Source organism: Pelodiscus sinensis, chromosome 4, assembly GCF_052426305.1.
Source record: "Pelodiscus sinensis isolate ZL-2025 chromosome 4, ASM5242630v1, whole genome shotgun sequence".
Classification (NCBI taxonomy): domain Eukaryota; kingdom Metazoa; phylum Chordata; order Testudines; family Trionychidae; genus Pelodiscus; species Pelodiscus sinensis.
In genome coordinates, this window is record NC_143055.1 from 58,805,619 (window position 1) to 59,084,334 (window position 278,716).

The 278,716-nt window shown below is 43.6% G+C and overlaps 4 protein-coding genes and 2 long non-coding RNA genes across 10 annotated transcripts; 2 read left to right on the top strand and 4 right to left on the bottom strand.

The window, feature by feature from the left end:
• Positions 1–2,036: 2,036 nt before the first annotated feature.
• On the bottom strand, positions 2,037–37,814 carry LOC102455571 (cytochrome P450 4V2-like). Of its 2 annotated transcripts, XM_014576249.4 has the most exons (11): positions 37,498–37,814; positions 28,768–28,880; positions 25,771–25,856; positions 23,824–24,014; positions 23,101–23,170; positions 17,385–17,511; positions 15,425–15,616; positions 12,805–12,907; positions 11,767–11,901; positions 10,835–11,014; positions 2,037–6,648 (listed from the first exon to the last, which is right to left on the bottom strand). In XM_014576249.4, exons 1-11 carry the CDS (start codon positions 37,709–37,711, stop codon positions 6,476–6,478), a joined length of 1,584 nt encoding a protein of 527 aa, XP_014431735.4. In that variant the 5' UTR covers positions 37,712–37,814; the 3' UTR covers positions 2,037–6,475. The 2 variants fall into 2 exon arrangements, with proteins under 2 accessions (XP_014431735.4, XP_075786456.2); XM_075930341.2 differs by lacking the exons at positions 23,101–23,170; positions 23,824–24,014 and having other exon boundaries at positions 37,498–37,812.
• Positions 37,815–51,697: 13,883 nt separating this feature from the next.
• Positions 51,698–73,550, bottom strand: LOC102455815 (cytochrome P450 4V2). 2 transcript variants are annotated; one of them, XM_006128455.5, is made up of 11 exons: positions 73,071–73,523; positions 71,677–71,789; positions 67,282–67,367; positions 61,668–61,858; positions 60,963–61,032; positions 59,963–60,089; positions 58,513–58,704; positions 55,705–55,807; positions 55,135–55,269; positions 54,780–54,959; positions 51,698–52,854 (listed from the first exon to the last, which is right to left on the bottom strand). In XM_006128455.5, exons 1-11 carry the CDS (start codon positions 73,282–73,284, stop codon positions 52,694–52,696), a joined length of 1,572 nt encoding a protein of 523 aa, XP_006128517.3. In that variant the 5' UTR covers positions 73,285–73,523; the 3' UTR covers positions 51,698–52,693. The 2 variants fall into 2 exon arrangements, with proteins under 2 accessions (XP_006128517.3, XP_006128518.3); XM_006128456.5 differs by lacking the exon at positions 54,780–54,959 and having other exon boundaries at positions 73,071–73,550.
• Positions 73,551–87,549: 13,999 nt separating this feature from the next.
• On the bottom strand, positions 87,550–160,662 carry FAM149A (family with sequence similarity 149 member A). The gene is given in 15 exon segments (XM_006128458.5): positions 87,550–87,839; positions 93,999–94,077; positions 94,541–94,669; positions 98,375–98,495; positions 101,131–101,355; positions 101,538–101,641; positions 103,615–103,676; positions 103,679–103,768; positions 106,459–106,649; positions 108,182–108,358; positions 108,781–108,906; positions 115,855–115,997; positions 116,761–116,893; positions 120,146–120,253; positions 160,075–160,662. Coding segments are annotated over 15 exon segments (2,220 nt in total). The 5' UTR covers positions 160,533–160,662; the 3' UTR covers positions 87,550–87,765.
• Positions 123,743–130,940, top strand: LOC142829639 (uncharacterized). 2 transcript variants are annotated; one of them, XR_012904276.2, is made up of 4 exons: positions 123,743–123,960; positions 124,623–124,799; positions 129,655–129,700; positions 130,807–130,940. It is a non-coding gene; the product is annotated as an uncharacterized LOC142829639 (long non-coding RNA). The 2 variants fall into 2 exon arrangements; XR_012904277.2 differs by lacking the exons at positions 129,655–129,700; positions 130,807–130,940 and adding an exon at positions 126,366–126,890.
• A 4,029-nt stretch (positions 160,663–164,691) lies between the features above and the next one.
• Positions 164,692–192,229, bottom strand: TLR3 (toll like receptor 3). 2 transcript variants are annotated; one of them, XR_016349413.1, is made up of 6 exons: positions 191,791–192,229; positions 183,255–183,703; positions 178,657–178,848; positions 174,390–176,218; positions 171,152–173,431; positions 164,692–170,735 (listed from the first exon to the last, which is right to left on the bottom strand). XR_016349413.1 is itself a non-coding variant. In XM_089777888.1 (5 exons), exons 2-5 carry the CDS (start codon positions 183,693–183,695, stop codon positions 173,203–173,205), a joined length of 2,691 nt encoding a protein of 896 aa, XP_089634014.1. In that variant the 5' UTR covers positions 183,696–183,703; positions 190,927–191,026; the 3' UTR covers positions 173,106–173,202. The 2 variants fall into 2 exon arrangements, 1 of the variants encoding a protein (XP_089634014.1); XM_089777888.1 differs by lacking the exons at positions 164,692–170,735; positions 191,791–192,229 and adding an exon at positions 190,927–191,026 and having other exon boundaries at positions 173,106–173,431.
• Positions 192,230–199,681: 7,452 nt separating this feature from the next.
• On the top strand, positions 199,682–213,083 carry LOC142829454 (uncharacterized). Its single transcript, XR_012903869.2, has 3 exons — positions 199,682–200,516; positions 210,684–211,294; positions 212,089–213,083. It is a non-coding gene; the product is annotated as an uncharacterized LOC142829454 (long non-coding RNA).
• Positions 213,084–278,716: the final 65,633 nt, after the last annotated feature.

Genomic DNA, 278,716 nt, shown 5'->3' on the forward strand with positions numbered 1-278,716 from the left:
TAGAAGTGCTGCATTTAGCAAGTGAGAAACAATGCACTTTTTAGTTTTGGTGACTGCATTCTGCTCTCATAATATTCAATTTCCTAACTCTCTAAAGACTCTGCATCAGCTAGCCCACCTGTGTTTCCAGACTCATTTCTCGCTACAGTTTGGGTATGTCTACACTACCCCGCTAGTTCGAACTAGCGGGGTAATGTATGCATACCGAACTTGCTAATGAAGCCCGGGATTTGAATTTCCCGGGCTTCATTAGCATAAAGCCGGCGCAACCATTTTTAAAAGCCGGCTAGTGCGAACCCCGTGCCGCGCGGCTACACGCTAGTGGAACGAGGTGTACAGATAGTTCGGAATGGATAGCTAGTTCGAACTATCTAGCCCGTGCCGCGTGTAGCCGCGCGGCACGGGGTTCGCACTAGCCGGCTTTTAAAAATGGCGGCGCCGGCTTTATGCTAATGAAGCCCGGCAAATTCAAATCCCGGGCTTCATTAGCAAGTTCGGTATGCATACATTACCCCGCTAGTTCGAACTAGCGGGGTAGTGTAGACATACCCTTTCTGACCTATTATGTCCCCTCAACATTCTCTTTCTTAAACACTTCCTTATTATTGGCTATTCCTTATTCTCCTGCAATGGGACCTTATCATTTCTCCTTATGGTTTATATTGACTCTGCTACCAGTGTGCATGTCCTTTTCTTCATTAATTTGCTCTTCTAACAAGACAGATGGTTGTGGGGAAAGAGGGCTGGGGTGCCATAGGCAGGCTCTGGCCAGGAGACTTACCTCCCGCCCAGCATGTTTCTCAGGCAGCTTTCCTCCCTGCCCTGCCCCAACACAGGCTTCAGGATCCATGTGTGTCTGAAACGAAGAGCCTGAGGGGCAGGGGGATGGATGCTTCGTGTGCTGCCTATTCTTCAAACAGGCAGCTCTCATTGGCTAGAATTCCAATGGGATTGTGCTGGAAGTGGGGGCAGCCTTTCCCCATTTCCCCCAGCTCACAGCTCAGAAACACAAAGAGCTCGGCAGCTGCTTTTCTGAGTAGCATGCAGGGGCTGGGGCATGCAGGGAGTCTGCCTGAGGATCCCTGCTGCATCTGCAGGCTGGATCTAGTGGCTTGGTGGGCTGGATCCGTCCCATGCACCGTATTTTGCCCAACCCTGATCTAGCCATTAGCCTCTTTATGCATCAGTCCCCTTCCAATAAAATAAGAACAACAGTACTTTCCTGTTTCCAAAAGGAGTGAGAAGATAAATAGATTAAAAGATTGGGAGACACTCAGGTACAACTGTAATGGGAGCCATATAAGTACCATAGATAAAAATAACAAAAGGTCTGGTAGCATTTTATAGACTAACAAAACATGTTGATGGTATCATGAGCTTTCATGGCCACAGCCCACTTCTTCAGATGACTGGAGTTAAGAGTAGGGGATATGAAAACTCAAAATAACTAGGAGAGGGGAAGGAGAGGGGGGAGAAAAAGAAAAAAAGGAAAAAGGAAGGGGGGTGTGAGACAGGGCATCATTAAGTATCTGGAGAATGGGTCCTTAAACCTAAGCAGATCAAAGTAAATAGATAGATGCTAAGACAGGAAGGATACCACTCACAGAGCTGTTAGTCTTAGCTTCTATTTACTTTCTATTTATTTAATCTAGAATGGGCATCTATACATTTGGCTGCTCAATTTTCCATCAAGTCCAGCTCCACCATGAGAAGAACAAAATTCCTAGACCCTAGGTAAAGACTGGGAAAGATTTTTTAAATGAAAAAACATGAAAGAGGCGCAATTTTTGGTTTAGCTGGCTGGCTAACCTAACAAACCAGTAAAGGGGAAGTTAAGGCAATGGCTGTAACACCTTCATTACAAACCTCTGAATTTACTCAATGGAACTCTGTGTCATAGGTATTTGTCAGCCGACGGTCAGGGCAGGGTGTGTTCCTATACCTGTCCCTTATAACTGGCTTAAGTTCTTTTAAATTGTGCTTGGTTCTGTTACAGCAACTGAAGGAGTCAGGTTAAAACTTAAACAGTTACAGGTTTATTAAAGAAGCTTATAAATCATATGGTTACAATGGCTATTGCTCTCTTTGTTAACTGCTAGCAAATACTGTATAGATCTTAAAAATGGCTACAAAGAAGATAAAGATAGAAAAATAGAAATAATAGTACCAAGTAACAGCTTAATCTTTAAAGAGCTCTAAGTCTATGTGTACACTTAAGACAGAGGACCACATCCAGGTACAATTTTTACCCCCTTCTGTGCCTCTCAACTCCAGCGTGTCAGGCCAGGGCCGGACCCTCAATTCCTAGGAAAGACGAAAATACGAGGTGGGCGTCCCCATAGAACCTCGGGAGGTCAAACACCTAACCCGACCAGCAGGTAGAGGGTAGATTGACAGTCCAATTGAGTGTGCTGCTGGACCCCTCTTCATACCCATAGGGTCACGTATTTCTCTTTCTTATCTGTGATGCCAAATGGGGCTGGTCTGTCTTTTGTGAGACCAGTTCTTACAAGGGAGTTGTGAACTTAATTTACACTTGTAAGAGAGATAACTAAATTGGAAGTACTGGGCATTCTTTTCTCAGTGGGAAATTCCTCTTCCAGGGACTGTGTGTGATCATATCAACATGGGTGCCAGCCGGGCAGTTCTCGCAGCTTCTAGGTCAGCTTATTGCCTTAATCGCTCTCTTCTCACATCTATATTTTCAGCTTCTCAGGATCAGATGAGCCAGCATAGACTATGCTGATTTTATTGCTCCTTCTCTGCCCTGTGTGCTTCAGGAACCTCAGAGAGGCAAATAAGATGGATGGGGGAGGGGCGGTCTGTCTGGCTACAGTATTCAGTGAATAATTTCTGTGCACAAATTTCATCCCAAGCATTGACCAGTTTAGCTTTACCTGTGTTTTGGAGTGTGTGATTGGTTATACAGTACAAGCCATATTGTTTTCAGTTCTTAACTAAGTGACTAAAACTTTCAAAATATAAAATAGTGAGTGGTATGAATAAAGTATTTCTGACACAAATTTGTGTAAGACTGATCATTTGTGCTAAAAAACCTTAATATTTGAACTTTTCAGACATTAACATTTTTACAAATCCTTGGCATCTGTCTGAATACAACAGCAAGCAGATCTTGCTATTTTTGTTCCTGAAATTATTTACAGGTCACTTTTTAAAACATTTGACCATCTCTAGCAAAGAGTACTTGTGAACTCTGAATTTCATATTAAAAACAATTCATCTTCTCAGTCTTTCATGGACATCATTCAATTCTTGGCTTGCACCTGTATGCACACAGTAAATTGTATTTGCATTTCTCAAAGGTATTTTAATTAGAAAAATATTTAAATTATTATATTAACTGTCAGAGTACAAAAAGATCATTTAAGAATATATTGCTTTATTGATCTAGAAAACAATGTGGCAAATTCAACATTCACAACAAATTCACAACATTTTAAGGCCACCATGTATCAAATGTCCCTCTGTTGCATTTCTAATCTCTCAATTTTGTAAGATCTCCACTATGCTTTCACATGGAAACATACAGCATGTAAATATTTCTTCAGCTTAGAAATAACTTATTTTCACACAACTTTATTGAAAATTATGTATATTGTCTGAATAACTAAAAACAGACTAAGATGAGGTACATTAAATACATTACCATTATATCCTATATGAAGCACTGCAAGGTATTCCAACAATTAGGAGAAGGGTCCCAAGTCCCAGCTACGAACCTCTGCACAAATACCAGCTCTCTCTCTTACAGAAGTCAGAGTTTACCCCTGGAATATGTACTACACTTAATATTTATCTAACCCAAGCAAACCGGGAGTAGACCTAGACCAGGATCTTTAGCAGGGATCATACAGACTTCTTTGCTCTGATACAGCCACAGTTCCTCTTCTTCCTCCCTACTGCTCCCCTTCCTCCAATTCCAGCTTTGCTAGACACAAGGGCTGCATCTAGACTGGCATGATTTTGCAGAAATACTTTTAACGGAAAAGTTTTTCTGTTAAAAGTATTTCTGCAAAAGAGCGTCTAGATTGGCACGGATGCTTTTGCGCACAAAGTGCTTTTGTGCAAAAGCATCCGTGCCCAGTATAGATGTGCTTTTGCACAAGAAAGCTCCGATGGCCATTTTAGCCATCGGGCTTTCTTGCGCAAAAAGTTAAGGTGCCTGTCTACACTGGCCCTCTTGCGCAAGTATTCTTGCGCAAGAGGGCTTATCCCTGAGCGGGAGTGTCAAAGTTTTTGCGCAAGAAGCACTGAATTCTTACATTCGAACATCAGTGCTCTTGCGCAAATTCAAGCGAGCAGTGTAGACAGCAGGCAAATTTTTGCTTTTGTGCAAAATCTTGCCAGTCTAGACGCACCCAAGCAGACTCTCTCCACCACACCAATGCAATTCTATCACCACCACAACCCTTCAGGTCTGTCCAACCTGTGAATTCAGAATAGTGGTTTCAGCTGTCCTGTGAGTACCAGACTGCATTTATAAGAGTCCCCTTTTTCAAACAGCTGTCTGTCCTCTGAGCAGCTCCAGGTTCAGTCTCTCTCTCTCTGTGTCCAAGTTTAGAGCTCCTGCTTGCTGGCCTGCTCCTTCTTTATTCCTCTCTGCATCTTCCCAAGCTGGTGAACCATCCCACCTCCTGTCTGCTCATTGGCCCTAACCCTTCCAGAGTTACTTTTGGGTCCTTGATTTGAGTGGCACCCTTCCTACACACACAAAGTCAATGAGGTTTGTGTTGCATGGAGTGGGGGAGAGAGAGAAGAAAGAGAGAAGAGAAATAATATATAATCTGCCCAGCCCCGTACTACACAATCATCATAAACTGCCAGGATATTTCACTTCCATGTCAGCTCCTGTGAGAATAGCAGCAATCTATGGTTGTGGGTCAAATTGCATTCTCAATTACTATGTGTAGCACCAACTGATGCAAGTAGGATTTAGAACAAGAGTTGGATCTCATAGCAGATTTTGACCCTGAATGTCAAATTGTTACAATTATTTATGCCAACAACAAAATTCTCATTTTGTGCACGGGCCAGGCAAACACAAATGAACCTTGTGCTGCAGTAACAGTTCTACTAAGGGAGGTGGCTCAGCATCCTGGCTACCTTAATTTTCTTTTCTCTTAAGGAAATAAGCCTATCTCTTGACTGTTCATGTAAGCCATGTGCCAGAAACTGAACAAAAATCCATTCCAATCATTTATATCCATTGTATAGGACTCCGGTGCCATTTAAATGCAAAGTGCCATTTAAAGTCACATACATCTCAACCAGAGATTGTTAGCTGAATGGATTTCATAGCATACAAGTTACATGACAAATCAGTCCACTAATCAAGGCTGCAATAACATTCAAAGATAACTGAAAAACACATACATTTGGAAAAATATATTTACCTTCCTTCAGTAGGTACACAAAGTCATTTGTGAAACCCTTCCCTCATTTACACCAGGACAACTCTATTGCAGCCAGGAAGGGCTTGTTTTCACTTATCTGGAAGAACGGAACTCCAAAGATCGATCTCTCAGGGTTTGATTTTGTGGGTCTAGTAAGGACCCACTAAATTGACTACTGATGACACCACCGTCAACTCTGGTACTCCACCAGGTCACAAGGAATAAGAGAAGTCAACAGGAAAGTTTCTCCCATTGACGTCCCACAGTGGGGACGCCATGATAATTCGAGCTATTCACATAACTGGAGTTGCATATCTTAGATCAACTTTCTCCCATAGTGTAGACTTGGCTTAAGACTGCACTGCTTTAAGTGAGATGAGAGTTTGAGGCAGGCCATAAAGTGCAGAATGAATAATCAACAGCAACAAAAAATAATGTTGGAGGAATAACCACTAGTTATACTGAGCTCAGCTGGTTTATATTCACACGGCTCTACTGGAGTCCATAGAGCTAAACTGATTGTCATCAGCTGAGGAACTGCCTCAGTCTTTTTAGGTAGCTCCATATTCATATACATTGTCTACATTTAGTCTGTCCACCAAAAGTATTCTAATGAGGACTGTAACAGCGTCTTATTTTGGCAATTAAGAGACTACAGTTGGAAGACAACTTCCACATCCCTACCCTTGAGAAAGTGGAAACTAGGCACATCATGCACCTGAGTAACTTTTTCTCAAGGGTTAGAAATAGAAGTTAGGAGCAACACGAATAGAGGGCTCAGAGAAGATGTGTAAAGTGCCAGGGCAACATTTATTAAGAATAGAAGACATTCAAATGTCAATACTACTATTTGAGATATCCTGAGACAACTGAATGGCAGGGAATGGCCATATCCCAAGTTAAATATTTATAGCATGAAAGGCCTAGAGATTCGGAACATTTCTGATATATTTACAATTCCATTAAATCTATTTTTTTTTTTTTAGTGATCAAAGATGAGTGGCCTACAAGATACTGTTGAACATGTGGTTTAGAATCTAAAATCCTTGTGAGCATTCTTCTTATGTCACACACTCTCTTCTTTTCTTCAGTTGGATCCAGATGCCCTTACTTGGGCGAAGAATTAGTTCTCCCACAAGTCCAAGCTCTTCTTGCTTTTGACTTGTTTCTATATAAAAGCACCGTAGGATCGTAGCTAGAACAGCTTTTTCTTCAATCTGTGCAAAGCGCTGGCCTTCAGGTTAAATTGAAACAAAAAAAGTTTAGTACTAACAGCTCCTTATAATCACACACAAAGTTTTACCACAAAATGCAGCATGGGCATCTTTTATCATAGATTATAAACCAATATGGGTCAAATTCAGGGTGGTACAGATGTTACCAAGAATTGGATTTGGCTTTGTGATTGATTTGTTTCCTTCCAGCTCTACAAGAAAGAATCAACTTTGAAATATGCATAGCTTCCAAGCAAGAAGAGCATAAAGTTGGCCCTGTATTGTGGAGGAAAAGTGAATACAAAATGTGATCCTGGTATGTCACATATAGGCCTGGAGAAGGGCTCAGTACCAGGATCATAGCATAAGGACAGCAGGCAGAAGAGCATATACTAAAGGGAAAAAAGAGCTTTGTTAATTTCATTTTCATCCTAAAAGAAGAGTGTGCTGGTGGAATAGGGAGGTGAGGAATTTCACAAATAATCAAAGATGTATGAGAAAAGTGGAGGGGAAAGAAAACAGAAATAAAAATGAAAAGGGACTAACAAATTGACAATGGTCACAGATCAGACAGCTAGCCAAAGATTTTATAGAAATAGGCAGAAGATTTTAAAATATGTTGTGATGTCTGAGAGAGACATAGCAGTTTCCTGCAATATCTTTGGAAGATCTTACTGTATAAAGTTTATGTATTATTGTGGGCCAGGGATTTCCATTAGACAGGTAACCAGAGTCACTCCAGGAATTAAGAACAGTTACAGAGTGATGAGGCAAATTCACTTAGGTTGTAAAGCCTCCACTGATTTACCATCACCTGGAGAGTCCTGCATATATTAGTTCACACTGGGCTCTTCAGAAGCCAAAAGACAAAGAAAGACTATGTATCATAAGTCTTGAATTTAGACTGATTTAGGGCTGTCTTTCTGATCCAGCAAATAGACAGGACCTGCTGCCCAAGAGAAGAGTCCTAATTCTTAGGAAAAGTTTGGAAGGACTGTCACCAACAAGAGCTCTTGTGGAGAAGGTTTTAATCCTTGGTATGTTTATTAGCATGTGTGCAGGTTCTTTTTGTTTGTTTGTTTGTTTGTTTGTTTGTAATACATTTTCTCTGCAGTACTTTTACCATAAGAAAAAACATGTCTGCTTAGAAAAAGCAGTCTAGTAACATATAACTTAAATCCCCTTTCCCACAGCCAGAAGACCACCAGTCGTTGGTATCATTGTATAGCCAGCAAAAGTATCCCAAGGGAAGGAGAGGAAGAGTTACCCATGTGGTTCCCTAGTGAGCTGCAGGAGTGTCTTTGAGGGGCTCTGGAGTCTGAAAGGGACCATGTCCACCCCTCTGCAGCCAGAACTGATGTTGGGATGATACAGCGTTGCATGTGAAGCAAGTTACATACAGTAATCAGGATACAAAGACTCTGAAGAACCCCAAGGGAAGAAAGAAAATGTACATATCCCCTCAATCTGAAGAATGAGACACCAGCAAGAATCACTCTTCCTCCATTATGAACACATAGGACTGACACATAGGACTGACATTTCCATTTGAATGCATAAGCTCTGCTGTGGGTTCCTCAGCCAAGGCAACTGCACCTAAATAGCCCTAGTGGTAAGTTCAGTAACCAAGTATAGGGGATATCATAGGGCAACCCTGCATGGGACATTCTAGCTTGCTCCCTCCAGCAGTAGGCTACAGCATGACAGGTGCCCTTGCCTCAATTTCTCTTTTTATTTAAACCATGAAACAGTCTCTCAGGGTATGTCTACACTACAGCGCTAATTCGAACTAACTTAATTCGAATTAGGTAATTTGAAATAAGCTAATTCGAATTAGTGCATCTAGACCTAAAGACTAATTCAAATTAGTGTTTTGCTAATTCAAAATAGCACGTCCACATTGAGTGGACCCTGAATCGAAGGTAAGGCTGGCCAGAACCAGTGCCAGCAGGGCATCAGGGTTGGACTTAGTGTGTGGGGCTGCTGCCTCAGGCTAGCCGAGGTCTGTGCTTAAAGGGACCTGACCCCCCATCTCGGACAGACAGTTCTCAGGTTTCTCTGCTTGCTGGTCCACCTCGCTGAGGGACAGCAAAGCATTTGTGTCTCGGTGTGCTCTGCTTGCCCTCACTTGGGGCACCACAGCACTCTGCAACATGGAACCAGACCTGCCCCCGGGGACTCTGCTGCATCTCGTGGACATGTTGCCAGCAGCCTGGCTGCACTGTCTGCAGGCTGCCATCCGGGGGGACCATCAAGGGGATGTCAAGATCCAGGGAGCCCTGCGGGAGAGCTTCCACCCTGAGGAGCGCTAACAGTCTCCGCAGTCTGCCTCACTGTGGGCTTGTGCCTCATTCCTCCCTCACGTCCTTCCACATACCCTTCCCTAGCCTCCCCTTCCTGCTGTCAAATAAAAGACACATATTTTCAAAAATAACAACTCTCTTTATTTAACACAACTGGGGAGGGGGAATGAAACTCTGGGGACATGAGGGAAAGGAGGGAGGAGAGGGCAGGAAAGAGGGTGGGGTGGAAACCTGGGAGGAGGGAGCTGGAAGGGGGAGGAAGGAGAGGAAGGGAAGGGAAAGCTCAGGGTTCAGGGTCCTGCTGGCTCTCCCATCTTGCAGCACTGCGGGTGCAGGGACATCAGGAGGGAGTGGGTGTGGAGGGTGGGGCAGGAGGGACAGGGGGTGCAGAGGAAGCAGGAGGGGGAGCAGAGGTGGGAGGAGGAGCAAGAGCTGGGGCGGCCACAGGGGCTGGAGCAGAAGGAGGCAGGAACCTGTCCACCAGGGTCTGGAGGTGACCTCGGAGGACACGGCCCTGATCCTCCAGTGCCTGCAAGTTCCACTGCTGCAGCCACAGGTCTTCGTGGACCCAGTGCTCCTGGGTGTGGAGCTGCTGCTCCAGTAGCCGCAGGTGGTCCTGGCTGTGCATGTGGACTCTGGTGGCCAGGCTGGCAGCCATTCAGCTGTAGACAGCTGCATTCCTGTGTCTAGGCTCCTGGGAGCTGCCAGCCTGGTCCTGGGAAGAGGCGGAGGGCTGGGTGGCAGCGGGTGGCTGGCTCATCCTGTGCCAGGTGCAGGGTCTGCTGGCTGGATGCTGGCAGGCTTGCAACTGGCACAGGCACCGTGGGCAGACCGTGCCCCTTTAAGGGCTCCAGGGCTGGGAGGGGGGCAGAAGAGTTTCCCTGGTTTGGCCCAGAGCAGCCACCAGGGCAACCTGGGAAGGGCTAGCCTCCAGCTAGTTTGAATTAAGTGGCTACACAGCCCTTAATTCAAACTACTTAATTTGAACTAGGCGTTACTCCTCATAGAATGAGGTTTACCTAATTCGAATTAAGCGCTCCGCTAGTTCGAATTAAATTCGAAATAGCAGTTTGCATGTATAGCCGCTATTAAAGTTAATTCAAACTAACGGCTGTTAGTTCAAATTAACTTTTTAGTGTAGACATAGCCTCAGTGTTCAATGCAAAGCCTGCCTCTCGGGGTAACTTATTTGTTTATAGTAGTGAACCATTTCCTCTGATGTCCTCATAGAGAAACCATTCTTGACAACCCATAGTAAACATATAAAGATGTAACTATTTTTCCATTTCCCTCTTTATGGACAACACTTCCAGGTCACCCACCTGGGAGTTAAGAGCAGTACTATGTTCCCAGATCCTATGGCTTGTGATTCACTAACTGCTCTCCAGGCCAGCTGCCAGAGAGTGACAAATTTCATGATTCTTCTGATGTTCCCCCAAGTCACAGTCTCCCACAAGACAGCTCCCCACCACGTTCTCTTCCTCAGGCCTCACTTTCTGGGAGCCCACCCCCACTCACGAAACGTTCTTTCAGACTCCACTCTCTTGCTTCCAGGCTCAACTTCCCCTTACCAAACTGCATCTTTCCTTTTCAATGTCTAAACCTTCTTCTACTCAGGGTCCCATTTTCAGTCACTTCTCACCATAGTTCTGTTCCAGGGCTCCTCAGAAATCACCTGTGTCTCCTATAGCTCTTTTCGACTCATGGTTTATAGTTCTTTCCTGTCCATGACTCCTCTCAAGCTCTGATTTTCCAGGTCTCTAATTCACCAGGTCTCCGACCCAAGTACCCTCTGTAAGGCCCAAGTACCCTCTTTTAAACCTGGGATTGACCGGTCACGTAAAGGGCCATTGTTACCCCATGACAGTGACCTATTATGCTTCCACTTTTATCTACTACGTACCAATGCAGTTTCTGGGTCCAGCAGAGAAAGGCACATATGCATATGGGTGCCTTCCACTAGAATTCTCAGGGAAGAATCTCTCAGGTCTAAATTTCTCGGGATCTGGAAAAATCTTTGGATCTCTGTGTATTATATAAGGAACAATGACTGCATCTATACCTTTAGGTATCTTAAATCCTTCTGCAAAAAGAAAAAAGAAAAACAAATCAACGTGTCAGTGAACGAAGTAGCTTCCTGTAAATGGATACAAAGCACAAAAGCAGCTCTTTACTGGTGCAACACCTTGACAGCAGATACTTCTTGTATGTAAAAAAGATGAATATAGAAAAGGCTGAGATCTATTACATGCAAACAAAACTATTTCATCCTCCTTCAAAACTCTCTTATCAAAAACTTTGATAACATCTAAGTTGCTGATGAAAGAGCCTCAGCTGCTAAACAATAGGGTCTTATTGCTTTCTTGTATTCCACATTGGTCTGTCTGTATCCATCTGCTCTCTCTTGTCTTATTTGGGGGCAGGCAACATCTTTTTTTAACTTTCTTTATACAGTAGTTAGCCTAAAGCCTGGGGTCTCAAACTTACTTGTCTGCAGGCCATATTTGGCTCGAGCAGTTTCACAGGAGTTCTGCCACACTGAGTGTGGGGCACCTGACCCCTGCTGTCACTCCATGTCAAGTCCTCCGGTAATCCCCAAGGCTACATCCTTCAGGGGAGGGGGATTGGGGTAAGAGCAGATGGTGGGGCAGGGTGAAAAGGAGCTGGGCTTGGGGGGACAGGGATGGACAGCCACACACCCAGGCTGCAGGGACTCCAGGGCCAGATTGTGAAACTGATCAGGCAAAAGATGGCCCATGGGCTGTGAGCTTGAGACCCAAGGTCCCTGGCAGAGATTTCTTCACACTGTGACAATAAATAAATACTCCTACTTACTAATATAGCAATCTTCACTTGTGGTGCGGCCAAAGCATGGAACAGAAGGGAAGATCCGAAGGGCTTCTTTAATAACGCACTCAAGATAGCAGAGCTTCTTCAGATCATCCATTGTGACAGGCCGGACGGAGTTACCTGATCAGAATTACAACAGGGGCATGAGAAACAACTGCCCTAATCAGACTAAAAGCGCAAGCTATTTTAAGGTTCTCCCAGCTATCTTAAATGCTGACAAAACTCCACCATTGGGCTTTTGTAACCTTTGAGCGGGCAAGGGTTTATTTCATTATCCTTCTCTAATGCCTAAACAAAAGAAAAGCACATGGAGACCCAGTATTCAGTCACTGACAATTTTTAGCCAGGATTACAGAAGGTCAGACTCCCCACCTTAAGGCCAAAAAGAACAAAAAGAATTAACTTAATTCTTAAGTACCAACTTCATAGAGACAAAGAAACATAATAGCAATAATTTCTATAACATAAAATGGCTTCTTTATAATCCACATACCTTTTCCTTCACAGTTATGCATAAACAAAAATAAAGAAAACAAAATATCTAAATGGGTCAGTCTCACAGAAACACAATGATAGGAAACTCAGAGTTCCCAAAAGTGAAGGCTGAGTTCACTTGAGTCTCAGTTATTGGGCTAAAAGCACCACAATACCTCACCCATACACTACCATTTCCCCAAGCCAGCACTCAACCTCAGATCTGGTGGAGGCCAGCAGCTTCCAGGCTGAAGGTAGTCAGGGCTTCTCCAGCCATGGGGAGCAGCACACTCAGGACACCAGCAGATGGGAGGATTAAGGGATCTTGGGTGAAAGGGATGAGGCCATGTGGCTAGCCTTCAGTCATAATTCTCTTAGCATCAACCCAACTCCAGCTGACGTGTCTTTATACACAGAAGAGTTACAGCACGTGCAGTGGCAGGGCAAGTGTTTATTTTCCTTTATAAATCTCTAGATAGAAATGACTATTATATCATCTCCTTGGAGTACAAACTCACACCCACGTCCAAACAAAGGGTCAAAACTAACCAAACACTTCATCCAGTTCTCTGTGGACTTCCTTCTGGGCTTCAGGATGACATCCAAGTAAGTAGATAGCCCAATTAATAGCAGCAGCTGTTGTATCATGCCCCTGGAGGTACAGATTTACTCAGATGTTCTCATCTGCATTAAACTCATGCACATGAAGATAAATATATTTAAGGAAGTAGGGGTATCACAATGATCTAGCCTTATTGTACAGATTGGCCTAATTGTACAGATATAGAAGAAAAGCTAAGAATATATGAAGCCATATAACACTCCGGTATCAAGACTGAACAGGAAATCATATATATAGTAGCCCAATGTCTGTAACGCTGAAATGCTGGCTGTTGCCTCTGGGCAGCGCTGTTGCCTGAGTCACGTCCTTCGCCTCCCGCTGTGGCACTTGGCTGACTTCTGCGCCACTCAGCTGGGCCGCCGTGGGGGAGCAAGTGGCGCAAGCAGCTGTTTGGGCACTGTGGTCCCCATGCAGAACCCCTGTGCTGCATGGGGAGCGTGGGACCCAAAGAGCCGCTTTCACCACTTGCTCCCCCGTGGCGGCCCAGCTGAGCGATGCAGAAGTCAGCCAAGCGCCATGGTGGGAGGGGAAGGGGGCGAGGCGGTGTTGTACATGGCCAGGGGGTGGGGCCCAGCTGTTAACGTCACCACCCTACCCCCCCTTTGCCTCCCGCCGTGGCGCTTGGCTGACTTCTGCGCCGCTCAGCCGAGCCACCGCGGGGGAGCCCAAACGGTCACTTGCTCTGCTTGCTTCCCCACAGTGGCCTGGCTGAGCTGTGCAGAAGTCAACCGAGTGCCATGGTGGGAGGCAAAGGGGGGCGGGGTGCTGATGTGTGGCGTGACAGTGGCTCCAGGCCCTGCCCCTTGGCCGTTTGGGCTCCGCGGTCCCCCGAGTGAGAGGCAGGAGGGAGAGGAGAAGAGAAAGGGAGAGACAGAGAAAGACAGGAGGCGGAGGAGAGCTAAGAGAGAGAAGCGGGGGAGGCAGGAGGAGGAGGGAAGGGAGAGAGAGAGAGAGAGAGAGAGACGGAGTGAGAGATTGGAGGCTCAGGAGAGAAGACTGACATGGAGGAGAGACCTGAAAATCCCGTCTTATGACGGGCTAATTGGCTAGTAGATATATAACGGGACAGGTGAAAACTAAAAAAAAAGTAAAACAACTCATAATATTTAACAAGCAGAACTCCCTTTGCCTCCCTATTCTGCATGTTAGCTATTCTATGTTGGCTGTATAAAGGGTCTTCCTCTGCATTCAGTCTCTGAGGAAGTCAAGAGCTTTGCTATTGCTTCCTTATAGACATAAATGGTTGATCCACTAAATCTCTCTAGATAGTCACAACAATTTAAACACTATATAGCAAACCTGATGTTACCATTTTTCTCTACAGTCAACTGTCAGAAGAGCATTTGTTTTCTCCACTCCTTTAAAATGAAATCTAAAGTATACGTTGACTTTTTAAAAACGTAAAAAACACTGAATAGTCTTGCAGCACCTTAAAGACTAACAAAACATGTAAATGGTATCATGAGCTTGAAGAAGTGGATTGTGCCCACGAAAGCTCATTATACTATCTACATGTTTTGTTAGTCTTTAAGGTGCTGCAAGACTATTCATTGTTGTTTACGTTTTTTCCAGTTACAGACTAACTCGGCTACCCTTCTGAAGCTCTTGACTTTTTAGTTACTTTTTTCATCATGGGTGTGCAAATGCAGTAGTACCATCAATTACCACAAGAGGGCATAGGGATATAATTTTTCCTAAAAGTATAAACATAAAACTGATTCAATCAGGTACTGTACACTAATGAAAAACAAGAGAATGTTCACTAACAGATTTTAGCAATATCTTAATTTTAATCAGACTTGCTATAAACAGGTCCCAGATTAATAGTGACCATGGTACAATTATTTATACTCATTCGGAAGAACAGTTACACCAGCAGAAAATTGGAGCAATAATGCAATGAATCAGGCGTTGTGAAATCATTTCCAATTATTGTGTGTCACAGTGGATATAATAGTAGTGGAAATGATTGAAAGGTGGCTGACAATGTGATTAGTGACAAAGAGAGATTTCAATGTGAGAAGAGATAGGACCATCCAGATCAAGCGCAGAAATTGCTGTATTTCTAAATATAAATCTGTCTATACTAGGTAGGTAGTATACAACTTCTTCATTGTATAGAGCCTGATCCAAAATCCATTCAAGTCAATGGAAAGACTCCTTTTGACTTGGACAGGCTTTGGATGACGAATCCAGGCTTGCAAACTCTGGCCCCTGACTGTAGTTCCATAGTAGTTGTTGGACTATTGGTATGAGTGGGGACTGCTCAAATGGGCCATGGTTTCCAGAACTGGGCACATCATTCTGCCAATGGACTTCAGTCCTAACTTGGAAATTTGCAACTTTCCACCACGACATTGCAACTCTCAATATTTCTGAAGAATGAAATTCTGTATTGCAACATGTACATCAAGTACTTCTTATGTTCCTCCTATATTACTACAATTATAATTAAATCCTGAAAGAAAAGCTTCTGTTCCAGTAAGAGGAATAGCTCAGTTTTGTAGCAGATCTCAGGTTCTGAAAATCCACAGCTCTTTTGGGTACCTCAAACATGAAAGTATCCACTTCCTCTCGGATATCCATGTAGCTCAGTCTGTTCCCTTTGTCATCAGTTGTATTCAGAAGCATATCAAGAAAAGCTTTTCTCTTTTTGCACCCACTTTGTTCACACTTGCCTTCAAAGTCAGTTTTATGCTGTTCGTGGTTCTTTATTTCCTGGGATTTTTCTGCAATAACCTTAAATATAAATAGTAATAGAGATGTAGCCGTGTTAGTCTGGTCTTGCTGAAACAAAAGACGGGACTATGCAGCATTGTAAAGACTAACAAGATAGATGGTTTATTAGGTGATGAGCTTTCGTGGATCTGAGAAAGTGGGTCTGGCTAATAAACCATCTTGTTAGTCTTTAAAGTGCTGCATAGTCCTGTCTTTTGTTTCTTAAATATAAAAGCATATATACAGTTCATGGCTTAAACTTCACAATCTAATGATGTGTGGGGCCATGTTTGCATAAACTTCAAAATAAATGTTACCCCACATTTTTAAATATTGACTGTATCCCTGACTCAGGGTATGTCTACACTACCCTCCCAGTTCGAACTAGGAGGGTAATATAGGCATACCGCACTTGCAAATGAAGCCCGGGATTTGAATTTCCCGGGCTTCATTTGCATAAGCGGGGAGCCGCCATTTTTAAAACCCCGCTGGTTCGAACCCCATGCAGCGCGGCTACACGGGGCATGAACTAGGTAGTTCGAACTAGGCTTCCTAGTTCGAACTACCGTTACTCCTCATTTCACGAGGAGTAATGGTAGTTCGAACTAGGAAGCCTAGTTCGAACTACCTAGTTCATGCCCCGTGTAGCCGCGCTGCACAGGGTTCGAACCAGCGGGGTTTTAAAAATGGCGGCTCCCCGCTTATGCAAATGAAGCCTGGGAAATTCAGATCCTGGGCTTCATTTGCAAGTGCGGTATGCCTACATTACCCTCCTATTTCGAAGTAGGAGGGTAGTGTAGACATACCCTATGTCCTGCTTTTTCACAAATAGGCTACTTATGAGCATGCACTTAGTGCTACAGACAGGAACACTTTGCTGACTCCTTGCATTTATTGTTCTTCACCTCTGAGCTTCAGCACAGTGCTGCTGCCTTACCAGGCAACATCACAATACTGTATAGTACATAGTGGCATTGCACAGAATGCAAATAAGCACCAAGAGGATGATGAATTCCATTCAGATGTGGTACCTGATTCTTCTAGCCTTTTTACTACTGTAGCTCCACTGACTGCTATGAAGCTAGAGCGGCTTAAGGGCTGATCCCTACACAACTGAAAACAATGGGCATAGGAACTGGCTCTAAATGAGAGGGGGGAAATCAGTCTCTGTGACTGGACTTTCCTCTTTAAAGGGTAAATTCTGAATTGGAAGCTCATATGTGAAAGCTGTGCATCCAACAGCTCGTCTCTCTGTCACCACACTATCTAGTCTTTAGATATTAATCAGTTTGTATTGCTATGATTGAACAGATTTAAAAATAGAGGGAGGCAGTTTTTAAATTATTTAAAGCGTGGAATAATAGAGAGTGAGTATTAGCATTTGTAACAGCTGTGATTTTATAGATGTTACAAGACCAATGGGGAAGTGCTAGATTTTAAGCTGTTCAGCCTACTCTGCATTGCAGGAATTAAGATAATTATCTGTGGCTTCCACTCCTCCCCCAATTAAAAATGAGCAATACCATTCCCATGCAAGAGTTAACCATTAGCTGCAAGCAACCCACAAACATTAGATTCTAAGTTATCACATCCTCCCTTAAGGGCATTATTCCTTTAAGGCCTAAATATTATAAACATTCAGTTTTCCTGTCCTATACACATCTCTGATAAGTGATGCTCCCAATGGCTAAAACCCTGGCCATCACATTCACAATCTGAAATCTCTATATTAACTGCAGTATTTCTCTCCATTCATTGGAACACAATATAAAAAAGAATAACCAGTTACACTGTCAGTAAAACTGTGAAGGATCTTGAGAATTCTATTATGTTCCCTTCCTTCATGGACCATAGAGTACATGAAGTCAGGCCAAAGCCAAGGAGACTTCTGTCTATGCTGAATGATGTCACTCATCCTAGGGAAACAAAAATAACATTAAATTATAGTTATTTCTGAAAAACATCCCCAATACATCCATAAGAGCTTACGAGGGTCCTGGTCCAGGACATGGTTATGTTGCAGACACAACCCTTAGGGATGCCACTTTTTTATTAATAATTACAATGCTCTAGATTATCTATCTTATTTTTCAAGTTTCCATTGATAGGACTGCTTTTTCCAGGTTGTGATAGGAGTGGTCCGTCCACCTAAGGTTTGTAGATGCTTGTACCTGGGGATCATTCTACCCCTGTCCCATGGTGTGACCCCTTAAATGTTTGGTACCCAAGAATGCAGGAAAGTGAAGAGAAAAACAGGTTCTAGGAAAATAATGTTTCAGGAAAACCTGTGTTTCTATTCCTTCACAGGCCCAGAACCAGGGGCCTTGCAGAGAAGTCAGGGCAAGAATCCCCTCTCTCAACCCAACAGAATCAGAACAGGAAAAGAGGGCCACAATTATGCCATCTCCTCCCTCAGGACAGGTAGACACCAGCAAAATAAGATGATCTGCTGAATCCCCTTAGCCTAGGAACTAACTAAAGAAAGGTACTGAGTCAAGGAGACATTGATTTAAAGCAACAGTTGAACTGTGCATATTACTTCAGGCCAGTAAGCAATGCTGTAGGCCTCCTGTATCCCAAAGGGAGCAGTTTGACTGAAAACCTCAGCCCCAAGGGAGAAAGCTGCTAAGACCCCTCAATCTAAAGGGGAACATTTTGGAGTAAGAGGAAATATTTAAAGATTCTGGACATTAGTAAATTTCTTCTGAACTCCTATATAGGGAAGTGTATGTGTTATGCCTGCAGGACCTCTCTGACACAAGAGGCAGCACTGTCAAGGCCCTGTGCCACACAAGTGAAATCTATTCCCATCTAAAAGCAATGTTAATCTTAGAAGCTTGTCACTATGTGCAATGGGGTGTCTGCCCCTCCCGGGCACGTAAGGAGTTATTATAGCAACCCTGGAGATGTGGATGGGATGTAGCCAATAAGGGAAAGGCTTGCAGAGTTAGCCAATTAAAGAAGGGTTTATTTGAGAAGGCAGTCGGGGCCAGGTTGGGCTGTATAAGAAAGGAATGCTGAGCCAGGCAAGGCAGTTACTCCCTGGAGTTCAAGGAAGGAGGGTTGCCTGCCTAGAGGGCTGAAGCACCATGGATAGATCAATGCAGGGAAGGGTCAGTGGAGTATGAGTAAGTGGACAATTGGCAGGCTAAGGCTCTGACACCAATGGCAGAGAAGGTGCTGAGGCTGTGGGAAACAGGGAAGGAGACAGTAGAGTTGGAGGAAGGGTTATATGTGGCTGCTAGCTATAGGGTCCTTGGGCTGGGACCTGGAGAAGTGGTGTGCACAGGTTTCCCTCTGCACTTTGCCCACATTTGCCACTGAGGGGAGTAGCTAGGGCATGGGTTGCAGTTTGCCACTGAGATGAATTGCTAGAACGTGGATTGCAGTTTGTCACAGAGACAAATAGTTGGACTGAGGACTGTTGGTCCCCTGGAAGAGGGAAAAAGACCTGAATGGGTACATGACCAGAGGGCTGTGTCTAGAGGCAAACACCACACTGTGGAGAACAATGCAGGTCTGAGAGGTGGAGATAGAAGTGATGGCAAGTGAGACACCACTAGATGAAGGCACACTGGCGAAGTAGAGATGATTTGCAGGATGGCCAGAAGGATGCACTGTGGTGGTGAATGCCACCCTAATTACATTACGAAAAAGAAACTTGGGTCTTCCTTCACACAAGCATATCTCTGGGTTAACTCTGATGTCAGTGGATGTGCTGAGAACAAAATGTTGAGATCTTTTTAAATTAAATCCAACAATTTACATGACCTTTCCTCTTATTTAAACTCTATTATTCAGAAGCATAAGCAATGCCGTCTGCTAAACAAACTATGGAAAGAAATTCTGCCAGGACAATTTTTCAGTGAGACAATCACACAGTTTTGAATAAATAGAAATTATGGAACAGAAGAATTTGTTAATTCCAGCCATCCTCACTCCAGTGCTTCCTGGACCAAATGTTGTAGGGACTTACAGTGCAGTTAGGGTCAAAGTCAGCCCTAAAGTCTGGAATAATGGCTCTGCATAGCCTTGCCCTAAGGGGGGTTTGGATCATGCAGTTGCAACACAGGTTTCTAAAATATTTGAAGCTAAGAGACAGTCCCAAAAGAAATCATTGTCAGAATTTAAGGCCAGAAGGGCCCACCAGATCATATAGACTGACCTCCCGTAAATCACATGCCGTCACCACCAGATACTAAACCCAACAATGGAAATGAGACCAAAGTATTACAGGCCAAAGGAAACACAACTGTTATGTGCTACAGGCAGAGAAAAGCAGGTATTGAGATGTACCAGTGTCCAAGGTCCATGCAATGACAGTGAAATCAGTAAATGAGGAATACCCAGATAATCCTGGCATGTGACCAGCCCCCCACCTCTTGCAGAGGAAGCCATTGAAGGTCACTGCCAATCTGACCTGGGGAAAATTCCTTCATGACCCCATATATGATGATCAGTTAGACCCTGAACATATGAGCAAGAACCAGCCAGCCAAGTACGAGAGAAAATGTTGAGAGACACCTGAGAGGCCTAGTCATTCCTGTCCAATGTCAGTACTCCAGCTGTAGCCATCTCTGATCCCTCAGAGTAAGGAGACCAACCCATACTCCCCCTATGATCCTTGCAGGTGGCTGGCTGCAGCCCTGAACATGAAATTAGCTTTTAAAAACATAAGACACAAACTGGATGTGAGCCCTGGAGTTGCTGAGTCCTGTCTCCTACCATCACAAGCAACCCCATCAGACAATTAAATTAATGAATATGCCTTGTTCTCTCTAAAAACTAATTAAGCTGTTCACCTCCACAACTTCTATTGGAGGCTGTTCCAGAGTCTCACCCCTCTGATGTTTAGACACTTTCTACTAATTTCCAGCCTGAATTTATTCTTTATCAGTTTATATTGATTTGTTCTTGTGGCAACATTATCCTCTAGATTAAATAGCTCCTCTTAACCAGTATTCCCTCTAAGATTTTCCAACCTTGAGTGGAGTGAGTTTTGTCTTGTGCACCAGTACTGAATTCGTGTGCGCTTATTTGGATGTGTGCCACTCTATCACCCAAGTTAATAATAAATATCTTATAAACCTTTCTTCTTTTTCCCTCTGCGGCCATGTCTCCTACCCTCCCCTCACCCCATGTGTTCCCCTAGTGCTTGCTGCTGCCCCCCCCACCTCTCACCCTCCTCTGCTTTCCTAGCTCCTGCCCTTCTTACTCTCATCACCTCTTTGGGGACCTGCCCCCCTCCCCATATTCCTTAACTCCTGCACTTGCCCTTCTCTTCCCCCTCTAGCCCCACTCTGATCATCTGTAGCTACCCCACGCCATCCCCTCTCTTAACACCTCCCTCTATACACCTGCCCTGCCTCTCTCCTCTGGCACCCATCCCTCCCCTCAACATGCCTGCCCTTCTGCTTCACCCCCACAATCCACTGGAACCTGCACCTTCCCTTATCCCCCGAACCTTCCTGGTGCCTCCCCCTTCCTTCACTGCCCCATCATCCTTGCCTTTTTCCTCCCTGGTGCCCTCACTACCCTCTGCCCCAAATCCCCTCATGCCTCTCTGTGTCCTCACACATGACTTGCTGCATCCCCTGCCATCCTCATGCCCACCCTTCCTTTCAACCCCTCTTCTACTGGCACCCACTCCTCCCCTCTCCTCTTCCTTCTTCTTACCCCCATTGTCCCTCTCTCCTCTCCCAGCATCACCCTGTCCCCTCCCCTTTCCTACCCCCACTAACACCTTCCCATTCCTTTCTACTCCCAGTCCTCCTGCCCTTTCTCCTCATTGTCTCCTCTTGGCTCCCTGGCATTTATCTCTCCTTCATCCTGTCTCTTGGTGCCTTCCCCTTTCTTCTCATGCCCTGGCTCCTCCTTTCCACTCAGCAAAACCACCTTCCTCTCCTCACTCTCCTTTCCCTTCCCTAACTTTCTCCCTCTGCCCCTTCCCTAACTTTCTGCCTTCTACACGGAAAGCAGTTTGTGGGAGTTGGCTGCAGTGCTATTTTTAGTACCATGGTCCCAGCCCCAGAAGCCCCCATAGCCCTGGGCAGGATTGTGTGCCGGGACTGGAGCAGAGGCCGCCCGCGGTGCTATTTTTAGTACCACGGCCACAGTCCCCACAGGACCTCAGTACTAAAAATAGCACCGTAGGTAGCCCTGGCACTAGCTGGAGTAAAGCGGCAGCTGCATGAGGCCCATTCCAGCTGGGGCAGCCTCACCAGAACAGTCAATTTCATTTGCCCCAACTCCAGGCGGAATGAAAGGGCAGCCGCCTGCCACCAGAAACCAACCAGGCCACCAATTGCTGCCTTTACTCACTTTCTGTTCCAGCAGGAAGGTGAGTGCTGCTGTGTGGCTCTTAAAATGATGTGGGCGGACCTAAAATTTTTAGTGCACGGCCGTTCAGGTGCACAGCTTAGAGGGAATACTGCTCTGAACCCTTGTTGATGTCCTGTATTCTTATGGAAAGCAATCATATACCCTCTGATCTTTCTTTTTGCTAAGCTCAACAAGACCAACTCTTGTAGTATCTCTCCAGAGCATAGATACTAGGATGATCAGGGAAATGGACAGCCTCTTCTCTGCACTCACTCCAGTTTGACCTCATCTTTCTTAAACATAGATGAACAGAACGGCATGCACTATTCCAAATAAGGTCTTTCTAGTGCCTTTTACAAAAGCTTTAACACCTCCCTATCTCTAGTACAAATGCCTTGTTCAATCTATCCGAGTATTCAATTTGCTCTTCATAGATATGTTATATTAGTGGCTCATAGCTATCATGTGACAGAGGGTTGTTCCAATATAATTTTGTATAATCTCTTACGGTCTGACACTCATTTATCTCTGGCAGCATAAAAAAGTCATGAAGCAAGAATAAATTAAAGATGTGCCCACTTTATGCTATTAATGTAGCATAAAAGGATTTTAGTGCGAATTAGAATCGGGTACTTTAACTCCCCATGAGGCCATATTTTATGTTGACATATATTCAACATGCAATTATATTAAAGTCATGCACTATAAGAGTATACCTCATGTAGGGTTGTGGGGCTTTGTTTGTTGGTCTGGTTGTTGTTGTTTTGTTTTGTTTTTGTTTTTTACGGTATTGCATCCTGGATACAAAGCATTGCCAGTCTTACCAGATACTATTTCAATCTCACTTTGCATATTAGTGGGAATGATAATACACAGTGCAAAGCAACTGTGAATTGGGCCCAATGTGGATTCAGTGTCCCACCCTCCATAGAAGGCTCAAAAGAGCCATGGTGATTATTCCTGCCAACATTGGCCGTGAAGGGGTTGAACTGAAACTGAAACCTGCTCACAGATTGGAGCAGCTGGCCTTGTGCATCCATTATGGAGGTCTCCTCTGTGCATGTATAGCTTAGATCCCACCATTGGCCTGTCACTCTGCCTCCACATACAGCCTCCCTCATCCCCACAGACAAGCAAGGAAAGAGAAAGATGGCACAGAAGGCCTTGTGTAGGTCTACACTTACTTATAAACAGCACGGACATATTCAGAATTCTTATTGTTCTGAGCACCAACCTTCTTGCCCATCGAAGTTTCTAGAAAAATTTTACATTTCTCTTGTCTCACATTAATTTGGTAAAAAGTCATAAATTCTTTGACAATATAATGCCGTGTGTTGCATGACAGTATCACAGCCATTTACTTCCTCATCTGATAACATCTCTTTTTTTTAAGAATGTAGATTCTTTCTGAATCTAGTCATAATATGCCTATTCCTTTAAAGTATTCCTCAGTTTAGATTCCATATCCCTGTTGTACCCCATGGACAAAGGGTTCTCATAACACAATATTTGATTGTTCTGATCAACACAAATATAATTCACATAAAAAGGATGTGTTCAGTGTAGATAATACAGAAGCTCTATTACAAGACAGGCAAAGCCTTTTTGAAAGTCATCTCAACTAATGAAACTGAAGCACTGTAACTGTGCAATGCCGGCAGACCCCAGTCATCTGTGGGCAGAAGCGAATGTGGAATCTCTACCACATTCGGTGGAGCAAAAAAGCCAGCTGGCTATTAGCTAAGGCTGTCACTCAGACTCAGTTCCTCTCTAAATGGTCTTATTACCACTACATGGGACAGTACGTCACACCCATAAGATGTGTAGGTTACAACTGCTCTACTTTTAAATCTCCGCATCATTTACAGAACTTACATAGCAACTATTGACTCATCAGCAGCACTTACCACAGATTATGTCAAGAGCACAGAGGGTGATATCTAGAAAGCAATCAAATGGCTCTTTGTCAGCATGCTTTTCAAGTTTCTTGACCAAAATACTGGCTTGTTCATTCATAACTTCTAGAAAATCAGCTAGGATTGAGAAGTGGAATGTGGGAGTTATCATTTTCCTTCTGGAACGCCACTTATCTCCAGTGCTACAAAATAAAGAGTTGGAAACTAAATATAAAGAGCTCCTCACAAAGGGAACAATAAAATGCTCGAGTGGCTACAACTCGTAGATAAATTCTTAAAGCTAATGTCTTAGAACAGGGATGGACAAACTTTTTGGCCTGAGGGTAGCTCCCCATCTGCTGGGAGAGAGCAGATGGAGCTGCTGGGAGAGAGGAGAGTTAGCCCTGAGACCTTTGCACAAATGGAAAAATCTGGCAAGCATCCAAGAGAGATGAAGCAACCATTGGGAGTGGCACAGGCGCCAATGGTAAGAAAAAGAGCGAGACTGACTGGGAGAAAGCCTGAGAACAGTTCAAGAAGCGCAGGAATATAGAAACAGAGCAGACCTTGGTGGGTGGTCAGAGAAGTCTGTGAACAGAAATCTGGTATAATGGGAGGACTGTATAACCTCACCTGTCACTGTAGAAGGGGGCATTGTGAAATCCTGTTCCTTAAATATTTCAGTGTTCTATACTCATCCTTCCCAAGCTGAGTCTCCCTTTGATTCTCATTTTTATTTGATGCCAGAACAATGAAGCCACTATTGCAGGTGTGTGTCTAAACCAGCTCCCTACTGTCCATGTCCTCTGTTGGGGTCTAAGATAACAAACACGAGTACAGAGAAGGGGATAAGGATTACAGAGTCTCGAGAGAAAGGTATGAGGACAACAGGGCCCAGAAGTGAGGGGGGGGGGGGGTAAAGACCTTCTTACAAGGGCATTGGATTTATCTGTGGGACTTTGTTATGTGGAAAGGGGTAGTTTTAAATCATACCCTGACCAGAAGGTCAAATTATAGTAAGAGGTGAACCTATGGAAGAAAAGAGTAGTTATTAGCAAAGGGGTGCTAGACCAGGAGAGAGCCTTTATGCTAGGTCTGGCCATAAGGAGGCACTGTAGTGGTGAGAACTCTTTCATAGGAAGTCCCCAAGAACTATACATGAACTTAGATATGCTTGGGTAATGGGTTCCCAGAGAAGCTCCGGAGGGGAGGAAAAGAGATGGCAAAGAGCTGATTTCCAAGCAGCCAAGACTTGGCTAAAGGGTCATAAATGAACAAGTTCGGACAACAGCATATTCTGTCAGAATCTGCAGTTCTGTCAAAATTGAAACAATTTGCAAAACTGATGGGATTTCATCAGAGTTTGTTTAAAAAATGGGGGTGGGGAGTTCTGCCTTTGTTGAAAATTTGGCTCATGATCATAAGAGGATAAGCTTAGTTTTACTCGCAGAGGCACATGGCTTCCATTCAAGTTCATCAAGCTTAGCCTAAGCATATCTGGGAGCTGAATCACTAAAACTATTTGTGTCATTTGTGTGGGGATAATAATTTATATTCTGGGATTATAATTGGCTAACATTCTTGTGTTAAAGAATTGAAAGTTGTTTCTATCGATTATGAAAACTCAAGCTTTGTGCATTTGAATAAGGTCTTGCTACATCATTTGCTCTAAAGTCCTATTCACATTCTTCACAACACATGAACCTTTCAAGAAGTGCTGTTTTTTCCAAGACTCCTGATAGTGGCAGGGAGTCCCCATTTTAGAGGACTACAAGTCACACATGGCAATTTAGGCATCTGTACTATTTAATTGAATATTTATATCATAACTGAATTATTATTTTGCTTATTTGCAAATAAAAGTAATATAGTCTTAAGGCAGTCCAATAATCATTATAATTTAAAATTAAACTTAGCATAACTTTAAAAGGACATGACTCTATTTGTATACTACTATACCTTGTTAGAAGTCCTGTGCCAAGCCATGGATATAGAAATTTGTATTGATAGGATTTTTGTATGTGCTTCGAACTACTTAAAATAACCTACCAAAAGAAGAAAAGATGGAGGGGAAATATTTGTTCATAATAGGTTAGTAACATGGTTTACTCATTCTGATTTAAGAGGACACTTGCAAGATATGGTCAAATCTACGATGCACATGGCTTAGTCTGAAAACTTTGATGTTGCCATTTTCTGTTCAAAAATGCAGTTCTATCACAACTAAAATTCTTCAATAAATCCAGTGATTTCACTGAAATATTATTCCGGAGGAAAAAATATATTATTAACTTCTGACAAAGTCAAAATGTCTTGTTTTGACATTTTAGGAATGTTAATAGTTTAGTTTTTCATTTTGACATGAACATGTCTTATAATATTAGTTAAATGGACTGAGGAATGAAATGTTAGCCCTGTTTGTTGGCTGGATTATCAAATGTAATTGCAAAATTTCAAGACTAGCTCTAGAGGCAGTTTTATTCCTGCCCATATCACAGGATAGAAAGAGACTCCTCTAGGTAGCACTGTATTAGTTTGAAATTTTTGTATGTACACTTGAAGACTGAATTGCATACATACCTAGAGGCTGATAGTAGCAGACATATTTTATACACTGAAATATATAAACAAGTGTCCTAATAATCAGTGGCAGAAGAGACAACTGAACAACAAAGCTCCCTTGAGGCTGGTTTAATTGTGCACTCTCCTTTAGAAAACATGCCTATTGTTTTAAATAGACTTTTTTCCAGCTTTAATCTAATTCATGTGTGAGTTACATTATTTCTATCAGACAGACCACTGGTGATCCACCTTTGGCCTATCAGAGTAATCTGACTGCAGGCAACAAGACATTTTGCTGACACTGACCATCTGCAAGCACCACCCCTGCAGCTGCCAGGAACCACAATTTTCTATTCCCAGCCAATGGGAGCTGTGGGAAACAGCAACCAGCACATATGTGGGGCTCCTTTACTTGCAGGCACCACGTCCCACAGCTCCCATTGGCCAGGAACAGAGAACTGTGGCCCCTGGGAGCTGTGGGGTTATGGTGCCTGCAGACAGTCAACGTCAGCAAAACGTCTCACATCCCTCAGTCAGACTACCCCAATGGACCGCATGTGGCCCGCAGGTCAAGATTGTCCTCCACGGAGATAGACAGTCTTTATCCAAGGGCTGTGGAGAAATTTCTTTTTATGCACTTCATTAAATAAATACAATAAAATGTATTTCAACCATATATCACTCGCTAATAAAAACCAACTGTACATCGAAGAAGAAAGCACAGCTCTGCCATTTGAAAACTAGTGGATCCTTACCACAGCATTTACATTCAGAACCTGATAATGTTGATAAGGCAAAATGAAAACATTTCCTTTCATATTGGAGAACCACAGAAGGTTTTTGAATCAACCAATGTAAAGACACAGAAGAAGAAACTTTGCATTTATATCCAAGCAAACTACAAACCATTCAGGGCTAGACTACACTATTTGCATGCTGCCATAGTAAAGGTGAGTGGTACTTGCAATGAGAACCCCAAGATACTGTGTTCTCAGTTGCACTGATGGGGAGTGATTGTGTCATTTCATTACCTCCTGCAACATACCCCTCAAGGAGTAACTGACATGTACTCTCTGTGTTCCCCTGAGTGCCTAGAGTTAAAATGTCCCTTTGTAAAGGAGAAAGGGGAGGAAGGAATCAACATGAAGTCTAGGTTTGAGGTTGGTGGTTCTCAAAGTGTGGTCCATGAACCACTAGTGGTCTGTGACCGACTTGCAGATAGGCTGCAGGCTTGGGGCTCGTCCCCTCTCTGCAGCAGGAAGCATTCACTGATGCTCCAGTCCCTCAGCCACACACACACTCACCGCAAGGTTGGAGCACCAGTGCCAGCTTCCCACTGCAGGACCAGATCCAGTTTGCGGGGGAAGGATGTGGCTCCTCGTGCTGCCAGTTCCCATCCCCACAGCTGGGGGAATCTCTGCACAGGAAACTGTTCACCAGGAGGCTTTCCCGGATGCTCCCATTGGCCCAAACCACAATCAATGGGAGTAGCAGAAGTGGTGCCTAGGAGCAGTGAGAGGCATGGAGCCAGGTAGATGCCACCATCCTCCTTCATTCCCAGACTCCCCACCCCACTCCTGCACTCTCCCTCCCAGATTCCCATACCCTAAGTCCGCTCCCGTCCCTCACACTTGGACCCCCTCCCGTTATGAGCCTGCTCCTGAACCCTACCTCCCAGCAAGACCCTGCAGCCCCACCTGCATCCATTTTGTCATCATAGATGGTTAGCTGGTGGTCCACCAACATGTCTGTGTTGAGCAGGGTGGGCTGTGGGACAAAAAAGTTTGAGAACCACTGCTCTAGGCCTATGAAGAAGTTTTTGAAGATTGGTGTCAGTGTTGCATGTCCAGCCATTTTCAATCTTTTCTGTAAATTCTGAAGATAACATTATTTAAAATTTCAAATTAGGGAATAACTATAATGGTTAGTTAACTCCCTGAACATGCCCATTTTGCTGACTCAACCAAAGAAGAAACAGGGTTTAATTTTTTTTAAGTGAAACAAAATATCAGTATTGCTATTTACATTTTCCTGTCTTCTACTGATATGTGCATACACTTCAGTTGTCATCAGCAGCATGTACAGTACACATGGAAATAAAGGGGAAAGAGAAAGCAATTAATGGAAAAACATTTTTTTCAAATGTATTTAATCAGTATTTTCTAAAATTTTTATGCTAAAATTTCTCTTAGCAACTTGTTCATCATTTTGAAACTTTCTAAGCACTGGTTTACAAATGGTTGCCTATGAATCTTAAATGACATCAGATCAAATATTTTGATGCTTCCAATTTATAAATTACACTGACGGAATGTCAAATTTCTGACATGTTTTGCGCTATAAATGCATGAATTGTACAAATAGATTTATTTAAAATGAGACAGGAATACTCACCTCAATAGTATCTGGGTGATACAAAATCAGTAAAGGCAATGGTCCTATCCAACATTTTAACAGTGGTTGATTCCTGAAATCTTCACAGTATTGCATAATTTGTTTAAAGAAATCTGGAAAAGAAAATCTGTTTGAATGGGCCAAAACCAGAACTTCTGTGATTAACAGATTATAAATGCACTGTAGCATTCCATTTGCTACTAAAATAAAATTGTTTTGTTTTGCACTCATTTATTATTTTGATTACAATAGTACTTATGGGTCCCAACAGAAACCATGACCGAAATCTGAAAAGCATTCTATTGACACAAAAGAAGACCTGGAATTTTGCTTGCAATCCAAACAGAAAGGATATATCCTTTTTAGAATCCAGAAACATAATGGAGCAAATAATTAAGCAATCAATTTGAAGATACCTAGAAAATGAGAAAGTGATAAGTGACAGTACAGATTTCTCAAAACCAATTATGTCAAACCACTTAATAGCTTTCTTTGACAGGATCAGACTTGGATGTAGGAGGGGGAGTGGTAGATGTGGAATAACTTGACTTTAGTAAGTTTTTTGATAATATCTCACACAACCTTTCATAAACAAACCAGGGAAATACAACCTAGACAGAGCTACTATAAGGTGGATGCATAACTGGTTAGAAAACTGCTCCTAAAGAATAGATATCAGTGGTTCACAGTCAAGTTGGGAGGACATATCAAGTGGGGTCCCACAAGAATTGTTTGTGTCCAATCCATTCAATATCTTCATTGGTCACTTAGATAAGGGCATAGAGAATACACTTAGAAATTTGTAGATAATACCAAACTGAGAGGGGTTGCAACTGCTTTGGCGAATAGGATGAACATTCAGAATTATCTGGACAAACTGGAGAATGGTTTGAAGTAGATATACATGAACCTCTATAATCTATGTGTTCCTAATCTGGGACACCCATGGTTCAGACTCTGATAGGCAGAGGAGGAAGCAGCTCTGCACATTGCTGCTTCACCCCTCACCCCCATCCCTGCTGGGGGAACAGCCGTGTAGCAATGTGCTTGTCTGGAGACTTTTCCCCATCACTTTCATAGTAGTGGGGGGCAGGACCTGAGAGTTTCTGGGGGGGCACAGAGCCATGTGTGCCCCCAAGAGTGGGGTGCCAGGTAAGCATCTCTCATGCCCAGACTCGTCACTCCTATTCCTGTGACACACCCTTCCTCATGTCCAGATTCCACCCACCCCCACTCAACATACACCTGCACCATCCCAGACCCTGCATCCCCACCCCAGAGCTCTCTTGCACCCTCCTTCCCAGATCTCGCACTCCAAGAGCCCTTCATTGTGACTAATGCTCATGATCCAAGAAATTTTATAATCCAGTATATCCTATTTCCCAAGGTTGCTGGATTAAAGAGGTTCAAGTATATGATGAAATATAGAAAGGATGAATGCAAAGTACCCCACTTAGGAAACAATAATCACTTGCACACATACAAAATGGGAAGTGACTGCCTATGAAGGAGTACTTTGGAAAGAAATCTAGTGTTGTAGTAGATCAGCGGTTCCCAATCACTGGCCCGCGAACTGGCAGTGAGCTGCAAACCCCTGCCTGCGGGGCCATGGCACTTTGCCAGACCACACTCCCAGCTTTTAATGAGTCCCACCCTCTAGGGTTCCCCATAAGGGAATTCCCTTCCTGCCCACTTTCCCCATGCAGCAGAAGAGTGGGGGGGAGGGGGGGGGAGCTGGCAGCCAGGTGTGCTGCAGCTAGGGGCAGCCTCACTGTGGCCTGGTTCCAGCTCCAGCAGTCACTATGCGGCCTGGCTGGCTGGGCTGCATGGAGAGAGACTGAGGCCATGAGGTGGCCAGGGCCTACTTTGGCAGGGGAGCTGGGGCCGGCTCCAGTGGGGACCCTAGGTCTGCAGCAGTTGCATGGTGGGAGGCCGGGGTCTGCTGCGTGGTGCGGGGGCTGAGGCCTGCTCCAGCAGTAGGGGGGTTGGGACCTGTTCCAGCAGGAGAAGCTTGGACCTGACATGTGGCAAGGGGGTTGGGGCCTGCTCTGGTGGCCAGGGCCTGCTGCAGCTGCATGGTGGGAAGGCTGGGGCCTGCTCCAGCAGGAAGGCTGGGACCTGCCATGGCTGAGTGGCAGAGGGGCCAGGACATGCTCCGGCAGCCAAGGCCAAGACAGCCCGTCGTGCGGCTGCTCTGGTGGTCAAGGCTGAATTAAAAATTTGGGGTAGCACAGGAGTCAGTGTTGGAGTGTATGAAGGGCCTGGGGCAAGGGTTACATATTTTGGTGAACCAGTAATGTTTATTTGCATGATTGCATATTCACAATTTGCATAATGAATATGCAAATGTGTGAATAAAATGTTACTGGTCTGCCAAAAGTTTGTGAATGGATTTGCCGGTCTCTGGCATAAAAAAGGTTGGGATCCATTGTAATAGATCACAAGCTAAAGCAGAGTCACCAGTGTAACACTATTGCAAAACAAACATGATTCCGGGCTGCACTAGCAGGAGTGCTGTAAGTAAGAGACAAAAAGGCCATTCTTTCACTCTACTGTATGTTGATTAGGCCTCATCTGAAGTATTGTGTCTAGTTACAGGCACCACATTTCACAAAAGATATGGACAAATTGCAGCTAATGGACACCACCCAGAGGAACTCTGCCCAGAGACATGAACAAATAAGTAATCAGAAATGGGCACCACTGGCATAATAATAAAGAATGTTCCCATCCAACCGCCTCCTCCTCAGCTGCTAAATGGACAATGTAGCCTGGGCTAGGTGGAGACCCCAACACTTTGTAGGGGCCACAAATAAGATGTGAATAAATATAATAAAGAAAAGTGGAAAAGTCCAGGCAGAACCTCAACAAGACAAGGAGGCAGAAAATTGTCTTCAACCTGCAGAAATGCATGTGCCAGGGTCTCCCTCTACCACCCCAATAAGAGGACTGTCACTGTGAGGTCAGCGAACGTTAGTTTATTAGAAGGAGGTTGTCCAGCACCAGGTTGTCATGGAAGGACTGCATTGATTTATATGAGTGGGACCCAGCATTAAAAGATTGGGCTCTATATTAACAGATTGTCCTGCTATATGCAGTGGGAGCAACATTAGCTGGGGGCTAAGAGTTCAGCCAGCAATAGACCATTATCTTCAAATCTAAGAAGTGAGGCATATTCAGTCATTATGAGAGCAGGCAGGGGCAGGTTTGCTTTGATGTGACTCAGTGTACCAATGTATTGCAGCTTGGTTTGACCCAAGAGCAAGTAGGTGTTGGATGTTTTCCAGCCTTACTTTGATGTATAAAATATACTGGGTGGAGTGCTGTCAGATAAATCAGAAACAATATCATTTTTATATTATCATAATTTAAGTGATTAGTTGCCAATACTAATTTACCACTTCGTATTATACAGAGCCAAAAATGTTTGTTACAGGGTGTAGCTAGGGAATGGAAATCCTATGACTCCTGTTAATGAGGGGTATGTTCCCTGACAGTGAAATGGCTGTACAAACAAAACTCTGCAAAGTATCAATTTCAGGATAACTGCATCTTGTACGCTCCCCTTTGTGGGCCACACCAGGCATCCTCAATCAGGATTCAGGACCGCCACAATCACCTGTCTCTAGATAGGAACCCTTGGCTCACTCTCTGCGGACCCAGGGCTTTAAAGCTGTACTGCTCCCTGCCTCACACCGTGACATTCAAAGTGACATCCAGTCTGCCTAACAGCCAGCTCACTTTTCTCTTAGGGTTATGAATAGTGTATTGTCCGCAGCTTAAGTTACCACACAGTTCATTCTAAGCAAGCACCTTTATTCTTAAGGTATTTGCACTATAGAGAAAACAAAAACCAATGAAGTTCCTATATGCATGTCAGAAGCTTACCAGAGGTAACCCATCTGTTTTATGGGGCCCTAGTAGGACAAAGCATTTACAACCTTTCTGCAAGGGTTGGTGGCCTCTCTTGGAAAGAAGGTCCAATCTATTTGCTGCATCAGAAGAAGGTCCCGTGTCCATTTATGCCATAAAAATTCATCCTTTATGCCAAAATACTTGTGTTAGTATCAGTCTCTGTAAAACCCAACTGCAACTAGTACATGCAAACCACTCCAGAGGGTGATACTTCCTTAGAGTTGTTTAGTCTTAGTGTTTCACCTTAATCACCTCACTCTGTTCTACTTCCTGAAGTAGTGATAGTAAATCTCCCCTGCGAAGTAAAACACAGTAATATATACAATCCCTGACCCACAGTGGTGCATAAACTTAATACATTTCACACATCCTCCCGCTCAAAAAATATACTACATTTGGTTACATTATCTGTCACATCTGCCTTAGAAATAAGTGGGTGTTCTTAGGGTTTCCAACATCATAGGGGCACCCGTGAGGAATTCTCTTCCTTTACCTTTTCATAATTTCACATTTTAACTATTCAGATAATAAATATTCTAACAATTCAGCAAACAATTCAGCAAAAATCCATGCAGAGTGGTTTGACAACCCTGCTGTGTAATTTCTCTCTTTAGACTTCTACGTGTATTTGTCATGCACCCCTTTTTGCCCTTGTCATTCCAAAATTTTGGGGTGTGAACCTGAGACCCAGTGCTCCCACATCCATCTCCCATCTGATTCCTAGGGAATGTGTGTGTATTCTTTTGTCCCTCAAAATACTGGCTGCCCTGAAGATGGGTAACATTTCCTCGTTTCTCTTTGAAATATCTCAGGAAGCAAGTATTTGGACAAATGCAAGTATTTGGTTGACTACCCGAAAAGCAATTCTTAACCATTCTTTTAACATTGCCAAATTCTTAGCTCCACCTCTTCAGAGATTCAAGCATGAGGACCTGAAAAGTCTCCTAATCTCAGTGCAGGGAATGGGTATTGATCCCCCATCTCACCGGTATGGCCTTTTTTATCCCCATCCACTGAATCAAGGTGAGCAGCAGTCTTTCCACAACTATATTCAAGATCCTTCACATTTTCACAGACCGTCAGGCAGCTTATACTGTTGATAGCCCTTGGAAAGAATGCAAAACACAGGCACTGGCCTTTATCCACACTGGTTTGCTGAGGATATGAGTGTCAGGCAAATAGCTTCAAAGTCTTAAAACCTCCAGTCAAAAAGAAGTGGGACAAGGGTCCCTACATGGAGACAAGTGATGGGTGGAGATATAAAACCTAACTGAGAACTCCTTAAGTGGCCCAGACCACCATGGGTGATGTTTTGTTTTTCAGATACCACCATGAAGAAAAAAGTTTTGTTGACAAGTGCAGCTCTGAACAGTGTTTTGTTCCACACAAGAATGACACATACACCAAAATAAGATAACAGATCCAGCAGATTAAGACATGAAGATAGATAGGTTACATGAAGTAATTTTCTCAAAGTACTTTTGAGTTATGTACATTCGTATCCATAAGTCCATTTCATAAAACATGGGGGGCCGTCCGTCACAGCCTGGGTCCCCCATTCGAAGAGTCACAATTCTATTCCTCAGGGCAGGTCAACACTATAAATTGGAATAACAATGCTGTTTCGGGTGTGCAAAATCCAAACCTCTGAATAATGTAGTTATACTAACCTAACCCTTGTGTTAGACAGCACTGTGTGGATATAAGAGCTTCTCCCTACACAGAAGTGGATTAATATGTTGCTGGAAGACTCTTTCAAGTCACTGTAATAGCATCTTTGTTGATGCACCATGGTGGACAACTGAACTGGTATAGCGGCACTGCTGCAGCATTTTCAGTACAGGCAGTCCCCGGGTTACGCGGATCCAACTTATGTCGAATCCGTACTTACGAACGGGTCTTTTCTCACCCCAGAGGATGCGGGTGGCGGACCGCCCAGACTTTGCTCCGCATCTGGGTCCTCCGCGGCTTTGCTCCGCATCTCCCTGGTCTGCTGGGCGGGGGGGGGGGAGCAGACCAGGGAGACGTGGAGCAAAGCCGCGGAGGATGCGGGCGGCGGGATCGTGGCATGTCTCGGTCCCGCTGCCCATGTCTTCCTGGTCTGCTGGGTGGGGCGGGGGGGTGCAGCTAGTGCGCCCCCCCCCAGAAGACCAGGCTTTTCTCGCGGACGCCTGTGGTAGAGCAGCTGGGGTGCTGCCGGTTGGTCCCACAGCACCGCTCCTCGGCGCTACTGGACCAACCCGGCAGCACCCCAGCTGCTCTGCCCCAGGCATCCTGATTCAGCCGCTGCTGGTAAGTTTCAGCAGCGGCTGAATCAGGACACCTGGGGCAGAGCAGCTGGGGTGCTGCTGGGTTGGTCCAGTAGCACCTAGGAGCGGCGCTACTGGACCAACCCGGCAGAGCCCCAGCTGCTCTGTCCCAGGCGTCCAGATTCAGCTGCTGTTGAAACTGATCAGCGGCTGATTCCAGGAAGCCTGGGGCAGAGAAACTCTGCCTCAGGCTTCCTGTAGTCAGCCGCTGGTCAGTTTCAGCAGCGGCTGAATCTGGACGCCAGTTCCGACTTACATACAAATTCAACTTAAGAACAAACCTACAGTCCCTATCTTAACCCGGGGACTGCCTGTATAGCCCTCACTAATTGTGTGCCAGAATTTGGCCCTTCTGTAGTTACAAGATCATCACAACCACCACCTGCTTGCATCAAAGTTGAAGAAATTAAATAACCCTTAAAAGAAGGAAAAAATAAATAAGCCTTTTTTTTATTCTACTAGGTTACATCTACACTACAGTACAATTTTGGGATACTGGAAATATCCCAAAATAGCTATTCCACATCTTTTGAGCATACCTGTTATTTCAAAATATAACAGGCTTGCTATTCTGATGTCCCTGTAAACCTCATTCCACAAGGGCTAAGATACATTTCAGAATAGCTCTTTATTTTGAAATTTGGCATTGTGTAGACTGTCAAATTTTAAAATAAGCATTTTCCTAAATAACCTTGAAATAAGCTAGGCAATTTGTGTAGCACAAATTACATAATTTATTTCAAAGTAAGGGTGCTGTGTAAATGCATTCTTGGAGGTTACAACATAAGTATTACTTATCTGAAAGATTCTTTTTGTTAAACAATAATAGCCAGCAAACACTAAACAAACAAAATTGCTAAAGAATTCAGACATCATTGATATATTCACAATCATTGCTATTTTCACAATGTCACTGCACAGAAAATTGCATAGTAACTTAAGCACCCTACAATATACTATGTAATAATGAAAAGTGTGAATGGTGAAAAAAAGAATAGCACCATGCCTGATTAGTCTTGAAAATCCCACAAGTGTCATGAATGGTCTCATGACACTGGATGTCTGCCCATTTGTTTTGAAGTAATCACTGCATACATAATGTTATGTTATGGATTAGAACAAAGTTCCATCTAGCCCAGTAACCTGTCTTCCAACAGTGGCCAGTGTACAACAAGTCTTCATAAAGTTATCCATCCCCATGACCCATTCCCAGATTCTGTTGGTTTCCAAACAATTCTTATGCCTATGAGAGAGACAACTAATTTTGTAATTATTCAACAATTTTGCATGTCTTAGACTCTTTTGAGAAAATGTGTATTTAGACAATTGTTTTTAAGTGTATAAACCAATATGTACACGTTTCATGTCTATCTAATGTTAATTGTGTTACTGACCAGACTTCCTATCTGACAAACCATCTCTCCAATACTGTATATCTAAATTTGTTCTGAAGATATGGGTCATTGTATATATTTAAACTACAACTGAACAGAAAGATGGCATCCAAAGAAGGTTAAGTTACATCTTGATGGAACAGCAGAAACCAAAAAAATAGTTTTAAATAAATTAGGGAAAACTTGGCAAAGGTCAGAACAAATTTGACCACAGTTAAGAGCTTGTTTGCATATTCTAATAGTTAGTGCTTTAGAAATAGAGATGATGGCCGGCCATACAAACCATAAGGTTTGCCAGAGGTTTCTGGGGAAAGTTTGGCTAGTAGAATAATACTGCCTTTCTGTTTTGTCTCGAGCTAGAAATGCAGCAGGATGCCCAGTACAGGTTGAACCTCTCTCGTCCACCGGTGACATCCGTGGTCCGGTAGGACCACAAGTGTTCCTAGACCAGAGAGTTCCGGCTGCAGAGGTTGAGAGTGGAAGGGAACGGAGCCGGTCTGGCCACCGGCAGCCTGCACAGGCAAAGACTTGGGTGGAGGTAGAGAGCTGCAGCTCGCGCGGGACTGGGGTTGGGGACCTCGGGGAGCAGCAGCCGCCCCCTGTGCAGGGCCAGGATCAGGGAACCCCTGAGCAACTGCTGCCCAGCACGCAGAGTGAAGGGCAGGGAGCAGCAAAGCCAGGCAGGTGGGTCAGAGGAAATCAGGCTGAGGGTTCTCTCGGGGCAGCAGCCAGTAGGAGAGCCCTGGGAAAGTGCGGACGCCTGACCTCCCTGGTCCGGCAAATTCCCTTGTTCGGGATCACACAGGTCCTCAGGGTGCCGGACGAGGTTCAACCTGTTCTAAACTCTTTGGGGGGGTTTCTTTGTTTGCTTTGAGTGGCAGGGGGAGCTTTGCAAACCGGAACAGCTCCCTTGTTCTGTTATTCTACAAGAAGAACAACTGGAGATGGGGCCAGTCCAGCTCCAAACCCGCTACCATTGAGGCAGCCCCAGGAAAGCCCCAGCGCCTCCCCAGTGCTTCCACCGCTCTGTGGCCGGCAGCCGGGGCTGGTCCCTAGGGCATTGCGGGCAGCAGCGCCGGAGGCAGCGGGGTTCGCAGGCAGCGCCCAGTTACCTTCCCCGTTGCGCTCGAAGAGCAGCGCGTTTCCCAGCAGAGGGTAGCAGGGGCTGAGCCCCGGGATCGGCTTCAGCGCCTTCCATCTGCCGAGGTAAGCCAGCAGCAGGCGGCACGTGAAGGCTGCCACCAGCGTGAAGAGCAGAGTGAGGGCTCCGGCCCCCCAGTAGAGCAGCCGCTCCCCCTCCTGGGCCAGCTGCGGCAGGGCCCCCATGGCTGCCTCGAGCCGCGGTGCCGACGCCAAACTGGGCTGCTGCGTCTGGGGTAGAACACGCACCCAGATTCCAGGAAAGGTAGCCGAGCCCAGGGGCCGGGCAAGAAGCTGGGGAACCAAGAAGTGGGAGGGATCCCCAGAGGCTGCATGAGGAGGGAGCGGAGCAGCAGCTGAGAAAAAAGGCAAAGTAGCAACTAGGAGCCTCCTCGCCCCCCGCCCGAGTGAGTTCCACCACAGATACAGGGCTTACAGTTTGGTTCAATGGCTCTCATCCCCCCTCCCCCCCGCAAAAAACAATTCCCTCTTGGGGAAGGAAACATTGCTGTAGTCCTGCCCATGAATCCGACAAAAGCTTTGCATGTGGCTACACCTGCCCTTGTTCTCACTGTGTAACCTGGGACCTGCTGAAGGGCAGACTAACAGGGTGGAATTTGAACTGGAGAGTCAAGTCAGGTTCTGGCGGAGTTGTCAGTGTCCCTAACTAGCCCTGCTCCTAGTTAAAGGGATCCGACCATCTTTCACTCAGATACTGCAGTCTGGGTTCAGGGTCCACCTACCAGCCCAGTTGGGCAACACTCAGAATATGTTCAGGACACAGGCAATATTTCATATGGGAGCAGGATGCACCACAGTGAAGAACAACAAAGTCTGAAAAGCTGAGGTACATATTCTAGAAGGAGCAACATGCATTGGATCTATCCATTGAGATATCAATTGCCATCTGTCACACAGAGCCACCAGCATAGCCGACAACACAGGCTGTTACCAAACAAATGTGTCACCTACAGACCCCACTGTACTCCTACACGGCCTAGGCAGAGTAAAAAACTGTGCATATACAAGTGCTACTATTACCAATAAGCTCAGTCCACAAGAGCTTGTTACAGAAATGGCTGAATGAAGAGGAGTGTAGTGATGGCGCACAGGGAAAGAGAGTATTGGACAAATTCTTTGGTGGTGATATTTGATACACTGACACTTTACACCAGCAAAGACTTTGGCCCCATGCCTGTACCAAATCAGTCAGTGACTCCAGTTTGTTTTCTCAGGGCCACTGCTCATATCTGGTCATGACTCATGGATCCACACAGCCAAAGGAGGCACAGCAAGCATAGAAGAGCATAGGTACATGAGCCAAACTGGGCTGCCTGAGCATATCAAAGTACACCAGCACACATTCATGTGTACTTGTATTAGAGCAATGCCTATACACTTCACAGGAGAGGGCTCAGTGAGCTTGGCTCTGTGCAAACATACTTAGTAGCACAAGCCTATGTAAGAGGCAGACTGACTGCCTGGGACATGTGGGAGTGAAGTCACAGGAACTAATGAAGACCCTGGAATTGCCATGGTGACCAAAGGCAGGTCAACTGAGAAAGGAAGGGCCAGTCAGTTGGGAGCTGTTGGATAGGACAGGGAAATGCAGATAGAAACTGCTGCCATGGGTCTCACTCTTGCTGCTGCCTTTGCTGCCTGAGGCAGTTTCAGATCTGTCTGCCCCAGTGCTACCTGGGATGGCTGGTGAGTGTTGGCTGCTCCTGATTCCCCATAGGGTCTGCCAAGTCATAGACTTGTGTGAGAGTACGTCTATACTTGCTCCCTAGTTCAATCTAGGGATGCAAACATAGGCAACCGAAATTGCTTATGAAGCAGGGATTTAAATATCCCGTGCTTTGTTAGCCTGATTTCGCTGGCGCGTTACTCCACTCAACCACTGTTTTGAAAGTGAAAGTGCGCGCTGGGGCGCGTTAGTTTGAATCAAACCCCTTGGTTCGAACTAACGTTACTTCTTAAAAAAATGAGGGGTTCGGTTCAAACTAACACGTCCTGGCGTGCACTTTCACTTTCAAAACAGCTGTTGAGCAGAGTAACGTGCCGGCGAGATCATGCTAATGAAGTGCACGATATTTAAATCCCCACTTCATTAGCAATTTTGGTCGCCTACATTTGCATCCCTAGTTCAAACTAGGGAGCAAGTATAGATGTACCCTCTGAGACACCAGTGTAAAGTCCAACATCTCAGAGAGGAAGAAACTCTTTTTGAACAAAATAATGCAGCCATATTCTTTTAGGTTTGCATCAACAATGGCTTACTTACAAGAAGATGGAAAAAGCTATGCAGCTTGCTGTCAGTTCAGCCAAGTCAACTGTTCTAACCTTTCATCTTCCAGTCAGCACACGTAATTGCCCTGTACGTCCACTTGATCCACATTATGCCAAAATCATCTGCTGTGTAACTCCACTGACATTTATGGAGTTATACCTATGAATTTGGCCCATTAATTTTTGTTGTCATTGCCTGGTATTTATAAACATTCTTCTCTGAGCCATGGTGTTAGATTTACGCTACAATGACAAACCCACGATTGGCCCATGCCATCTGACTAAGGGGACTCAGGCTAGGGCAGGGGTGATGGGTTCTTCTTAAAAGTGGGGGGAAGCACAATGTCCCACCCCTCCAGGGCTCCACTCTTGCGCTGGCTCCTCCTCTTCCCTGTGAGGCACCACTCAAGCCAGAAGCCAGGTGAGGGAGCCCAGGTTCCTCCACCTGACCGGGAGGGAGGGGGGAACCAAGAGCAGCCTCCAGCCTGGTTCCTGGCCTGCCAGCCAGAGCAAGTGGAGGGTCCATGGCTCCCTGCAGCTGGCCCGCATGAGTCTTACCCTGACCTAGCTCCAGCTTCCAGCCTTGTGGCCTTGGAGACTAAAGAGGAGAGGCAGCGGACCAGGCCTGTGGCAAAAAGTGGGAGTACCATCACCCCTTGGCTTCCCCTCTTCCAGTGTCCCTGCTCTGGAACTCTCCCACCTCACAAAGCCCAGGCTCCAGTCCAAACCTAAACATCTATATGGCAATTAAGCAGCCACTTAGCCTGAGCCAGATGGCACATACCAGTCTCAAGTTTTCAACTGCAGTATAGGCATGCCTTTAGGTATCCAGGTCTAATATCTGGGCTCTATTGGTATTCATGAAACCAGTGCCTAGTTGCTGCTTGTCCCTGTAAGTGCCTAAGGTCCGTAGGTGCCTAAATTTCTGCTGGTAAAGGCCCCTATGTTTCTACCAGTGGACATGGACAAACCTAAGTTCTGACAACATCAAGCTATTCAGTGCCTAATTCATACTTAAGCCCCAGTGAGATTCACAAACTAGGAATTCCCACGAATATTTCCTTAGCTGTCCCTGATCCAGTAAGTGTGATCTGTGCACTCACTCAACCACACAAAAAAGGAGGAAGAGGAGCGTGCCTCTTCCCTTGTAGTTAGGGGCCTGTTTACATTTCATGGAAGCCATGAAAATGCTCCCAAACTGTGATCTTTTCTTAATACCTCCCCCCCCTTTTCTACAACAAATGGCTATAACAAAGTATTTAATTCAGTAGTTATCCTAGCTAGTCAATTTCAAGAATGGAATGAATTTTACAACTAGTTAAATTTGAGAGGATAGTTACATCTGCCAAGGGTAGGCAGTCTTGTAAGATGAAGAATGTCTGGAAACTGCATGGGGCTGGGACAGATAGAAGGGGCAGCTATGAGGAGCAAATGTGGTTCCTGCATGGACCCTACCTACCTAAGTCTGAAAGTGGGAAATAGGAAGGAAAGATGAGCAGAAGAACTCTGAGTTGTTCTGGACTTCTGAATTGTTTTTCTAACAAACTCTTGCTAGCCTGAAGAGAGCTGGTGAAGAGTGAATTAAAGGACTGAGTATAGAAGGTCAATGGAGACAATTCTTATGGGGGCCTATAGGAGAAATATAGGTAGGATGGTCATAGAGGCGACTCCACACACAAAGGAGTGCTTGAGAGGCAGAAAGAGGCTACTATGCTACAGGTCCCCTCTGGCAGTGTAATCTATTAAATCAGTATGCTACTTCATAAGTGGCCAAGATAAAGACTATAAAATGAGCATATTATGCTACAGTTGCTGAAAACAGTGAACAAACACACTTTAAAAATGCAGTAGTAACAGAACTCCAGTGTCACCAGCCCTGTTAAGATGGCATGACAATGATGGTACCTGATTATCATGACACCATATGTTGCTATTGCAAGGTCCTAATCTGCACCCATTGTGCAACTGAAAGTACAGAGATGAACGGATGCTGGACTCTACCTCTATCTGAGTACCTTCAGTAAGCTTGACTATAACGGAAATGTTAGTCTTCTCAGGATATGAGGCGATAACAGTAATGCATGTACTGTTGATATAGAGTTAATAATATTCACTTAGAGTATTTCTCTAGTGCAGACAGTGGATTAGCAAGGTCTAGGGTGATCACCGTTGTTGGATTGAAATAAAGGAAAATCACATGAAATTTAAGGAACATTTTTTTTTTCAAGGGACAGTTCAGGAAGACACCATTTCCCTGAGCATTTCATGTAGTTTTCTATCACATATACATTTCTACTGCCCTCAAGTATACAATAATATTATCCCCAGCTTCCATTCAATGTTCAAAATTATTCTTATCAGTATTAATGCATCTTAAATGTCCAGTCAATGAAATAAAGATATGGTTCCTTGAGATAAGGGACTTGGTCATACTAGCAGGGTCTACAGTTAAGAGAAGTGCATCTGTATACCATTAGCATGTTTGTTTAGAAATGTGATTAGAAATAACACAGTTGTAAGGAACATGCAGTTATGTAATATGCAGTCATAACCACACCCCAAAATTACCATGTCTGAGTAACAATGTCAATTGTATCTTGTGGCAACCTATCAATTTTTCTCAGCAGCTGCTGGCCAAGAGGAGCAGGTTTCATTTTGGAAAACTGCCTGGAAATAATTTTTTCCCTTATTGAATCATAGAATCCTTGAACTGGAAGGGAACTCAAGAGGTCATCAAGTTCAGTCCCCTACCCTCATGGTAGGACCAAGCACTGTCTAGATCATCCCTGACAAGTGTCTGTCTAACTTGCTCTTATATGTCTCCAGTGATGGAGATTCCACAACCTCCCTAGGCAATTTATTCCAGTGTTTAACCACTGTGGCAGTTAGGAAGTTTTTCCTAAAGGCCAACCTAAACCTCCCTTGCTGCAATTTAAGCCCACTGCTTCTCATCCTATCCTCAGAGGCCACGGAGAACAATTTTTCTCCATCCTCCTTGTAACACTCTTTTATATACTTGAAAACTGCTGTCATGACCTCTCTTAGTCTTCTCTTTTCTAAACTAAACAAGCCTAGTTCTTTCAGTCTTCTCTCATAGGTCAGTTTCTAGAACTTGAATCATTTTTGTTGCTTTTCTCTGGACCTTCTCCAATTTCTCCACATCTTTCTTGAAATGTGGTGTCCAGAACTGGACACAATACTCCAACTGGGGCCTAATCAGCGCAGAGTACAGCAGAAGAATTACTTCTCGGCTACGTCTAGATTGCATCCCTTTTTAGTAAAAGGGATGCAAATTAGATGTATCGCAATTGCTAATGAAGCAGGGATTTAAATCTCCCCACCTTCATTAACATAAAAATGGCTGCCGCTTTTTTTCGGCATGGAGCTTTGCCGGAAAAAAGCGGCAGTCTACACACTTATTTTAAGAGGGATAAGGGATCTTTTGGAAAAGGCTTTATTTTCCGAAAGATCCGCGTCTAGACTGGCGCTTTTTTCCAGCAAAGCTCCGTGCCAAAAAAAGGCGGCAGCCATTTTTATGCTAGTGAAGTGGGGGAGATTTAAATCCCCGCTTCATTAGCAATTGTGATACGTCTAATTTGCATCCCTTTTACTAAAAAGGGATGCAATCTAGACGTAGCCCTCATGTCTTGCTTATGACACTCCTGTTAATGAATCCCAGAATGATGTTTGGGTTTTTTGCAACAGTGTCAGACTGTTTAGCTTGTGGTCCACAATGACCCCGAGATGCCTTTCTGCAGTACTCCTTCCTAGACAGTCATTTCCAATTTTATATGTGAGAAACTGATTGTTCTTCCCCAATGGAGAACTTTGCATTTGTCCTTATTGAACTTCATTCTATTTACCTCAGACCATTTCTTTAGTTTGATCAGATCATTTTGAATTTTGAAGTGGGAACCTGAAAAGTTTCAGTTTGATCCAACCTTAATTGTTGGTTTGGGGGTTTTGTTTGTTTGGTCCCTAAATGAAAGAATAGCACACGTTAATCAAAAAATCCCCAACCCTATAAATATTTCGCACCTGACAGTTGAGTGCAGAGTGTAGATTAAACACAATATCACTCACTAGTATTACAGCAATTGTCTCCTCTATGTACAAGGCTTCCATATCTACTATTTTTATTCAATTAATTTTAAGGTAATGCCATTAAGATACAGTTCTGATATCTCTACGTAGTAAGAATAGTTTGATCATTCCACAACTCAGGTACTTAATGTACATAATGTAGTGTGGGAACAAGGTTTTTCAATAATCCATAAAAAGGCACCAACACACAACAAAGGATTAGCAGGGCAAATTACTTCACCCTGGTTACTTGAGGCATTAACACACTACAGTCAAGTTGCCTGCATACCATAGCCATGCAATCTGATAAATCATAATAATGAGTACTTGGAACATATTTCAAGTCAACCTGTCATTCATATTGTGACATGCTAACTTCACAGATTCCTACACATGGCAGCACTTTGTAGGAAAGATGGTGCACCAGGCTGTCAAAGCTGTCTGCATCCAAGCAGCAGAATATATTTTCCCACTCACGTAATTGGTAACCCAATTACATATGAAGGTGATCTATGCAGTTACGTAATATTTTCTTTTGGCATGATCTTTGGGTGTATGGGTGTATGCCTGTCCAGCATTACTCATGAATTCCAAACATGTATTTTTCTTTTCCACCCTCTGTGAGGTATGGTATCAATTTCTTTTGAGTAGGGAAGACAGCCACAATTTCTGAGACTAATAATTAGTAAGTACCTCTAAAAATGTATGCAGATCTTTATAGATTATCTGACTCATTTATACTCAAAAGTCTATCAAGTTTGATCTCATTACTATTGCACACTTCTTACCCTTGAGAAAGAAATCTCTCCAAGTTAGCTCAATTAAAGATAAGTGACCAAAAAGGCATTGTAAATTGCTATAGATGTCCTCATTTGTGTGGATTCTCTACACTGATCAAATCCTGCAACTGGATTTAAATAGAAATCTGTGTAAGCTGCTGATGCTCAGCAGTTGAAGTCTGATCTGCACTATTAAAATCAGTGAAAAGGTTTGCCACAGACTTCAATCTACACAGAATGAAGCCTTTATAGAATTAGGTGCTCTGGGCCACCAAGTCTGAAAAGCTTTATGTAAGTGGCTTGATCAATGGCACAGTGGTAGGTGGTGTCAAAAATGGGATGAGCCCTTTGCAGAGAGATAGTGCTTCCTCACATGAAAGTGAGCTTCCTCTCATTGGGTATTAACAATTAAATCTACTGAAAAGTATATTGTAAAACACTGTATTATAAAATATGCCTGAACAATATCCAGAACTTTGGACCCTACTGTGAGATCTGAAGGGCTGAAACCTGGCTATAGTTTTTCAACCTTGCTGGAATCTATTATGATGTTAACCAAAATTTTAAACTTTGTACATATCAAGGTCATTCACAATTCCTTAAAATTTCCTTCACAATTTTATAATTTTCTTCACAATCACAATTGCCATTCACAATTTCTTTAAAATCCACTTTTTGGCAGCAGCCACTAGCTCCAGGAGTTCAGTACATCTGAAAATCTGGTCCAAGCTCTTTTCTGCATTCCACTTCTATAAATAAACAACATGCACAGTGATACTGGCCTGAAAATCTGCAGGGAATTGGTACTTAACTTTAACAGATTCATTTTGGTGGGGCTCCCTACAACAATACATTCTGATGTACCACATGTATTACCAAGAGACAAACCAATACTCAAGGAGGAGACTAGGGTGCTTAGGTAAAGCTAATGATTAAATAAATGAGTGACTTAGTTTCACTGTACAGCTGGCCTCAGAAGATAAAAATGTTTATTGGAATTCTCATCTAAACATACTTCTTATAGTTCTCCATAGAAGGAAATTGTTAGTGTAAGCCAAATGTAAAAACATACACACAACAATAAGGAGACCAGAACATTAACAAACAATTTAAAAAAACCCTGCATGGGTCTAAACACAAAACAATGGGGCAATGAAAGCGGAGGGAAGAGAAAGTCCTAACAGGGGCCAGAAAGATCAGACTCATAAGAAAAGCACCTTTCAAAAGAAACTTGCCTTGGGTTTTTTTATGTAAAGCAAAGAGAAACAGGCTGGGACTCATACCAAGGGGAGCAGGTTTCATTCCATTTATCTCATTGAAGCAAAGTCACAATAGCTTCCACTTTTTGGTGCTCAGCCAAAGACAGTTTAAATGAGGCTTGACTTTTGTATATTGCTAAACCCACTTTGAAAATCATGCCCCCAAAACTGAATCAATCAAAATCATACATTGCTTTGGAAAATTTTGTACAATATAGAGCTCCAGGCAGATGGGATTACCAGATCATCTGATCTGATCTCCTACTTATCATAGGCCACCAATCCCACCCAGCACTATACACTAAATCCAGTAGGGAAATTACACTGGAATATTGGAGCTCACAGGAAACTAGACTACAATGCATCCCAGGCAGAGAACAGCAAGGATCAAGGTACTTGGAACTCCCATAGAGACAGGGAAATTATTGTGTGAGATATACCCAGATAATGCTGTCAAGTGACCCACATCTATATGCTGTAAAGAGAAATATTCCAAAAGCCTCTGCCAATCTGACCTGGGAAAAATTCCTTCCCAACCCCACATCTGGGAATCAGACCCACCATTTCCCACAATTCCCATTGTCTGCGAATGGTGAACCACGCCAGCAAGAGCTGCGAGTGGCTGGCTATATGTGTGGATGCTAGGGTAAATAAAGCATCTGGCAGCCCAGCAGGGCTGATCCTGGCAAAGCACGTCTGACCCATGGGCTGCTTATGGCCCATCCCTGATTTAGGGTAGAGCTAGTTAAAAAAAGGGGGGGGAAAGGGAATAGTTCCATGAATACAAATACCAAGTGAACATTGTTATTTTGTAGGATTATGTCATTTATTATATGGGAATATTTTGACAAAAGTTAGTATTTGATAAAATGTTTGTGCATCCCAAAATTTACAGATTTTTATTCTTGTAAAATTTAATTCTAGAAGTTTTAGTCTTCTGTTTTAAAAAAACTCCTGTCACCCTACCCATCCCCCTAACACAAATAGTGTATAATTTAAGTAATTGAACTCTCTGAGAAACAGTTAAAAAAAGCAAAGTGAGGGTTGGGCAAAATTCCTATTCTAATTTTAGTCTTCAAAACTATTCACCAAATGTCTATAAATAATGAATACATTCAAAGAGAATCAAACCGGTTTCATAAATTATTCCATAGCAAAACAGTGAGGCTACATTCATGATTTTTTTCATACTAGTACCAAATAGTATAACCAATTATAGATCAGAAAAACGAGGGAGAGTTGGGATCAAGAACTCCAGAATACCAATCCATTTACCATGTGTTTCGCCACCAACTCACAGTGTGGTATTGTATGAGTCATTTAACCTCTCAGTCTTTGGGGATAGTTACTAACCTACATCAAAGGAGTGAAGGAAGTGTTGTAAAGTGCTGTCTATATGCTAGGCTGTAGTACTAATATATGGGGATTCAGACAGCCTATGCTGTCACTCTCCAATAATTATTTATCATTTTCAAATCCCCAGATGCAATCATCCACTTCTATTATTGTGCATACATAACAAATCATATTCATGATGTTCAGTGTAATATTGGGAGGCTCTGAGTTACTATAGTGATGAGGGCAACATGAGAATGTAGGGTATGTCTACCCAGCAAAATTATTTTAAAATAACAGCCCTTATTTCGAAACAACTTTCCTAGCGTCTACACAGCCAAACCGCTATTTCGAAATAAATTCAAAATAGCTGAGCGCTTATTTCGAATTTGGTAAACCTCATTCTACGAGGAATAACTCCAAACTCGAAATAGCTATTTCAAAATAAGTGCTGTGTAGACACTTATTTAGAAATAGGGGGTCTCCAGCCTTCCCAGGGTGCCCTGGTCGCCACTCCAGCCTCAACCAAGAACAATTCTCTCCCTCCTCCCTTCCCCAGAGCCCTTAAACAGGTTGACTCTGGCCACAGTGCCTGTGCCGGCTCCAAGCCTGACAGCCCAGAGCCAGAAGTCACTGCCTCTGAACCAGTGGCTCCAAAACATGAGCCATCAAGCCACTGGCAGTCAGCCCTACACCACTCCCCAGAAGCAGTCTGCCAGCTCCTAGGAGCCTGCCAGGGCCCGGAGAAGGCAAGCGCCTTCCTGGTCCAGGGTGGAGATCATAGACCTTATTCAGGTTTGGGGGGAGGCCCCCAACGTCCATGCTCTCCGCACTAGATGGAGGAACGCAGACATCTATGGCAGGATAGCTGCCAGCCTGGCCACCAAAGGCCACATGCAAACCCAAGAGCAGGTTTGCATGAAAATCAACTTGGTCCGGTGAGACCCCCAACCCTGAGTCCTGAGCTTCCCCTCCCCCTGCTTCCCCTTGCTTCTCCCTTCCAGCTCCCTCCTCCCAGGTTTCCCCCTCCCCTCTTCCATCCTCTCTTCTCCCATCTCCCACCTCCTTTCCCCAGTCTCACCAGAGTTGCATCCCCCCTTCCCCAGTTTTGTTAAATAAAGAGTTTGTGTTCATGGAAATACATGTATTTTATTTGACATCAGGAAGGGGGGTTAGGGAGGGGTAAGTGGAAGAACGTGAGGGAAATGAGGCACAAGCCCCCAGTGGGGCAGACCAGGCTCTTAGTGATCCTCAGGGTGGAAGCTCTCCCACAGGGCCTCCTGGATACTGACAGCCCCCCGATAGACCTCCCAGATGGCAGCCTGCAGAAAGTGAAGCCAGGCTCACAGCAACGCATCCAAGAGAAGCCCCAGAGTGCCCAGGGTCAGCTCTGGCTCTATGTTGCAGAGTGCTGTGGTGTCCCGAGTGAGGGCAACCAAAGCACGCAGAGACAAAATGATTTGCTGTCCCTCATCGAAGTAGACAAGCAAGCAGGGAAACCTGAGAACTGGCTGTCCGGGGGGGGTCCCTTTATGCACAGACCTCAGATAGCCTCAGGCAGCAGCCCCACACAGTAAGTCCTGACCTGATGCCCTGTTGGAACTGATTCCGGCCAGCCTTAAATGCTATTCAGAGTCCACTCAGTGTGGTCGCACTATTTCAAATTAACAAAATGCTATTTCAAAATGCATTTTATGTGTAGACGTGTTATTTCATTTCAAAATAACAGTGTAGTATAGACATACCCATACATAAAATGGACCAGAACAAATTATTTATGTATATGTGGTCTTTTGTGCTAATATTTGTCATTAATCAAACACACTCATCCAGCCATACATGTAAGCTTGTCCCTAGCAACTACACACTTATGATGTGTATAACTCACAATTAAGTAAGTATTCCAGATAACCCTTATAAAATGAGTTTCAGGGTGTAGCTGAGTTAGTCTGTTACAGAAAAAAACACCAAATGGTCTGGTAGCACTTTATAAACTAACAAAACATGCAGATGGTATCATGAGCTTTTGTGGGCACAGCCCACTTCTTCAGATGACCGGAGTTATGAGTAGGGGATATGAAAACTTGAAATAAATAGGAGAGGGGAAGGAGAGGAGGATGAAAAAGAAAAAAAGGAAGGGGGATTTGAGACAGAGCATCATTGAGTATCTGGAGAATGGGTACTTAAACCTAAACAGATAAAAATCAAAGGGTATGTCTACACCACAGCGCTATTTTGGATTAACTTATTTCAAATTAGTTAATTCGAAATAAGATAGTTTGAAATAACGCATCTAGACCCAAAAACTAATTCGAAATAGCATTTTGCTATTTCAAAATAGCGCATCCACATTGATTGGACATTGGATCGCATTTAAGGGCAGCATGGTATTTCGAATTAGCAAAATGCTAATTCGAATTAGTTTTTAGGTCTAGATTAACTAATTCAAATTAAATTAGTTCGAATTAGTGCTGTAGTGTAGACATACCCTCATGCATTTACTTGACTTACTACCACCAAGAGTTCAGATTATATGGAATTAATAAGGCACACATTCAAAGGATTAAAACTGGCTCACTAACATCTCAAATTATAGCTGTTAAAGGAGATAAGTCAATGAGCAGGATCCTTCAGGGTTGGGTCCAATACTGTTCAGTATTTTATCCGTGAAATAGACAATTATATTAAATATTGGATGGTATAATTTGCAGATGACACACACAATGGTAGGGTCATAAAGAACAAGGAGGACAGGTTACTCTTACAAAGTAATCTGAATTGCCTATTTAAATCATCATAATCCAACAAAATATGTTTTAATAAAGCCAAGTGCAAGATAATATATCTGGGAACAAGGAATGCAGCTAGATATATAGATGGGGGCCTCTGACCTTGAAAGCAGTGATGTATTTATTGGTCATCATAGAAAATTGCTTCCAGATGAGTTTCCAGTGCAATGTTGAGGCAAAAAGGGCTAATATGATCCTTGGTTATACAAAAAGGGTGTTATGAAATTGAGAAAGGGAAGTCATCTTACCTGTATACACAGCACTGGCAAAATGACGGTGTCATGTTCTGGAGTCCACACTTCAGGAATGACATGAAAATACTGGAGACAGCTCAGAAGAGGGCAATAAAAGTGATTTGGGTACTGGAAAATGAGCCTTAACATGTGAGGCTAAAGGAGCTTACCCTATTCAGTTTTGTGCTGGGGCACCCTACCTGCAACCCAGTCAGGAGAAAGCTAATAAGCATCTCTAGGTTCAGTCCCTACCAAAGGGCCGTAATGGCAGTGCCTGGCTCAGCTGGAGGAAGCAACCCTGCCATTGCAGGAGATTCACACCTGTTTGTGGCATGTAGGGCCTAAGAACCAGCTGCTCAAAAGGCATTTAGCTGACTCCTACTGAAATCAGCTAGAATTGGGGATGTGGACTAACGTTCAGTGTCATGATGCTTGAGGGTTAGGTGCCCTGACACCTCATGAATTGGGAAAGTTATGTGACTAAGAAGGTGATTTGTATAAGCCAGAAAGCTGAGCAGGGAGCCATCTAAGCCAGCCAAGACATTGGGCCTGAAAGACGGTGAGAATGACTTCATAGCCTAGTGGTTAGAGAACTCACCTGGAAAAGCCAGGCTACCATCCCAGCTCCAATGAATATTTAGAAGTTATACAAGTGGAACAGAATCGAGAGAGACTGAAGGACCTTACCCTGTAGCCTGGTGCACTCATCTAAGAGGTGAGACATGGGGGGGCAGAGTCATCAGATATCTTTCCTCTCCCAGGTCAGTGCTCAAACCCTTAGAGCATGGGGGATGGGCAGCAATTTTGTTTTTTATGGATTCAAACTGGTAGAGTGGTACTAGTAGAGAGCCAATTGGTAGGAATGAGAACAGGGAAAAGAAGCTCTTTCCCATACTATCTTGCGAATCCAGATGTTATTTTTGTAAATGTGCCCAAAATTAGAAAATAAAATTTCAGCTCTCAATGTTTTGGCCCAACTTAAAATTGTTTGACTCTTCAGGTTACTGAATAATTTAATTTATGATTCAACCCAAAATAAAATGTTTTTCTTGTTTTTTGAATTGCCAGCAAACAGACAAGTCCATTATTCATGCAGCTGTAAGTCTGATCCAGGCTTTAATCACATGCTTAACATACTTGTTTTTCCACAGGACCTTGGTATCGCAACAGATTTTGGCCCTGCATGCTAAATAGGTAGATTATTTGTGCTGGTGACCACACTTCTCATATTGTGCACAAGCCAGGCAGATACAGCACTTCCACTTTCTTCTCCAGTACCAGCTTACGCTTCACACTACCTTAGTATTTGCTGTATCCTAAGGAAAGTGGCTCATGTGGCGAGGACTGCTACATGAGCAAAGTACCAGAAACAGAAACTGAACAAGGAAAACTTCTAATAATTGGATATGTTTGATATTCTTTATAAAGGGTTACAATCTTTTAAAGTGCAGAGATGTACATGAATCTCAGTGAGAATCAATTGCTAGCTGAACTTATTATATTACATGATGAATTATTCCAACAATCAAGGCCACAATAACATTCAAAGAGCGCACACATTTTGGAAAATATTTCTTTCCCTTCAATAGGCACACTGGAAGTTATTTGACAAATTCTCCCGTCTTGGTCTAGTGCAGCCCTACTGAAGCCAGGAGAAGTTCAGTGCCACAATAGAGACATGAGTTTGTTTAGCACATGACAAATTGCTGAATGAATTTGCCAAAAAACAAGCAAACATAATCATGGTTTATATCCTCATCTTAAGTAAACCTGCACAGCTCCATAGAAGTCCCCAGAGATAAGCTGATTTACACCATCTGAGGATCTGCTTCATTGTTTGCAAGGATCTCCCAATTCACAGAAAGTCTTCTATATTTAGCTTACCACAATTCCACTTGAGAATAGCAGCTGTCTAATTTCCCTCACATAAGCTAGAAACTCATACACCAAAAATATTCTAATGGATACTATAACAGCACCTTGGGTTGGCAATTAAGAGACTATGGTTAGAAGGACACCTCCATACTCCTACCCATGGAGAGTGGAAGCTGAGCATGTCCTACACCTTAGTAACTTTTTCTCAAGAGTGAGAAGTCAGCCAGCTGACCATTTCATGGAGCAACATGAATGGTCATCTCAGAGAAAGTGATGTAAAATGCCAAGACAATGGCTAGTAACAATACAAGTTCAAATGTCAATGTTACTTTGAGACATTACACCACCTGAATGGGAGGGAAAAATTACATCCCGAGTTAAATATTTCTATTATAAAAGGCTTAGAGATTCTGAAATATTTTGATATATTACAATTCTATAAAAAATTGTGATCAGAGTGTGCTATATGATACCGCTGAGCACGTTTTAGGAGCTAAAATTCGTATGAGTTTTTTCATGACACACGCTATCTTCTCTTTTTCAGTTGGATCCAGATGCCCTTACTTGGGCGAAGAATTAGTTCTCCCACAAGTCCAAGCTCTTCTCGCTTTTGACTCGTTTCCACCCAAAAGTGCCGTAGGATGATGGCTAGAACAGCTTTCTCTTCCATCTGTGCAAAGCGCTGGCCTTCAGGTTAAATTGAAACAAAAACAGTAGTAGTTTAATATTAAACAGCGCTCATAATTATACTTCATAGATTTCCAATAAAATGCAGCATGGGAATAACTGTGCATCTGATGTCACAGATTATAAAACCAATGTGGGCCCAATTCAAGGTTGAATGGATGTATATACACAACAGGAAAAGTGACAGATTTTTTTTTTTAAATCCTAAAAATAGAGTGTGTTGGTGTGATAGGAGGAGGAGGAATTAGGCAGACAATTAAGGGCATGTCTAAAGTTCATCCTTCTTTTGAAAGAGAGATGTAAATTAGGCAGATCCAAAGTGCAAATGAAGCGGGGATTTAAATATCCCACACTTCATTTGCATAATTGCATCATGGTGCTCTTTCGAAAAAGGGTATTTTGAAAGTGAAACTGTTGTCTAGACACGGTTCTTTTGAAAAAGGCTTCTTTTTTAAAAGAATTGCATCTAGACTGTGGTTTCACTTTTGAAATAACGCTTTTTTGAAAGAGTGCCATGACGTGATTATGCAAATGAAGCACGGGAAATTCAAATCCCAGCTTCATTTGCAATTTCGAAGTGTCTAATTTACATCCCTCTGTCGAAAGAGGGATGTAGCATAGACACACCCTAAATGTTTAAGACAAAAGAGGAGGGGAAAAAAAATTGAACTAAGCAAATTGACATGGGTCACAGACCACGCAATTAGCCCTGGTATACACTAGAAATGTATACCAGTGTAGCTATGTCTCAGGGTATGAAAAATCCACACACCCTTGTCTGAAGAGACATAGCTCTACCAACCTACCCCCCACATAGACAGTGCTAGTTAACAGAAGAATTCCCTTCCATCAACCAAACTTCAGCCTCTCAGGGACATGGATTACCTATGCTGAGGAGAGAGTCCTTTCCATCAGCATACACAGTATCTTCATTGAACCTCTACAGCTGTGTTGCCATAGCATTTCTAGTATAGACAAGCCCTTAGCCAAAGCTTTAACTCGAAAAAGGGGTGGATTTAAGTTGTGCTATCTCTTGCCCTTCCCTCAATCCCTTTTCTGTACACTCTCCTATTCAGACTGCCAAATCTCTAGGCAGGAATCTTTATGTCTACAAAGTACCCAGACTTCTTTGGGAGCTTTAGAAGCAGTAATTAATTAGTCTAGGTATAATACATTAAATCATTTTTCAACACACCAAGATCAAGAATAAAGAAATAATCTTAGAGGTTTTTTTTTTATATGTTAGATTCACTTAATATTTGGATTCCCAAGAATGTGTACTATAAAACTGCACTCCTCACAGAAGAATCTCACCAGCCCCTACTGAGAGCACTGCCCATAGCAGTACTTCTGTCATGAAGACTGACCCATTCCAAATGAAATAAAATCCTAAAATGAAATGAGATCAGACCAATGAATGCTCATAGCTGTGTCAGGTGCTTTAGAGACACAAACACAGGCAAACCAGCAGCCCATTTCTGAACAACTTATACGTTTTAATAAAGAGGGTTTTTACATTTTCCCAGAGCCTGCGGGTTGGGATCATTGATTGGGATCACTGTATAGCCAGCAAACATATCCAAAGGAAGAGTTCATGTTATTCCCTCATGAGTTCTCATTATATCTTTGAGGGATTCTGGACTTTGGAGGATGTGCCCAGCCCTCTTGAGCAGAACTGAACTATGTCTCAATAAGGAGAAAAATAATAAATTGGAGGTAATGTGGACTCTAAAGATCCCCATGGGAAGAAAAAAAAAAGGTGTGATTGTAATAATGTAAAAATTGCTTTACTACAGTTTTCAGCCACAGAGATCTGAAATCTCTATTCAAATTCATAGTCTCTGTAGTGAATACTACAGCCAAGGCACATCACCTAAGTGGTAAGAAAATAACCAAAGATGGGACCTATTACACTTACTACATACCAATACAGTTTCTGGGACCAGCAGAGAAAGGCACATATGCATACGGGTGCCTTCCCCTAGAATTCTCAGGGAAGAATCGCTCAGGCCTGAATTCTTCTGGGTCTGGGAAAATCTCTGGTTCTCTGTGTAGCACATAAGGAACGACGATTACCTCTGTTGCTTTTGGTATCTTAAATCCTCCTGCAAAAACAGTATCAATATGCCAGTGAAACGAGAGGCCTTCTCTAAAAGGATACAAAGCTCAAAACCAATTATTTACTTATGCAACACCTTGATGGAGAAGGTATTTATCAAACCTTTAATGATAAATGCACACAAAACTATATATACACACAAAAGGCTGAGAGCTACTTACTCATATGGCAATCTACACTTGTGGTGCGGGCAAAGAATGGAACTGAAGGGAAGAGACGAAGGGCTTCTTTAACAACACACTCAAGATAATGAAGTTTTTTCAAGTCCTCCATTGTGACAGGCCCGTCAGAGTCACCTGATCAGAATTACAATGGGGTGTGAGAAACAACTCTTCTGATCAGATGAAATACATAAGCTATATTAATAGGTTCACAGCTATCTTAAATGTTGACAAAACTATAACTCCACCACTGTACTTATGGGTTTCAGGTGGCATTGAAGAGCCTGGACTGGGATCCCACTGTACAAGGCACTATTCAAACATGTAATAAAGAGATGATACCTGCCTGAAAAACTATAAAATCTAAGTACAGTACAACAAGCTGTCACAAACCTCTTAGCATCAAACCAACTCCTACTGATATCTCTTTCTCCACAAAAGTGTTACAGCACGTACACTACAGTGGTTTATTTGCCTTTTAAAATCTCTACACAAAAGTAAGTATACAAATATACCATATATTGTACAAACAAAATTAAGCCCACATCCAAGGAAAGAGTAGAGACATACCAAACACTTCATCCAATTCTTTGTGAACTTTTTTCTGGGCTTCAGGATGACAACCAAGTAAGTAGATGGCCCAGTTCATAGCCGCAGCGGTTGTATCGTGTCCCTGGAGGTACAGATTTACTCAGATGTTCAGATCTGCATTATCCTCATGCATATGAAAATAAATATATACAAAGAATTATGGCTATCATAATGCTACAGCTCAGCATTCCTTCTAAGGAGCCCTGAGCCTCTGGCTGCGCAGGGCTGATTAATCACCTGTGAAGCTGTGCTGCCGTGCAGTTAAGAGGGAACACTGGTACAGCTTAACTGTGCAGATATAGAAGAAAAAGTAAGAATATATGAATTTATGCAAAAATTTGGTACCCAAGACTGAACAGGAAATAACCAGTTTTGTAATAAGATGGGGTATGTCTACACTACCCTCCTAATTCGAACTAGGAGGGTAATGTAGGCATACCGCACATGCAAATGAAGCCCGGGATTTGAATTTCCCGGGCTTCATTTGCATAAAGCCGGCAGTTCGAACCCCGTGCCGCGCGGCTACACGCGGCACGGAGTAGCTAGTTCGGATTAGGCTTCCTAATCCGAACTAGCTGTACTCCTCATGGAATGAGGAGTACAGCTAGTTCGGATTAGGAAGCCTAATCCGAACTAGCTACTCCGTGCCGCGTGTAGCCGCGCGGCACGGGGTTCGAACTGCCGGCATTTAAAAATGGCGCCAGTCGGCTTTATGCAAATGAAGCCCAGGAAATTCAAATCCCGGGCTTCATTTGCAAGTGCGGTATGCCTACATTACCCTTCTAGTTCGAATGAGGAGGGTAGTGTAGACATACCCATGGAGACTAAGGCTATGTCTACTCAACTATGATCTATTGGAAAAAGGTACGCAAATTGCTTCAGAAGAGGTTTTTCCGAAATTTGGCCGATCTACACTGGGCCAAATTTTGGAAAAGCCTCCTCTTTTGGAAGAGCCTTTCCTCCTCATGGGAGGAGGAAGACAGAGCTTCTGAAAGAGCATGTCTGCTCTTCTACTAAAAAAAGTGGACGAGCAGATGCGTTCCCTGGACGTATTCCAGAAAAACCTCTTAGCATACACATAGCCTACGGTTAAAAAACAAATTGAAACAAATCAGAACATTTAACAAACAGAATTCCCTTTGCCTTCATCTTCAATTACTTAGCTATTCTGACTGAGTGAAGGGTCTTTCTCTGCATTCATCCTCTGAGGAAGAGGTTTGCTATTGCTTCCTTGCAGCATAAACTTGTTGACCCACTAAATCTCTCTAGACAGCCACAATCATCACAACTCTATATCAATCTTGAAGTCATTTTTTTTCCTCTGTCAACTGTTGGAAGGAAATTTGCCTTTCTTTGCCACTTTACAATGAAATGGAAGTAAACCCCTCTGGTTAGTTACTCATTATCAATCATTACTATCCCATGTTAAAATATACTGTATTACCATCATGTACCAGAAGAGGGCAAAACAGTTTAATTTTGCTAAATTGATATACAGGCAGTCCCCGGGTTACGTACAAGATAGGGACTGTAGGTTTGTTCTTAAGTTGAATCTGTATGTAAGTCGAAACTGGCATCCAGATTCAGCCGCTGCTGAAACTGACCTCCAGTTCCGACTTACATACAGATTCAACTTAAGAACCCCAAGCGTCCCCAAGTCAGCTGCTGCTGAAACTGATCAGCAGCTGATTCCAGGAAGCCCGGGGCAGAGTAACTCTGCCTCGGGCTTCCTGTAGTCAGCCGCTGGTCAGTTTCAGCAGCGGCTGACTTGGGGACGCCTGGGGCAGAGCAGCTGGGGTGCTGCTGGGTTGGTCCAGTAGCGCCGCTCCTTGGCGCTACTGGAGCAACCCAGCAGCACCCCAGCTGCTCTGCCCCAGGCGTCCTGATTCAGCCGCTGCTGAAACTGACCAGCAACGGCTGAATCAGGACGCCTGGGGCAGAGCAGCTGGGGTGCTGCTGGGTTGCTCCAGTAGCGCCCAGAGCGGCGCTGCGGGACCAACCGGCAGCGCCCCAGCTGCTCTGCCACAGGCATCCGGAGAAAAGCCTAGTCTGCTGGGGGGGGGCGTACTAGCTGCGCCCCTCGCCCCCCCAGCAGACCAGGAAGACGCGGGCGGCGGACCAAGACGCACCACAGTCCCGCCCCGGGTCCTCTGCGGCTTTGCTCCCCGTCTCCCTGGTCTGCTGGAGACCAGCAGACCAGGGAGACGGGGAGCAAAGCCTCTGAGGATGCCGGCAGAGGGACAGCCGCGGCACGTCTGGGCTGCCCCACTGCCGGCTTCCCCCGAGGCTTTGCTCCGCTGCCGGAGCCCCTCCACGGCTTTGCTCCGCGTCTTCCTGGTCTGCAGTCCATGTCCTCCGGGGCGAGAAAAGCCCCGTTCGTAACTGCGGATCCGACATAAGTCGGATCCGCGTAAGTAGGGGACTGCCTGTATTACAAATAAGAAACCAATCCATTCACATACTATATGCTAAGGAAAAACAAGAGAATGTTTACTAACAGAATTCAGTAAAGCAAGTATAATTTTAATCAGATGGAATTATGCACAGAGTCATAGCAACCATGGTACAATTAATTCCACTGCCATGAGAACAACACAAGTACACCAGCAAGAAGCCAGAGCAATACAGCAGGGAATCAAGCCCAATGTGATCATTTCCAGTCATCCCATGTCACAACCAATATGAGTGTCATGGAAAGGGTCCAAAGACAATTGGCAAAAGCTATCAGAAGCATAGAGAGATGCAGTATAGGAAGAGAGTGGGACCACTCAGTTTAGTTGGAAGTACCTCAAACATGAAAGTATCTACTTCCTCTCGAATATCCATGTAGCTCAGTTTGTTCCCTTCATCATCAGTTGTAGTGAGAAGCATATCAAGAAAAGCCCGTCTCCTTTTGGGCCCACTTTGTCCACAGTTGTCATCATAGTCATTTTTATGTTGTGCGGTGTTATTTATTTCACAGGCTTTTTCTGTAATAACCTTAGATATAAATAAATCATTATATTATTTTTCCAGTTTTGATTCCACAATCTAAGTGTGGCCACTGGACCCATGTTCTTAAAATACCTTTTATCACAGATATTTTAAAAATGACTTTATCTCTGACTCCATACTATTCACTGGTTGGTGATAGGAAGTGGCATCTCTACTGACCCCCTTAGTATTTCCTTTAGTATTTGTTTTTCTATGGAACACTGTGTATGCACAAGCCATGGCTGTGATTCATGTAGAATCTGTGTTTTTAAGGCCATGCTGGCTCAATACCATGTCTAAAGTAAGCAATGTTAGAATACCACATACAGTAAACTTCCAATAATCCGGCACCTTTAGGACCCAGAGGGTTCCGGATTATCAGATATGCCGGACTATCAGAAGGGGGGGCTATGAGGGGTCTGGAGTGGGGTGGGAGGGGATGCACCCCAGACCCCTCATAGCCCCCCCTTACAATAGTCAGGCTCTGTCCCAGGAGTCCCTGATTCAGCCGCTGCTGGTCAGTTTCAGCAGCAGCTGAATCGGGGATGCCTGCAATAGAGCAGCTGGGGTGCTGCCGGGTTGGTCCCGCAGCGCTGAGGGGCGGTGCTACGGCACCAACCCAGCAGCACTCCAGCTGCTCTTGGGGACGCCTGGGACAGAGCATCTGGGGTATTGCCCGGTTGGTCCCGTAGCGCTGACCCTCGGGCAGCCGTCCTTTGGCGCTGCGGGACCAACCCGGCAGCACTCCAGCTGCTCTGCCCCAGGTGTCCCCAAGAGCAGCTGGGGTGCTGCCGGGTTGGTCCCACAGCCCCGAGGGGCAGCGCTACCAGACCAACCCAGCAGCACCCCAGCTGCTCTGCTCCCGGCTTCCCCGATTCAGCTGCTGGTCAGTTTCAGCAGCATCTGAATGGTGGAAGCCTGTCCAGCTGCCCCAGCACTTCCGGGTTCCTGATGTTGCCGGACCATCAGGAGTCCCGGAGCATTGGATGCCGGACTAATGGAGTTTTACTGTACCATGTTAGGGTTATCCATTGGCTAAAACCAAAAGTCAAGCAATAAGTTCTAAGGCACGGTATGTCTCCACTTCAGGGCATTTCTTTAGGGACTGAATATCATAATCATTCAGTTCCCCTATTATATATGTATCTCAGAAAAGGGGGTGTTCCTAATAGGTGAACCCCATTCACAATCAGACATCTCTAAATTTTTTACAGCATTTCTCTCCACTGATGGGAAAAAAATAGAAAGAGGAACAATAGGTTACATTGTCAGTAAAACTATGAAGGATCTTGAGGCTTCTAGCATGTTCTCTTCCTTCTTGGAACATAGGATACATCAAGTCAGACCAAAGCCAAGGAGACTTCTGTCGATGATGAATGAGATCACTCATTCTAGGGTAAAAAACCAGCATTGTCATATTTATTTCTAAAAACTTTCACAACATGTCCACAAGCATCAAATAGGGTCTATATTTCCTGATCTTGGACAGGATGATTCAAGTACTACCTGATGTTGAAGACACAAATCATTTTGTCTAGTCTTTTGGAATGCTATCAATCCACTTTCAATTAATTATAAAGCTCAGTACCACCGATAATACTTTTCACATTTTTTGTTATAGAAATCTTCTGTTTGGTAAAATCTACTTCCCGTTTAAAAGCAGTAATAATTAAAGAAGTTTGTCACTCTGAAAAAGTAACCTACAGCTAAATTTTTCTCTCGGTCACACTAATGTCAAGCTGGAGTAACTCTACTGAAATCCATAACATTAATCTGCATTTACATTTACAATAGGGTCAGTTCCAAAACAAATGATCATATAACCAATACAAGCTTGTAACAAATATAATTGATATAGATCCATGTGGTTTGACTTTTATTGTCAGTGAGGCCCCTTTACTGTCAGTAAAAAGGGCCCATGGAATGAAAATAAATGATCGCTAGACACACTTTAATGACCCTTTACGTTAATATGGTGTGATGTAAATTATTCTCATGTCACTGTTGTGCTGCATCTCCTGTAGTCTTTTACACTAATGCATAATGAGTGCAAAACTTTGCCATTCTAATCTGACGCCATTTCACACTCACTTTGCACTATATAAATGTTTATACAAGATGCATATCATAAGTGAGTTGGGCCCCATATAGATTCAGTGTCCCAACTCCAGGAACCATGGTGACTAGTCCAGACAATGTAAGCTGTGGAAGCACTATTTGCAACTGCACCCTGTTCATACATCACTTGAAAAATCTAGACTTACTTATAAATAGCACGGACATATTCAGAATCCCTATTGTTCTGCGCACCAACATTCTTGCCCATCGCAGTTTCTAGAAAAAAAGGTAAGAGATTTATTATGAACAGACTAACTGGTAAAAGAGCCATAAGTACATTGACAATACACTATATGTGTTACATGCAAGCATTACAGCCATTTACATTTTTCTCATGTCCTGGCATTAGGGACGTTAACTAACGTGTATTTGTGTGAATGTGTAATCACTGGATTATTTAGCAGTTACAAGTTTACATGTGTTGGGGAAGTGGGAGCCGGTGCTCATAGGGAGCCAGCTTTTAAAGAGGCTCTCCACGAGCACTGGCTCTCCTTTTAAAAGCTGGTTCCCCATAAGCACCGGCTCCTGAGGAGCTACCTGTTTCCCCTCTCCCTGTGCATCTGCCTGTGATGAAGAGGCAGCAGCACAGGGGACAGGCAGCTCTGCAGGAGCTAGCTTGAAAGCCATTTCTGATGTGTATTGGCTTCACCTGCCCCTGCTGTGCTGCTGCCTCTCTGTAAGAGGCAGCAGCACAAGAGAGGGAGGAGGCAGGAAGCTCCACAGGATCCAGTGCTCGTGGGCTTTTTGTCATGTAACTCAAAACAATGAAGCTGAAACACTGTGTACAGCTGTAGTTTCCTTATCTTTTACAGAAGTTTTATAGCAACTATTGAATAAACACTAGGACTTACCACAGATTATATCAAGGGCACAGAGAGTGATGTCTAGAAAGCAATCAAATGGCTCTTTGTCAACATGCTTTTCAAGTTTATCAACCAAAATATTGGTTTGTTCATTCATAACTTCAAGAAAATCAGCTAAGATTGAGAAGTGGAATGTGGGAGTTATCATTTTCCTTCTGGAACGCCACTTATCTCCAGTGCTACAAAATAAAAAGTTTGAAATTAAGTTTAAACAGCTCATCGCAAAGGAAATAATAAAGTGCTTAGTGAGTACAATTCTTGGCATTAGAGTAGATACAACTGGTACATGCAGGCCCATACATAGGAATTTTGGGGTGGTGGAGGTACTGTGGGAGGGGCTGGTGGTTGCATCCAACCCCCATGGTCCAGCCCCACCCCAGCCTCACTCCAGGGTGAGGAAGGAACACACCTCCCTACTTTCCCCCCAACCAGCCAGAGCATAGGGGAGGGATGCTCGGGCAGCATGTCTCCCTGCTTTCCCCCAGCCGGACAGAATACAGGGGAGGGAGGCTGGGGCAATACACTGCCTCTGCCTTCCCTAGGTTGGCTGAAATCAGCCCCACGATGGAGCATGAAGGTGGTGGGGGGTTGGGTTCGTGTCCTTTGCACCCCCTTGCGTACAGGCCTGATATAGATTCTCACAGCTAATACTTTCAAATGTTGCCAGTGGACAAAGTAGTCTTGGTCAGTCCATCTTCAGTGATGACAGTAAAGAGTGGCTCTCATGACTTGTAACATTTTCCATACATAAATTAATGTCAATAGTTACAGCCAGCACCACTGCAAGGGGCAAAGTGGAAGTACATTTTGCTACTAAACTCTAACCATACAGTGCTGCTAACAGCATGGTGCAAACTGTAGCTGCTGCAAGACAAATACTGTGCACAATGTTACCATAAGTTAAATGTTAAAGGCTGACATTGAGGAGGCACTTGGGATGGAAGTGGGTCACAAGGGTAAAGAAAAAGACCCTTGTTAAATATTTAGCATCCCAGCCCCAGCTAAGCCGGTCTTCAGTCTTATGAGAACAACTTCTGTTTATGAGTATTTCCCCTATGTAAAAAAGAGGGAATTAGGGATAGTTAGAGCATGATAATACTGCATCAGTATCATCTATCAAATGTTACTCGGAGAAGAGGATTAATCTCCCACAGAGCTGTTAAGGTGATGGGACAGATGTTGGTGAAAAATACATTTCTGTGGTCCCTCTTCCCTGAAAGTAATTGTTTCCATTGCAGTGAGCTCAATAATCTCCCTCCTCCCATGAAGCTCCTTCACGATGCTTGATTCCAGCCTCCCAAGTCATATCGCTCATTCTGAGGTGAGCCAGGCCTACTCTATCTCCTCCTCTGCTGAGATGTCTAGTGGAGTGGGCTCCAGCCTGGAGCCAATGGGTTGGAGTTTGGGAAGGGGTACATGTTTCAGGCTTGGAGAGGGAATTTGGGTGCAGGAGGAGCTTTGGGGTGCTGGATCCAGGCAGCACTCATCTTGGGCAACTTTCTGCAAGCGGCAACATATCCCTGCTGCTCCAAGATGGTGACATGGCTAGGCAGCTCTGTGTGCTATCTCTGCTCCTAGGCAATGCTCCCATGCAGCTCCCATTAGCCGTGGTTCCTGGCCAATGGGAGCTCTGGAGCAAGCATCTGGGTTGGGGTGGGAATAGTGCATGGAACCTGGTGGCCATTCCTTCACCTAGGAGCAGCAGAGTCACGTTGCTGCTTCTGGGGAGCAACATGGAGCCAAGTACGGGGCCTGCAGGTCCGACACCAATTGAACATCGAAAGCCTGGTTTTTAGAAGATTAGAAATGCACATTTATAGAGCTTTCTGGATAACACAGCTTTTTACCATAGTTCTAAGAGCATAAAGGAAGACAACTTAATGATAAAATGAATCATAATCCTGATATAAATCTGATAACTGGCAAGGTGCTCAGAGTCTGCTTCACAAACGTGAGCTGGGTGCTGAATGCAGATACCTTGGGTAGAAATGAGATCTAGTTTGCTTCAAAGTACAAAAGGCCTTAAAAATGAAAGCAATGTTACAGTGGTCGTGAAGGAGCTACTTTGCAGCTTTGACCGTTGGGGAAGGATTCTCCTCTTCCATTTCCCTATACAATAGTGCTCAATACTGTTCTCAATAATAGTGTTCAATACTGTGGTCAATAATAGTGCTCAATACTGTGATCCAGCCAATTAGATACTGGATTAGGAGTCAGAAGATCTGGGTTCTTCTTAGGGATGCGAATGGTTAATGGGTGAGGCTTACTGGTTATGGTTGAGCAGTGGGGCGGGGGCTGTATTTGGAACCATGCAGCAGCATGTACCCATTCCATACAGTGTTGTGCATAGAACAGAAATGTTAGCATCCATAACAAAGGCAACATGTAATGGTGTGACACCCACTTCTTGTGAACGCCCCTTGTGTCTGCAATCTTTCAGTTCCGTAGGCCCCTGTTGGTAGTGTCTCAGCTGGTTTTTCAGTGACTCTGCCATCCAGGCAAGTCACCCACATTGTTTATACATGAATCAGAACTCAGGGGCCTACCACAGTACCTCTCAGTTGGTGTCTTTTTAGACCACCCTGGATTCCGTTTTTAAGTAGTCCAAGTCTAGGTATGAGGCTGTACCCACATAGCCAGGCTGCCAGGGTCAACTCAACTAAGTCAGTTTGAAATGTGAATCCTTTTCAAACCAGTAGCCAGTATGGGTCAAGAGCACAAACAGGCCTGAGTTTGACTCACAGAGGCACATGGCTGACCTTGAAGTTCATGAAGCTAAGTGAGCATAGCTGAGGGCTAGATCAATAAGAGTACATGTGTCATTTGTGCGAGGATAATATTTGTTTTGGTAGATTATAACAGATGGATATTCTTTTGTTGAATTAAACCTTTTCTATCAGCTATGAAAACCCGAGCTTAGTGCATTTGAGTTGTTACATCAATTGCTCTGAAGTCCCATTCCAGTCTTCAGCCAGTATACAACATGTGACATATAACCTCAGCCATGCAGAACACAATGCTGTACACAGCCTCAGAAACAATTCTAATATTATAATCAAAGAGGCTGACAAAGGGGGTACTGTAGTCATCATGAACAGAACAGTTTATGAACAGGAGACTGCCAGACAACTCACCAACATCAGATTCTACAGGATTCTCTCCTCTGATCACACTAACAAATGCTACCTTTGAGACACCAAAAACAACTTCCTGAGGAAACTAGAGAACATCAGTAACCTTCCTGAAAATACCATCCTGGCCACCAAGGATGTAGGAGCCCTTTAAACCAACATTCCATATGATGATGGATTACTGGCTGTCAGGAACACTATCCATGATGATGACACTGCACACCTGGTAATTGAACTCTGTGCCTTTGTCCTCACCCACAACTATTTCCAATTTGGGAACAATTTATATCTCTAAGTCAGTGGCACAGGCATGGACACCCACATGGGCCCACAATATGCCAACATCTTTATGGCTGACTCAAAAAACATTACCTCAACTCTCAACCCCTGCACCCTTATGCTACATTGATGACGTATTCATCATATGGACCCACAGGAAGGAGACCCTTGAAGAATTCCATAGGGATCTCAACCAGAGATGTTAAATATCAGTTAATTAAATAGTTGAGTAACTTCAAGAATTCTTATCAGTTAGCCAACTATTCTAAAATCCCCAGGGGTGGTGCCAACAGCCCATGAGCTCCAGCCTCACTCCTGAGGCTGCAGTGCAGGATGCCAGGTGGGATCTGGTCTGCAAGGGGAGCCAGTTTAAAAACCAGCTCCCCTTGTGGACCGGCTGCTTGCTGCTCTGTGCTGCTGCCTCTGATAAAGAGGTAGCAGTGTGGGGTCACAGGAGCCCCTGTCCAGGGTGGGGTCTGAGCTCCAAGACCTAGTGTGGGCAAGAACTGAGCCAGGCTGCCTGCCTGCTTGGCTCCTAATACATTTTAAATGCAGAGCTGAAGCAGGGGTAGGTCCTGGACCCATTTCAAGCGAGGACTGAGCCAGGCTGCTGGCCAGCCTGCTAAAAAATTTACTGGCAAGTGGCTTTGCTTATTGGTTAATCGACTACATTATTACATCCCTAATCTTAACAACTTCCATCCCACCATCAACCTTAGCCTGGACCAGTCCATACAAGAGATCTACTTCATTGACACTACAGTACAATGACACGATGGCCACATTTCCACCACCTTATACCAGAAACCTACCAACTGCTACACTTGTCTACATGCCTCTAGCTTCCATCCAAAACACATTTCGCAATCAATTGTTTATAGGTAGACCCTAAAATACAATCGGATTTGCTCCAATCCCACAGACAGAGACAAACATATACAGGATCAATATCAGGAATTTTTAAAATTTAAATAGCCACCCAGGGAAATTAAAAAACAGATTGACAGAGCCAAGCGAGTACCCAGGCATCAGGTCCTTCAAGCTAGGCCCAACAAAGAAAACAACCAAACACCACTGATCATCACCTATAGCCCCCAACTTAAACTCCTCCAGCACATTATTAACAATCTACAACCTGTCCTGGAAAATCACCCCTCACTCTCACAGGCCTTGGGGGACAAGCCAATCCTCAATTACAGACAACCTCCTAACCTGAAGCAAATTCTTTCCAGCAACCATGCAGCACACCTCCATCATACTTACCCAGGAACCCATCCCTGCAATCTACTCAGGTGCTAACTCTGTCCATACATCTATACAAGCGACATCATTACAGGACCTAACCACATAAGCCATCACATCAGAGGCTCATACAACTGCACAACCACTAATGTGATATATGCCATCAAGTGTCAGCAACGCCCCTCTGCCATGTATATTGGCCAAACTGGACAATCACTATGACAAAGAACTAATGGACACAAATCAGATTTGAAATGGTAACACACAGAAACCTGTTGGGAAACATTTTAGCTTGCCAGGCATTCATTAATGGATCTAAAAGTGACTATATATTACAAAGCAATTTAAAAAACCAGCTGGAGAGAGAAGATGCAGAACTTGGTTTCATTTACAAGTTTGACACCTGTAATCGAGGTGCTACATTCCACACCCTAATGATATAAAAAGCTAAGCACCGAGTACTTATAGCGCACTCTATAAGCCTCATTTAACACAGACACTCTAATTGATAATATTTTTTTCTATTTTTTCCTGCTCTTTCCCTTCCCATCTCCCCACTTTATCTGCTATTTATTTGTACCCTGGACCCCTTACTCCATTCATCTAAAGAAGTGGGTTGTGCCCACGAAAGCTCATGATACCATCTATGTTTTTTGTTAGCCTCTAAGTATTCATTGTTTTTAAGTTTTTTCAGTAAATATACATTATAACTTAGAATTAAACTTTGCATAATATTGAATGTACATGACTATTTATATATTACCAGGGCTCGACAATTAATGTAATCTATTCACCTGTGCCGAGTAGATTACGACTTGGAAGAGCCAGCGCAGAACGATCTGTACATGCGCAGAACGATCTGTGCATGCGCAGAACGCAGAACGGCACCAAACCACGCAGCTAGCGAGCGGGGCTCACCACCGCTTGGCGAGCCCTGTATATTACTATACCTTGTTAGAAGTCCTGTGCCAAGCCATGGTTGTAGAAATTTGTATGGAAAAGATTTTTCTATGTGCTTTGAACTGTTCAGAAGAACCTATCAGTAGGACAAAAGACAGAGAGGAAATATGTCTTTTAAAAAGGAAGTTGGTGGTACTGTATATTCACTCTTTTTTGAAGACTGTAGGGATGTTAAAATGAATGTAATTAGGTAACCATGTAACCACTGAAAATTTCAGGGTTTACACAGTTGCACTCAGGTGGCAGTCGGCTCCCCAGGAGCCAGTGTATGCTGGGAGCCAGCTTTTCAGCTGGTTCCCTGCTCATACTCGCTCCCGCCTGCCTCCCCACGCTGCTGTCTCTGTTTCAGTTATATGCAGAGGCAGCAGTGCAGAGTGAAGACAGCTCCTCGTGTGTTCCAGGAGCCTGCGTGTAACCGTGAACAGTAACCAATGAGCCCAGACTCATAGTTAACCATTTACAGTTACACTTTCACATCCCTACTAGGATGAGGACATTTACAATATATGTTTAAAGCTATGATTGCTCTCCCATAAGCTTGAACATTCATTTACACTGAGGCTGTGTCTACACTGGTGCAATCTCGCGCAAAAGCAGCCACTCTTGCACAAAAACTTGCTGCCTGTCTACACTGGCCACGTGTTCTTGTGCAAATAAACTGACATTCTAACGTGTAAAATCAGGGCTTCTTGCACCAGAACTCTGATGCTCCCGCTCAGGAATAAGCCCTCTTGTGCAAGAGCTCTTCCAGAAGAGGCCAGTGTAGACAGGCAACATGAATTTCTTGCACAAGAAAGCCCTATGGTTAAAATGACCATCAGACCTTTCTTGCAGAAGAGAGCGTCTACGCTGGCATGGATGCTCTTGCGCAAAAGCACAGCTCTTGCACAAAAGCACATGCTAGTGTAGACGCTCTCTTCTGGAAGAGTTTTTGCAGAAGAACTCTTCCACAAAAGAGTTTTTGTGTGAGAACGTGCCAGTGTAGACGTAGCCTCAGAGATTGCTTTACATGGCTCACTTAAATTTACAACCCATAGATTAACAGGGAAATGTTTATCACAATAAAAATATATCACATTGATACTACACTGTAAAGCCAGAAAAATATTCCAATGGACTGTAACAGTCAATAGTATGAATGAGCATGATAAAAGGATGTCAATCTCCCAGGCCAAAAGTAAACTGGATATTTGGATTGCCCCCCTAATCTGCCACTGAGGTTCTGTCTCTCTTATATGATTGCTAAAAGTACATCTTCCCAACAGTAATATTAAATGTGAGATACAGAATATAATTATTTAAGTGATACATCTAAACTTTTCCCCAATAGGAGTCTTTCACCTGTCACCATCTTGTGCAGAATCTAAGCTTTCATTTTTGAAGTTAAGTTTCTAGCCCTTCGAGTTATGAAGAAAAACTTAATACTTGGTTGGAAGGATATGCCAAGACAGCAATGTCTTCCCAAGACAGGGGAGATCATCTGAGAGAGAAAAAAACCACAAGTTGGCAGGGAGGATTCTTTTCAGAGGCAAAAAATGTGTTGCTCTCTAGGGAAAGGGCAGGGGCATAAACACAGACACTTATTAAGCATAAGGGAGTCATTTTGTCAGTCTAATGGATATTTAGTTGGGCTGGTAGACTTTTATAAGAATTTTGCTGGTGCCCTTCGCTTAGTCAGGCCCTATTCACGTATTTTGGGTCCATTTCTGCTCTCAGCCTTTACTAGCTGCTCAAAAAGACAGATGCTATCTGTTTACCTAGGCTTTTTACTGGGGAGTTGAATGGAGAAGGCTTCAGAGCTCCATTCTCCTCTATGTGGGTCACAATCCATGTGAGAGGTTTAAAATTCCATGGATTTCAGCTCATAGAATTTCCTGTCAAACCATTATACCTTGCAGAAAACATTAGAGTACCATGTCCAAGTAGAACAGCCACTAGCTCTGCTCATTTCAGTTAGGACTGCCAACCCTCCACCATGATTGCCCTAGAGTCTCCAGGAACTAAAGAATAAACTTTAACTAAAGACTGACATGTAACAAAACCCACAGGAATACATGATCCAACCAAAACTGACAACCCCAGGCATGCTCAGATTCAGGCGGCCACGTGAGCTTGCAGCCATGGGCACCTGGGTCTGAGTTTGAGTGGTTAGCAGAGTCCACGCTGCTATTTTTAGCAAATTAGCGTAAGTGGAACCTACACATATCTGTCTACTCAACCTGGGATGCACATTAAAGGTGCTATGCTTCCAGCAGCTAAATCAAATTTGTGTACATTTTGAATCCTGCATAAAGGGCTGATTTCAACAGGGAGAAAATAAAGCACAAGTCAATACAAACTCAGACTATCAAGTTGCACCAGTTCTCCAAACCAATATAGGAGAAGAGTCCACAAAAGCCAAGCAGCTCATTCAACTACACTGAAATACATAAACAAAATGTCCTAATAATCAGTGGCAGAAGAGACAACTGACCAGCACTCCCTTATGGCTACTCTAAATTACACAAAATAGTGCCTATGGCTTTAATTAAAACACTTTTTAAAAAATAAACACACATCAAAGATGACAGCACAACACTAATGACATTTTAAACTAGTGGATCATTAACATACTATCGGCATTTGGAACCTGTTATGCTGATAATACAAAGTTCAAGGTTTTCCACAGTCCAAAACCTGGATAAACATTTTCTATCACTTAATTGAGAATAACAGAAGTATTTCTAATAAGTGTCAAGACACAGAGAAAGAAATTTTGCATTTATCTCCAAAGAACTACAAACCATTCAGGGTTAGCGACGCTATTTGCAAAATGCCATAGTGAAGGAGTGAAGAGGATTGTACTCACACCTCTGCAGTGAAAACACCAGGGTACTGTGTCTCAATTGAACAGACAGGGATAAATTTGTTATTTTTCTAGTGCAACATACCCCTGGGAGGAGCATCTGGCATACAGTCTCTGTGCTCCCCTGAAGCCCTAGAGATACAAAGAACCTGCACAAAGGCAGATAGGGAATGAAGGAGGAGAAGCTGGAGAGGGTGACTAGCATACCTAAGCTCTAGACCAGGGGTTGGCAACCTTTCAGAAGTGGAATGCCAAAATTTAACTTTCCCCATGCCCCTCAGTGCAAGCCCCGCCCTCTCCCATCCTGCCCCTGCATCCTCCTTCACCAGAGTCCTGCCCCCACATCCCTGTGTCCCCAGCGCACACACCAGCAGGGCAGCAGCACTAGGACTCGCAGTCCCTGAGAGTAGCGCTGGGGCGAGGAGTGGTCAGGGGGGCAGTGTCCCTTCCCTGCCCAGCCCAGCCCAGCCCTTTGCCCAGAGCTTGACCCTCACCTGCAGGCTGCAGCTCCAGGGCTGGGACAGGCAGAGCCCAGGGCTGCCCAAATCTGTCTCCAGTCCCCAGCCGGACACAGTGGGATGCTGGGGAAGGGTCCCCCACCCATGGGGAGCAGCTGCAACTTAGCCCAGGCCCTGGCCCCCTACAGAGGCAGCAGCAGCATGCGATCAGCCATGCCACCCCAATCTGTGGAGCACCCCGAACCCTGCCCCATTCTCAGAGCAGGAGGCAGAGCCTGTAGCAGGGGGACATAGATGTTAACCCTTTGACTCCCAGGAGCTGCACTCGGCAGGGACGCCGCGAGCAGTGCAGGGTCATGCCGCCCGCTCCGCTTGCCGGGCCGTACGGCCCCGATGCCATGCTGCACGTGCCCCAAAAAATCATCTTGCATGCCACTTATGGCACACGTGCCATACATTGCCAACCCCTGCTCTAGACCCAATCAAGGGCTGTGTCTAGACTGGCCACTTTTTCCGGAAAAGCAGCTGCTTTTCCGGAAAAACTTGCCAGCTGTCTACACTGGCTGCTTGAATTTCTGCAAAAAAACTGACGATCTCATGTACGATTGTCAGTGTTTTTGCGGAAATACTATGCTGCTCCTGTTCGGGCAAAAGTCTTTTTCCGAAAAACTTTTGCACAAAAGGGCCAGTGTAGACAGCAGAGATTTGTTTTCCGCAAAAAAGCCCTGATTGCGAAAATGGTGATCGATGCTTTTTTGCGGAAAAGCGCGTCTAGATTGGCCACGGACGCTTTTCCGCAAAAAGTGCTTTTGCAGAAAAGCGTCCTGCCAATCTAGATGAGATTTCCGAAAATGCTTTTAACGGAAAACTTTTCCGTTAAAAGCATTTCTGGAAAATCATGCCAGTGTAGACGTAGCCAAGAAGTTTAGTGACTGGCATTTGTGCTTCATGACCAGCCACTTTCAATGTTTACTGTAAATGCTGGAGATAAAGCAATACCAAATCTCAAATAAAGGAATAACTGTCATAATTTGTATGACTTGTACAAGCAAATCAATTAAACATGAGATGGGATTACTCACCTCCACAGTTTCCGGATGATATAAAACCACAAAAGGCAATGGTCCTATCCAAAGTTTTAGCAGCGGTAGTTTCCTGAATTCTTCTAAGTTGTTTATTATTTGTTTAAAGAAATCTGTACAGAGAAAAATCAGTTTGAATGGGCCAAAACCAGAACTTTTATAATTAATTGATCAATTCATGAGTTCACTGGAAGTTAGTTTTGCTACTGTGACAAAGCAAGTATGCATCTAATTATTATTTTGATTATCCCAGTCAAGATTTGTGGCCTTAATGTGATAAGCACTGTATAGACACAGGAATCCTGCAATCTAAATGGAAAGGAAAAATTAAAGAGAGATGTGGGCAGTTAGTCCAAACTTGTAAATTTCAAAAAATGGCAACCTGCCGGGAAGATGCAAATCAAGTGCAGGATATTTAAATCCCGGGCTTGATTTGCAACTTTGAATGCCTACATTAGCCTCCCTAGTTTGAACTAGGGGGCTAGTGTAGACATACCCTTACTGTTCACAAAGGCACAAATAACTTCAACACCTTATCCCAATGTAGGTGCATACAAAAACTCAAAGCAGAAAAAAGAACTAAGAACTCTTGTCTTGAAAATCAGAGGAGAAAATGAATGCACTGGTAACACCAGATGTGGAACTGTTCCAGTTCTGAGTAAACACTGCTCACACTGAAAATATGTTCTGAAACAGCAATTCTTATGTATGTAAGAGACTCATCTAATTATATAATTGCCCAGTGCTTTAGTAAGACTTCTTTGTCTTACAATAAAGGGGAAAATATGTACCTAGGCAATTGTTTTTAAATGTGAGCTAACCAATGGATGCACTGAAAGCAAGAAGTGGCGTTCAAAGCCTACAAGGATGGAAATGTGGCTTCTGAAAAAGGCAAACTTCCATGTGAACGCTTGAAAGTTACAAATACTTGAAATCAACGAGGAAAGAGATGGTAAAAAACAAAACAATTAATCCAAGTTTAAGGTTACGTTCAGGGAGAGCTGAAGGTAACACAGCTGTCTGCTGCGGTACTTTATTATTATTCCGGCAACAAAAGAGAAACTAACACAATAGGAAGGCTTGGCAATGGGGACAGAGCAGCGCTCAATCATTTAGAAGAAACAGGACTTCAGAAGTAAGAGCTTGTTTTCTTGAAACAAACTATCATCAAATTATAAACTCATCGGCAATAGCGGGCGCGGGGAATACTCCACATGCCAGAGGTTTCTGAGGGAGGCTTGGCTTGTGGTGGCAGAGTTCCGGGGATGCTGCCTTTCTGTTTTGTCTCGAGTAGACATGCAACAGGATGCTGAGTATTAATCGCCTTTGTTTTTGTTTGCAGCTTGGGAAGCCTTTACAATAAGAACGGCCCAGCGGTGTCCGGGCCCAGTTACCTTCCCCGTTGCGCTCGAAGAGCAGCGCGTTTCCCAGCAGAGGGTAGCAGGGGCTGAGCCCCGGGATCGGCTTCAGCGCCTTCCATTTGCCGAGGTAAGCCAGCAGCAGGCGGCACGTGAAGGCTGCCACCAGCGTGAAGAGCAGAGTGAGGGCTCCGGCCCCCCAGTAGAGCAGCCGCTCCCCCTCCTGGGCCAGCTGCAGCAGGGCCCCCATGGCTGCCTCGAGCCGCGGTGCCGACGTCAAACGAGGCTTCACTAGGGGATGTCTCTGCCCTGCCCCAGCCGAGGGACACGGAGTCCAGGGGCCAGGCGCGGGAGAGGCCGCCGGGGAACAAAGTGGGAGGGAAGCTTCCTGGGGAGCGAGCGGGGCAGAGCAGCAGCTGAAGCGGAAGGACACTGCAGCTGTGAGGTGTCACTGCCCTTGGGCTCGCTCTGTTAGTCTGAGTCTCCAAAACAAGCAGCAGGCGTGTGGCAAATCGGTCCGCCTTTGAAGTGCAATCAAGGCATCTGTATGGCCTGACGTTCGAGCAATGGCGTCCCGGTCATACAGTCCTGCCCGGTTTCCAACTCTGCGTTTGCATGTTATCCACCAGTTAGGATCGCCTTTTGTTTTCTGATGAACTTAAAAAACAACAAAAAGTCTGCTAGCACTTTAAAGACTAACAAAACATTAGGAGAAACTTCAGGGGGTAGTCGAGTTAGTCTGTACAGGATGAACTTAAAAAACAACAAATGGTCTGGTAGCACTTTATAGACCAACAATATGTAAATGGTATCATGAGCTTTCCTGGGCACTAGGGTTACCAGATGATTTAAAAAAAAATACCCGACACGCTTGATCTCAGATGGGGAGGGAGGCTGGGTGGGATGGGAACGGGGCTGGCCAGGGGAGATGGGGGGAGGAATGGCTGGCAGGAAGCAGAGCTGGGGGGGGGGGGGGGAGGCAGGAACTGGCTGGAGGGGAACCAGCTAGTGGGGAGTGGAGCTGGCCAGCAGGGGGTCAGGGAGAGCGGGGCAGGCCTGGGCTCACGCAGATCCCAGGATGCTGCCCATTCCACGCACGGTCCTGGCGGGACATACTGGCCAGTCCAGCCCCAGGGATTCCATCTTGCCCCGCCCCCATCCTCCCTCCTCTCTACTGTGTAGTTGCATACTGCCTGGCTAGTATACACGCTCACACAACGTGGGCATGTCTACCATCCAGGCAGTACGCAACTACATACTGATACTCATGATAATAATAAAATCTTAATTAGAAAATACCGGACATTTGGCAACCCTAGTGGGCACAGCCCACTTCTTCAGATGACCAGAGTTTGAAGAAGTGGGCTCATGAGACCATCTACATGTTTTGTTGTTTTTTAAGTTTAACAACCATTTGTTGTTTTTTAAGTTTAAAACATGTAGATGGTCTCATGAGCTTTTGTGGGCATAGCCCACTTCTTCAGATGTGGTATCATGAGCTTGATACCATCTACATTTTTGTTAGTGTCTAGGTGCTGCAAGACTATTCATTATTTTTTAAGTTTTTCCAGTTACAGCAATGCAGCTTGGGAGAATGAGCAGTGTATGCAGCGCTTTTAGATGTACACGGTGAAATTCCTGCATCTGTGTGCAAAGTTCATCAAAATAAAAGCTGCACTGACAGTGGAGAAATGACTGTAGATGGAAACTTGCAACACCAGGTCCTTTTTGGTCAGACATCTCTCCACTAAACTCAAGGTGCAATGGATTTCTTTAATGCAGTGGTCACCAACCAGTAGATCTTGGAGCCTCTGAGAGGTGATCCTGACTGCTTTGGCCAGGAAGCTATCAAGCATTGGCTCTTCAGTTGCCCCTCCACCCACTATCATGCTGCTCCTGCCTTCTGCCTTGGAGCTGCCCCCTGCAAGCCCCTTGCTTGCTGTGAAAAGTGGGGGGGGGGCGCTGATGTCAGGGTGTCCCTCCTCTTCCCACTCCTGTACTCTATCTCCACATAGAGAAAAAGGGGTGGAGGGAGCTTGGCAATGCAAATCTCTGTCACTCTCACACAGTGTGTGTGTCTGTAATTTTCACAAACACACACTGTCCTTCACTCTCATCTCCTGACCGAACACATACATGGGGGTTTGTTACTACTTTTACTGCTTGTTATTTTTTGTTTTTGACTGGTCTGGCCAGTTCATAATTTTCATTTCTTTCTTAAATTTAATTATTTGAGTAGTGAGTTCTAAAATGCCTAACCTGTCATGGCTGGAGTTTATCCCCATGGTAACTGCTGCTCTTGGAAGTGGCTGGCCTGTCCCTGCGAGAAAGACTGAGCAGGGGGTCTCCACATGCTGTCTTTGCCTGCAGACACCTCTCCTACAGCTCCCATTGATCAATAAGAACCATGGCCAGTAGAAGCCGTGGGCTCAGTGCCTGTAGATGAGGAGCAGCACATGACACCATGGAGCCATTGCTGTACATGCCAGCTCCTACAGGAGTGGTGCAGGGCCTGGGCAGGAGTAAGCCTGCCTTAACTCCACTGTTCCAACACCCAGAAGTCATCTCAGTTAAATGATGCCCAGCCAGAGCCTGTTTCCTGAACCCCTGTCCCACACCTGAACCTCCTACACCCAACCTCTTCTCCCAGACAAGAGTCCCCCTGCATCCAAACTCATTCCCAGGGCTTGTACCCTAAAATCCCTCCTGGACCCCAATCCTCTGCTCTTTGCTAATCCTGAAGCCTCTCCCACACTCCAAACTCCTTGGTGCATGACCAGAGCCTACAACCAACTCCCTACCCCAGCCTGGTAAAAGTGAGTGAGAATGGGAGAAGGAAGATGGAGTGAGTAGGATGAAGCCTCGGAGAATGGGTGACCTCAGAAAGGGTAGGAAGGAAGCCGGGCAGGGGTATTTAGTTTGAGGTAGATCTTACAATGCACTTAATTTGAAAAAGTGATCTTGTGATTAAAAAGGTTGGAGACCACTGTTTTAATGTAAGTAGTTAGAGCATAGTATAAGAGATTTGGACCAAAAATAGAGGAGTTTGAGAAGGAGAGAAGGAGATCCTCCTGCTGAATGAACATAATGTTATTTCAGTTACTGTCAGTAGGGATTGTGTGTCTGAGGCTGAAAAAGGGAACAAAGACTTAAACATCTCCAATTAATCTTGTGAGCACTTTCTCACTGTATGGATACCAAGGGGGTAGGGAAGTCAGCGGCTGAGTGACCAGAGGACCACAAATGGGGAAGTTTGAAAGATGGAGTCCTAATATAGCTAGTACAGTAAAACTCCATTGGTCCGGCATCCAATGCTCCGGCACTCCTGATGGTCCGGCACCATCAGGAACCCGGAAGTGTTCTGGCTGTTGGACAATTGGAGCTGCTCTGCAACTGAAACTGAAACTGACCAGCTGCTGAATCGGGGAAGCTGGGGGCAGAGCAGCTGGGGTGCTGCCGGGTTGGTCCTGTAATGCTGCCCTTCGGGGCTGCAGGACCAACCCGGCAGCACCCCAGCTGCTCTGCCCCAGGCGTCCCCAAGTCAGCCACTTCTGAAACTGACCAGCAGCTGACTCTGGTCAGCCGCTGGTCAGTTTCAGGAGTGGCTGAATCGGGGATGCCTGGGGCAGAGCAGCTGGGGTGCTGCAGTGTTGGTCCCGTAGCGCTCGCCCCTCGGCGCTGCGGGACCAACCCAGCAGCACTGCAGCTGCTCTGTCCCAGACATCCCCAAGAGCAGCTGGGGTGCTGCCGGGTTGGTCTCACAGCGTCGAAGGGCAGCGCTACTGGACCAGCCTGGCAGCACCCCAACTGTTCTGCCCCAAGCATCCCCGATTCAGCCGCTGCTGAAATTGACCAGCAGCGGCTGAATCGGGACGCCTGGGGCAGAGCCGGACTATCGGAAGGAGGGACTATGAAGGGTCTGGGGAGGCATCCCCCCCACCCCACCCCAGTCCCCTCATAGCCCCCCTTTCCAATAGTCCGTCATAACTGATAATCCGGCACCCCCTGGGTCCTAAAGGTGCCGGATTATCAGAAGTTTACTGTACTGTGATGAAGGGCTGCGTTGCCTTTGCCAGCACTGCCCCTGTTTCCTCTGCTTGTGTGCGTAGCCAGATAGACCACTTGACCATGGATGCCTCTACCCAGATCCTGTGTGGTTTTCCAGAGACTGTGGCCTGCATTTCCCACTTACAGAAAAACAGGCTGTTGGACTATCCAATGTGAAAGGTGCCTGCAGGTGGAATGTTTCAGAATGCAGGTGGGAGAGGTACAAGAGGAAGTGACTAGTCTGGGAATTCCTTGAAAGAAGTTATGCTGCCCAGAGTGTCAAGGAACTCTCCAGTTCGTCCTCTTTCCCCCATCCCCAGCAGTGGTGGGAAGCTGCAGGGTCCTAGCTGAAGGGACAGAAATCATGGGGTTCTTTGACCAAATCATAGCTTTATGTGTGAGGGGGGGTCACTGTGATAGCCCTAAGGTGGTCTTGGACACATTCTGAAAGGCTGCAAGAAATTTATCTACACTACCTCACTTTTGTGCCACCACAGTCATGCGGTTAAAAGGTGCACAACGTAGATACTACTTGTTGGCAAAAGATAGCTCTCCTGTCTTGAGTTGCTATGACTATACGTAGAAGTCTCAGAGGAGTAGTAGCCCTATTAGTCTGTAACTTAAAAAAAAAAGTAGTACTGCAGCAGCACCTTAGAGTCTAACAAATGTTATGGTCCAGCACAAGTGGGACCTGACTGGTCCTGAAGGAGGGAGTTTGCTAGATCAGGGGAGGTTGGCTCTTCTGATGGTGGATTCCATGCTCTATGCAGGTCTGTCAGAAGACTGCCTGGCTCCCCTATCCCAACCACTGGGCTCCCAATTCCGTGGCCAACCCAGGGGTCGCTGGGGCTCCGTGGCCAACTCCTCCCTGTGGGGCTGTCTGGTCCAGCAACATTCATGGTCCTGCCAGCAGAGGGCATTGGTATTGACTCTGGCCTTTGAGCCACACTGCCCTGTGGGAGAAAGGCATTGTTAGTGACTGAAGCCTCACGCAGCCTGGGACGAGTTACGGATATAGTCGGGAGGGGAGGCACAGTGCCCCCACCGTTGCCTAGACTGGTACACACATGCAGGGGGTCCTGTATAAACTTTAGTATATTCTTTAAATGCCAGAATAATTAATGCATTAATAACGTAGTTGACTGTCAATAATTACAAGTGGTCTTATCAGTAGATTCCCCTGTCATTCTGGCAGGCAGACCAACACACGCGGAAGTGAAGAAGGTACAGGTTGGACCTAGGGATGTGAAAGACTAGTCAACTATCCAATAAGCAATGCTCAAAAGGCTAGTGGCGAGTCACTTCCCCCCCTGCCTTACTGCCTCAATCAGAAAGAGGCAGCAAGGGGGGGAAGAGAAGGGGATACTTCAAAGTGGCAGCACCGTGTGGAGCCTGGGACCGGGCTCAACGCGGCACTGCCACTTTGAAACACCACATGCAGTCTAGGGCCAGCTCCCCTGCTGACTCTGGGCTCCGTGCAGCGCTGGACTCCCAATGGTGTTTCAAAGCGGCATAAATGCAATACAACCTGGGGGTCCCCAGCTGACCCTGGGCTCCACACGGTGCTTTCACCTTTGAAGTGGAGCAACAGCCCTAAGGCTGTTGCTCCACTTCAAAGGTGGAGACGCCCCTATTGACTAATCCAATCGTTGATGCAAAATGCATCTACTGTTCAATTAGTCAGTTACTCACAATTTAACATCCCTAGTTGGACCTCCCTGGTTTGGTATCCTCGGGACCTGACTGGTCCCAGATGAGGGATTCTGCCAGACCAGAGGAGGTCATTTTGCCCTCCTGGCTGCAAGCCTCCCCGCTGGTTCCTCCTTCTCCCCAAATCTGCCCTGCTAGCCCCACCGGGCTTCCCAGTCCCACAGGGCAGCCCTGTTGCCAACAGCTCTCTGCTCTGCTGGCCCTCAGGCCTCCAAGCTGCCAGCTCTCTACTGGTTCTCTCTGGTCTTGGAACATCCATGGTCCAGATGCTCAGGGTGGTTGCTGGATCAGAGAATCCCAATTTAGAGAAGTGCAACCTGTGCAGGCTAACAAGCTTCATGCCCAATATGAGCAAGCCACACTTTCATTCAGTCAGTTCAACACTGAATCAGTAAATGCAAATGAGTAATAATAATTCTGTAATTAAATTTGGAAATAGAGTGTAATCTACATTTCATAGTTTGTCTCTCTAGAAATTATAATTGCATTTCTCATTTTTTCCAATGTACACAGAGGGTATGTCTACATCAACAGAGCCATGTAAATTAGTTTACCCGACATAGTCAATGAAGTGCGGATTTAAATAATCTTCACTTCATTAAAATAAAAATGGCTGCTGCACTATGCCGACAATCAGCTGATCCGGCACAGCGCAGCAGTCTAGATGCGGATTGGTCAACAAGGGAAGCCTTTGTCGACCGCTCCCTTATGCCTCGTGAAACAAGGTTCACAGGAGCGGTCAACAAAGGCTTCCCTTGTCGACCAATCCACGTCTAGACTGCCGTGCTGTGCCGGATCAGCTGATTGTCGGCACAGCACAGGGGCCATTTTTATTTTAATGAAGCGGGGATTATTTAAATCCTCATTGACTATGTCGAGTAAACTAGTTTACATGGCTCCGTCAACAGAGCCATGTAGTCTAGACGTACCCACAGTGGATTTCTATAATCTAATATAAAAGGAGAATGTTTGTATGTTTGTGCTCTAGTAACTTGGACACTATAAGAGCTACCACAACTAAACTTTGCATGGGATAACCTTTTCTCCAGGAGAAGGTTTTAAGGTACTTTTGGACCCAATTGGGGTCCTGTCCTGCCCCCCGCAGCACCTGCGGCCTTGGGCGTGAGCTGGGGAGACCCTCCCGTGTGTAGTCTCCTGGGACTCGCCCCCTCCTGCCCGCAAGGTTTCATAACTGACCCTCTACCCCCACTCCCATGTACACAACGCCTAGGGCACCTGCCCTGCCCCCTGCGGCACCTGCAGCTCCAGGCACGAGCTGGGGCGCCCCTCCCACATATAACCTCCCCTCCACCCGGGGTCGCTCCCCACCTGCTGCCCTCCCCCTCCGGAAACCAAAACCAAAGCCTTTCTGCACAACTCGCTGGGCTTATCCGAGCAGAAGGAATCCGTGTGCCTGCTGCAGTGCAGAGTGGAGGGGACAGGTTAAACTGTCGATGCGTTACATTGCTTTGAAGTCAGCCGGCTGCTGTTCGTATCATGAGTGGGGCTCTTCTCTGTCTGGTTCCAGCCATCGGGGTTAGATGTGAGCTCTGAGCTTTTGCTTGCCAAGGCAGAGCAGGTGGATCCCTGAGCTAACCTTGCAAAAAGAAGATCCCTTTCTACTGGCCGCATGACTGTGTACTGTTCTCCTGGGGGCTGGCTGCTCGTTCCTGGGGGGGAGGATGGTCCTGCTGCTCTCAAAGGGTCAGGTGTGGGCCAGGAGCCATTAGCCTCCAGGATCTGTGGCTCTGGGGGTCCCCTGGCTCAGGGTCCCCTCCTTTCCTAAGTTTCCTAAATTTTGTTCCTCAGGTTTCCTGAGCAACGCCAGGTAAGTCCAGCTAGTATGAACTATTAGAAGATTTACCCAGCATTGCTCAGGTCCTTAACTCAAATTTTTGTTGTTTGGAAAATAAAATGTACATGGTTCATCTGATCGTTTTGTCTGGAAATGGGTGACAAGGCAGGGATCATGTGAGGATTACCTGTTGTGATCCCTCCAAGGCATCTGGTATTGGCCACTGTCAGCAGACAGGATACTGGGCTAGATGGTCCATTGGTCTGACCCAGTATGGCTATTCTTATGTTCTTATGAATCATTGCTCTCGGATGGAGCTGGGAAAAGTATTCAGGCTGCCTCTGGAGAGAGGACGACCCCACTACAGCAGCATGGGGCCAGGTGAGAAGTGCCTCTCCCTGGTCACTGCAGCTCCAGCGGGCACAGCTAAGGAAGGGGTGCATGTCCCCCAGCTGGAGCAGGTCAAGTTTCATCTGCTCCCTGCACTCCCCCGCCAGAGTAAGGAAGGCAGCAAACTGTGCACTTTCTCCTTGCTTCTCAGTGAAGGGGAACAGCCACCAATGTCCCCATACAAATCTGGGGAAAGGAGCTTCAGCTCCCCCACCCCCCACCCACCCAAGAGTGGGTGGCCTAGGGGTAGGGCAGTTCTGGATGGAGGCGGGGTACCCAGACCAACCCCTTTCACCTGGCTGGTGATTCTGTGTTTTCTGTATATTTTTATGAGAAGCAATCCCTTTCCAGGCATATCCCATTTTCCTGGCACAACCAAATCCTTACCTTGCTTTAAGTTATGATAGGAAGAAGCTGATACCAAATTTGGTGGTGATAGCTCTTACTAGGAATGTTACAATTAAATTAATCAGCTAATTGAATAGTCAATGGAATTTCCATTGACTATTCAATTAGTCAATAAGGATGCTTCCGCTTTGAAATGTAACAAGAGCCCGCCCAGCTGTTACTACATTTCGAAGGTGGAAGTGCCATGCTATGTTCTGCCTTTGAAAAGTACAAGAACGCAGATGTGCATTTTGAAGATTGAAACGCCGCATGGCGGGGATTCTTGTATATTTCAAAGATGGAACGCCGCTGCTGTGCCCGTGCCCCCTCCCACAGAGCTGGAGCTGGGGGAAACAGCTATTAAGCAAGCTCCCACCACCACCCTCTTCCTTTTCCCCACCACTTGCTGCCTCTTTCTGATAGAGGCAGCAAGGGGGTGAAGAGGGACTTGTTGACTAGTGTGTCAACTAGTCGCTTACATCCCTAGCTCTTACTGCTTGGAGAAGTTCTTGAACAAACTCTCACAAATATTGTAGATGTCAGAGACAGACAAAGGACTCACAAATTTGTCAGACCACTCTGTTTATTAGCAAAGCAGCTCTGCTAATATACCCAGAAAATGTGAGCACCATACAAGGTTCAAACTCCTTGATTTATACAGACAAAAGTAAGCAAAATTAACAAGATTACAAAAGGGGGTAAAACTTCATTTGATTCCCATGAGACTAGTCGCGTATCTTCATTTCCGTATCAAGGCTCTGCAATCTCCTGTCCATATCTTGCTGGTTATCTCTATTACTTTCTAACACCTAGGCTACGTCTAGACTGGCATGATTTTCCGCAAATGCTTTTAACGGAAAAGTTTTTCCGTTAGAAGAATTTGTGGAAAAGAGCGTCTAGATTGGCATGGATGCTTTTTCACAAAAGCACTTTTTGTGGAAAAGCGTCTGTGCCAATCTAGATGCGGTTTTGCGCAAGAAAGCCCCGATCACCATTTTCTCCATCGGGGCTTTTTTGCGCAAAACGGTTCTCAGCTGTCTACACTGGCCCTCTTGTGCAAAAGGGCTTTTTCCCGAATGGGAGAGTCATTGTATTTGCGGAAGAACACTGACAATCTTACATTAGATCGCAAATTCAAAGCAGCCAGTGTAGACAGCTGGCAAGTTTTTCCGCAAAAGCACTTGCTTTTGCAGAAAAACTTGCCAGTCTAGACGCAGCCCTAATGTTCTTTTTCCTGTTATACCAGACACACCTGTCTCTACTCTGATCCATCCTGCATATCTACAAACAACATTAACATAATCTTCTCTTTCCTGTTCAGGGACAAACAGTATTCCTTGAACTTATTCTATTATTACAGTATAATTAATCTTTCTCTTACAATATAATTCTTTCTACTTTCACATAGATCATTGCTTCCTTTAAACACATGAGATCATTGGGTTCTTATAGTAAGATGTTTTCTATTGTACTGTGGGATTGTGGATACTACACATATTATTATTACATATCAGACTTCTAACACAGCTGTGAAATTAGCACTGATAATTTCTTGTATTGTGAGTTTAGTGCATGTAAAAGTGGAATTTTACTGGAAACTGACATTTTGAAAACTGGTATTTTTAAAAAATGCTACTGTGAAAACTATGTCATTATGTTAATTAAACTGGTAAGAACATTTGGAAATCTGTAGTGATTTGATCAAGGAATTCACAGGATGCTTTCCTTTTTGTGTCTTAGTGAGACATTATAAATGAGAATGTTAATGCTTTTAGAAATCATTATGAAATTGCCAACATCAATTGTCAATAAAATGTGTATATGTATTTACACTTAGCATTGATGAAAACAACAGCATTGTTCATAATTTACATCTTGTACAAGGATCTGAAAAACATGCCAAAGGAATTGGAGGTGGGCTTTTTTTTTTTTAGATACTTACTAATTTTCATGGTAATACTGTAAAAATATTTTCAAGAAATCTAACAGTGAGGCTAATATCTTAGTAGCTACAAGGAAAAATGGAAACAGCAAGTGCCCGTACTAAATATGCTTATTAATGGGCATTGAGTAAACTTGTGTGATTTGAGCCTGGCTAATTATCCATAAATAGGGATGTTAACAGGTTATCTGTTGAGCGGTTACCTTAATGGGTAATGGTTAACTGGTTGGGAGCCAGCAGCCCCTGCGGGGAGAAAAGGGACTGGGAGCTATGGCCGCAGTCCCCATAGGGAGGCTAGAAGCAGCTGGTCCAGAGCAGCCCCTACCACAGGCAGGGGCTGCTGTAGTCTGACCTTTTAAATCAGTTATACACAGTATTAGCACTATGATTAACCAATTAAACAAGGTTTTACATCCCTAATCATAAAATGTGGACATGAAACATTAGCATTTTTCATGAGTGAGGTGGTGTTATTTATTAGCAATGTTTGGCACAGCAAGTCAGGTGATATACTGTGTAAGAGTGAGACAATAATATGAAAGCAAGTATGTATATATGAGCAATAATTCATTGTAATAATTAGAGATAGAAAGGATTACTAAGCATTATACAGAAACTAAAAAAATGCACAACCGTCTGCTACTGTACTCCCTACAAATTTCAGATCCTCCATGAAATGATTAATTAGAAAACCTGCATCTAAGTGGAAAAGTAAAATTGTTCAACATAACAAAGTGATGGCTACAACTGTGTACCACTCCTCTTAAAGGGTGTCATGATCACTTGTTTATGATCTGTTTTCTAAATAGAAGTGTTCTTAGTTTGCAAAAAAGTATTTGCAGCAGAAAGACATCAGCACTGTAGAAACAACACAAGATGCTAATATTGCAAGAAGCATTTAGAAGAAAAATAGCACCTTTTCTAATGAAGGTGTCAAGGTAACATTTTTCTCTCATATACTATGGATTTATTAGTTACATGTCAAGATAACAGGAAGAATGGAATTATGTCACATCACAGATTTGGTTCTCTAATGATGATTCTGCATGAAAAATATTTTAAGTGCCAAAAACGTAGATGGGGTGAATGATTGCTACTGATAGACCAGCGAGATGAAATTGGATATTTTAATAACCAGCTGCAGTAAAGTGACATTTTGAAGCAGTTTGCAGTACACAGAATAATTGATAATGATATATAAAAAGGAAAAATATTGGCAAACAAATAACTGAATTGAAGAAAATGATGGTAATTAATCAAGATTTGTATTTAGAGTTTTAGTTAGACCATAATAATAATTTGAGTATACCGACAGTTGGCATCATTGCTATCTAGTCAAAACAAAAAACAGGACTATGTAGCACTTTAAAGACCATCTTGTTAATCTTTAAAGTGCTACATAGTCCTGTTTTTTGTTTCAACTAGACTAGACTAACATGGCTACATCTCTATTACTATGCTATCTAGTCAGTTTCACAAAATGAATTAATCGTTTCCCAGCTTACAGGACAGCTCTGCACACACCTCTCCCAGGCCACAGGGACATGCCAGCAGTGGCATGGAGCTAGCAACCAGAAGCCATTCTAGCCTGGCTGCGCAGCCAAGGGAGGCACCCAGCAGGTTTTAAATTACATAGGGGTGGCAGGCAGGGTCAGGGGATGCATGGGCAGGGCTACATAGGACATCAGGAGGAGCTGGAGATGCACAGGGTGGGAGGAATGTACAGACACACACATCCGTAGACCCCTGCTAGAGGAGGGTGCCCACTAGGAGGATTTGAGGACTGGCACTGTCCCCTAAGGTCAATTGATTTTGAGACCCCTGATTTAAGCAATACTTTCTGTATAAATAAATGATGCCTTATACACTTGGAATAAAAGTTAATCATCAGGGAACAGTATGTCTCTGTGATGACTCATTCAAGAATAAAGGGCATTGCCACACTGCCCAAGATTGCCAGTGATACGGTATTAGGCTCAATTTTTTAATTTTGCTTCACCCCAAGACTATCAATGGAAAACATCAGAGACAACCACAAATAATCAAATCCACCTGGATGCAAGAAAAGGAACATTATAAAAGAGACAGATTTGCCCTGATTGTGAATAAAACAAAGGACTGCTTCAGAATTAAAAAAAAAATTAGTCATAATTTTGATAGACTCCTACCCATTTTACTTTCTGCCCAATTTTCAGATGGTTTAGTAAAATAGCATTAACTCATTAGCCTAGTATTGTTTCCCTGAATCATGTTTCAGGAGAAATTTTGTCTATCTTCCTCGGGACTCACCCATGACAGCCTGTGCTACCACTAATGCTGCCGCCGCCAACCAGTAAATTTATGTTCATGTTGCGTCAGTAAGATGGCCATTTTGTTGAACAAATTTTGCTTTTTCTATCAACAAAAATATATACCAACTCAGCTTCCTCTCCAGTGGTCTTCTCCATCAGCTACCTAATTCCATCCATACTGGCTTTTTGCCAGTTGCCTGGCCCATTCCCTGTTATTTCTCAGCACAGACACTTTAGGACATGTCTAGACACCATAGTGATGCCAGGTTCAGACTCTGGTTAAAGCCCATATCCCCTTATTGCCCACACACAAAGCCTTCTGATTGTGCCAGAAACTTATTCAGCCTACAGCCACTCTCAGGCATATGGGTCCAAGCCTATTGAGACATGGGTATAAGCCCACATATCGTATAGTGTGGACACAGCTGATGCCCAGGTCACCAGGCTCATATCCAGAGAGTCTGGCCTGCACAATCCCAATCCCCATGTGTCCCAATCCTACCCCAAACTTCCCACTCAGTTTCCAGGAAGAGGAAGCACTCTCCTAGTTCAAACACAACTCTGTTTAACCCTTCTTCTCCATGCAGACTGTTCAACTGTAAACATGGTTAACGTACTGTATGTTAGCTATGTCCATCACTATGAAGAAGCCCTATATAAAGTGTGCTGCTAGTTGACCAGAGAAACAGACAGATTCTGGTAAAGTGGCAATGTAAGGACAGCAAGACATTTGCCACCACCACCGCACAAGAAATGAGCATGGGTAGAAAAGTACTTTGAAGAACCACCGTCATGTGATCAATACCAAGAGCAAGTTAAATACCTCAGAACCACTTATTGCCAAATCATTGAGGCTAGCCACATTTCAGAGCATTCCCCATCAGCACCAACTTGTCTCTTCTACAAGGAATTAGATTAAGGTGCTGGGAACCGTTGCAAGCATCTCACAGTGCTGCATGATAATTTCCTATGCAGGAAAGGCTGATAAGTAGTAGTGCTTTTCCATGAACAGGGACAGACGTGGATTCAGGTGACCTGGATTCGATTTTCAACTCTGCTAGTGACCTGCAGGATGATTTGGGCAAGTCACTACATTTCTCTGTGCCCCTGTTTCCCATCCGACTCTTATGTCACTCTTGTGTATTTATAGTGTAGGCTCTCTGGGGCACTGGTGGTCACCTATACTATGTGTGTACAGTGCTAATACATTGGAACCTGATCTTGGCTGTGCCCTCTAGGCATTATTGCACTAGAGATAATGCTAATAAACTTTTTTTAGGTTACTCTGGTTTTTGTTCTGGTCTAAACAGATGGAAGGAATATGAAATGCTGCCTCTATTCATTAAGTAAATTAAATAAGTAAAAGATTAAATACAGGAATTTTTATTAAGTTTCACATTAGTATTTGACATTTTAAAATGTCAATAATAACTGGTCTAGTTAGCGCAAAGTGTCTTACTCACAGATCAGTGAGCAGGTTCTGTTCTGGTGTATTTATGGAATAATTCAGTCCGACAAGTCTACTGTTGTTTCCTGAGAATGATTCCATTTGAGCTACAAAAACACTTAACATACCGAACAGCTGAATTACTCATAATGAATGAAATCCAGCTCTCCAATGACTGTTCAGATGAAGATAAATTAAACAAGGAAGAAAGGCAAGGGACAGGCAGTTTTTACAAAGAGCAACAGGAACTGTCGGAGACTAGAAAAGAGAAATGGCATAACAGGGATAAACAAGGGATAGTACAAATTCTTATTTCAAAAGACATTAACTTTGTACATAATCAAGGAAGGATTGATCCAAAATACCTGTAACGCTGGAGAGGGGAAGGGGAATACAGTTACAGGCACTTAAGTAGATTGTTACTTGCTTCTGCCAACAGCTTCCCAAATATATAGAGTGAGTGAGTGACCTCCTCTTTACCTTGAACAGACACTGAATTCTTACGGTCCAGATTTAAAGCACTGGTTTTATTTTCTTTTTCATTGTGATCCAATCCCTGCTGATGCTGCTTTTGAACAATGCCATATACATATGCTAAGTGGAAGACTAGGCAGCATACAATATGCTGCAATACTTTTTCTTCAATCCTTGTAAGGCTAGCTATTAGGCCAAGCAGTGTAGTCCTCCACTTAATGCAATAGATTTTCTCTTTCCAAGCTGTATTAGGAAGCTACTTGAAATCTCTTCCTGGAAGTGGATGGATTTCTTTGAAAGGATTTGGAGTAATGCTGCGTGCCTGAAAATACAAAACACTATTTGTAAGTGTACTATAACCAAAAAGTCACACCAACCCTATATTTGAGTTCCTAGGCCTCCTTTAGAAGAATATTTATTAGCTTGATTGTATTTTCACACATCTTTTAAATCTAAACAGTTCATTTGTTTTGTGTTAGTTTCTCTGAACAATGTTTTAACTAAATAATTATTCAAAATACATAAAAAAATACAATTCTCAGAAATTAGAATGGACACACAATGTATGGAATGGCAAACTTTCATAGGCTAAATAGAACCTAATGTAAAAATACTGCTTTATCCCAGAAGTTTGAGAGCTGATATGGAGATTCATTTTAATACTGAATTTTATGTCCAGTACCTGCTTATTATGCTGATGTCGCAAATGAAAAACCCAAGCTGAAATCCAGCAATGATTTAATGTAAGATTTCATCTAAAGAACATTATAAACAAAAAAATCTATTATCTTTTTCACATTAAAATTGCTTTTTATGTTCCATATGCTAACAATGAATATGGGGCTAGTATACTCAGTAGCTTACACAGACCAAGCTGATAGTATATGTAAGGGGCTCCTTGCACTCTCCCATTTTCCCTTACCCCCAACTTCTTATGTGATACCTTATCATCTCCTCCTTTTTCAAGGACTTCATGCAACTCCCCCAATCTCTGCTCTGCCAGGAGTTCTGTGTGCCCTGACATTTCTGCCTCCTGCCATATTTTCTACTCTGTAATGCTAGTGGTTCTGTATCTCCCCATTCTTAGTTTATCCCATTCACTCCTCGCCTTTTTCCATATGCCAAAGGATAAGAACGGTTACTTACCTGTAACTGTTGTTCTTCGAGATGTGTTGCTCATGTCCATTCGAAGTAGGTGTGCGCACCGCGTGCACCGTGTCTTTCGGAGCATTTTCCCTAGCGGTACCCGTAGCGCCGGCAGGGCGCCCCCTGGAGTGGCGCCGCCATGGCGGGGCATCAGTACCCCTGCTGGCACTGCCCCACCTCAGTTCCTTCTTGCCAGACTCTCCGACGAAGGGGAGGTAGGGTGGGAGTCGAATGGACATGAGCAACACATCTCGAAGAACAACAGTTACAGGTAAGTAACCGTTCTTTTCTTCTTCAAGTGGTTTCTCATGTCCATTCGAAGTAGGTGACTACCAAGCTAACCCCACGGAGGAAGGGTCGAAGCAGTCATACCACCAGAGTCATGAAGGAAGGTGAACAATAAACGGATTTATTTGAAACATCCAACACTGATAAGGCACATTAAGAACAATGACAACAGGATATATTTACATATTTACATCACAGATTCGAGGACTGCAGAGCCCACCCCTGCATCCTCCCTGGCCTGCTGTGGTAGCGCATAGTGCGCTGTAAACGTGTGAAGGGAAGACCATGTGGCCACCCTGCAAATTTCTGTGATTGGTACCTGGGCACCAAAGGCCACCGAGGACGCCTGCGCCCTGGTAGAATGTGCCTTCACCCTGGGTGGGGTTTTACCAGCCAGCTGATAACACTCTATGTTGCATTGCACCACCCTTTGTGTCGAAATAGGCGAGCCTTTCACCCTGTCCCCAAACGCAACAAACAATTGTTGTGATTTACGGAACGGCTTGGTTCTGTCAATGTAGAACGCCAGCGCCCGCTTGGCATCCAGGGAGTGAAGCACCCGCTCCTTAGAGGAGGCGTGAGGTTTTGGGAAAAAAACCAGGAGATAAATCTCCTGGGACAGGTGGAATGGTGATACCACCTTCGGGAGGAAGGTTTGATGAGGCCTTAGCCTTACGTTGCTATGTGAAAAAACAAGGTAGGGCGGGTCTACAGTTAGCGCCCTTAGTTCCAACACCCTTCGAGCCGATGTAATGGCCACGATGAAAGCAACCTTCAATGAAAGGTACTGCAGGGAACACGTGGCCAGCGGTTCAAAGGGGGGTAGCATAAGCCTGTGGAGGACCACATTGAGGTCCCAGGCGGGAAGCGGGGCCCTCACCGAGGGATACAACTTTTCCAAGCCAGTAAGAAACCTTTTAACCACCAGGTTAGAAAAAAGGGAGACTCCTGCTGTACCAACATTGAAGGCGGAGAGAGATGCCACATGGACTTTGATAGAGGAAAAGGATAGGCCACTAGACCGAAGCTGGAAAAGATAGTCAAGAATAGTTGGAATAGGAGCCGAGGATGGGTGTACTCCTCTCCAGGACGCCCAAGACGAGAAGCGCCGCCACTTGGCAGTGTACGACCGTCTAGTAGAGGGTTTCCTGCTACTGAGGAGGACCATCTGAACCTCTTGGGAACATTCCCTTTCAGGTTGGCTCAACCACGGATAAACCATGCCGTTAGGTGGAGAGACCGGAGATCCGGGTGAACCATGATCCCCTTGCCCCAGGGTTGAGTTAGCAGGTCCCGGACTGGAGGGAGTGCTATTGGGTCTTGGATAAGCATGTCCACTAGGATGGGGAACCAGAACTGTCTGGGCCACCCGGGGGCTATGAGAATGATCAAGGACCGAAAAGTCCTTGCCCTGGTCAACACCCTGGAAATTAGGGGAAACGGGGGAAAAGCATAGAGAATGCCCTCTGGCCACACGATCGTCAGGGCATCCCCCAGGGAATATTTCCCCAGCCCCAGCAGGGAACAGTAGTTCCTGCACTTGGCATTGCATGCTGAGGCGAACAGGTCTAGGCGGGGATAACCCCACCTGCGGAAAACCTGGCGGAGAGCAGAATCCTTGAGTGTCCATTCGTGGGCTCCAAAGGATCTGCTCAGTGTGTCTGCTAGCAGGTTTTTGCACCCCGGGAGGTATTCCGCTTGAGGTGTGATATCATGCGTGACGCACAAGTGCCAAAGTTGCAGGGCCTCTTTGCAGAGGCGAGGCGATCACACCCCACCCTGCTTGTCCATATGAACCAGGATCAAACGGTGGGAGAGCCGTGGCAGGAAGGCTTCGCAGGCTCTCCTCACCGCCCGCAATTCCCGGACGTTTATGTGTAGGGCTTGCTCGGAGGGGGACCAGAGGCCTTGAGTCCTGTGCCGCCCAGCTCAGGTCGGACACATCGGTGACCAGCGTCAGGGAGGGGGGAGGAGCATTGAAAGGAACCCCACTGCGTACCACAGTTTCCTGGGTCCACAATAGGAGGGAGTCCAGAATTTCAGGGGGCACCATAATTATTGAGTCCCAAAGACCCCTGGATTGGCTGAAGGCCCTCTCCAACCACGCCTGCCATTCTGGCATGGCGGACCATGTACGTACACGCTGCCATATGGCCCAGGAGCCTGGAGCAGAACCGAGGGGTCATGATAGGGGACCGAGTTAACTCCGAGATCAGCTCCACTATGGAGAGGGACCTGCTCTTGGGCAGGAACGCCCTTGCCACCCTCGCATCGAGGAGGGCTCCCACGAATTCTATCTGCTGGGAGGGAGTCAGGGATGACTTTTTGACATTTATCATGAGTCCCAACCTTAGGAAAAGGGCTCTAGTGAGTGCCACGTGAGCTTCTACCTGGTCGTATGAGCGACCTCGGATCAGCCAATCGTCGAGGTACAGGAACATGTGCACCCCCTGTTTGTGGAGATATGTGGCAACCATCGCCATACATTTCGTGAACACCCTCGGTGCCGTACATAAACCAAAAGGGAGCACCGTAAACTGAAAATGGTATTGGCCCACCATAAACCTGAGGAACCTCCTGTGGCTGGGCCTGATCACCACGTGGAAGTACGCATCCTTGAGGTCGAGAGTCACGTACCAGTCCCCTAATTGTAGCACTGGGATGACCGATGCCAATGTCACCATTCTGAACCTGTGTTTTATGACCGCCTTGTTTAAATTTCGGAGGTCCAAGATGGGGCGGACTCCTCCCTTTGGTTTGGGGACAACAAAATAACAGGAGTAAAAACCCTTTCCTCGCAGATGTGGAGGAACCTCCTCTATTGCTCCTTTTTCGAGGAGCGCAGACACCTCCTCGCACAGGATGTGTTCATGAGGGGTGTCCCTTACTAAGTACGGATAAGGGGGTTTTGAGGGCGGTGGGCCTAGGAATGGGATAGAATAGCCTCCATTTACTATTCTACAGGCGGGGAGCTGGCAAGGAGCTTGTCTGCAGCGAAGTTCGTGCATGGCTGGAAGCTACCTGAGACTGACGGCTCGGCATCAAAAAGGGTGCCGAAGTAGCAATCGGTACTGACCCCACATGGGGTGGTCCCGACGCATAAGCCACCTTAGCATGCCGACCTGGGCCATGCTGGGGCGAAGCCGTAGCCAGCTGAACCTCCGACGATGGTGACCTCGACCCTTCCGAGTCAACCGAGGATGGAGGGGAGGTCGTGAGGCTAATAAGGTCCTGCGCCGCTTCGAATGTGTCCGGCGTGGACGGGCGGTCTGGAGGCAGGCGACCAGGACTATCGAGGCCTCCTCGACGCTGACGGTGCGGTGGAGGAGATACGCGCACTGGTGAGCCCACGCCGCGGTGCCCAGCCAAAGTTGTCTTCTTCGAAGGGGACCTTCCCCGGGACTTCTTCACCCTCTTGGATGGAGGAGAGTGAGACCGGTGCCGAGACCTCGACGCCAACGCACGGTGCTGGTGAGGAGCCTCCCGCATGGAAGCCAGTGCACTGCGCACCGCAGGCTGCTCCGGCGGCACCGGTTGAAGCGCTGTCTCCATGAGGAGAAGCTTCAAGCGGGAAACACTTTCTTTTCTGGTACGGGGCTTAAAGGACTTGCAGATCTTATAGGCAATAGCCAGATGAGCCTCATCCAAGCACTTAAGACAACTGTCGTGTGGGTCGCCCCTGGGCATAAACTTCCCGCAGTCAGCGCACGTCTTGAAGCCTTGCGGCCCTGGCATTCCTTACCCCCAAGGGGGAAGGAACAAAACAAAGAACCTAACTATCTAACTACAAGAACTATTTACAAACCAATGTGAGAACAGGGAACCATTAACTAACTAGGAGACTAAGAGAGATAGAGACGCTCCAACGACCGTCACTGTGGTAAGAAGGAACTGAGGTGGGGCAGCGCCAGCAGGGGTACTTATGCCCCGCCATGGCGGCGCCACTCCAGGGGGCGCCCTGTCGGCGCTACAGGTACCGCTAGGGAAAACACTCCGAAAGACGCGGTGCACACGGTGCGCACACCTACTTCGAATGGACATGAGCAACCTCTCGAAGAAGAACTGTCTCTCTCCTTCCTGTAGGTAAGGACTCTCAAATATCCTCCCACACCAGGGTCCCCCCACATCTTCCTTGGCAGGGATTCTGCTTGCCAACTTTTCATCTCCCCACCTTGCTACTCATTCCCTCTCTTCCTCTATACCAGGGTCTGATATTCTCCCCCAGGTGGCAGGAGTTCTGGGTGAACATCCATATTCCCCACACCATTATTATCTGTCTGTGTGATAGGTCATTTGCGTGTTAATCTCTGCTGGCAGAGTGAGCACAAGTATTGTGATGCTAGAATCAACTACAGAGGTACTTGAAGCTGAGTCTGTGCTAGAAAGATGGCATCACCCTCACTTCCTTTCAGTATTCTGATTTTCTCCCTTCTCTTCTCCAAAAATAACAATAGGTTCTGGCAATTAGTGCTTAGAAAGGTCCCTAAAACTTTGAAATTGATTAAATGCAGTGTTCAAAGGTTTCCACATTACATACAGAGAAATGTCATTAAGTTGCATGTAAAGCTTTTGCAAACTCTGCTAATGAAAATACATAATTATATGTATTATATTTAAACATCTTATAGTGTGTAACATCATGTGCAATACACATGGATGAGTAAGTATTTGGAAAATTTTATGCCACTTACATGGAAACTACAATGAGGGGGTTGCACACTTCATACTTTTTGTTGCATGAGCTTACTGTACACACCAGAGGCTCCTTGCATTCCTCCATTCCCTGAAAAGTTCCCTGCATGCCATCCTCCCGTTCTGCTCTATTTCAGGAACTCCTCCAAGCTACTCCCTTCCAGCAGCTCTGTGTATTCTCCATTTCCCTCTCCCACCAATACCAGGGTTTCCATTATCCCTACCATTCCCTCTTCCCCTGCTCAAGTCAGAGTCTCTGTGGAGCCCCCTCTTATCAGCCCCCGCACCAATTCTTCCTTACCAGGTGTTCTGAAAAGTACAGCTTTTCAAAAACCAATCTTTTGATTTTGCTTACCTGTTAAAAAGCCTTGACCTGTCCATGTATTGTTAGCAAAATCCATGGTCGTCAATGACCTTTTATGAGGGGTGTCTGACTGTAAAAAAGGGGAAAATGTATTTGTTCATTATGAGTTGCTCAAAAACAGGACTTGATTGTGGCTGTCACACTACAATCTAACACAAAGAGCAGTGGTGGAGCTGCACAGCTCCCGAAGGAGTACAAGACAAATTACACCTCCACAGGCATCTTTCTGTACATGGAGATGGTGCAATCTGCTTCATTCATTAGGATCTCTCTTCCCAGCACAACAACTCTGTCAGACCCGGGCAGATGGGCTGCAGGAATGTGGTCCCACCCTTTTTTAGACATGCACTCTCTCAAGGGAATAGGAATAAATAGTCCCTGTGTTCCTGAGATCACAAGGTCTGCTACTATGAGAGGCTGTTTTGCTTTTATACAAAGGTGGTGGTAGTGCTGGCGAGGCAGGTTTTCTGTATCTCTCTCTGCCCCTGCTTTCCACAGTCTGGCCCAACATATCTAATCACACAAAAACCCACCCTGAATGTGTGAGTTGTGTTGGGTCTTGAAAACTGATCAATAATCACTGTTCGTTCTCTAAGTGGTCGTAGCTCCGTACTGTCAGGTACTGCACTTGACACTCTACTGTGAGGATGGCACCCTCTATGCTGAAAGAGAGAAAGAAAATGGAGCATTGCTTAAGTTAAAAGGGGAAAAAAGCAAAGAGCTAACTCTTCACTAAGTTTTTACAGTTACTAGGTTGGGCATTTCAATTGGATTTCAAGTGTATAAAAACTAAGACAACATGTTTTATAGAGAGAGTACGAAAGGGATAAGTGTAATTGCAAGAGGTTCCAAATAATGCTAAGAATGATAGCTGTGTGTTAGTAGCATGTGTCTATGTCTCATATTCTACACAATTTGAGAAGATTAGGCTGGCCCTACTGTGCCAAGATGGCTCAGAGGGTCTGCCACATTCCAAGTCCTCTAACCAATGGGTTTTTAGTAAAAGGGATCAGGGGGACAGGACTTCCACCACCACTGTTTTCATGAGAAAGACTGACTGGCTAAGACGTCTAACTCCAGAAAAGAGTTTATAGATCATTTGAGCAGAGGAAAGTACCTCCCTCCAGCACAGAGTTAGACATTAATATTCTTTGAGGGGCAGTGCTTAGGCCTTACTCCTCTCAACATTTCTACTGGCTAAGTTAGGCAGCACCCACTCAGTCTACTGGCTTCTGCAAATCTACATAAGAACATAAGAACATACATAAGAACGGCCGTACTGGGTTAGACCAAAGATCCTTCTAGCCCAGTATCCTGTCTGCCGACAGTGGCCAGCACCAGGTGCCCCAGAGAGGGTGGACTGAAGACAATGATCAAGCAATTTGTCTCCTGCCATCTCTCTCCAGCCTCTGACAAACAGAGGCCAATGACACCATTTTATCCCCTGGCTAATAGCCTTTTATGGACCTAAACTCCATGAAATTATCTAGATTCTCTTTAAACTCTATTATAGTCCTAGCCTTCACAGCCTCCTCTGGCAAGGAGTTCCACAGGTTGACTACACGCTGTGTGAAGAAGAACTTTCTTTTATTAGTTTTAAACCTGCTACCCATTAATTTCATTTGGTGTCCTCTAGTTCTTCTATTTAGGGAACTAATAAATAACTTTTCCTTTATCGGCCCTCTCCACACCACTCATGATTTTATAGACCTCTATCATATCCCCCCTCAGTCTTCTCTTTTCTAAACTGAAAAGTCCCAGTCGCTTTAACCTCTTCTGATATGGGACCCGTTCCAAACCCCTAATCATTTTAGTTGCCCTTTTCTGAACCCTTTCTAAGGCCAAAATATCTTTTTTGAGGTAAGGAGACCACATCTGTACACAGTATTCAAGATGTGGGCGTACCATAGTTTTATACAGGGGCAGTAAAATATTCTGGGTCTTATTTTCAATCCCTTTCCTAATAATTCCTAGCATCCTATTTGTCTTTTTGACCGCCGCTGCACACTGCATGGAAATTTTCAGAGAACTGTCCACGATAACTCCAAGATCTCTTTCCTGATTTGTCGTAGCCAAATTTGCCCCTATCATACTGTACATATAGTTGGGGTTATTTTTCCCGATGTGCATTACTTTACACTTATCCACATTAAATTTCATTTGCCATTTTGTTGCCCAATCACTCAGTTTGGCGAGATCTTGGAGTCCCTCACAGTCTGCTTCTGTCTTGACTATCCTAAACAGTGTGGTATCATCTGCAAACTTGACCACCTCACTGTTTACCCCTTTCTCCAGATCATTTATGAATAAGTTGAAAAGGATTGGTCCCAGGACTGACCTTTTGGGGGACACCACTAGTTACCCCTCTCCAATCTGAAAATTTACCATTTATTCCTACCCTTTGTTTCCTGTCTTTTAGCCAGTTCTCAATCCAAGAAAGGACCTTCCCTCTTATCCCATGGCCATGTAATTTATACAAGAGCCTTTGGTGAGGGACCTTGTCAAAGGCTTTCTGAAAGTCTAAGTATACTATATCTACTGGATCCCCCTTATCCGCATGTTTGTTAACTCCTTCAAAGAACTCTAATAAATTAGTAAAACAGGATTTCCCTTTACAGAAACCATGTTGACTTTTGTCCAACAAATTATGTTCTTCTACATGTTCACAATTTTATTCTTCACTATTGTTTCTACTAATTTGCCCGGTACTGAAGTTAGACTTACCGGTCTGTAATTGCCAGGATCGACTCTAGAGTCCTTTTTAAATATTGGTGTCACATTGGCTACCTTCCAGTCATTAGGTACGGAAGCCGATTTAAAGGATAGGTTACAAACCACAGATAATAGCTCAGCAATTTCCCATTTGAGTTCTTTTAGAACCCTTGGATGAATGCCATCCGGTCCCGGAGATTGTTAACATTAAGTTTTTTTATTTGTTCCAAAACCTCCTCTAATGACACTTCAATCCGGGACAGTTCCTCACATTCATCACCCACAAAGGACGGTGCAGATTCAGGAATCTCCCCAACATCCTCAGCCGTGAAGACCGAAGCAAAGAAATCATTTAGTTTATCCGCAATGGCTTTATCGTTCTTGATTGCTCCTTTTATAGCTTGATCATCTAGGGGACCCACAGGTTTTTTAGCAGGCTTCCTGCTTCTAATGTACTTAAAAAACATTCTGTTATTTCTTTTTGAGTTTTTGGCTAGCTGTTCCTCAAAATCTTTTTTTGCTTTTCTTATTGCATTTTTACACTTGATTTGACAGTGTTTATGTTCCTTTCTATTTATCTCACTAGGATTGGACTTCCACTTCTTAAAAGATACCTTTTTGTCCCTCACTGCTTCTTTTACATGGTGGTTAAGCCACGGTGACACTTTTTTAGGTCTCTTGCTATGTTTTTTAATTTGGGGTATACATTTAAGTTGGGCCTCTATTATGGTGTCTTTGAAAAATTTCCATGCAGCTTTCAGGGATTTGGCTCTAGTCACTTTGCCTTTTAATTTCTGTTCAACTAACCTCCTCATTTTTGTGTAATCCCCCTTTTTGAAATTAAATGCCAGGGTGATGGACTGCTGAGGTGTTCTTCCCACCACAGGAATGTTGAATATTATTATATTATGGTCACTATTCCCAAGCGGTCCTGTAACGGTTATTTCCTGGACCTGATCCTGCACTCCACTCAGGACTACGTCGAGAATTGCCTGTCCGCTTGTGGGTTCCTGCACCAAGAAGCAGTCATTTAAGCCATTGAGAAATTTTATCTCTGGTTCTCTTCCTGAGGTGACATGTATCCAGTCAATATGGGGGTAATTAAAATCCCCCATTATTATAGAGTTCTCTATTTTGGTAGCCTCTCTAATCTCCCTCAGCATTTCAATGTCAGTATCGCTGTCCAGGTCAGGTGGTCGGTAATATATCCCTATTGCTAATTTCTTATTATTGGAGCATGGAATTACTATCCATAGCGATTCTATGGAACATGTTGATTCACTTAATATTTTTATTTCATTTGATTCTACACTATCTTTCACATACAGTGCCACTCCACCACCCACCCGGCCTGCTCTATCCTTTCTATATATTTTATATCCCGGTATGATTGTGTCCCACAGATTTTCCTCATTCCACCAGGTTTCGGTGATGCCTATTATGTCAATGTCCTCATTTAATACGAGGTACTCTAGTTCACCCATCTTATTAGTCAGACTCCTAGGATTTGTGTACAAGCACTTTAAAAATTTGCCACTGCTTATTTGTGTGCCCTTCCTGATGCATTGGATTCATTTCATTTTGTTTTGATTTGTGTTTGTTTTGTATTCAGGTTACTGATGTTCCTTAACAATGTTAACAAGTATACATCTTACAAAGCCGTGCCGTGATCCAGGTACTGAAAGATACTGTTCAACAGTCTCTGTGTTTATTGGTGGTAACTTGTTCCGGGTTGTATGTACAACTGGAGAAGACGAGCGATCTAAGCCAGTACACCTGTAGGATTCAGATTAAACTGATTTCAGATTCCATTTAAAACACAGGAGACATTTCTTAATACATTTAAACTAATATAAGTAACAGAACACCTAATGCCATGGCAGCTCTCAGAAAAATGCTTTATATATGCTTCATTATTCAGTATGAAGTGTGGAATCTTTCAGAAATCTCAGAGCTAGTTCCCAAATCTTTTACAACATTGCACTATTGAATGCTCTAGTTCAGTGTTTCTCAACCAGTGGTATGAGTACCCTTAGGGGTACTTGAGAAAAGTCTGGGGGGTACGTCAACACAACTGAAATTTGGAGAAAACTGAATTTTTGTTTTAAGTTTTACAACACTTTATTATTTTTGTACTTTTTACACCCAAAAATTGTATATGCTTGTTGCTATCTGAAGCAAGTGATAAAATTGCTATTAGTACAATTTTAGTTTAGTTTTTATAATTACAACTGAAGGGTTTAAAATGGACCAATTTCTTGTGAAAACAAAGAATAAAATTGCAGATTTGGAAGAAGGTAGTATACAGGAAACCGTGTCAGAAACATTTGAGGTGGGAAAACCTGTAGTGAAAAAACCACACACCAGTGGTGGAAGTGGAAATTCTTCTGAGATTAAAAAAAACACACGTTATAATTCTGAATATCTTAAATTCAGGCTTACTACAAACAGAAGTGTAACCACCTTGTGTGATTTGCTGTGAGACTTTATCTAACCACTGTATGAAACTGTCTGTTGAAACGACACCTTGATACAAAGCATCCTACATTAAAAGATAAATCAATTGAATATTTTACAAGAAAATGTGAAGATATTAATATATCTAGTGCTCCTATGAAAAAATTATGTTTACTGAAATAGAAGTTGTCAAAATTAAAAATATCCCACATTCAAACAATACAATAAGATGAAGAACTGACGAGATGGCAGAAGACATAATAAAACAAATAACTGAAAAAATTATTCAGAAGAAACAAGTTACAACTTGACGAATCAACAGATATTTCTAATTGCATATAATTAATGGTGTTTGTCAGATACATTGACGACGAAGATGAAAAAGGAATAAGTGAGCAAATATACTGCTGTAAAGAATTCAACACTAAAACAATGGGGGAAGAAATGTTTAACTTGTTAAATGAACAGATTTTGAAACATGGATTGTCATGGGAGTAGTGCATATCTGTGTGTACAGATGAAGCAGCAGCAGTGGTAGGTTGACAAAAAGGTCTTGTTACTTCATTAAAAACTATAAACTTTTCAATAAAGTGGACTCATATCATTCACAGAGAAGCATTTGCTTTAAAACATCTGAACGAAGATTTAAACTCTGAGATTGCAGTGAAGACAGTTAACCTCATTAAGTCATGGGCTCTAAATTCGCATTTTTTTCTATCGCTATGCCGTGATATGGGATCTGAACATATTACTGTATTACTTCATTACAATATTTGATGGCTGTCACATGGAAGATTGTGAAACCATGTACTTGAGCTAAAGGCTGAAGTTGCAGTTTTTCCTCGCAGAAATCAAATCCAAGTTAGTACAATATTTGCAAGGCAAATTATGGATTTTTGACATATTTGATAAAATCAATAACGAACCTACAGTTACAAGGTTTTAATACAAATATTTTAATCTTGCATGATAAAGTAAAAGCATTCAAGTAAAAAATAGCATTCTGGAAAAATAATGCTTTATCTGGAAATTTTGTGTCATTTCAATATCTTTCAGAATTTTGTGTGGAAAATGAAATTATTTTTGATGAACATGTCAAAACATCAAAAAAGGAACATTTGACGAATTTGGAATTACATTTTGAACGATATTTTCTGAGCTTTGATGAAGCTGAACAGTGGCAGAAGCTTTGGGTTTTGAATCCATTGATGGCAATGCTATTGAGAAAGCAGGGATTTCAGAAGAAATGAAGGATCAACTTTTTGAGCTTTCTTCTGATAGTGTACTAAAGATGCAAGGCATGGAACTTGGTGACCTTGCCGTGCTCTGGCAGAAAATGAAAGGTGAATATAAACAACCGTGTGACATGGCTCTCACAGAACTCCTCCCATTCGCATCAACCTATTTATGTGAGGCAAGTTTTTTGGCTATGACTGAATTAAAAACTAAATTAAGAAATCGTGTGTCTCCAGAAAATGATATAATTGTGGCCCTCAGCAGTTTGAAACCTAATTTTGAAAATTTAATTTCATTCAAACAAGTTCAAGTTTCACATTAAATTAATTATGTTTCTTGTAATGTTATTGATCACTGTTCATTGATGTTTGTATAAAAATATACACATGTGTGTATGTATATGTATTAATAAAAAAATTGAACTTTTTTTATGTTCATCTAATTTTTTTTATTTATCCTTTTTTCACAATCATAAGTACGATGGCAAGTTTATTGCCTATAAGAAATTTCTTCTAACTAACCAGTTACGATTAAGTTGTTTAAACAAATGTGTTGCAATGGTAGAAAAAATGTTGTGTGTTGGAAAATTGTAGGTACTGGGAGTACTTATAATTTTTTTAAAGGGGTACTTTATAAAAAAGGTTGCGAAACATTGCTCTAGTTCAAGTTCAGCAAGGTCTTGATTTCAAGGAAAAAGAAAGAGGAACTAAAAACTCACAGTTTAGTTCCCCTCAGGACTTCATCACTGTACACATTAAGAGTCTTTGTGCATAGTGGTTCTGAAGTGAGAGATGGTAGTCTACGATGGGTTGGCATTTTCCTAGATGTCTGCTGTACCCGAGATGACGAGAGAATATTGTTATCGGTAATTCGCCCCCGCCGGTTCCGCACTGAATTGAGTACACTGGAGCCTATGCTATGTTGTTTGTCATCTTCTTCATTCCTAGAGAGAAAATTAAAACAAACACTGCTTTGAAGAATGTAATTGTTACATATACCAATTAAAACTAAGACATATCTATTATTGGCAGAAAGAAGTCAGCATATTCAATTAGATCTTTGAAAAGCATATTTTATATGGCCAAAATAATAAGGTACAGCATAAAAAAGTATACTAATACTTACTGTATCTTGTCTGCCAAGCTTGTATGCCTCTGTTGGAGTGGTTTAGCTTGAATTGTCATCACGCCATTTAAATCACTATAGAAATTGCTAGAGAAACGGTGAACCTAAAGAAAGAGAAACAAAGCATTTAACTTTTCATTCTCATTACCTTTTCTGGACGGCGGCTCCAAAAAACTGAACCCCTAAATAGTTAGGTCAAAAGATGCTTAAAAACAGTATGCAAAGAGAAATGCCACTTCAGATCATAATGAAACATTTCTCCCATATACAAGATAAAATGCAAATAAATAATAGTTAATAACTCTATAAAACAAAGCTTGAGAACTAAGACTAACAATACATATTACAAGAAACAATTATTTAATATTATCACTGCAAAGGTAAGTAACATGTACCTCCATTATATATATTATAGGCAGATTTGGCAGCAATTACTTTAATTAAAGTTGTTTTTCCATTCTATTGTAAATAACTGAAAACAGGGCCCTACCACTTTGTCTGAAATTTTTTTTCTAAGCTTAGTTTTTATGAGGTGTCTACTTCATATGTTTACTTCATAGTTTTTATGAGGTGTATACCATGTATATAAATGGTTCAGCCGTTTCTAAGAATGAGGTTAGGGAAAATATGTTTTGTTAATGTTAAAAATTCTTACAACCACTTTACAGAGAAACTCTACCACCATCATTCTTTGGGTAGTGACTCAAGTATTTAGCAGAGGAGTTGCTGAGAGGGTATGAAATGCACCTATGAAAATCCATCCAAATTTGGGCACATTATAAACAACTGATTATTCTATTTGCAATTGCACAAAAAAGGTTTGGTAAAAAATGGCAGCTAAATTCTCAAAATATTCCATTTTCACAGGGCATACTCCTACTCAAGATTGCAAGGGCTGAAAAGGATTTTTTTTCTGGTGGATGGGGTTGGTTTTATTTTGTTTTGCAGTTACTCTTCCTGGCTGCTGGGCCACTAAAGGAACAAGCACCACAACTTAGACAGACTGTCTTTTCTGTGTTCTCAAAGCTACCTCTGCAGATGCCTCAGAATCAGGAAGGAAAAGAAGAAAGCTGACGAAATGCAGGGGCAGGAACATGCTGGATGGCAATAGGGATAAGCTAGGAGAAACAGAAGCATAGGAGACAGAGTCAGAAAGGTACAGACTAGAGCAGTGTCTCTCAAAGTGGTCCACAAAACCACTTTGAGAAATCTTTTAACTGGCCGCACCAGTGTATTTATTTAACAGTGCTGCAGCCATGGAGCCTCAGAGCTCCTATTGGCTCGTTTCACCATTTGCAGTCAAGGGGAACCGTGGGAACAGCAGGCTGGCCTATGCCACTTCCCGCGGCTTCCTTTGCTGCAAATGGCGAAACAGAGCCATAGGAGCCATGAGGCTCCCTGGCAGAGGCGCCAGTAAATAAACAAACCAGCATGGCCAGTTTACAGGTTTTTCAAAGTGGTTTCGCACACCACTTTCAGAAACACTGGACTAGAGGAAAGAAGAAGAAGCATATGTAATTGCAGGAGCATGTTCATCTCCAGAAACTCAAAAAGAACCCAGGATTCCCAAGGTCCAACATTCAGGCAGAAATACTGAACAAGTCTCCTTTGTCCACCAATCCATAATGCCCTGGGGAATGGAGGGGAGGGAAGGGCAGAGAAAGGAGAGGCACAACTAAGACAATCTGACGTTACAGGTTTTTGAACAAGTGACGTTACACTAGAACATCACACGCAGCTTGCAGGGAAGTTCTTTTGTAGTTCTACTGAAAGGAAAGAGTTGCCCCTCAATATAAAAGGTATGATTTCTATGAAAGAATAGAGAGTACTGCTATCTGGTTTTATAGCATCTACCACAATGAGGCTAACTGGGGTCTTCAGGCACTAACGAGTCCAAATAAAAAAATTATAACAATGATGTGGGGGAGGGGGGTGTTAAAATATACTCAAAAGGTGACAAGTCAAACTAAATACCTTAGACACATATAATCAATAAAATGGAAACTTTTCTGATCTAAGCTAGAATAGGCCTAGGCCAAGTGAAAACAAAATTCTGTTTTGTGGAACAATATTTTACCTGAGCTGGAACAAAATGTGAACCAAAAGATGTGCTTCGTGACTCAGAGCCTCTTGGGGGGGGACACTTGCTGTATCTGCTGTAATACGGGAGATCAGTAGATGTGGCAATTTACTTGTAATAGCTTTCAATTTCTCCACCTGCTTATCATTCTCTGCACCAGTGTAGAATATTCAAGTAAATAAGAAACAAAATTTTATGCAGTTATACAAATTGATAATGGTAGGTAAATCTCAGTGACTCAGATTTGACATTATCTGCTAGATAAACAGTGTTCAACATTTATAATAATATTATGACATTCTGCCTTAGATTAGTTTTAATTTAAGTCTTCATGATGTTTAAACATAATCTAGATGTCAGATTAAAAGCATTTATTTCTAAAAAAAATATTTTCAAAATGACTATACTTTTTCTGTCAATGTTAAATCAGTTGGGCCATGTATGTGGAAGAGAGGCAATTTGCCTTTTTTTGGAAAACACTGGTAAAACAGCTGGATTGTTATTGAAATATGCCCATGTAAGGTGTGTTAGAAACAGAAAAATGTATGAACAGAAGCAACCAAATGTCCTCTTAGCCCATTCCATCCTAGCAAAATCTATATTGCTACTTTTCCAGATGGTATAATCCATTATGTTATTTCTATCATACCATTAAATTTCTTAACAGTTCTAGCCCACATATTTAGCTTAGTAGCCTATTTTCTTACAGGAAAAGGTAGCAAACTTGGTAGCAAACATAAACCTCCTTCTTTAGCTTATGAAGGAAACCCCATGTACACACTAGAGGACAAAATTTCACCACAAATTAGTTCTTTGCCTTCTGCTTCTCTATGCATAGACGGTTAAAACACTAGGAAGAGTTAAATGTAATCATAGTGAACTATGCTCTTTCATCCTGTGCTAATCTGAACATACCAAACAGCATGGCTCTCTCTCCCTCTAGTGGCTGAACTATACAGAATTTGAGCAATACAGTGGTTTGCTAACAGACTTGGGTCTTTTAATTTAAATATTAGAGGCTAATGCTTTTAGATACTCAAATTAAATCCCTACTGCTGAAGGCTTTCCAAAGGGCATCATGTTACATATTGAACCAGTGATCTATTTCTGCCACTTGCACTGAGGGCACTTCTTGTGAGTGCGCTCCTCTCTTAGTAGTAGAAATGTAGCTGTGTTAGTCTGGTGCAGCTGAAACAAAAACCAGGACTGTGTAGCACTTTAAAGACTAACAAGTTGGACCCAACCAAGTGAGTTATAAGATCAAGAACACGTATTCCTGCGCATCCAGAAATATAATTTATGCAATCATGTGCCGAAAGTGTCCGTCCGCTATGTACATTGGACAAACGTCTCAGACACTTCGCCAAAGGATCAATGCCCACAAAACAGATAACAGACAGGATCACAAAGAAAAAACAGTTTCTTGCCATTTCAACCAGAAAGGACATTGTCTCAACGACTTGATTACCTGCATCCTGCTTCAAAGACCTTTTAAGACTTCACTTGAAAGAGAATCCTCTGAATTGTCATTCATGCTTAAATTTGACACTTTACACTCAAATTTGAATAAAGACGCTAATTATCTTACCCATTACAAAGATAGCTTCCCCAATTATCACCTCTAATATCATTAGCTCACTGACATTTACCTGCCCCCCTTCCCGCCTCCATCCCCCTTCTGTTCTGAAATTTGATTTGTCTTTTTCATATGTGTTCATTTTTTTTAATTGTATCCCTTGGTATATATGGTTGTGACAATTTTCTTCCACTATTTGATCTGAGGAAGTGGGTCTGGCCCATGAAAGCTATTAAACCATCTTGTTAGTCTTTAAAGTGCTACACAGTCCTGTTTTTTGTTTCAGCTCCTCTCTTAAGGTATGTCTAGACTACATGGCTGTGGCGACAAAGCCATGTAGATTAGTTTACGAGAAATACCCAAATGAAGCAGCGATTTAAAGAATCACTGCTTCATTTAAATTAAAATGGCTTCCACACTGTGCTGATCAGCTGTTTGGCGACACAACGCTGTACTCTGGATGCTCCACGGTCGACATCAAAGGCATTTGTCGACTTCCCCAGTATGCCTTGTGCGATGAGGTTTACCAGGGAGGTCAACAAATGCCTCTGATGTCGACCACGGAGCGTCCAGATTACAGCGCTGTGCTGCCAAACAGCTGATCGGCACAGCACAGCAGCCATTTTCATTTAAATGAAGCAGCGATTCTTTAAATCGCTGCTTCATTTGGGTATGTCTAATAAACTAATCTACCTGGCTCTGGCGACAGAGCCATGTAGTCTAGACATACCCTTAGTGGACCTGATTCAAAGCCAACTTAATTCAATATGAATCTTTCCATTTGCATTTTATAAAGTTCCACGCAAAACACACGGGCTGTGTCTACATTGGCACCCTTTTCCGGAAAAGGGATGCTAATGAGACCAGTCGGAATTGCAAATGCCCCGGGGATTTAAATTTTTCCCGCGGCATTTGCATGAAGATCCCTTATTCCTGATTTTAAGTAGGAATAAGGGATCTTGCGGAAAAGGGTTTATTTTCCGCAAGATCCCTGTCTAGACTGGTGCTTTTTTCCGGCAAAGCCCCGAGCCGGAAAAAAGCGGCAGCTATGTTCATGCAAATGCCGCGGGGAAAATTTAAATCCCCGGGGCATTTGCAATTCCGACTGGTCTCATTAGCATCCCTTTTCCGGAAAAGTGTGCCAATGAAGACACAGCCACGGATATTTACTGATAATAATAAGTTTCTTAAGCCATATTTAATTAATACAAAATTACTGTTTCAAGTACAATTCTATAAGTGCCATCTATAAAAACTCCAAGTACCTGTGATAGCAGTTTCCCAATTTTTTCTAATCAGCTCCTCCAATATTTCAACTATATTCCTCCAGACACAATCAAATATTTCAGCAGCCACTGTGTCTTTGATACAGGCATTGGGAGAAACAGGAGGAATGCCACCTTTATTCCTCCTTCGAGCAAGCTGGCCTTTCTTTTGTTCCAAACTCTCATCATCACTAATGATTGAAGCAAACTGAGTTTTATTATCAAGTTCTACCTGTTTTTGTTAACACAAACACTGAATCTAACATATTTCCTTATGGATATAGAAAAGCATGAAATAAATTTATAATTAAAACTGCAAAATTTCTTTTTATTCATGACCCAAGTCCTGTGGGAAGAAAACAACCACTCGAAATTGAAATTATGAATTGGTTTACTTTGTTTTGTTGCCTCTTGCTGGTTAAATGGCACTTCTATTATCGTGGTAGCAGCATGAAAAAGCATACTGGGGCTTATTGGTTTATCTTGTCAACTACACGCATTTCCCTCCCCTTTGCTGCCTCTGTATCAGAGACAGTGGGTGGTGGGAGAACTGGAGCTTGTGCCCATGAGGAATTAGCTTAAAAGATGGCTCCCCATGATGCCTGCCCCCAATCTCTAATAGAGAGGGAGCAGCGCACAAGGTGAAGGGGGTAGGCTGGAACCAATACACGCAGGGAGTCGGCTTTCAAGCCATCTCCGCAGACCTTCCTATCCCTGCCTTGGTGCCTCCTATAAGAGACAGCAGTGCTGGGGATGGGGGAATGGGAGACTGATACACAGGAAGCAGTGTGGTGTGGCAGCAGCCCCTGTCCGCAGTGACCCTGGGCTCCCCATGGACAGGGACTGCTGCCATCCCACACTGCTGTCTCTGTATCAAAGGCAGCAGCGCAGGGTGGCAGGCAGCTGGTCTAAGAGGGGAGCTGCTGGTTTTTAAATTGGCTCCCCTTGCAGATTGGCTCCACCTGCCACCCCATAGTGACACAGAGGCAACAGCATGGGATAGCAGGGGGCTCTCTGGGAGTGCCCCCACAGACTATCAAATAATGATATAACCAACAATATTTTGTGTGGTTACACAACTATTCAATTACCTGATATCTAACATCCCTAATTTTCACCCCACTTTATTTCCCTCTTTTCCTGTCTGGACTGGGGAACAGGTGCAATATAGAACTTTAACTCACTGCCTCATGATACATGTAGCACGAAAAGAGCTTTCCGGAACCAAATTTTATTCTATGCTTGTTCTTACATTAACGGTGTCATATTACAATTTAAAAATGGGGAAAAAATTATACTAAAAACAATCTCGATAATCTTGATTCAGAAAGGCCCCATCCTGGGCTGCATTCTACATGGAATGTTGGAAAGTTACTTCTAAGATGGTGTAGCTAGCCGCAGAAGGATCAGTCATTCAGTAATAGGAGATCCTCTCTTGTGGAGTGAGCTTAATGATTTCTATACCATCACTTCCCCATCCTGTAGTCAGTAGCAGGATTGTGGTTCCCCTGTACTCTCATGATCCTATTCAGGCTGCCTTAACGTATGCCGGGGAACACATAAAATAGCATGGGAGGGCAGAAAGGGAGCTTAAAATCTCTTTTGCATCCCCCTTTTGGAGCTACATTGTGTATTCCTGAACCACAGCTGAGAGTGAGGACTAAGCAATTTTTTAAATCAATTGGAAGAACGTTTAGAGAGAAGCAATATATAATTTATTTACAGTTCCTTGTTGTCAAAAGCAAAATATTCTTCAATTTTTCCATCCACCTCAAAGATTTCCTCTTCCAGGAATGAATACTCAGATGAGTCAGAAACAGAAATCCTTGGGGAACTATAGTCTAATGATCTGTGTACTGGTGATACGATTGGAACCAGTTTAGATCCCGAAATGCACAGCCTGAAACAAAAGAATTACAATTAAATATACATGAAAAAAGTGTAAATAGGCAGCTGCTGAATTGTTTTAAGGCTGTTAAAATAATAGATCTATAAAATTATGAAAAGATATGACAGATCAAAGAGAAGTGCTTTTGAATAAGTACAATTTATTTCCACTACAAAAAGACAGCATGTGAAATGATATCCTGGTAAGGTCTTAAAAGCCTAGTACACAATTGCTGCACAATCAAGAGAATTGTTTGATACACAAACTTTCACTTATTTGCTCATCTATAAGCAGTAATATTTGTTTATTTGTAATTAAAGATTTATTATATTAATGTTGTTACATTTTAGTTGCTGTAAATATTAAGAATATACATAAATGTAATGTCACTGTAAATGCTTAAAACAAAGCACATACAAAACTGTTGAACATACTCTTTCGTGTTACTAGTGCTTTCACAGAGGCCTGGTAAAGATCTGGTATACACAGAGCTAGTAATTCTGCTCCGAAAATGCTGAAAGCTTTCATCATTAGGAAAAAGGAGCTGTTTTCCTAAAATCCTGCAAAATACAAAATGCAAATTGTTACATAGAATCAAATCTGGTTAACTGGAAATGCAGCAAAGTGAAAAAATACAGATATCTGTAACACCACCAACTAGGTAGAAATAATTTGATAATAGCTCCTATGCGTTTATTCTGAGCAATTAATGGAAACAACAGGCCCAATCTTCGGATAACACGAAGTGAAGTAGCTGCACTGAAGTCAGTAGAGCTATGCTGATTTAAATTAGTTGAGGATCTAGCTTTAAAAATAAGCAGACATTTACTGAAAGGACAATAGAACACATTCACATCTATCAACAGTCCATCAGACAACTTATGAAGATACATTTTTAAAATAGATAGAAAACACTATTCCTACAGAGTAACTTTAACATCACACTGCACAATTCTGGTAAAACAAAGTGACATCCCTGAGGACAAAGATTCTGATCCAAAATGTTTATTAGGGAGGCTGCTAATGTACAGGTTCCTGAAATTTGGACCAGATAAGGATTCGGTGTGTGAGTTGCAATTGAGAAACAAGTTATTTTACTTTTAATGTAAACATAGCCACTTTGTGAAACAGACAATTTTGTGTCATTATTTACCTGATTAATGCTCATTAATTATTATATTGTTTTCCAGTGAACATTTGCAAGGGTTCTTGGGGGAGTTTACAGGTAACAGCAGGAATTTGTATAATTGAATCTGAGATTATCAGGTTCTTTCAATACTAGGAAACTTTTCCTTGAGAATCTCCTATTTTTTCACTGAACGGCACTGTAAATAAGGAAGTTCTACGTAATGTTCATAGCTCATTAATAATTAAATATTCCCCACCTTATAAACAGACTCAGTAGCAAAAAGGCCTTTTCTTTTAATAGGTTTGATCTTGTGCCTATTGCCGTCAATGGCAATTTTCAAACCCTATATAAGCAACTACATATGCTACCTGTTCAAATGGAAACCAGTATAATTTACATAATTTACAGAAAATGGAAGGACCGATTGTGAACCTCTTATACTGGCAAACATTTACTCACAGCAGCAATCCCACTTGAGTGAATGGGGCAATTCCTTTAACTGCTCAAAAATGTGAGTAAAGGTATTCACAATGTAACCCTGACTGAGAACTAAAGGTATTGTTTTTTGTTTTAAATCTCAGAGTTAACTATTTTTGTACACGGTACGCCATGCATTTTTCAAGACCAGTTAGTACAAAGTTCCCTAAAATACACCCTCTTGGCACCTGCACTTAAGCGCTGGAATGTTTGCAGAACTTTCTGTACTTGTAAATATTTCTTCTAGAGCTGACAGGGGTTTTTCTAAATCACAACAATTTTTTCCATTCCTTGCCAGAAATTCAAATTCCAAGGGCAGAAGAGACCACTGTGATCATCTAGTCTGACCTCCTATATAACATAGGCCACAGAACTACCACAAAATAATTCCAAGAGCAGATCTTTTAGAAAAAAAACCTTCCAAACTTAATTTATTTTTTAAAAATCTATGTCTATGTGCAGGGGTGGGAGGAAATAGTTCTGAGAAATCTTCAAGAGAGGGTCTGCAAGAATGTTACACTCAAGGGACAGGGAATGGGTCTGAACTACAAAGCCCAAAGATTCACAGAATATCCAAAGAGAAGGGCCAATGCAATGGATTCTCAAGACTACATAATGATAACTTTGTGTGGCTCCCTCACTAATGCCTCCTCCGCTAGTAGGATGGATCCTTCAGAAATCATGTTGCTATAGTGCTACAGCTGTGCACTATTCCCCATTTGACAGGGTAGAAGGTTGCTGAGGCAAAGTTAATGTTGGTTCACTCATTAACTTGTACAAATTTCCAAGCAGAAATCTACCAAGTTCTCATGGGAGCCAGTCACTCGGAACAACTGCTTCCAATCTCCATCCCCAGTCCTGACAGGCACCTGCAATCCTTAACAATTAGGTGTTTGCACGAGAGGCTTCAGCAGAGTCCTGGGGAAGAAAGGGAGCATACAGAAACAACCCAGACTTGAGAAGAACATAAGGACCACCATATCAAGCTTTCTTATCTACTGATACTTCTTTTTTCCACAACTTAACAAACTAGTTAATGACAAGCTCCAAATCAGGTCTATCCAGGGTGGTAACTGTCAGACCCGGGATATTAGAGAAACAAAGTGAATGAGGTAATATCTTTTATTGGACCAACTTATCCCTCTCACCAATAGAAGTTGGTCCAATAAGAGATGTAAACTTCACACATCTTGTCTCTCTACTATCTGATCTATAATCTTTAAATTGTCTGAAGTTAAGTTAATATATTTCTCTCTTGAATCATGTATAGGTAGATTTGAATCAGCCTACTTATTTCCTGGAGCTCAGTAATAACTTCCATTTGTTTTTTACACTATTATCAAAACTAATCATAAGTACCCAACATTCATATGAAATCTGTGAAAAAACTTTGAAAATATTATCAGCAGAAAATGAATATACTGAATTAGCTACACTTCTTCACAACAGCAGATTTCCAAATTGCTTGTGAATTTTTATAGAATTTTTAAAAAGGAAAGATTTTCTACAGCAATATGGAAATAGTGCTTCAAGTTTAAGTATGTCTCCTAATTTGCATGAAGAGTTATAGGTTTTATTGGTTATTAAAGGGAACACTGTCACCCTCAGCACCACATTCTAAATTTTTTTTCAATGACATTTGGTAAAAACACATGTGGTCCTGTAACACTATTAGTTTTGAATAAAAACTTTGAAATAATAACCCTGAAACAACTATTTCAAAACAGTGTGTTCACACTACAGGGAAACTTCAAAATTAATCCGCAGCAGGCTCCCTTAATGTGGACATGCTACTTTGACTTAGAGTCCCAAGAAGCACTGGGGAATGATTACTGTGACTGACTCTGGGGAGTAGTTATTTTGAAATACAGGCAGGGTTACGTGGATTCAACTTACATCGGATCCCTACATACGAACGGGGCTTTTCTCGCCGTGGAGGACGCGGGCAGCGGGACCGCCCAGACGCACCGCGGTCCCTCCGCTCGCGTTCTCCGCGGCGAGAAAAGCCGCTCTGCGTCTCCCTAGTCTGCTAGGGGGGGCCCCCAGCAGACCAGGGAGACACTGAGCAAAGCCGCGGAGGACGCGGGCATCAGGACTGCGGCACATCTCGGCGGTCCTGCCACCCGCGTCTCCCTGGTCTGCTGGGGGGGGGGGGGGCGCAGCTAGTGCACCTCCCCCCCCCCCCCCCAGCAGACCAGGCTTTTCTCGCCGATGCCTGGGGTAGAGTAGCTGGGGCGCTGCCGGGTTGGTCCCACAGCACCGAGGTGCAGCGCTACTGGACCAACCCAGCAGTACCCCAGCTGCTCTGCCCCAGGTGTCCCCAAGTCAGCCGCTGCTGAAACTGACCAGCGGCTGACTACAGGAAGCCCGAGGCAGAGTTGCTCTGCCCCGGGCTTCCTGGAATCAGCCGCTGATCAGTTTCAGCAGCAGCTGACTTGGGGACACCTGGGGTAGAGCAGCTGGGGTGCTGCTGGGTTGGTCCTTGCAGCGCCGAGGTGAGGCGCTGCGGGGACCTACCCGGCAGCGCCCCAGCTGCTCTGTCCCAGGCCTCCAGATTCAGCCGCTGTTGAAACTGATCAGTGGCTGATTCTAGGAAGCCTGGGGCAGAGCAACTCTGCCTCGGGCTTCCTGTAGTCAGCCGCTGGTCAGTTTCAGCAGTGGCTGAATCTGGACGCCAGTTCCGACTTACATACAAATTCAGCTTAAGAACAAACCTACAGTCCCTATCTTGTACGTAACCCGGGGACTGCCTGTAGCAGCAGTGGAGCATCCACACTACCACTATTTCAAAGTAAACATTATTCCTCATGGAAAGCAGGCTTGGTAGTGTGGACACTCCGCTTGTTATTTCAAAATAAAGGGAGTTATTTTGAAATAACTCCCTACTGTAGACCATGGCTTACAGCAGTGGTCTCCAACCTTTTTAAATGTCAGGGCAAGCCAAGATGTACCCCATCCCTTCCACAAGACCCTTCCTTGAGGCCCTGCGCTCTCCACTGCCCTCCTCTCCATCATTTTCTGTCCCCAGCCCTTACTCACTCTCACTGGGTTAAGACAGGAGGTGTGGGCTCTGAGTTGGGAATGAGGAATTTGGGTGCAGGAAGGGGTGAGAGGTGCAAGTTCTGGGAGGGGATTTGGATGCAGGAGGAGGTGGAGAAGGAAATGCTTGCTCAGGGAGGGGGCTCCAAGCTGGAGAGTGTTGGGATCAGGTGGAGGTTTGGGGTGTTGGAGCAAGCTGCAGGCTTGTGGATGTGGAGGTGCAGGAATTTGGGTTGGGGTATCTGAGAGGCTCAATGCAGGGGGGGCTGGATGTATGATGGGCTCAGGGCACAGGTTTGCAGTGTGTGGAAGGTGTAGGAGTATTGTGGAACAAGACTGGGGATATGGGAGGTGCAGGAGTTTGGGGACGTGAGGGGCTCAGGACAGGGGGTTCAGGTGTATGATGGGCTCAGGGTTGGGATCAGTGGGGGGGAGTGCAGGAATGTTATGATGCTGCAGCCAGATGAGGGCATGGCCCCAACTGGGGGCTTGTTGGCCAGGCTTCATTTTTAAATAAAATATTATGTCCAACACAACATGTTTCAGCATTGTCTTTATTTATGAGAATGGCGGGAAACCTGTTTTGGGTCAGGGGCCACTAACCCACAGTAAAATCAGATGGGGACCACGCAAGTGAGATGCAAAAACACAACCCCTCCAAATCCCCCTAAGCCTCACTGATGTGGCCCCAACTGAGACACCGCTCTCCCTTGGCACTCCAGACCCATGTGGTAGGGGACGGTAGGTAGGACTGAAGTTCAAGGCTGCAGGCCAGATTAACTCTTCTGGGGTTCCAGGGTTAGTGGATTTTTGGCCCCTCTATGCTCTTAGGTGGGGCCAAAAATTAGGGATCCAGTATGCAGGAGAGAGCTGCCAGTGAGTGGGATAGGGATGGGGGTGGAATCTGGGGGGAAGCAGGGTACAGGAGCAAGCTGGAGGTAGGTGTCTGGTCAGGAGGGAGGTGGGCAGGAGCAGGGTGCTGGTAGAGGTGTCTAGTCAGGGAGCAGCAGCAGGGTCCTGGTGAGTGTCGACCCTGGGAAGGGTGCTAGTGGAGTGTCTGGGCAGGGGAGAAGAGCAGGAGCAGCTCGGCTGGTACCTAGGGGTCTCCCAGGACAAGGATCTTGGAGCAGGATCTGCAGGAAGTGCTGGAAGAAGCGCACGTGCACTCCTTTAACATATCCAGCCACTCTGGTTCCTGCACCGCCATCTTTACCGGAGCACAGGGAAGGAAGGGAAGACAAGAAAGTACTTGTGCTGTTGTGGGCAGAGGAGGAGCATATTTTGTCTTCCCTTCCTTTTCTATGCTGCCTTCTTTCCTGCAGCATGGGCAGGGGGGAGTCCGTGCCAGATCCGGCTCTGTGCCAGATCCCACAGGAAGCCTGAGCTAGCTGTATTTTTGTGGGAGACTGTAGCGACAGCACAGGTTCCTCACTGAGAGTGGGGAGGAACAAAGAGGAGCTGGGAACACCTTGCAATCAACTGGCCGTGCCCTTTGTGGTAACTTAAAACTAAAATTCTTTTAAAGATTAAGGGCTAGACTGTACAGCTATGCACACACACTCCTGTTAGAATGGTGTGGCTCTACCATATAACAGTAAGAGTGTGCATATGTGCTCCCACAAAGCAGCACATTATAATGGTGTTATGTGACAGTCCCCCTCCCTACCCCAGGCCATGTTTCCTCCTTGACCTCACTAAGTAGTTTTCTATGCTCTGTGTGAAAGGAAAGAGCAGTCCCTGTGTTTTCCAGGCACCTAGCACTATCATGAAAGCAGCAAAGACAATTTCTAAGTACATCTCTCTCCATTTATATAATTACTTGTTGCTTTGCTAACATTTTACTTCAGTTCATATTGGTTTATATAACCCAGGAGAGTGTCTTTATCATAGCCCTGCAGGGGATACATACTCTTTTCTCTCTTCTCCTAAAAAGGACAGCATTCAATGGGACAAAATAGTCTTTGTACAGATTTCAGGGCAGACTGGTTTTTGCTATGTCTTTCCAGTAAGGTTAGTTTTCATAAATATAGTTTTCAGTGTTCTATTAGGTGTGTTCTATACATATTAAAAGTTAGTACTCAGACAAGTATGTTTCTTTACCATATTAATTTGCACACATTCTTATGATATTGCACTAAAATAAAATCTTTTGTGATGATTACATTACTTAGGATGAGTACAGGGCCGGACGGAGGCATGCGCAAGCCGGGCAGCTGCCCAGAGCGCCAACTAATGGGGGGCGCCTGATGGCAGCTGTAAGGGGCACGCAGCATCCCTTACAGCTGCCATCAGGCTCCACGCGCCCGGCTCCCGCAGCGCCGGCCTGCCTGCATCCCCGTGGTGACAGCCAGCAACACCTTTCCCCCCACAGCCACGGGGCCCTACGCGGCCCGGCGCGTGAGCCAGCAGCAACAACCAGGCTGGACTGGGCCACGTTTGCACCGTGCACCGCAGGGGTGGGCCCAGGGCTGCGCGTCAGTGGCCGTAGCTGGGCCGCGCATGCGCTGTGCGCCCCGGGGGTGGGCCTGCGCACCCTAGGGGGGCAAGCCCGCTTCCCACGCGCGGGCCCGTGCATGCGCCGTGTACCCAGGGGTGGCGCCGCGCACCCGTGCCCGGGACACCAGAATACCTCAGGCCCGCCCTGGATGAATATCATGAGCCGGTAGAGCATTGAGAGTCCATGCATGACGAAGAATTAACACACAGTTTTACCACTGAGCTACAGTTGAATTTGAACACAATTCTGAAATAGTACTATAAATATAATCCAATAAGAACAGCTCAAACTGGCATACCTAAAACATAAATTAATCAAACAGAATTCTGATAGGTTAGAATTAATTCTAGCAAGAAATTCCCTTACCTCAGATGGAGAGATCGTTTGGTCCACTCTTTACATTCTACCTGCAGACTCTGGATTTGAGAACTAACTTTTCCTTCAAACAACATTTCATCCACATCCCAAAATAACCGATGCACTCTTTGCGTATTAGCTTTATCAAATTCCTACAAATTATAAGACTGTTTTTAGTGAATATATCTAAAACCTTATTAAAATTAAAAGTATATCTAATGTACAACATTTTACATTTTTTAAATATTGTCAGTCACTCTAAATATAATTGAGTTAAACAATGACCTAATTACTAATTTGGTTTTCTTTATTGCTATAGCTGCTGTCCTGCACTAGAAAAAGTAACTTTTCAATTGTGTCATGTGCTGTCATCTATTCAAATACTTAGTATTCTGTAAAATAGTTTAATCTTTCTTCAATAAACTGGCCAATTTGCCCATCATAAGACGGGATTTTCAGGTCTCTTCTCCACGTCGGTCTTCTCTCCTGAGCCTCCGGTCTCTCGCTCCGTCTCTCTCTCTCTCTCTCTCTCTCAGCTCTCCTCCGCCTCCTGTCCCTCTCTCAGTCTCTCTCTTTCTCTTCTCCTCCCCCTCCTGCCTCTCACTCGGGGAACCGCGAAGCCCAAACAGCCATTTGGGCTCCGCGCTCCCCGTGCTGCATGGGGAGCATGAAGCCCAAACGGTTGCTTGCACCACTTGCTCCTCTGCAGCGACCAACTGAGCCGCGCAGAAGTCAGCCGAGCTCCACGGCGGGAGGACGTGACTCGGGCAACAGCACCGCCCAGAGGGAACAGCCAGGGAGACAACAGCGCTGCCCAGAGGGAACAGCCAGCATTTCAGTGTTACAGAGTCACAGACATTGGGCTATTCTTCAATAAATTAGATAAAATATTATTAGTAAAAATGTCTGACATACCTCATCCCTCCAAGAGTAAATTGAGCTTCTTTCCGTAGAAAAGCCAGTAGTATAGCTTTGTATTCCAGACCAAGAATTATTCAAGTCTGTTGTTGTTATAGGACTGCTAGAAGACCGTGACGAAACAGTTTCACTGTAAAAACAAACAAAAGAAGAAAAAAATGCAATTCACACAAACCTACTAAAAATAACATTACACGTATTCATAGCATGTCTATGGTAATGATCAGGGTTCGACAAATAATGCAATTTACTCGCCTGTGACAAGTAGATTGCAACCCGGAAGAGCTGGGTTCCGGTGATTTGCACATGTGCAGAACAATCTGCGCATGTGCAGATCGCCAAACAGCGCGGCTGGTGAGCAGGGCTTTCCATGGTTCAGCAAGCCCTGCTAATGATATATGCCTTTGTATGATATGTGACTTTCCGAATATGCTATGAAATCCATCTGTTACATAAGAGTAATAATATGGATGTGGGCTCCTAGGCAGAGTAGGATGGGAATATTCTCTATTGCATTACACTGCTGAGTTATTATCATTTTAATTATTACCAGGACACCCAGAACATGGGTATAGTCATTTACTTTATACGTGCGTCCATACACATGCTTACATACTCACTATGTGGAACTTAGTGAAAGAATCATAGAATCATAGAATAATAGGACTGGAAGGGACCTCAAGAGGTCATCGAGTCCAGCCCCCCGCCCTCAAGGCAGGACCAAGCTCTGTTTACACCATCCCTGACAGATGTCTATCTAACCTGATCTTAAATATCTCCAGAGAGGGAGATTCCACCACCTCCCTTGGCAATTTATTCCAATATTTGACCCCCCTGACAGTTAGGAATTTTTTCCTAATGTCCAATCTAAATCTCCCCTGCTGCACTTTAAGCCCATTACTCCTTGTCCTGTCGTCAGAAACCAAAAGGAACAAATTTTCTCCCTTCCTCCTTGTGACACCCTTTTAGATATTTGAAAACCGCTATCATGTCCCCCCTTAATCTTCTTTTTTCCAAACTAAACAAGCCCAGTTCATAAAGCCTGGCTTCATAGGTCATGTTCTCTAAACCTTTAATCATTCTTGTCGCTCTTCTCTGTACCCTTTCCAGTTTCTCCACATCTTTCTTGAAATGTGGCGCCCAGAACTGGACACAGTACTCCAGCTGAGGCCTAACTAGTGCAGAGTAGAGCGGCAGAATGACTTCACAAGTTTTGCTTACAACACACCTGTTGATACAACCTAGAATCATATTTGCTTTTTTTGCAACAGCATCACACTGTTGACTCATAATTTGTCTTCCTGCATATTTAAAGTCAGTGAAGACAAAACTGTACAAGTCATAAAGAAGCAAACCCTTTGAAAGCTATTAGAAACTGATGGGCTCAATTTGCATTATTTCTTACACAAAGTTTTTAAAACTAGAAAAGTTTCAATTAGTTTTCCCTTGTTATAGTTATTGTTACATATTATATTTTATGCTCTATCAGAGCCAGCAGGGAAGGGAAAGACTGTTCTGGCAGCAACCTCTGTCTGCGGGGGTCCCAGTGGGAAGCTGGGTCTCTCCTCTACCCTTTCTCCTCCCCCCACAGATAGGGTTTGCTGCTGAGAAACATCCCCTGTTTGCAGCAGTTGGAGCTGGCCCCAAGTTTGGCTGCTCCAGCAGCAGCCCCTGCCCAAGGCCAGCCACACCACAACGAACAGGGGCTACTGGTCCCTGCGCAAGCCGGAAATGAGCAGTCCTGGCTCATGCGGGTCTGGGATGCTGCACCTCTGAATTCTAAATGCAGTAAGAGCCTTCGTTACAGAGTCAGACACTGGGCTATTCTTCAATAAATTAGATAAAAGAGCCTTTGGGCTCTTACTTCAGTAAAACCTGTGTTATCCGGCATGCTTGGGGATTAGGGTGTTTCAGTTATCTGAGGGTCCCATCGACCTAGGAAAAACCAATGGACAATAATAGTAAAACTCAAGTTTTTAATATTGGTAGTTTTGTCGTGTGAGGCAATTGGTCTCACATTTCTATTTTGAGTTAAAGATGGTTAGTGCTTCTTAAATAATGTTAAGCCAATCATGGTAAACCAAGCCAGGCCTGTGCGCCTGAAGATGTGATAGTATTTTGGCTAGGGGCAATGCCAGTTAACAAAGTTTTCTGGTTAACAGAGTGCCAGATAACAAAGCTTTCACTGTACATTTAAAATGCCGAGATGCAGCAGTCCCGGAGAGAGCCTCCCCTTATCATCTAATCGTGTAGTTGTATCAACTACACGGTTAGCAAAATACCCATTCCTTAACATCCTTAATACAGAGAGTGGACCCATTCCAAACTTTCAGTTATAGGTTTTTAGTTTTTCGAAAGACTTTTAAATGGCTGTACTCCAATACTGAAGTGCAGTGAAGATACAGTCATCTCTGTAGACCAGACAACTTCTAGGCAATGGTAGATAGCTGAAGTGAGGCCTTTTTAAAGTTAGATGATCCACAAAAGCAGATAGATTTCTCTTCACTGAACTCTGAAGTTTGACCCTGGTCTTGCCATGGTGGCTTGTGCTTCTTCATTTTGCTCTGAGACTGTAGAACACCAGAGTCCAGTAGCATAATGATATTTACAGGAGCTCTGATAAATGAGAATTTATGTAAATTAGGATTATCTGTATTCTATGCAGTACAGTGTGTTTCTTTTTCTAGATTAAATGTTTTTAGATACAATAATGATAGTTTAATAAAAATCCCACATTTTTCTTTTTTGTAACTCAGCAAATGTGGCTCGAGTGGGAAAGGAGAAATTTTGAGAAGCAAAGAATCGTGGTTGTACAACGTATTAAATAAAGAAAATGCAGACAAAGGACAAATGTTATCAGGCTGAAATTCAGAGAAGACAAACTTTAAGTTAAGCAGACTAATACATAAAAAGGTTAATTTACTTGCTATCTAAGCTAGCAAAACTGCTGCTTCTCTTGCATGACATACATAATATTTATTTGGAAAATTTAAGTCCTCACTTAACATCTGTCATCCATAAAAATGATCTAGAAATGACCAATGAAATCCAAGAGGAAATCTGAAAATAATCACCTGTAATAACAAATTATGTTTCTTGAGCTATTATTCCTATAGGAAAAGCTTACCAAAAATGATTGATGAAATTCTTAATTATGTTAGGGAATATACTTTAGTGAAAAGAAACTGTATTACACTTGTGTAAAAGCATACTATTAAATGTAGCCATTTTTTCTGGAATAATTAGGCAATCTGTCAATTATCCCAATTTGCTGTAGACACATTGTAATATTTAGCTATAATGGATTACCTCATAACAACATACTTAGCCCACTGTTCTATTATTAGTAAGCGCTATTTCAGAAGTTAATGTAATTGCATACCAAGTAAAATTGTCAATGGCATCCTGTACGTTTTTCATAAAACTTGCTGGAAGATCTCCTCTCTTCCTTGGGAAACAATCATCTGTAGATCCTTTGGACAGACCCCTCCTGAAAACATCACAAAAAACCAATATTACTTCTTTAGCCTATACATAATCTTACTCATGTCTTACACTCAAAAAAATGGGTAGAAACTAACCTACTGACACAACAGAATACAGTGTTGCCAAATGACAAGAGCAGATCAGATTTAAAAGATTTGGAGCAAATGATTTTCACAATTGATTAGCAATTGATACTGTAAATTCCAGCCTCAACTAAAAGAAGAGAGTTCTGGATTTCTATACAACACTCAAGGATATGCACTTATTGTGAGAGTAGTCCAAATTGTACCTTCCTAAATTGGGACTCTGGTCCAGCAGGTCCACTGATGTTCCTAGACTAGAAAGCCCCAAGACAGGGAAGGATCTGGAGGCACGGCCAGGAGCCCCATGGCAGGAGTGCGGTCTGGTGGTATGCCCAAGAGACCCATTGCATGGGAGGTCCAGCAGCACAGCTGGGAGCCTGGTGGTAGGGGGTCTGGTGTACAGTGAGTCCGGCCAGAGCTGGCAGCACAGCCGGCTGGAGGCAGTGGGGCCAGCTGGGGTCAGAAATGGAGCCAGCAGTGGGCTGGGGAGCTAATGGCAAGGGACCTCCCCTGGTCTGGCAAATTTCTCCATTCAGAATAAAGTCCCAAGTGTGCTGGACGAGAGAGGTCCAACCTGTAAGTACAGTGCTATAAGATAGAATGAATGTGCTCCCAAACTGACAAATAAGAAGGTTCCTGCCTCAGAAATCCTACAAACCTTTTGCATACAATCATCAGAGTCAATAGAAGATTTAAAGGATACTCATTTAAAGGACTGCAAAGACTGAGTGCAAGGATAACAATGAAAAGAAGAAATTAACTGAGCTTTGCAGTTAGTACATGTATAGGAAAAAAAGACTATTAATTTCCATCTTCCTGCAACCTATTGTTCTTTACAGACTCAAACAACTTATTTGCACGATTTGGACCAACAACTGTTATGACTGGAGGAGCATAAGGCATTTCTCCCCACTAGATAGGAGCACTTGCTGAAAAGTACCTGGCTTATGAACTCAGAGCAACAATTTAAATTTCTACCTCCAAATTCTTAGAAGTGTTCATTAACAAAAATGTTTGCTCAAACAATTTTAAGATATAGTAAGTCAAGTTACAAGAGCTTTTCTGAGGAAAAGATGTGAATGTACTTTTAATGTAATTAAAGGCTTATTTTGATTGCTGTTAATCTTTACAGAAATCTACATTTTATTCTTCAAGCAGTTCTTTAACCTTGTATTTTGCAGTTCAGAAACCACACAAAAAACACTTAAGCACTATTTCCTCACTGCACCAGAGGTACTTCAAAAGCACAAAACAATAATTATTCAGACAGTACTAAGTTAAATAAACACTGTTCAATCATTAACATGGAGCTAGTTTCACTGTCTGTAAAGTCTGCAAGAAATATACAAATATGCTACTAAGTGGACCTTTTCAAAGAGTCTTAGTCAGTCAACTTGACACTTTCATTAGGAAATCTGAGATGATAGATAAATATCAGAATATGTGCATATGTAAAATATTTTGCATAGACCCAGAATAGAAGTTTCAAAGAACTATTTGAATGGTAGCTTGATGGAAGCACTGTGTTCTATTTTGAGACAGCTGCTTCTTAGGCAAATTTCTTAGATAAAAATAAATGAGCCAAATAAATGTGTACAAATTACTAAACTCTGATATTTATTAGGATTTGCTGTGAAGTTTTCATGTGCTGTCCAACTTACATTATTCCCCAAGCTCCTAACTCTAACACTTCATGTAATAAGCTTCATGTAATACTACAATATAGTTTTCTTTAGAGAAATAATCTTCTGGGTTTTTTTTCCTCCTCAGCAAATCTCTTTAGGAATAATATGCACATTTGTAAACACATTATATAGGCTCAATCTGGAAACCTTTTCTGAGATGACTAGTTCTTAATGTATGTGTTATCCATATAGAGATTGCATGATCAGCCATACTATTCTCCAATTTATCTTAATGCTGGCTGGGATTTGGTGCAATGCATGAAGCTCATAAATAGTTATGAAAAGAGTTCTAAGAACAATGACAGGATCAGTTAAAGACTTAAATTAGAACAGTCACTTTGAGCTGTATTCTATCCTTGTTCCAAATGTGGGCCTTCCACTCACTGATTTCAGTTGGGCATATTTGTTTACTACTAAAGAACAACGGTCAAATGCAGCATTAAGTCACTACTCAGACAACAAATTATAATTACATACATGTACACAAGATGTACATGCACTCCTCTGTCACGCACCTTTGCCTCAGTTGCACTCCACTTTCTAATTCATCTCTCATGAGAACCCAAAACTTCCAACCCTCTGAACAGTTTTTAAGCAGACACTATTATTTAATCCACTGGCCACAGAAATGTTTCCTTTTTTCTTTCCAGATGTGAAAGTCACACCTCACAGGTCTATGACTGAAAAGGCCCAAGGCCCCAGCTGGACAAGAGTCAGTCTACAATGGCGAGGTATTCATCTTGGTGCCTCCTGAATGCTAACAAAGGAATCTCATACTTTTCAAAAGGAGAGATTCTGAGGTGCTGAGACACTGAAATGGAAATCATGAAATGATAACGTGTAAACAGATTCTAGCCACACAGAATTTTAATGTAATAGATTTCTCTGGCTCTCTCCCAGAGGTCTGTGCTAGTTGTTTTCCTGGCACTAAGAGAGCCTGCATTTACCCAGTAATAACAACAAAACAAAACGGGCACTGTAAAACAGTTTCTTCCTCAGAAAATACAGCATAGTATAACACATGATGGTTCAGTTCAAAGATTTTATCGGTGATCCTTTGAGACGACTTCTTGTCATTTATAAAATCATGCCAAATGTACACCACTACTTCTTCCTGATTACCCCCCCCCCCCCATGCGTTTAGTACACTATCCACGTAGCCTAGCCATCCGAGAGCTCTATATGGATACCCACACTATCCATATTTGCATACATGTGTCCACAACCCCCCTAAACACACACGCACGTGTAACCCGGCCCGGCACAGGGCGGTTTTGCTGCCCGCAGCCTGCACGCGCGCGGAGGCTGCAGGGAGGGACGCGCCAGAGGCCTGAGGAGCGTTTCCAGCCTTACCCTATGACAACCAGCTCGGGCTCCCCGGCACACCGCGGCGGGTCGGAAATCACGGGCGGGTGGCAGGGGCGCCGCAGCCCGCTCGCCACGAGCATGAAAGGCGCAGGGAAGGGCGGCGCCCGGGCTCCCAGCAGCTCCGCAGGGTCCCTGGCCCGCCTGGCGGCTCCAGCGTGGACGCGGCTGCAAGCTGCGCCCCTCTGTCATTTCTCATTGTGACCCGCCATCCCCCGTGGGGAGAGCGGGCCGGGCGGCTGAGCGGGAGGAGAAAGGGGGGCTGGGGGTCGGGCGCCCCCGGAGCCGCGGCTGCTCCACCCGCCGGATGGATGGATGGCCGCAGCTGGCAGGGAGCGGGATTCCGCAGCGGCTGCAGGGAGCGGGGCCGCGGCGGCTCCTAGAGTCCAGGGCGCGGCTCCCCCGGGGCAGTGACTGTACCGCGGCGGCTCCAGGGCAGCGCCTGTGCCGCGGCGGCGGCTCATGTGTCCAGGGCGCGGGCTCCCGCGGGGCAGTCACTGTGCCGCCCGGGCGCCCCACACTCGCTGCCCGAACCCAGGGCAGGAGCAGGATCGCAACAGCCCTCGCCACACGCACAAGTGAGTGACCCACCCTGCTGCCACAGCCTGCCCTCCTTTCTCACCCCCGGGGACGAGCCCTAACCACGGCCACCTCTTCCACCCACACACTCCCCCTTCCTCCTACCAGCTCTTCCCTTCCTTTCAGGGACAAGCGACTTACTACCCCTCCCTAATACCCCTTAACCCCAACATAGCCCGACTACCCCGCCCCCAGGGAGACTGGAGCAATGTGCACAGCGCCACAGAGCAGAAGAACCACACTTGAAACCTTGTATGTGTGTGATGGAAACCACTTCAAGGCAGGGCAGCAGAAGCCACCCCACTTTCAGCACCTATGCCAGCCCTTTCCCATCCTCTGTTCGCTAATATGAAAAGTCCATGGCTGAGGCCAGAGCTACACAGCCAAAACCAGAGCTCCCTGGCTGCTGCTGGGGGTGGGGCCAGAGCTCCCCACTGTGCCACCTATTGCCCTCCTTCCCCACACACACAAACTGGGGTCTGAGTTACAGGTGCCCCCTACGGCACTCCTGTCCTGCCCCCAGACCTCCCTGTTCCTGGGCTCTGTGGTCCAGGAACATCCATGCTCAGTGCCTGACCACAGATGTTGCCGGACCAGGGCGTCCCAGTTAAGGGAGGTACAACCTATAAAATGTACATCAGGCCTTGGCTTCCTTTTGCAGGGTTAATGAATCTGGGGAAATGAGTCAGTCCAGAGCAACAGTGTTGGTTAGCAGCTTCTTCCTGAAAATCTGTGGATAAAAAGGAGGACCATCTCAGATTAAATTAATCCAGACCAGTTTTCCTCTCGACTATCCCAGTTTAAAGTATAACTAGTCTTCAGTAGTACAAGCGATGAGGTAAAGTATGATGCATATTTACACCAGAGCACATGCCATAGCTTCCACTATACAGCTCCAACAAAACTTGTACATCTCAAATACTGACATCTCTCCATAAACAAACACTACTGGGAAAGGAAAAGGTCTCAGAGGAGCTAAAAATAAACTGTGCTAATGTAACCCACAAACCTAGTATGGTTCACTGTCCCATGCAGTGGCACTTAGACCATTTACAGCCAGAGATTAAAAACAAGGGAGCTATACAGCCTAAGCTGACAGCCAGCTGGTCTTATAGCTCAAGATGTAGAGGCTCCTATACTAACCTACAGCAAATCCACCAATAGCGGTTACACTAAAATGCAGGAATATGTAACAATTTGCTAATCTGTATTAAATAATATTTAAATTTTGAAAATGTCATAATTATTTAGAGTATAGGGGTTTTTATTTTGTTTAAGAAAGAGGAGCGAGAAGGAAAGTGTGTAGAAATATATCTGACATTTAGTAATACACTTAACCTCAAATACAGTTTTGAAAAGTATTTTCTTTACACATTCTTCTGAAGTACTATAAACACATTATACAATCCAGACAATAAGCACAAAGGAGTATTGCAACATAATTGTAAACTGCTAAATCGCTAAAAAATACAACTAATAGATTGCACATTGTACATCTTTGAGTGGAAATGAAAAATACTTGCTTTATTCTAAACATAATGCAGTTTTATACTGCCACTAGGTGGCTACTTTGTTTATCAGAGTGTTACACTAAAAACACAAGACAGCAGCTCTTACACACACTAACTTCAGTTATAAGATCCTATTCACAGATGCTTATGACAAACTTTAAAAAAAATACCGAGGCTGACATTTCTCATATTTGGTCAAAGTCAAGGGGTGAAATCAAGTCCCTGTTCTGACAAAGACTTCCTGTGTGACTGAGCATGTCACTTAGCTCCTCTGTGCCTCACTTCCCATCTCTAAAATGTGTCCTGAATGTTAGCTGAAGCCCAACTGTGTGAAGCTGGTGCAGACGGTGTTTTCCTGGCTCAGTCTATATCTAGACTGCAGGCTTCTTTCAGAAGAAACTTTTCTGGAAGAGATCTTCTGGAAAAACTTCTTTCAAAAGACAGCATCCACACTGCAAAAGTGCACTGAAAGATAGCGTCCATACTGAATGGACGCTGTCTCACTTTTCATCTGTGATTACTATGGATGGAGTGACCACTAGGGCACCTGTCTTCTTCCCTTTTCCTCTTCTTTCGAAAGAATTCCCTCTTCCCCATCCACACATGCCTTTCAGAAAAAGGCTTCTTCCTCACAGAATGAAGATTACCAATATTGGGGGGGAAAAGCCCTCCGTTCTTTTGATTTTCTTTCGGAAGAATGCAATTGCAGTGCAGATGTAATTGAAGTTTTTTCAGAAAAACGGCCATTTTTCCAAAAAAAACCCTCTGTAGTGTAGACATACCTTCAAAGAAAAGGAAGAGCGCATGCTGTGTAGGATCTCTTTACTCTTCTATAAGGTTTAGAAACCTCCATGTTTGTTTTTTTACTCTTTTGTTTCAACACCTTGATGTAGAGGAGACTATAAACCCTCAAATGAGACAGCAGAAGCATATGCTGGTGCATAATATCGGAGAAGTTGCACAGAGGATGCTGAAGTATTCATGGAGGAATCTACAGGTGGGAGAAGTCTCTCGATAGGAAGGGTACAACAGACCGCCAGAAGTTTATATAAGGGCACAATGTACCTCTGTGTATATTATGATATTTTAGATTGTAAACTCCTGAAGGCATGGACTGTCTCCTTTTGTGTTTGTACAATGGAGCCAATAGGGTCCTAATCTGTGACTGAGCCCTCTACGCACTACAAACGCAATGCAACAGTATCTATGCAGGTCTGAGAACAAACATGGGAACACTTTAGTGGAAAGTGGGAATATTTCAAAGTCTCTAAAAGGAGGTTTGCAAGCATTTTAGGAGCCTTAGCAAACGAACAGATTCAGGAAAACACTGAGCAACATCTACAGGACAGGAGCATATTAATGAAGTATTAAACAGGAGGCGAGCAGAAGAACTATTGATGGGGCATTGGATTATATGAGGGAACTCTGAAGGTGCACTGGCAGGCTTCTATACGGTGTGCAAAAAGCACCGAGATTTAAAAAGAAAATGTAGAACACGGTACCGAGACAAGAGCTGTGGTAAAATTTCAAAGGGAAAATTGTTGAGCACTTTAAGGCCTCCAAACAGTAAAAAAGAGACTAGATTTTTTCAGGAGTATGGCTGTGATACAGAATTGGGATAATTAGAGTAAGGAAATAAATACAAACCTGGAACTTCTATCTGGAACATATATAGAAGTGTTTGGGTGATCTCCAAGAAAAATGGATAGTCAGAGCAAAGAAAAGGAGACAAAGGAACACAAAATTTTCACAATTAGGGTTCTTGGCTATATCAGGCACTATAGGGCTTCAAATAATCTTTAGAGTGGTGTCCAAAGCACATTGGAGAGAAATAGGATGTAATATATGGGTGAGCAAGATAAGGCCAGCGGGCCAGATACAGCCCACCAAGCCATTTCATCCAGCCCATGTCCCTGCTGCATCCCTGCCGCCCCCAGGCCAATTGAGACCCGGGGCAGGGGGAGCATGCAAAGTCTCCTCCCTCTACCAGGGGTATGTGGCATCAGACGGAACTGCCAGCTGTTCAAAATAGTTGACAGTTCCTCCTAGACATCACGTGCCCAAGCAGGGAGATCTCACGTGCTTCCCTGCCCCCAGGCCAATCAGGAAAATCTCCTCCCCACACCAGCGGCACATGGAACCAGAGGGAACTGCTGGTTCCCTCTGGGCACTGCGTGCCCCTGGCAGGGCAGTGGGGGGTGAGGGGGAAGAGACCTCCTGTGCTTCTCTGCCCCACGGAGGAGCACACGAAAGTCACCTCCCACCACACACAGACAGTGGTAGCAAACAAAGCTTCCTTTAATAAAAAATAAATCACAAAATCACTATCATCACTTCAAACATTATACAAAATGGGAATGCCACTGGAATGTGCAGTCCCAATATATATATAAAACCTTCATTACTGGATTTAAATTTAAGTTAGGCTCAGGAGCTTGTTATTTACATCATAAGTGCTATAAAAGGGCAAGAGAATCACTCCCCTGAAAAAGCTTATTACCTAAATTAAGAAATGGGTCAGCACAGGTACAGATACATAAAATCATCGAAGTGCAAAACTGGACCCTTACTAGATCATATAATTCAGTCCCTGCACTGAAAGCAGAACTATATAAAAACTACACCAGTGGTCCCCAACCTTTAGAAGCTCCTGGGCGCCTTGGGGCGGGGCCACTCACGCGTCGGGTGCCCGGAGGCGGGTCCGTGCGTCCTGGGGCACACCAGGGGCGGGGATGCCCTTGCACCCGGCGCTGGCATGTGCCCCGGGGCCGGGGCCACTTGAGCGCCTTGTGCCGTAGGCCCAGGGCCGGCGCGCGCCTGTGGCCAGCGCCTCCAGTGCACCGCGTGCCAGGGGCGGGGCCAAACCAGGTTGTCGGCAGGCACACACAAATGTCGGCAGGCACCGGCGTTGGGGACCACTGAACTACACCATTCCTGACAGGTGTTTGTCTAACCTCTTCTTAAAAACATCCAAGGATAGAGATTCCACAACCTCTTTAGGTAATTTATTCCAGTGTTAACAATCTTGACAGGAAGTTTTTCCTGATGTCTAAGCTAATCATCCCTTCCTTCAATTTAAGTCTCATTCTATCCTTAGAAGTTAACAAGAACAATTTTTCACCTTCCTTTTAACAACCTTTGACATACCTAAAAACTGTTAAAATGTCCCTTCTTAGTCTTCTCTAAACTAAACAAACCCATGGTTCTGCCGCCCCCTCCTCCCCATCTTGCCTTACAGGTCATGTATTCTAGACCTTTAATCATTTTTTTGCTCTCCTTTGGGCTTTCTCCAAGTTGTCCATCTCTTTCCTGAAATGTGCTGCCCAGAACTGGACATAACATTCCAGCTGAGACCCTATTAACTCAGAGTAGAATGGAAGAACTACTTCTCATGCGTTCCTCACAACATTCCTGCTAATACAGCCCAGAATTATGTTTGCTTTTCTTTTTTCTCCAGATTACATTCCACTATAACTCCTTCCTAGGCAGTGAGGGTAAAGAGAGGTAACAGGGAGAGATAATGAGGGTGATAACAGTACGATCACGATTAATACAGTAGGAATTAATGCACATAACATCAAGAGTTTCATGAGTCCTCTCAGCCTCACTACTTTGGAGGGGGAAATAAGATTTAGAGCTCTCACCATATGTGAGGGACTTGACAGAATAGAAACATGGCAGAAAGAGTCAAGAAAAGAGTTCCATATTTAGGGGCCACATAAAAGAAAATGAGCAGATGAACATGGGGAGAAGAAATGAGGGAGGTTATCAGAACTGTGGTTTAAGATGAATGAAGAGTTGAGTGGAAGAGTGAGGAGGATAGAGAAGAGCATCAAGTAAATGGAAATGGTGAGAGATGCAAAAACTAACACTCTGTCTACGCTACAGATTTCTGCCAGTAAAGATATGCTGATTGGGACGTGAAGAGGTGTGATCACTGACTCATGTAGTTATTCTGGCAGACATCACTATTGTCAGTTATATTGGTAAATCTGTGTTTTTGCTGGTGCAGATGGCTTGACTTGTAGGAGGTGGTTTTATTATACTAGTCCAAATAGCTGTAACCATATTTACTGTGCTTTCTCAGTATAGTATGCTGATATTCCTAGGCCATTAAAGTGCTCCTAATGTAGCTATAGTGTAAATTGCGCATCGCCTAAAACGAGATTGAATTTGTTACAGAAAGCAAAAGAAAGCCAGTGAAGCGGGACAGAACATATTAAGAGTGGTAGGTGACAGCTCATTTTCACATCTAATTTTGGACAAACTAAAGAGGAAGCATAATCAGGGAGACCAGAAAAGAGGAAATACTTTATATTCAAGAAAAGAGCTTGAGATGGAAAGGAATGATTTGAGCTGTACAGCATCACAATAGCAACAATCTTATTTGATTTGGACAACATGGGAAGGGTGACATAGGGTACCACACTTCAGCAATAATGAGGCTATGGGCAATGACACTATCAAACTCAAAGTTCCCCCAAGCCAATGGCTCATTGGGCTGAAACAGTGAAGGCAGGTCAGTTTCATTGCCAATAAACAAGGAGTGACGTGGCCATAATCACGTATGACTATAAGGAATCAAAGCATAGGCAGTAGTCACAACTGGGCCAACCATACTTCAAGGATGGCTATAAGGCAGAAGTCAGTAACGAGGGGGTCAGAATAACAAACATCTAGTAACTGAAACATTACATGCCAGAAGCGTGAAACAAACTGCAGACCTTGATCCAAGGTTATACAGTATGGAAGCCCATGAAGGTGGATTAACAGACACTGCCAGCAGTTTAGCCATTACTTTAGCAGAGAGCAGAGGTCCAAAGCGAATGAAATGAATCATTTTGGTCACTTAGTCCACATTGGTCAAGATCACTGTGTGGCCATCAGAGTCAGGAATTCCTGGAAATCCAGAGTAATTGAGGCCCAGATTATAGGTAAGGATGTGTAGGGTGTAGTTTATAGCGTAGGGTGTATAGGTGTTCACGCCCTGGTCACAAGAATTAACCTAATCCCACACTTTAACTTGTATATGGAGTCACCAGAACAATTAGAAAGCCATGCAAAAAGTCTTAAGGCAGATAAAATAGCCCACCAATGGAATGTCATGGGAGATATGCACCCATTGAGTTATGTGGTTGTGTCCCATGTGGATCATTGCATTTTGGTTCCAGCTTTTATTTGTTCAGGCTGGTCCACCACCTCCTGGGTTTAGAGACCACCCCACAAAGCATATTGGATTAGATCAATCATGTACTGGTGCATTGTAACACTACGGAAATAATGAGTATTTAAGAGAAAAGGTATTCCTGATTAGTCTCCTTGTTCTCTTGATAGTATTCACCCTTTTGAGATAAGGCATCAACTTTCCCATTCCTGGCACCTTGGCGATAGGTAATCATGAAATCGAACCAAGAAAAGAACAATGACTACTGGAGCTGTCTTTGGTTGAAGGTTCAAGCTTTATGTGGATAATCGAGGTTGGCATAGTCAGAAAAGACTTGTATCAGCTGATGGCACCACTCTTCCAACATTGATTTAATCACAGGAAGTTCTTCATCTATATTTCATAATTCCATTTAGCATGGATGAATTATTGGGAGCAGTATAAACAAGGATGCAGCATTAGCTGTACGAATATGAACGAATATGGCCTTAATGCCAACATTGGGTGCATCAGGCTCCGCTATGAATGTCTGAGACAGGTTCAGATGGACTATATCGGAAACAGTTGTAAAAGTGGTTTGCATGGTGGGCTTCAGGCATCCAAAAAAATCTGATGGCCTTCCATGGGAAGTTTGTCATCGTGGCTACTTTCCCTGAGAAGCCTGGAATGAGACTTTGGTTAAAATTTGCAAAACTCCCAGCTCGCAGAGATACTGGGCACTGCCCAACTGTGAACAACCTGTAGCTTCTGGAAGTCCATCTTAATGCCCTCTATTGAAATTCTGGGAGCTTGGGGAGTGGAGTCGGCTGTAACCAGGTTGCTCTCTTCCCACCACCACCAAGGAATGTGGGAGCAAACCCAACCACTACTCTCAGCTCCAGGCCCCCTATTAGTCGCTGGGCCCTGCAAGTGAAAATGGAGGTAGTGTAGGCTTCCCGGGGATGGACAGAAGTCCCGCAGCTTAGCGCCACTTCCGGCGATTCCGGAAGTAGCGCTAGCTGGTCTGCTGGGTGTACTGCGGGAGGGAGCATTGGCTCCCTGCACTGCACAGGAGGGGTGAGTCAGCCCCGGGGGAGGCGCGCGCGTGGTGCAGTCGGCCCTGGAGCAGGCGCGCGCGGGACTTCCCTGCATGGGGTCGACCCCAAGCAGGTGTGCGCACGCGGAGCTTCCCTGCACCAGGGGGGTCGGCCCTGGGGCAGGCACGTGCTGGTTTCCCTCGGGGGGGGAATCCTGGGAGGAGGCAGATACAGGGGACTCTCTGCCTCCACTGGCACCCCACTCCCCAGCCACAGAACGCTGTCCCCGCTCCCCGAACTCTGTCCCCACTCTCCTATCCCCAGCCACAGAATTCTGTCCCCACTCTCCTGTCCCCAGCTACAGAACTCTGTTCCCACTCCCCTCCTCACTCCCCGAACGCTGTCCCCACCCCCCTGTCCCCACTCCCCAAACTCTGTCCCCACTCACCTGTCCCCAGCCACAGAATTCTGTTCCCACTCCTCTGTTCCCAGCTACAGAACTCTGTCCCTATTCCTGCCCCCACTGGCACCCTGTCCCCAGCTGCAGAAACCTGTCCCCACTGGCACTCTGTCCCCAGCTGCAGAAACCTGTCCCCACTGGCACTCTGTCCCCTGCTGCAGAACCCTGTCCTCTGCCCTCCCAGCACCCTGTTCCCTCTCCCCTGCCCCCAGCCGCAGAACTCTGTCCCCACAAAATGTATAATTATAAATGCTTCATTTTAGATTTAAATAGCATGAATAAAAAACAGACCATTTATTTCATAACTATAAAGATGTGATTTTAATTTTATACATCGCATAATTTAAAAATAAACTGTTTATCAGAGTGTGTAAGTAAGGGTTGGGGATAGCAAGTGATGGACAGGAGGAGAATACAGAGGGTGGGGCTTCAAGGAAGGGGCGGGGCGGTAGATCTTCGCCTGTTCGGAGATTTAAAAAGTGATCTTCTAGGGCAGAGTAGGAAAAGATGACAGCAGTGATTCAGGAACCCACTGAACTTCTGGTGGATCCCAACAAAACGTTCAGGTAACAGTTGCAAGCCCCTATTGCAAGACCTTATTGTAAGTCCAACCTGAGCCTGAAGCACAGACCTTTTCCCCCTGGGACTGTGCAAGCTGTTCACTTGAGTGAACAGTTTCTACTTGAGTTGCAACCGTTGGTATTGCAGCATGTTTCTCAGTTTGGGGTTGCACATCCCACCCCTGTGAATCCAGTCCCCCACAGGGTACAACAGGTTGTGGTAAAATATGCCAATGCCATATCCTTGCTAAGGGGCTTCCATGGAGGGACTGAAAGTGGGTCTGGACAAACCATAAGAGACTGGGGTGGAGGTGGTTGGGTCTACCCCATGCAGCTGTGCTGGTGTCCACAAACCCAGAATGGCCATGAGACAGTAGTCAGCAAGCAGAGATCAGAGTAATTTCTAGACCTGGGATTGACAAGCCAGAGTCAGGCCAGGGTCAGAGACTAAACATTAGGTGTAGTAGCTGGCTAGACAAGAGTCAGGGTGAGAATGAAGCTGGAGTCAAGAGACTGGAGATCAGAACGTGAGGCAAAGTCTGCAGTCCTCACAAGTCAGAAGTCCATAGGGTTGCTAGACAACTTTCTGGCACACATACTGGGTCAGCTTCTCAGCAGATTTAAGTCTGCACAGCTCCATTCAAGTTAATGGAACTACACCAGATTTGCAGTAGGTGAAAACAGCTCTGTTTATGTATAAAATACAGCACAGTTAAAAACTAAGATGGTCACTAGATGTCACTATTGTTCCATAAAAGTGAAATAGTACCACTGACATTTCACTGGAGAAATTCCATAGTAACATCTACATGGCTAAAAGGAAACTTCAGTATAATTATGATACTTACCTTACTATGAAAATAAAATACCTAAAATATTAACTCTCCACTAGAGAATGAACCTGCTTTCAAATAGAGGGTTTGAGGCCCCTTCCCACTGAACTTCAGCATGTGTCAGGGAAGGTGGATTCAAAATCAGGATCTCATGCAATTTTTGGTCTGTCTATCCCTTGCCTCTACTGTAATTCTTGACAGTGGTATTGGGTTATAGAAGGGGGATTAGTATCATTGAGAGTTATTGTGAGGTCTTTTACTGTTCTGCTAAGTGAGCTTGGAAAAGTTACTGACCTCTGTGCTTCATTTTATCCACATACTAAATGATTATATTACTATTACTTGCACATAGATCTTTTTAAATAGAGAGCTTTGAGATCTATGAATGAAAGCTACTATAACCTTTGTCCTCTTGCTAACCAATGAAATACAAGATGTCTTTAACAGAAAATAAATATATATATACACCTACCTGAGGTGATTGGGAATTGAAAAAAAATCCTTTCACTCTAATTTGGGAGAATAAATATTCATATCTATTTAGTTAGTTTCTTTTTCTTTACCAGATTAAAAATACATATGTTATTTGACAGAATCACTTTGCTAAGGCCATGTCTATATGGACACATGTAACTAGTAACTAGTAACTACAGCGCTTTTCACAGAGTATTACAGGAAAACTGCTGTTGTGTGTCCACACTGTGCTCTTTGTGACCGTGGAGCACGTCCACATTAGCAGCTCTTGCAGTGCCACAGAAAGCAGTGCATTGTAGCTATCCCACTGTGCATCTTTGGAAAGGGTTTTCAATTCCACATGGTACAGTCAGCGTTACATGATGCAGGTTTCCCAATCCCATTGTTCCATGGTTATCCTGTTACATTGACTGGCTGCTTTTCAACAGAAGTCAGGGGAAAGGAGGAGAGGGTGACTATGAGTGTGTGTGTGTATGCAGACAGCGTGTTTTGGAGGATATCACCATGCTGTCTTGTAAGTTCAGACAGTGGCAGGAAACAACCCCTCCTGAGGCAGGGGGAGAGGGAAACCCTGACATCTCAGCGGTGTTCCCTCTAAGGTTTTCCATCCAGGAGTGGAGTGAGTTTTGTCTTGTGCACCAATATTGAGGACGTGTGCTTGTTCGGATGTGTGCCACAATGTCACCCAAGTTATAAATCTCTCCTTTTCCCCTCTGCTGCCATGTCTCCCATTCTCCCCTTGCCCCATCTGCTCCCCTAGTGCCTGATGCTGCACCCCACCTCTCACCCTCCTCTGCTGTCCTGACTCCTGCCCTTCTCACTCCCCTCCTGGGATTTGCCCCACCTCCCCATCCTCTCTGACCCCTGCACCTGCCTTTCCCCTTGTGCCCATCCCTCCTCTAGTTCCCCTCTCCATCCCCTCTCCTAACACCTCCCTCTACCCCTCTCTGCCCTCTGGTTCCCGTCCCTCCCCTCCACATGTCTGCCCTTCTGCTTCACCCCCCCACAATCCCTCTGGAACCTGCACCTTCTCTTATTCCCTGTACTCTCCTGGTGCCACCCTCTTCCTCCCTGGTGCCCACCCCCTCACCACTCTGCCTCAGTTCTCCTCAAGCCCCTCAGCACCCTCACACATGATTTGCCCCAACCCCCACCTTCCTCATGCTCACCCCTCCTTTGAAGCTCTCTCTTCCCCTCTCCTCTTCTGTCCTCTTGCCCCCATTGCCCCTCCCTTCTCCTCTCCCTGCATCACCCTGTCCCCTCTCGTCTTGCACCCCCACTGACACTTTCCCATTCCTTCCCACTCCCACTCCTCCTGCCCTTTCCCCTCATTGTCTCCTCTTGGCCCCTTGGCATTTGTCTCTCCTTCACCCTGCCCCTTGGTGCCTTCACCCATGGTGCCTTCCCCTTTCTTCTCCTCTCCTTCCCCCCCCCCCCACCTCGCCTCAGCACAAGCCCTTTCCTCTCCTCATCCCCATTTTCCCTTTAGTTATCCCCCTGCTCCTTCTCTTATCTTCTGCCATCTTGACACCTGTATCTGCTAGGCAGAGCATCGTGGTTGGCAGACGCTCTGTGTGCTAGGGCTGGAGCCAGGGCCACAGTGCTATTTTTAGTACTGTGGCCCCAGCTCAGGAGCAGCTGCACCCTGGCCCAGCTCCAGTCCTAGCACATGAGGAAGCACGCCCCGGGTGCCAGGACTCAAGCTGGGGTTGCAGTGCTATTTTTAGTACCACGGTCCCAGCCCCAGCAGCAGTAAAAAGGCCTAGGCTCCAGTTCCAGCCCCAGCTGCCAGTCAGGCTGGGTGCTGGATGCCCAGCTGCTCCTGGGGTGGGCAGTCACCTGCCATGCAGCCCTGCCCCCAGGAGCTGCAGCTGCACGGCTCTTATGAGGGGGTGGGCAGGAATGAAAATCTTAGTGCATGCCCGCACAGGCATGCACCTTATAAGGAACCCTACATCTTAGCCCTCCTCCCAGCCTCCTTTTCCAGCCTCCTGCATAGCAATCTCTCTCTTTCACTTACACAAACAAATGACTGACTCTGTGCTCAATAGCAGGAGCATTTCATCTGAATGGTTTGCTTTGTGTCCCAGAGCAAATCAGCACAGAATGCAGGCTGTTGGAAAGGGAGCTCTGAAAGGAGTTATGTGCATGCTTGCAGGGAAGACAGACGAGTCCCAAAGAGCAGAGGGATTATGGGCCATTTCTGGAGGTCTGTCACAATAAAACAAACAATTCAAGTGTCCACACTGCCCCCCACAGTGCTGTATTCAAAACACAGCAAGCTTTATGCTTCTCCTTGACATGGTTTACCTAGAATGCAGCTACTGCAGAGTTACAAAGCTGGGAGCCGAGTTATTGCTCAGCAACTTGCCAGTGTAGACTTGGCCTAAGTATAATGCTCACTGAGGATAGGTCTACACTGCAGCATTTTCCAATTTTTTTTCTGGAAGAGGCTTTTCTGAAATCTGGCCCATCTACACTGGGTCAAATTTCAGAAAATCTCCCTTTTTCGGAAGATCCCTTCTTCCTCATGGAATGAGAAGGACAGGCCGTCCAAAAGAGCACGTTTGCACTTCTGCTTTTTTTGGGGAAGAGCAAACGTGTTCCCTGGACACAGCGGAGTTTTTCCGGGATACCTGTGGTATCCTGGAAAAACCTCACAGTGTAAACATACCCTACAAGTAGTGTCAAGGAATTTAATGAGACTATTCATGATAATGAGGGTCATACCTTATAGTAAGTGCTTATATGGCTTACAGATCACTTGGATAATGGCACACCTAATAGTAAGTGCTTATAGATCACTTCCTCAAGCAGAAGCACATCTTGTGGCCCATAATGTAAACTTAAGTTTCTTTCTTTCTGGGGCATAGAAATAACTAAATCATTTGCTTTTCACTTATAATTTTGGAATATTTTATAATCTTTTATTCTTTTGTGTCAGTAGTGCAATTATGGCCTAATCCTCCATGCCCTCATTCATTTTCTGTGCAAATGGTGTCTGAAAACTCTCACACCTGACTAACTGCCAAAGCATGCATGTCATCCTGACATACTTTACAAAGTTTGATATCTAACATTACCCTGAAAATAAAAAATGGAAAACAAAAAACTAAGTAAGAAAACTGTCCGAAAACAAATACTAAACTTTAATATTCATTATCTGCGCATTTGCTGAGTATTAGTCCATGCATTTGTATTTAGATCTGTTTTTGTTTGATAGAAAACTCTTGTATTTCCCAAAGCAACAGTCATCTGTCAGATGACATATTATTTCTCAGACTGAGATTCTGAAAGCTACCGAGGTAAGACAAACAGACGAGGAGTTCATTTATCTTTGGAGGAAAATCTGACATTGTTATATTTTTACATAAATTATAAATTAATGTCAAGAAAATGCAATCATGTTAATTAACTACAATAATAAAGAAGCTAATTAGTGTCTTGGCAGAGGTGTTTTCTTTCTTTGGGATCTGATAGGAAGCATTTACTGTAACAGGATCAAGTGTCCATGGAACTAAAGGGGAAGAAGAAAAAAAGGTTAAATAAAACTCTTGGAAATGGTCCAGGCCGCAAGGCTTTCAAAGCACATCAGTAAGGAGGACACATTAGTAAAATATCAGGAAAACACAATTACTATTCTTTTAGGATACAATGGATTTCTCTTAACATATCAAATTGGTCAATAAATCTTTCATTTCTGTTTTTCTTAACCCCAAAAGACTGGATTCTTATAGCCACCATCAAAACTATTTGGTCTACTGTATATCAGTGACTGATTCAGTCACAGAGATCCATTTGAGATCCATCTAGGGCACCCTACCACCCTGTCCTACTAAGCCAGAACGTCTGGTCTCCCTCCAGCAAAGGCACAGAATTGGGGTCACAATGGATGCTCCATCACTGGTAATTTTTAAATCAAGATTATATGTTTTTCTAAAAGAAATCCTCTATTTCAAACAGGACTTATTTTGGAAAAGTTGAATGCCTATGTTGTACAGAAGGTCAAGACAGATTACCAGAGTGAACCTTGGCAATCCATGAACCTAGTATTGGCCAGTGTTGAAGACAGGGCACTAGTTTTAGCTGGATCATTATCTGATCCCCTATGGCAGGCTCTGAAGAAAGACAATACAACAAAGAGCTAATGACTTCATTTGCTCAGCTCTCAGTTTTACATGCAAACTCTGGAGTCACTAACCTAATCTAGTTTATGGATGGCTAAACTTTACTGGTCACAAATATTGTATTAAATTGCACAAACAAAAGAATAAGGTCACTGTTAGCAGATATGCTGTTTGCTTTCATATACAAACACTTTAAAGTAACTCAACTACACATAATCTGCTATCCAAGCCCACATAAAGATCAATAATCCTCTTCTGCTAGCAGGATGAGGTGCCTGCTGGCTCTTAATATATTTAAAAGGCAGAGCCACAGCAGGGTTAGCTCCTGGGGCCAGGAAGTAACCCTGCTGCAGCTCCTCACTTATCAACCAATCATATAGTCGATGGAAAATCCATAGATTAGTTGCTCAGTTGATTAAACTAAATTTAATATCCCTAGTCATTTACAGAATCAACTGATAAATATGGGCTCATCAGTTAATTGTAATGGTTACACACACACACACACACACACACACACACACACAGCTTTCTGCCTCTGATACAGTGCCCATTCATGCTGGATCTCACAGAATCACTTCCCCCTTCTGCTGCTTCCCACAGCAGCATGGGAATAGGAGGGAGCCAAGAACTTTTAAGCTGGCTTCCTGAGAGCACTAGCTCCCATGTGCACCCCTGCATGTAAATGTGTAACCACTAAAAAATCCAGTGGTTACATGTTCATACAAATACACATTTGTTAACATCCCTAGCATAGATTTTGTGCTTCAACTACTGTTCCAGTACAGAAGGCTCTCACTTCAGTCAGTGGGGGGACCACGATGAATCTCAATGGCTATCATCCTGACAAGTACTTGGATTTCAAGTCACTCCCCTGCCACCCTAGAGCTAGGACCTGTTAGTGCAGGGGTGGGCAAGCCAGTATCCACGGGCTGGATCCAGCCCTCCGAAGGCCAATCGATCTAGCCCACAGCCGCTCCCCTGTCCCCAAGCCAATCGAGACCAAGGGGCGGGGGAGCAAGCAAAGCCGGGGGAGCAAGCCAGGGGCGCTCAGCACCAGAGGGAACCACCAGCTGTTCAAAACAGCTGGAAGTTCTCTCTAGTTGCCGTGACCCCTGGCAGGGTGAAGGGGGAAAAAGGCTTCACATACTCCCACACCCCCAGGTCAATCAGGGTCTATGAGTAGGGAAGCACGCAAAGTCCCTCTTCTGCCCAAGGCCCTGCCCCTTCCAGGGTGGCCCATGACCACTTCTGAAATTTGTCAAGTGCCCCCCCCCCCTTCAAAAATGATTGCCCTCCCCTGTATGAGTGAGTGGTGGAGCAAGGGCAATAGTGAAAGATGTTTACAGAGAAAATCCTGCCACAAGTCCATCAATTTATCACTATTCTTTACAAAGGTCCAAGATACAAAGTGGCATATCCTGAAAAGCCCAGGAGGCATCTGTTAATATATCTCCTTTAAAAAAAAAAAAAAAAAAAAAAGCCCATGAAAGAGATCTCATGGTACACTCCACATTCCACAAATATCAACCAGGTCTCAGGGAGATACAGGTAGTCCCCGGGTTACGTACAAGATAGGGACTGTAGGTTTGTTCTTAAGTTGAATCTGTATGTAAGTTGGAACTGGCATCAGCCGCTGCTGAAACTGATCAGTTTCAACAGCCGCTGAATCTGGACACCAGTTCCACTTACATACAGATTCAAGGTAAGAACACCAGGCGTCCCCAAGTCAGCTGCTGCTGAAACTGATCAGCAGCTGATTCCAGGAAGCCCAGGGCAGAGCAACTCTGCCTCGGGCTTCCTGTAGTCAGCGCTGGTCAGTTTCAGCAGCGGCTGACTTTGGGACGCCTGGGGCAGAGCAGCTCGGGTGCTGCTGGCTTGGTCCAGTAGCGCGGCCGCTCCCCGGAGCTACTGGACCAACCCAGCAGCACCCCAGCTGCTCTGCCCCAGGCATCCTGATTCAGCCACTGCTGAAACTGATCAGCAGCTGAATCAGGACGCCTGGGGCAGAGCAGCTGGGGTGCTGCCGGGTTGTTCCAGTAGCGCCAAGGAGCGGTGCTGCGGGACCAACCGGCAGTGCCCCACCTGCTCTACCACAGGCCCCCGGCTTTGCTCCACGTCTCCCTGGTCTGCTGGGGGGGCACTAGCTGCGTCCCCCCCCAGCAGACCAGGGAGACGTGGAGCAAAGCTGCGGAGGACCCGGGTCGAACCGTGGCGCTTCCAGATCTGCAGACCAGGGAGACGCTGAGCAAAGCCACGGAGGACCCGGGCGGACCCGCAGCTTCCAGATCAGCTGGAAGCGGCGCGGGTCCGGCCCCGGGTGCTCCGCCGCTTTGTTCAGCGTCTCCCTGGTCTGCAGATCAGGGAGACGCTGAACAAAGCGGCGAAGCACCCGACAGGACCCGCGCCGCTTCCAGCTGATCTGGAAGCGGCCGCGGGTCCGGCCCCCGGTGCTCCGCCGCTTTGCTCCCGTCTCCCTGGTCTGCTGGCTCCACCAGCAGACCAGGGAGACGAGGAGCAGCTTTTCTCGCCCCAGAGAAGGCGGGCGGCGGGACCAGGCGTCCCGCTGCTCTAGTTCTCCGGGGCGAGAAATCCCCATTCGTAACTGCGGATCCGACATAAGTCGGATCCGCGTAACTCGGGGACTGCCTGTAATTCATATGTAGACTATCACAGAGGCACCAGAAATTATTTGGCATTCCAAGGACAAGGCCACTGAAACACAAGTGTTGAGAACACTATTTTCTATACAAATTGCCATGTTAGCTGCTGAGAAAAGTCCTTTCTCTGCTCTAAGGCAGCTAAATTTAAGAATAGTTCTCTATCCCAAAAGTAATATGGCTAAGGCATCTGTGAGGGAAGAAACAATTATTTAGCCATTTTCTCTTTTCCATAGTGAGTGATGCCAGAACATTAACATTCCGGTCCTTTCTGAGTCAAATATCAAAATGCACTCTTGTCATCTGCCAATTTTAAATTCTTCAGTTGCCATGGACATAATACAGACCTGAGTATATTTTAAAATTGATGTTAAGAGCTACTCTTCTTCCAGAGCCTCTTAATTCTGATAATAGGACAAGTTCTTTTCTCGGATTTATTTAACAAATCTTTACTCCAATATTCTGCTCTTCTTTTGTGTATGGAAACACCTCTTCTTCACAAGCATTACATCAAAAACACATACATTTTTTAAAATCAGGTCTGTTTGACACTTAATTTCATAAAGGGGAAATGGGATTGCCTCAGCCAAAGTGAAGGGAAGATGTACAATTAATTACTTAAAGGTATAATGATTTTGCAGTTATGAAATTCCCTGCACAATGGCTAATGCGAGTCTAATCTGCATAATCTTTGCATGGTTACTGAGAAATAATTACTTGTGATTACATAAAACCCTCTCTCTCACTGGAGGCACCGTTTACAACTCTGTACCTAGAAGCCAAAAACAAAACCACATCTGACCCCATTCCCACCTACTGTCAGCATTTAATTACTGTAAAAATTGCTACAGAAATAGTGAAGCTACACAGCAACCAGACATACATGGCTGGCAATGCCAGCTCACTTGGCCTCACAGGGCTTCACTTTAAGGCTGTTTAACTGCTTTGTAGATTTCCAGGGTTTGGTTTGAGAGACAGTAGTGAATATCTTTTCGCCTTCTACAGTTGCTTATGATTTTACACACATTGTGTAATGAACCGAGGCTTTATCTATACCCAGAAGCCAACCGGCAATGAAATGTATCTCTGAACTCTGACTCATATTATGAAGTTTCACTGTTTAATTGTCTGCTGAACTGCAAATAGGTATTCTCTCAAACCCTACACATAATGGGCTTTTACTACACCTCAGTATGTATGCATTATTTAATGTTTTCTTTCTGACTGCATCACATAGGTAGTTGAACACGTTCCAGAGAATGACTAGTTCAAGTTATTGTAGTTCTGCTGATAAAATAAACTAGAACTTGTTCAGCCTTGAGATATGTAACCAGATACTTTTAAACAATTAACATTTCAAAACACATTTATATAAGCTTCTTTATTTTATTTACCATACTAGTGAAGGCTGTATCTAGTATTTTGTCTCACAATGAAGGTTTCAGTCAAGATGGAAACAACATAACAATATTCTCTGACATATTTAATCTGGTTAATTGCAAGATATTTCATTGTGCTGATCAAAGTACTGTATTTAAATGACATTCTTAAAGCTTACAGAATATAAGCTTTTATAAGAAAAATGTTATCAGAATAATGTATATGATGTGTAGTAATTCAGCTATTAATATAGCATGATCTATTAGGTCATGCAATAATTTAGCACTGATCCCAACATAGTTCCATGTTTTTAAATAGAGCCTGATTTTCAACACCATTTCCAACCTAACTTTCCTTTGTACACATGCAACTTTGTGCATAAGTATGCAAACAAGTCCACCCACTGGTGGGAGATGGGAGAACAGTGGGCAGCTGTCCTGGGGCTGGCAATTTAGAAGGGCCCAGAGCTCCCAACTGCTGCCACTACAGCAGCGGATGGAGATCCAGGCCTTTTAAATCATCTCTGGAGGCGTAGGTAGTGCTGAAGGGCTGGCCAGGGGAGGCTAGTCCCCAGTCCTACCCTTTGCACCCAAAGTTCCGCCCCTTCTGGGGACCTGGAACTGCTTCTCCCCATACCTTGCCTAGGGCCTAGCAAAGTCTGTAGGCCACCCTGTGTGCACATAAACTACTTTTACATTATCACCCGAGTTATTTTAGTGATAGTTACAAAATAACATGCATACAGATGTGTGCACCTACTATGTGGCTCACACTTAAATGAAAGCTGCCTTTAAAAAAAATTCCATAAGTGGTTTTTTGTTGTGGTGGTGGTGGAAGAGATACTATAGTTTGTTTTCCATTTTGTTTACATGCATGTTACTATGGGAACATCTCATCACAGTTTATCAAAACCTTAGTTGGTTACTCAATATGATTGCTTTATGTTTACGAAGAGCAAACTAATGGCCACAAACACTACATATTGATCATCAACTGAAAATACATTATAGGCTTTATAAACGGGAACATCCTTCTTACACATCTGAGAGGAAATCACAATCAAGGAATCTTTCATAAAACCATCTACAAATAGATCAACCACTTGACTGTTTTCTAACATTCCAGATAAACCCCAGGTGGACAGCTCCTGCTATGCAAAGATTCATGTTTAGCAAAACATTCCAGTAACTATAAAAGAATGTCAACAGAACGATAGGGATTAATATTTTTATAATACAGTTAATAAACCCACAAAAGACATTAAGAAGTGTTTCACAGTTCATTATAAAGTAATCTAACAGTAGGACTGGTCAAAAATATTCAGTTTTGAAATTCAAACTTTTCCCACAAAAAACAGGGACTTTTGAGCCCCTCCCACCCAAGTGTCCTGTTTTCAATCAACCTCTACCTAACATTTCTGAACAAATGTGCATCACTCAATGGGTATGATTTACAATGAAGTGTAGCACAGTTACAGAAAACCTTATGTGAAAAGGTAAGGGTTTGAGTTAACCATACACAAGCAATTCTACACTATCAAAATAAGTTGACCCAAGTTACATCAAAGTACAACCACCACAGCAACTGAATCAGTTTTACATGAATACTGTGTACAGATGTGGGCTCCTCACCTCAAAAAAGATATTTTGGCCTTGGAAAGGGTTCAGAAAAGGGCAACTAAAATGATTAGGGGTTTGGAACGGGTCCCATATGAGGAGAGGTTAAAGAGACTGGGACTTTTCAGTTTAGAAAAGAGGAGACTGAGGAGGGATATGATAGAGGTCTATAAAATCATGAGTGGTGTGGAGAGGGCCGATAAAGAAAAGTTATTTATTAGTTCCCTAAATAGAAGAACTAGAGGACACCAAATGAAATTAATGGGGAGCAGGTTTAAAACTAATAAAAGAAAGTTCTTCTTCACACAGCGTGTAGTCAACCTGTGGAACTCCTTGCCAGAGGAGGCTGTGAAGGCTAGGACTATAATAGAGTTTAAAGAGAAGCTAGATAATTTCCTGGAGGTTAGGTCCATAAAAGGCTATTAGCCGGGGGATAAAATGGTGTCCTTGGCCTCTGTCTGTCAGAGGCTGGAGAGGGATGGTAGGAGACAAATCGCTTGATCATTGTCTTCGGTCCACCCTCTCTGGGGCACCTGGTTTTATTGTGGAACTGTCAATAGACAGGATACTGGGCTAGATGGACCTTTGGTCTGACCAAGTACGGCCATTCTTATGTTCTTATGTACATGTCCACACTACACTCATAGTGCTAGCAGTGTATGCCCTCATTAGGAGCACTGCACAGGAGCACTGATTTAGCTGCCAGCATGATAGTAAGCAATACATTGTGTGCACTAACTACATCAACTAACATACTATGCCTCTCACAGAGGTAGAGTTATTAAGTCAATGTAGTGGATAAGTTACATCAGTGGGAGCCACATTTTAGTGTAGATGCTTACAGTGTTAGGTCAATATAAGCTACCTTATACATTGACCTAACTCTATAATGTAGACAGAGACATTTCATATTTGCCATGTGCAAACACTGAAATGCAAAGAGGAGCAAATTCCTTTAAATGAGTGAGCAGTCCAGAAAGTGCGGGAAGCCATGATATCCCTATAGCAGTAATATCCTTCCTTTAGCATTCTGATAGTTCTATTGTTTTCCAGAAAGAACTTTTCAAAAATATGTTTAAGAAATTGGTTTGTTTGTGAAATAAATCTGTTTCTTTACAATTCCTAATATTAATGAGAACTGAATGCAAAGAACAAGTGTACAATTTGGCTCTATTTATCTTTTAAGTTTGTTGGAATATTAGAATACAGTATTTGTACAATACCAGCAGTATGTTCAAAGATATTCTTAAGTATGCATTCCTTTTAATTCAGTTTCATGCTGTCAGAAGCATTTTACCAGATCACTTAACACATCTGACTCTAGCAGCATTAAGGAAACTTTTTATTTGTAGACAATTTTAGATAATGGATGCTTACTACATTCATTTTGTTTCTAGTAATTCAATTTAGCTGAAGTTCATAGTTTTATCAGTTTGCTAAACTAAAATGCCTGAGCACTCCAGTTTATTCCAGCTATTTTAAATTATATAGATTTTGCCAACATGAACCTGTACAGAACAGCTAAACAAAGCAAACTTGCACAGAATTTATTGGTAAGGAATTGTATATTCTATACTTTTGCCTCTGTGCCTGATTTTTCAAATAGCTCTTCTGTTCCACAATAAAACTGTTACTCTAGGATTATTTTCAAATCATATGAAATGTATTTCTTATACAGAATCGACCTGCCTGGCCTGGCACCCCTGGGACCAGAGTGGTCCCTGACAAGAGAATTTGACAGACCAGAGAAGGTGGGGGGAAGGGGCAGCCTCCCCGCTGGGCTCCTGTCCTCAGGGGCCAAGCTCCAGGAACCCTGTCAGACTTCGCTGCTCTGGCAACCCCCACACCAGGCTCCAGGCTTCACTGCCCTGCTGGAATTAACTGCCCCGCAGGCCATGCTGGGCTCCAGTGGTCCTGGTGGCCCCACAGGCTTTGCTGGCCGCATGGGTTCTGGCATCTCCAGCAGCTCTGCTCTCCCCTCCCCTGCCCCAGCCACTGGCAACCTCTTTGGTTGCTCTTTCCAAAAGGCTCAACTCTGACACAAACCCAAATCCCCAGTCAAATTTCAAGCCCTCTCTCCAAACTATAGAAGCACTAGAGATTCTCAATACAAATATTGTAAACGTTATTTCTAGCATGGCAGAAATAATATTTAAATATGGTTCTCAGAGATAGCTGAATCATTTTTGCTGAAATGTTCCAGACAAATATAGCTCAAGGTAGCACAAGGCATAGACATTTTCAGCCAAACAATTAAAGCAGTGATGGGCAACCTAAGCTAATGAGTGGGCAACATAAGTGCGCCCCCCGCCCCCAGCAGACCAGGCTTTTCTCGCCGACGCCTGTGGTAGAGCAGCTGGGCGCTGCCGGGTTGGTCCCGCAGCACTGCTCCTCGGCGCTACTGGACCAACCCGGCAGCACCCCTGCTGCTCTGCCCCAGGCGTCCTGATTCAGCCGCTGCTGGTCAGTTTCAGCAGTGGCTGAATCAGGACGCCTGGGGCAGAGCAGCTGGGGTGCTGCTGAGTTCGTCCAGTAGCGCCGAGGAGCGGCGCTACTGGACCAACCCAGCAACACGCCAGCTGCTCTGCCCCAGGCGTCCCCAAGTCAGCCGCTGCTGAAACTGACCAGCAGCTGACTACAGGAAGCCCGGGGCAGAGTTGTTCTGCCCCGGGCTTCCTGTAGTCAGCCGCTGGTCAGTTTCAGCAGCGGCTGACTTGGGGACGCCCGGGGCAGGGCAGTTGGGGTGCTGCCGGGTTGGTCCCCGCAGCGCCGAGGTGCGGCGCTGCGGGGACCTATCCGGCAGCGCCCCAGCTGCTCTGTCCCAGGCATCCAGATTCAGCTGCCTCGGGCTTCCTGTAGTCAGCCGCTGGTCATTTTCAGCAGCGGTTGAATCTGGACGCCACTTCTGACTTACGTACAAATTCAACTTAAGAACAAACCTACAGTCCCTATCTTGTACGTAACCCGGGGACTGCCGGTATGTTTCACAGACAGTCAAGCAATGGGCTTTCTTCCAGATTCACTCTGGTTTGTCTAAGTTGTAATTCTTCAGTTTCAGAGTCAATTTCCATGGCAAGGCAAAGAGAACTCTTTGGTACTTCTATCAGGCCAGGCCCTGGATGCTGCAATCAGCTGCATATAGCAACAGTATTTTTCTATTTACATTTTAGTTATGCAGCCAAGTCACCATGCAACAATGTCTCCCCTACAACAGATCCTTTTATTATGAGTCAGACTTTATCTATTTGCTGTACTTCAGTGACAAAAAATTGGGTTTTTTTAACCACTGTTACAGAATTCATCCAGCTATGAGAAATTGAGCTGGATTCTCTTATGGCTCACGTGTTATCAATATACTTGTTAAATAAATTCACTAATTTTGAATGCTAAGGCCAAGACACAGTAAACTGGAGGTGAAAGGCAACATGGAACCTGATCTTCTAAACTCTGACACAAATGTTAAGTGCACAGCCAAAATGGACTTCTGTTAACAAACAGGAGCAGATGTTTTTGATATAAAAAGGGGGAGGGGACTGTGACTAAGTTCTTCAAAGTATTTCCCTTGTCCAGCCAATATAATTCTGATCTTGCCAGTTTAAGTTTGACCCAGCTGTTTTCATCCATATGCTGATCTCCTCTAGGCATATTTTCATCCTTAAGAGGTGGCACTATTTGCAACTTTTGAAGAGGACATATACAACTGGATTTCACTAGTGTATTGTTGGCAGAAGAGTCTATAATATCTCATCTCCATGTGATTTCATATTGAATGGTGCACTGTAGGGTATTTTTCAGGACTTTTTCAGGGCAGGGTGCCTTGTTTTGATTTGGGATTGTGAGGGTTGGGTGGGGAGGGAGACAAAAAAAAATGCATATTAGCATTCTTGTGCCCTGTTGGAGAGGAATTCAATATATACTTAGCCAATCAGGTAGTGGGCATGGATGTCTGGAATCCTTTCTGATCACAGCTACAGCTTATAGCTCTTCAAGTGCTTCAGATTGTTCATTAATTATTATGGAATTGAAAGATTCTGAATGACTGATATATTCAAAATTCAGCCTCAATAAATACAATAGGAAAAACTCAATTCAACTGGTATTTCAATTTATTCGGGATGCAATCACGCTAAAATAGTTGAGTAAAACTATGATGTAATAGAACACGAATAGTTATTTATTTGAACGATAAACTTTTCAATAAAAGTTTTTTAAAAAGACCAAATCACATTTTAACATTAAAAAATCTCATAGAAAATAATTTTATATTTAGATGAGCAGAAAACTACCTCATCTGCTTACATACTAAGTGAAAAAATATACTTTGTAATGTAGACCAACTTAAATCTGAACTCAAGGTAAGGAGGACTATAGTTATCAATATTTAACTTGGGTGCTTCTAAAAGCTTAAGTGGAATCATCTAATTAAAAAAAATGCTAATGTAGAGGTATAAGCTTTCCTTCTCCAAGTGCCGTATCTGATTCCTTCTTCTGTATCTTCTTGGTATTTTTTTTTCTTTAAGACAAACAATACATGTTTGTTACATGCCTTTTGGGTGTGAAAAAAATACCTGATTTGCTATTAAAATAAAATATGAACATGAAAAATGTTGTCAGATAGAAGGGTTTGAAGAACATGATTCAATAAATGGAAGGAAGCATTTTGTAGTACGTATCTATCTTGGATCTTAACAAGAATATGCAACCAATTTTAAATTATAGAAAGTAGATTTCAAAGTGTTTATTGATCAGCTCTTGTAAGACAACCGTTCCTCTTTAACAATTAACAATAATCAGATCCATCTTTTAATTTGTCTGGTAAATTAAATCCTCCACTTTTCACTAGGAAAACAAATTCAGATTGTATTATACTCTGTTTTATTTTCCTTAAGTCCCCCCACCCTTCTCCTCTTCAAAAAAACACCACCACAACAAAAGTAAAAGTTTAGTATTCATGAAATTAAGACACACAGGACTGACCTGATTTAAGCATAATGTATTCCAGCATTGCACACCTTTCCTCAGAGAAAATGAACCTCAATTGTGACCTACAATAACCCCAGCTTTTCCAGTCCTGTACATCTTTGAGCAGAGTACAAGTCATGCTCTCATGCACTTATCTCAGCTTTTGTGATTTGCACAAATGGAGGTGAGGATGAGAAAGACCACTACACTAATTTTTAGCCCTTATTGTTATTTGGATTGCAGTAACACCTTGTTCTCGGGTCCTTTATAAGCCTATAAGGAGCACAATCAATGCCCCAAAGAGTTTGCAATTTATTTTGAAACAAGACACAATGTAGCCCTCCCCCCGCCAAAAAAAAAGAAAGGAAAGTGGACAGGGAGGATGAGACTCAAAGATAGGATCATACAGTTACATAGATTAGTGCAAAGAGGCACACATTCCTCTAGCATAGGAAAGACTAACAAGATCTTCTGTGCTCCTTCAGCATTACTAGGCACACCTGTAAGGTTAGTTCAGCCTGGAAGGGGAGCTTAAAAAAGGAGACCACTTGCCACAGGAAGGAGTGGTAAATAAGAGAAAGACTATGGCACCTCAGGGACTACTGAACACAGAAATAGGTAAATCAAGAGAAATACAGTTGCAGGCCATATCACCCCTGACCCTGCATGGACCAGCTCTAAAGCAGGGTGCCTCACTGGAGGCAGACTAAAGGGTATGTCTAGCCTACAAGCCTCTTTCGAGAGAGGCTTTTTTGAAAAATACTTTTGAAAAAAATCTCTTTTGAAAAGAGCGTCTGGATTGCACTAAACGGATTGAAAAAGCAATCCACTTTTTCAAAAAAGAGCGTCCAGACTGCCTAGACGCTCTGTCAAAAAAAGGGCACCTGGAACTACTTCTAGCAGGACACGGGGGCAGCCTTTACTTCCAGGTCCTGCAGCATACTCTTTGCAGAGACGCATGCTTAAAGGGACACTCCCTCCCCCCCGGACAGCCGTTCCTCTGCTGCTGCAGCTGGCTTGCCTACCTCCTAGAGAGACAGCAAAGCTTCTGCAGTGCTTGCTTTGGGTACCCTGCTTTCTGGGACACTGCAGCAGTTTGGTTTTTGTGCTTTAGAATATTATTTTTGCCATGGAGCCGGGACTGCCCCTGGGCAGGCGATGGCCCCACACTGTCATGCTTCAAGTTCTGCTGCATCTACATGAGACCATCATGACGCTCGGGCTGGATATTGAATCAGAACCCAGCCGTGAGCTCCTCGCTCGGGCTGCAGCACGAGTGCCCTTGCCAACTTATTCCTAGACAGGCGATTTTGGAGGCTGTACACAAGTTCAGACTGGTGGGACTGGCTTGTCATGGAGCAGTGGGATGACCAGCATTGGATCCGAAACTTCCTAATGTGTAAAGCCACATTCCAGCAGTTGTGTACCTGGCTCGCCCCTGCCCTACAACAACAGGACACCCACCTGAGGCCTGTGTAGGGATAACATATTAATGTATTGAAAATGATTCCTCCAAATGGAAGTGACTCCCCATAATTTGTTCTCCACAACTTAAAGTGTTTAGATTTATTATTAATTCTTATTATTATTATTAGTTAAGATTGTTAAATGTTTAGATTTATTATTATTATTGCCCCTTTAGAATATAATGTATTAGGTCATGTAACTTAGAACGGTTAAGAATATAATCAAGGGGCTGCTTGAAATTGACATTGCAGAGATACATTGTAACAATGCATTGTCAAGCCACTAACTCTGCTATGGGAGCCAAGCCCTGTAATTGACTAAGGGCATTGTTACATAATTGACGCCAGTTCAGAGAATGTTTTAAGCAATACCACCCAGAAACTTTTGTAACTACAACTTTTATTATTATACAAAATACTGTATGTGAAACATTAATTAGGGAATGTATGTAAGAGAGAGAGAGTGCTTGAACGATGAATGAATGGTTCTGAGAGGTGCCAGCCTGAGAATACAGCAACAAAGGGCTGAAGAAGGCATCAGGTGCCAGTGCAACCAAAAGGTGTCAAGTGGAGAAAACCAAGTACTGGAGGTCCACCTGATGAGATCACTGACGAGCACCTGGCAGCCACCCTGGAGACATCAGCATGACGCAGCAATTTCCAAAGACTGGCATAGGAAAAAATTCCTATAAGAACTGGACTAAAAAACTATGGAATCTGAGTCCAAGGTTCTGCTGCCAGCCTACCAGGAGCTTCAGATGCGCATCTGATCAGGACTTCGCTCCCCACTCTCATCACTTGTGTACAGAGTACCTGACCAGTATTCTGTCACAAGCAACTTCCAGGCTGGTAACTATAACAAATACACAGAACCTGAATGAATGGATGAATGAATGTTTATATGTATAAGGGTTAAGTAGTTAAACAACGTTGTTTGCTTCTATCTTTTCTTTATTTTTGTATTATTATCTTTACAATAAATGTGACTTTTTGCCTTATCCCCCTCATAAGATCCTGCTTGCTTTTATTGGTACACCACCTGCCATCCCCCTGGAGAAGAGGGCAGCTATTGCCCTCTGGAAACTAGCCACCCACGACAGCTGCCGTATGGTGGGACACCAGTTTGGTGTGGGGAGACCTACTGTTGGCACCATGTTGATGAAGGTAAGTCCCTCTTGAGCAGTGGTCCCCAACCTTTGAAGGTTGCCGGGCGCCAGGGGGCATGGCCGTTCGCCCGCCGGGCGCCAGGGGGCGGGTCCCCCCATAGCTGCATGCCCGGGGGCGGGGCCCTCCCATATCAATGCGCCCAGGGGCGGGGCCACCTCCACGAGCCGCGTGCCCGGGGCGCCGGTGTCCCCTCCCCAAGTGTCACGCGCCCGGGGCCGGAGCTCCCCCCCAAGTGCCACACGCCCAGGGCTGGAGTTCCCCCCCAAGTGCCACGCGCCGGGGCCGGAGCTGCCCCCAAGCACCACGTGCCCAGAGCACAGGCGGCCAATTCGCGGCGCTCCCGGGGCCTGCGCTCACCGTGCGCCATGCGCCCGGGGCCGGCTCCGGCACCATGCATGCGCCACGTGCCCAGGGCCAAGCCAGCCCTGAGCACTTGGCGGACGCACATGAATGCCCCCGCGGGCACCATGGCGCCTGCGGGCACCGTGTTGGGGACCACTGCTCGAGGGACAGTCCATGCGGGATAGGAGACTGTAAAAGAGGGACTGTCAGAAAAGGGCAGAGGGAGCGGGAATGGGAGAGGGCTCCTAGCCTCATCTGCCCTACTTCTGGGAGGGGCCGCCTGAGGGGGGGCTCCTGGTGTCTTGTGGGGGAGGGATGAGGGAGCACTTCCCAAGGACTCAGGCACACCATCTAACTTCCTATTCCGTGTGTTTCTATGTGTCTATTTCCACAGGTGGTGAGGGCCATCAACTCGGGCTGCTGAACAGGATTGTCCCCCTCGGAAACCTGGACACCATCGTGGCTGGCTTTGCTGAGCTGGGATTCCCGAACTGTGGAGGAGCGCTCGATGGGACTCACATCCTGATCTGTGCACAGCCCCATCGTGCAGCCCAGTACATTAACAGGAAGGGCTACTTCTCCATGGTGGTGCAGGCCCTGGTCGACCACTGAGGAAAGTTTATGGACATTTGTGTTGCGTGGTCGGACCAGGCACATGATGCCTACATCTTCAGAAATTCCTACCTGTAGCACAGGCTGGAACATTCTTCCCTCAGCGAAACTTTGCTGTTGGGGACATGGAGATGCCAATGTTCATCGTGACTGATGCGGCATATCCCCTTATTCCTTGGCTCAAAGCCCTACAGTGGCCATCTGGACGGGAGCAGGGAACAATTTAACATGCACACGGGAACACTAGCAGGTGGAATGCACCTCACTCACCTTGACTTGGGGGAACACAATATCCCTGAGGTGGTGGCTGCGTGTTCCACAACCTGATGGAGTGCAAAGGGGAGGCCTTCCTCCCAGGGTGGTGGACACAGGCTGATGTCGACGGGAGGCAGTTTGAGCAGCCCCAGACATCTCCCATCCGCCAAGCACATCAGGTGGGGGTCTGCATCCGGGAGGCCAAGCATGAGAGATTCTCAGCAGGAGCCCAATGACTCTCCCCAGGGCTTCCCCAATGGGGCCTGTGGCCTGGCCCCCCGACAAGACATTTCCTCCCACAACCCATCCCTGCACCAGTCTCCGGACAATTCATTCACTCTCTCACTCACACACACGGTTTTCTGAGAAAAACATTCTGTGTATTAAAAAACCATCAAACAGTGGGCAATGAATAACATTTACTAACAAAATAAAAATATTTTCAAAAATAAACTTTCTTGTAAATATAACAACGTCTCTTTAATTGGGAAGGAGGGGGGCTGTAAACCTGAATGGGGGGGGAGGGCGGCTTAGGGCTGAGGGTGTCGCCTGGCACACAAAAGACTGCTGCCTCAGGACTGTGGCCCTAGACGTGCTCGGGGTCAAGTGGGGCCTGGGAGAGTAGGGGGCTGGGGAGAAGGGGGGGGGCTGCAGCTGGGTCTGTGATGGCAGGGTGTGAGGGGAAGGGCAGGAGTGAGGGGGGCAGTGGGTGAGGAGAAGGGAGGGGGGCAGGGGAGGCCAGAGCAGGTTGAGTGGGAAGAGCGGCAACGGGGGCAGGACCTGGGTCACCCATAGCCTCCTGGATAGTGGCACAGATTGCTGATCGCTGCTGGATGAGCTCATCCAGCAAGCAGTCGTGCCACCAAGTCTCTGCCCATGTTCTCTCCGCCATGGTCTCCTCCATCCTTTTGAAGACCTCAACGTGCCTGCACATGAGGTTGGTATAGATCCACCAGTGCCTGCAGCTTCAATGGGCCCAGGTGAGTGGTGGGACGTGGGACAGGTGTCGCACACTGGTCTGCTCCAGCGGGTCCGGCTGTGGAGGATAAGAGGGAGAAGTAGTAAGTCATGCGTGCACACACTGTCCCTGCTTGTGATCAGTGAGTAACTGTCCATGGAACAAGGGACACCAATGTTCTCACTGCTAGCCCATGTGTGGCCTGGCCAACAGCCCCGGCCTCACAGGGGCCCCAAGGTGGCTAGGCCAACATCCACCCCGACTTCCACCGCAACACCCTCACCGTGGCCATGCAGCCCAGGGAAGTGTCCAGCCACAGTGGGTCCCCAGGTGTAGGACAGGGGCCTGGAGCAGCTTGGGTCTCCCAGGGCCCCCACCCACTCACCACCTGCCCGTGGCAGCACTGTCTGTGGGAGCGACTGATGTGTCGCACATGCATACATGGCCGAGTGCCGTGTGTAACACTTGCAGTGGCCTGTGTGGTGTCATGCGTGAGCCCCTGTGACCAGCCTGCTTCCCGCAGTTCCTGGCAGGAGAAGGACAGCCCTCCCTGGGGTCAGACATGTGTGGAGCCCTCCCTGAGCTGGGACTGAACGTTCTTGTATGTGCACAGAGATGTGCAAGCTGTCCAGGCAGAGCACGAGACGTGAAGATTGGGCCGCATTCCCTGTGCTCCCACTTCCCCCATTCTGTGTGTGGGGTAACCTCACCACACTCACCTGATGTTCTCTCACCAGGGTCAGAAGATGCCTGCAAGGCCTCCTGGGTCTGGGGGACTGGCTCCAGGGTGAGGCCGACAACACTCCTGTTGGGGTCCTCCTTCTCATCATCCTGCAGATGCTGCTCCTCTGGGTTGTCCTCAGCCACATCCTGGCAGTGCTGGATGGGTGTCTGCAACCCAAACTTGACGAGAACCCGTTCAGAGAGGGGTTCCCCACCCCCCAGGATTCTGTCCAGCTCCTGAAAGTACACGCAATGCTGAGGCGCTTCCCCAAGGTGGAGCTGCATTCATGGGCCCTGGCATAGTCAGTTCCGTACTTGGCCCAAGATTCGGGGGTGGCGGCCTTTCTTTGCCAGCCCCTTGGCCGTAGAGGTCTACATTCCGGTGACGGGAATGCAGAGCCTGCACTGATTCCTCCTCTCCCCAAAGTTCAAGTAGTGTCAGGACCTCAGGCCCTGACCAGGTTGGAGCTCGCCTGTTTGTGCCCCTCGATGAGTCTTGGGATGGGTCTTTCGAAGGACGTTGGGGGGTATTGTGCTTGTGCCATGCTTCCTTGGCAAAAATGCAGGGAGAGCCGTGTGGTCAGTGGCTTGCTCTGGCTGGCTTTCTGCCACAATGGCTGCCCAGGGTGCCTGTGCCTTTAAGACATGGCTACAGCTAGGAACAATACAGGTTTCTCCTGCAGATGGAGTGTCCACCAGGGCTTTTCCCTGGAGGTCTGTTTTTTCAAAAACCCTCCCCCCACTGCCGCATCCACACATGCCTTTTTGCGACAGAGTTCCTCTAGTGTACACTCAGCCTGATTCCTACACAATCCATGTACTGTCTCTTCTTTTTTCATACTAGACTCTGTCCAACTATGTAATCTCATTCATTCCCTTGACTTCGACCACTATCTTCATGCTAATGGCTCCCAAATCTACTTCTCCTTTCTTGACCTCCCATCTCAGCCTTTGTCTACACTAGGAAGTTATTTCAAAATAACCCCCCTTATTCCTAAATAAGCTGCTTATTTCAACATATGTACAGGCTGCCCTCGACTTGCCATGCAATCGGTTATTGGGATAGCTTCGCAAGTCAGGACATCGTAACTCGAGCCCGCATTTTGACAGGCATCATGCGCTGTCATAGATGCGGGGCCGAGGACGTAAGTCGGGGGATTTCAGCCCCTTCCGCACTTACAGAAAAGGTCGTAAGTGCGAGAGGTAGTAAATTGGGCCATCATAAAGCGGGGGCCTCCTGTACTCCTGCTTTCCTCGGGGAACAATGCTTATTTCAAAACAGTTATTTTGGAATAGCTTTAGTGTGGATGCTCCGCTGCTACTATTTAGAAATAGCTACTCCCCAGAGTAATTTAAAGTAATTATTCCCCAGTGCTTCCTGGGGCTCTAAGTTGAACAGAGCCTCCTTCGGACTAATCTCAAGCACCACTATATATTATTACCAAGGGTCATAAACATGAGTTCTCAAAGTCATCTTCAACATCCTCTCCTACCGTTATATGTAGGCCCTTACCAAATGCTTATGTTTATTCCTCTACAACAGTGTTTCTCAATCTTTTTTTTAAATAAAGTACCCCCTTTTTTCAACAACAAAAAAAGTACCCCCGTAACTACATCTGTCAGACACACACAATTTTTTTCTATCATTGCAACACATTTGTGTAAACAACTTAATTGTAGCCAGGTGAGCGATGACTTTTTTGTGTATAAAAAGCACAAATACAATAAAGCGCTAGAAAACTTAACACAAAAATTCAGTTTTCTCCAAATTTCAGTTGGGTTGACGTACTCTCCCCCCCCCCCCCAGACTTCTTTCAAGTACCCCTAAGGGTACTCATACCACTGGATAAGAAACACTGCTCTACAATACCAAACTTTGCCATTTCTTTTATGATTACTGCCAATAATTAGCCCATACCCTAGTTTTTCTCTCTTCTTGACTAGGGAAGCCTTCAGTTCTCTAATCCAGAACTGTTCTCAAAAGATCATAGAATCATAGAAACATAGGGTCTGAAGGAGACCTCAAGAGTCCATCCTCCTGCATTAAGGCAGTATCAAATCAACTCTTACCTTTGTCCAACTGGTTCTTAAAACCTTCCAATGACAGGGATTCCGCAATGCCTTTTCCAGAACTTAACTATCATTACAGATAAAAATGTTTTGCTAATATTTAAACACCCTATAGTCTGCAGATTATGCCCATTATTTCTTGTTCTAGTAGACATATAGAAAAACTGAAGCACCATCCACTTCATCACAGTACTTCACATATTTCAAGGCTTATCACACTCTGCTCAGTCATCTTTTTTCAAAATTAAACATGCAGTGTTTTTTTAACCTTTCCTCAAAGGTCATGTTTTCTGAATCTTTTATCATTGTATTGTTATCCACTGAATTCTACACGTTAGCCACAACTTTCTCAGAGTATAGCATCCAAAATTGGACACAATATACCAGTTCAGGCCTCAGCAGTACTAAGTATGATGGGTCAACTACCTCCTGTGTCTTACATGTGACAATCCAGTTACTACATCCCAGAATGATGTGTGTCTTTTTTGCAAATGCACAACATTGTTCACTCATTCGGTTTGTCATCCACCATAATCCCAGGGTCCTTTTCAACAGTGCTCTGCCACCTCACCAGTTATTCCCATTTTCTAACAGCCTATAGTCTGCAGATTTTGTAGCTGTGTATTTCAGGTTTTTTTTCTTTCTAAGCAAGAACTTTGAACTTGTCTTTATCCCCTTTTATACTGATGACTTTAGACCAGTTTTCCAACTTGTCAATATAGTTTTGAAGTCTAACCTTCTCCCCCAAAGTGCTAGCAGCCTCCCCGTGTTTGGTGTCCTTTGCAAATTTATAATCATTCTCCCCACACCATTCTCATGGCAAGTTATGAGACTGTATGGCACACTTTACAAATTAATCAAACTGATAGAAATAGCTACAGCAAGTTGGTGAATGCTGTGAGTAGACAAAGCTGATGAACTGGTTCAGGATGATTGAAGGAATGACTAAAGGATGAATGAGATCATGATATCTGTTCCACTTGGTACTGGAAACAGTAATAGCTGAAGCACTAAGAGACGAAATGGGAAGAGTCACGTTAATATGACAGTGCATAATCTTAGATTTGCAGATAATATTGACCTTGTGGTACCGACCAAGGAGAATTTATAGAGCATGAGCATGAAAGCAGAAAACTCATAATGAACATCACCATTGTAAATTTAAATCACTTGGAAGACAACAGAAAGAGGCAATTAAATATCAAACTTAAGAGACAAAGAAACAAGTGTGGGGTGGGAAGGTGTACTGTACAGAACTAGTATCAAAGAATGAGAATTATGAAGGTGACATAAAAAGAAAAATCGGACTTGTCATTACTGTATGTGGAAAGCTCTGCAAGATTTGTAAGGCTAAAAACATTTCATTAAAATCAACATATGCCAGACAACCATCGTGCCAATACTGCAGTATGCCTCAGAATGCTAGAGTATGAGGACATCTAACAAGGAAAGACTTTGCAGAACTGAACTGGCTGAGGGTAACAGAGGAGTTTCAAGAGTGCAGGGAAAAAAAAGATGATGAGGTAAGAAAACGGGTAGAGCAAGAAATAATGCTGTTACAGAAGAAAAGACAACTGAGATGTTTGGAAACAGGTTGAGAATGCAGCTAGAAAGGATACCATACATAGCAATACACACCACAGTGCAGAGAACTCAAAAGAGAGCAAGACCAAAGACTTGTAGAAACAAAGGACAGGACTAAGCAGCACTTTATGGCCTAACAAGATGGTGTATTAGGTGATGAGCTTTCATGGGCCAGACCCACTTCCTCAGATCAAATTGTGGAAGAAAATTGGCATGACCATATATACCAAAGGGATACAATCAAAAAAGTGAACACACGTAAAATTGACAGATTTGAAGGATGACATAAAAGAAAAAGATTTTAAGATGAACAAAGATGCCAAGGTGATACAAGTCAGAGAGTGGTGTATAGATTAGGGATGTAAGTGACTAGTCGACTATCCGATAAGCTCCCACCCCCCAGCTGCCTCTATAAAAGAGAGGCAGCAAAGATAGGGAGCAGGATCCGGGGGAGAGGGAGAGCTGGATGAAAAGCTGATTCCCCGCAGCTCTGTCTCCATGGGGAGAAGGGGCAGGGACTCAGTGGGAAACTAAGAGCAGGGCTGCGGGGTACCTGGGGTGAGCTGCGGACCTTTGCCTGCCAGGCCATGGCAGCTCCAGGGGGCCGGGGCTGGGGCAAGCCGCTCTGGCCATGGCTGTTGGGAGAGGAGTGTTCTGTCCTGCCTCGCAGCCAACCAGCACCAGGCAGGGATGGGGTCTCCTTCCAGACATGGAAGCCCTGCCGGCTCTTGCTACATTTTAAAGGTGGAAACTGCGGGGAGCATGAGCAGTGGGGGTGGGGGGCGTAGGGCTCAAACAGTCCCCCTCTGGCCCTGCACTCCTGGCAGCACTTTGCTTTTGAAATGTACAAGAGCTGTCCCAGGGAAGGAGACCCCATCCCTGCCTGGTGTTGGTTGGCTGAGAGGCGGGGCAGAACACACCTCTTCTAACAGCCATGGCAAGAGCGGTGTATCCCAACCCTAGTCCCTCAAAGCCGTCACAGCCTGGCAGCCAGAGGTCCACAGCTCAGCAGTGGGCAACAGCCTAGCAGGTAGGAACTGTCAATAACCCCTAAAAGATGGAAAATAGAGCAGTCATCTTCCTTTTCTACTGGTATGACTTAGGAATTCTGGAAGTGCATAATTTGTCTCACAAAGTTCAAGTTACTTCACTTTCAAAGCACTGCATGTTCTCCTTTGCCACATGCTCCTATATTATATTTCATTGTGAAAAGTTATCAATATTACTTTAGTATCAAATTGATATATATTCTTTCACATATGGCTGCTTGCAATGATTATGCTGAGAAAGTAATGGAAATTGAAATCAGTGAGCTCGCCAATGTTACAGATTCACCCAAACATGCTTTCCACATCACAATAATTGATTTCACATATTAATTTGATATTAAAAACTGACTAAAAGAAGTCCAGACACATATTCTGACAACACAAAGTTATTTTTAAGCACTCTAATTAAAGTATGTTCTCACTGGTAACTTTACCAAATATTTGTTTTTCTCTGATCATAACTGTGTTAATTTTAGTCATAAGGGAAGCACAATATGGGCATATATAATATCTATACCTCTATAAAGTTAGCTTGCTTTTTTTTTTTTTTTTTTTTTTTTAAGCTATAGACAAGGAACTTAGCTGGTAAATTGGCTTAGCTACACTTGACTTTAATGGAACTATGCCACTTTACATCAGTTGAGAAACCGAATCTGTTTTTTAACTTGGCGCAACTTTCGGTAAGCAGAACATCCCTCACTGGAGTCATACAAAAATGCATATGTAAGTGGCTGGATAGGTATAATTGTTTAAATATTCTAAGACTCAAAGCTGGACATTCAGATTTAAAGTTTCAGTCTGTTTTAAATTATCTCTTTACATTTATAAATACAGTTCAGATGCGCATGTCAACACGCAGCAGTCATGCTGACGCCTTTTACAATGAGCACGGGTGTAAGAACAGTTGTTAACTCATTTGAATTGCCAGGCCCTTTTACTCTGTCCTTTGCCTCCGTTGGTGTCTCTGCTGAACCTCTTCTAACAGAATGGCTTTACCCTACCACAGCTGAGCCTTTCCTCGGACAAGAGCCAAACTCTCCCTCCGCCCACCATGGGCAGGGGGAAATCTTGGGCCATTTGGATCCTGGGGGTCACCCGCCGCCCCCCGGCTCTTCCCTACTCACACTGGGCCGGGGGCGCAGGCTCCGCTCTCGGGGTCGCTCTCCGCTACCCCCTCTTCGCCGATGTCTGGCAGGGTCACGAAGAGCAGCTGCTTGGCGCCGGGGGCTGCCCAGGCTCCGGGCTCTCTGTCCGCGGGAGCCGCTGCCTGGTGCGGGGAGCTGCCGCCGGTACCCGGGGGCTGCGCCGCCCCAGCCCCGCCACCAGCCGCCGCCCGGCCCGGCAACGCCGCGGCGCCCCCGGCTAGAGGGGGGAGCGGCCGGGGGCTAGGCAGGGAGCCGGGCCAGGGAGCCCGGGGGAAGGACGGGGCGGGCGGGGGAGGCAGCGCCCTGGACGCGGCGGGGCAGCCTGGAGCCGGGCCGGGCACGGGGGAGCAGGCGGCGGCGGGGCCCGGGGCTGGAGCCGCGGGGGGCTTGAAGAGCCTGGCGAAGAGGGTGCCCAGGTCCAAGACCGCCACCTTCATGGCGCGCAGCGAGAGCAGCGCCCGGGCCGCGGGGCTGAGCCTCCTTCCCCAGCCCCTAGCGGCGCAGAGGGCCCGTGGTCACTGAGCCGGGCTGGCCGCTCGCCCTGCTGGGGGCTGGCCGGCTGCCGCAGGTGCCCGAGGGAGAAACACCAGGGAAGGGAGGGGGCGGAGGTTGCTAAGCTAAACAGAAACCCAGGCTCGGCGCTAATTGGGCGCTTGACTGCCGCTCCGGAGCCGGAGCTTAGCACTGACAGCATGGAGTAGGCACAGCCCCACCCGGCAGAGCCCACAGCAGGGGACTTGTTGCTGAAGAAACAGTCCTGCCCGAATAACACGCCATGTAGGCCTCCGTCGGTCAGTTGACCATGGATGTATCCTAGTTCTCGTCTTGGTTCGTGTCGGATTGTCTGGGACAGCGTCGGGGACAGCGTCGTTGGTGGCTGAAAAGGCCAATCCGGGACAGGCATTCTTTGCCGCAGAAGTCGCAGCTGTAGGTGGTTCCCTGGCTGTTGTTGTTGCGTAACTTCCTGCGGGCCCGCTTTTCTTCTGATGCACGCATCATGTTCGTTTTGCCTGACTTGAGCTGTGTGGTCAGGGTGCCCCTCCACTTCGGGCGGTCTGCTGCGAGGTCTTCCCAGGACTGCGTGTTTATGTCGATGGCTTTCATGTCCCTCTTCACGACATCTTTAAATCGCAGGTTCGGGCGCCCTGTGGTTCTCTTCCCAGATGCCAGTTCCCCGTAGAGGATGTCCTTTGGAATCCTCCCGTCCTCCATGCGGCGTACATGGCCAAGCCAATGCAGGCGACGTTGTCGGAGCATGGTGTACATGCTGGGGAGGCCGGCTCGAGTCAGAACTTCGGGGTTGGAGACTTTGTCTTGCCAGGTAATGCCCAGGATGCGGCGCAGACCTCGTAGATGGAAGGCGTTCAGTCTCCACAAAACCAAACAGCCTTCTGGAGCCGATCCCCCTTGGAACAGTTTCTGGCCAGCCAAAGCAAGAGAGTGGGTTGCGCCCACCAAAGCTCATGATACCTTCTAGGTGTATTGTTAGTCTTTAAGGTGCTACTAGATTATTTGTTGTTTTTTCTGTTACAGACTAACTCGGCTACAACTCTGAAGCTCAAGAGCTCTGTGTGAGCGGGGGAGAGAAAAATGCAAAAGAAAATTGGATTTTCTCCCCATAGCAAACAAAGCATGTGTCTGAAAAGGCTTTTGGTGTGTTAAGTAATGTACTGAAGAATATGGTCCTTAAAGCTCAAATCCCAGCCAGTCAGCTCTTAAGTCTGTAAAACAAGAGATTGTGGTAAAAGGTGTTAACTGTTCTGGACAATTGAAAAACCATCCCTGTGAATAAAGGATGGAAGCTGGCTGCCGGAGATTCAATCCGGCTAAGTCCCATGATGTTGAGTTAGGTGGAAGGGACTTGCAGAAACAGCAGAAGTGATTTCTGTCCCCTTTGATTAAAGTACAATACCACCTCCCATTACAAGGGTCCTGATATTGCAGTTCCCAGCAGTTGGGTTGATAACTGCTCAATGATGCTTTGCACAGGCACACAAATCCATTTGCAAGCCAAAAGTTGCAAGAGTGGGGTCTAGAAGTCTAAATGGCTTCCTAGCCATTTTCATCTTTGGATAACAACAACAACAACAAATGCAGTTTTACAACTGTGCTTGGTTGAGACATTGCAACTTTTCCTAAAAGGTGCAGCCATCACGACCACATTTATCCATGCCACAGTTACCATTAGGATCATTGCAATGTGCTTTATAGGGTAGAATGCCTAAAGACTACTCCTTAAACCTGCAGCTAGTTCAGATTGGAAGTTACTATGGCTCGGAGATGCCAGACTATTGGAATGTTCCCCTTAAAGCCTGTGGGCAACATAAATTAGAGCAGCCTTCAGATCTGCACTGGTTGCCCCAGGATCTGAGACCACAAAAGTATCTGGAGGCCACTTTTGTCCATCAACCACAGCTTGGTCAGACCAAGTAGTCTGGTCAGGTGTTTCACAATTGACTGGTGCCTCTCAAGGGGTGTCACAAACTGAAATCGTGGAAAATTTACTTCTATTTTGAGTGCAGACATACCCACACACTCTGGTTTTCTACTGTTGCTTGTGCATAAAGGTCTGCTAGCATTTTTAAAGAAAATACCATAAAAGTATTTATTGAGATGGTAATTTAGATTGTTAGAGTTTACTTATTAGGGAGTGTCCTCTGTGAGGCTAAGTAGTCTGTGTGTATGAATACGTTATAATTACAGAAGTCAAACTTCATTTGATTTCTTTCTTAATGTTCTTCAGTGAATTTTCAACAAAAGAGAGATTGTGAAAATGTGCATATCTGAATAAAGGTGAGATATGATATATTACAATCATGCTACTACTATTAATATTCATATTACTATACAAATACACAAACATCATAATAATCTTCATGATAATATAAATTCATAATACAAATGCCATCCAGAGGATTCATTTGGCATTGGACAATAACGAGACATAAAAAAGGGTACAGTAGTGAAGACAAAAGAGGAGCCTGCACCAGACTTTTGGCAGCCAAATAGAAAATATAAAACTAGAAAGAAACCTTGTGGGAAAAGAAGCAACAGATTTAGACACAAAGTGGAATGTGAGGCAAGAGTAAAAGATGTTAAAGATGACCGAAGTTATGGGCCTTATTGTCAGCAAAGATCAATGCTCTCACACCAGTAAAAAAGCAAAGGGAGGGAAGAAGGTTTAGCAGGAAAGAGGCCCCTCTTCTCCACATCTAACCATTGTGTTGCAGATATTTCTCAGCACTAATGTGCCTGATCCTGCAATGATTTACTCAAATGAGTTTTCCTTGGCAGAAGAGTCCATCAACTCAGGCCCTTAATTCATAATTCTAAAAATACAAAAAATTCAAGGAATAAATAGCATAACTCTTTACTGCTCTTGGTGTTATACCTCTCTCAGTTTACTATAGCAGTTAGTGAGACTGTAGAGCTTCACTCTAATAGCCCTATCCTGAAATATTTGGGCTTACAACCAAGTGCAGAAAATTAGTTATGTATGTGGCAGATTGTGTTTCATCCTGTACACATGTGCATGGGAGGATCTTCCCTGCACGAGTGTACAGGAGAAGCCATAAGTACATAAAAGGTTGTTACAAGGAGGAAGAAAAATTATTCTCCTTAACCTTAGAGGCTAGGACAAGAAATAAGGGTCTCATATTGTAGCAAGGACGATTTAGTTTGTACATTAGGTAAAACTTCCTAACACTCTGGGTGTATCTAGACTACAGAGTTTTGTCGACAAAAGTGGACTTTTGTCGACAAAACTATACCTGCGTCTACACTACCACTGAGTTCTGTCAACATAATGTCGACAGAACTCAGTAGTTTTGTCGACGCTGGTAAACCTCATTTTACGAGGCATAACGCCTTCTGTCGACAGAGTTCTGTCGACAGAAGGTGTTATTGCATGTAGGGTTGTGTCTAGACTACAGGGTTTTGTCAACAAAGCAGCTTGCTTTGTCGACAGAACTGAATGTAGTCTAGACGCTCTTTGTCGACAGAAGCTTTGTCGACAGTATCTGTTGACAAAACTTCTGTCGACAAAAGCCTGTAGTCTAGACGTACCCTCAGTGTGGTTAATCGCTGGGATAAATTGCCTTGGGAAGTTGTGAAATCTCTGTCATTGACAATTTTTAAGGGCAGATGAGACAAACACCTGTCGGGTATGGTCTAGATCAGTGTTTTTCAACCAGTGGCACGAGTATCCTTAGGCGTACTCGAGTATCCTTAGGCGTACTCTTGGGGGTATGTCAACACGACAGAAATTTGGAGAAAATTGAATTTTTGTTTTAAGTTTTACAGAGCGTTATTATTTTTGTACTTTTTACACCCAAAAATTTCATCACCCACCCGGCTACAATTAAGTCATTTAAACAAATATGTTGCAATGGCAGAAAAAAAAAGTGTGTGCACCGGGGGTACTTTTTTTTAAAAGAGGTACATTATAAAAAAGGTTGAGAACCACTGGTCTAGATAGTATTTATACAAACTACTAGTGTATTGATAATTTAAAATAATTTTACTCAGTCATTTCAGGCACATGATGATTTCCTTGAAATCTTTTTTGTAGCAACAAACAATTCTTGAAGACCTCAGTCTAAACATTTTATTTATTTATAAATATTGAAGTACATAACAATATTTAATCTTTATTTCACAGCTAATACCTTTATTACATGTATTAATAGCAAGCATATGTTAACATCTTACATTAAATTAGGATGAAAAGTCTAATTTTGCTATTATTTCTCATTAATGTACAATAAAGATTTAGAGAACACACAAAGAATGCTCCACAAGTTAATCTTTAACTAGAGGAACGTGTAATTGACATGGTGTTAACCTGGCACCACATCCTTAAAGCCTTGCCTCCTCAACTTTCATGGCTTAAACAAGAAGAGAGAATTTGTCACTTGGACTGAAGAGGTGATGAGAAAGATGAGATGAGAGCATCACAAAGAGGATAATCCTGTTACTGTAATTAGGGAATCATCACATATCATTTCATCTGTAAACAAAGCCCTTTGTTTTCATGTTATATCTTTTGTGATCAAGTCTCAGAGGGGTAGCTGTGCTAGTCTGTAACTTTAAAAACAATGAGTAGTCCTGTGGTACCTTAGAGACTAACACAAGCTTTCATGAGTAAGATCCACTTCATTGGATGAGTTGGAGTAGAAATAACAGAATCCAAGATATGTATAACAGCAAAAGAAGTTCTGTTATCCTCTGTATGTAAACCGCAATCAATGCACACAAGGCTCTCTTTTTTTGTTAGCTAAGTTTTATTATATAACATCTGTAATAGAATAGATTATTTTAAAGGCTATTAAAATGGATGCTTATACAAATTGATATGTACATTTTATAAGCAAAACAGCGTTTCTATATGATTTATTATTTGCACAAGAGGCACCAAATTGTCTGAAATCTGTTATCATAAAACAAATGGTTAATTCTCAAATCCATGAGTAGTCAAACAGTCCCCTTTGCGGGGGACATGCCAATTCCCAGCTCTCTGCAGCGTTATGCATCTGCCAATGGCTTTGACTCATGTCCAAAGGATTGGAACATTATAACATCCAGGCTAAGGGGCTTTATTGTCAAAATAAATGTGCATACCTTTTTCCAATCATTTTTTCGTAAGAGACTTTTCCAAAATTTGACCCATCTATACTGGGCCAAATTTCAGAAATAATCACTCTTTCGGAAGAGCCCTTCTTCCTCGTGGGAGGAGGAAGACAGGGCTTCCAAAAGAGCATGTCTGCTGTTCCTCAAAAAAAAAAAAAGCAGAAGAGCAAACACGTTTCCCTGGATGTGGCAGAATTTTTCTGGTATCCCGGAAAACCCCATAGTCTAGACATAGCCTCAGAGTTGGAACACCTGACGTTAGCTGCCTAGAAAATCACTGGAAGAACAGTGGACCAGACAGGACTAGAGTTAAGCACTTAGGCTCTCTATACAATCCAAAAAGGAGAGAGACATTTATAAGAATGGGATCCAAAAAAGCTATTACATTAGGTGTGGAGCTGCCTAAGGCAGCCAATTGAAGCAGCTGATGAGACAGGCATTTCCAAAGGACCATCCCTGTCTCTGAGTTCAGTACCTAGTTCCAGGCAGCAGGGTGGTGCTTATATCTGGCTAGCAAACCACAACCACAAACCCTTCTCCTGCAAACAGGTCAATTAGGCCACTAAAACACTTCTTGTGAGAATGAGTTAGCCACCTGCCTAAGTCCACATCAACTGACCAGGGAAGGATTGTCTTCCTTGTAACCTTCTTCTCTGTGGTTAGGGTTTTTACCTAAGATGTCAGTTTTCCTTGTTCAATTACCTTCTCTGAATCAGGAGAAGAAAGGCTGCAAACAGTGATCTCCCACCTCTGAGGTGAATGCCCTAACTACTGAGCTTTAGAGAGGCTTTCACTCTTTGGCCCAATTAATTCTTAATTATTCAATTACAGCTTCATCAAGGGGAATCCAGGAGAGCCCTCAAACAGAATGTCCCAGAAATCAATGAGATTGCTTAAATCCTTCTCTTCAAGCAAAAAGGTGAACTGAACCAAGATTTCACACACTCAGGTGTGTACCTCCCACTCCTAAATCTAGACTTCAAGTACCCATCTTCCTGTGAGGATTTGAGCCTGGATGCTTTGCTGAAGCCATCTAACCCATATTTGTATAGCTTCTGTACATATAGTAAAAGTCACACATTTAAAGCAGAAACAACTGAGTTCAATATACACCCACTTAAACTATAGTATTTTATCAATTTTATTTGTAACTCTTCCTTCCCTCCATCAAAGGGGAAAAAAGATTATGGATCAAAAGAAAATGATCCAAAGCAAAAGTCAGTAGAACAAACAACTGGATAGTTAATTTACTTTTAGGATTTTTCTGTAACTGTGTAGTCTTCAGTTACAATATTAATAAAATGCTTATACAGACAACAGAAATTAATATTTCTACTGTTCAGCAATCTTGAATTCTTTCCTTTGCATATTTAATCAGTATAAAGATCATGGTGATGAAATTATGCCCCTAGTCATGGTGCAGCCCCATTGTCATAGAGGTATGTCACAGCAACCCTTGTCCAATTTTACTGCCTTCATTTGGTTTGTGCAGATGTAATGGAGGTGCCTTGTTGCTGCAATTTAGTAAACAATTCTTTTGATTTAAAAGAAGGAATAAAACTCAGTTTATTCTTAGTTTTGCAGATCTCCTGGAGTAATATAAAACTCTTACTTCAGTCCCTAAACTGTTTATTTTGAATATATACAAAATCTTACAGAGTTAGAAGGAGCTATATTCATAGTCTATTTCCAGATTAATTCCAATTGATTCCCTCAGGGGATGTCTATACATCAAAGTTATTTTGAAATAACAGATGTTATTTCAAAATAACTTTCCTAGCATCTACACAACCCAACCGCTATTTCGAAATTAAATCGAAATAGCAGAGGGCTTATTTTGAAATTGTTAAACCTCATTCCATGAGGAATAACACCAATTTTGAAATTGCTATTTCGAAATAAGTGCTGTGTAGACACTTATTTCGAAATAGGGGGCATCCAGCTCTTCCCAGAGTGCCCTGGTGGCTACTCTGGCCTCAACCAAGAACACTCTTCTCCCTCCTCCCCTCCCCAGAGCCCATAAAGGGGTAGACTCTGGCCACAGTGCCTGTGCCAGCTCCAAGCCTGCCAGACCCAGTGGCCCCAAAACATGAACCACCAACCCACTGGCAGCCAGCCCTCCACTGCTCCCCAGGAGCAGTCTGCCAGCTCCCAGGAGCCTGCCAGGGGCTGGAGAAGGTGGGTGCCTTCCTGGTCCAGGCCAGAGATCATAGACCTTATTCAGGTTTGGGGGGGGGATGCCCCTAACGTCCATGATCTCCTCACAAGATGTGGGAACGTGGCCATCTATGGCCAGATAGCTACCAGCCTGGCCACCAAAGGCCACATGCAAACCCAGGAGCAGGTTCGCATGAAAATCAAGTTGCTCCAGCAAGACCCCCAACCCTGAGCTTCCCCTCCCCCTTCTTCCCCTTGCTTCTCCCTTACAGCTCCCTTCTCCCAGGTTTCCCCCTCCCCTCTCCCATCCTCTCTCTTCCCCACTCCTGGGGAACTGATGTCAGGGTGTTCTCTGAATTTGATTTTTAACTAGCTTCTGAAAAGGGTATTCTGCTTTGGGACCCAGTTTTCCCTTTGGTCCACTAAATCCTGTATTTGGGAAGTCTGCAGGACCCATCTGTTTACTTAGGGTATGGAAGATGGGGTAGGCTGAGGATTTTGTGGATGAATATGAAAGCCTTCATTTGCATATTTTGTTAATTTATGGGACAGGTCTACAGAGCCAGAGCTGGGCATATAGAGACACTTTTTAGGACCACTAAGAAATAACAGTAATGTTGTAGGGATAACATATTAATGTATTGAAAATGATTCCTCCAAATGGAAGTGACTCCCCATAATTTGTTCCCCACAACTTAAAGTGTTTAGATTTATTATTAATTCTCCTTATTATTATTATTTGTTAAGATTGTTAAATGTTTAGATTTATTATTATTATTGCCCCTTTAGAATATAATGTATTAGGTCATGTAACTTAGAACTGTTAAGAATATAATCCTATGTAGCCAGAAACAGCCCCCCCTCTGTGCCCCAGGGCATGCTCAAGCTTGTGCAAGGGGCTGCTTGAAATTGACATTGCAGAGATACATTGTAACAATGCATTGTCAAGGCACTAACTCTGCTATGGGAGCCAAGCCCTGTAATTGACTAAGGGCATTGTTACATAATTGACGCCCATTCTCTTTAAAACATTGTAACTTTACTCAGCACTCAGAGAATGTTTTAAGCAATACCACCCAGAAACTTTTGTAACTACAACTTTTATATTATACAAAATACTGTATGGGAAACATTAATTAGGGAATGTATGTAAGAGAGAGAGAGAGTGCTTGGACGATGAATGAATGGTTCTGAGAGGTGCCAGCCTGAGAATACAGCAACAAAGGGCTGAAGAAGGCGTCAGGTGCCAGTGCAACCAAAAGGTGTCAAGTGGAGAAAACCAAGTACTGGAGGTCCACCTGATGAGATCACTGACGAGCACCTGGCAGCCACCCTGGAGACATCAGCATGATGCAGCAATTTCCATAGACTGGCATAGGAAAAAATTCCTATAAGAGTTGGACTAAAAAACTATGGAATCAGAGTCCAAGGTTCTGCTGCCAGCCTACCAGGAGCTTCAGATGCGCATCTGATCAGGACTTCGCTCCCCACTACCATCACTTGTGTACAGAGTACCTGACCAGTATTCTGTCACAAGCAACTTCCAGGCTGGTTACTATAACAAATACACAGAACCTGAATGAATGGATGAATGAATGTTTATATGTATATGGGTTAAGTAGTTAAACAACGTTGTTTGCTTCTATCTTTTCTTTATTTTTTTTTATTATTATCTTTACAATAAATGTGGCTTTTTGCCTTATCCCCCTCATAAGATCCTGCTTGCTTTTATTGGTACAACAATGTTGATAACATAGTATGGTGGAGGAGGGGTTCATTCTCCAACTAGATATAGATTTTTGATAGGTAGTCTATTCAGCTACCCACAGGAAATAGCACTTACTTCTTATCTTGCTTGTGGAGTTTTATGCATAATGAAACAACAGTTTTCCTTCAAGGAAAACTAAGTGAGCTGGATATACAAGTCAAGGCTGAAGTAAATGCATCTCAGTGTCCATTGTAAAACCATGAGGATTTGCAAAGCTCCAGTTTGCAACAGCCTGCCAATAAAAATAGGTATCTGAAAACTACAAAGAAAGAATAGTTAAAAATCAAATGTAACATCTACACATTTCAGCCATAACTTATCAGTGTTCCTCAAAGGTTTTCCCCTTTCACATCAAATTTCAGTAGAAAGATTATGATGTGGACCACATCCTCTATCATTGGTTCTTACAAAAGCCACTCATTTGCTAGTCACAGGCTCATAATCTTCCTGTGGCTAACACAGAAATTGTATACTTGGAAAAACAGGAATGTATGCTTAGCTGCCATTTGATGTAAGCTGGCAGCAGGAGGAGAGGAACTGTCTGCTGCCTTCATACACAGGAAAATTTTTGTGCTATTCTAATCAGGATGTTGTGGTTTTGCTTCATCGAATGAATGAATTCATAATGAATATGAATCTTCATATCTTTTAGAAATTGATTTCTAAATAAACAGACAACTTCTTAAAGACATATTGCAATTTAAATAATATGCGACTGTCTCTTCAAAATCACAAAGCCCCAATTTCTTTGTTTAGGCTGGCCTTCCATTATGAGAAGGGGAAAGATTTGTCCTTAAAAGGGTTTACAAGTTTTAGGGGCTCTCTTTTTAGGGCCCTTTTGTTCGCAGAGTTATTTATACCTGATACAAATCAGTGTGAGACTTCACCAGATCAAAACGGTAGGTTGGCACAAGGGAATAGAAATTTGTGGCCTCAATGTTTGGCACTGCCAGTTCCCCTATCAAATTCTGTCTTACAGGTAGCTGTGAGTGCCCTCTGGTTATTTTACTGTTAAGACTCTCATTTTCCTTTGGTATACTAACTGTACTGTTTAAAAAACACAAAGGCTACGTCTACATTGGCATCCCTTTCCGGAAAAGGGATGCTAATGTGAGGAGTCGGAATTGCAAATCTGCGGGGGATTTAAATATTCCCCGCAGCATTTGCATTTACATGGCTGCCGCTTTTTTCCGGCTTGGGGATAAGCCGGAGAAAAGCGCCAGTCTGGACGCGATTCTCCAGAAAATAAGCCCTTTTCCGGAGGATTTCTTATTCCTACTTGAAAGGAGGAATAAGAAATCCTCCGGAAAAGAGCTTATTTTCTGGAAAATCGCGTCTAGACTGGCACTTTTCTCCGGCTTATCCCCAAGCCGGAAAAAAGCAGCAGCCATGTAAATGCAAATGCCGCGGGGGAAATTTAAATCCCCCGCGGATTTGCAATTCTGACTCCTCACATTAGCATCCCTTTTCCAGAAAGGGATGCCAATGATGACACAGCCAAACAGTATACATTTTTATTTAAACACCTTTCTCCAATTCATTTAAAGGTAGAACTAAAAAGGAAGAAAAAGTACATAGCATGTAAAAGACACTAAAATATATGTTACACAACAGCAACATGCACTGAATATATGATACAAATGCACAAGGCTAATACAAGTCACATTTTACTTTTTTGACCCGCACCCACCCACTCCCACTGAACTGAAGCAAGGTTAAGCACTGAAGATGACGGAAATAGACAAAAAACACTGAATACAGTGGAGCCAGGATGTCCCCTCTTCTCTAATACCATTTGTTTTAGACACAAAAAGTTTTGTGTAATCATATCATCTCAGGAATTACAACTACATACTATACCTGTGGCAATTTTAGGTACCTATCCTGTGATGTACTGAACTTTAATGGGAGTTTAGGGTGCATCTTGCAAACTAAGATTCATATACCCAGATATTATTCAAAATACATTTTTTATCTACTATGGAAGCAATAATGTCAGACTGCAGTTTCTACAGATTGAACTTCCCAAATCCAGGACTCTCCGATCCAGCAAGGAGATGGATGTTGCTGGACCAGAGCCCCAGGAGCGGGAGCCAGCTGGGAGAATAAGGGGTCTGCGGAGTCCCAGCATCAGCGGGGCAGGTGGCCAGAGAGCCCCTGGCAGCAGGGCTGGCAGCAGCCGGGGAATCCCAGGAACCCCCAATGACAACAGGACTGGGATGGCTAAGCAGCCCTGACCAGGAAACACATGGTGGCAATGGGGCCAGGCAGTGGCCCAGGAGCTCCAGCTGGGGAACCCCAACAGTGGGGTCAGGCAGCAGCCCCAGGCCCAGCCCCAGCTGGGGAATCCCTGGTGGCAGTGGGGCTGGCCTGGCAGCCCTGGCTGGAGAACCCCAGGAACCCTGGCAAACCCCCAGCAACCTCCAAAGGTAGCAGGGATGGTGGCGGCAGGGCAGCCCTGCCTGGGGAACACCTGGGAACTCCCAGCATAGCCAGCAGGCAGGTGCCCCAGGCCAGCTTTAGTGGGGTAGTGGCAGGGTGGGGAGCCTCACAGAAAGGGAGCTGGCAACGGGGCAGCCAGCAGGAGAGCATTATCCTCCCCGGGTCTGGCAAACTCCTTGGTCCGGGACAGCTCAGGGCTTGAGGGTACTGGACCAGGGAGGTCCAACTTGCATTTGGAAAAAAATGGAGAGACTAGAAATATCAATTTTCTCTTCCTTAATGCATAGAATACTAGAATATTTCATTTGAAGATTACCTGAATTCTAGCAATTTTAGAGGGGAGGCATCTAGCTAGAAGGGAGAGACGTTCTGGATCCTCTCATGTTACTTGCAAGCAGGATAGTCACAGACTCGCCGTGCTGCTGGGGAAGGGAGTGGGCCCCAATCCCATACCCCCAGAAGGGACAGGATCCCAGGCAAAAGGGGCTGCTGAAAGTGCATGTCCCCTCTCCCCAACCCCAGCACTGCTCAGGTCTCTGCAGCATATTGCACAGGGCACCAGCAGCAATTTAAAGGTCCCAAAGCTCAGGGTGCTGCCCACCAGCGGCAGGCCTGCTTGCAATTCACCTTAATCCATAGGGCCTGCCCACAGCCCTCTGCGTCACTGCATTTTAACAAATTAGGTCTATATGTCCACATTATCCCCTCTCTAATATTACTTTGTATATTTGTATCACATTGCCTCTCTCTTATTCATTTCCTCCCTAAGGTAAACAATCCCAGTCTTTTCAGCATCCCTTCATGTGAAAATTTACCATGTAGCTAATTATCCTCATCACCCTCTCTTCTCTCTCTATTTCTGCTCTATTTTAAAGAGGCTGATTCTTTATGATATAAGATTGAAAGAGTTGCCAGTCCATCATGACTATTTCATGAACTCAGAATACAGGTGAAACAAAATATGAAGGATAAGAACAATCACCAATTAAAAGCACATAATAGGAACATAGATGAATTACTGTGGATTGGTTTAATTTTTTCTACAAGGGCCGTTGCCATTTAGACAGTCTGAAATACAATGTCCTAAGAGTTCAAACTTATACTTTAAAAATTCAATGTATTTTGCTGCTAGATTTAAGTGCCATTTTTAATTGCTGATGAAATGCATTGACCCGTTCTTTCTGAGCTGGCCAATCCAAGATGCAGCGAGATTTGAACATTCCTCTTCTCAAGCAAAGTGCATGATTCAGCTTGTAATCTGGAATGTCATGAAGAAAGATCAGTATGATGGAATCCCGACTTTGCTCAATAGCTTGCTGGACAGCATGATACACCTTGAACCTTAAACAAAATTAGAACAATTAATGTCTCAAAACTACATGATATAAACGTACACAGAGCTAATAGGAATGAGTGACATCCAATAATTTTCTGTGATAGTTCCACAAAGGTCAGTGCAGAATTAGGTCTTTAATTTATATATAGTTAACATTTAACCTTTAAGATAATGCTGTTATTACATAAATACATCACTATTTTTTTTAAATTAAACTAAAAAAAAAAAAAATCTGCCTTCCAAGTCAACTGTCTCAATTTTAGTTTCACTTAGTAAATACTGTAATCTTTCTGTCAGCCACACAAATTGGTAGCAGTAAGGCCCTGTCTCAAAAAATTATCTTTGTAAGTTAACCTCATCAATCACTCTCATCTCAAACCTCTATTTTTAGGGAAGATCATCTGAGGAGCAATGATGGTGTGATTTACTAGACAATTAGGTACATTATGAACCAAATTCTGCTTTCATTTACACTGAGGTACATCTGGAGTACACTTAAACCTCATTAATCTGGCAACCCTGGGAAACAGGGTACACCAGACTAAAGAATTTGCTAGGCCTGGGAGGGCACTGTGGGATATTTATGTGGTGCCTCACTAGCAGGGCTCCACTCCCACTGCCTGAAGCTATGGGAGCATCTGGGCAAAGCCTCAGGGGAAGCACATCACTATGTTGCTGTTGCCCCAGCTTTGGGGTAGGGGAAACAGCAGCACACAGAGCCGCTTCCTCCTCACTCATCAGGGTCCGTACCACTGGTGTTCCCGGATTAGGGACACCCAGAGTACAGAGGTTCATGTGTACTGCCATTACATTTCAGAGCATCTACCCCACAGTCACACTCGTGTCACAAAATATAATTTCCCTTGCGTTTTCTGTTTTAAAGAAAGTTAACCACTGTCTTAGAGATGACTGTATTAAAGATTTTCTGAACAAGTGTTATTCATGTACACACAGCATACTCACTTTTTGCACCAGGGATCTTTTAGGAGATGTTCAGTGACAACAAAGATAATCTTTCGACTTCTTTTTATACTATTAATAGTGGCTTCAAATTTAGATATGCCTGCTTCAAAATCTCGTTCCTCTAAACAAAACCTAATTTGAGACTGATCGTTTTTTTCCAGAGGAATGAAGTTCTTGGACACCCACTTCCTGTCTCTTCTTGCATGAATAATGTAGGCATCATAATCAAATTCTTCCTGTTGCCTGTCTATTTCTGTAAAACCAAGTACTCGATTCACTGACACAGTCCAGTAAAAAGCTATCCTCCAGCCTTCAAAATGGATGAGAATGACAATGAAAATGAGGAGCATTATCAAAGTGGTGCTTATTATATACAATAGTTTAAAAGGGGCACTATCTTTGCAGGGTGAAATGTCAAAATGCATCACCAGAGTACTATGATACTTAGATGGGGTATTGCAAAGATAATGGGTATCTAATCCAGGTATGTTTGTTTGGGTCACATTAAGCCAATTAACAAACCAGGAGATGCTTTCACAGGTACAATCAAATGGATTGGAATCCATCTCTAGTTCTTTCAGGTTCTTGAAAACTATCCCAAACACTTTTTCTTCAATAGATGTTATAAGATTTTTCTGAAGGATTAATGAATTCAGAGATTTCTGATCATCAAACAAAGATGCTGGAAGCAAGTTCAAATTATTTAATCCTAAATCCAGGATTCTTAATTGAAACAAACCCTTGAAAACTTGTACTGGAATCTCATCAAAACCATTAGACTTCAAATTAAGTACATGAAGGTTAAGAAGATCTTTTAAAAAAAGGACAGGACTTCCTGGATTGGCATGTTTCCAAAGTCGAGCCAAATTATTATGTTGCAAATCCAAAATTTCAAGTCTGTGAAGTCCATCAAACAAATCATCTTTTAGGTTAGCTAGATTGTTGTTGCTGATATCCAGGATGGTTAGATTCTGTAGAGGGTGAAAAGGTGACGGAGAGATGTCCAGACTGCTACAAGCTACCTTCCGTAGCATAAGTTTTCTAAGGCTTGGAACAAAAGCAAATGATTTGCTTGTCAAAGTCAACTGTTTATTGTAGGAAAGGTAGATAACCTCAATATTTTGCAGACCTTTAAACTCATGACCTGTGAGAACTTGGTTAATTTCATTGAGTCCCAAATCAAGAATTCTTAGGTGTCCCAACCAAGAAAATGCTCCACTTTCTATTTTTGTGATTCTACTTTTTGTAACATTAAGAAACTGCAGAGTAGAATTAGCAAGTGATGAAAACGTTTTATTAGTTATTATTTGTAAGCCATTGGTCCAGTTACATAGACTCAAATATTTCAGATTGTCCAAGCCTGTAAACATATTAGGAGTAATTTCTTGAAAACTATTACCATCTAGAAGAAGCTCCTCTAAATGGCTTAGCCAACGAAATGCAAAATCATCAATTTTTCTGACATGCGATCTTCTCAGATTCAAATACTTGACACTGGACAATCCATACAATGAATGAGAAGTCAAGTTATAAATCTTATTATCCTCTAGATTTAAATATTCTAAGTTTGAAAGCCCGGCAAAGGACTCATTTTCTATTGTGAGCAAATAATTTTTGGAAAGGTTTAAAGATGTGAGATTTGTTGTTTGCAGTCCTTGGAAGGTTGACTTGTAAATACAAGAAAGCTGGACCTGGCTCAGCGAAAGATTCTGAATTCTTGTGCCTGATAATTCTAAACAAAGTTTCTCTGTGTCATTTTCACTAAGTTTCATGTTGTTCAGCACAAGGCCATACAGATTTCCAATTGCACGTAAACAGCCTGTGTGAAACTAGAAGGGAAAAAAAATGAATGATTTTGACATTTAAAGAAAATTCACTTTAAAAAGTTGTTTCACAAAGCCAAAACTTGAAAAGTTCTTCAAATCACTACCAGAGACAAGCAACACAATTTAAAATAACTTGTAGATTTTCAATAAATTCCACAGGACTTAACCAAATTGTATTTGAAAATGTGTTATATTTCTATAGTAATGGTTCAAAATACTGTAATAATGCCATTAAAATGTAATAATTTGTGTAAGTACTGAAAAGTAATTTAGGTTTTTTTCATTAAAGACATGAAAACTAATGGAATTCAGTGTCTAATTCTTATGTAACTCTGAATCTTTACATGTAACCTGGAAATATATGTAACAAATCTCTGTGCCATGTATTTCCTGTGAGTTTTTTTTACTGATCTATTGTCAAGAAGTGGCAATATGACACTAAATCAAAGGGAACATGAATATACTTTGGCATGCAGGAAAAAAAGTATTTAGACCTACAATAAAAGCCAAGATGAACACAGCGACCTTTTTTTTGCTCATAGTGTGCGCTCATTAAACTAGAGTCCATACATTTGCTTCTACATAATGAATGACAGACACACATAAAAATATTTGTCCTCTTTCTTGATTTGTTAACAGAATCGATGAGTGATAGGCACAAGTATTCATTTGTGCCAGTAATTCAAATACATAAGCCAGAAAGAACTGTTTAACTTTCAGATCCTCCACTGTGTTTGGGGGAGGATGCAGGGGAACAGAAGCCAAAAAAAAAAAGAAAACAAAAAAAAAATCCAATTCTGCTTTACCTGGGAAATGAGTACATTTAACCTGAAAGTCGGTGAGGGTGCATCTACACTAGCCCCTTAGTTTGAACTAGGGAGGCTAATGAGGGCGACTGAAATTGCAAATGAAGTGCGGGATATTTAAATATCCCGCGCTTCATTAGCATGTTCCCAGGTGGTTGCCATTTTGGAAACTGACTAGCCCAGAATAACTGCCCGCATCTACACGCGGCAGAGAAATGGGAGTTCGAAGTAAACCCCTTAACTCAAATTAGCTGTTAAACCTCATTCCACGAGGAGTAACAGCTAATTCGAGTTAGGGGTTTACTTTGAACTCCCGTTTCTCTGCTGCGTGTAGATGCGGGCAGTTATTCCGGGCTAGTCAGTTTCCAAAATGGTGACCACCTGGGAACATGCTAATGAAGCGCAGGATATTTAAATCCTGCGCCACATTTGCAATTTTGGTCACCCTCATTAGCCTCCCTAGTTCGAACTAGGGGGCTAGTGTAGACATACCCCGAGAGAGAAATTTAGAACTCTTGTAATATCATTTTTTAAATCACTTTTTAGAGCAGAAACATATTTTAATGCTGTAATGATTGTAGTGTGCATGTATAGTACATAAAATAGCAGGGAATAAACCTGAATAGCAGCAGCGCAGGGGAGCAGGTGGCTCCATGGGAGCCAGTGCTTGTGGGGAGCCGACTTAAAAGCCAGCTCCCCTGCAAGCACCAGCTTCCTCCTACTGCCTCCCCACCCCCTGTCTCTGATAACGAAGCAGCAGAGGGAAGGCCTTTACGTATATATCCATGAGGGCTAACCAATGAGCCCAAGCTCATCGGTTAACTGTTTAAACAAATACACCAACACATTCCTAGTCTACACTACATTTTAAAATCCAAAGCAGTAAGTTTTAGAGGCCTGGACTATAGACTCAAGTTCACAGGGCTCTACTTAAGGAACTAAAAGCAGCTGTGCAGAGGCTATGACTTGGACTAGATCAGTGGTTCCCAACCTATGGTCCGTGGACCCCTGGGGATTTGTGGCAGTACAGTAGGAGGTCCGTGTGGAGCCTCTTGCAGCCAGCACATCCTGCAACCCGCATTGCTTCCCACAGCTCAGGAAGCAGTGCAGGCTGAGGGACACGCAGGCTGCAGGCACAGCTATATTGTTTTGGGGGGAGAGGGTCCATAAAATTATAACTGATTGTAAAGGGGTCTGTATCCTTGAAAAGGTTGGGAGCCACTGGACTACAGCCCAGGCTCTGAAGCCCTCCCTCACCCAGTCTTCTGACCCTGAACCCTTTGTCTAAAGGTAGCATAAGTCCATTTGTAGACCTGGATTCCGAGACTCACTGCTGCAAGTTTACAATGCAGTGTAGATGTAGTTTTGGTTACTAATTGTGAACCAGTCCTGTTCCCATTTATTTCAGAAGCCGAATTATGCCCTTCACTTCTACTCTTACTCCATTTACATAATAAACCAACTCACAATATCAAGTAAAAAGTAATACGTATTTTATTACAAGAGAACAGTATTATCTCTGACCAAATTAATACTATTTTTTTCAGTGACTGGCATATAGAAAACATATAGGTCGCATCATCAGCTAGTGTAAATCATTTGTAGCAGGTGAGGATGTGGTCTTGTATTTCTTACCTTGTTTAATGGATTTGATGATAAATCAAGCCTAGTTAAGGAAGTGTTGCTAAGAAAATCTAGTTCTTCTCTTTTTAACTCAGTGATTCGATTCTCTGACAGCACAAGCTCACGAAGGTTCTCCAACTGGGTTTGAGATCCTAATTTTGTTGAAAGCAAACGATTATGGGATAAATCCAGTATGCTCAAATTCTGAAGAAAATAAAAAACAGGTGAGAATACAGTCACAAGTTAGATACCTTTGGAACTATGTGAGCCAGTCTGACATTGAAAATTGGTCATATAACCAGAATCAGGCGAGCAACAGAACAGAAGTTGTAACATGGAGTAACACACACATTGGAAGGCAATAGTCTGTCTACATCAGATGTTACCTATAATGGGAATCCTTAAACTAGATCAATGGTGCGCAACGTGTGGCTCATGACCCCCTTGGCAGGAGAGCGGACTGGCACTTTAAATTAAGGGTTAAAGGGGCTGCAACAAAATGTTCCCAGCGGTTTTTTTTTTTTTTTTTTTTGCGCTACAAAAATTTTCCCAGCCCCTCAAAAGGTTGAGCACCACTGATCTAGATGACCAATCTGGCAGCAGACTGCTGACCTCCAGTACCCTGTAGAAGAGAGCCCCTGGATATTACACAAAGGGAAAAGGAACAGTTACGTCCAGCCTCAATCACAAGGGGCTCATCTAGACTTCGCTAGAGTGTCGAAAGAGGATATGCAAATTCCGTGGGAATTTGCAAATCTTCTTCCAATTTCACTTTCAAAAGCAGCCATACTGAGTCAGACCAAAGGTCCATCCAGCCCAGGACCCTGTCAGCTGACAGTGGCCAATGCCAGGTGTCCCAGAGGGAGTGAACTGAATAGGTAATGATCAAGCGATCTCTCTCCTGCCATCCATCTCTGACCAACAGAGGCTAGGGACACCATTCCTTACCCATACTGGCTAATAGCCATTAATGGACTTAACTTCCCTTTAACTGCCCTTTTCTGATGTGCCACATCTTTTTTCTGAGAATGTTTATCCTCTGATCTGGCCCATACTTTATCCTTTTCTATCCTCTCCTCCTGACTAAAACCTAGGAAATCTCTATCAATAGACTCTCCTCTAAGAGACGTCTCTGTCCAATCCACGTGCTCCTCTGCATCAATCGGCTTTCCCCCATCTCCTAGTTTTAACAACTGCTCTGCGACCTTTTTAATGTTAAGTACCAGCATTCTGGATCCACCTGTCCCAGCTCTGAGCCATCCCAAACCCAGAGCCACTTCCTGCACGCCAAGCCCCTCATCCCAAACTCCACCCAAAAGCCCATACACACAAGTCCACAGCCATTACCTCCTCCTGCACCATACCCCAGCCCAAAGCCTGGACTCTCTTGTAACCAATCCCCAGACGTGTGCCCTTCCCAAACTTGGAGCCCCCTCTTGCATCCCAAACTGCTCATCTCTGGGACCACCTACAAGCCTGCACCCCCAACCCAGAGCCATCCCCTCAGTTCCTTGCTCCAGACCAAGTACCCCAACTACTTGCTCCAGCCTGGAGTCCCCTCCTGCATCTTGAGCCCAAACCCCTATTTAGAGCTCTCACGCTCTCCCACACCCTTTCCCCTGTGCAAGTCCAGTGAAATTGAGTGTGGGGGAGAGTGAGCCACTGAGGAAGGAGGAATGTAATGAGTGGGGATAGGGCCTCTGGGAAGGGCAGGGCTAGGGTGCTCAGTTTGGTGCCAATAGAAAGTTGGTGACTACCAGTTGGCACTGTATTTTAATATATTAAACATTGGCACTCAGTCAGAGGCCCAAAGATATTAACAAGGTCACAAGTTATCAGAATCAAAGTCTATTTCCTCAAATAAAAACTGGGAATTACAATACTTTGCCAACCTCACACTATTAATTCAGGCTACACTGTCATCCTGTAGTGGCAATAGTCACAAAACCTATTTATCTAAATAACCACGTATCTCCACACTCTAGGGGTACGTCTAGACTACAGGCTTTTGTTGACAGAAGTTTTGTCGACAGATACTGTCGACAAAACTTCTGTCGACAAAGAGCGTCTACACTACATTCAGTTCTGTCGACAAAGCAAGCTGCTTTGTCGACATGGTAGTGTAGACGTAAAGGACAGTTTACATGCAATAACACCTTCTGTCGACAGAAACTCTGTCAACAGAAGGCGTTATGCCTCGTAAAATGAGGTTTACCAGCGTCGACAAAACTGCTGAGTTCTGTCGATGTTATGTCGACAGAACTCAGCGGTAGTGTAGACGCAGGTATAGTTTTGTCGACAAAAGTCCACTTTTGTCGACAAAACTCTGTAGTCTAGACACACCCTAGGATAATCACCAAGTAGCACACGGGGAATGCCAGGAACATAGCCAAAGGAAATTGTTCTGATGATTTCTCAATTGCTAAGAGAAAGCTTAGCTTGTCAGGGTAACCAAAACACTCCCTTGAGCTATTGTAGATCAGTTTACAGATGAATAGACTGTGGTTACTTTGATCTTTCACAACTACCCAAGGCAGAAGAATGCTGACAAATTCTAAGCAGATGACCATGTTGACTAGCACCTATCAATTCATATTAACCCCAAAAGCTCATAGAAGCCTGAAAAAGGAAGGAAATTAAGCCCTACAGCTTGGTAAAGAAAGTCACAATTGTGCACATCTGGAATATGAACAGTTGACACACAAAACATAGTACAGGCAGTCCCCGGGTTACGTACAAGATAGGGACTGTAGGTTTGTTCTTAAGTTGAATTTGTACATAAGTCGGGTACCCCAGGTGTCCCCGATTCAGCCTCTGCTGAAACTGACCAGCAGCTGACTACAGGAAGCCCGAGGTAGAGCTGCTTTGCCCCCGGCTTCCTGGAATCAGCCACTGATCAGTTTCAGCAGCAGCTGACTTGGGGACACCTGGGATAGAGCAACTGGGGTGCTGCCAGGTTGGTCCCTGCAGCGCCGAGGTGCGGCGCTGCGGGGACCAACCCGGCAGTGCCCCAGCTGCTCTGTCCCAGGCATCCAGATTCAGCCGCTGTTGAAACTGACCAGCAACGGCTGAATCGGACACGCCTGGGGCAGAGCAGCTGGAGTGCTGCTTGGTTGGTCTGGTAGCGCTGACCCTTGGCGCGGCGGGACCAACCCAGCAGCACCCCAGCTGCTCTTGGGGACGCCTGGGGCAGAGCAGCTGGGGTGCTGCTGGGTTGGTCCAGTAGTGCCGGACTAACCCGGCAGCCCCCCAGTTGCTCTACCCCAGGCTTCGGTGAGAAAAGCCTGATCTGCTGGGAAGGGGGGGGCGCACTAGCTGCGCCCCCCCCCAGAAGACCAGGGAGACGCGGAGCGGCTTTTCTCACCGTGGAGGACGAAGGCGGCGGGACCGCGGCGTGTCTCGACGGTCCTGCCACCCGCGTCCTCCACGGCGAGAAAAGCCTGGTCTGCTTGGGGGGGGGTGCACTAGCTGCACCCCCCCCAGAAGACCAGGGAGACGCGGGCGGCAGGACCGCCGAGACACACTGTGGTCCCGCCGCCCGCGTCCTCCGCGGCTTTGCTCCGCTTCTCCCTGGTCTGCTGGGGGACTTAAAAAAGTTTTGCGCAAAAGGCACTTTTGCCCGAACAGGAGCAGCATAGTATTTCCACAAAAAACACTGATTTCTTACAGTAGGAAGTCAGTGCTTTTGCGGAAATTCAAGCAGCCAGTGTAGACAGCTGGCAAGTTTTTCCGGAAAAGCGGCTGATTTTCCGGAAAAACTGGCCAGTCTAGACACAGCCATGTCGTATTATTTCCTCTCATTTTTACAGGGCCTGATAGGGAATGATATATAACCTCAAGCTTTGCCTCTACCATTTCTCCAAACCTGCCCACTTCCCATCATGGACCTTAGACCCTATATACAGAGAGGTCTCAATACAGGAATAAAGGGATGTAAGGAAGGATGCCACAGAAGTCACAGAAACCCCACAGCACTGACCCAGTGGACCTTCTCTGTTCAATTTTTTTGGAAAATATAAGGGCTCAAGAAGTTAATACTAACAATAGGTTGTTTCTTCTCCAGAGAATAAAGAAGAGTATATTTAGTTTTGGAAGGCAAAACTATTGATCCATAAATGATGGTAAACATTGATTTCACTGTACATTCAAACAGATAGGAAATACTTCCATCAATTATAATAAAAATTTACAGATAGCCAAAGAAAGCAAAATGTTGTTTGAGTTTGATATTAGGCTATTTATCTTGTATATTTTGACATATGAAGTTAACAAATTGTGTTGTAACAGTTATAATGTTGAACTTTTTGAATCTCAACATCTACTGTTAAATAATTGTCTGGACCCACCCATAATTTCCCATAGCTGCAAACATTCAAAATGATTAAAATAATAAAATATTAAACATCAATATTAGCTGACAAAATTGTTTCAATTGTAATTGTTACAATTGTAACAATTAAAAATTGAATTTTGTGCAAGCCTAAGTGTATTGGACCTTCACAGAGGGGACACAGGACCTGCTCTGGAGATGCACTGGATTTTAATTCAGTAATTTATTCTCTTCTCCTTTTCTCTTTTAAAGAATGAAGAGCAATATTTCTATATCTTACCTTCAGGCTTTTAAAAGGATTGTTTTTTATTTTTATTATGTTGTACCCTAAATTGAGCTCCATCAGGCTGGAACAGGAAGAAAAAACATTGTCAGTGAGCTCATACAACTGATTATGTTGAAGCTTCAAAACTTTTAACAAGGGCAGGATTTGACACAGTTCTGGATGCAATTTAGAGAGTGTGTTGGATCCTGCATTCAGGTAAGTAAGCTGGCTGTACTTTGTAAAATTTTCAGGTGGTAGTTTGTTCAGCTGGTTATGAGAAATGTCCAACGCTGTTATATTAATTGGGAGATCTGAAGGAATTTGCTTCAGCTTTAGATGACTGCAGTCCGCCACCTGATTTCTGATTTTACATTGGTTCTCAGTTGTTACACAGAGCCAGGAGCAGGTCAACAGGCTTAAAGACAAGCAGGCCCAACTGGAAAGGGTAGCTCTCATTGTTCTATCTACAAAAAGAAAAATGGTAAAATATGTACATTGACACTTACTGTAAAGTAAGCCAGGCTTATAATCAAGTACTTTCAACTATGCTAGATACACTACAAAACAAATCTGATAATTTTAAGTTACCTAAAACATTTACACTCCCCTCCCCATACAGTAGCACTTCTCTGTTAAAAAAAATTAAACTCAGTCACATCCCCAAAACTTTGTTTTTGCTGTGTCAAATCTAATTGGAAATGTTTTAACTTCTTTATTTCAGAGAAAACAGGGTGTTTTAAAAATACCAATTTAAACATGGCCCAAAATTAAAATCCATAAAATCAAGATGTTACAGAGTGGTATTAGCCCCAAATAAAGGAAGAAGCTATTGCACCTGTGATTCACCAGCTGCCTTCTAAGTACACCTAGGTTCCATAAATAAGAGGTCCCAGAAAGGTCTGTCAGGACAGGTGAGAAGTTGAACTTTTTAGGGACCCCGAAAGATGTTAGTTAGTGTCTCAAGCTAGGTGAGTAACAAGAGTGGTGAAATGTTTGTTCCTAAGTGAAAAATCCAGGATTGGGGAGAGTTTAAGGACAGAGAGACTTGCCTGTGACTTCTAAGGCAGAGGATGGAAGGCAGCGGAACAGCAGAGGGTTTTACCTGTTGGTGTCTCCATGCATAGAGAGCTGGGCCTAGATGACCAATAAGAGGGTATGGGGAAGTGAAGGATGCTGCTTGAGTGAGGATGAACTCTCATTCCAGAGAGGCTGAGGGGATTTCTCCTGAGAACAGTAGGGTTGTACTTTAGCTTGAAGGGATGGGGAGACTATTATGGTGACAGGAGAGGACTGAAGAAGATCTTGTGTGTGTGGTGGAGGATGCTGGAGTGTGCTATGAGGAGGGACTAGTGACTATAACATTTTCATAACTATATCACTGGGAGGGAGAAATGGCCTACATGTGGCTTTTGCTGTGGATTATTTGAACTATGTTTTAATAACGCTGCTCTCCTCACCCAGGCTATTAGTGTATCAATTACACTTGTTTGGTGTACTGGGGACTCTGCAGGAACAATGCTGAAGAAGGGGCACTTGTTGGCTGCGTCTAGACTGGCATGATTTTGCGGAAATACTTTTAACGGAAAAGTTTTTCCGTTAAAAGTATTTCCGCAGAAAAGCATCTAGATTGGCACGGATGCTTTTGCGCAAAAAGTGCTTTTGGTCAAAAGCATCCGTGCCCAGTATAGACGCGCTTTTGCGCAAGAAAGCTCCAATGGTCATTTTAGCCATCGGGCTTTCTTGTGCAAAAAATTAAGGTGCCTGTCTACACTGGCCCTCTTGCGCAAGTATTCTTGCGCAAGAGGGCTTATCTCTGAGTGGGAGCATCAAAGTATTTGTGCAAGAAGCACTGAATTCTTACATTAGAATGTCAGTGCTCTTGTGCAAATTCAAGCGGCCAGTGTAGACGGCTGGCAAGTTTTTATGCAAAAGCACTTGCTTTTGCGCAAAATCTTGCCAGTGTAGACGCACCCGTTCTGTTGCAACCTGATGCTGAAGGGTGTTTTGGGAGGGGTCACCCTGCCACATGGGGATTGTTAATAAAACCTAAACCAACTGAAATCTTTCAGCATCTTAAATATCACTCTTCAAACAGCTCTTTTTACAAAACAAGCACTTCCCCCATGGTCTTTGAAACCTCAACTTTAAAAATCCAGTAGTGAAACTGACTTAATTCTCTCGGTCCCATCTGAGAGAAATATAAAACACAAGTTAAAATGATGGGCATGTTGGATTGTTAACATTCTTCCATTTTTTATATTCTAATGTTTTAGTAAGGCAAGAGATTTATTACCAGCTTATGTCTTTTTTTTTAAACATGTTTGTTCAAACATCCCCTTTTGAAACTCAAACATTTCAGCATTGTACAAAGTGCACTGCACGGGAACTAGATAAGGAAGCTGCCAAGAAAGAGATGAAAGTGAAACTAAATAGAGAATGCCACAAAGGGAAAATACAACGCAGAAGTGGCAACTTTAATCTGTAAATAAAATTCTTCATTGGATTAATCTATGATGTTTCTAGCATCAGAGGTAAGGATATTTGTGGTCTTGCAAGTATATCAGACCAAATTTGCAATTAGGTACACCCATGTATCCATATTAATTTTAGGCTCCGATTCAGTTAGGTGCTTCAGCATGTACCTCACTTTAAACAGATTTATAGTCCCACTGGTTAGAGAATGCTCATGCACTTAGGCTATGTCTACAGTCATGACTGTCCTTCAGGCATATGCAACATACACAGCTGTGCAGGGCACCCAAAAACTAGGGACACCACCAGAACAGCAAGTAAGAGCAGGATGGCTCCCACACATCCAGTGCACACTGCAGGGTTCTTACACAGGGATCATATTAAAAAAGCTGAATGTACCAGTGTCATGTATTTTGCAGGAGGAAGAGGACGTGGGGGTGTCTGCAGGGAACTCTGACTCTCCACCTCTGTGAGGCAGGCTGGATAACTCAGTATTCTTTGCTGCCTCGTCTCTCTTTCTCTCCCATGCTGTGTATGAAGCTCTGTGTGTCAGAAATGGGGAGTAATGGGTCTTCTGGGGGCACCAGTATAATAATATTGCAAAGGTGCATAAATCCTAACGACAACCCTGTCTATACTTGCAGAGCTTTTGCACTCTTGTTTCACTCGTTATAGTGAACCAGTGAAAGAAAAGTGCTGGTTTGTGTACTCACTTCCACAGGTGTCAGAGAGTGTTTACATTTCCAGCTCTTCCATTACTATCCCACAGTGCAGCTCTCTCCATTTTGATGATGGGTCTTCTGGAAATGAGTGGGTGATTATGGGCATCCTGGGTACCTGCACAGCCCCCTTTCTCCAAACACTGATTAGCTCCAGTAGCTCAGCATTGTTCCATGCAGGGGATCATTTGCTCAGTGGAGCAGGCATTGTTACCTGGCCAGATTACAGGCAGTCCCCGGGTTACGTGGATCCGACTTACGTCGAATCCCTACTTACGAACGGGGATTTTCTTGCCGCGGAGGACGCGGGCGGCGGGACCGCCCAGACGCACCGCGGTCCCACCGCCTACATCCTCCACGGTGAGAAAAGCTGCTCCGCGTCTCCCTGGTCTGCTGGGGTACCAGGGAGACCAGCAGACCAGGGAGACGCAGAGCAAAGCTACGGAGGACCCGGGCGCATCTCAGCGGTCCCGCCACCCGTGTCTCCCTGGTCTGCTGGGGGGTGCGCAGCTAGTGCCCCCCCCCCAGCAGACCAGGCTTTTCTCACCGCAGAGGACGTGGGTGGCGGGACCGCCGAGACGCACCGCGGTCCCGCCACCCGCGTCCTCCGTGGCAAGAAAAGCTGCTCCGCGTCTCCCTGGTCTGCTGGGGGGGGGGCGCAGCTAGTGCGCCCTCCCTCCCCAGCAGACCAGGCTTTTCTCGCCGACGGCTGGGGTAGAGCAGCTGCGGGGGGCTGCCGGGTTGGTCCCACAGCACCGAGGTGCGGCGCTACTGGACCAACCCAGCAGCACCCTAGATGTTCTGCCCCAGGCATCCCCAAGAGCAGCTGCCGGGTTGGTCCCACCGCACCAAGGGTCGGCGCTACCAGACCAATCCAGCAGCACTCCAGCTGCTCTGCCCCAGGCGCGTCCGATTCAGCCGCTGCTGGTCAGTTTCAACAGCGGCTGAATCTGGACGCCTGGGACAGAGCAGCTGGGGCGCTGCCAGGTTGGTCCCCGCAGGAAACCGGGAGCAAAGCAGCTCTGCCTCGGGCTTCCTGTAGTCAGCCGCTGGTCAGTTTCAGCAGCGGCTGAATCGGGGACACCTGGGGTACCTGACTTACGTACAAATTCAACTTAAGAACAAACCTGCAGTCCCCATCTTGTACGTAACCCGGGGACTGCCTGTATATGTGCCAAGAAAACAGGAAGCTGTATGCCTATTGTGGAGGTGGTTTTCTTTTTGTGATACAACTTCTGAGTTTCTCAGCAAAAAGTCACAGGCAAGGGTAGATGCTCTAAAAAAATGACTTTGCCATTCTGAATGGCAAGTGCAGACATGCTGGGTACATGTGTGCCTACTGAGTAGGGATTGCTTAAAATACATAATTCTGTGTAGAATCAGTGGCTAAATGCAGTCATAGATAGACCTCACAGCAGAGTTTTGCCCATTTATTTTAAATAAATAGCTTTCAGTTTATTAGAATAGATATTCTGAAGTCAGAGATCTTTTTAATTTATTCTCTATACAACAGAATTGGTTAAATCTTTTTGAAAGAGTACCAGTAACGATCAGTTTCTGTCCAATATTCAATTAGCTCATTTGAAAAGATAAAATGAATTTGTTTAAACATGTTAGACAAAGTTTGATTTACAGCAGAAAGAACAAGTTTATTTCAAAAGGCAAATTAAGTTTCAGGTGTTCCCCTGCCAAATTGTTTTACAATAATATTATTTGAATTTTTTCTTTGTTTCTCTTACTTCTTTTCTTGAAATTAATTAAAAGTAGTATTGCTGGATCTCAAAGATCTTATTACAGGGCCTAATTCAATGGAATTCTTCCATATTTATAGTGCTATAACAGACAAGAATTTAACCCATTATGACTATTGGTTCAATTAATAATGCACTGATACAATAGATAAACAATTATGAGATTTTTGTATTATGAATTTTAAAATCCTACCATTTCCCATATTATCCACCTTGTGATATAGCTATACATCATATATATATAGTAGCCCAATGTCTGAGAGTCTGTAACGCTGAAATGCTGGCTGTTCCCTCTGGGCGGCGCTGTTGCCTGAAATGCTGGCTGTTCCCTCTGGGCGGCCCGTGCTGCATGGGGAGTGCAGGACCCAAACGGCCGCTTGCGCTGCTTGCTCCCCCGCGGCAGCCCGGCTGAGCAGCGCAGAAGTCAGCCGAGTGCCATGGCGGGAGGGGAAGAGGGGCGGGGCGGTGATGTACATGGCCAGGGGGCGGGGCCCGGCCATGTATGTCACCACCGTGCCCCTGTTCGCCTCCCACTGTGGCATTCGGCTGACTTCTGCGCCGCTCAGCCGGGCTGCCACTGGAGAACCCAAATGGATGCTTGCTCCCCCGCGGCGGCCTGTCTGAGCGGCGCAGAAGTCAGCTGAGTGCTATGGCGGGAGACGAAGGGGGGGTGGGGCGGTGACCATTTGGGCTCCGCAGTCCCCCAAGTGAGAGGCAGAAGGGGGAGGAGAAGAGACATAAAGAGGCAGGAGGAGGAAGAGAGCTGGGGGGGGGGAGGCAGGAGGAGGAGAGAAAGACGGAGCGAGAGACCGGAGACTCAGGAGAGAAGACCGACGAGGAGGAGAGACCTGAAAATCCCGTCTTATGACGGGCAAATTGGCTAGTTATATATTATTGGATTATGGAGTAATTTAAAATCTAACAAATACAGCGCACACGCCTTAATCAGATCAGGGGAGGGGGAGGAAGGAGAGAGGGCTGCACCCTTTAACCCAAGAACAGTTCCATTAAATGGAGTGAGACTCCATTAAACTGCAAGGGTCTGACTGTGAAGATCCTACTGCAGAATCTGAGGCTGTGTTCACTGCAGATGTAACAAGTACCAACACTCCGCTCAGCGTAACACAGTTTTAGTTAAATATGCCATTTCTGCTTTCTCTAACTCTATTATGTTGTATTGCTTTTTAAAAACTTTCGCACCAGCTCTATTATGTCAGAATATATCGTCCCATGATAGGGCATACAAATCCTGCACTGGAAAGGCAAGGGTTAACCCTGTTTACCTAACTGAGGAGGCCCTGCTGAGCATGCTCCAGCTGGAGGCCAGATATAAAGGCCTGTAGAGCAGCTTACTCTGGGCTGTTTGTAGTAACTCCTGAAGTAGAACTGCTGATCTACTAAGACACCAGTGCTAGCCAGAAAGCAGCTGATGTAGATGCCCCAGCCTGGAATGCCACTGAGAGGAAAGATATGGAGAGCACAATGCTAAAAAGTTGGGTAGGAAGTAATCCAGGGGAATTTTGTGGAGAATGGTAGCTTTGCCAAAAAAGCTTGATGTGTTTTGGGACTCTGCTGAGCTGGTAGTGGGCAACCCTACCACTGACAGGGCTTTGGGTTGAGACCTGGTGGAGAAGGTGGGACTAAGTCCTCCTACCTCATTATGCACAAAAGAATAGGGATGTAAAAAAGTTATTTAAATATGTAATTGTGTAATTCCTAAAAATTGACTTAATATATTTGTTTTATACTCCAGAGCCTACAGCAAATCCACCTCCCTAGGAGCAAAGCTGGCAGAGGATATTGGCCCTGCTCCTGGAGAGGAGGCTTTGCTGTAGGCTTTGCAGCTGGCTCCCAGGGAGCTGGAGCGTAACCTGTGGTGGGGGAGTTGGGCCTGCCATAGATGGGGACTGGCTGGAGCAGCCCCTGTCTGTGATGGGCCTTGGAGGGCTGCAGTAGCAGCCCCCTGGGTGAAGCAGGCAGGGAGTGCTCCAGGGTGAGGCTTATCTGGTAGCCATTTACATCCCTATCCACCTAGTTAGCTCCAGGGTCCAATCAAGCATGGTCCTGAGCACCGTCTGAATGTCACCGGAAGTTGGGAAGGTACTGAATATTCCAGAACTGAGGATGCTTGGTGCTTCCCAGGCAGCAATTAGCATCTTGCAGGACTGGCCCCATTGTCTAGAGCCTTTGAAACATGCTACAGGATCAGAGGGGTAGCCGTGTTAGTCTGAATCTGCAAAAGCGTCGGGGAGTCCCGTGGCACCTTATAGACTAACTGAAGTGTTGGAGCATAAACTTTCATGGGCAAAGACCCACTTCGTCAGATGCATGTAGTGGAAGTTTCCAGAGGATGAATACTAATGCCATGGTGTTTTCTGCCTTAAATATCATTTTTGAAAAGAACAGTTTGAGTAGCTTCTCAATATATTATATGATCGTACAGACCCTTTAGAGATTTGAAATATAATAATTCAGCTTTCATACCAATAATATGCTCATTAGCAATTAACACAGACCTGACAGAAAAATGAATGCAATTAACACAGATCTGATGTACATCAGAGAAAAATGTATTGCTAAGAAATCTAGTGTTCAAGATAAAAATGGCATTGCTTATACATATCCTCATCTGGATTTTTAAGTTTGTAATTGTTGTTTATCAATAAAAACTTTGACTGTCTAGTTACTGAGAACTTTAGTTTTCCCTAATTCAAAGTTATTTAAAAATAGGAATTTTCCACTCACCAGACTCCGGCAGATAATGACTGCTTTAGGATAGAAAGCTCCCCCCCTCCTTTTTTTTTTTTTTTTTTGGCTTGATGAGCTCACAGTCGTCCCCTTCCCCCCCCCCCCTTTTTTTTTTTTTTTTTTGCTTGTTCTTAGGAAAGGGGACTTCACCATGAGAAACTTCCTAAGTAAAATCTGTATCCTACAGAAAGAGCTGAAGAAAGCACCAAAAGGAGAACTGGTTTAGCTGCACTGGTTGCAGCTAAACAGAATAATCTACTTCTCCCTACTCTTCTGATCCTTCATTATTTGCTTTTGTGGGTGTGTATGTTTTAATATACTCTTCCTGTTTCCTTGCATCCTCCAGCTACTTTTATTTAAAGAGACAAGAGCCCCTGTTATCCCGGTTTATTATCTTTGGTTAGTTGTTGGAAATGAAGTATTACTCTTTTCAGTCTCCAGTAGTTTCCATTCCCCCATTATCCTTCAAAGATATTTTACAATTGCCTTGTTTCTTAATCTCCTCTTTGCCCTATTCTTCCTCACCTTCTGCCCAGTTCTGCTTAATTTTTAGGTCTTTCCGTTAAGTGTGTATACACTTTCTCTGGTGTAGCTCTTTACTCTGACAATATACAGTTGTACTAGTGCCGGGTGCTACTGAGGACGAAGCACTGCCCTGGGAACAGCAAGTTTCATTATACAGAGGTAAAATGTCAGCACTCAGATCACACTAGTGTGAGCTGATTGCAACACTGGTATAGCTGCATTGTTGCTGGAATACAGATTTGTTTTTTCCCCTAATGTAAACAATACCTCAAAGGGAACAGAGCATGTCTCCAGCTTCTCATACCGAAACATGTTAAAAGTAAAAGTTGTACTCACATTAGATTTCCAGTTTCAGCCCTCCGTTCAGTGAAACAAAAAAGCAACGTTTCAATCCCATGCTTTAGGCATTTGCAAACTTTCTTTCTGCAACATTCAGGGTGAGGCAAAGCAAAGGCCTCAAGGAGTCTTACTCACCAGGCTGGAGCCTACAAAGCATAGCCTGGGCAAGGACAGAAGAACAAAAACCAATGATACAAGTACTTTTCCTCCCCACTCCACTCTTCCCTCCCACATGCACTACTCAGCACCTTTGCTGCCAACTAATTACAGTCCGGAAGTGAGTCCTTTTGAGAGCATGAATTTAATGCTTTTCAGTTGCCCTTTGATTTCTTTCTACCATTACCAGCTGAATAAACAAAAATACAGAGCAGCCTATGGAACAACTCATAAACTCATGCATGGTCTTGTTTTCTCTGTCTCTGTCCCAATGATAGTTATATTTCTCCTCAGAGTTATAGAGTGAGTGAAAATGACTTTGTAATCCGCTGCTTGGGGCACACGTGACAGACCTGGGCTCTAGTCCCTTTTCCAATTACTGTTTGATTTGTTGCCACAGCGTAACAGCATAAATGTGGAGAGCCTGAGGGAGACAGGCATCAGAGTCAAGTGTTTCAGCCCAGAAGGTGGCCTGTAACATGAGCCCCACTACCAAGCTTTGGTCCTGTGCTTCTCCCCCTTCCCCCCCATCTAAGCCATTGCTAGAGACCTCATTAACATGAGGTCCTGACCCAGTTTGGGGTTCCAGCCTACAGTTTTTGAACCAGTAACTAGCCTGACTCCAGGTAGCTGGTTTCTGTTTGTGGATTGCTATGCAGAGCTACATATTTCACTATACCCAGATGGGTTTGCCTGTGCTTGTGAGGGGGCAAGCTTAGCAGATGCATTTCTAGTCTTATTCTCTAATTAGTAATCAGAGGCAGCCCTTTAACTACTCTTGGCTTTTTTGGATGATGTTTTTTGATGCCTATCACTCCCCATTCATTGGCTAGGAGCCTAGGGGTGTGTAGATTAGGCTGATCGGCAGAGGGAAATGAAGCCGCAATTTAAATAATCACGGCTTCATTTAAATTTAAATGGCTGCCGCGCTGAGCCGACAAACAGCTAATCAGCTGTTTGTCGGCTCAGCGCGCTAGTCTGAACACTCCTGTGCCGACATGAAAGCCCTTTATCGACCTTCCCATTATGCCTTGTAGGATGAGGTTTACTGGGGAGGTCGATAAAGGGCTTTCATGTCGACAGGGGAGCGTCCAGACTGGCCCGATCTGCCAACAAACAGCTGATCGGCAGAGCAGGGCAGCCATTTAAATTTAAATGAAGCCGTGATTAGTTAAATCGCGACTTCATTTCCCTTTGCCGAACAAACAAATCTACATGGCTCCGTCGACGGAGCCATGTAGTCTAGACGTACCATAGGGCTGTCTCTAGACTGGCCAGTTTTTCCCGAAAATCAGCCGCTTTTCTGGAAAAACTTGCCAGCTGTCTACACTGGCACTTGAATTTCCGCAAAAGCACTGACTTCCTACCGTAAGAAATCAGTGCTTCTTGCGGAAATACTATTCAGCTCCCGTTCAGGCAAAAGTCCCTTTTGCACAAAGCTTTTGCGCAAAAGGGCTAGTGTAGACAGCTCAGATTTGTTTTCCGCAAAAAAGCGCCAATCGCGAAAATGGCGATCGGGGCTTTTTTGCGTAAAAGTGCGTCTAGATTGGCACAGACGCTTTTCTGCAAAAAGTGCTTTTGTGGAAAAGCATCCGTGCCAATCTAGACGCTCTGTTCCGAAAATGCTTTTAACGGAAAACTTTTCCGTTAAAAGCTTTTCCGGAAAATCATGCCAATTTAGATGCAGCCTAGGTGCCTAACTAGGCTCTGTTGGTTCCCTTGTTGTGATTTTTCATGGTGCCTAAAAGTTGGGTGCTGTAAGGTTCAGCATTGCAATGCCTAAGTCCCTTTGCAGATCCCATGTGAAGCACCTATCAGAATAGATGAAGCTGGCCCATTTTTCCCCCTTTTTAAATCTTCTGCCAGATGAAATGCAACATTGATATAGAGTTACCAACTTTCCCTACTGGATGGACTAGATGCCATTTGCAGCAATGGCATCCAGGCCATCCACCTGGGAAAGTTGATAACCCTACACTGATGCCTTAGATATTTCCTAATTGTTCATGTTTAAAGCTGAAAATGTCTGATGCCAAAAGCAAGGTTAGAATTGTGCAAATCTCTTCATCTATAACAGGGGTGGGGAACCTCTACCCAGCATTGAGGAGCCTGTGCTGGTGCTCTGCTGCCCCCACTGCCCACCACAGGTCTGGAGCACACAAACTCTACTAGCCTGGGTCCCCCAAGGCTCTGGTATGCAAGGGGATTGTGGGGAGTGTCTTTCTCTTCAGTAAGGGGCCAGCTCAGTGAGAGTTTGTTTTGTGGTGGTGCTTTTATTTTATTTTGCTTCTGACTTGTGCGTAGCCCCCAACTGATTTTTCTATGGGTCAACGGCTCAGGACCCAAAAAAAGATTCCCCACCCCCGATCTATAAATAAATAATGGAAGAACACCTTTCAGTTCCCCCTCCTAATCAGAGTAACAGACTCAAAATGCAGAAGTTTGTCTTAGTACAGCTATAATAGAATCATACTGATTTTAGTATTAAATAAAAATGAGTCCACTCAAGTCAATCTTTCTATAACATTCAAGGAGCCCTGGAATAGATCCATAGTGACAAGATATAAAGGGCTGAACTGATCACTTAGTCAAGTGTCTTAAGATGATAAAAATGAATATTAAAAAAACTCTGTATGCAACTTGGTAATTGCACATGAAAAATGGAATAGTTCCATACACAGGAATAGTTAAATGCTCAGTTAGCCAAAACGTGCTCTTGTGCATTCCCCATGAAGAGGAATAGACTCGGTTCCCCTACTGGCAGCTGTAAAAAGGTGGTATGAAGTTTCTGGGGCCTAGGAATTGAAGGATTAGTGAACTGGGATCTTGTCTGAGGCTGTGAGGATTATTGTGTGTTTGTGTATTATGCCCTCATGATATAGGGGTGATTCTAGGGGCATGTCTACACTAGGAATTTTTTTCAAAATAATTAAATTAGAAATAACTCCTGAAATAACTATTTTGAAATAAGCTTATTCTCTGAGGAAATCAGATTTTGAAATAATGGGCTCGGTAGTGTGGACACTCTGCTTATTATTTTGAAATAAGGGGGTTTATTTCAAAATAATTCCCTAGCGTAGACCAGGGCAAAGTCACCTGGCTGAAGAGCTAATGAGAAGTGGCAGACAGAGGCGGATACAGGGCAGGGCGAGCGGGGCGGCCGCCCCGGGCCCCACGCTTCAAGAAGCCCTGCGCATGTGCCGTGGCAAGGGGGGGCCCCCCGCGATATTGTGCTGCCCTGGGCCCCGCAAAATGGTCATCTGCCTCTGGTGGCAGATAACACAGGGCTGAAGTGACTGTCAGCAGGAGGTGCTAGCTGAAGGATTCCCGTGAAGGGCATGCCAGTGGTGAGTCGCTCTTCTAGGTTGTCTGAGACATGACACGTATAAGAGAGATGGTTACTGTGTAAGGTTTATCACTCTCCTTGGCTTGTTCCTTGTGCCCCATCATTCAATAAAATTCACTGGTAAGAACTTGAAGTGTGTGTTTGTAGGAAATGACTGATGATTTCAGACTCCATGGATGGATACAAGCCCTGAAAACCTGATACTTGTCCTTGTAAAAACAAGCTCTGAACTCTGCCAAGTTGAACAGCTCAGATTCTGCATATGGATTATGTGCCATTTGCTGCCTGCAAATGAACTGCCAAGCAAGATGTTTTCACTGGAATTATTAACTGAATTACTCTGAAGTCAGAAGAAATTGTGTACTCTCAATAGCAGAAGAAAACTGACAAACAGAACAAGAATAGATCACTTGTTATACATTTCCTTTAGTTCTAAAACTCTGTTCCTCTGCAAAAAATCTAATGATAAAATATTCACTTTGACATTCATATTGCAAACAATTAAGTGCATACCATAGCTTCTTTAAGACTGTCTCACATTCACAACACAGTATTCCTCAACAGGAATCAACAGAACTCTTTGTGATAGAGTGCCATCTTGTGGCTTGGAGAGGTTGCTACAGCATATGTTTGGCATATATGTATCTCTTGACTTCAGAGGGTGCTTCTATGTTGCCCTTATGCAAAATGGTGTCTCATTAAGTATGCAAATGAGGCATGGCGATATTCATCACCATGCCTCATTTGCATATGTTCTTGAGCAAGAAAGCGCAATGTAGACCTAGCCTATGTGTAGTATTTTTCCTACCAGTTTTACTAAAGTGACACATGTAAAGCAAGGGCACATGAAGTGAGTTGTATGCCGATTGCACACAACATTAACCGTGAGAGCCATGTACTCGCCCAGCATCCAGTCAAAGCGCTGTTCTGGTTCACTTGGCACATCACACAAATTCTAGGTGCACAAACAGAGTTTGCAAAACTACCCTATGTTGGTTATGACATTCTTCTGGCCCACTCACTAGCCCAGGCTGTCCATCCCTGGATCTAGGTATCCAACTGGTCAACCAGCCTTTAAAATGTCTGTTTTCACTTTAGCCGTCTATAAAACTGTTAATACTTAGCTGTCTCTCAGGGTACAGTGTGAAGTAATTATGCCATCTTGTGGCTTTAAGATGTTGCTACAGCATGTGCTTGTCACATATGAAGCAAAATGCAGGACAATGTAGCACTTTAAAGACTAACAAGATAGTTTATTAGATGATGAACTTGTCACATATGTATCTCTGGCCTTTCTGTAAAGAATCTCAGATAATTCTTATTTCCACTTGATGGAAATCTTTCAAGAAACATCTATATGATGACAAATCAGAGAAATAGGAAATCACTCAACCATTTTTAGTGCCAGGGCTATTTTTTAACATTCGCCAGTCATTCCTTAATTCTATCTGCAATGCTCCAATTAAGCCTGCCTCATAGCCACCCAAGCCACGATCTTTCTTGCAGTTTCCCAGGCTTCTGCGGATGCCTGGATGCCCAGGCCTTCCTCCCTGGGAGGGAGCACCCGCACTACCACCTCTGCTGCTATCAGAGGAATTGCTGCTGTGGCAGGAAGAGGAGGCCATCACGGAGGTGCTCTTGCTGCTTTGACCATCACTGCTGCTGTTGTGTGGACCAAGCTTTGTTTCCATCCTTGTCTGTCACAGCTGTGGCAGTCATGTTGCTGCCAGTATTAGGGAACAGCAAGGGAGCAAGTCCAGACCACCCTTCCCCAATCCGTCTGCTCTTCCACTACAACTGTCATTCTAGAACTGCCTCTATTTACCAGCGCAGCTCAGCTACTCACCCCCACCTTGTCTTCTCCCTGGAACCTCAAAAGCAGCTAGGTTCACAAACACAGGTGATTGAATGTCCTCCCTTCCCTCTTCCCTTTGGACTTGTCCTCTCTTCTCCAGCTGCTCTAGGCTGCTAGGCTCTCTCCCACTGTTCCCCCATAGCAGTTTGCCCCCTTTTCCTTTGCTGACTGCCCTGTCCACCTGCAGCTGACCACTTTTTTTCTTTCCTACCCCCCGAGACCTCTAGAATTTTTGTTAGTTTGCCTGCCCTGCCCTAGGCCTGTTTCCAAGCCATAACTTTCACCTCTACTGCCTGATATTTACACCTGCCCCTTCCCATCCTGCTTGACCCTAGTAGCCATGCCTCCCAGCATTTGTGAACTCTCATTTTCTGTTGATCCCTCTTCCCCAAAGTTGCAATAGCCCTTCCTCCATCCCTGCCATTGACTGCATCAGCTGCGAGGGTGCCAGTCAATTGGCCCCCAGAGTGTAGCTTAAGGGTCCATAACTGCTGTGCCCGTTGTACTGTCATCTGCACCTGATGTCTCCTTTACTTCCATCTGTAGTTGTCACGACCCCTTACTCATCCTGACCAGGAAGCATCTGGTATCTGGTTCACCTCACCTATGTGTGAGAGTGGTCACAGGTTGTGGGGCCCACCATGGCAGTCTCCAAGATGTACAGGAAGATTATCTTCTTCCTGGCATTGGAGGCTGCTACCCAGGAAGCAGCGGAGAAGGGTTTCATGGTGGCTGGCCTCTACATTCCCTGTTGAGCTCCTGGAGGATCTGAGTGCACAGGTAGTTTTTACCTCTGTCCTCATACTTTTTTCCCCAATGTTGCTCTTCCTTTCCACTCTGAGGAAGCCTTTATCCATTATTAGTCCTCTCCCAGTGAGTTATGAAGACCCCACCCTCACCACATCCTCTTTTCCATTTGCAGCTGCAGATCCAGTTATCCCTGGCAGTATGTGACAGAGGTTCTCAAGGGACCTTTTCTGGTGCACTATTCTCAGAAGGAACCTGGTGTTTCCTCTGTCAGGCTGCAAAGCACATCCAGAGGGACTGCCCCAGAGCCTGGTATGGAGGAGTGCCTAAGATCCCTGAGGCCTGGGAGGATACCCAGTCACTGCAAGAGATCTCGGATGCCTGGTTCCCACTGCTAACCCCCTCCTCTTCTGCCTGCATTCATGCCCTGGGGGCGGCTCCCCCATTATGCCTAGACAAGTGGGTAGGCTCTACCACTGCAGTCAGGTGGAACTTGCAGAGGAGGGGATGGCTGGGTCATCATTGGGCTCGGAAGAGGGCTTGTCCGGGGAAAGACCTCACTACTTATCTACTTTGAATGCACAGGATTGCAATCCCTTTTCCAGCTCCTCCAGAACCTTTTCCTAAGGTTCTGACTGCAATTTCCCCCACATCTCCTGATTTACACACATTCTAATTGTGGCAAAACAAAGTCAGGAAACCTCTCCATCAACCTCATCCTGGCACTGGCCAAAGTGGCCATTTATAAAACAGGAAGATGGTACTGGACTGGGAGATGCTGTGCAACTGTGGGGACTGGTTCTGTTCCACCCTTAAATCACACAGCTGGGCAGAGTTTCTCTCAGCCACCTCCAGTTGCTGCTTAGACACTTTTGAGGAGCAGTGGTGCTCTCTGGGGTTCTTTGCTCCAAGTCCTCCTCCAGTTCCCTATCTGTGGCTCCTGTCATTTTCTTATTTACTGCTCCACAAAAACACTTGGGCCTCAGGATTAGTTACTCCTCTCCTTAAGCTGGATGTGGGGAATGATAATTAAGAAAGGACACTTTTTGACCTACTCAAACACACCACCACTAGATGGCATTCTTAACTCTGCATACAGTATAGCTGGCCAATATTATAACAAATGAGCACAGCTGAGGGATATATATAATTAGACTCCAAAAGACAATCAAAAAAGCCCCAGACTAACAAGAACCAAATTAACTGAGTGTCTGAGGCCTTGGTCTCAATCTGAGTGTTGTGAGTGACCAGGCCAGTTGCAGGAATAGGGCCTTCATTTTTAAAAATATTAGTGCAAGTACAAAGAAAATCCATCCTAGTAGTTTTAATAAGCATACATCTACCGTATACAAAAGCGGAAGGGATTTTAATCAATCACAGCTGAGACTAGGACAGTCGTCAAATCAATAGACTCTGGGCATAATAGTGTACTTTTCACTGTCACAACTCTTCTTGGCACCAGTGAGAGCATACTCTGAATTGCATCAGGAGCAGGTTTATGCACCTGTCTCTGCTCTATTTTAACAGCTTTGTGCCAGTGTAATTCCACTGTAATCAATGGAGTTATACACTATGGCTGTGTCTAGACTGACAAAAACTTGCCAGCTGTCTACATTGGCCGCTTGAATTTGCGCAAGAGCACTGACTTTGTAATGTACAAAATCAGTGCTTCTTGTGCATATACTTTCATGCTCCCGCTCAGGAAAAAGCCTTCTGGCGCAAGAATACTTGCTCAAGAGGGCCAGTGTAGACAGGGAAGAACTGTTTTGCGCAAAAAAGCCCCGATGGCTAAAATGGCGATTGGGGCTTTCTTGCGCAAAATCGCGTCTAGACTGGCCACGGATGTTTTTACGCAAAACATCCGTACCAATCTAGATGCGCTTTTGCGGAAATACTTTTAATGGAAAAACTTCTCCGTTAAAAGTATTTCCGCAAAATCATGCCAGTCTAGATGCAGCCTATGACAGTGGTAAAGCTTATTATCCTTGTGTGATGGGATATACTTCTCACAGCAGTCCTGCAGGAGCTGAAGTAGGCCAGGTGAGCCCAATGAGCTAATTAAGCTGCGAATAGGGGAGATTTAGACTGGGTGTGGAGGGAGATAATTAGAAGGAAGTTCAGCTGTGAGGGAATGGGTGGGACTTGTATAAAGCTGGAAAGGTGACAACAGCATGGAGGACAGCCTGATGTAAAGGAGGAATATGATTGTAGGAAGTACTTTGGGTATGAGCGCAATAAGTTTGGTGATGTCAATGGGGTCTTGAATTCTTTGCTACAGGGCTGTGGATTGAGGCGTGCTGAAGTTCTGCATCCTGGCCATTGAAGAGCCATTGCTAAGGAGAGTGGATGCAAAGGTGATTGGAGTCCTTTCTTGAATGACAGAGTTAGGGCAGTAGGCACAAGGGCTGCCTAATCTCTTGCGGGGGGGGGAGAGAGACCACCCCAGAAGGTGGCACTGATGAGTGACTTGGCTAAACAGTCAAGTCATGAAGAGAAAGCAGCAGCTCCCAGAACATGAGGGACTGCAGACCCACAAAGAGATGGAATGCACCTGCAGAATTGGATATTGGTTTGGCACCACTCTTCTCCAGAACTAGAAGGAGGAGGTGTTGTCTAGTGGTAAGTAAATCATCCCATTACACCACGGGGTATGTTTCTTGACCTCTTGGGATTTTGTCTGTGTGCGTTTCTTAGACTTGAACTTTAAATTCTGCAGACATTCAGCTGCAGGCTAGAAATGACCATTTTGGAACTAGTAAGCTGTTAGAGAAGGCACTGCTCTCCCTAGCAGTTGATAGTTTGCTCTAGACACACTTTTTTCTTCTGCAAAGATGACATTCTCAAACACCTGGGATCTGGGTTCAGTTATGGGTTGCTTGCTGATTCTTATTTCCAGAACTGGCTTAATCTGGACTCTAAATAAACCTCCCCAAAATTGGAAAGTACATGTTTTGATTCTGCATTTTGACACCCCTTCACCTGTAATTTTAGTTCACTAAGCGTGTGTCTTCACAGCAAAGTTATTCCGCAATAACGGCCATTATTCCAACATAACTATGAGTGTCTACACAGCAAAAACGCTGTTTTGAAATTTCAAAATAGTAGAGGACTTATTCTGGCTTCCATAAACCTCATTTTATGAGGAACAGCACCTATTCCAAAACATCTATTTTGGAATAGGGGCTGTGTAGACAGGGAATAGCTGCTATTTTGAAACAGGGCCTTCAGCCCTTCCCAAGATGCCCCCCTCCCCCACCAGGCAGACAGGCATGTCCACCTCCCCAACCCTGATCTTGCGGTCAAGGAAGAAAGTTCTGGCATGCAGCTTCTGGAACACACTTGAGTTATATTGACATTGGAAAAGGTTCAGAAAAGGGCAACAAAAATGAGTAGGGGTTTGGAATGGATCTCCTATGAAGAGAGATTAAAAAGACTTGGACTTTTCAGCTTAGAAAAGAGGAGATTAAAGGGGGATATGGTAAAGGTGTATAAAATCATGACTGGTATGGAAAAGGTGAATAAGGAAAAGTTAGCTACATATTCCCACAATATAAGAACTAGGGGTTAATGAAGTTAATAGGCAACAGGTTTAAAACAAACAAACAAAAGGAAGTTTTTCTTCACTCATTGCACAGCCTGTAGAATTCCTTGCCAGAGGATGTGGTGAAGGCTAGGACTTTAACAGGTTAGGTCCATCAATGGCTATTAGGTAGAAATAGTGTCCCTAGCCTCTGTTTGTCTGGAAATGGGTAACAGCAGGGATCATGTGAGGATTAGCTGTTGTGATCCCTCCCTCTGGGGTATCTGGTATTGGCCACCATGAACAGACAGGGTACTGGGCTAGATGGACCTTTGGTCTGACCCAGTATGACTATTCTTATGAGTTCCTAAACACACGTTTGTCATGCACCTTCCCCGGCCACCCAGGGACTGGCACTGGTGGTCAGTCAAAAAGCCTGCAGGACCATTGAAAAGTACCTGGGGCACAGCTAGGGATGTGTGTCCTGTTGATATCCTTCCCTTTCTTCTCTTCCCCCCCTCCCCCAGTTGGGGAAGCCCAGGGTGCCCAATCCGGTGGTGATAGCATTCACATCTGCAAGGCAGATAACTCTGAGCAGCAGGATGCAGTTGATCGGCCTGACCACCTGCAGAAGGAGACAAACCGAGAATCACTGAGGTGCCAGGGCACCTTCAAGTCCCCTCCCTCTTCATCCTACTTCTCTCTTCCCCCTTCTCCCCCCACACCAGGAGCAACTCCCTCCAATTACCTCAACACCTGACAGGGCTGTGTGAGGGCAGGACTGAACAAACCCTCCTGGGGAGGGGGCTTGCCCCACCACCACCCTCTTTTCCTAGGGAAGCCCAGTCCGTCCAAAGTCAGAGACCTTTGCATTTGAATCTGATCACTTGAATATTCTCAGGTCTGAGCACTCCATCTGGAGGAACATTAAAGCTTTTCAGGGCTTTGAAAGGGGAGGGGTGCATGTCTGCCTAGCTAGACAGCGCAGCAGAGTGGCATGGGCATTGTGGCATACTTCAGCTTGTCATGGCTTTAGTTTGCCTCCGAGGCTACGTCTGCACTGGCAGCTTCTTGCGCAAGAACTGTTTTGCGGAAGATTTCTTGGGCAAAAAGTCTTCCACAAGAGTGCGTCTACACTGGCATGTGCTTTTGCGCAAGAGCGTCTATGGCAGTGTGGATGCTCTCTTGTGCAAGAAAGCTCTGATGGCCATTTTAGCCATGGGGTTTCTTGCACAAGAAATTCATGTTGCCTGTCTACACTGGCCTCTTCTCTTGCGCAAGAGCTCTTCCAGGGCTCATTTCTCATGGGGAGAGGAATAACTCTTCCAGAAGCCCTGTTTTCTGACGCTGTACTGTAAATTTACTTGCACAAGAACGCGCATGCAGAGTGGGCATCCGGCAAGTTTTTGAGCAAGAACAAGTGTTCTTGCGCAAGAAGCTGCCAGTGTAGATGTGGCCCAATGGTTTGACAGTAAATGTTGCCTTTTGCCATCAAAAGAGTGTAGTTTAGATGAGGCCTTAGGCTGCCTATGTTTTAGTACTAGCTTTAGACCTATATCTGCCTTCAGTCCTCAGCACACAGATAAGTGATAAATGTCTTAGCAATACCTTACTTAGATTTATTGCCTAGCTGGGATGAGGGATGTGTGTGTCTAACAGCGAAAGCTAAAACATTTCCAAAGATACAGCAAATAGATAAAATATTGCTGACTTTCTTCCCTTTTGGCTATACATATTTTTGCTACTAAATGGGATAGCTGTCAAGGTACATTCATTTTGAAGCTTGCAGTCTTGATGATCGTCTTTAAAAGGCTGTTGGCCCTTTTTGCTTTTCTTATGACTGTTTGATTGTGGGATTTTTCTTCCCCATCTTCTTTCCCCTTCCTTCAAATTGTGTGTGGGTTTCTTTCACCTACTTGGGATTTATCGGTGTTACTGTAAGTTGTCTGGAAAAGGGACTGTATATCCATGTGTTTAGACACAGTCTGAAATTATGGGATAGGTGCCACAACTGGAACTGAGAAATGACTTTTTCCCCCATCCTATGAGAACTTTCCAGGTTTTTTAATGTTTTTCCCCATCTGTACCAGAACAAAACAGAACTTTCAAAGTTTGGGAAGTTTGAAAGAATGAGAGCTAAGTAGTCCTTTAATCTTTCCAAATGAATATTTGATTTCTATAGAGTGAACAGTTTCAACAGGAGGGACTGAAAAGGACCTATGCAGCAGCAGCTAGAGTTGCCAGGTGTCTTTAAAAACAAATCAAAACAAACAAAATACCAACACTAGAATAAAAGGGACCCTGGCAACTCCAGTCAGCATTGGTGACTGGGGTGTTAAAAATCCGGTTGGCGCAGGGCTGGCAGGTTCCCTACCTGGCTCCGCACAACTCCCCGGAAGCAGTGACATGTCCTTCAACTCCTAAGTGGGGATTGGCCACAGGGGCTCTGTGCTGCTTGCACCCCAAGCACCACCATGTTTGGGAGCTGTGATGGCAGCACCTGCAGTGTGCAGGGCCACTTGGTCATGCCTCTATCTAGGAGCTGAGGCACATGCTGCTTAAGGTGAGAGCCACGCAGAGACTGCGCTTTAAAGCCCCCATCCTGAGCCCTCTCCAGCACCCAAACTTACTCCTAGAGCCCATAGCACACATTCTGTCTCAGCTCAGTTTCATTAGTCTTTATTTCTGATGTAAGTTTACAATGCTAATGGTGAGGTGGGTACCAAACTTGTATAGAACATGAAGAACTTTGGGTTTAAGATGCATGCTGTCCCTTAAAAAGAGGTATTAAGATAAAGGGATGCAAAAACCCCTGTGCAACTGCTAACACGGGGGCTACGTCTACACAACATGCTTCTTGCATGTTCTTACGCATCACAAGTGATGAGCTTTTGCGCAAGAGAGCACCCATACTGCATTGGAGCTCTTGCGCAAGAAAGCTCTGATGGCCATTCATCAGAGCACCTGTGCTTTTTCCCATAGCGTCCACACTTGCCTTTTTGTGCAAGAACTCTTGCACAAAAGGGAGTTATGCCTCGTAAAAAGAGGTTTACTTACGTCAGGAAAAAACCCTCTGTTCTGCCGTTTTACTCTTGATTTCCTTGTGCAAAAGCATATTTGGGGTGTGGACACTCCACGGGTTTTTTGCAGTGTAGATGTAGTCTGGATGTTGCTGCAAGAGTAGAATTTTCCTAGCAATTGTCACAGGAGTGCTAAACCCAGCCCTTCAAAAAATCATGCATCAGATCCCCTAAATAAATCACAAGTCTGGCTTCAAAGAAGTAGGTTTTAGTTTTGTGGTGAGAAGGTAGGTATTTTGTCTTCTGGTTCTTGAGTTATTAGTGTTCATACTTCCAATTTTTTCCTCCATTTAAATTAAAATAGCACCTTAACTTCAGGTCCCAGGTCCTGGAATCATTGTGGGGTTTTTTCCGTAATCCCAAATAGTGATTAAAATCATAAGTCAGCAATACCTGAGCCATAAATACTTTTTGACAGGTATTCACACATCCAGTTAGGCAAAGACTAGCTTCTAATTCTCAAGGAAATTGTTCAAGAGCAATTCCATGTGGATCTGTAACTACTTGCCTTACTAAATGGGCAATGAGAGTAGTGGCTTGCTTGAGTGACTTCTGGTCATGCAACTTGAAGCTGCCTGGCCAGGCTGTTTGATCTTGTCCTCGGTTTTCAACTCATTTTAGGGAAGAAAATACAGAAAACCTCCTCTAAGTCAATTGTTTTCTCCCTTCTACTCTCCACCTATGTGCCCGACTTCCCATGAGGCGGTGTGTATTGGGAATATAACAGTAAGACTAGATCAAATTATACATAGAAAACCACTTTCTTTCTAACCTAGACATTTTAAAATATGAGATACTGGGGTTACATATAGACAGATATCCAGGGCAGTAACTCAAGGAATAAATGATATTGCTGCACAGAAAACAACTCTGTAATCACATGGGGGCGCAGGTCTTTTAAAAATCTTTAGAATGGTTTTAAATGCTGTTGTCTGCCATTACCACTGTGCCCCATTCTACAGATTTTTTTTTTAAATCACCAGTTTTTAAATGGTGATCAGAGAAAGGGTCAAAGAATATCAGAGTGACTTGTTCTGTCAAATGAACAAAACCTTCCGTGTGCACAAACTCATTCTCTTAACAATACAGGATAGTCCCTGGAAACGCTTCTCAGAAAAATTCTCTAACAAAGTGGATTATTCATTAACATTTTAAATATTATTCATATTATTCATTAACATTTTAAAAACTCTTGCTTCAAACTTTTCTCCCTGGTATTTTCTCTGTGAGCATTGCAATAGCTAAGTTGAAGGTACAAGGTTCATAGAGGAGGGCTTGTAAGAGGCTCCCAAACAACATGCTTGAAATTCCTTCTTTTTTGTAACAGGAGGAGTACAAAACTACAGTTGAATAATTAAGCTATTGAGCGAGGGTTTATGCATAAAAGACTGTAATTTGTAAGCTGTGCCTTGAGTGTCTGGGTTTGAAGTGATTTGCATATTTTTTTCCCTTGCATTGTAGGAATACCATGAGAATTTGTTACCCAGGTTTCACAGGACATGTTTTTCATGGATACTTTCCAAGTTTATCTTTAGAAACACTGAGGTAGTGTGTCTGACAGGCATCATTATTTTGATGTCTATATGGCTTATGAATACAGGTATTCATGCAACAGTAAGTCAACCTGCACTTCCTTAAACAGAATCACATTGTATGTTGTATCTGTTACATTAAAAATTAATGATAATGATTTATGCAAGAAAACTATAAAAGCTCTGATAAATACAGATAACTAAATCCAATCACTAAAGTGTTTGACAATTTAAATCTATTTTTCTTGCAAAATAGAGCCTTAGGAGGCAGTTATCTCTAGCAGTTCCTCTGTTTATTGTATAGAACCTTAGTTTATTTTCTGTTTTCCTTGTAAGTACATTTGATAAATTCATTTTTAGTAATGCAACGCTGGACTGACCTTGTACTCATGTTTGTTTCTTTTGTATTTTCCTTTCATTAATGAACTAAAACATATTTATTTAAAGCTAACACTTTAGATTTTTCACTTGAGCTATTGGTACCCATGTAATGACTTTTTAAAAAGCATCCTCTGAACTCCTTGTTCTGGAATTTCAGGTTTCATGTACACTCTCTCAATACCCAGTTTATAGTGACTATCTGAAAGTGTCAGTATGGGCAATGCACAAGGCCAACTGGACATCGGTTGTCTTTTTATACTGAAAAGTAAAACCTCATCATTGGAGTCACTGATTTTGTATTGGCCCAATCTCAGCATGAAATGAGGTCCATCAAAGATTTGTTTTGATTGCAAAGGCTATACTCCATACAATCCAGACTCTGTAAAAGTTCAGAGCTGGATCTGGCCCAAACCAAAATTCCAATCTCTAACACACAGAGTTAAAGGGACTATATAAAGAAGGGGAAATAGTTCTCACAAAGTTATTTTTGTTTTTCTGTCTCAGTGCTAACTGTATGTCAGAAGTCTTAATCTCTTTTCTTGCCTTTTTCTAAACATAATTTGTAGGGTAGACTTGGGGAGAAAAGGAGGGAGGCAAACTCTGGCTCTTTGCCCTGGCCTTTGTTCACCTAGCCTAACAACTCTATATGCATCTATCTAAATGCTGGCTTTTAATTTTCAAACTGAAACAGCTTAAGGCACAGTAAAAAAAGTGAAGATAAAAAAGCAGAAATATCTTGCAAATCTAAAGCCACCTCCATAATGCTCCACTTTAGAGGTTTTCTCAGCAGAAGGAGAGTGGGAGGTAGCTACCTGTTATAGACTGAGCAGTACTGCAGAATGTATGAGAGATTATACCCTACCCCCCACACAACTCTGTGGAAATATTGCACAAAAATCAACAGAATATGGCAGGCACAGGGCATTCTTCCAGGAGGGGCTGACAAGTTTGGAACATAGTCCCACCTTGGTCCAAAATAAATGTTGTGACTGTTGGAGTACACAGCAAGGCTCATCTATATTTTTTCCATGGTCTGAGGAAGGGAGTGGTGAGAAGGATACTGATTGGATTTTAAATCTGTTTCTGGTGTGGAGAATTAAGACCAGCCACTTGTTCTATGTGATCATCTTTAATGTAGGGTAAACATCTGTGGCTCCCAGGATAAGCACTCATATCCTAACTGAAAATGTACAAACTGATGCCCTGTACATACTATACGCAGGAATAATGTACCTCCTTCAGGGTGGAATGGGAGCCCAATAATCCTCAGTCTTACAATCAAACAGTACTTACAAAGCAGCAGATTGTTTGATAGTCTGATAAAACTAATTCTTCTGCACCTACATGATCCTGTTTGAAGTAGCAGGAGGCATGAGTATATACAAGGCTTACATAACATGCCCGCTGCCCAGCACAAGACTCTATTTCCCTAAAGGAGGCATACCTGGCGCTGCCTCGTGTATGATGCCCCCATAGGCTATATTAAACAGACACATTTTCAGGACACACACAGCAGTTATAACTTGTGCACATCCCCCCTCTGTCTGTAGATCAGTCTGATGGACATGGCAGATCATATGCAATAGGGAGAGAATTTGGGCACACTGGGGACCAGGCAATAGTCAAGTTATAGAATTAGATCCCATGTTTCCAAAATTGGCAGCATGGAGGAGGCCCTCTTAGCCACTTGGATATCTTACGTAGTACCGACCTGTCAGCTTTGCCAATAGCAATGATTCTGGCTAGTACCCACCAGACTGTGCTAGAATGGGTATAGCCCTGCTTGGAAATCTGCTGTCACTTGCTGAACAGACACACCATTCTTCCTCAGTGAATATCCTTTTCCTGCTGGTGTAGTAACTTTGCCAGTGCAGCCTGTCACTGGAGTGAGCATTCTAGGCATTTGATTCCAAAGCACAAGCATCTCCCAGTTGAGTTTTAAACAGAGTTCCCTTGGCTAGTAGCAGCAAACCAATACAGGGAATAATAGCCTAGAGGGAAACGGAGGTAAATCTTGGTTGAAGAGACAAGTTCTTTCCTCGAGTCCCCTGGGTGCCAGTGGTTCCTCTTGTTTGTGGCAGTTCCTCTGTTGAAGGCTCTTCAGACCTCTCATTTGCAATAGGTCACAAATTGTACAGCAGACCATGCTCATAGCAGTCTCCATGCTACAGGGACTTGAGTTGGGAGGTGAGTGAGTTATGAATGTGTTCCAGGCACTGCATTTAAAATATTGAGTGTGCACCATTTAGTCTGAGCTCTGATTTCTAGACAGAGGGAAGAGTAGGGTCTGTAACTGAGGGACCTCCCCCTTTGAAGACTGGGAAACCGTGGGTGTGATGCCATATGATCTCACCAGAAGGCAGACTGGGGTGGAGGAGGGACAGGCTGTTTTGATGGAAGGCAGAAAGCTGGACTACAGTTAGGAACTTGCTGGAAGTGGGTAGACCAACCCTTGGTTAGAGCTCAGGAACTGACGGTGATACAATGAGAGAAGCTGCTGGGAGCCCACCTACAAGGAAAGGGGCTGAAGTCTAAGACCAGTGGGGCCAAAGATGCTACGTCTGTTTCAGCCTTGGACTAAGATTGTCCTCATTGGAAGGGGTGGAACACTTGAAAGTTGTTTAGTCAGAAGGCAACTTACCTCTATGGTTGGAACAGGCCAAAAATTGTTGAGGAGAGACTGAGGCAGTGTACCACAATGCCAGGTTTTGGTGCAAGGGGGTGCTTCAAGACAAGGCCCATTACAAAACTCGCCATCTCTTTACCACCATCTTTTCAACAGTGTGTAACTTATGCGTGTATGTGTGTGTGTTTGGGGGGAATGAGATGACCAAGAACGCTTGCATTCATGACACTAAGTCATTGGGTACGTGTGGTATCAAGCAGATGATGTAGTCTCTAGGGCTTAATTGCATGTCTGTTGATATGTCCTGTCCTGTCTCGGGTATTAATACAAGAAAAAGCTAAATAAAACTCTACCAGAGTGTGTATGCAAAAGAGAAAAAAACCTCAGAAGTCAGCACATACAAAGTAACATTTCTGATAAGTCTAAGTGGAAATATTTCCTAACCTGATGAGACAGCTGCATGAAAAATGACTCAAGAATATTCTGAAGGAAAGATTAATTCTCACATAACAAAATATCTTTCTTTCAAAACCTGAAGGAATGAGCTCTCAGTTCTAAAAGGAGAGGACTTTTAGGAAATATTGAGACAGTATAATTCTGTAAAAAGCTTCATTATTTATTTGGAAGCAGAGCACCATGCATCAAACTAATAGTAAAGAGTAAAGTTTGATTAGTTTACATGAGAAGGATTTAAACTGGTGGTAGAGCCACCATTTACTACCTCCATAAGAGTAGAACAGGAGAAGTAGTAAGTAAGGGGTTTTTCCCCCTTGATAGGACTTCCCAAAGCTAAAGCAAAAATTGGAACAGAATGATGCCATCAATGCTGTCTAATTGTTGTATTATCCAGATTTGATCTCAGAAAAGAAAATGGAAAAAACTTTTCTTACAACTAGTAAGAACTAGGGCCTATATACCTCATCCTATGGGAGCTGAATAAAAGTATGAAGGGTAACTGCTGAGATGAATGGATGCAGGTGCACAGTAAACTTAGTTGCATGTCCCATTTGTGCTCATACAACAAGCTTAGATTCCTTACAATTGTATACTGAGTGCCAGCAATTGACTAATCTATTGTTTTCAGTCTCATTTTGTCCAAAGCTGAAAGTGTTTTGGCTTAGTAAACCTGCTTCCAACCTGATTGTACATGGTGTAAACTAATTTTCATTATTCTGATTATTTTGTTAATTTTTCCTCTAGCAAAATACCATGTCTGTTCTTCTACTTAGAACTTGTGGAAGTAAGCTGTTGACAGAGGTGATCTTGGCATATCTACAGTGTGATTCAGGTGGCACGTGATGAGAATTCATCACTGAATTTGATCCGCTAGTTGGATTATTGGTTCCCTAGTCTAGGCTAAGTATTGATGGGAGTGAAGCCTAGTCTACACTTGAAATTTAGATCAAACTTAGATCTATTCTCTAAACAATGAGTCTGCACCACCAAGTCTGTTTTAAAAGATTGACTTAAGGACCATTAAAGTTGATTTCTGTACTCCTGCTTCCGTGAGGTGTAACCACTAAATTCGACCTTGCATGCTCGACTTTGTGGTAGTACAGACACAGCACAGAAAGTTGACATTCTTGGCTTCAGGAAATGTCCCACAGGGACGATCTGACCATGACTTTCAATTCTATTGCTCTCCAGGTGAACAGGAAAAGCAGTGGGAAAAATTTCAATTTCATTTCTTGGGTGGCCAGCATAGTGAGCAAAACTCTGAGCAGGCAGCAAACTTGACAATAAGCTCAGTGAATTCCATGGACTCCTAGGATCGCAGATGAGTATCAGCAAAGAGCATGCAGAAGATCCAGGACTTCATTGCTGTTTGGGGAGAAGAATCTGTCCTTGTGGAAGTATGAACCAGCAAAAGGAACACACATATCCATGCGAAGGTGGCAAAGGGCATGGAGGAGAGAGAATATGCCAGGGATGCCCAGCAGTGCTGAATGAAAATAAGAGCTGAGGCAGTCGTACCAAAAGGAAAAAACAGGTAAACAGTCTGGAGCATTGCTGCAAACATGTCACCTCTATGAGCAGCTACATGTGAAGGAGGGAGGGACTCAACCAATTTCCCTAGCCAATCCATGGATTCCTCCAAGGACACTCAGGCAGCAGCATGGAGGACAGTATAGAGGAGAATGGTCAGCCAGCAAATGAGGCAACTGAGGTCACAGAAAGCCAAGAACTTTCTGCAATCTTGGAGACAATCCCCTCCTCCCCTCTCACAATCTGGCACCAATCCAAGGAGGGCACTTCTGGTGAGTTTACAATTTGTTTTCTTGCAATAAGCAGATTAAGGCTATTGGGTGTGATCTGTGGCCGCCACTGTGCTTACACAGTAGGGAGTCTCTTGTTAACATGTCTACAGATGGAGCAGGAATTCTCCCTGCACATCTCCATGAAACTCTAAGAGGAACTCTCTGTTCCTTCTCACAAGGATTCTGGGGAGGCCTGCCTTATACCGTCCTCCATGCCAAGCCAGCAGTAAGTGGCCTGGCAGCATTGCAACACAAAATTGCAGCATAAGGTCCAGGTTTCTGGCCACATTCAATTGGCAACTGCTCCCTATCACTGTGTGATTTGGAGATCAGTGATATGTTGCCTGGTGACCTGGCTGAAGCAGGGAAAGCCATTAGCTAATGCCTCTGCAGTAAATCTCCGTTTGCTTTATTGGGGATGAACACATCTTAATCCTCTACCCTGCTGTCACACCCGGACCTCCTCCCACCCACTCCTGTGGGAAGGGAAAGTTGCACACTCCTGGCAACCGGGAATGCTGAACACATGGATGCCATGTGACCCCCTGCCATGCTCTGCTGGCACACCTAGACTCCCTCCTGCCTGCGGGTTCATGCCCTGGCCTGTTCGTTACCCAGCTTCTCTCCTAAGTACTCTGAGGTGTACCTGATGCACAGTGGCCACTTAAAAACATGTGTGACTTGTACATAATATATCCGTATTGTCTTCAGACAGACCTTCATTTTGTTCCAAAAATTAGGCTTTAAACTCTATAATGTATCTCCTGTAAAGTCTGCCCTTCTTTTTTCATTAGAGTGGGAACAGCAATGAGTCTGCTGTACACTGCCCCAACCCTGCCAGCTGTCTGCCTGGCACAAAGCAGCAGATGAAAATAGACTATGAAGGAGACTTTCAAGGAGCAAATGCAATCCACCAACTTGGACTGGGAGCGCATAAGTGAGTAGAGGAATATACTGCTGGAGGAGAGGCGCGTGGAGCATCAGAAAAGGGGAGCATGCAGGGAACGGGAAGTGAAGCACCAGGAGAGAATCTTGTTGTCCATTGCAGCTGTGATGGATCACATGGCAGCTTTCCAGGATGCCTACATGAACAGGCACCCCCTCTAGACTTTGCAGACCAACATTTCCCTCCTCACAGAGTTCCATAGCTGCCTCCTCCCTGGAGCCCTAGAAAATGGGGTGAGGGTCAAATCAAGGATAGCCTAAACACTCAACCCCAAGGGACGTATCATGAAACAAAAGGCTATCCTTCTCACAATTGTGATCACACACCCCCCAATGTTCTCACCCTGGCTTCCTTTTCTGTCCCTGCTGTGTTCCCTAAATAAAAACACATGATTTCTGAACAATCGTGTTAAAGGGGGGTGGGGTGGTTAAAGACAAGTACACTGAAGGCAGAGGCATCTCACTGAGCAACATGCATGACTCTCAAAATTGACCATTCATAAAACTGTCTTTCAAAGCCTGTCTAATTTGCACTACCCTTCACTGTGCTCTCCTTATTGCCCTGGTGTCAGTCTGATCAAAAATCCCTGGCTAGGTGCTCTGCCTCTGACACACTGCTGTTGGCTATCTTTCCCCCTTACTCTCTCAAATTATTATGGAGCACACAACAGGCACCTACCACCATGTGAATGTTGCACTTGCTGAAGTCTAACCTAGTTAGTAGACTCTGCAACCTTCCCTTTAATGCCCAAAAGCACATTCTACCACCAGTCTGCACATGCTCAGCCTGTAATTGAACTGCTCTTTACCGTGGTTCAAGCTACCCATGTACAGCTTCGTGATCCACAGGACTAAGGGATAGGCTGGGTCACCATGGATCACTACTGGCATTTCAGATTATAATTTTCCAGTCTGGGAGAAAGTTCCAGCTTGCTGAAGAGGCAGGAAAGATGTCATGCACCCTTCCCAATCATCCAACACTGCTGTTGGTGAAACGTCCCTTATGATCCACCAGCTCCTGCAGCACCATTGAGAAATATCCCTTGTGGCTTATGTACTCCTTGGCAAGTCGGTCAGGTGCCAAGATGGGGATGTGTGTTCCATCTATTGCCTCACCACAGTTAAGGAACCTGTGGTGTTTTAGATGCTGCTTGTAATTATTAGAACTGGGAGCACTGGCTGTTGGGAATCTGGAAGCACAGGAAAGAGGGTGGAGGAGATGGGCCAGGCCTGAGTGAGAGCTTGCTTCAACTGTTATTCTCACAGCATAATTGGGAATGAATTTTGCATACCAGGAGGTTAGACCCAAAAAGGAACGTAAGGTGTACAAATCTGTTGGAGGAGGAGCATTTGAAATTGCTAGGATATGATCTGGATCAGGTTTTAGTCCAGCCGGTGAAATTGTATGCCCCAGAAAGGAGAGTTCTGTTTGTCTAAATTTGCATTTAGACATATTGAGCTTGAGGCCTGCTGTGCTGATGCAGTTTAGTACATGTTGCAGATTATTGTCGTGCTCCTCAGAAGTATTTCTAAACACGGTAATATCATCCAGATAGCACTGAACTTCATGTTGATTCTTCAGAATCAATGACACTTTTTGGAAGGCACTTGGGGCAGATGCAAGACCGTATGGAACCCGTTTAAAACGAAATAGTCCCTCGTGTAATAAATGCTGTGAGGTCTCTGCGATCTTCATGCAACATAACCTGGTGGTACGCGCTCTGCAAATCAAGAGCAGAAAACATCTTTGCTCCACGGAGTTCTGCAAATACTTCTTCAATGTGAGGAAGAGGATGCCTGTCAATCACAATAGCTTTATTTGGCTCCCTTAAGTCCACACAAAGGCGAATGCCTCTATCCTTCTTCTGTGTCACTACTATAGGTGAAACCCATTCCGAGGAGTCAGTCTCTTCAATAATGTCTTTTTGAACAAGTTTTTTAAGTTCTTATGACTGAAAATGGTAAGCACCATAACTTCTGTCATACAGGCATCACATTATGTCGTATTTTAACTTTATGCACAAACCCATAAGCACAGCCTAGTTTCTCCTCAACCTGGTCTTGGGTCGCAGCTGAAATTGGTATGTGTACTGCAAGAGTGCTTTGCTGAGGAAGATCAATCCGTCCATTAACTACCCTGAGGTTTAAAGCAGCCCATAAATATCTACCAAGGATAGGAATGCCTTTGTGGACAATGTAGAACTCTGCATTTACACAGCAATCACCAAAAGTCACTGTTGCTGACAGGCAGCCATGTACAGGCAGTCCCCGGGTTACGTACAAGATAGGGACTATAGGTTTGTTCTTAAGTTGAATTTGTATGTAAGTCGGAACTGGCTCCAGATTCAGCAGCTGCTGGGCAAACGAGCAAAGCCGCCCAGGCGGCGGCTTTGCTCGGGTGTCCCTGGTCTGCTGGGGTGGTCCAGCGGCTTTTCTGGACCCCCCCAGCAGACCAGGGAGACCGGGAGAAGCTTCTGTCATTGAACCATTATGAGAATTACTACGGAGAAGTTCAACCTTGGTGTGGACAACGGATGCACAAGCTAGTTTGGAAACTGTGAAAGACTTGTTTGTACATAGTCCAGTACTTGCACTATTCAATCCTGCATTGCCCACAATTGTGACTACTGATGCTTCTGATTATGGAGTTAGGGCTGTCCTCACACAACTTCATGAGGACAACACAGAGAGGACTGTTGCATTTGCTTCAAGGACACTGAGTGATGCTGAGAGAAAATATTCTACAGTTGCTAAAGAAGTACTTGCTTGTGTCTGGGCTACTAAAAAATGGAGAACTTACTTGTGGGGCCTCGTGTTCAAGTTGCGCACAGACCACACAGCCCTTTGACAACTTTGCTAACCACAAAAGGACTCGGAAGAGCAGGGGATCGTATTGCTAGATGGTCTGCAAGACTACTCTTTCAATTATGAACTGGAATATAAGCCTGGAAACCAAAATGTGATAGCTGATTGCCTTTCTCGCCTGCCTTTGTCTTCACCAGGTGGTCCACCGGAGAATGAAGATGAAGTAGTTGCGCTTATTACAAGCACTAAATTTAAATTAATGGAGATTGCTTATCTCCTAGAACTGGAAGGGACCTTGAAAGGTCATCAAGTCTAGTCCCCTGCCTACACAGCAGGACCAAGTACCATCCCTGATGAATTTTTGCCCTAAATGGCCTCCACAAGGATTGAACTCACAACCCTGGGTTTAGCAGACCAATGCTCAAACCACTGAGCTATCCCTCCCCCCACAAGAGTTACAAGAGAGCAATTCCAGGCTGCTTGTTCAGCATGTCCAATTCAACAAAAGCTACAGGAATTTCTGACACAGAAATGGCCCAGTAACCTTAAAAACTTTGACCCAGTTTTGCTGCCTTATTTTAGAATTCAGGATGAACTTTCTTTGCTTGATGGCTATGTGCCACGACGTACACACCGGCTACTTGTGCCAGAAGAATTACAGCCAAAACTCATACACCTGGCACACAATACTCATCAAAGTAGTGTCAGAACCAAACGACGACTATGAGATCTGTATTGGTGGCCAGGGATGGACTCCCAAACTGAAGCGATCATAAAATGCAGTGTCACTTGCCAAAGGCATAAGACAGCAGTGACATGTATCCCACCATTACAGCCTGTTCCTCTTCCTGATTCTGCATGGGAAAAAGTTGTGATTGACATCGTAGGACCCTTTGAAACTGCTCCAATTCATTATGCCATCACTTTAATAGACTATTTCAGTAAATGGCCTGAGGTAGCATTTACATAGCAAGTTTCTTCTGCTACAGTAATTAAGTTCCTCTCTACAGTTTTTAGCAGGGAAGGACCAAAGAACTGGTTTCAGATAATGGTAGTCAATTTACTTCTGTGGAATTTGAAACTTTTCTAGCAGAGAGAAACATTTTCCATAGAAGATCATCCCTGTATTACCCTCAAGGCAATGGGGAAATCGAAAGCTTTGAAAGTTTGCAAACGGCTAAACAGGAAGGGCGCTCATGGATAACCTCCACTACTGATTTCTTACAAGCTTACAGGGCTACACGACATGCCACCATGCAAAGATCACCCGCAGAGTTACTGCATGGAAAACAGATGAATACTAAACTGAACATTGCTGGATTATTAAAGGCAAGACCTGATGCACCACATGAGGATGCTGTGAGAATAACAGCTGAAGCAAGCAAAGTATAAGGCTTTCACAGACAAATGGCGGAGTGCTAAGGAACCGAAGTTTGAGTGTAGTTCCTTGGTTAGAGTAAGAAAACCTGGAATTTTATGCAAAGGGGACCATAAATTCACATCTCCTCTTAAAATAATAGAGAAGAAAGGACCTTATACTTAGCGACTTTCTGATGGGTGGGTATGGAATGCTTCTTATCTTGCACCTGCCTATGCACCAAGAGGAGATGATGCCACCATCCAGCCTGCATTGTATGACTTCACCGTAGCACCAACACAACAAGACATTGCACTGGAACTGGGGTTTGAGAGATGGTCTGTCAGACATAGACGACCACCTGTCTGGACTAGAGACTGTTATGTAGTATTTACAGTGTTTTCAATGTAATATTTCTGCCAACAGTATAGTGGCTTGTTTCATATTTGTTGCTGGGGTTAGAACAACAATGTTTATTTTAAGAAGCGGGAGAGCATCTTAAGAGAGGAAGGAATGTGGTGTTTTAGATCCTGCTTGTAATTATTAGAACTGGGAGCACTGGCTGTTGGAATCTGGAAGAACAGAAAGGAGGGGGGAGGAGATGGGCCTGGCCTGAATGAGAGCTACAGAGGGGAGTAGCAGCAACTTTGTAAAGAGGTTTCACCTTTGTTAAATAAAGGCCGGTTGAAGTTTGTTACTACCTTGCTTGCATAATACAACAGCACCCCAGTGCGGCTATGTCCTCCATGTTTCCCAGAGTCACTGCCCTCCGCAGCGGAAGGGTATTGAATGCCTTAGCTACTTGGATCACAACAGCCCCCTCTGTAGATTTCCCCAGTCTGAATTAATTCCCAACTGACCAATAGCTGGCTAGTATTGCAAGCTGTCACAGTAAGTCTAGTTCTGGTATTCTTGTGCTTCAGAGTAGGAGAAAGCAATTTGCAAGTTTTTATGAAAGTGGCCATATGCATACGGAAGTTCTGCAACTACTGCTGATTGTCCCATAGGATCAACTGCTGGTAACATATGCCAATTGCTCAACTCAAGTGCTTCCTGAGATTTTTCTTTGTTGCGGTGGACCCTGGATGTGCTCTGGACGTACCCAGCATTAGGTGCACCAAGGTTAAAATCACTATCAGAATGCTTTGATTCTCAACAGGATCCACTATAGGTTTCATGCTTCTGCTGCTGTGGCATCTGCACAGCTAACCGAATGAAAAAGAGGCACAAAAATATTGTTTTCCATTGGTCTTAAGTGGGGGAGGGGAGGAAATGAGTGCATTATGGGATGCTCACAACATGACCCCAGAACCATCCATAGTACAGCTCTGGTCCCTGCATGCACTGGGAGCATAACCCAGAATGTGAAGGGGCACTGGCCCTGTGGGATAGCCACCCCTAAGTTATTGGTAGCCACCCTACTGGAGATGCACTACAAACTACATCAGATTCTTGTGCGCTATGGAGACATGCACCTTTGACTTGACAAAATTGGGTGCAAAAAGTCAGCCTTAATAAATTCAACCTTATCTCATAGTGTAGACATGGTCTGAGAGAGTTCTCCTCTCAAACAATTACTTTCACTGTTGGTTTAACTGGAAATCTGCCAATCTGAGCCTCAGCCAAAAGAAACTGAATTCAAATACATTTTATCACTCAATAGCTGTATGAAAAGAGAACAGAAGGATGTTTTCTTTAATCAACATTGCTCTGAAGTGTGTTGGGGCAGGAGAGAAAAACACTGACCTTCAGATTTCTTTGTGGGAGAAAAGGCGTTGGCAGGCATTGTCAAAGTAGGCAGCCACACCCAGTCATATCTTTGCCTGCACTACTTAAAGAAAACCATTGATTTCAAACTTGCCTTTATATAGTACAGTACAATCCATGAACTGAGAAGTTGTCATATTACTTTGAGCTCTTGGCTCTGCACTGTAAGTAAAAGAAGCCCCAGCCAGTAAAGGAACATGTTACATACTTAAGCAGGTCAGATGAAAACAATATGTATTTCAGTTGACTAAAGTGGTGCTCACAGTACATGTTCAATAATATAAATATATGGAGATATATCTATCTCATCAAGCTGGAAGGGACCTTGAAAGGTCATCAAGTTCAGTCCCCTACCTTCACAGTAGTACCAAGTACTGTCCCTGACAGATTTGCAGATCCCTAAATAGCCCCCTCAAAGACTGAGCTCACAACTGCAGGTTTAGCAGACCAATGCTTAAACCACTGAGCTATCCCTCCCCCCATTTCAATTAGGGCTGTATGTAGGTTTCTGATGTGTGCAATTCTGTGTTTTCAGACCCAGAATGAAGAATTTTGAGCTGAAATATTAAAGGCAAAAATAATCCTCTGCTGTGTAAAGTGTCATTGCTCCACTGAAGTCAAGCTATGGCACTTTATGCCTGATAAGCTGTTCAAAGGGGCTGATGCTGTTTCACTCTAGTAGCTGAAAGAGAAAAATGCCCCGTTAAAGGGGTAGGCTTCTGATCCCCTGTGGTATATCTGAAGAGTGAGAGATCCCAGACCTTGTCTCTTTTCCCTGCCTGGAAGTTTGAGGAACTCCTGGACAGTGTGGTAGAATGGGACAAGGAAACAGTATTTTTGTAGCTCAGAGGATCCTGCTTGCTGAATATCCAAGGCCTTCTACAAACAACAGAGGTGTAAGAAAAATGTGAAAGGAATCCTCTTTAATGGAAGGTATTAGCCCCCCCCCTCCCAATTATGAGGGCTGCTACCAGCTCTCCCTTTAATATTTTATTATATATTATTATATATCTGGTTTAATTCAGCAAAGCTCTGTGGCATTATGCCAGTTTATACAAGCCAAGGATTTGACTCCAAGTAATTAATGACCAACAACAATTTCTGAGAATATGCTCAGTGATTTGGTTTGGTTTTTATTTCCTTGACTAATCTAGAACAAACTGTTCAACTGAAGTCTAGAAATCTTGTATTCTTCATAAGACCAAATCAGCTCTCTAGAGATGACTCATTCCTTTACTGCAGACAAGATAAAAGGTAGAGTGTACCAAGCTGAAGTCTAATTCCATTTTAACATAAATACAGTGGCAGATTTAAGGACTAAAAGGCTTGCTGGTGTCATACTATTAAGCTTTCTCTCTCATGCTGCTTTCGGAGCTGAAGATTCCTTCTTTTCTCCCTAATCTCATTTTCTGGCTGTTGTCCAATTCCTCTGATTCATCTCTCAAACTTGTAGCCTTTGTCAAGCTTTTGCGGGGAATGAGAGAAAAGTCTTTGCTTTTTTTCTTCCTTATTTGTTAACAGAGATTCTATTTTGAAAAAGCTTGATTGCCTGATTTCCAGGAATTTGAGCAACTGTAGAACAGAGATGTAATACAATGTACTTCAGAAACTGAGATCCAAACATGAAGCTATCTGATGATCTACCATAAAGAGAGAAGAAAAATGTAGGATAATGTGGCACTTTAAAGACTAACAAGATGGTTCATTTTTTTTAATTGTATCCTTTGGTATATATGGTTGTGACTATTTTCTTCCACTATTTGATCTGAGGAAGTGGGTCTGGCCCACGAAAGCTCATCATCTAATAAACCATCTTGTTAGTCTTTAAAGTGCTACATTGTCCTGTATTTTGCTTCAGCTACCCCAGACTAACACGGATACATTTCTATCATAAAGAGAGAGTGATATGTCCTACAGAAATGCCATTTTATTTACCTAATTGTGGAAATATTTGTATTACAGACATTTACTTGTAAGCAGCTGAGTCTAAAAACTTTATTTAACAACAAAGTCTCATGAGAAAGCAGCATTTTATTGAATGCTGTTACCTACAACAAATATAAACCAAGTCAGCTCTATAACAAGTCTAGTTTGGGAAGCTGAAGAGGCTGCTTACCAGAAGTTGCACTGTAAAGAAAAGCTTGCCCTAAAAATGCATTAGGACTCAGTTGCAAGAGCTCCTTTGAGATGCTTTGCACTGTTTTCTTATGAACAGCCAAGATGTAGATATATCCATGACAGATAACATTTAGCAAACTTCTAAAATTAGATTCAGAGAGGTAGCCAAGGTAGTCTGTAACTGGAAAAACTTAAACAATGAATAGTCTTGCAGTATTGTAAAGACTTCAAAACATGTAGATGATATCATGAGTTTCTTGGGTACAATCTACTTATTCAGATGAATGGAGTATTAAAAATCCAGTTCCAAAATAAATAGAGGATGGGGGAGGGGAGAAGGAAGGGAAAAATAGTGAATTAGAGTGTTCATGTTACATGAAGCTGATAAAGAAGGTGCAAATTGTTCTTAAGTACCCATTGTTTGGTTAGTTAAGTCATTAGGATGTGGAAGGTAGTGTGCTAGCCAGGTAATGTCTTTATTCATACCTTTGTGATGGGTCCCAAATATGTAAATGAAGTTACGTTCTAACATTCCCTGTGTATTTGGCTTGTTAAATTGGCCTGAAACAACATGGTGACTTTGAGATCCATTAATGAGTGTGTGGGCAAGTTGAAATGTTCCCCAACAGGTTTCTGTGTGTTGCCTTTTGAGAAATCTGATTTGTGTCCATTAATTCTTTCCTGAAGAGACTGTCTAGTTTGGCCAATATACATGGCAGAGGGGCATTACTGGCATTTGATGCATAGATCACATTAGTGGATGTGCAGCTAATGAGCCTCTGATGCGGTGGGTGATGTGGTTGGGTCCAGTGATGAAATCACTTGTGTAGATGTGTAGACAGAATTGGCACTGGGGCTGATTGCAGGTGTGGGTTATCACACTACGTTCCACATCCTAATGATTCAACCAATCAGACAATGGGTACTTAAGAACAATTTGCACCTTCTCTATCAACTTCATGTAACAAACACTCGAATTCACTATTTTTTCCCTTCCTTCTTCCCCCATCCCCTATTTATTTTGGAACTGGACTTTCAATACTCCATTCATCTGAAGAAGTGGGTTGTACCCACAAAAGCTCATGATACCACTACATGTTATGTTAGTGTTTAAGGTGCTACTAGACTTCATTGCTTGTTAAGTTTTTCTAAAATTAGATCTGCAATTAGCAATATAACTTGAAAAGATCAAATTGAATCACATCCTAACCAAAACAACCGAAGAGCCAGTACTAATGTGTTGTATCTGAACTCCAGCAAACTGAGTAGAAAGACCCTAATGCATTTTTAGCCCTAAACATTGGTCTTCTGTGAAGCAAGCAGAGCTCTTACCAAAGCACTAGCTGTACAAAAATGATTTACTTTTCCATAATACACCGGCACTAGAATGTCCCTGCAAGAAAAAGTCTTCTCTTACTATGCTAGTGTTTGCAACAAAGAATCTGGCTCTTTGTGACGTGTCAGTTCCCTACTTTGTTACCCATTTGAAAATTTTAGTGTTTACCCTGTATCATGCTCTCTGGTTATAGCCCAGTTTTGCCAAATTGATCCTGCTCAAGTTGATTTCAATGGGATTAGGGGCAGGATAAATTATTGCTTAGGAGAAAGCCCAGGTCAGTACACATTTTGTACTAATATAACTATTTCAGTGTGAAGTGTGTGGGTATTTTTAAAATATAAGAAGTTATGCAGGTCAACCTCTAGCACAGATGCAGTTTAGCATATTCTCTTTTGTGTTCAGGAATAAGTTTTAGTGGTACAAATACAAGTATGCTGGTATAACTGTGTCTACACTAGGACGGTTGACTATTTATGCAAGTTATTCTGGTATATTTAGCATTATAGAACCTTCTTGTGTAGACAAGGCCTAAGAATAATATGTAATAATTGTTTTTTCTAGCATTGGTAATCCTCATTCTATGAGGAAGAAGCCTTTTTGAGAAAGAGCTCTTCCACAAAAAGGCGTGTGTGGACGGGGAAGAGAGAGTTTTTCGGAAGAAGAGGAAAGAGGAAAAAGCACAGGTGCTCTGGTGGCCACTCCATCCATAGTAATCACACCTTACATGCGAGAGAGTGTCCATTCAGTCTGGACACGCTCTCTTGAAAAAGCAGATCACTTTTTCGATGTACTTTTGCAGTGTGGATGCTCTCTTTTGGAAGAAATTTTTTCGGAAGATCTCTTCCAAAAAAAGCTTCTTCCAAAAGAAGCCTGTAGTCTAAACATAGCATCTGTCTTGCTTTCTAGAGTCATAGCTTTCATTTAATAAAAAAGTTTCTGCCATCTATAGAGAAGCGCAATTTCTCTGAGGTACTATTGAGGCAAAAGCTTCCCTCCAGGGAATCAGTCCTGCAAGCTGCTGAGTACCAACTTCTGCTGACTTGTCTCTGTTCCAGACCTTGCAGAACCAGGCCTCTAGTGAAAGAAGACAGTGAGGAAAGGGCAGGGAAGGTCAAAGAAAATCTTTGAACTTGCAAACATACAAAGTAGCATGGCTTTGTCATTGCACATAGATTGGTATATTTCTGTACATGAAAGGAAATAAATTATAGCGGTATAACTGCATCCCTACTAGGGTTTGTATTTTCCTTTTTTAAAAAATTCATTCCAACCAACATAGTTATATCATTCAAAAATTGTGCATAGCACTTGATGTGTTCCAGATTAGGGCATACTTTTCCAAGATTTTTGAGCAGCTGTGAATTTGTTTAAGTTGAGCAGTGTGCCAGCCACTCTCCCCAGCATGCCCCCAGTAGAATTGGACCTGAAGGTTTGTTTGTGTTTAGATGAGTTAGGATTTGCCTCCACTTGAAGCTGGTTATGGTTTAACTTGAATAATTTCACATTGTGCCTTGCATGTATGCACATTTTTTTGTTGTTGCAAGTCATCTGCTGTTTTAATACATTTTAAACTCCCCTGGAAAGAAGATTTACTGAGGTGCAGGATGAGTTTATATACAACAGGGTTGGTGTGGATGCATTTTAAATTCAATATTCCTTGGAAATATGGCATGAGAGCCTGAGGTTTAAAACAAGAAACCCTGACTTGTTAAACTTGGCAACAATTTGTTCAGTATAGGGTCTTCTGCAATATAGGACAAAGGCAAGGGATGCAAAAAGAACACTGGGGAAAATTCAGTTTGGACAATTCTGTCCGAGACAGAACATCAGAAATGGCTGCCCGTTGCAGGGTGCCATAGCCTGTAATACCTCTGAGGCTGGTATAGGGGGCTCTGTCTGTGAGGTGGAGTGTTTTCCATATAAGGGCATGTAAATTAATAATCTTCCCCTGCTCACTCCACCCATTGCAGTAACAGATCAGCCAGTGGGCTGACTGGTGCTCAGGCCTGCTACTCCACCCACTGCAGCAAAAACCAACCTATGGGGTGATAAGTTCACAGGCAATAAAACAGGCAGGCAGCCCCTCTCTCACTGGGGATTCTCATTGAGTGAACGCCTGGCCTGATCACCCAGACGCCTTGCACCCCCCGCTCTTGAGTCTTACTGAGCGTACTCCGAGTTGGTCGACCCGAGTGGAGACAGTTTATGAGCGTGTGACCGGTACTTGTGTTCCTGCTGTCTCCAGAACTGGTATAACACCCCCCTCCCCCCCACCATCATCCCTATCCTAATTGATTTTTTAGTTGTCCTTATTGCTTGCCAAGTGACAGTGGCTAAAAAGTTACTAAGTTAGTTTATAAATAGTTGTAGTTTAGATTTTTTACTGTTTCCTTGTATAAAGTTGTGTAAATAGTCAGCCCTATGGATAATACCAGTGTTAATTCAACTGTTCCTAACCCCTGGGCAGTTATTGGGAATTATTGTGATTTAGAAAAGCCTCAGGGAATTGTTTTGTGTTGTCTGGCAATCTGTTTAATTTTTGTTCTGATGATTGTCTGGCGCCATCAAAATAAAATCAGTTTGTGCTTTTTGAAACCCCCAGTTGTGGTCTCATCCTTTCCGGCATCCCTTCGAACCTCGTGTATTACGGGGACTGACAAATTCCAGGTTAGCTTGGTGGATCACTGAAATGCAAATAACTTCACAACTTGTGGGATGCATAAATTCTATTCACCATTCTTGGCAGCATTAAGGAAAGTGACTTGTGAGCAGTATTATTCATTCTAGTGTAAGGAAAGGTATGAGTTTCAAAAGTTCTGTCTAGACTATTATTACACATCCTTATAAATAGTACCTGAAAGCCTCAAATGATGCAAAATTTGTATAGGACTAACTATATTAATCCTGTTAAGCCTCTGAACTGGGTGGTTTCCAGAAAGCTGAGTAAACTCAAGTCTGAATGCTTATGCATTTAATGAAGTGTTATACCATTTTCTAACAAACCTCAGTACCTAGTACTTACTAAATATTACATCTTGCATATCCTTTGTTTATCCATGCCCCTTCAGCTTGTCTTTGTGCATTTCTCCCTTAATTTAATATCAATTTTACAGTTAAATGACACATTCTAAATAGTATCCTACTCCATACCCTTTTAAAGAACAAAACCCAGCTCTTCAAGTAATACGGACGCCATTACAGAACATTCGTGCCTGTCTCTTGAACCTTGACCCTGCAGAACAGAGTATAGTTCACACAGCAGCTTCTACACTCTCAAAGAGCTTCGAAGTTTTCCTGAGAGCCAAATTGATTTTCTAGTCACAGGGTTTGAAGCAGAAGTAGAGAAAATGGCTACTTTAATTGAGTTTTATATTTTGCCTTGATATTGTGGCAGCCATCAATTGGCATTTTTCTGTGGAATCTTCAGACACTTTTTCCCTATTGTGCTGGGCCACACATATTTGAGAAAGATGTGAAGGTTTATGAATCTTGCACACACAAAAAAACAAAAAACAAACCAAACTTAGATTACTTTCTCTATTTTGCTTGCATCAGTAAAGAGATGGTGGTGGGGGAATATAGGCATCCCCAGAACAAGGATTAGTATTCACCAGGGAAAAACAGAATTTGAGAGTTTATTTTGTTTACAGAGAATCTTTACTCTAGATGCCCTGCTCTGAAAGCAGTGTTGCTACCAGCAGCCATGCAGAAGTAAGCGTGGTATAGCATAGTATTGACATCCTTACTTCTCCACTGCTACTGACGTGGCACTGCCTTCAGAGCTGGGCAACTGGTCAGCAAATAAGTTTATTCTTGACATTCACTCTCTTTTACCAGCTTCTTGTCAGATATGATTTGACTTATGAGAGAAGATAATATCCTCCCATGACACTGAGTCAGGCAGAAGGGGATGTAGGTGGCAAAGCAATCACGTATAAAAAACCTAGCAGGAGTATAAAGAACAAAGAGTATAGGTCCCTCTTTGATCTTACAATCATAAGGGGGATGGTGGAGCAATCCTGACAAAAATGTGTGGGAGTTTGCGTTACCACTGCCAAGGCTCTACCACTTCTTGCCTACCTCTGCTCTAAGTGAAACCAGTGATAGCAGTTCCACTGATTGCACTGATGGCAAGCGTGGGTTGGTGGATAAATGGAGGACTTCTGTCTTGAGCTATCAATACTTCTTGTGGCTTCTTGAATCTTGTGTTGATTGACTTCTTCAGAACTAAACTGTAATAAACAGCCTGAAAGAAGTCTAACTAACCCTGTTCTTCTAGCAAGGATTCCTCGTCCTACTGTCTTAGTAGTGGTATTAAGTAGTAATACATCATATGCTAATGAGAGAGATAATATCATTGAATTTTAAGAAACAATTGTGAGTTCTAATTAAAGGGGCAATGCTGCAGCCACATTCAGCTTCCACAGTGCCAGTACATTCATCTTCTACAGACACCTCTCTACCAATGATGCACTTAGCCTTAAATTTCTCAAATGTTGCTGAGTACTGCATGTTTTACAAGTACCTCAACAGAGTGACCCCTCCATGTTACTGACTGTGATCGGTCATTGATTTCTATAATTGTGTCTGAACCCAAATGCTAGCTGTGCATATGGAGACTTGTATATTAAACACCTATTGACAAGTCAAACAGGCAAAATTGTTAGCCCACTCTAACTAATTTGGCAGTAGATCTGTATTAAAAACTTCAAAGGGATACAGGAACATTTAGGTCAATCATTCTTTTCACCCAAGAGGCCTAGTGTAAGTGAGTTAAGCAATACACTGTCAGTTGTAGAAAAGCAACTGCTCTAATGAAATGATAGATGCCACAAGCAGCTTCCCCCTCCTAAAACTTCTCTACCGTATATGTGGACAGTACCAACCACAAGGTTGCAGTGCTATTAAATAAGGTTTCACCAGCCAATGGGTTAAGTTAAAACCTCTTTACACTGATTTTTGAGTCCCCCATTAAGTCACACTCAAAACAACTCTAATTGAATCTGCTCAGAAACTGGCACCAGGTGTGCAGAGGTTGGGTGTTGATTTAGTTGTGGAGGTGGAGGAAGAACACACAAACTGAGAACAGAATAGACGTGGGGCTATGTCTACACTCGCGGCTTCTTGTGCAAGAAATATGCAAATGAGGCTAAGCATGGAATATCACCAAGCCTCATTTGCATACCTAATGAGCCGCCATTTTTGCAGACGAGCCTCTTGTGCCAGAAGGAGCTGTCTACACCGCCCCTTCTTGCGCAATGCTGTTATTCCTGAAAATAATCAGCGTAGCAGCATTTTTCAAGAGGGTTTTTCCTGCGCAAAAAGGGGCAGTGTAGGCACAAGAGCCTCTTCTGCAAAAATGGCAGCTCATTAGGTACGCAAATGAGGCTTGGCAATATTCCACGCTTGGCCTCATTTGCATATTTATCTCGTAAGAAGCCGCGAGTGTAGACATAGCCAGAGAGAGCCAAGCTGAAGAAGTAGCTCTAAAATGTGTGACTGATCGTGCAAAAAACATGGGGGAGAAGTTTGTTTCGGTTAGGAAATCAGACTAAAATGAGGGCTCTTGGTGCTGTGAGCAAAAGAAGCTGTTTGCTGCTATTTGATATCTTCTGCATTCAGAGACACAGGACTCCCTCTGTACCTTGTAAACCAGGGGTGGGGATCCTAAGGCCCAGGGACTGGAAGTGGCTCCCAGCTTGCCTGGATCCGGCCCCTGAGTCTTGGGGCTCCCCACAGCATTGGGGAGCCTGAACTGATGCTCCAGCCCTTTACTCTCCCTACCCTGCCACCCTTCCTGGGGCTGGAGCACACAAAATCTACTAGTCTGGGCCTCCCTAGGCGTGTGAGGGAAATTCCCTCTCAATTGGAGCACGTCAGTCAGGGGTTGGTTTGCCTTTTTTGCTTCTCACTTGTGTGTGGTTCCTGACTGGTTTTTCTGTGTGTCAGCAGGCCTTGGCCCAAAATAAGGTTCCCGGTGTTACCTGGGAGACTGAGGTAAACAATTGCTGTGCAGCCTAAGCAATTAATTAAAGCCTAAGGCTGTCCCCCACAGAAGACAGATTCGACCTAGTGGTATGTATCTAATCACCGTTGGAATGGAACCACAAATCAGGCCAGAGACAAAATTTAGGGCCAAACATATATTTTGAAAATAGGAACATGCATCAACAAACAACAACACAACCGTAATTGTCCCACCCTATCCCAGAAGAAAAGAGAGATAGAAAGATTCCCGTACACAAAAGAAATATATTTTACAAACTTGGAGGTGGTGATGGGTGCCTGCGACCTGCTACCCTGTGGCTAATTTGAAGCCGTAGAGGAGGATCAGCAGGGAGATCCCTCGATGGTAGATCAGTCTGGATTTCGGAGCAGTCCTCGAGCTGGATCCTCACCTCCACGTGGGTTGACACCTTTAGGATCCACTGACACCAGTCCTTTGGCTAGATGCACAATCCGTAGGCAGGACATGTAATGGATAACAACAGTTCCAAAGTCCTACAGCACCCATCCCAGTTTCCTTAAAGGGGAGGCTTCCCTAACACCTCAGTAGAACACAGCACTATGACTGGACTCAGTTAGTCCTAGTCAGATCTCCTCAGGGATGACGACACACAATCACGAAGGGACGGAGAAGAACCAACCCGAGCGCTCCTCAACAGAGGGCTTATAAAGAGTCTAAGGTGGGAAAACTGGGTTGGCGTGAGGGGTGCAGAAAATAGGGTGGTATGCATACAAAAAGAGGGTTGGGTGCACAACCTAGATGCACACGAAGCATATTGGAGAGGAGTGTACAGGTATAGGGCCATGTGCACAGACTAGGGGGTGGAGTGCAAAGCCTTTTGTGGTGATGCACGCTGTATAATTTTGGCGGGGAAAACTGTTGAGGTAAAATGGAACCCAGCAGACTCCATTTTGGATATGATCTTTCCTTAGCCTGGGTAACCCACCGCTGTGTAAATAAACAAAGATGCATCACGCAACTGCCACCAGTTTTATTCCTAACTGGAACACCACCGTGGTCCCAAATTTTGACTAGCCACTGTGGTCTAAAAGGGGCAGTAGTACTGTGAGGAAGTGTATGCAAATATGTAAAAATCAAACAGAACACACCCTGCCTTTGTACACTTGACAAGTCAGTTTATAGTGCCAGAAATATCTTACAATGAATCATGTTTGTGAGAGAGAATATGTCAATTTATATAAGGTGGCATAAATCACTAAAACAATTCAGCTGTTTCCTCAATATGCACACATAGTTTTAAAGTTTTCCAACAGTATTGTGTACTTCATTAATGTGATTCAGGCATAATGGCCATAAAACCCTGGAGTCCTCACCTTTCACTGAAAGGCAAAGCAATGGGTTTTCCCCCCCAAGTTAGCGTTTTTTTTATTTAGGAACAGAGCAGGGATGATGCATTTGCAGTCCGTTGATACTAAACAGTGATTATACATCATTTATGAGCTAAAGGCTATGACAAGATTCCTTATTCATTCTAGGAGACATAGTATCTCAGTTCACTAAGCTGCTCTTTACCCTGGGGCCATGGAGTCTTCCACACTGAGTGTTACCTTCATAGTAGTGAAGGTAACCCTTGAGCAGTTGGGCTAATAAGGCTCATAGTTTGCACCTGATATGGTTAAGTCCATGTGGAGAGGAATGTTAAGGGGTCAGGTTGCTTTGTTCTTTCTCCTACTTGTCAGCTGATTGGGAGGGAGTGAAACAGAACTGCTCAGAGGAAAAACACTGAACCTTATGGATATCTGCACTATAATATTATTTACAGCAATTCAGTTTGAATGCACTGCTGTGCATGTGGTAGGAGGTATATTATCAGGTGTAGCATCTCTGTAAAATGATTCCAGTTAATGGTAACTGAATTTACTCATCTGTTACATCCATCCTGTTCATGATTTATTATTGTGTCATTAATATTAGAAGCATTAACAAACTTCTTTATCATGGGCTAATTCTGTGGGCCACTGAAATATCCATTGGAGTAGAGGGTGTCTGTTGTGTTTTAGGGTTATGCTTAGAACCTGTACTACTGGCTTGGCTCTCAAGTATGCATTATATAACACTTCTAACTTGTTAGCAAAAGATGCTACCCCAGTATATATGGATCAGTTTCAACAGCCTGACAGAAAAGCTTTAGCAATAGTATTGAGGGATACCTTTGCAGGAAGACTGAAGTAGTAACTAGCATCACATCCTTATCAATCCCTTTTTTCTTCCCTCTTCCTTTCTTTCCTTTGTCTCTATCTCCTCCCACTACACCAAACAAAATAAAACAAATGATAATTACAGGGTTATTGATAGCCTGGTAGTGTGCGCCCCTAGCTTCACAGGCTTTTACCCAACATGTAGCAGTGGGGCAAAAGTTAAATTGTGACCTAGATTCACTTCAATCCAGACCCAAGAGGAAGTAGCACATGTCTTCCTTTGCTCCCTCCTCTGCTGGAGATTGCAGCCAACCAGCATAGGCACTCATCAGAGCACTGGGATTGGGTTGTTCTCTGATTCATGGCCTCTTGAAAGTTTCCTGAGGCAGGATCACAATGGTGCTCCCTGCAGAACTTATAGCTGTTTTATCAGTCAAAGTGGAAGAGCAATGAGGGGGAAGGAAACAAATGACTCCTGGTCACCACAGCCTCCACTGGCACAGAAGTGGTACTTATACCTTCTTTCCACTGCAGAGATAAGCCTGGGCCTATGGCTATAATGGTAAAATACATTGTGACCCTGGGACAAATGTGTCTGTGATGCAGTGTATATCAAATATGCTGTATTAACCTCCCCACAAACACACACTGCTACTGAAAGGGTTAAAAGGAGAACTCAGTGATGGCATCTGGTGGTAACTACACAGGTGCCAGCCAGGTTCAATTAAGGGTGAGATTCAGCTGCAGAGAACCTGGGTGATTAATGTACAGAAAGGGCATTGAGACAGAAAGGGAGAACCTATGCAGAGTGCAGGCCTTTGGAGCCTTTCTTAAAACAGGAACTCTAACAGTGTACAAGAGATATGAAAAACTTTAGGGATGAAGTGTCCTTTTCCAAAGGGATGGGAACTGGCTCTTAGGAGAAAGCTCTGGGACCTTGCTTACTATCACAGTTGGAAAGGATTCTGCAGAGCCTGGAAAAAGAAATGAAGACAAGCTGAGGTAGGAAGAAGTCCAGGGAGCATCAGTGTCTAAAGGAGCAAACATGAATTGATCACTGTAGTGTTTGTGAAGTAGAACCACAGTAAAGGGAGAGGCTAGGTTACCCTGTGGGCCATGAAGGAAGGAGGGGAGTGCAGCACACTCCCCTGTATAAGAGAATATTGAAAGCTGAAAGACAAAAGCTATAAGGAACCTTGGACCTGGAGTCAGAATCTGAAGGCCTGGCAGAACAGCACTAAACTATGTGTTAGGACATTATTACCACTAAAGGGCTGAGACTGAGTGTGACCTGCCAAGGCAGAAGAAATAGCTGACTGGTGGAGCAGTGCTGACTGGTGAGTCACTCTTAGTCTCCTTTTCTAATCTGTTGAAGATTTCTTTAAGATGATATAGAATGTGAAAGCCTGGCTCCACTGAAGTCAGTAGTAAAACTCTTACTGAGTTTTGTACGGTCAGGATTTCCCTCCCTCCCATGCCCATGTGTACTCTAGTAACTGCTTGAAACTTTTTTTTTTTTTTAATGTGGCCATTTTATAGTCAGCTAATCAAACTGGAAAAGAGAGCAGTGCAACTTTTCCAAGTTTGTCCCTTGATATGCCACTCACGGGTGATTGGATATTCATAATATGATAATATGTGCTCTTTTAAGTAACTCATTTGGTAGTCACTCGGTGAGTTTTGGATACATGGGTACAGCTGGGCTCTTTAATTTTGCTTCCCCTTCACTGAGACTGATAACTTAACTGAGAGCTTCCCCTTAACTGAGAGCTCTGTCCGAATCATTCCACCACAAGGAGTTTCAGATACACTCCCTTGGGGTCCTGCTTCTCCCCTCTGGCATGTTGGCTCTATGGTTTGGAGTGGGCAAAATAAGTGAAGTGTTCTCCCAAGTGCCATGCACTCAGAAGCGAAATGAAATTCCATTCTAGAATAAGATCACCCCTCGGTGCTTTCTTCTACAATGAAATAACTAGTATAGCTATTTAAAATCACCAGTGAGCATCTGAATTACCATTGCAGTTAGATGAATGAAGGTAAATAATACCTTTCAGCTATTCCAAGCTCTCTCTGAAAATTCAGGCACACATCACTACAACTGTTATGCTAGGCTCCTCATAAGGTGGTCCCATTCAAGATCTGACTACAGTATAACAAACATATAATGTCATGACATGAACCTAAATGTTTGCAATGCTATAGTCTAGAATAGATCCTCTCTGTATAGAGCAATGGAAAAGTTGTTGTGGTATTGCACACAGAAAACCTTATAGCTCAGAATGTAATTACTTTTTCAGGTTGCCATTACAGCACTGAGGTGAGAACAAAGCTATTTATAGCCTCTTAGTTACAGAGGGTGATCCAAATAGTCTGGTCAGTTGACCAGACAGCTATTTTCCAGGTTTTAAACTTGGCATTGAAATTATGTTTTACAAGAAAATTAAGAGTAAGTTTGAAATTGCTTTAGTTGCTGTGTATAACTATCCTAACCTCTCTTTTACATACTCTCCTTTAAGAAAACATGAATGGCCTGATTTTCAGTAGTGTCCATATTAATGCACAACACAGCTGAATGTGTAGATGACTTCTATTCATGCAAATGTGTGCACATGCACACCTAGGCTTATCTTAACATTAAATAGAGTGTGGAAATGTGCACTACCCTAGCCAGAACATAATTTAGGCTTTGGAAACCTAGTCAATCAATTCTAAGATATGTAACGATGTCAAAAAGCTCCATGTAATTCTGTAGAGCCTTGTGCATACAAGGTATTAATTTCAAGCATTTTTATTAATTCTGGGCATCTCTCATTTCACATGTAGCTAAACTTCAGTTAAATAGATTATGAATTGTATAGTTGCAGGAAAGGGAATCTAGAGAATCATAATCTATAAACTGACCAGACTATTTGGATCACTCTCTGTAACTAAGTTTGTAAGTACTGTACAAAGTATTGTAAGTTTGTGAGATGCAGTGGGGAAACATCACTGCACTATTTCCAACTCAGTACAGAGAATAGGGATGTAACCTGAGCTCTATGCAGGCAAGAAGTGTTATGGATTCTGAGCAGCTAAGTACAGTAGTTGCACTCAGACATAGTGCATGCAATTACAAGGTATGATGGATGGTCCAGACCCTCTGGGAATCAACCAACAGGCAGTTGAGAGTTATGGCTCCCCCAACACCTCTCATTTTCCCTTAGACTGCTAATGACTGCCTGAGCAAGGAGTCCAGGGGAGTAGTTTCCCTTTGATGCACAAGGGATAGAAAGCAGCAGCAGCTGGACACAGGAGTAAGAATAGCTATTCAAAAGCACACTAGGCAGAAAGTTGCTGCTGCTCTGGAGAGAAACAACTCTCCAACTGTGGGAGGGCTCTACATCATTTTGGTTTTCTGTTGTGAGGCTTGTCTTGTACTTAGCCTTTTGGGCTGCTTACATAGCTTGTGTTGAGCAGAGTTGTACTGAATGTCAGCTGTTTGAGAATAAACAGGCTTTATCCTCAGTGAGGATATGTGTGACCTGCCACAACTTGGCAGAGACAGACTGTCTCACGGTGACTATGAAACTGGATTCTGTCATATAGGGGCATGGGACATCTCTTTCAAGCAAAAGCTAGTAAATGGCTTGGCAGATTGGTAAGAAGCTATCGGGAGACCTCTCTTCTGCCAGTTTGAATTCAGGCTATTTGACAACTTTGCCTAAAAGTCAAGGCAGTGAGAAGATAAAGCTGGGAGAATAACATCAGTGGAGAAATCAAGTATAATAACTTCTTATATTAACAGTGGAGAAAACCAGAGCTCAGTCCTGTAAATTCAGTCTTCCTCCTGGTTGCTCTGAAAATAAGGTTGAGACACATCTTAAAAACTTGAAGTGTGAAATTTTCCAACTCCCAGTGAGAATTCATTGTGCATAACTGCAAAATTGTTGAGCTACTATTCTGAGCCCAGTATTCTGTGGTAGGTTTAATTTGGCAGCACTTGATGTTCTCAGTGAAACTAGTTCAACTGTTTATCACCACATCCACCCACTGACACAATCTCAAAATGTTAAAATTTGAATATTTTTTTCAAATCATGAAAATCAGACTTCGTGATTGCAGTGACAGGTGTTTAAAAAAAGTGCATTCCCAAATGAAATTGCTCAGTGGCTTAAATGAAGCAAAGTTGTAGTCTATATAAATGAGTTCCTAATAGACAGGTGTTTGCTGCAATTGACAGCGATTGTCAGTCTTGACATACAGACTAGGATTGAATAGGCCTGGTCTACTCTTTCCTCTACAGTGTCATTTGCATCACATGGGTGAAGTGGATTGTCAATACGGTTTGAGAAGGATAGTGCTACCACGGTCTGTCCCTTGCCTACTCTGATACCTGTTCACTCTGAAGGCAAGCTGTTCCTGTACCTTACACAGTACTTTGGCCAGGTGCAAAGTTGAGTGAATAGATTCCCATTCACTTCACTTCGGGAGGCTTGGGATCAGGCCCAAAACATATTGGCTGTGTCTAGACTGGCAAGTTTTTCCGCAAAAGCAGCTGCTTTTGTGGAAAAACTTGCCAACTGTCTCCACTGGCCGCTTGAATTTCTGCAAGAACACTGACTTCCTACTGTCTGAAATCAGTGCTTCTTGCAGAAATATTATGTTGCTCCCGTTCGGGCAAAAATCTTTTTGCGCAAAAGGGCCAGTGTAGACAGCTCAGATTTGTTTTGCGCAAAAAAGCCCCGATCGCGAAAATGGCGATCAGGGCTTTTTTGCGGAAAAGCGTGTCTAGATTGGCACGGACGCTCTTCCGCAAAAAGTGCTTTTGCAGAAAAGCATCCTTGCCAATCTAGGCACTCTTTTCCGCAAATGCTTTTAACGGAAAAGTTTTCCGTTAAAAGCATTTGCGGAAAATCATGCCAGTCTAGACGTAGCCATTGTGTGTCGTATGTCCTAAAAATTCTATCCAGAGGGGAAAATGACCCAGTGGCTTGGGCACTCTGTTTGACATGGAAGAACTGGTTTTGATCCCTACTTTTGTCTTTGTGACTTTTGGCATGTTATTTTGTCTCTACGTTGTTTTCTCCATCTGCAAAACAGACAGCATTATTTCCTTATCACTTTAATATAGTAAAGATTGTGCAGTGCTAAGATACTATAGATACTTCAGGTCCCCTTTACTAACATGTCCAATGTCTTCATACAAAACCATGAGAACTTTAAAACTGACTCTCAATCTGCATCTTTAATAGTTGATATTGTATCTTACTGTTGCTGATTATGTTCTAAGGCTCACAACCTATCAAGACTACTCTACTCCTTACAGTCATCCGACATCTGTAGCCCAAGTTTCATCTCACTTAAACTACTTTCATTCTTTGTGTCTTTGTCTGATTTAGTGTCAGCATGCTACTACTGAAATATTGCTTGCTTTCTAATTTTTTACCATATAATACCAAATATTGTTTATACTTCTCTACAAAATGTACACTGAAGCCAAGTACAAATCATCTGTATGAAATTTTGCTGTGCACAGACTTTGCTGGTGCTTTTTATGTTTGTAGATCTAGGAAAATATCTAGAGGAGCTGACATACTCTGTGCAAGGCTTCTGCATACTCTCAGGCCTATGAACACCCCTGGTTGAGAAGCACTGATCATACGTCTACTTTAGGAATGGAGCCTATACTATTCTTGGGTGATTTAGCAGATTTGAATTATGGCATTAATATTACCTAAAAGTACTCTAATATTACTGCCTTTTAATTGTTAGAGCAGGCAGCTCTATGCTTTGCAGGTTGTTAATTAAATAGCCAAGCCACAATTAATTGTAAAAAAAGAGAGAGAGTTAGGGTTTTGGCCAGTGTTTCCATGAAACAATATTTTGAGGATGTGATGAAGCCACACAACTTATCTCTGCCTGTACATCTGCCTATTGTTCTCAGTGATGCAATTTACTTATGTCCGTATGATCTTCTTGAATACATTCACAATCTGGACTACATCACTTTTTAATTACACAACAGGCATAATTAGCCTGAGTGTATAGATTCTCTTTCCACCCCTTCCTCGCAGTCTTTAAAGCCCAAAGTTAGCTTTTATCTGCCTGTCTTTGACTCTATCACCTACTCAGTTCTCAAACATTTTATTGGTATCCTTAGTTTGTGCGAAGATATAATTATGGTACTCATAAATTCAGTTTTTCACTATAAATAGAACCCTAGTTTGCCTAACCTCTCTACATGACTATTCGGTGGTGGTGGTAGTTATTGGTAGTATGCAGCATATCCTAAATGTTTAAACTTGATTTTTGTCTCTCTTGGAAGGGTATGTCTACATTTCAGTTAAAAAGCCACAGTTGGCCTGTGACATCTGGCTCAGGCTGAGATGCTGTTTAATTGCAGTGTAGATGTTGGGGTGGTGGGTCCCAGAGCCTGGACTCTGGCTGGAGTCCAAATGTCTGCACCTCAGTTCAACAGCCGATAGCCTGAGCCTCAAGCCAGCCACACGTCTAATGGCAATGTAAACACCTTTTGTCCCTGAAATCATTATTTTTTTCAATTAATAATAGCCAACAAATATACAGAGCCAAACTGTAGTTTCCCTTCAACCTCTGCTTTTGTGTTGAGTCTCTTATTTCTGGTTTTTAGTCAGCATGTTAATGGAACATGGTCACTCAAATATATTTTATCAGATCTTCGCTCCGCCAAATGCTGAATGGAAAGTATTGTGCAGAGCAAGACTTCACAATGGTGTCTGCAGGCACTATAATCTCATTAGTATAATCTATAACAGATCTATAACAGGGAACAAAGACAAAATTAGGGGGCACGCCAATTTACTTGTCCTTGCATGCCAGAGGGTTTCTAGGCCTTGTTAACTCTCCATGGTAGCTATCTCCCAATTGGGTGGAAACAGCTACTAGCTATTTTCTCTCTTACATGTGTTTTTAAAGTTAATGCAGATGACTATCTATAACTTCTTCCAGTGAATACAGGAGTTGAGTGGTTTGGGAAGAGTCTGGTAGAATTCTAAATCGGGTGTAGTAATAAAATACTGAGTCAGATTTCTTTCTTTTTTAAACTGAAGTTTTTAGCCTATGCTTTTTGGCTTTCATAAACTAGGCCTGTTGTCACATTGACCTCCTATATGAATATTTAGTTGTTAACCGAGGGTTGTAATTTCCAGGCTTCTCTTGTCATACTAGAACCAAACCTGTTGTTACCAGGTGGTAGAATCCTTAGGGAGTAGAAAAGAAGCTGGAGTTATTTGCACAGGCACCAACCTTCACAGACGTTTGTTTTTCATGGCAACTGACTATATTAACTTTTCCAGACATACGGGACTATTTTTGGATGCCTTAAAACATCCACTGAGTGCTTTTCAATTTTACTCATATATAGCAACTATTTTCACTTTTTGAGGAAATCTACCATAAAAAGCTTCAGTTCAGGTTTTCTTGAATTTCATGTTTCTGTATTTTGAGGTTTTAAACACCAAGCCATTCAAATACCAACCAGATGTCAACCTAAACCAGTTACACTTGTATTCACTGAATGATTTGTAAAATTGATCTGTCATGCACCAAGTACTGATTTTTTTTTTTTTTTTTAATAAGAACCCTTACTAGAACAGGCATAAACAGCGGCGGAAGTAATAGCAAATATTGACAGGGTTCCACCTACGGTTGCCTGTTTGGGTCAGACATATTCCTGGAGGCATCCTCGCACGGCATTCTCTTTAATAGAAGATAAATTCCTGGAGACTCTAGTATAGTGTTCCCTGTAAGCTGTGTGCTTGTACACCTGCTCAGCAGAGAGTCAAATGCCACCTAGCTGATTAGCAAAGTGCCCATAGCTAGGTTTTTTTGTTTCTACTGGTGGTGTACATTCACACATTTCAGTGCACATAAAAATTCCACACATGGATGGAAAAGATTAAAAGGAACACTTTTCCAGAACAATCCTGGAGTGTTGGCAACCTTGGTCCTCTTTGGTCTTGACCTGCCCCTGTCTCCATCTCCCAGTGACAGAGGAGCAAAAAGATGGGCTCCAGTGCATACTTTTATGGTGGGTCTTCAGTTTAGAGTCAGATGAGCTGATTGACCCAGAGGCATTGCTCTCAGTGGACTTTGTAGACTCTGAGCAAACTCTGCAGCAGATAAGGCAGTTTTGGCTCTTGGAGCCCACTTTGCACTCCAAACAAAGAGGATGAAATTCAAGGAGAAGTGAGCCTAGCATGGGGAAACTCTCCTCCATCATTAAAATGCCATGCAAGAGTCAGAGTGGGCATCTTCTCCCCAGTAAATAATGCCCAAATGGGAAATAATGTGGTCCCAGGAAAATATTTTCCCATGGTCTTCTATGTAAGATGGAGGTGTGAGACATTGGTTATAGGGCCCAGGAACCCCGCATTAGCATTGCTGGGCATTCCTTTACTGAGACACCATCATGACTGACTGACTATGGTGTAGGTCAAACAAGACAAACGCTTGAATGTGAACAGGAAGCCCTCTGCTTGAGATTTTTATTTTAACTTGCCTGAAGAAAGGTAGTTAAAATATTTATAGTTTCTTATTGGAGTAGATGTAAGTAAAGTGGGCTCCTTGCTTGCATTTCTCAAGAGGTACTATCAAAATATCATTGCCTCCTCCAGGATTATTTATCTTGTGCAAAGGTACTATTTATATTTCCTTTATTTCCTAGCCTGGCTTTCCAGAAGCTAAAACTACAGATAATATGGCTTACACAGTAAACTATTTGCCAGCCTCCTTGCTTTGTGGGGACCTGATCCAAAGTTAATTGAAGTCAATGGAAAAACTCCTTAGACTTTGGTTCAGGCTTCTAGCTTTTGGAGAGACTGTCTGGAACCACTGAGGGCTAGCCAGGTCCCTAACCACCAATGGAGTTAGTTAAACAGTTTTGATTTTTTGCAACTGGGATTACATCTGGTCAAAATGTTTTGTTTCAATTTCTTTTGACAAAAAGGCCTTTATGACACTTTCTAATTTCTAAATGAAAAATCATTTTTCCCATTCCTTTCCTTTTTTTTCCCCAGTGGCAGAGAAAAGGGAGACAAACCTTTTTTTCCCTTCTCTGCCCCACAACATTTTTCAAAAGCTGAAAACTTTCATCTATACCTGCAGTAGCTCTCTTTGAATTATCATGAGAATGGCAGAAGATATTTGAGAACACTGACAGACACATAAACCCCAACCCAAATAAAGGAATAGATACCCATAGGACCATAGAATGACAACTTTAGTTAACTCCTGAGAGTAGTCACATTGAGACAACATGAATCTTGCTGAGAAATAGGGAGCCAGAAACAGATCCTGATGATACATCCTATCCCTATCTCCTGGCTATGCAGAGCTCTAGTTCAGGAAATAAAGAATTTTGACACGTGAAATACTGGCTATTAAGGACTTGATGTTACAGTTCTTAATTTCATCAGTTTAAAGTAACCATTTGCCTGGAAACCTCCCTAGGTTTAGCTTCAGTTGTTCATTGAAAATGAAATTAGAGAGCCAACATAGATGAGGTAACATCTTTTATTGGACCACTATTTGTCACATACAAATATTACTAGAAAGAATTTATAAATTATTCAAGCCTCTGACCTAGTACCAATCGCTGAAGAACTCTAATAGAAAAATCTAATCCAATGATGATTCTCTGGTGTTTATTAACGAGCTTGAGAGCAGGAGCCTTCTAGAGTGCATGTGTAAGCGGGAGAATGGTCCCGCTATTGTGGGGAATTTTCCTGGCTTCTATACCACCCCGGTGAAATGGACCAGTGAAAGGATCTGAGTCCCCGCTTCCACTTCCTTTACCCCATGGCTTCCCTGATCCTGAGGGCTTCCCCTCCCCCCCCACTCTCCCGAGTAGCAGAGTCCTCGAAACCCCAACAAGGCTGGGCCCAGGTTTCCTGGGACTTAATCCCCAACCTTGTAGTCACTAGGGACAGGAGTTAGGGTGTCCCCACTCCGAGGTGCTCTCTTCATACTTCATGCTTTCTTGGACCAGTGATCATTTCATAAGGTTCTAAACAAATACAATTTATTAAACATCAACTGATTAAAGAGAAAAGAATAAGAAAAAAATTAGAATGGTTAAATGAGAACACACAGCCCTGTTCTGTAGCACAGGGACATGAAAACAGCAGTCTGCAGAGTGTAAGGACAGTTCACAGTCTCTTCCTTAGAGGCCCTAGATGTGCTGCAGGGTGGCTGCAGGCTGGACATGCTTGCTTTGGCAGTGACCACATAGCCTTAAGCTCTAAGTGGCCAAACCCCTCTCCCAGTCTGGCCTGCTGGGCCTCTTGGCTGGTGATAACTCCCTGCCCAGAGACTCTCCCCGCACTTTGCTGGTCCCAGCTGCTCACCACACCCAGCTGTAGGCTGTGCTGCTTTGCCAGTCTCCAGCTCCTTGCATTGCTTCTCTGTCCCTTTTGTCTTCTCTGAGCACTGCCAGTCTGCTGCTCAACACAGGGTCTGCACTCCTTGGGCTGTGTGCGCCTGGCTCTGTTGCTGCAGGACTTCTTCTCCACACAGTTTGCACTGCTCTTAGCTCTGTCTCAGCTTTCTCCTTGCTCAGAGAGACCTAGAACAATCCCAGCTCACAGGGAGGATGGTGCCTGGCCTCTTGCTTTTCACACTGGCAGCAGCAAAGAAAAGCAGGTTGTTTGTCCAACCTGTCAGTCAGGCTGAGCTGGAGTGTTGGCTGCTTTCCATTGTCTCTGGGGTCTGTCAGTCTCAGGGTCCTGCTTTCTCATGGACCCTTCCCCTTTTGATACTGGGAGCTGGCGAACCAAAAACTCCCACAGAGTTTTAGTAAGGGGCTAACAGTCCCCTTACGCATGGACAAGGCTACCTTGTCTGCTAGTCAGATCAAAGAACTGTTTGGGTTATTAATCACCTAGGGAAATAGTCATTGGATGGGCAGGTGTCTGAGAGAGCCTCCAAGCCCAGTCAAGGTGGAAGCTTCTGAAAGGGAAAAAGTCTACCCTGCCATAGCCCCAAAAAAGGTTGCTCCTGGAAATGAGAGGAAAGCTTACAAGCTAGAGCTAGAAGCATATAGTCCCAAGGAGGGGAGTTGTGAAATTCAATTTTAAAATGTGAACTACCTTCAAGCAAAGAGAAATACTGTTTGGATATATGTGAATTACTTTTGAAACCACTGAGGAGACTGATGCAAGTGTCTGCAGGGCCAACCTAGCATGGCCTCTGTCCACAAATCACAAACATACTTTTTTCACTATTTTGCTTGGGATTGGTAGTTCCCCAGGTTGCCTTACCTCCTCTTTTTCAATATTGGCCTAACATTAGCATTCTTCCAATCTTATGGAATTTTCCTGGTATGCCAAGATTTATTAAAAATTAACTTCACCAGACTGAAGTCCCCCTTCACACAACTGTTCTAGTGCAAGTTATGTGGTCCTACTGACTTAATGTTTAATCTTAGCAGGTGTCTCCATTCTGTAATTAAAGGAGGCTGTTAAGTATTTTGTGTTCATGTGATACAAGTTCATCATTTGGATTCTTGAAACAGCAGTAAATGAACACTACTTTTTCTGTATACTGACAGTTTTCCCATTTTTGTGTAATAATGGGCTAGTCTGTCTTTTTTTTTTAACCCAAAATCAATGAGGAGTTTTGTATTCCAGCATAGTACTCCGTCCTGCCACCCATAAATTTACACACCCCAAATAACTCTAGTGTAGAATATTGATATGGAAAACTTAACTTCTAATTTATCTTGATTTGTTTCCTCTCTGTGTACTGCACAAAGGTGTTTTTTTTTTTTTTGTTTTGTTTTTTTAATTTCTGCCTTCATTTCAACAGTGGCTTACGATGACTTATTTTGCTTTCCATTCTTTTATGCTTCCAAATTAAAGCCTTACTTTTACAAGCCAGTCTGTCAGGCTTGAGTAGCATGTACAAAGATTCCATTTAATTTCTTTTGGGAAGAAATTGGAAATGCAGGTAACATATTCCTCTTTCCTCTCAGGGTCATCAAGAATGGTATGGTATTTCAAACGCTTCCCCATGTGTATCCTAAGATCAGGCCATTCCTATAGAAACAAAAATGGGGTGGGTGGAAGGAAGGAAGTAAAATGCATTTTTCTAGCCCTCCTACACTACCCATTTAGCACCTATCCTAGATACAGGGAATGTCTTTGAAAGCCGGGCTAATTCATTTAGCGTGTGTCTAAACTACATGGCTCCATCAATGGAGCCATGTAGATTAGGCTGATCGGCAAAGGGAAATGAAGCCGCGATTTAAATAATCGCGGCTTCATTTAAATGTAAATGGCTGCTGCGCTGAGCAGACAAACAGCTGATCAGCTGTTTGTCAGCTCAGCGCGCTAGTCTGGACGCTCCTCTGCCGACATGAAAGCCCTTTATCGACCTCCCCGGTAAACCTCATCCTACAAGGCATAACAGGGAGGTCGATAAAGGGCTTTCAGGTCAGCGTGGGAGCATCCAGACTAGCGCGCTGAGCTGACAAACAGCTGATCAGCTGTTTGTCTGCTCAGCGCAGCAGCCATTTAAATTTAAATGAAGCCACGATTATTTAAATTGCGGCTTCATTTCCCTTTGCCTAACAAACAAATCTACATGGGTCCATCGATGGCCTGAATTTTAGGTGTGTGATCTCACACTGAACAAAACTGCAGAGCAACACTAGAAAATTCCCAGCCTTAGACTTTCTCTCTCAAATGTCTCATACTTCCTAGCCCAATCCAGGACTGCACAATCTCATATAGTCCATTTTATTAATGGAAAATGATACACACACACACACACAAGCCATTACAGTAGAACCTCTGTTATTAATCTCTTGGGTATGAAGGTTGTTTGTAACTCTGTACAAAACATTACGGTGGTTCTTTTCAAAATTTTACCGCTGAACTCTGACTACAGTTTTGAAACTTTACTCTGCAGATGAGAAATGCTACTTTTCCCTTTTACTTTTTAGTCGCTTACATTTAACACAGTACTGTATTGTATTTGCTTTTCTTTGCTGCTGCCTGATTATGTATTTATTGTTCGAAATGAGGTGATTGGTTGTTCAATTCATAATTGAGGGTTCTACTATATCTAGTGGAATTTCCCAAACAATCCGAGCACACTGCTTTAGATTAAACAAATTTAATTTAAGTAATTACAGGTCATAAGGCAAAGTCAGAATTTGTTAAAAATATAAAAGTAAATGCAACTAATATGTAACTTTACAAGATAACTGAATTCAAAGGAAATCTCTAGCCACAAGCTTCAGCAGTGTTATGGACTGAATTTCTTTCAGATGGGATCCCTCTGTCAGTCCTAAATTGTCTTTCGTGTTCCTCAAGTATTGTAGCTGCCATGGGTACAGAGAAAGGGAGGAATAACTTGGGACATCTGTTTCCCACTCTTATATTTTTTCCTCTTAAGTGAGAATCTTCTCCAGCTGGGGATCAAGAGAACTTCTTGGGGTTGGGACTGTCCAGCTGTTTCTTTGCCAAGATGCATATTTCTCACACTTTCAGTTTTCCTGCCAAAGATTGGCTGCTTACCCAGGTGACAGTCCATTTTGATTTTATTGACTCCTGGCTGAGACATCAGTTTGCTTTTTGTCTCTGAGGAACTGGTTTATGGCTGCTTTTCTAAACTTGGAACATGTCTGTGTCATACAACAGAATTTTATAACTTTTTACATGCAATGTTGCCACACATTTTTACCGGACACAGTTTATCACAGTTTTGTAAAAGGAGTGAAGTTTGTCACAGCTATGTGAGAAACTTCAGATAATATGCTGCAGAAAGCAATTTTAGGTGTGTGATCTCACAACTGAACAAAACTGCATTGTGCAAAAGATGACAATCATGTAGGACAGTGGTCCCCAATGAGGTGCCTGCAGGCGCCATGGTGCCCGCCAGGGCATTTATGTGCTCCCGCCAAGTGATCAGGGCCAACTCCGACCCCGGGCGCACGGTACATGGACGGCCCTGCTCCTGCGGCCTGTGGACGGCCCCACCTCCAGGCACCCAGCAGCCCCAAAAGGTTGGGGACCACTGATGTAGGACATTTTACATTTCATTACCCACATCTCAGTTATTGGAATGGGCACTTTACCCATACCTAACTACCTTGCTGCATTGTTTAATTTACCAAATAATATCTTCCCCCTCTAGGAGGGGACGATTTATACAGATGACAACAACCCCACCCAACTTCTAGTCTTTATCTCTTGTCTTGCTCTGAGTCTAGTCTGACCTCCACTTCCTCTTGGGATTTCCTGAAGTAGATAAAGGCAGAGAGTGCAGTCCATCACACACAGATTGTCTGAAGTCTGTTTCCTTCTGCTCTTCACTGCTGATTATGTTCAAATGATCACAAAGCTAGTAATGATGCAGCAACATAATAATTAAACTGGCTGATTTCCATCCAGAGGCGACAGTTCCCTCTTTAAGAGGTATTATGTTAACAAGAATCTGGACAAATTTCTGTTTCACTCATACAAATAAAATAAAGTCCTTGTGGGCATTGAAGCTAGTTCTCACATAGCTGCTGCACAGTACAGTAACTTTATCTTACTGAGTTGATGACAAATAACACAGCATGTGGAGACCTCAATTCAGTTGAAGGCCATGTACTGCCAGGCTGTGTGCACTCATAAAATAACTGTCTCTACCTCAAAGAACCATTCTAAAATGATGAGACACACAGAGTGGTAGCAAAGATAATATTATCTCTGTTTTTAATACACAGGAAACTCTCTATCATACTTGGTGGTTCAGGAGAAAAGATGCTTTAAAGCTGCACATGCCAATCAAAAACAAGCTAGGGAGCACTGTTCCCCAGGGAATGCCCATTGTCCCCACAATGCCTATGCTGCTGAGTGTTTCTGAGAGGGGAAAAAGTGCTTAACCAATGGGCAAGGGAGTGCTGAAAGGACTGGAGGCTTGTACACCAAACAAGGTAAATCATGGTGATACTATAAACATAAATTAGTAAGATGGCACAGTAATGCTTCACTGTACCCTAAATATTGGTAGTTTTGAAAGCTCCTTTTTATTATAGGCTTTTTAATTTAAAAACAGTTTTTAATCTATTATTCCAAAAAAGGTCTCCACCTTTCGAGCTGGTATACTTTTTTATATGGGTTCAGAAAATATTATCTTTATGGAACTAGATTTCTATGGTATATCTGAATGGGGAAAAATATCTCTATGCATAAGATGAGCAGTTTAAGCAATTTAAGGAACAAAGCCTTTTGGCCTTCTTAAATAGACGTGAGGCCACAGTACTCCAATAGAGCTCTGTGCATCAGCATGTCTTTGAAGTGAACAGATGAAGGGTAAAAAGAGTGACTGTCTCCACAAAATTAAACCATTATAAATGTAGAGGGGTTATTTTTGTCTGCCCCTGAAAAAAATCTATTTTCTTAAGAGACTTTTCAAGGGTGCTTTTATTTCTCTGTTCTCTAGCATTGTGATATTGGGGTTTATTATGCTAAAAATCATCTCTGAAGAAAGCTTTGCATGTGAGTTGTTGGAATCTGGCTCTGGCATGGGATGTTGTGTTGTGTACTCTATTGTAACGTGCATTCTATGAATAATGTACAGAAATGTTGATTGATAGACATGCTACTGAAACCACAATCTCAAGCAGTTTAATTTATAATGGCAGCTGCTTTGCCATGAAAATACATGAGAACCGCTTTAGGAATGATTGCCATTTAAAAGGGAACTATGTAACTTGGTGTTTTCTAGCCTGAGCCTGGTATAAACCAGGCTAATCTGGGGAAGGAAAGGGATTTCAAGTTGAGCAGGGAAAGTAGCAGTGATTCAGCTCTCTCCCCAAAGAAAACCCTAATTCTGGCCCCAATAGCCGGTGCTGAAAGTCTTGAGAGTCTAACCCTAAGCTCTCTTCAAAATCTAGTACTATGTGGCAGAGGGAAAAGAGGGAGTTACTACCTATCTTTGCACCGCCCAGATAAAGATCGGGCAGAGTCCTAGCAAAGTCTTTACACTTATGCTATGTCTACACAGCAGTGTTATTTCGGAATAACTGATGTTATTCCGAAATAACATAGTCCATGTCTACACAGCAAGCAGTTATTTTGCAATGTCAAGCTGAAGGGCTTCTTACTCCAACTCCTGTAACCCTCATTTTATGAGGAGTAAGGGAAGTTGGAGGAAGAGTGCTCTTTCTCGGACTTCCTGCTGTGTAGGCAGCGCCAAAAGCCGAAATAAGCTATTTCAGCTTGCACAACTTGAGCTGTCAATTGCATAGCTTAGCTTATTTCAGCGTTAATGTGCTGTGTAAATGTGCCCTGAAGGAAGCATAGAGCTTGTTCTGTCACTACTCCGTAGGGAGTTTCCTGTGTGGTGAAATGTGATTTTTTTTTTTTTCCCTCTGCATGCCCTGCAATGCAGATCTGTACCTAAGTGCTCCACTTCTCATTTATTTTTAGTACAGTATCATGGGCCCCTTCACTCAGGAGTGGCCTGAGGCAGACTGTGGCAGCTGCCGCCCCAGGCGGAATGCGCGATTGGCGCCCCTGCCTGCACAGCCGTCAATGGAGTAACGTCATCATTGGGCACCCCGTTGAAGGCGGCACTCTAGGCGATGGCTGAGTCAGCCTACAGTCACAGGCTGGCCCTGCCTTCACTCATTATTTTGGCACCTCTGAAAATCAAGCCACTTGTGTTACAAGATGTGATAGGAGGTTGGGACCTTTTGGTGATTTAGAGGAGGAACTAGAGTTACCAACTTCCTGTTTGCAGAAAAGTAAACATCCTTGTCCTGCTTCTATCTTTCACGCTTCCTGACCCACTCACTCATTTCACAAGGCTGGGGCGGAGGGTTGGGGTTTGGGAGTGGTAAGGGTTCTAGTTCTAGGGTGGGAATAGGGCATTGGGGTTTATGAGGGGGCTTCAGGCAGGGGCAAGGAGTTGGGATGAGGAGTGTGGACTCTGCAGCACTTACATCAGGTGGTTCCCAGAAGCAGCAACATGTTCCTTCAGCTCCTAGGGGCAGTTAGGATCAGGGGACTCTGTGTGCTGCCTAATAGCTCCCATTGGCTGTGGCTCCTGGACAGTGGGAACGGTGGAGCCAGAGCTCAGAGCTCAGGGCAGCATCTGTGCTGCAGGCAGGGGCAGTATATGGAGCCCCCACTCCCAGCAGCCCATGTGAGCACTTGTGGGAGTTGCGTGGAGCTGTTGCATCCAGCCTTGGAGAGACTAGGATCTCTTCTTGACTGGACATCTGACAACTTTCTGGACTGTGTAGTATGTCCAAAGAGCAAGGTGTCAGCAGTGTACTATGCCTAAGGAGCATTGATGGCAGGGTAGGTTACTGCAGCCTTTGGGTCTGTTTTGCATTGCCTAAATTCTGAAGGCATCCAAGTAACAAAAGAGGAGCATAGCTATTCCTAACTACTCCCAGGCTATACTGAGCTTAACTTTGCTCTTGAGTGTACAGCCGTGTGCTTATGTGCCACCTCACCTTTCCTCGAACACATCCCATAAACAGTTACACAAGCATATCAATAGTATTGCACTTACAAAATGACTTTCAGTGGCTGATGGATCAAAGCAATTTTCACCATTACACACACACACTGCTCTTCAGTGAGAACTATTTTATGTCAAATTTCAGCTCTTCTCTCCTCCCCCTTTCTTTCATCATTAGAGCAGTTTTAATGTGGGAGAGAGGCAGGTGTCAATCTCCAGGACCCATGCTCCGTAGCTCTAGCCACAATGATGTTGGTGCCCCATTGTTTTGCACTAGCTGGACCACAAGTCCAAGACTGGCTCTTGGATGGTTACTGAGATCCCAGAAAGAAGAGTGGGCTGGGAAGTGGACTGTTATAGTACAGTAACCATAGTTCTGTGTTAAGACATGATGGGAAATGGGTTTTGGGGGAGGCTATGTAAATTGCATCCTGTCTTCAAATCACCCACTGTTCAGGTGGGCTAAAAGACTACAAGTAAGCTGACTCTTTTTCTGTTACGATTTTATTTTGTAGTTTTCTCCCTAATGATCCTGAAGGGTCTTTGGAATAATCTCCCTGAATCTGTAGTTTCTCTTCCCTTTGGAACAAATTTTAAAAAATACCCCAATGAATGGAAAATCTTGGAAGAGACTCCAAGGAATTGCTTCTGTGATGGAATACCTGTGAGAGTTAACTTGTCTATTTTTATTGATAGAATAGTCAGTTGTTGTTGATGAATGTTTTAAATCTTGAATAGTGATAGAAATGTAGCCGTGTTAGTCTGGTGTAGCTGAAACAAAATACAGGACTATGTAGCACTTTACATAAGCACTTTACATAAGACACTTCGCCAAAGGCTCAATGCCCACAAAATAGATATTAGACCGGATCACAAAGAAAAAACAGTTTCTTGCCATTTCAACAAAAGACATTGTCTCAGCGACCTAATCACATGCATCTTACTTCAGAAGACTTTCAAATCTGCACTTGAAAGGGAATCCTCTGAACTGTCATTCATGCTAAAATTCGACACTCTCCGCGGGGGGGGGGTTAACAAAGACCCCAACTACCTTACCCATTACAAATATCATTAGCTCACAGACATCTACCTTTCCCCACCTCTAATATCATTAACTCTCAGACATTTATCTTCTCTCCCCCCCCCCCCCCGCATCCCCCTTCTGTTCTGAAATGTCATTTGTCCTTTTCATATGTGTTCATTTTTTTTTTTAATTGTATCCTTTGGTATATATGGTTGTGACTATTTTCTTCTACTATTTGATCTGAGGAAGTGGGTCTGGCTCACGAAAGCTCATCATCTAATAAACCATCTTGTTAGTCTTTAAAGTGCTACATAGTCCTGTATTTTGTTTTAAATCTTGAACACTGTGGCAAAAAAATCGCTATAACCATCTTATTACATTCATAGAAGGTGACAAACAGGGCAGGCTCATATAACCCACATACCTGGTGAGTGTGGTTCACTGTCCCATGAAGTGGTAAGAACAAGGGAGCTGTACAGCCTAAGCTAGGAGTTAATGTTCTCTTAGCTCAAGCCATAGAGGCTCCTACACTAAGCTCTGGAGGTCTCAGGTTCAAATCCGCCCTGTGGTGGTTACACTCACACCAATATTTTTTTCTACATTACACCATAAAGCTGGGGGTAGGGAGTTATAGATGAAAATTGCTTATTTTAGTAAATACTGCACTGCTATTTGTTGAAAATAGCCCTACTGCATTTGTGTGCTTTTAAGAATTCTAACTGATAGACGCTAAATACCATGTTTCTGGGACCTAAGAGGCATGTATTGTGTACCCACCTGGCATGTTTGCTTTTGGCAACAAGTATTCTAAAACCAAAACAGTTATTTCCACTACTTACCCTGCAGTGTCATACTTTTTTAATTTAAAAAATCTTTCTTGAATAGACTCAAAATACTGACTTCTTAGAAAAACTTTCTAATTGGTTCTGCACAAATGGAGTATATTTTTACTAGCTCCTTAATTATTGAATTGTAGTTAATGTTCCGTTTCACCTTAACTTTTTGCACCCTATTGGGTGCAAGAATACGCATGGGTGTTGTCAGCATGCTTGCAGCTTCTGCTGAGGCAATTAAGAAAAGTGGTGTGAAACTGTTTGTGGCTCAGAAGGAACACAGCATAATGCTTTTCTTTGTCTTCCTCATCTCAGGATAGTGAAGTATAGCAGAGTTCAGGGGATACTGTGGCCTATGCATGTTAAATATAAGTTATTTGAATAATTCATAAATGATCTACTAGGCTACGTCTAGACTGCAGGCTTCTTTCAGAAGAAGCTTTTCTGGAAGAGATCTTCCAAAAGAGTGTCCACACTGCCAAAGCACATCGAAAAAGCGATCTGGTTTTTTGAAAGATAGCATCCACACTGAATGGATGCTGTCTCGCATTTCAGCTGTGATTATGGTGGATGGAGTGGCCACCAGGGCACCTGTGCTTTTTCTTTCGAAAAAACTCCCTCTTCCCTGTCCACACATGCCTTTTTCCAAAGAGCTCTTTTGGGAAAAGGCTGCTTCTTTGTAGAAAGAGGTTTACCAATGTCAGAAAAATCCCTCTGTTCTTTTGATTTTTTTTTTCTTCAAAAGAACATGATTGCAATGTGGATGTAAGCGAAGTTTTTTTTCGAAAAAACGGCTGTAGTGTAGACATAGTTCTAGAACTGAGAACATGTTTTTGGGGGAGAAGTAAAAAATGTTTGACTTTTTTGTGCTAAAATCCCACTTTTAAAAGTGATTGACAGAAGCTCTCAAGGGCCTAGCTGTCACTGAAAGCTCAAGTCATGTAAGCACTCTGGGGGAGGGGGTATCTTACTATTTTCTTCAGGCTGACAGGAATATACACTGAATAAACATTTAATCTAATGTTATTGTGGGCTATGTGTATCAAACAGGAATAAAGTTAAATAACTTTTTATTTTCCCAATATTTGCTGTAATTCACTAATAGGTAGTTAATTACACATCTGTTTCAGCGTATGAATCTGAGGTTCCTAAATATTTCATAATGTTTTCCAAAATATGACCACTCTTCTATATGTCTGTGTTTTTGTTTACCCAGCCTTGTAAAATCAGAAATCGATACAGGAGGGCTATTCTTGCTTAAGTGGTGCAATTCATAATACTTTTCCTTCTAAGATGGATTAGGTAACCTTATTTAACTGATCCACTAAGGTTTTTAATAACCTCCTTAATATATTCTGTCATTCCCATCTGCTTTGATTTAAGGCTGATTACACTAGCTCTCTTTAAAACTGGAAACCACCTGACCACTTTGGCAGTGTTAAGCAGATACAGCTTATAGTATTTTGAGTATATAAATACAAAGTTTGCTATTGTAAAGCTGTCCTTTGTTAGGTTTGCTCTTGTTTAACATACTAAGTTGCATATAACCTTGGAAAACTAAATGTTAGCCTTGTACACTGAAGAGGTTTTCTCATATTTTGGTTGTGTTCTAATTTGCTATTGTTTCTATAACCATCAATTCTCTAAGTATCCCTTGGGAAACATTGAACACAGCTGAAGGTTAAGACAAGAGAAGCACAGGGAGCCCTGCAGCCAACCAATCAGACTCAGATAGGTCTAAAATCTGATGCCTCCAGACAAATGGTAGAGTGGCACTGATTATCCTTTCTTATTGTGTATGATGAATGCAACATACATATTGTACATGCCTCAAATACCAGCAAAGGCTACCATGCAGATTGGATTGGTCCGAAAGAGCAGCGTTCCCAGGTTATTGGAACATGCCATGTAACTCGTTTCGTTACACAGCATCTGACAAGCTGACTGAAACATTTCTGTGCTGGAATGTTCTCTTTTCAAGGTATCTGTTCCTTTCATTGTTTAACTGAGTCTGTTTCATTCAAGGTTGCAGAATTGCAGGCATTAGTAGAGTGCTGATGCATGAGACTAAATGAATTTTATCCTAGTCTTTGCCTAATTATCAGTTTTTAAATGTCTAATCTAAGATTGTAGAACTGTTCATTTCTAGTGTTAACATTTGCTACGGTGAATAGCCATTTGCAGACAAAATAAGATGGTTTATCACCTTGGTCTTTTGTCGCTGTCCCCAATATAACTTGGTTTTGTGTGCAGCTATATGTGATCAATGGTATCTGTTAAAACTCTGAACAAAATCAAAAAGAAAGCAATACCTATGATATAGAATAGCAAGCTTTAGAACCGATATATATGATATGTAAACCTAAAGAACTCTGAAATGAAGGATTGCAAGCCGCAGACTAATGGCTAAGGAGCTTTTAATGCTTTAAACCAATACAGACATATTATTTTCATTGTGCCCAGTACTCAAATATCTGTGTACAAGAATTTTAATGCCTTAATTATCATCCAGTGCTGTAATGAGCAAGCAGCCATCAGAATATTGCAAAAATGTATTTTGTTGGTTTATAGGACAAATCATAGAATCATAGGACTGGAAGGGACCTCGAGAGGTCATCGAGTCCAGCCCCCCGCCCTCAAGGCAGGACCAAGCTCTGTCTACACCATCCCTGAGAGATGTCTATCTAACCTGTTCTTAAATATCTCCAGAGAGGGAGATTCCACCACCTCCCTTGGCAATTTATTCCAATATTTGACCACCCTGACAGTTAGGAATTTTTTCCTAATGTCCAATCTAAACCTCCCCTGCTGCACTTTAAGCCCATTACTCCTTGTCCTGTCCTCAGTAACCAAGAGGAACAAATTTTCTCCTTCCTCCTTGTGACACTGGCAGGATACTTCAGTATCAAACAAGATAACTGAAGACTAGGGCTCAGGAAATAATGTATATGTCTGGTCATTTCTTCCTCCCTTACAACTGCCCCCATAGACATTAATTTTATTGTCTGTTTTCTAGATAGTGGGCTCAAGGTAGTGTCTGAGCACACTGACTGCATGAGGTCCTACAGGGAGAGAGAGGCAAGGGGACACTTATTTCTTCTGAATTCTATAGGGTCTAGCCATCAGATCAGCACCAAAATGCTTGGTGGTGTCAGGACTAGGTTACTTGCCCATGAAATCAGCCAAGGAATAAGCCCAGACAAAGGGTGAACTAGAGGAGCACTAGGCTTGTTTATTGGTACAGATACTTAGTGGTACGGCAATACTCACACACATTTCATTGATGCACTTGCAGTCTGCCTCCAAACTGCCAGCAGCAAGTGTTTTGATGTCCTAGGTGGCTGAGGCTGGCCAGGCTACAGCTTTTCAGAGATCAGCCATGAAGCGAGGAGAGTCCCCAGAGTCTCTTTGGATCTGCAGGAGGACTCTATTGCTTCTGGTCCAGTCCCAAGATTGGCATGCTGTTACATCTTTCAAAAAAAAAAGCCCCACCTGTCTGCCCATTATATCAATTTATATACTTTTCCCTTCTAGCCATAAAAGGTAATACATGCTGTACTGCCTTATGATTGGCAGTTTCTCACTTCCTCATGCACTTCATACATTGACATGTTACATGTTCGTAAGCATGAATACAATTGATAAAGCAATGTAAATTTAAGCAAGCATCTAACATCATGGGGATTTTCTACTACTTAGCATAACAGGAAACTATTCAAACTGCAGCTGAAAGGGCAAATGGGGGAGGGGCATGTCCAACTACAAACTAAGATGACTGTGTGCATATTCACCAGCAAAAATGTAGGGGAATTAGCCAGTGAAAACAGAACTGCTAGGGAATTGGATGCCTTCAGTGTTTGTGTAACACAGACAGGCAGAACCAAATCTGGGACCTCTGGAGCTTAGTGCATGAGTCTCTACCACCTGACCTAAGTCACCTGGTTCTCAGCTAAATTGTAGAGCACATTCGATCATTCTTCTATACGTGCCAGTACATGGGACAGTATACCACATACATTAGGTGCATGGGTTACATTTGCATCTAAACCAGGAGCTCCCCTTGTGAATCTAGCCCCAAAGTTTAGTACTTCACTCACTGCAAAATTATTATTTCTCTTTTATTAAAATGGCAGTAGTATGATTCTCTCTCTCTCTCTCTCTCTCTCTCTCTCTCTCTCTCTCTCTCTCTCTCTCTCTCTCTCTATATATATATATATATATATATATATATATATATATATATATATATATATAATTTTTTTTTTAAATAAAACAGCGGAATGTTTAGAATTCAAGGTTTTCCAGTCTGATGTACCCACATCAGAGCAGCATGAATCCTCACCAATGTCTAATAAGTGTACCCAGTCTGCAGGGTGCAGCCCCAGCCTCAAAACATGTAACAGTAATCAGGAAGTATGGCTAAGAGAGCTAAAATCACAAGGACAAGATGATGATGATGAATGTTCTCAAGGGCTCAACTATTACAGGCATTAGCAAACTGCTGTGGTTACAAGTTTACCATAACAAAGAGAAAACAGGTTTTTTGCAGAGGGAATTATTGATGGCTTTGTTGTTCTCTGAGAATCCAATACAAATGATGGCATGACAAAATATTGTGACTGTCAATTAGAATGCTGTAAGTAGGCAACAAAAAACTGCAGAAGCCTAGTTTGAGATGCCATTATTGTGAGACATTATTTGAAAACAAATCTAGAATTATGGAAATTAGAGAGAACACCTATTAGTTCATGTAGGTCAGTGGTTCCCAACCTTTTTTATACTGTGGACCAGCAAGTCCATTCACAAACTTTTGGCAGACTAGTAACATTTTATTTGTATATTGATTACGGTGATTAATTTTAAGAGGTCACGTGTTATTTTACATCGCATCTGTATGCACACAATGCATGTCATTGTGATGGATCAGAGTTTGAAGATATCCACAATGCTTAAAAAATTCACAGAATTCACCTCTGACTGCTGGGTGGGGCAACCCCTCTCCCAGGGCGACTGGTGCAAGCAGAGAGAGGGGTGCTGGGAGGGGCAGTTCCAGGGGCAGGGGCTGATGGGGCACCCCATTTAGTAAATGGAATTCTGTCAGGAGAGTAGGAGCTGGTGCCCCCAATTGCTACCACCAGTCATCTCTGCCCTCCACCCTTCCTGCTCCATACGGTGGGAAAGCTGCCATTTTATCTAAGAACATAAGAATGACCATACTGGGTCAGAACAATGGTCTATCCAGCCCATTATCTGTCTGCCAACAGTGGCCAATACCAGATGTCCCAGAGGGAGAGATCAGAACAGGTAATTCTCATGTGATCCCTACCCTGTCATCCACCTCCAGAGAAACAGAGGCTAGGGACACCATTCCTACCCATCCTGTTTATTAGATTCATGGAGGTTAGGTCCATCAATGGCTATCTCCCCTGTTTCCTTCTGTATAACCCCTGCTCTATGACTTTCCCTTCTCCAGTCAGGCTGCTCTTCCCTAGGCAGGGATTGCAGCCAGCTTTGCTGGGAGCAGCCTGGGCCAAAACCTCCCCCTGCAGCCCCAGAACAATGGGGGCACCGCTTCTGTGCGGGAGAGGGAGCTTTCTTACCTGTTCCCCAAGAGCTGCCCATGCTGGGTAGGGTTGCCAGATGGTTTCAACAAAAATACCAGACACGCTTGACATTACATCACAATCTACATTGTCTTATTTAGAAAATATCCGACATTTCTATTGTCTCAATTATATTTTCTCAATTTGTATCCTGAACAGAAAGATCAAATACTGGACTCTCCAGTTCAAAACTGGACACCTGGCAACCCTAATTCTGGGGCAGGGGATGAGCCGGGTAGGGGCGGGCTAGGCTGGGAGCATTGCCCTGGAAGAGGCTCCTAGGAAGCAGCAGGACTGGCCCTGCTGGAGATTCCTCCTTCTGGCTGCAGCCCATGCTCCAGGAGCCTAGCAGCAGTCCCTGCCAGGACTCGAGGATCCAGCCTGGAGCCTGGCCCCAGAGTCACCGCGAGCAGTTACTGCGAGTTGCTTCACGCCACAAGGGCCAAGCCCAGCCTTGGCTCCTAGAACCCCTGCCTGCTGCTGCTGGGTCCTAGCAAGCAACCTGCCACACTGCAGCCCTTGCCCCTGGGGGCCCTCCCGCCCCTGGACTTGGGCAGCATCCGCTGCATCATACAGAGAAGCCCAAAACAGCACTAGGCATGGAGAGAAGGGGGGGTTTCTGGGCAGATTGGGCCTTGCTTCAGAGTCCCACTGAGCCCATCAAGGCATGGGTGTGGCCTAGCAGTGTGCTGCAGCACAGCAGCCAGAGATTTGCAGCCCAGCACTGGTCTGTGGAACCACTGATCTAGGCTATATCCATAGCAATACAAGATTTTGTAAAGTATTGAATTAAATTATATGAGTAGAGATTGTTATATTCACGTAGTGTCCTCACTGAATGTATCCATCATGCTCACAACCTCTCATTCGTCATATTTATTTTGGAAGCAGGACCATCTTGCTAACACAGTGACTATTTGGGGCAGAGAAGAACCACAGCTCTGCACCCTTCTAGGATTTAGGTCCTGTGAGGGCTCTGTACTACCTATATGTACAATATTGTTTTGTCTATCTACTTGGATCCTACAAAAATATTCTCCAGGGCAGACTCTAGTTCCATGAGAAGATAATTCAGTGGGACTGAGCATAGATGTTCTTGAAGATCCCTGTCAGATCTTGAAAATTCTGCCTCCGACTTCTCTCCTAAACTGTGTAACTTTAAAAAGTATGGTAGAACCACAGTTATGAATGAGTTATAAACTGATCCATCATCTGGATACCGCCTTTGGAACCAGAAGTATGCAATTGAGGGGGAGCAAATGCTATGTTAAGTACTATGTTAAACGTAAATTGTTTTTTCAAAAGATTTGACAAGGTAAGGAAACTTCTGTGCTTTTCTCCTAAATGTTTTTAACCATCTCTTTTCTTCTGCATATAAGGTTTCAAAGTTGTATTAAGTCAATGTTCAGTTAACTTTTGGAAGAATAACCATAACTTCTGATCCTGAAGTGTTCATAACTGAGGTTCTAATGTATTAAACATTAATCAGCTGTATAGGATATAAGGGTGTGGGTGGGTGGCCCCTATTATATTTGAACCTCTTTTAGGGTGTGTCTACCCAGCATCCCCAAACTCAAAATAAGATACACATTTGCATAGCACAAATTGTGTATCTTACTTCAAATCTATTTCAAAATAACTTATTTTGAAATTTGTCGTGTCTACATAGTGCCAAATTTTGAAATGTGCTATTTTGAGACCTCCCATGACCCTCAGGGAATAAGGGTTACTAGGTGCTGAAATAACAGGCGGCTTGTATGGATGCAGGGTAGCTATTTTGCAATACTTCCAGTATACCGAAATAGCCGTGCAGTATAGATATACCCTCTGTTTTTAATGTAATTATCCTCACAACACCCCTGTGAGAGACAAGTGCTGTTGTTACCTTTTTACAGATAAACTGAGGCACAGACACTAAGTAAATTGCTCAAGGTCCCACAAGCAGTCTGTGGTAGAACAAGGAATTGAATTCACACTTCCTAAATCCCAGACTTGTGCCTTACCCAGTGGGCCATATTTAGCTGTTTTTCCTTTAGTTTGGAAAAAGTTTACAACTCTTAGCAAAACTTCTGTAGATCATCTTTCAAGTTTTTAAAAAGAAAACTGGTTCCTAATTCTTAATCACATGCCCATTGGGGCATTTTCCTTTGACTTTGTTGGATAGTGGATTGTGCCTCTGGCTTTTAAACCTGATGAAATCCTTTTCAGACCAAATGCTCTCAGCAGGAGAGTTACTATTGTACTGTATCCCAAGAGGAGGTTAAGCATTCAATTTAGATAAATCCTAGCATTTAATAGAAATTTGAGGCTCTAGAGGATATCTTTAGATAACTTTTATAGAACTGCTCTATGCCCACTATGCAGGAGAGAGGGTAGAATATTACTATGGTTACTAGTATACTTTTAAGATAGGCATTTTACCTAAAGTAAATAATAGAAAGCAGATTTAATTTGTGTAACACATTTCAGTTATAAGCCAGTTAAGATTGTTTTAGGTATGTTTGTCGGAATTTCCCCTGCTTTATGAAAAAGACAAACCATACATAATATTCTAAAACCATCTTTTTTCCCCTTATTTCCCAACCTTAAACTACATATTTTCTTTATTTCCCAGTCTTAAACTAAACTTAAACTTTTTGAAGTAATAGCCTACTGAATTTTAATAAACTCATATGACAATTAAGAATACTTTTTGTAACACAAGATCAGCCGAGCGGAGTCCCAGAAAAACTCAGAGCAGAGCTCCAAACAAATGCCTGTTGGTGTCAATGAATAGTCTTCCACTGACATTGCTGAGCTTTGGATCAGCCTATAGGAGAGCAATAGCAAATGTTGACAGCAAGCTGGTTGGTGTAAGTAGGGGCCTTGTCTTTCTGTCTATATTGCAGTGCAGAACACCTGTTGACATGCTATAGAGTATAGACCTACAGCAATAGGGTTTTGCTTAATATTCTTTGATTTCTGAGGGACCAGCGGATTAGTCACTCCTATAGAGATGTCAGAATAATCAATAGTGTCATGTAAAATTCCTTTCTCCCCCCCTCCCCAGGGAAAGGCATGGTGAAGCATCCCAGTGCACCTTCTCCTTTGCTCTGCCAGGAAGTGAAGATGAACCGTGTATAAATCCACCTGAAGAAACCTTGCAACAGATGGGCAGTCAGCCCCATGCCCCCTCCCAAAAATTGTTTAGAATAGGTTCATTTCTACCAGGTCAGGTCACACCCACAACATAGCTGGAGGAGTTTCCCTACATTTATCCAATAGCTCAGTGGTTAGATCATTCACTCAGGCTATGGGACATCACTTCTGAATTCCCGCTACCTGATGTGGAGCAGGGAACTGAACCTAAGGTCTCCCATATCTCGGGCCACTGCCCTAAGCCCTGGGCTGTAGGTAATTTTAGGGTGGGTGTTTCTCTGCTGTTTAAAGCTGTTCTAATTTGTATGTTAAATATTTTATTGGGCTATGTGACTGGTGCAATGAGGCAGGAGGGGCTAAAACACTGTGGGCAGAGGTAGCCCTGTCCCTCCACCCAGACTGGGCATGCTCCAAATGCTGTAGCAGTGTAAAAGGGAGCAGCTCAGCTGTCTGGGCTGGACACCAGAGGAGAAGGATCTCCTGCAGGAGCGCCAGAGACACACCCAGACGATGGGGTCCTGAGACCGCCCTGAGCTGCCAGTGCCAGAGGAGCCCCAGGGAGGGGCTATTGCTGAGGAACTGGAGGACCTGGAGACCACATGGAATGTCCCTGCTCCAGCTGCGGTAGAAAGTGACCCAGGGAGACTGTAGGAGTGGTATCTTACCCCCCCAGTGAGCTTGGCATATTATGGTTGGATTCCCCACTGAGTGAGTGGTGAAGCACTCTGCCACTCAGAGGGACCTGGGTCAGGGCCTGGTTGAGTAGGGTGCACCCAGGCCCTCCTACCAGGGCTGTTGTCCTAAACTATTGACTTTATCCATTAGACTGTTGCCCTGAACCAAGGGCTGTTACCATTGACTCCTTTTTGCTATTGACTTTAGCCCCTGGGCTGTACTGCCCTGACTAAGGGCCGCCGGTACAGTTGACCAGACAGTGCTCACACCCCTGAGTACTCTCAACTCAAGGGACAGTGTGTGCATACACCACAACAGGCCAAAAAGAGGAATTTTATATTTCAGTAGGAAAGGGATCCATGCCTGGGATGTGAGAGCGCCAATTTCAAGTCCCTGCTCCAAAGATGATCTGTCTAAGCAGTTACACATCACTTAATGTCATAAAATTCTAGTTTTAGTTTGCTTCCTTTTCCAGATGTCAAAGGTCCACTCCCAAGTAGAACTAAGTCAAAGGAATGGAGAGAAGAGGAATCTGAGTAGTTGTATTTCTTGTGGGCCCATTTTCTTTTCATCCCCCGCACAAGTTGCTTAGTTAGTTTTCTTGTGGTTACAGTGGGCTGGCTTACCATCCTGACCTTCTTTCAAACTAAGAAACACTTAATTTTATAGCTGCTAATTGAGGCATACTGATGCCAGGACCTTTTAAATGGCATTGAGTAGTCTAGTTTGCATATATATCCTACAGGATATAAAAATGTAAAAAATGCCATGTAAGATGTATGTTTTTTTGAAACTTTGTAATGCAGATGTAATTCCCATACCATAACCTTTTTCAAGTCGAGAGAGAGGATGTGGAGATTCTTGGGTTTTAAGTTCTAAGTTCTCTCCCATCTCTCTGTATAAAAGCAGTGCTGCTGCCTCAGTCCCCTGGAAACACAGGACATTGTATGCAGAGTGGCCGGCATCAGGTCTCTTATTTCTACTTGGAAACAACCAGCTTCTGTGTGTAGTATGCTAGCCACATATAACAGACAGAGGAGATAATGATGCCACTATGACACTAGGTAAGTGTATTTGTCATTACCATGCCTCTTCAGACCCAGGTCCATATGCTACCCTTTTTCTAGGTAACTGATGGGATAGTACCTTCCACTGTTTCTAAATATGGTTGCATTATATATGAAATATTACAAAGAACTTAGAACAGCTACATTTTTTTTCCTCTTGACATACTTCTGAAGTAATTCCATGGGAGGATGAAAGCAACCTTCCTTAGGCTAAGTCTTGGCACACATTAGAGATGTGTAATTAACCCAATTAATAGCTTTCTGTGTCTTGTGGTCTACCCACTCTCTGCTGTTCTAAAATGAATACATACAACATCCCTATCACCCGCCCAACAAATAAGGTACAAAAAGTGAGGTTTTTGACTGGGGGAGGGGGTGTGCACCTGAGGATCTGCACCCCACCCTTCCCCACACACAATTATCAGGGAAGGAAGGGAAAATTTTAATTAGGATGTCTGTTCTTGGGGACCAATACAGAAATCTGAAACAGACAAACTGTTTCATATCTATCTCTGTTTTGTGAAGCTACCTCTGGGTCTGTAGGTGATACTATAATAAAAAATAACTGTTGAAAAGCTGTGTAAAATAACACATTGATGAGTAAGTGCTTCTCTTTATCTCAGTAGTTAGCCTATGCTTATCTGCAACTACAAAGATGGTTCTGAGTCTTTTCTATATGAACAGACATGGCTGTGTTTTAAAGTAGAAGTCGTCATCTGATGGTCAGACAGGTGACACATGCTCCTGCAAATGTTTTCATTAGTGTTTGACACAAGCGATTCATGAAATCCTTCCTTCTCCTTACAAAAGTCTGTTTTCCAATCAAGAAATAGAAACAATATCATGTGACTTAAATCAGTATCAAAATGTTAGACAAGCTTCACAATTGGCAAAGTGGTAGTGATTGGTTCACAAGCAATTGAGAAGAAAGCGATCTATACAAGCATGAAGCTGTATGGTATTTACAAGATGGAAATGGGAGCAGCAAGATATGCCAACCCCCCTCATGCTTAAGCTGCAACACTTCTAATAAAAGGAAGAAATCGCTGAATGACAAATTACACACTCTAAAGAGCTATTTTAACACAAACAAGTGATGATCTACAGTTTGTTGCTTGACCCAGGTTTCTGCTTCCTCCTATGCAACCTCTAGCAGTATCTGAACTCTAATATAAAGGAATTCCTAATCATTCACCACTCAAATAACTGACACATTTTTCTATGTGAAAAATGCTTAGTTTGAGTTCAGTTCCTCTTTAAACACGTTAAATGAATATTCTATGGCAATAGCCACAATCCCTGGAATATCGCTGATATGCAATAGTATATTGTACAATTACTGTTAGGGATGTTAGCAACTACTTAACTATCTGATAAGCAAATGCTTATTAGATAGTGGAGTAGCCATAGTTGCTCCCCCTCTTTCCCTCTCCCTTGCTGCCTCTATCAGAGAGGCAGCAAGGTGGGGAAGCAGGAGCTGGTGTTTGTGGGGAGGGTGGACCAGCTTTAAGCCTGTTCCCCTCCAGCACCGTCTCTGTGGGGAGCAAGGGAGGCAGAGGCACAGCGGGAAAACGGCATGAGCAGGGACTGCTTTAGACCGTACTCGCACCGTTCCCACTGCCAGCACTTTTGCTTTTGAAATGTACAAGAGTACACTGGGTCTCTTGTAGACTTCAAAAGCAGAAGTGCCACAGAGAACATGGGCTGCTCACCCCATGCTCTCTACGGTGCCCCCTCCTTGCTGCCTCTAAAGGGAGCAAGGGGGATGGGGCACAGGAGCCAGTGTTGGGGGAAGCCAGCTTAAAAGCCAATTTCCCCCAGCACTGTCTCTGGAGTGCCACCTTCCCCTTCCCGCCTCCATCAGAGGCAGCGCGGGGCAAGAGGCTAGAGTACACTGCTCTGAAGCAGCCCCTGGCCACAAGGGTCCCAGTAGGGAACTGGCCTCCTCCGCAGACGGGGGCCTTTGGCACCAAGCAACCCCTGTTCGCAGCAGCCAGGTCTGGAATTGGGCAAGAGCTGTTTAGGCAGCAGCCCCCTGTCCATGGCCAACTCTGGCCACTGAGAACAGGGACTGTTGGACTTTGTGTGAGCAGGAACTGAGCAGTCCCAGCTAGTGCTGATCGCTGCGCCTCTGCATTAAACTGCAGTAAGAACCCAACAGCTCTTACTACATTTAAAATTCAGAGCCACAACGTGGGTGGCAGTTCATTGCTCTATCCCAGGTCCTGACCCCACTCTGGCCCTTCCCCCAAGCCTGCTGCACCCTCATTCCTTTCCTCTCACCTCCTGCTGCTTGCTGAGTAAAACAACTGATTATTGGTGGTGGGAGGAAAGTGCAGGGGAGTGCAAGGTGATCACCAGGGTTGCCAACAGTTGAGAGGCATTGAGCTGCATGGGGTGCCAGTGGAGTGGGGCATCCCCCAAAACCTTGCCATCCCCAGACAGCTTGTAGGACATGCAGGGCACCTGAGGTGGGGTGGGCTGCTGCCAGAGCAGTGCCATCCTTGCCACCATAGGCAGCCCTGGTAAGTCTCCTCCCAGCCCCCTGCTCTGAGCCCTGCACCTCCCACCTGCCTTGACTTCTTCACTTCCAACCCTCTGCCCTAAGCCATCAACTCCCTCCCCCTCCTCATCCAAACTCACTCCAGCCTTCATTTTTTTAAAATACAATAATTTATGTAATGTACCTTTTTCATTTTTTTTTACATTACTTTAAAGACCCAAGCAATGCTGGGTTCATCTGCTAGTTAACAAATTTTTAAAAAGTGTGTCTTTGATATGTGCAATACATTAGTGAAATAACATTAGGCTGTTAATATTTTAATTGAAGGGACATGCTACATGGGTGCTGTGTATTTAAAGGATACTAAAATCAGTTTAGGGAGGGAAGAAGGTGTAGTGAGCAGGGCACTAAAGGAATTCAGAAGTCCTGTGTTCAGTTTCAGCTAAGCTACAGCCCTCCTGTGTGACCTTAGCAGGGGCAGATGACCGTTTTGCGGGGCCCAGGGCAGCATAATCTTGCGGGGCCCCACTTTGCCACGGCGCATGCGTGGTGGCGCCACGGCGCATGCGCGGGGCTTTTTGAAGCGCGGGGCCTGGGGCGGCTGTCCTGCTCGCCCTGCCCTATATCCGACCCTGGACCTTAGTTAACCATGTGGGTGCAGGTCACTTAATCATCTCCATGCCATTGCCTCAATTCCTCCTAATCTGCATGTGGAACATAAAGTCTGCTCTCCTGCAGGCTGTAATATTTTGTTCTTGGTCATTGGATTTAGTGTGCACATGATGGGCAACACTGGTGGCTTATGATCCAGTGGTCTCTTCAGGAAAATAGACTCTTGGTTTTGCAAATGCAAGCTTTCATAGAATTTTGCATCAATAGAAATATTACTATTGGGTTTCAAAAAAAATCACTTAACCATTTTGTGTTTTAAAGGGCTAATGCTTTTGTTCAGTACTCACTTGTCAGGATACTGAAGTGTTTCCCTATGTGTTAGAACAAGAACAAGTGGTTAAAAATTTACCAAGATTGAGACGCCAGTCTATTTTAATTATTCATACAGAAAATAGCAAAAAATCCCAAACTTTTAATGATGAATTACTGGGTTAGATTTTATCTCTTTCCATTTTAATCATCCAAACTGTTCATAGAGTAAGAACTTGATTTTATTTTTCAAACTCAAATTTTAACCTGCTTGTCTCTAATTCTAGAGTTTCAATTGTTTCTTGCTTGTTGTCTTGAGTACAAAATCTCTTCGAACACACACTGCCTTGTAACAACTTTCTATGGCTTGTACTTTCAGATAACAGAGGTTATCTCAAAGGTAGAAATAGTAGTATGTTGTATGCAGGTATTATCTTTGCCACAATTAAGCAATAGAGGTCTGTTACAAAGCTCCTTGGATGAAAATAGTACACTTCTTTCAGCACTATTGTGCTATGTTGGATTCCAATTACACCCCAAATAAGTGTGCAATGTATAGCAAAGACACAATTCTAATGAAGTTACACAGATTCATTGACAGAAGATGTTCTGTGCTACAGTAAATTGATCTTCACAGACTTTCATTAAATTATACAATACACAAGACCTGAACTAACATCAGAATTGTGGGAATTGGCTTAAATTCAGATTTTTATCTAGCCTATTCATGTTTTGTGTGGCTTTTTTTTTAAGCTTTAGAGAGAGGAGCTCTGTTTTGCTTGATGGCGATCAGTGAGTTCAGAATTTATGAAAATCAGAATATAGAACTATTTGAATTGAGGTAGCATAGTTCAAAAAGAGGAAAACAATGCTCATTTAAAAGTAATATAGTCTGCACATAATCGCCAGAATAACTCACTGGCATTACTTCCCTTTTAGTGTAATTTGCCAGCAGAGCTTCTTGGATTGTAAGCAGTATTTGAATAAATACCGAAATGTATAATATGGCTATAAGAAAATATTTTAGACAGTGATAGGTACAGTAAATATTTGAACTGTATAGGGTAAATTCCATAGCCCAGATGTTAAGCTGAAATCAGACTCTTCGATGATTGGTAGGGGGAGAAGATGGCTTTAAGCCACCTTTTTGCATCCCTAGATCTGCAAAGTGTGTCAGCTTTAGGATTTGAATAGCAGCAAGTTTGATATCCTTTTATCATTTTTGCTGCACTTCTTTGAATTCCCTCAAGTATAACACTATTTTGTAATTACTGTTCTGAACTGTCATGAAAAATGTGTTTCAGGTGCCATCAGGCCAGAGCCATATAGGGAAGGCAATCATTTCCATGCTCTCTGGGTTGCTGACTTTGTGCTTCGCATTAGCCTTTATTACCCTCTGCTTTATCACACCACAATAGCTTATTTTCCACTGATCTCTCTTGACTATCTGGATTTCTTTCTCCCATTCATGTGTTTTGTAGCAGAATTGCCATAAATTAACTCTGGCCCTGTGATATTTACCATGGTCTATCACTTCCAGTGGGAGGGAACCCACCGTTGGGTGGGGAAAATTGCTTTCTAATCATATGTGAACATTGACAACCATTTCCATTGAGATGTTGACCTTAATTATATTCTGGTTGTCCTAATGTAGCTACTTAACTTGAACCAGATCCTGCACCTACTTAGAACACAACTGAGAATAAATAGTCTCCCACTTCATATAATCTAGAACTAGCATTTCACAAGGACATAATGTAGAGATATCGGAATAGCCTCTGCAGCCTCATATCCTCTTGATGGACATGACTTGACCCATATCCTCCCCTCTACACATTGACACAAGTGATCCAGCTGCTGAGCTGAGCTCCATGTTAGTGGTATGCACTTTGCACAGTATCCAGATCTCATTGTGTATCCCGAATGTGAATGCATTATAGGGTCCTTGTCCATGCCAATACACAGAGGCAGAATTATCTGGGGTTCAGCTCCCAGAGGGGATGTAAAAAGATGCAGATTCTTTGTCCCCACCAGCCAGTAGTTATTTACATTGGGTTAATAAATTCACTTTTGTTTGTTAAAATATTAAAAGGTAGGATTTAAATGGTCATAAGAGAGCAGACAGAACTATGCAGATTAAGCAAAATAAAAAAGAGCACACAAGATAAGCTTAAGACACTAAGAAACTAGTTACAAGTAATATTTCACCTTCAGAGTTGTTCTAATTTTCTTTCACAGACTGGAAAGTCTTTCAGCCTGGCCCCATCCATCCTCCCCAGTTCCATCTTAGATGTTTCTAGCAGTCATGTTGGGTGGCGTCCCAGGGGAGAATTGATGACCCAGATTACTTGACTTTCCATCCTTAAATAGGTTTTGCATAAGATGGGAATCCAGTCTGAACTTCTCCTCTGCTCTTGTGGATAAAAAATAGAGCATTCAGGATGGATTCCAGCATCAGGTAACCTGGATACATGTCTTGGTAGAAGTCACCATAGCCCCTCCTCCCAAGCTTATGGGAAAAACAAGTCTATTCACAGATTATTGTCCTGAGTACTGGGCCATTAATTTCTTAGAGTATTACTAATGGCCTTCACTTAACATGATAATATTAGTAATGCAGATTAATACTTCATATTTCTAACTTCAAATATATGCATGCAAATGGGATAATCGTATTCAGCAGAGTACAACCTTTCCAATGATATCTCACATAAAGCATCATCCATTTGCCATATTCACAAGCATATTCCCATAAAGAATACGGGAATACCCCATCATAAGGCGAGTCTGCGCTAGCCAAAGCTCCCCAGCTGGCATGCTCTACTTTCAGCTCCAACAGCTAATGCTTTTAGCACTGGAAGTCCTTGATGAGTTGACCAAGATGGCAGCTGACAAAGCTGGAGAGCACAAGAATATCTGTTCTTCTGCTAGGGACCCTCTGTGGATGTGAAGGTGTGGGTGGTGGTGGGGGGGGGTGTCAGGATTTACCCTTCATTGTGCTAGTTTATTTTATGCTTAGAATTTTTATTTGAATGTGATAGTGGAAATAAACACTTAAAATAAAATCTACATGATCCTCTCAGTGCTAGATATTCTGAGAAGAAACTACCTGAGTTAGGATTTCGTAATAAGGCTAAATTCAGTTTCCCATACCATTGACTATGTTTGTGAATGTTAAAAAGATGGAAAGCTCATTTCTGAGCCCATGGATGTTGATTTGTTTGCATGTGGTACATATTCCTATATTTCAGTAAGGCACTCAGTTGTTATGCAAAGATCAGTTTAAATGATTTGTGTGTCACCATGGGTACTGCTTGTTTACTTAAATCAGGGGAGAGGGTACCTAAGGCCCAGGGGCCAAATGCAGCCCCCTGCTTGCCTGGATTTAGCCTCAGAGGCTGGGGCTCCTCCCCCACATTGGGGAGCCCATGCTGGCACTCCAGCCCCCTGGCCACTCTCCTCAGGACTGGAGCGCACACAGTCTATTAGCTTGGAACCCCTAGGCTATGGTGTACAAGGGGAATGTGGGGAGTTTCTTCCCCCTTTTCAGTTGGGAGCCATGTCCGTGAGGGTGGGTTTTTTTTGTTTTTGTTTTTGTTTTTTTGCTTCTCGCTTCTGTGCAGCTCTCAACTGATATTTTTTTTTTCCCCTTGTGGGTCAGTGACCTCCGACCCAGAAAAAGTTATCCACCCCAACTTAAATAGAATTAAACTGGTAGACAATTGTACCCATGATGTAAAACAGTTGAATAGCTATGTTTCAATCAGCATATCTTCTTAAGAAGTCACCATGTCTAAGTTCCTTTCTCTATATTTGATGCCTTTGGTTTATTTTTGATAAGTGAACCTACACCTATGTTGTACAAGTGCTTTTGGAAGGAACACTTTCTAAAGTGTCCTCTTGATTTCTTTGGAGGATCAAATGAAGTACTGCAGTCACTCCTATGTGACCTTTTTCCTCACAAGAGCTGACTGGTGGTGTGACTGAGGAGTTGATGGAGTCTGAATTGTGAGATATTTTGGGGGGTAAGGATGCTACTGTGTGAAATCTTTTAACTGATTTTATTTATAAGATCTCCTCTCCCTTGTGAAAGTACCATGTATTAATAATAATGAATTAAAACTGCCTTGTAAAAGATTTGTGTCAAGACCCTGTCAAAAATGTGGTAAATAGATCAAAATAAGAGAACAATTTTATGCACTGTAGCTTGACAGGAATCATTCCAGAACTTACTCATTAGATGTATTCTGAAACACATATACCTCAAATCCTTCAACCAGATGACTATCCCAGGGTGTAGGAAGGATGCTGCATATCAGAGCCAAGATACAGTAATCCACAAACCATTCTAGAATCAAAGCCCACAGTAGCTTTTAATGTGTAGAGAAAGAATGGATAAACTATGGATTTATTTGCAGTTGCCTTTAACTTAATTAAATCACAATTAACAACAATCCATGATGTCTGAATTAAGATGCAGCATTTGTTAATTTAATAATGATATGGTTCTATATTAAATAACATGTATTTTAGCAGAAATATTTTGAATTTTCAAATGTGAAATGGTTTATATATTTTGAATAGGAAAATTTAGCACAATTGGATTTGGATTTTCTTCCTAACAAGAAGTTATTTAATTCCACAGTGACAAATCTTTTAGAAGAAAGGAGCTGATTCATAAAGATCTGAAAATCCATGGCTGCGTCTAGACTGGCAAGTTGCCAGCTGTCTACACTGGCTGCTTGAATTTCCGCAAGAACACTGACGATCTCATGTAAAATTGTCAGTGTTCTTGCGGAAATACTATGCTGCTCCCATTCGGGCAAAAGTCCTTTTGCGCAAAAGGGCCAGTGTAGACAGCTCAGATTTGTTTTGCGCAAAAAAGCCCCAATCATGAAAATGGCGATCGGGGCTTTTTTGCGCAAAAGCATGTCTAGATTGGCATGGACGCTTTTCCACATAAAGTGCTTTCATGGAAAAGCGTTTGTGCCAATCTAGACGCTCTTTTCCACAAATGCTTTTAACGGAAAACTTTTCTATTAAAAGCATTTGCGGAAAATCATGCCAGTCTAGACGTAGCCCATGTGTATAGGGGGATCAGTATTTTTATTAGGGAGAAATTCGGGGTGAATGGTGTTCTCCTATGATCTAGAAAATCCCTTTCTGCTTCATGCACATGGATATTTTTTTTATTACTCTACATGCCAAAGAGAAAACTGAAGTTAGATAAAAGGAGCAGAAAGTTCACATCTGAAAACTGTGTAGTCTTGCTTCTTAATATAACTTTGACCATTCTTTTTGTAAGTCACCATTTAAAATATTTTAAACTATCTTTTATTAGCAGTTAATAGTATTACTCATCACTGTTCCCTCTTATTCTGCCCATTGATGGAAAAATTAATTTCATGTGCATGGAGATATGTGTATGATCAGTAAAAACATATGATGCCAGCTATGGGTGCTCTGCTAATCAGCTGGGAGGTACTTTAATCTTTCCTTGGTGAACACCCAAGCACTCAGCGTGGAGGGAACACTGTAAATGCTGGAGTATGGTGTAGAATGTACAGATTGTGAACTCTGGGACAGGGTTTTATGACTTTTTGTTTGGAAAGTGTGTGTGTGTGTGTGTGTGTGTGTGTGTGTGTGTATAAATAAATATATAGTAATTAAAACACTTAAAATCCTAGTGTTCGCTAACCAAATTTAAGGGTGTCACAAGGAGGAGAAAGAGGAAGAAATTCACATTTAATGTCCTATCTGGAGGCTGACACTGGCTGAAGACCATTACCATTACTATGGTGGGGTAAATTAGAGTGACAGTGGAGATGTAACTAAGAAAAGGGTAAGAAGGAGGATGAAAAGTGGATTTTGTTTGCGTCACTACAAACAAAATAGCCTTTCAAGATAAGTGCATTCAGTTGTGAGGTGCTCGTATGCTACAGTAAGAGTGCCATAATAAGTACTTTAAATAAATGTAAAATTAGTGCAACTTTAGAGCAAGATTAATTAGCTGTTGCATTATTTCTTGTAGAGCCATATGTATTGAGCATCCTCAGTCCTAAACTATTATACTCCCTCTGTTTTTTAATCTGAGTGTTGAGACTTTTGGCCATATTTGGAGTATCTATGCTAATATGCAATCCTGTCCCTACCTGCCCTTTTTAAGTGTTCGTCTATCAACTCTTAGATTACAAGATGACCAGGTTCTTCTATGGTGGCCTTTAGGGCTTGGAAATCATTCCTCTTGACATCTGCCTTGGCAAAACTGGCAATTGTTTATGCACTTTCTGAAAGCATTTCCCTTTCAGCTATATCTCTAGCATAATTATCAAGCTTTTCCATGATGATGATGGTGATGAACTTATTGTAAGCATTCTTAGTGGCGTGACAATTGTTGTTTCTTGACCCCCTATGTCTGCCTTATCATATCTGTGTCTCTAGAACTAGCTGCACCAAGAAGCAATCCCTTAATGTTAAACTTTAAAAAAAGTTCACCTTAATGATGTCATATGATCAGATGATATACAAATATTTGAAGTCACTCATTGTTATTAGTTCATTCAATCTAGGTATGTAATAGTATATGTATATTGTTATGACTGAATGTATTCTTTTATCTGCTGCAGTCAGCAGGATCAAATTTCTATATTCCATGGAATCATTTGCCTGTAGTGTTAATCCTCTCTCTCTACAACCTGCTCATCTTCCTACAAAATTTTCTATTCTAGTTGCTCACAAGCAGTATGTATTTTGTATACTAAATAATATAGTCCCTACCATGGCTAATCTTACTCTTCTTCTTTTTTTTTTTTAATGTCCTCTGAATTTTTTCCTGAATTTTAATGAGTCAACCTTTTGTTGGAATCCTCTATTTATTTGAATCAATTTTTGAAGACTGATTTTGGTCTTCTGTAGCTGCAGACCTTTTTTATTTAAATAAAACTAACTTTAGAAGCATCTTGCTGTGCTCATTTAAAACCTTTGGCAAAAGTAAAAGAAATCTCCCCCCCCTTAGTCTTTCAGCTGAAGTTTGTTTATCTTGTGCATTGATCAAATGCATCATAATGTATGTATTACAATTCCAATTTACATGAATTTGGATAATCTGTGAATATCAATAACTGCAATTCCAATGTAAGGTTTCACTCTAAATTACTAAAATTGCCTTATAATTCAGTCTTTATAGCACAGAACACTCAATCAAGTTATAAAATATAGAAATTGTCAAATTAATTTTCTAATAAAGTGCCCTTTTCTCTGACAATGGTTAGTATCGGGTATCAAACAGGTATAGACATTTGAATGGAAATTTTTTGATTTAGTGACAAACTTTTTTTGCTAGAGAATAGGGTTTTCAACAAAGGAAACATTCAGGGATAGTATCTGCTTTTCTTAAGGCTATGGATTTTTTTAATGACTATTTTCATCTCAGTCAGTGTGGTGTTTTGGGATTTTTAGTTATTTAATTTAATTATTTCTTCCTTCTCTCCCCCTCCCCCTGGCTCAGACAGCTGTAGTAAAATCATCCTAATGGAGAATTTTACAAAAATAAGTATGAGAGAGCATCTTTCTAGTTCCAGGAAGATAGGGACACAATTATTATTTTAATCTTTGCCATATGCTTATAAAATTGATTTACAAATGTGCAAATGGCTCACTATATAACTTATATAAAATATCTCAAATGGATCTCCACTAAGCTTGGCACCTTGCTCTGTTTTACAGCTGTAGATCACATCCTGATCTCAGAGGCTAGCACTGAGCTATAATTCAGATCTGAGGGAAGAATCTGGCACTATCCCGTCACTATGCAGCTTCAAATAATGCTTAATGTAAAGAAACAATTACTACATTCACAAAACATGCTTCTGTTCAAGCTAGATCACAGCTGTCATGGTGGGTAGAAGTACTGGACCTGCTATAGATCTTGTAGACTCAAGGATGGAACTGCTGCTGGTATCCAAGATGTCTATTACAACTTCTGCTGCTAATTGTCTTGATTTTTTTTCTTCAGGCAGTGTTGTCCATTGTGAGGCATATGGTAAGTGTTGTATGTTTTCAGCTGACTTGAGGAATTGTTTTGCTTGTTGGTGAGGGTACACGGTTTTACCCACAGGAGGATGATAATTTGAATAATGAAAAATAAGTTTGTGTGCTGAGCTAGAAGTTACTGATTTCTAATTCCATTTTCTTCATCAAGTGTCAGCAAAAGGGCTTGCCACAAAATAGCTCAATGACATGTGGAGGGAAGAATTTTTCCCCCTCTATAGTAGCTTCCGCATATACTACGGCCCCTATGCAGAGGAGAATGGCTAAGTAGATTTGATTGTTGCTGACAAACTGGACCCTTGTGCTCCAAACCCCATATCATCAGCTGATACAGAAGCCCACTTGGAACACAGTTTTGCAGCATTTCAGAGGTACAGTGATACACAAAGTCTCATTTAATATCTCTTGAATCTTGTGCACTTCTTTGGTTCCTTTCATAACAGTAGAGGTTTTTCTAAACAATTTTAAAAAATCCCTGGCTGGCACTTCTGTGCTGAAACACATTTGTTAACTCTGAGTTAAAAGCATATACAAACTGGGTTGATGAAGAGAAACAAGATAATTTTAGCAGGGTAAATATGGCCTGTATAGTAAGACTAAATCTTCTTTTGCTGCATTGTTGGCTTATATCTTACATTATGCTTAGCAAAATAGTTAAGACTGCAATACTGACTACCTCAAATCCAACTCAGAGGTTAACAGTAATTGTTTGCATACGACAGCACCACCATTATGGGAAATGTGCTTCTTTCTTGACAGCACCATAACTATGCATATACTTGAATGATGATTGTCCTTTTCACAACTGAATGTATTGGAATAATAATCACTATTATATTGAGCATATTGGTATGTGTTACTGTTGTACTGTGATATCAGCAATTTCGGAAGGAAGAATTCTTTTAGGAATAGTTTGTGTATAGAATTTTTATGCATGACGTGAACTCTTAAATCTTTTGTGAGTGCCTTGATGTTTAACACCAGCTATTCTTCTGAGAACAATTCAAGTCTGCTGGAAAACCAGACCCTTAAGGAAAACTTGATTTCTGTGACTTTTTAAAATGAACCTTGTCAACATGTTTAGGCCCCACAATGTACTGTGTTTTCCCAGATGAGTGAGACATATCTAATGAAACTTATGTACATGTAGCTGTTTAAGATTAGGTTTAGATTTTAGAGGACCCAATGGGCAAAATATACTAAAAGATATTTAATGCATCATTATTACAGTTCTCTATATTGTACATAACTTTCAGAGAGGAAAGGAAGAGGAACCCTTTTTAGATGTTAATGTCCTTTAAAAGAAGCGGGCAAGGAGGAGAATAGTGAAAATTCAGACTAGAATAACACTTTTTCATTTTTTTTTAAATGAACGATTGTAACTTTCACAAGGTCTGCAATGACACAGTTCATTTTTAAGCTATAAAAATAACCAGAACATCGACAGGTTCATAACATGTGCATTTTTTATTGTGAATGCACCAAATTTGAAACCATGTAATCTATATGAACGAAGGGATTTTTTGTTATGTGTTCTTCTAACGATATTGAAGATATATTGAAGAATCTGGAAGCAAACCATGGGCCATTCTCTCTTTCTTGCTCTTGCATGAGATCATAATTTGCACTGAAACAGTGTACTGTCATTGTAGTCATGTCCAGTAGTCAATATTGTAACATCCCTGCAACATCAAGTAGAAGTAGACAATGTCTGTAAAGAAAAATTTGCTTCTTTAAGTTGAGGTATTTTTATTACTCTCAGAGAAAATCTGGAAGAATATGATTTGGTGAACAATAATAAAATAACAGGTAAAACTTCCATAAAACATAATTATATTTTAAAATCAGAGAGCATTTTTTAAACCATAGAGTGGCAGGAGTGCCAGAAAATGGTTTTGTTTTGTTTTTTGTAATAACTATTAGTATTTTTATTGCACTTCTACTTTTTTTCATGATAAATTACCTGCATGCTACATATCAAATTAAATTAAATCTTTGGGTATTTTGGAGCTTTTTGACAACATTCAGGGTTGGTTTTTCTTTTAAATTCTGAAGCATGGTATAACTTTTTTTTCCCCCTCAGCTCTTTGTGGGTGGATTGTCAGAATTTTCACTCCATCTATTGCATTTACATGCTAATACTTGCCTTGGACTTCTGTTTTTCACACTAAGCTTCTTGAGGCAGGGACATTTTCAGACGTGGTCAACAGACACAGGAATTCCTTTCTTCTATTCTTGCAAGAAAACTTTAAAGTCTCAGTACTGCCTGAGCAACTACACTGTGGTAAAAAGTAAGAATCAGGTCTGGCCAAAGAGTTTGTGGAGCGTAAGGTGGCACACTGGCAGTGGGGCCTAGATGGTGGATGTGTAACCCACACATCTAGGCAACGTCTGCACTGGAGCGTTCTCACGGAAAAACTCTTTTGCAGAAGAGTTCTTGTGCAAAAACTCTTCCAGAAGAGAGCGTCTACACTGGCATGTGCTTTTGTGCAAGAGATGTGCTTTTGCTCAAGAGCATCCATGCCAGTGTAGATGCTCTCTTGCGGAAGAAAGCTCTGATGGCCATTTTAACCATAGGGCTTTCTTGCACAAGAAATTCATGTTGCCTGTCTACAGTGTAGACACAGCCCTATTGTGGTTCACTGACCAATGCAGTGGTACCTAGACCACAGCAGCAGTTAAGATCAAGAGACCTCTACAGCATGGCCTGGGAGCCAGCTGGCTTTTAGCTCAGCATGTAGAGGCTCCTATACTCTGCTTCAGAGGTCCTAGGTTCAAATCCACCCAGTGGTAGTTACAGATGCTCTAGTGTTGAAGTCAAACCCAGCTGAGGGGTTAGAGTCCAGCTTGGACAGCACAAGCCACTTGCTAGATATATTTCACAACACATGGGCCAGGTCAGATTTTCTGCTGACCTGTGTGACTCCCCTCCATAGAGATAAAACATAATCTGTGGCAGACATGGAGAAAGGCAAGTGGCTCAGGGCTACATCCTGGCTCTCTAGGACCGAACACAGCCTAGAGATGTCACTACACATGCTGGCCGGGCCAGCTACTGCAGCCTTGCCAATGCAGCCAGGCTGGAGCCCAGACACCCACAGGGTGAAGCAGGGGAACCCTGGTGGGGGACAGTGGAAGGGTGCCAGACTGGGGCTGGCCGGGCAAGTATCTATGGAGATCACCTGTGTGAAGGCCAGAAAGATGAGCATCAGTGACAGCCCCACAGTGATGCAGGTGACTAACTTATCCAGCACCAGCCACAGCCCCAGCCCCAGCCCCTTGTATGTGGGTTTGCACAGCATGCAGCACAAGGCAACTATCTTGCTCACCTTGCCCTAAGGCCAGGCCTTGTAAGAATTAATGCCAATATTATATAGTTTTACTTCCAACACTGTCACTATTTTTTTTTTTTTTTGGTGCCCCTATGCAGCTCAAGCACCTGCACCCTTTATCCCCCACCAATAAGGAAGAGTAAATACTCTGAGGTGAGGCTGTGCTCATGGGTGTGTGGACAGGACATGGCGGGGGGCAGAAGGGCAATAGGGAGTCGGATGGGGGAGCAGGCAAATTGAGTGGCACACCCAGCTGGGGCCAGGAGGCAGAGCTGATGCTGCCTGTGACTGGTGGTGGCCCTAGGTATACGCAGCATGGGGCACTACTGATGTCTCAAATTTAGTGGTGCCATATTCAGCTGCATATGCCTAAGGATAACCCTGTCTGGTTTTAGAATATCTCTCCGACAGGGGAACAACCTCTTTATGTTATTACTAATGGGGAGAGGGACAGAAGGAGAGTCTGTCCCTGAACTCTTGATTCCAGGTCTTCTTCATGCTGCACTTCACACACTACACATTCTGGGACAAGAAGTAAGGCAACATGCTCTGAAACTGGACTTGTTAGAGTCTTCCTCATTTCAAGTAGACAATTTCTGGTACGATAAAAAGTCAGTAAACACTTTTTAAATGTTCCTAGCCGCTAGAAATTTAATAGGCCATGCAAACAGACCTATCTTGAGCCAATTTGTACTCCATCACTGCCTTGGGATGTCATAATAGGGCCACAGGAGAACTGAAATATAAACAGGTGATAGCAATTCCCATGCATGCTGCATATTAAATTATCACTAGAGAAAGTGTGCACTCTACATACAGAAAAATACAGAATTGGGGAAATTTTATGCTGCAGCACACCTTCCCATGAGGGTATGTTTAAACAAAGACTGGGAGGTGATGAGAGATGGAAAAGTACTAATTAATCATGTTGGCCTATCATCATTTCATGCAAGTGTTTTTGGGGGGATAAATGTATAGTGAGTCACAGTGATCACACCTGAAGTGAAGGGAAAGGGCCAGGGAAAGGGCAGAGAAGCAGGGGGGGCATTTCAGTGGCTGTATGAGGGTGAGAGGAAAGCAGGAAGAGGACCATTTATGTTAAGTGAGGCCTTCTAGGCATACGGTAATGTGGTCAGAAGCATGTGACAAATGGCATAGCTATGCCAACAAATTATTGCATGTGATAAATTACACAGGCATTAATACATCACTTCGCCCTTCATGCTGTGTATGTACAAATAATTGGCTACATAAACTTCAGCTAGCACTCCCACTGTTAGTCTGTATGGAGCAGGGTGAAAGGGCTTTCTGGTAAATTGAAGAAATGGAGGATATCTATAAACAGAATGCCTAAATATACATAGCAACTAATTGTATACTTCCACCAGGGAGTCTCTTATACAAATGTACAGAAAATATATTAAACTGACAACACTGTTTTCTGTTCACAGATATTTTAAAGCAAATCTGGGTTGGACTATTAATGCAAAGCAATTGAAGACTGCAATAATTTTGAAAATTTTCCTCTTGGCATGTTATGTAAAATACTTTGAGTAGCTGTACTACCCTGGGTTTTGCTTTTGATTGCGGACTATTGAGAGAAGTTAGATCAGTGCTCAGAAAGAAGAACTATTTGGAGAAAAGAGATTATTGCAGTGTGGAAGATGGATTAGAGAATTTTAGTGACTTTGCAGAAGTATCAGTTTTGTATTCTTGCAAATTGATCATTTATTCTTGCCATACCACCAGAGCCTGCAACACTAATGGCACTTCTATAGGAATGGATGTTTTATTTAGCGTCTGAGACAGTTTGAGGCCTGACCAACTATCTTGGCTCTAGCATAGGTTCTTGTTTGTCTCTAACCCCTCTCATGCTGTACTAAAATAATTAGTGAAACTCCCTTACAGAATACTAAAACTGGAAAGGACCTTAAGTCCTCAAGTCTAGTCCCCTGCACTCGTGGCAGGACCAAGCACCATCTAGATCATTGTTTCTTAACCAATGGTATGAATACCCTTATGGGTACTCAAAGGAAGTCTGGCGGGTACATCAAAACAACTGAAATTTGGAGAGAACTGAATTTTTGTTTTAAGTTTTACGATGCTTTATTATTTTTGTACTTTTTACACACAAAAATATAATTGCCCACCTAGCTACAATTAAGATGTTTAAACAAATGTGTTGCAATGGTAGGGGAAAAAAATGTCTGAAAACTGTAGGTACTGGGGGTACTTGATAAAAAAAAAGTTGAGAAACACTGATCTAGATCATTCCTGGCAGATGTTTATCTAACATGCTCTTATAAATCTCCAATAACAGAGATTCCTCAGCCTCCTTAGCCAATTTATACCAGGGCTTAACCACCCTGACAGGACGTTTTTCCTAATGTCCAACCTAAATCTCCCTTGCTGAAATTTAAGCCCATTTCTTCTTATCAGAGTTTAATTTTTCTCCCTCCTTTTTGCACCATTTTAGGTGTTTGAAATCTGTCGTCATGTTCCTCTGTTTTCTAAATCAACCCAATTTTCAGCCTTCCCTCCATAGGTCATGTTTTCAAGAACTTTAATAGTTTTTGTTGCTCTTCTCTGGACCTTCTCTGATTCTCCACATCTTTCTTGAAATGTGATGCCCAGAACTGGACACAGTACTCCAATTGAGACCTAATGGATGCAAAATAGAACAGTGCAACTTGCACCTATCCAACACGAGGAAGGTTACTTACTGGAGCGTAGCTGATTTATATTGTCTGGATATTACCTGGCCATGCTCCAGTCCTGACTGAGATAAAGGCATATACTGTTCACATCTCTGCTAAGTCATCTAGAGTGAGGGAATTCTTTCTTCTCCTGTGGCCACGAAAGCTCATGATACCAGCTACTTGTTTTGTTAGTCTTTAAAGTGCTACCAGACTATTTGTTTAAGTTTTTCCTGTTACAGATTAACTCGGCTACCCCTCTGAAGTTTCAGAAGGGTAGTCATGTTAGTCTGTAACTATAAAACAACAAGCAGTCCTGTTGCACCTTAGAGTCAGAAATATAACAGTGAGCTCTGCCTGCTATCTGATTCTTGGCTGGAAACTCCATGTTCTAGTCCTGTTCTCCAGCTCACTCGAGAGTGTTCTGGTTTCTTTGCTGGCTGACAGGGTAGAGCTGACTGTTGAGAATCCCAGCGAGCCAATTGACACAGAGAGGGAAGGGCGTGCTAAACAACCAGTGAGGATAGAAGAGTTCCTACCACAGCAGTTAGCTGCTCCTGAGAAGAAAAGATAGCAAGCCTTTGTGTGAAGGACTGAGGAAGAGAGGAAGCAATGAATTGCAGGGAGGGTAAAATTCAGAGGAAGACTAATATCTTCATGTAGAGTTAATTAACTGTTTTGAGGGTGGAAACACATGGATTTGGTGGGAAGCTGGGTGTTCCCTATGTATGCTAATGCGTGTATTTTTCAGGGTGTGAGCTAAGGCAGGTGTCTGCACAGCCCACGTGTTTGTGCTATATATTGGGACCAGGCCAGGAGTTGATTTTGGAAAAGTCACACCACCATATTGTTTCATGCTCTCTGCAAAATTGGGAGGGCAATGCTGCATCAATTAATCCTCCAAATATGAAATGGATGAACATCAGCTCTCATAGTTATGAAGTTTGACTTAAATGAAAGCTCCAATTCAGCAGTATCTGGGTAATTACTGCCCTGTTACTAGAGAAACTCCCCTACTTGAGATGTCTTGATATTAGGAATTGCACCCTTCATACTGCTGTGTGCTTAGGGTGGAAATCATCTTTGCACAAGAGGGCCTTTAATATGAAACTTGGACACAACATCTGCACTAGGGTAAACTGCAACCATTAAATCTTTGGTCATTACTATGATGGGTTCAGTCATAGAGATCTTCTTGACACTGTCACCTGATGGGCTGATTGTACCACTGAGCCCACCTACACTCCCTCTGGGGCACCACACCACCCTGTTCTGCTGACCCAGAACCTTTGGTCTCTCCTAACAAAGGCATAGAGTTGGGGTCAGCCAACACAAGAGCAGCTCTGCTCTGGAAAGGTTCATTCATAGGGACTTGACACAGCACCCAGGTATGCAGCCCCAGTGGGATCAGAACCCTAGATAAACCCATCTTGCGTCTGCATAGGCTTTATACAGAGTCACTTCATAAGTTGTTTGCTCCCTTTATCAATGGAAGAGAGAGATGCACAGCTGTTGTCATGGGGAGGGAAAGAGAGGAGGAGGGAGAACAATTATTTAAACTCTAATAACAAAAATCACTTTTGTTTATTAAGTGGTTTCA

Coding starts and splice junctions, on each gene's coding strand:
- LOC102455815 (XM_006128455.5), bottom strand. CDS start 73,284: ATGGGGGCCCTGCTGCAGCTGGCCCAGGAGGGGGAGCGGCTGCTCTAC. Junction 67,368..71,676: donor ATCATCCGGAAACTGTGGAG/GTGAGTAATCCC, acceptor TCCTACTGATAG/GTTCTTCTGAACAGTTCAAA. Junction 58,705..59,962: donor TTCATAGTTTTACTGACAAT/GTAACCTATTGT, acceptor TTTATATCTAAG/GTTATTACAGAAAAAGCCTG.
- LOC102455571 (XM_014576249.4), bottom strand. CDS start 37,711: ATGGGGGCCCTGCCGCAGCTGGCCCAGGAGGGGGAGCGGCTGCTCTAC. Junction 28,881..37,497: donor CTTCGAGCGCAACGGGGAAG/GTAACTGGGCGC, acceptor TTTCTTTTCCAG/ATTTCTTTAAACAAATTATG. Junction 12,908..15,424: donor TGGATACTTTCATGTTTGAG/GTACCCAAAAGA, acceptor CTGTACCTCCAG/GGGCATGATACAACAGCTGC.
- TLR3 (XM_089777888.1), bottom strand. CDS start 183,695: ATGAGAGCTACCCTTTCCAGTTGGGCCTGCTTGTCTTTAAGCCTGTTG. Junction 176,219..178,656: donor CATCAAATCCATTAAACAAG/GTAAGAAATACA, acceptor TTTCCCTTCTAG/TTTCACACAGGCTGTTTACG. Junction 173,432..174,389: donor AAAGATCCCTGGTGCAAAAA/GTGAGTATGCTG, acceptor ATTTTGTTTAAG/GTTCAAGGTGTATCATGCTG.